This window comes from Daldinia decipiens, assembly GCF_022478715.1.
Source record: "Daldinia decipiens strain CBS 113046 unplaced genomic scaffold F4813scaffold_9, whole genome shotgun sequence".
NCBI classification, from domain to species: Eukaryota; Fungi; Ascomycota; class Sordariomycetes; order Xylariales; family Hypoxylaceae; genus Daldinia; species Daldinia decipiens.
Genome location: NW_026054552.1, coordinates 364,452 through 591,683, shown reverse-complemented (window position 1 = coordinate 591,683; position 227,232 = coordinate 364,452). Strand labels below are relative to the sequence as shown.

General features: G+C 46.5%; 89 protein-coding genes and 1 non-coding gene across 90 annotated transcripts; 41 read left to right on the top strand and 49 right to left on the bottom strand.

The window, feature by feature from the left end:
* The first annotated feature begins 2,537 nt into the window (after positions 1-2,537).
* On the top strand, positions 2,538-3,754 carry F4813DRAFT_336747 (uncharacterized protein). Its single transcript, XM_049241204.1, has 3 exons — positions 2,538-2,603; positions 2,687-2,987; positions 3,072-3,754. Exons 2-3 carry the CDS (start codon positions 2,892-2,894, stop codon positions 3,558-3,560), a joined length of 585 nt encoding a protein of 194 aa, XP_049101521.1. The 5' UTR covers positions 2,538-2,603; positions 2,687-2,891; the 3' UTR covers positions 3,561-3,754.
* Positions 3,755-3,801: 47 nt separating this feature from the next.
* On the bottom strand, positions 3,802-5,168 carry F4813DRAFT_353307 (ribosome biogenesis protein RLP24). Its single transcript, XM_049242628.1, has 3 exons — positions 5,028-5,168; positions 4,802-4,853; positions 3,802-4,690 (listed from the first exon to the last, which is right to left on the bottom strand). Exons 1-3 carry the CDS (start codon positions 5,030-5,032, stop codon positions 4,130-4,132), a joined length of 618 nt encoding a protein of 205 aa, XP_049101520.1. The 5' UTR covers positions 5,033-5,168; the 3' UTR covers positions 3,802-4,129.
* A 207-nt stretch (positions 5,169-5,375) lies between these two features.
* F4813DRAFT_379802 (mitochondrial chaperone) lies at positions 5,376-5,812 on the top strand (the record flags this gene model as incomplete). The annotated part of the gene is made up of 3 exons (XM_049245499.1): positions 5,376-5,426; positions 5,483-5,610; positions 5,674-5,812. The coding sequence occupies 3 exons, from the start codon at positions 5,376-5,378 to the stop codon at positions 5,810-5,812; spliced, it is 318 nt and encodes a 105-aa protein (XP_049101519.1).
* Positions 5,813-6,144: 332 nt separating this feature from the next.
* F4813DRAFT_387659 (uncharacterized protein) lies at positions 6,145-7,903 on the bottom strand (the record flags this gene model as incomplete). Its single annotated transcript, XM_049246582.1, has 6 exons — positions 6,145-6,244; positions 6,307-6,696; positions 6,744-7,029; positions 7,082-7,563; positions 7,684-7,733; positions 7,784-7,903. 6 exons carry the CDS (start codon positions 7,901-7,903, stop codon positions 6,145-6,147), a joined length of 1,428 nt encoding a protein of 475 aa, XP_049101518.1.
* A 653-nt stretch (positions 7,904-8,556) lies between these two features.
* Positions 8,557-9,669, bottom strand: F4813DRAFT_336503 (uncharacterized protein). Its single transcript, XM_049241202.1, has 2 exons — positions 9,285-9,669; positions 8,557-9,233 (listed from the first exon to the last, which is right to left on the bottom strand). The coding sequence occupies exons 1-2, from the start codon at positions 9,326-9,328 to the stop codon at positions 8,642-8,644; spliced, it is 636 nt and encodes a 211-aa protein (XP_049101517.1). The 5' UTR covers positions 9,329-9,669; the 3' UTR covers positions 8,557-8,641.
* Positions 9,670-10,675: 1,006 nt separating this feature from the next.
* On the bottom strand, positions 10,676-13,547 carry F4813DRAFT_336512 (ATP-dependent DNA helicase II subunit 2). Its single transcript, XM_049241203.1, has 6 exons — positions 12,763-13,547; positions 12,134-12,710; positions 11,691-12,085; positions 11,427-11,641; positions 10,894-11,372; positions 10,676-10,839 (listed from the first exon to the last, which is right to left on the bottom strand). Exons 1-6 carry the CDS (start codon positions 13,254-13,256, stop codon positions 10,825-10,827), a joined length of 2,175 nt encoding a protein of 724 aa, XP_049101516.1. The 5' UTR covers positions 13,257-13,547; the 3' UTR covers positions 10,676-10,824.
* Positions 13,548-13,921: 374 nt separating this feature from the next.
* Positions 13,922-14,654, top strand: F4813DRAFT_387656 (uncharacterized protein; the record flags this gene model as incomplete). The annotated part of the gene is made up of 4 exons (XM_049246581.1): positions 13,922-13,965; positions 14,022-14,055; positions 14,124-14,424; positions 14,488-14,654. 4 exons carry the CDS (start codon positions 13,922-13,924, stop codon positions 14,652-14,654), a joined length of 546 nt encoding a protein of 181 aa, XP_049101515.1.
* Positions 14,655-14,797: 143 nt separating this feature from the next.
* Positions 14,798-16,095, bottom strand: F4813DRAFT_353290 (uncharacterized protein). Its single transcript, XM_049242627.1, has one exon. The coding sequence runs from the start codon at positions 15,594-15,596 to the stop codon at positions 15,138-15,140; it is 459 nt and encodes a 152-aa protein (XP_049101514.1). The 5' UTR covers positions 15,597-16,095; the 3' UTR covers positions 14,798-15,137.
* Positions 16,096-16,851: 756 nt separating this feature from the next.
* Positions 16,852-18,767, bottom strand: F4813DRAFT_353288 (DUF1295-domain-containing protein). The gene is made up of 4 exons (XM_049242626.1): positions 18,248-18,767; positions 18,127-18,191; positions 17,850-18,073; positions 16,852-17,795 (listed from the first exon to the last, which is right to left on the bottom strand). Exons 1-4 carry the CDS (start codon positions 18,605-18,607, stop codon positions 17,383-17,385), a joined length of 1,062 nt encoding a protein of 353 aa, XP_049101513.1. The 5' UTR covers positions 18,608-18,767; the 3' UTR covers positions 16,852-17,382.
* Positions 18,768-19,324: 557 nt separating this feature from the next.
* F4813DRAFT_387653 (prokaryotic type I DNA topoisomerase) lies at positions 19,325-21,607 on the top strand (the record flags this gene model as incomplete). Its single annotated transcript, XM_049246580.1, has 6 exons — positions 19,325-19,405; positions 19,476-19,673; positions 19,730-19,908; positions 19,966-20,135; positions 20,187-21,496; positions 21,569-21,607. 6 exons carry the CDS (start codon positions 19,325-19,327, stop codon positions 21,605-21,607), a joined length of 1,977 nt encoding a protein of 658 aa, XP_049101512.1.
* A 2,273-nt stretch (positions 21,608-23,880) lies between these two features.
* On the bottom strand, positions 23,881-24,305 carry F4813DRAFT_336404 (uncharacterized protein). Its single transcript, XM_049241200.1, has one exon. The coding sequence runs from the start codon at positions 24,264-24,266 to the stop codon at positions 24,036-24,038; it is 231 nt and encodes a 76-aa protein (XP_049101511.1). The 5' UTR covers positions 24,267-24,305; the 3' UTR covers positions 23,881-24,035.
* Positions 24,306-24,840: 535 nt separating this feature from the next.
* F4813DRAFT_336380 (putative Sin3 binding protein-domain-containing protein) lies at positions 24,841-26,044 on the top strand. The gene has a single exon (XM_049241198.1). The coding sequence runs from the start codon at positions 24,893-24,895 to the stop codon at positions 26,000-26,002; it is 1,110 nt and encodes a 369-aa protein (XP_049101510.1). The 5' UTR covers positions 24,841-24,892; the 3' UTR covers positions 26,003-26,044.
* A 2,296-nt stretch (positions 26,045-28,340) lies between these two features.
* Positions 28,341-29,170, bottom strand: F4813DRAFT_336385 (uncharacterized protein). The gene has a single exon (XM_049241199.1). The coding sequence runs from the start codon at positions 29,021-29,023 to the stop codon at positions 28,535-28,537; it is 489 nt and encodes a 162-aa protein (XP_049101509.1). The 5' UTR covers positions 29,024-29,170; the 3' UTR covers positions 28,341-28,534.
* A 644-nt stretch (positions 29,171-29,814) lies between these two features.
* Positions 29,815-32,336, top strand: F4813DRAFT_353270 (uncharacterized protein). Its single transcript, XM_049242625.1, has 4 exons — positions 29,815-30,446; positions 30,517-30,720; positions 30,789-30,870; positions 30,941-32,336. The coding sequence occupies exons 1-4, from the start codon at positions 30,258-30,260 to the stop codon at positions 32,191-32,193; spliced, it is 1,728 nt and encodes a 575-aa protein (XP_049101508.1). The 5' UTR covers positions 29,815-30,257; the 3' UTR covers positions 32,194-32,336.
* A 1,349-nt stretch (positions 32,337-33,685) lies between these two features.
* F4813DRAFT_353251 (uncharacterized protein) lies at positions 33,686-36,403 on the bottom strand. The gene has a single exon (XM_049242624.1). It carries the CDS (start codon positions 35,781-35,783, stop codon positions 34,113-34,115), a length of 1,671 nt encoding a protein of 556 aa, XP_049101507.1. The 5' UTR covers positions 35,784-36,403; the 3' UTR covers positions 33,686-34,112.
* A 1,412-nt stretch (positions 36,404-37,815) lies between these two features.
* Positions 37,816-38,745, bottom strand: F4813DRAFT_353249 (uncharacterized protein). The gene is made up of 2 exons (XM_049242623.1): positions 38,402-38,745; positions 37,816-38,336 (listed from the first exon to the last, which is right to left on the bottom strand). The coding sequence occupies exons 1-2, from the start codon at positions 38,474-38,476 to the stop codon at positions 38,133-38,135; spliced, it is 279 nt and encodes a 92-aa protein (XP_049101506.1). The 5' UTR covers positions 38,477-38,745; the 3' UTR covers positions 37,816-38,132.
* Positions 38,746-39,262: 517 nt separating this feature from the next.
* Positions 39,263-40,100, top strand: F4813DRAFT_353247 (membrane-associated, eicosanoid/glutathione metabolism protein). Its single transcript, XM_049242622.1, has 2 exons — positions 39,263-39,458; positions 39,529-40,100. Exons 1-2 carry the CDS (start codon positions 39,410-39,412, stop codon positions 39,933-39,935), a joined length of 456 nt encoding a protein of 151 aa, XP_049101505.1. The 5' UTR covers positions 39,263-39,409; the 3' UTR covers positions 39,936-40,100.
* Positions 40,089-41,720, top strand: F4813DRAFT_353246 (BCNT-domain-containing protein). The gene has a single exon (XM_049242621.1). The coding sequence runs from the start codon at positions 40,337-40,339 to the stop codon at positions 41,336-41,338; it is 1,002 nt and encodes a 333-aa protein (XP_049101504.1). The 5' UTR covers positions 40,089-40,336; the 3' UTR covers positions 41,339-41,720.
* Positions 41,721-41,890: 170 nt separating this feature from the next.
* F4813DRAFT_336245 (TIP41-domain-containing protein) lies at positions 41,891-43,306 on the top strand. Its single transcript, XM_049241197.1, has 2 exons — positions 41,891-42,821; positions 42,960-43,306. The coding sequence occupies exons 1-2, from the start codon at positions 41,997-41,999 to the stop codon at positions 43,080-43,082; spliced, it is 948 nt and encodes a 315-aa protein (XP_049101503.1). The 5' UTR covers positions 41,891-41,996; the 3' UTR covers positions 43,083-43,306.
* A 302-nt stretch (positions 43,307-43,608) lies between these two features.
* Positions 43,609-45,405, bottom strand: F4813DRAFT_387645 (uncharacterized protein; the record flags this gene model as incomplete). The annotated part of the gene is made up of 1 exon (XM_049246579.1): positions 43,609-45,405. One exon carries the CDS (start codon positions 45,403-45,405, stop codon positions 43,609-43,611), a length of 1,797 nt encoding a protein of 598 aa, XP_049101502.1.
* A 411-nt stretch (positions 45,406-45,816) lies between these two features.
* On the bottom strand, positions 45,817-46,368 carry F4813DRAFT_353241 (uncharacterized protein). The gene is made up of 2 exons (XM_049242620.1): positions 46,129-46,368; positions 45,817-46,061 (listed from the first exon to the last, which is right to left on the bottom strand). Exons 1-2 carry the CDS (start codon positions 46,262-46,264, stop codon positions 45,946-45,948), a joined length of 252 nt encoding a protein of 83 aa, XP_049101501.1. The 5' UTR covers positions 46,265-46,368; the 3' UTR covers positions 45,817-45,945.
* Positions 46,369-46,749: 381 nt separating this feature from the next.
* Positions 46,750-47,692, bottom strand: F4813DRAFT_387644 (alpha/beta-hydrolase; the record flags this gene model as incomplete). The annotated part of the gene is made up of 3 exons (XM_049246578.1): positions 46,750-47,112; positions 47,187-47,392; positions 47,467-47,692. 3 exons carry the CDS (start codon positions 47,690-47,692, stop codon positions 46,750-46,752), a joined length of 795 nt encoding a protein of 264 aa, XP_049101500.1.
* Positions 47,693-48,146: 454 nt separating this feature from the next.
* F4813DRAFT_353235 (uncharacterized protein) lies at positions 48,147-49,100 on the bottom strand. Its single transcript, XM_049242619.1, has 2 exons — positions 48,524-49,100; positions 48,147-48,359 (listed from the first exon to the last, which is right to left on the bottom strand). Exon 1 carries the CDS (start codon positions 48,795-48,797, stop codon positions 48,540-48,542), a length of 258 nt encoding a protein of 85 aa, XP_049101499.1. The 5' UTR covers positions 48,798-49,100; the 3' UTR covers positions 48,147-48,359; positions 48,524-48,539.
* A 1,950-nt stretch (positions 49,101-51,050) lies between these two features.
* On the top strand, positions 51,051-54,032 carry F4813DRAFT_353233 (phosphatases II). Its single transcript, XM_049242618.1, has 3 exons — positions 51,051-52,218; positions 52,314-53,286; positions 53,343-54,032. The coding sequence occupies exons 1-3, from the start codon at positions 51,795-51,797 to the stop codon at positions 53,344-53,346; spliced, it is 1,401 nt and encodes a 466-aa protein (XP_049101498.1). The 5' UTR covers positions 51,051-51,794; the 3' UTR covers positions 53,347-54,032.
* F4813DRAFT_353231 (DUF427-domain-containing protein) lies at positions 54,033-55,056 on the top strand. The gene has a single exon (XM_049242617.1). The coding sequence runs from the start codon at positions 54,171-54,173 to the stop codon at positions 54,981-54,983; it is 813 nt and encodes a 270-aa protein (XP_049101497.1). The 5' UTR covers positions 54,033-54,170; the 3' UTR covers positions 54,984-55,056.
* A 4,742-nt stretch (positions 55,057-59,798) lies between these two features.
* Positions 59,799-60,336, top strand: F4813DRAFT_335968 (uncharacterized protein). Its single transcript, XM_049241196.1, has one exon. It carries the CDS (start codon positions 59,917-59,919, stop codon positions 60,193-60,195), a length of 279 nt encoding a protein of 92 aa, XP_049101496.1. The 5' UTR covers positions 59,799-59,916; the 3' UTR covers positions 60,196-60,336.
* Positions 60,337-62,178: 1,842 nt separating this feature from the next.
* F4813DRAFT_335936 (vesicle coat protein) lies at positions 62,179-64,020 on the top strand. Its single transcript, XM_049241195.1, has one exon. The coding sequence runs from the start codon at positions 62,262-62,264 to the stop codon at positions 63,897-63,899; it is 1,638 nt and encodes a 545-aa protein (XP_049101495.1). The 5' UTR covers positions 62,179-62,261; the 3' UTR covers positions 63,900-64,020.
* Positions 64,021-64,654: 634 nt separating this feature from the next.
* Positions 64,655-66,634, bottom strand: F4813DRAFT_353218 (26S protease regulatory subunit 6B). The gene is made up of 3 exons (XM_049242616.1): positions 66,164-66,634; positions 65,991-66,089; positions 64,655-65,905 (listed from the first exon to the last, which is right to left on the bottom strand). Exons 1-3 carry the CDS (start codon positions 66,358-66,360, stop codon positions 64,936-64,938), a joined length of 1,266 nt encoding a protein of 421 aa, XP_049101494.1. The 5' UTR covers positions 66,361-66,634; the 3' UTR covers positions 64,655-64,935.
* Positions 66,635-67,445: 811 nt separating this feature from the next.
* F4813DRAFT_335901 (uncharacterized protein) lies at positions 67,446-68,690 on the top strand. Its single transcript, XM_049241194.1, has 3 exons — positions 67,446-68,226; positions 68,315-68,382; positions 68,450-68,690. The coding sequence occupies exons 1-3, from the start codon at positions 68,022-68,024 to the stop codon at positions 68,603-68,605; spliced, it is 429 nt and encodes a 142-aa protein (XP_049101493.1). The 5' UTR covers positions 67,446-68,021; the 3' UTR covers positions 68,606-68,690.
* A 2,147-nt stretch (positions 68,691-70,837) lies between these two features.
* Positions 70,838-72,434, top strand: F4813DRAFT_353214 (putative methyltransferase-domain-containing protein). The gene has a single exon (XM_049242615.1). It carries the CDS (start codon positions 71,081-71,083, stop codon positions 72,365-72,367), a length of 1,287 nt encoding a protein of 428 aa, XP_049101492.1. The 5' UTR covers positions 70,838-71,080; the 3' UTR covers positions 72,368-72,434.
* A 1,430-nt stretch (positions 72,435-73,864) lies between these two features.
* F4813DRAFT_353211 (uncharacterized protein) lies at positions 73,865-75,670 on the top strand. Its single transcript, XM_049242614.1, has 2 exons — positions 73,865-74,335; positions 74,903-75,670. The coding sequence occupies exons 1-2, from the start codon at positions 74,141-74,143 to the stop codon at positions 75,392-75,394; spliced, it is 687 nt and encodes a 228-aa protein (XP_049101491.1). The 5' UTR covers positions 73,865-74,140; the 3' UTR covers positions 75,395-75,670.
* On the bottom strand, positions 75,671-77,772 carry F4813DRAFT_353208 (CRAL-TRIO domain-containing protein). The gene is made up of 4 exons (XM_049242613.1): positions 77,209-77,772; positions 77,053-77,102; positions 76,787-76,958; positions 75,671-76,712 (listed from the first exon to the last, which is right to left on the bottom strand). The coding sequence occupies exons 1-4, from the start codon at positions 77,374-77,376 to the stop codon at positions 76,050-76,052; spliced, it is 1,053 nt and encodes a 350-aa protein (XP_049101490.1). The 5' UTR covers positions 77,377-77,772; the 3' UTR covers positions 75,671-76,049.
* Positions 77,773-78,220: 448 nt separating this feature from the next.
* Positions 78,221-79,665, bottom strand: F4813DRAFT_353204 (Prefoldin, subunit 3). Its single transcript, XM_049242612.1, has 6 exons — positions 79,498-79,665; positions 79,304-79,429; positions 79,065-79,176; positions 78,903-79,001; positions 78,694-78,819; positions 78,221-78,621 (listed from the first exon to the last, which is right to left on the bottom strand). Exons 1-6 carry the CDS (start codon positions 79,527-79,529, stop codon positions 78,499-78,501), a joined length of 618 nt encoding a protein of 205 aa, XP_049101489.1. The 5' UTR covers positions 79,530-79,665; the 3' UTR covers positions 78,221-78,498.
* Positions 79,666-79,741: 76 nt separating this feature from the next.
* Positions 79,742-81,652, top strand: F4813DRAFT_353193 (uncharacterized protein). The gene is made up of 4 exons (XM_049242611.1): positions 79,742-80,583; positions 80,672-80,746; positions 80,803-81,278; positions 81,355-81,652. Exons 1-3 carry the CDS (start codon positions 80,305-80,307, stop codon positions 81,208-81,210), a joined length of 762 nt encoding a protein of 253 aa, XP_049101488.1. The 5' UTR covers positions 79,742-80,304; the 3' UTR covers positions 81,211-81,278; positions 81,355-81,652.
* Positions 81,653-81,982: 330 nt separating this feature from the next.
* F4813DRAFT_335676 (DSBA oxidoreductase) lies at positions 81,983-82,931 on the top strand. Its single transcript, XM_049241193.1, has 2 exons — positions 81,983-82,209; positions 82,266-82,931. Exons 1-2 carry the CDS (start codon positions 82,162-82,164, stop codon positions 82,872-82,874), a joined length of 657 nt encoding a protein of 218 aa, XP_049101487.1. The 5' UTR covers positions 81,983-82,161; the 3' UTR covers positions 82,875-82,931.
* Positions 82,932-82,988: 57 nt separating this feature from the next.
* Positions 82,989-83,830, bottom strand: F4813DRAFT_387632 (DASH complex, subunit Spc34; the record flags this gene model as incomplete). The annotated part of the gene is made up of 2 exons (XM_049246577.1): positions 82,989-83,685; positions 83,766-83,830. The coding sequence occupies 2 exons, from the start codon at positions 83,828-83,830 to the stop codon at positions 82,989-82,991; spliced, it is 762 nt and encodes a 253-aa protein (XP_049101486.1).
* A 2,207-nt stretch (positions 83,831-86,037) lies between these two features.
* On the top strand, positions 86,038-87,282 carry F4813DRAFT_335625 (uncharacterized protein). The gene has a single exon (XM_049241192.1). The coding sequence runs from the start codon at positions 86,193-86,195 to the stop codon at positions 87,120-87,122; it is 930 nt and encodes a 309-aa protein (XP_049101485.1). The 5' UTR covers positions 86,038-86,192; the 3' UTR covers positions 87,123-87,282.
* Positions 87,283-88,364: 1,082 nt separating this feature from the next.
* On the top strand, positions 88,365-90,990 carry F4813DRAFT_335570 (transcription initiation factor TFIID subunit A-domain-containing protein). Its single transcript, XM_049241191.1, has 2 exons — positions 88,365-90,543; positions 90,620-90,990. The coding sequence occupies exons 1-2, from the start codon at positions 88,672-88,674 to the stop codon at positions 90,875-90,877; spliced, it is 2,130 nt and encodes a 709-aa protein (XP_049101484.1). The 5' UTR covers positions 88,365-88,671; the 3' UTR covers positions 90,878-90,990.
* A 430-nt stretch (positions 90,991-91,420) lies between these two features.
* Positions 91,421-92,814, bottom strand: F4813DRAFT_387629 (epoxide hydrolase 1; the record flags this gene model as incomplete). Its single annotated transcript, XM_049246576.1, has 4 exons — positions 91,421-91,554; positions 91,622-92,102; positions 92,171-92,337; positions 92,475-92,814. The coding sequence occupies 4 exons, from the start codon at positions 92,812-92,814 to the stop codon at positions 91,421-91,423; spliced, it is 1,122 nt and encodes a 373-aa protein (XP_049101483.1).
* A 755-nt stretch (positions 92,815-93,569) lies between these two features.
* On the bottom strand, positions 93,570-93,643 carry F4813DRAFT_t51. Its single transcript has one exon. It is a non-coding gene; the product is annotated as a tRNA-Val (tRNA).
* A 283-nt stretch (positions 93,644-93,926) lies between these two features.
* Positions 93,927-96,391, bottom strand: F4813DRAFT_353183 (putative cellobiose dehydrogenase). Its single transcript, XM_049242610.1, has 2 exons — positions 95,548-96,391; positions 93,927-95,487 (listed from the first exon to the last, which is right to left on the bottom strand). The coding sequence occupies exons 1-2, from the start codon at positions 95,840-95,842 to the stop codon at positions 94,067-94,069; spliced, it is 1,716 nt and encodes a 571-aa protein (XP_049101482.1). The 5' UTR covers positions 95,843-96,391; the 3' UTR covers positions 93,927-94,066.
* Positions 96,392-96,763: 372 nt separating this feature from the next.
* Positions 96,764-99,012, bottom strand: F4813DRAFT_335466 (putative alcohol oxidase). Its single transcript, XM_049241190.1, has 5 exons — positions 98,881-99,012; positions 98,564-98,822; positions 98,413-98,497; positions 97,524-98,347; positions 96,764-97,429 (listed from the first exon to the last, which is right to left on the bottom strand). Exons 1-5 carry the CDS (start codon positions 98,939-98,941, stop codon positions 96,820-96,822), a joined length of 1,839 nt encoding a protein of 612 aa, XP_049101481.1. The 5' UTR covers positions 98,942-99,012; the 3' UTR covers positions 96,764-96,819.
* Positions 99,013-99,435: 423 nt separating this feature from the next.
* On the bottom strand, positions 99,436-100,900 carry F4813DRAFT_353172 (uncharacterized protein). The gene is made up of 2 exons (XM_049242609.1): positions 100,030-100,900; positions 99,436-99,970 (listed from the first exon to the last, which is right to left on the bottom strand). Exons 1-2 carry the CDS (start codon positions 100,397-100,399, stop codon positions 99,840-99,842), a joined length of 501 nt encoding a protein of 166 aa, XP_049101480.1. The 5' UTR covers positions 100,400-100,900; the 3' UTR covers positions 99,436-99,839.
* A 97-nt stretch (positions 100,901-100,997) lies between these two features.
* On the top strand, positions 100,998-101,916 carry F4813DRAFT_353171 (ankyrin repeat-containing domain protein). Its single transcript, XM_049242608.1, has one exon. It carries the CDS (start codon positions 101,111-101,113, stop codon positions 101,705-101,707), a length of 597 nt encoding a protein of 198 aa, XP_049101479.1. The 5' UTR covers positions 100,998-101,110; the 3' UTR covers positions 101,708-101,916.
* Positions 101,917-102,287: 371 nt separating this feature from the next.
* F4813DRAFT_353170 (uncharacterized protein) lies at positions 102,288-103,326 on the top strand. The gene is made up of 2 exons (XM_049242607.1): positions 102,288-102,802; positions 102,889-103,326. The coding sequence occupies exons 1-2, from the start codon at positions 102,688-102,690 to the stop codon at positions 103,113-103,115; spliced, it is 342 nt and encodes a 113-aa protein (XP_049101478.1). The 5' UTR covers positions 102,288-102,687; the 3' UTR covers positions 103,116-103,326.
* Positions 103,327-103,354: 28 nt separating this feature from the next.
* F4813DRAFT_353169 (MFS general substrate transporter) lies at positions 103,355-105,561 on the bottom strand. The gene is made up of 4 exons (XM_049242606.1): positions 105,099-105,561; positions 104,405-105,048; positions 104,064-104,340; positions 103,355-103,916 (listed from the first exon to the last, which is right to left on the bottom strand). The coding sequence occupies exons 1-4, from the start codon at positions 105,433-105,435 to the stop codon at positions 103,684-103,686; spliced, it is 1,491 nt and encodes a 496-aa protein (XP_049101477.1). The 5' UTR covers positions 105,436-105,561; the 3' UTR covers positions 103,355-103,683.
* Positions 105,562-107,574: 2,013 nt separating this feature from the next.
* F4813DRAFT_353166 (uncharacterized protein) lies at positions 107,575-109,898 on the top strand. The gene is made up of 5 exons (XM_049242605.1): positions 107,575-107,858; positions 107,926-108,519; positions 108,581-108,914; positions 108,998-109,521; positions 109,617-109,898. Exons 1-5 carry the CDS (start codon positions 107,620-107,622, stop codon positions 109,678-109,680), a joined length of 1,755 nt encoding a protein of 584 aa, XP_049101476.1. The 5' UTR covers positions 107,575-107,619; the 3' UTR covers positions 109,681-109,898.
* A 1,192-nt stretch (positions 109,899-111,090) lies between these two features.
* F4813DRAFT_335366 (CBS-domain-containing protein) lies at positions 111,091-114,077 on the top strand. The gene is made up of 3 exons (XM_049241188.1): positions 111,091-111,672; positions 111,733-112,609; positions 112,673-114,077. The coding sequence occupies exons 1-3, from the start codon at positions 111,484-111,486 to the stop codon at positions 113,629-113,631; spliced, it is 2,025 nt and encodes a 674-aa protein (XP_049101475.1). The 5' UTR covers positions 111,091-111,483; the 3' UTR covers positions 113,632-114,077.
* A 1-nt stretch (position 114,078) lies between these two features.
* Positions 114,079-115,617, top strand: F4813DRAFT_335372 (ribosomal protein S2). The gene is made up of 2 exons (XM_049241189.1): positions 114,079-115,097; positions 115,184-115,617. Exons 1-2 carry the CDS (start codon positions 114,187-114,189, stop codon positions 115,434-115,436), a joined length of 1,164 nt encoding a protein of 387 aa, XP_049101474.1. The 5' UTR covers positions 114,079-114,186; the 3' UTR covers positions 115,437-115,617.
* Positions 115,618-118,356: 2,739 nt separating this feature from the next.
* Positions 118,357-120,536, bottom strand: F4813DRAFT_353160 (chaperonin Cpn60/TCP-1 family). Its single transcript, XM_049242604.1, has 4 exons — positions 120,303-120,536; positions 120,070-120,236; positions 119,692-120,013; positions 118,357-119,635 (listed from the first exon to the last, which is right to left on the bottom strand). Exons 1-4 carry the CDS (start codon positions 120,346-120,348, stop codon positions 118,497-118,499), a joined length of 1,674 nt encoding a protein of 557 aa, XP_049101473.1. The 5' UTR covers positions 120,349-120,536; the 3' UTR covers positions 118,357-118,496.
* An 895-nt stretch (positions 120,537-121,431) lies between these two features.
* On the bottom strand, positions 121,432-122,995 carry F4813DRAFT_335343 (uncharacterized protein). Its single transcript, XM_049241187.1, has 2 exons — positions 122,508-122,995; positions 121,432-122,456 (listed from the first exon to the last, which is right to left on the bottom strand). Exons 1-2 carry the CDS (start codon positions 122,799-122,801, stop codon positions 121,545-121,547), a joined length of 1,206 nt encoding a protein of 401 aa, XP_049101472.1. The 5' UTR covers positions 122,802-122,995; the 3' UTR covers positions 121,432-121,544.
* A 2,537-nt stretch (positions 122,996-125,532) lies between these two features.
* Positions 125,533-127,607, bottom strand: F4813DRAFT_353156 (putative amino acid transporter). Its single transcript, XM_049242602.1, has 4 exons — positions 127,212-127,607; positions 126,918-127,140; positions 126,735-126,847; positions 125,533-126,682 (listed from the first exon to the last, which is right to left on the bottom strand). The coding sequence occupies exons 1-4, from the start codon at positions 127,460-127,462 to the stop codon at positions 125,671-125,673; spliced, it is 1,599 nt and encodes a 532-aa protein (XP_049101471.1). The 5' UTR covers positions 127,463-127,607; the 3' UTR covers positions 125,533-125,670.
* A 906-nt stretch (positions 127,608-128,513) lies between these two features.
* Positions 128,514-129,906, bottom strand: F4813DRAFT_387615 (alpha/beta hydrolase fold-domain-containing protein; the record flags this gene model as incomplete). Its single annotated transcript, XM_049246575.1, has 5 exons — positions 128,514-128,716; positions 128,818-129,079; positions 129,153-129,230; positions 129,293-129,350; positions 129,401-129,906. The coding sequence occupies 5 exons, from the start codon at positions 129,904-129,906 to the stop codon at positions 128,514-128,516; spliced, it is 1,107 nt and encodes a 368-aa protein (XP_049101470.1).
* Positions 129,907-130,719: 813 nt separating this feature from the next.
* On the top strand, positions 130,720-131,959 carry F4813DRAFT_401546 (uncharacterized protein; the record flags this gene model as incomplete). The annotated part of the gene is made up of 1 exon (XM_049248423.1): positions 130,720-131,959. The coding sequence occupies one exon, from the start codon at positions 130,720-130,722 to the stop codon at positions 131,923-131,925; it is 1,206 nt and encodes a 401-aa protein (XP_049101469.1). The 3' UTR covers positions 131,926-131,959.
* Positions 131,960-132,126: 167 nt separating this feature from the next.
* Positions 132,127-133,250, bottom strand: F4813DRAFT_353153 (DUF829-domain-containing protein). Its single transcript, XM_049242601.1, has one exon. The coding sequence runs from the start codon at positions 133,037-133,039 to the stop codon at positions 132,167-132,169; it is 873 nt and encodes a 290-aa protein (XP_049101468.1). The 5' UTR covers positions 133,040-133,250; the 3' UTR covers positions 132,127-132,166.
* Positions 133,251-133,685: 435 nt separating this feature from the next.
* On the bottom strand, positions 133,686-134,639 carry F4813DRAFT_335318 (uncharacterized protein). Its single transcript, XM_049241186.1, has 2 exons — positions 134,352-134,639; positions 133,686-134,289 (listed from the first exon to the last, which is right to left on the bottom strand). Exons 1-2 carry the CDS (start codon positions 134,625-134,627, stop codon positions 133,771-133,773), a joined length of 795 nt encoding a protein of 264 aa, XP_049101467.1. The 5' UTR covers positions 134,628-134,639; the 3' UTR covers positions 133,686-133,770.
* A 76-nt stretch (positions 134,640-134,715) lies between these two features.
* F4813DRAFT_401544 (SET domain-containing protein) lies at positions 134,716-136,352 on the bottom strand. Its single transcript, XM_049248422.1, has 2 exons — positions 135,579-136,352; positions 134,716-135,513 (listed from the first exon to the last, which is right to left on the bottom strand). The coding sequence occupies exons 1-2, from the start codon at positions 136,241-136,243 to the stop codon at positions 134,973-134,975; spliced, it is 1,206 nt and encodes a 401-aa protein (XP_049101466.1). The 5' UTR covers positions 136,244-136,352; the 3' UTR covers positions 134,716-134,972.
* Positions 136,353-136,679: 327 nt separating this feature from the next.
* On the bottom strand, positions 136,680-138,158 carry F4813DRAFT_353150 (uncharacterized protein). The gene is made up of 2 exons (XM_049242600.1): positions 137,632-138,158; positions 136,680-137,566 (listed from the first exon to the last, which is right to left on the bottom strand). Exons 1-2 carry the CDS (start codon positions 137,734-137,736, stop codon positions 137,180-137,182), a joined length of 492 nt encoding a protein of 163 aa, XP_049101465.1. The 5' UTR covers positions 137,737-138,158; the 3' UTR covers positions 136,680-137,179.
* Positions 138,159-145,294, bottom strand: F4813DRAFT_353149 (DUF1744-domain-containing protein). Its single transcript, XM_049242599.1, has 3 exons — positions 144,426-145,294; positions 144,221-144,363; positions 138,159-144,162 (listed from the first exon to the last, which is right to left on the bottom strand). Exons 1-3 carry the CDS (start codon positions 145,046-145,048, stop codon positions 138,176-138,178), a joined length of 6,753 nt encoding a protein of 2,250 aa, XP_049101464.1. The 5' UTR covers positions 145,049-145,294; the 3' UTR covers positions 138,159-138,175.
* A 160-nt stretch (positions 145,295-145,454) lies between these two features.
* Positions 145,455-146,370, top strand: F4813DRAFT_335274 (uncharacterized protein). The gene is made up of 3 exons (XM_049241184.1): positions 145,455-145,829; positions 145,888-146,210; positions 146,274-146,370. The coding sequence occupies exons 1-2, from the start codon at positions 145,526-145,528 to the stop codon at positions 146,130-146,132; spliced, it is 549 nt and encodes a 182-aa protein (XP_049101463.1). The 5' UTR covers positions 145,455-145,525; the 3' UTR covers positions 146,133-146,210; positions 146,274-146,370.
* Positions 145,882-148,200, bottom strand: F4813DRAFT_335299 (uncharacterized protein). Its single transcript, XM_049241185.1, has 2 exons — positions 146,221-148,200; positions 145,882-146,163 (listed from the first exon to the last, which is right to left on the bottom strand). Exon 1 carries the CDS (start codon positions 147,614-147,616, stop codon positions 146,546-146,548), a length of 1,071 nt encoding a protein of 356 aa, XP_049101462.1. The 5' UTR covers positions 147,617-148,200; the 3' UTR covers positions 145,882-146,163; positions 146,221-146,545.
* An 8-nt stretch (positions 148,201-148,208) lies between these two features.
* On the top strand, positions 148,209-150,130 carry F4813DRAFT_353145 (aldose 1-epimerase). Its single transcript, XM_049242598.1, has 3 exons — positions 148,209-148,618; positions 148,707-149,458; positions 149,518-150,130. The coding sequence occupies exons 2-3, from the start codon at positions 148,932-148,934 to the stop codon at positions 150,023-150,025; spliced, it is 1,035 nt and encodes a 344-aa protein (XP_049101461.1). The 5' UTR covers positions 148,209-148,618; positions 148,707-148,931; the 3' UTR covers positions 150,026-150,130.
* F4813DRAFT_353143 (ATP-dependent DNA ligase) lies at positions 150,131-153,159 on the bottom strand. Its single transcript, XM_049242597.1, has 3 exons — positions 152,983-153,159; positions 152,231-152,932; positions 150,131-152,175 (listed from the first exon to the last, which is right to left on the bottom strand). Exons 2-3 carry the CDS (start codon positions 152,876-152,878, stop codon positions 150,178-150,180), a joined length of 2,646 nt encoding a protein of 881 aa, XP_049101460.1. The 5' UTR covers positions 152,879-152,932; positions 152,983-153,159; the 3' UTR covers positions 150,131-150,177.
* A 152-nt stretch (positions 153,160-153,311) lies between these two features.
* F4813DRAFT_353142 (carbohydrate esterase family 1 protein) lies at positions 153,312-154,686 on the bottom strand. Its single transcript, XM_049242596.1, has 3 exons — positions 154,349-154,686; positions 154,173-154,292; positions 153,312-154,094 (listed from the first exon to the last, which is right to left on the bottom strand). Exons 1-3 carry the CDS (start codon positions 154,511-154,513, stop codon positions 153,492-153,494), a joined length of 888 nt encoding a protein of 295 aa, XP_049101459.1. The 5' UTR covers positions 154,514-154,686; the 3' UTR covers positions 153,312-153,491.
* A 295-nt stretch (positions 154,687-154,981) lies between these two features.
* F4813DRAFT_353141 (uncharacterized protein) lies at positions 154,982-156,537 on the bottom strand. Its single transcript, XM_049242595.1, has 4 exons — positions 156,375-156,537; positions 156,050-156,311; positions 155,668-155,873; positions 154,982-155,607 (listed from the first exon to the last, which is right to left on the bottom strand). Exons 1-4 carry the CDS (start codon positions 156,439-156,441, stop codon positions 155,294-155,296), a joined length of 849 nt encoding a protein of 282 aa, XP_049101458.1. The 5' UTR covers positions 156,442-156,537; the 3' UTR covers positions 154,982-155,293.
* A 1,883-nt stretch (positions 156,538-158,420) lies between these two features.
* Positions 158,421-159,685, top strand: F4813DRAFT_335107 (EF-hand). Its single transcript, XM_049241183.1, has 6 exons — positions 158,421-158,592; positions 158,653-158,709; positions 158,771-158,786; positions 158,862-158,990; positions 159,091-159,300; positions 159,354-159,685. Exons 1-6 carry the CDS (start codon positions 158,590-158,592, stop codon positions 159,419-159,421), a joined length of 483 nt encoding a protein of 160 aa, XP_049101457.1. The 5' UTR covers positions 158,421-158,589; the 3' UTR covers positions 159,422-159,685.
* F4813DRAFT_401536 (ankyrin repeat-containing domain protein) lies at positions 159,523-165,459 on the bottom strand (the record flags this gene model as incomplete). Its single annotated transcript, XM_049248421.1, has 8 exons — positions 159,523-159,941; positions 160,000-164,213; positions 164,281-164,395; positions 164,450-164,692; positions 164,743-164,808; positions 164,865-164,918; positions 164,978-165,197; positions 165,248-165,459. The coding sequence occupies 8 exons, from the start codon at positions 165,457-165,459 to the stop codon at positions 159,669-159,671; spliced, it is 5,397 nt and encodes a 1,798-aa protein (XP_049101456.1). The 3' UTR covers positions 159,523-159,668.
* A 317-nt stretch (positions 165,460-165,776) lies between these two features.
* On the bottom strand, positions 165,777-166,932 carry F4813DRAFT_353126 (uncharacterized protein). Its single transcript, XM_049242594.1, has one exon. The coding sequence runs from the start codon at positions 166,786-166,788 to the stop codon at positions 165,937-165,939; it is 852 nt and encodes a 283-aa protein (XP_049101455.1). The 5' UTR covers positions 166,789-166,932; the 3' UTR covers positions 165,777-165,936.
* Positions 166,933-168,699: 1,767 nt separating this feature from the next.
* On the top strand, positions 168,700-171,073 carry F4813DRAFT_335096 (subtilisin-like protein). The gene is made up of 4 exons (XM_049241182.1): positions 168,700-169,051; positions 169,131-169,644; positions 169,701-170,231; positions 170,292-171,073. Exons 2-4 carry the CDS (start codon positions 169,165-169,167, stop codon positions 170,955-170,957), a joined length of 1,677 nt encoding a protein of 558 aa, XP_049101454.1. The 5' UTR covers positions 168,700-169,051; positions 169,131-169,164; the 3' UTR covers positions 170,958-171,073.
* Positions 171,074-171,141: 68 nt separating this feature from the next.
* On the bottom strand, positions 171,142-172,580 carry F4813DRAFT_335083 (uncharacterized protein). Its single transcript, XM_049241181.1, has 2 exons — positions 171,513-172,580; positions 171,142-171,458 (listed from the first exon to the last, which is right to left on the bottom strand). Exons 1-2 carry the CDS (start codon positions 172,210-172,212, stop codon positions 171,349-171,351), a joined length of 810 nt encoding a protein of 269 aa, XP_049101453.1. The 5' UTR covers positions 172,213-172,580; the 3' UTR covers positions 171,142-171,348.
* A 1,524-nt stretch (positions 172,581-174,104) lies between these two features.
* Positions 174,105-176,130, top strand: F4813DRAFT_401535 (voltage-dependent anion channel-domain-containing protein; the record flags this gene model as incomplete). The annotated part of the gene is made up of 4 exons (XM_049248420.1): positions 174,105-174,187; positions 174,791-174,928; positions 174,992-175,599; positions 175,652-176,130. 4 exons carry the CDS (start codon positions 174,105-174,107, stop codon positions 176,128-176,130), a joined length of 1,308 nt encoding a protein of 435 aa, XP_049101452.1.
* A 293-nt stretch (positions 176,131-176,423) lies between these two features.
* Positions 176,424-178,897, top strand: F4813DRAFT_353121 (RCC1/BLIP-II). Its single transcript, XM_049242593.1, has one exon. The coding sequence runs from the start codon at positions 176,686-176,688 to the stop codon at positions 178,468-178,470; it is 1,785 nt and encodes a 594-aa protein (XP_049101451.1). The 5' UTR covers positions 176,424-176,685; the 3' UTR covers positions 178,471-178,897.
* Positions 178,898-178,904: 7 nt separating this feature from the next.
* F4813DRAFT_353119 (glycoside hydrolase family 2 protein) lies at positions 178,905-182,927 on the top strand. Its single transcript, XM_049242592.1, has 5 exons — positions 178,905-179,865; positions 180,018-180,040; positions 180,091-180,637; positions 180,693-180,744; positions 180,800-182,927. The coding sequence occupies exons 1-5, from the start codon at positions 179,254-179,256 to the stop codon at positions 182,710-182,712; spliced, it is 3,147 nt and encodes a 1,048-aa protein (XP_049101450.1). The 5' UTR covers positions 178,905-179,253; the 3' UTR covers positions 182,713-182,927.
* A 314-nt stretch (positions 182,928-183,241) lies between these two features.
* Positions 183,242-184,798, top strand: F4813DRAFT_335012 (uncharacterized protein). Its single transcript, XM_049241179.1, has 2 exons — positions 183,242-183,963; positions 184,037-184,798. Exons 1-2 carry the CDS (start codon positions 183,369-183,371, stop codon positions 184,327-184,329), a joined length of 888 nt encoding a protein of 295 aa, XP_049101449.1. The 5' UTR covers positions 183,242-183,368; the 3' UTR covers positions 184,330-184,798.
* Positions 184,799-184,989: 191 nt separating this feature from the next.
* On the top strand, positions 184,990-186,081 carry F4813DRAFT_353115 (uncharacterized protein). Its single transcript, XM_049242591.1, has one exon. It carries the CDS (start codon positions 185,267-185,269, stop codon positions 185,858-185,860), a length of 594 nt encoding a protein of 197 aa, XP_049101448.1. The 5' UTR covers positions 184,990-185,266; the 3' UTR covers positions 185,861-186,081.
* A 1,156-nt stretch (positions 186,082-187,237) lies between these two features.
* F4813DRAFT_353113 (uncharacterized protein) lies at positions 187,238-188,845 on the top strand. Its single transcript, XM_049242590.1, has one exon. The coding sequence runs from the start codon at positions 187,806-187,808 to the stop codon at positions 188,253-188,255; it is 450 nt and encodes a 149-aa protein (XP_049101447.1). The 5' UTR covers positions 187,238-187,805; the 3' UTR covers positions 188,256-188,845.
* A 2,384-nt stretch (positions 188,846-191,229) lies between these two features.
* F4813DRAFT_334724 (frequency clock protein) lies at positions 191,230-194,796 on the top strand. Its single transcript, XM_049241177.1, has 2 exons — positions 191,230-191,335; positions 191,636-194,796. The coding sequence occupies exon 2, from the start codon at positions 191,762-191,764 to the stop codon at positions 194,681-194,683; it is 2,922 nt and encodes a 973-aa protein (XP_049101446.1). The 5' UTR covers positions 191,230-191,335; positions 191,636-191,761; the 3' UTR covers positions 194,684-194,796.
* Positions 194,797-195,836: 1,040 nt separating this feature from the next.
* F4813DRAFT_387593 (uncharacterized protein) lies at positions 195,837-196,577 on the top strand (the record flags this gene model as incomplete). The annotated part of the gene is made up of 3 exons (XM_049246574.1): positions 195,837-195,995; positions 196,058-196,234; positions 196,353-196,577. The coding sequence occupies 3 exons, from the start codon at positions 195,837-195,839 to the stop codon at positions 196,575-196,577; spliced, it is 561 nt and encodes a 186-aa protein (XP_049101445.1).
* Positions 196,578-196,826: 249 nt separating this feature from the next.
* Positions 196,827-199,275, bottom strand: F4813DRAFT_334822 (pseudouridine synthase). Its single transcript, XM_049241178.1, has 3 exons — positions 198,945-199,275; positions 197,320-198,886; positions 196,827-197,253 (listed from the first exon to the last, which is right to left on the bottom strand). The coding sequence occupies exons 1-3, from the start codon at positions 199,198-199,200 to the stop codon at positions 197,076-197,078; spliced, it is 2,001 nt and encodes a 666-aa protein (XP_049101444.1). The 5' UTR covers positions 199,201-199,275; the 3' UTR covers positions 196,827-197,075.
* On the bottom strand, positions 199,270-201,357 carry F4813DRAFT_353100 (S-adenosyl-L-methionine-dependent methyltransferase). The gene is made up of 4 exons (XM_049242589.1): positions 200,949-201,357; positions 200,266-200,875; positions 199,841-200,153; positions 199,270-199,756 (listed from the first exon to the last, which is right to left on the bottom strand). The coding sequence occupies exons 1-4, from the start codon at positions 201,189-201,191 to the stop codon at positions 199,594-199,596; spliced, it is 1,329 nt and encodes a 442-aa protein (XP_049101443.1). The 5' UTR covers positions 201,192-201,357; the 3' UTR covers positions 199,270-199,593.
* Positions 201,358-201,832: 475 nt separating this feature from the next.
* On the bottom strand, positions 201,833-204,636 carry F4813DRAFT_353094 (MFS general substrate transporter). The gene is made up of 10 exons (XM_049242588.1): positions 204,276-204,636; positions 203,830-204,207; positions 203,539-203,765; positions 203,442-203,461; positions 203,315-203,375; positions 203,179-203,258; positions 202,917-203,118; positions 202,398-202,832; positions 202,190-202,343; positions 201,833-202,137 (listed from the first exon to the last, which is right to left on the bottom strand). Exons 2-10 carry the CDS (start codon positions 204,073-204,075, stop codon positions 202,102-202,104), a joined length of 1,461 nt encoding a protein of 486 aa, XP_049101442.1. The 5' UTR covers positions 204,076-204,207; positions 204,276-204,636; the 3' UTR covers positions 201,833-202,101.
* Positions 204,637-205,639: 1,003 nt separating this feature from the next.
* Positions 205,640-206,427, top strand: F4813DRAFT_401530 (uncharacterized protein; the record flags this gene model as incomplete). Its single annotated transcript, XM_049248419.1, has 2 exons — positions 205,640-205,762; positions 205,838-206,427. 2 exons carry the CDS (start codon positions 205,640-205,642, stop codon positions 206,108-206,110), a joined length of 396 nt encoding a protein of 131 aa, XP_049101441.1. The 3' UTR covers positions 206,111-206,427.
* On the bottom strand, positions 206,366-208,240 carry F4813DRAFT_353092 (putative MFS transporter). Its single transcript, XM_049242587.1, has one exon. It carries the CDS (start codon positions 208,050-208,052, stop codon positions 206,547-206,549), a length of 1,506 nt encoding a protein of 501 aa, XP_049101440.1. The 5' UTR covers positions 208,053-208,240; the 3' UTR covers positions 206,366-206,546.
* A 232-nt stretch (positions 208,241-208,472) lies between these two features.
* F4813DRAFT_353091 (uncharacterized protein) lies at positions 208,473-211,142 on the bottom strand. The gene has a single exon (XM_049242586.1). The coding sequence runs from the start codon at positions 210,854-210,856 to the stop codon at positions 209,057-209,059; it is 1,800 nt and encodes a 599-aa protein (XP_049101439.1). The 5' UTR covers positions 210,857-211,142; the 3' UTR covers positions 208,473-209,056.
* Positions 211,143-211,602: 460 nt separating this feature from the next.
* F4813DRAFT_387586 (autophagy-related protein 17) lies at positions 211,603-213,182 on the top strand (the record flags this gene model as incomplete). The annotated part of the gene is made up of 2 exons (XM_049246573.1): positions 211,603-212,115; positions 212,178-213,182. 2 exons carry the CDS (start codon positions 211,603-211,605, stop codon positions 213,180-213,182), a joined length of 1,518 nt encoding a protein of 505 aa, XP_049101438.1.
* A 488-nt stretch (positions 213,183-213,670) lies between these two features.
* F4813DRAFT_334618 (uncharacterized protein) lies at positions 213,671-215,825 on the bottom strand. Its single transcript, XM_049241176.1, has 2 exons — positions 215,537-215,825; positions 213,671-215,483 (listed from the first exon to the last, which is right to left on the bottom strand). Exon 2 carries the CDS (start codon positions 215,089-215,091, stop codon positions 214,159-214,161), a length of 933 nt encoding a protein of 310 aa, XP_049101437.1. The 5' UTR covers positions 215,092-215,483; positions 215,537-215,825; the 3' UTR covers positions 213,671-214,158.
* A 497-nt stretch (positions 215,826-216,322) lies between these two features.
* F4813DRAFT_334597 (uncharacterized protein) lies at positions 216,323-217,221 on the top strand. Its single transcript, XM_049241174.1, has 2 exons — positions 216,323-216,395; positions 216,488-217,221. Exon 2 carries the CDS (start codon positions 216,512-216,514, stop codon positions 217,109-217,111), a length of 600 nt encoding a protein of 199 aa, XP_049101436.1. The 5' UTR covers positions 216,323-216,395; positions 216,488-216,511; the 3' UTR covers positions 217,112-217,221.
* A 307-nt stretch (positions 217,222-217,528) lies between these two features.
* Positions 217,529-219,831, bottom strand: F4813DRAFT_334574 (uncharacterized protein). Its single transcript, XM_049241173.1, has 5 exons — positions 219,667-219,831; positions 219,561-219,612; positions 219,028-219,472; positions 218,660-218,919; positions 217,529-218,602 (listed from the first exon to the last, which is right to left on the bottom strand). Exons 3-5 carry the CDS (start codon positions 219,389-219,391, stop codon positions 217,571-217,573), a joined length of 1,656 nt encoding a protein of 551 aa, XP_049101435.1. The 5' UTR covers positions 219,392-219,472; positions 219,561-219,612; positions 219,667-219,831; the 3' UTR covers positions 217,529-217,570.
* F4813DRAFT_334605 (uncharacterized protein) lies at positions 219,788-222,396 on the bottom strand. The gene has a single exon (XM_049241175.1). The coding sequence runs from the start codon at positions 222,132-222,134 to the stop codon at positions 220,131-220,133; it is 2,004 nt and encodes a 667-aa protein (XP_049101434.1). The 5' UTR covers positions 222,135-222,396; the 3' UTR covers positions 219,788-220,130.
* Positions 222,397-222,934: 538 nt separating this feature from the next.
* On the bottom strand, positions 222,935-223,544 carry F4813DRAFT_387581 (uncharacterized protein; the record flags this gene model as incomplete). The annotated part of the gene is made up of 3 exons (XM_049246572.1): positions 222,935-223,159; positions 223,274-223,366; positions 223,416-223,544. The coding sequence occupies 3 exons, from the start codon at positions 223,542-223,544 to the stop codon at positions 222,935-222,937; spliced, it is 447 nt and encodes a 148-aa protein (XP_049101433.1).
* Positions 223,545-227,232: the final 3,688 nt, after the last annotated feature.

Sequence of the window (227,232 nt, the reverse complement as noted above, 5' to 3'; positions counted from 1 at the left end):
CATGGGGTTCTCGCGCCTGTAGGTAGTGGAATTTGGAGAAACAGAAGACGTTCACTATGCTCACGCCTCGGCCGTGTCTTCTTACGCCATTCTTCCCAAGTCCGTTTCATTGGATAGCGATGATGTACATACCACATATACATACTACCTACATACACAGATGCGCATTAGAGTACCTAATCTACGGTACCGATGGCCTATGCAAGAAGCAGCAGCAAGTACGTGTCTATCAAATCAACTCTATCAGATTTCCCCAAGCTCTTCTACGGGCTTCGAGCATGCTCTTTGAATGAGACACCACTCAGCAACATGACTGGACAATACTCTCCAGCACAGATAAAGCAAGGGAGAATTTACTTAAAGTCTGGCCAGAGAGATCTAGAGCACCTAATGTAGACTTGGATTTTTTTTCTTCGTCCAGCTCCTTCGACACACAAAAGTAGCCAAGGGGTTCAGTGGTCTAGACCACTGGAGATGCATACCAAACATCTACTTACACATCGGTATAATCTTCATCGAGACGAAAAAAAAAATATTCACAGGTTTCTAGATCACGGTTCGTCTTCTCCTTCCTAAGTGAACCGTTAGCGTCCGCCACCATGACAGTCCATTCATTTTCGACTCGAACCAACCGGCGCGGGGTCTACCATCTGAGCTCTCTTGCCACAGACTAGGCATTGAAAGGGTATCTTAGCAGAGTCACGGACTAAGGCATTGACATTATAGCCCTTTTCCCCTTGTTATATACTTCGATCCCCCTGATTCGTTGTCTTTATTTTTATTCGTAGTCCACGATAATCTCGCCATTAGCCAATAGGGGTGTGTTATACCCCATGGCCGGCGATAGGATATGGTGCTACGCAGTATAGCTTTTTTTAAAAAAAGAAATTAATAAATAAAAAATCTCGAAATTTATCGTTAGTTAGGCCATCCAATTGGGCTCCTATCTCCCATCCCGATTTAATATTAGGTATAGACGCGGTTGAATGGGTAAGCTCGCCCGCCATATTACACAAGGCCTTTTTCAATTTAAAGTATTAAACCCTAGGTAATTCACACACAATGGACGACAAGCTTAATACATAGGTACCTAGGTACCTCATATGTATCTCAAGTGACAATTAGTACCTAAGGTACTGCTAGTGCGTCCGGCAAAACGGAGGCCACCGACTCAATCGTTTTGCCTAGTGTTAATTCCGTATTCCGTTCGCCACTATAAGTTAACTTAGGGTTAACGACTCTTAAGTTTCGTGGTCTGCTATTGGTCTATCATGCGCTTGCCACATCGAATGTTTGCTTCAAGGGAGAAAAATAGGTTGAATAAATTTTTTGACATTATTCAAAGGTATCAGCTAAGCATGATCATGCGGAAGTGTGATATGTATATCTCATTGCAGACTTCGAATATCAAGTGACTCTGAGAATCCATACTATACCTTATTAAGATGACGCCAAAGCAGCAGCTGACAACAGCTCGCGAGTAAGGAGATACTTTCGATAAAGCAGGCGATAAAGGCGTTCCAACTTGTTTTGCTATTCCCATTTGTCTGCCTTGTCTGCCTTGTCTGCCTTGTCTGCCTTGTCTGCCTTGTCTGCCTTGTCTGCCTTGTCTGCTTAAGCATCAGCTTGCCAAACTTGCTGGTTTGAAACAGCCCCTAACAAAAAGAACCGGAAGCCAACAATGTTAACGAGGATAATACGAGCTAGGTAGGTATAACAAATTCAAAGCTAGCTAGCAGTTTCGAACTGTCGATCAAAGGATCAACGCCGCCTTACCCGCCATACCCGCCATACCCGCCATACCCGGCCGCGCATCACTTCACTAAGATTGACGTCGGCGCTCGGAACCACATAGAGAAATGACTGATTCCAAGTTTGCTCAGCCAAACATATTCGACCAGACGCAGGTACGAGCATACTATGAACGCCCCGGCGGAGCCCATAAGGCTTGGTGCCTGAATCTTGCCCGCCAGGTTCTTTGAGCGCATGCTGACTGATATATCATTTGTAATACTGATATGTAGAACTCTCAGTCCCTCACTTAAATCCACTTCCACACAAGACCAACTTGTTGCTAAGAATAGGCCTACCACTACAAATAACAGGTGAATAATAGCGATAAGAAAACTTCATCTAACTACACAGTAACTATACATTCTATACATTAATCTATCAAGCCTTTTTATTTTTTATTTTTTATTTTTTGAACCCGCGAACAAACTTGATAACTACCTGTTAACCTAGACCCTAACCTACATAGATACATGCAAGCGTCTAAGACGAACTTGGAAGAGGAAGGTCATGTTAGTTTGATGTAATGCCCCTCCATGACGTCGTTTTCTACCGGAAATTCTATTAGGTTAAGGTAGGTCGCACAAGGCAGTAGTCACACAATGTAGGCAGCCGCACCCAGCAAGTTGGAACATTGAATTACATATGTACCTACTTCGATATTCTCTATCACCATACATCAAGGTAGGTAGGTACCTAACGTATTCATTTTCACTCCTACAACAATAACATCGAACAGAGCAAAACAACTCGCTTCCAATACGAACCCAAGATTTGCCGTGTCACGATCGCGAGCAATACTCTTCAAGCGCGCAGGTTTTTTTTTTTGATTGCTATCACCCCGCATCTATTTAGGCGCGCGGTCGGTTTTAATTACTTGCTCACATATACATAGGTATACACACACATACACACACATACATACCTCAGCGTCTATTAGCCCTCTTCGTACATACGCCGAGCTGGCGTCCGATTTCGAATACTACCCGAAGTAACCGTGAGATTACTAGTAACTAGACGGAACAAAGTTCCCAAAGAAGCATATTCCTCAACCGCACACATACATACATACATATCTATCTGCACCTACGCACCACCTGATGGCGGATACTGTATATCGTCGTAGCGGGCGGGGCGGCGCCGGCAACTTCTACTCGCAAAAGGATATCGAAGAGGCAACTGGGAGGAAGTCTGAGGTATGCCCGTATCTCGAAATCCCACAGTGGGGTGAATAAGTGAGTGGGCGAGCGAGTGGCCTTGACTAAAAAAGCCGTCCGTAGGATCTCGAGGCGCAGAAATCGCTACCACTTGCCGATGATGAACCGCTGACCGATCCAGCCGATGGCCCAGCGCAACACGTTGCGGCCCCCATCGTGGGCTCTACTACATGCGGTGTAAGGACCGGCAGGGGCGGCGCTGGAAACTTCGTCGATGTCCCTTTATTATCATCATCATCATCTATAGCCACGACCGCTCCCACCACCACTGCATCTACCGCTCACGCTTCAAACCCCCAAGACCAGCCGCATCCACAATCTCCGCCGACATCACCGCGCCGCGGGGGCGCGCTCTCGGGCCGTGGGGGCGCAGGGAACTGGACGTCTGAGCATGGGGAATCCGAGCCGTACGACCAAGAACAGGAGCGCAAACGCCGCGAGGCTCTCGATGCGCACATCCTACAGGATATACGAGACTCGCTGCCGCAGCCGCCCAAGATCCACTATATGCATGGCCCGGGTCGGGGACGGAAGCCGGATCTGCCTGCCTAGCCGGGCTGGATAATAGTTGTCGTTAGTAATTGCGGTATGGGAGAGATAGCTCATTATATCTAAAGTCTCGGCGTTGGGACCAAGGATATCACTCTCGCGAATGAGATGGATAGCCCTTACGAAGACCCAACCACATTGAGAGTATACATATCATCTAGAACGTATACATCATATACATCATATACATCACTAATAATAATCATAATCATAATCATAATACACAAAATAGCAAACAATTAACAAGAAAACGAGACTCATATTCTATCACGAAATACAGCACAGGCGGTGAATAAGCCCGGCACCGATACATCATCTTCTCGTAGCGAACCGTGTAACTAGGTCAAACGTGTTTCGTTTCGTGGAAAGGAAAAGAAAGGAATCAGAGTCCTATAATCCACCAACGCCAGGGCATGCAGAAGAAACGAAATATCCCATACACATGAACGCCACTGTCCGTGATTTCTTTCTTTCTTTTTTTTTTCTTTTTTTTGGGAGCATCCGCCATCGTAGATACACCTCCTCCTTTCGTACGAGTGCAAACGTGATCGCGGATATTGCAACTAGCTCGCCTACTCGGAATCCACATCCATCCCAGCCTCGTCGTCTCCCACGACCTCGACGCCCCCGTCGACACGCACCCTCTGGCGTATCTTCTCCTTGCCAAAGACCCTCGCGCTCTTCTTCTCCGCGACGCCCGCGACGCCGCGCTCCAGGTCCGCGATGTCCTCGGGCCGCAGGCCCTGCTCCTGGGCGAGCCTCCTCTTGTCGCTGCCGCGCAGGCGCGGCAGCAGGTGGGCGTGGGTGTGGACGAGCTTGCGGTCGGCGGCGAGGTCCTGGGCGCGCTTGCCGGCGCGGCGGCGCTTGGCGAAGACGCGCTCGCGCTTGGCCCGGATCTCGGAGACGCGGTCCATGGCGCGCAGCGTCTTGCGCACCAGCTCGCGGTCGTAGCGCACCGGCACGTTGCGCCGCGCCGCGAACTGCAGCGTCGAGTCCACCGTCATCTCCTTGCCGGCCGCCCGCCGGAACGCCTTGGTCCACTTCAGCTTGCGCGGGTTGCGCTTCATGACGAAGTTCTTGTGGCATTTGCTGCGGCAGAAGCGGAATTGCTTGGCGTCGTTGCGGCAGAATGTCTATTCGGGGAGGGAAGAGGAGAGGAGGTTAGGATATGGTATGGTTCTGGCTTGGGAAGAGTATGTATGGGAGAAAGATCGGGAAAGGGGGGGGGGGGGGGGGGGACTTACGATTCCCTTGCTTGGGTAGGCAGGCCTACTGCAGAAATAGCACGTTTCGATCCTGTAGAACGTCTAGTTAGTAAACAACATCTTTGTATTTCGCATATGAGCCGAGATTGGGCTTCGAGCTAGCAATGGCAATTAAAGACTGTGGTAGCCCGATATGGGCCACGAAGTGCTTGAATAGCTATAGAGCCACAAAGGAATTCCCAAAATGAAATCTGTTAGTACTGACCTCATCTTGACGGCGGACGAATCTCGGGCTTAGGGAGTAGACTTCGTTGGCGATGTTGGATGGTATATGACTGGAATCGAGATAGAGAAGTATTTCGTGGCGCCCCTCCGAAAACTTCATATCGAAATTTTGGTGGGTCCTTTAGCCTTTATCAGGTTGATAGGCATGGATTAACTTTAACACCGTATTTTACATAGTACCTTCCCGTCATTCGGTGTATTCTTATCGATAAGTATCCGGCCGCAATTCCATCATGAGGTCCGTGCACATCGAAAAGAATCATTGCGACGTTCCACGGATCGGCATCATATTTCAATTTCCCACTTGTTCACACGATCAATTGTCAGCATGGCCTCAGCCCTCGTTATTGGAACAGGTGTCGCGGCTGCTGCCTTTCTCGTAAGAATATATTATAGCTTGTCCTTCCACGTGTAAACTAACACAGAGAAAACCAGGGCCGCGCAGGACTCGTCGCATGGCGGCGCTCTCGGGGAGGCGTCGGAGCGCTGGGCAAAGCATTTTACAAAGGCGGTTTCGAGCCGCGCATGACCAAGAAAGAAGCTACTTTAATACTGTCCCTCAAGTATGAGCTGCCGCCCTTGCTTCTACAACAATAACAGTCTTGTCTAACAGACTTGTGTGTTAGTGAACGAGCCATCACGAAGGAGAAAGTTCGAAAGGCCCACCGGACGCTGATGCTCCTCAACCACCCCGATCGAGGCGGAAGCCCTTATCTAGCTACGAAAGTCAACGAAGCAAAAGAATTCTTGGAAAAGAATAGTTAGTACCGAGCCGATTTAACGAACTATATGACTTGTGAGGTGGTGATGATTGTGCCTCTAGTACAAAGTGTATAATACTGCAGCATCCACACGGCGAGGGCGTTCACGGCATTGACTTGGAAGGGGTTTTATTGCATTGGGCTGCGCATCGGTTGTATTCTATTTAGTTTCAATGCCGATCTATCTCGGGACGAAGTCTCTTCTCAACTGCTTTCTTGCGGCAAATTTCAAAATGGACCAATAGCTGTTGTGAATTTTTCTATAGGCACCTAGGAACACATCGTTTCTTAAGAGTCTGGAGGACCGTTGATATCAGTCCATCATAGACTTCCGTATTATGTGCTTTTAGTTTTGTGAACTGGCTTCGGCATCCATTCAGCTGACTTTTGAGGCGGACCTCCGTCGTCCATTATACCATCGCTCCATTCATCCTCCCTATATAATGATTACGAAGTTAGCAACGGCGCGATATGTGAATTCGGAATGAATAAACTTACTCTAATTCATTAGAGTTCGCTTCCTTCTGTCCCCCGGAGTCACTCATCATCTGCTTGACCGCGATACTAATCATAGCGCGCAGCGTATACGTTGCATCGTTTCCCGCGTTGTGGAAATTACTGCATAGCATCCCTAAACTTTTGCAAAGAGCTATGAGACCACCACCGCTAGTAGTTTTTTTTAGATGTTGAAACATCGACCTCGTATCTATCTCGTCTATAAATTGTGGCGCCTGCCAGATATTATATCCGAGTTTCTTGAGGTAAGTTAAGTCTTGGCAGACGGCGTGTCCTACTATGATAACTGGTCTTTGATCAGGAGACTCAGTGTCTCCGATAATCTTGCTGATTACCCTGCCAATTTCATTTACACCAACATATTTAGAATCGCTACTACACGTAAGCTTAGCTCTCCGTTCGAGGTTAAGAGACCATACCCAAAGTTGAATTGTCCAGGACACCCTTGGACATATTTATAGTTTATCTTTTTCTTATGCTCTTCAATTATGAAGTGGTGTGATTTAATCAATGGGAACCATCTGTAGCCATCTCGACCAGGTGGAACATTTATAGTGTCTTGAGTGTCGAGGATTGCTAGGCCCACTTCTGTGATTACGTTTATCGATTTCTCCCATGCCTCGATGTCAACAGAGACAAAGCGTATAGAGCCTTCTGGTTTAAAGGGGACTGGCATATCCACGTTCCAATCCGTCGCCGTGATATCTAAATAGTTAGCTCCGCTGAACATGGTTGATTGTGTGGTAGAAGCACTGACCTAAGCTAGATGGATATCCGGAAAGGCCTCGAAGCCCGAGGTATCTCTGTGCTCGCTTGGTCATCCGTCCATAACCCTTCTGGCGTCTGATCCTTCTCCGAATCGATTTTGCCCTCTTTGATGCCTTCACTACTGCCTTATCCTTGACCTGCTTCAATGATCCATACACATTATCCATCTTCGCTCTGTAGTTTTGCAGGGCAGCGGTGCTAAGCTGAGCCAAATCATCTACAGGCAGTCTGTGAATACGGAGCACAAGCTCGTCCAAAACAGTAGAATTACTAGCGCGGCCCAGAAAACGAGGAAGAGGCGTGTCCCAATCTCCAAAGGTGACGGAGAAGTTCTTACCAATCTCGCCCTCTGGGATGTCGAGTTGTAATTTCAGATGGGAGTTAACATGCTTTAGAAGTTCCTCAAACTGGGCGCTAGGGACTAGCAGAAGAGGATTCCTGCCAGTTTTACTAGGATCCAACAGGCAGAACCTGTAGGAAAGTTAGCATATCCAAGTGCTCTTCTTGTATGTATGTATGCATGTATGTATGTATGTATGTATGTATGTATGTATGTATGTATATGGCGTGGTAATAAAGGGGCGTGCATACAAATCCCAGGTGCGATTTTCGAATAGTAGCTTGGTAAAGACCTTTATCACCTAGATCTAAATGAGTTACTTCTCTAATAACCTACAAGTAGCACTCTTACCTCTTCTCGATTATCCAGATCGGTCAAGCGATGGGGATAAGATCGGACGAGCTTCCAGGGACAAAACTTCTGACCCTTTAAAGATTGGTCCCCCATAGCCATATCTTCAAAGATGTCCATCTTGCTCACCTATGTATGGTTGGGGAATGCCTCGTTAGCTTGAAAAAGATGCAGATTATCTGGGTACTCTAAAAACATGGAAAGTAAACAAGGACATACATTATGTATGTAGCGTACTTGGTTTCTTGGGCGTGACTTCTTCATGGAGGACTTTAGTAAATGGCCATTGCTAGCTTTTACTGTAAAATCCGTCGCCAAATTTGACAGGTGCGATTGGTATCGATTCAGGAATGTTTGCCTCCATGTTCTACAGGGCACCTAGGTGTAATGCTAAGTCAGTTTGGGCACATTGTGTGGTTGTCTTATGAGTGGTTGTGTTTGGAGCGGAAGGATCGACTAAGTTGAGGTATTCTTTCCTTTAACTTAGGCACACCATTAAATAGCTAAGGTAGGAGGTACTTACCTGTTTCCTGATTTGGCTGGTTGTGCGTGTTAAGTAGAGGCGTGACCACATCTGCAAGTGCGCCTGTGTACATGTATTCAAATCGTAGTGCACCTTACTTATAACAATCGGCATTGTTGTTTGTTAGGTGGTCCTAGGTATGTAGTAAAAATTCAATTGGTAAGGGACGACCGTACACCCATTACGTAAGCGCACACTATATTCAGGAAGCAGCAAGAACGCTTGTTTGTAAATGTTTGTAAATCATCGCGTAGCATTTTAGATTTTTAGACGATCAACTATATAAGGCAACGAGAAACGTCTTGCTAAATATCTAGTCCCAAATATGTCACCTTCTACTTCAGGTACTTACTGAAATCCATATCCATTCGAGGTCTGCAAGGCCCAGTGATCATGCGCTGAGAGATATCTTCTAGCATACTTCGTGGAAGATCTTTTAAAAACACATCCACACGATCTGCATCGTTGCCACGAAGCTTTGCGCAGCACATGTCGACTAGGAAGGGACGCAATCTACTGCTAGGAGCCATCACCTCTATGTCAATCCATATATCAACTGATACCGCCAGATCGACACAGTCAATGTCTTCCGTAATGCATCGCATGATATCCCTCTGGAACTCTGTGGCTTCTATCTTTTCACCGAAGAGCAAAGACCTTATCAAGGTTTCATATTGCTCACCACGGCATAGTTTTCGTAGACCCTCGTTGAGATTGTAGGGGCCGAGACTTCTTCCATAGATCCATCGGACGAAGAAGCAAACAGTCTGGTCGGTGGCATATGGACAGAAATCCACGCAGAAATATTCCCGGCTGGCTTGGTTGTTTAGCTCCCGGAAACACATGGAATGGTGAGCAAGTAAGTGCGCGTGGACCGCGACTTTCTTTAAACCATCCAACATGATACCAATAACGTGCGTGCCTTCACTAAGAAAGGCGTTAGTGTGAGAGGCCAAAAATAGAATGAAGAACAAGTACCTGGGATTAGCGGTGCATAGCTCTTGCTCGCACGGAGGAGGCATGATGATAGTCGAGATCGGTGGGCCGCGGGGATAATAAAGGCTACCGAAGGGAATGAAGTCGTATAGGAAGGCGACGAAGACACCAAGGCTTGGTTCCAAGATTGACTAAGTACCTATTTAAGAAAGCGAACGAACTTCTAGGCTCGGTGCAATCCAGCTCCGAAGAAAGTGACTCGAATACGTCTTAGGTGTGATAGATTTTTAAATTAGGGTTGTGCTGAACTTGGGATGGCAGCTGTCCCTGACAACCGGCCGAGGTGATCACAGGTTAAGGTCTCTGAAAAGATCTGGTTACAGTTGCCTTATCTGGATTTTGGGAACTGGCATGACTGCTGCAGGAGATTGGAGAAGTAAAAGTCCCGAGGGTGCCGTACTATCACCACGAGGAAATATGCGTCGATTATTTAGATTAGAAGTGCTGATATATGATGGTCAAGTCCTTCGGAAGCATGTAGATGTTAGTTACGAAATATCTACTTGCCTGGAATATAATGTCGCATGAAGATACTCACCAGAGGTTAGAGACTTGAACGTTCACGATTGTACTTAGGTAAGAGCTGGTATTAGATCCTTCCTTCTAGGTGGCTACCTGTAGGGAATACTACTCTTGGTTGGGTGGTGCCGAGTAACTGAAGTGAAGTTGTAGGTAAGTTTCAAAGTGTTGCCTAATGAAACATAACCAATATCCTCGAAAATGATATGGAAGTGGCGTGCCTGATAGAGACGTGAGTGAATACCTAGTACCAGGTATAGACCTAGACTTGATCACGAATGAGCAGCGTAACCCTATTCATTACCAAGATAATGGTGTATGAAGTAAGAGAATAGTTAGACGAGTTGTCGTGATGGATAGAAGGGGGTGGAAGAAAGAGGGTAGAAAAAAGGTAAGATCCAGGCGGAGGGAGAGGTGATGATAGTGGCGGTAGGAGAAAGAAGGAAGGCACATCAGAGTAGTCCGGGTCGATGATTCTTATGTTGAATCGTTCTAGCCTCTTGCCACTCGGGGGGGCATGTCCCTTTTGCGTATTTCCGAGTTGAAAGTGCTCCTTCTCAGATACAAGCAAGAGCTTTACCATTGCCTCTCCAAGGCCGTTAAGGTGGACAAGGCATTTCGATCTCGCGTGCCTGCCGTAACTTCCAAGTAGTATTTCTATATATCTACAATCCTGTGCTGTGTTAGGAGGCACGTATCCAACCATGTAGCCCCTGATTGCTTACCACTTCTCTTATGCTGAACCCCGATATTACTCCCGAATTCTTAGGTACGACATGTTGGACGGGGTATTTTCCCCAAATTTCCTATGGCACATTTAGGATGTTGTTTTATAATTATCGGGGGGCTCTTTGCTAGCTACAAAGACTTAGCAGCTACTACATTCCCCCCTCATCTTCATATGACACTGCTGATATGTAAATGCCTATTTCCCACAAGCAATGACTCCGGGTTCTCTTACATGCCTGACTGATATTATAAAATTTAAATGCCATAACAAGCATCACTTCTTGAAGAACTAGTGAGATAATTAGTAAGGGTCCGAATAAATGTGTGCTGAAGTGTCACATACCTCTGCGGCTTCCTCAGGGGTTATATTAGACGGTTCAGACAGGCTCTGGTCGATCAGGCCCAACGAGGCTTTAGCCCCTTTCATTTGCCACCAGAGCTCTCTCCTATCACCGCCAAGTTCACCCGAGAGCAGGCGATTCTTCAAATCTTTCAAGAACGAGTTGTACAAGGCCGGCATCTCCCACTTGACCATCGTATCCCTGAACACGCCAAGGTTTTCTATGGCGCGATCGTACCCGCTATCTCCCAAGCTGTTTGTGATAAGCGAGCGAATGATAGTACCCATCTGCTTCGCAGCGCTCTCGATATCGGACTCCTCGTTGGCGTATTCAACCATCTGCTTGAACTCGGGAATGGCGTTATCAGAGTCAATCTTCTTACGCTTATTTTGAGGCTGATTAAGGAGTGCATCGATATCGAGACCTGAGATTGGCTCTGGTTTGGCCCCCTTTTCTCGCCTGCCTTTCGCTTTGGGTGGTACTTCACGAACGTTAGTAAAAATACACAAATAATTCACACTGGAATCAGCAATACCTTTCTTGACATTAGCTTCAGCTATGAGATCTTCAAGTTTTGATTTAGCCTTGGCCATTAAATCTTCAGGCGGATTTGAATATTTAAGTAGAATGGGAGCAACTGGGGGGAGCGGTTGGTCTGTATAGATGGCTCGATGTCGGACGACCTGATTAATACGATGAAGCGAAGGACAAAATACATCCTCGACGGGGGCGTATTCCATAGTGCGGTTGCTTGATGTTGTTAGCTTTTGCACCCTCCCTGTCGATTTATAATACTCACCCGTCATCATCTTTTACCCAGCTTGAGATATCCATAGCGTCCACGTAGTCATCCATGGCGTCTGATAGCTCTTGACTAGGCAGAAGCCGATGGTCTTCGTGTTTGATATTTCCAGTGACCGTAATCACCTTATCAAGTGGGGGGAACTGGTAGTTTCTGACATCTTCGGCAAACGGCAAGGGCACGTCGTATAAGCACTCAAAGTCAGGTTCGATGTGAGGAGCAAGGAGAATGAGAGTTGGCTCCTTTCCATCCTTTGTTACGATTCGTGCTACTGCATAAGACTCAAGTTCCTGAAGGGAGTGTATGAAGGACGAAAGTTTGAGCGCGGCTGAGTCATTGAATTTCTGGGGAATCGTCTGACATGTCTCACCCATATTGAAGAATGGCTCATACTGGAGGTGTTAGTGTACGAAGAGATTCGAGAAGTTGGGTTTGTTTACCTTCTCTTGATGTATAAATCCTAAGATGGTGAAGCATTTTGTGGTCTCAAGCTTGGTAATATTGTGCTCGGATTCGCTGATATGAACGGCCGTCCTCCCGTATTTATACCCCCTTGCCAATGATTCGAACTCAACATCCCGTTTACCTCCTGGCGCATCAGGGTCGTTGACCTTATATGTCCGAGCATTTTTCACCGCAGAAAATCCGCTTGTGAATTCCACGCCTTCCATTTGGTCACCATCGGCAGCTTGAGATGGACTAGGCTCGGTCTTGAGTACTACTCGACTGGCCGGCGGCACCGTCGCCTTGTGCGTCTTGAAGTACCGCTCCACGCTAATGCTCATAGCATCTGGGTGTTCCTGGGGATTTCCAAGGGTGAGTTCCCCATCGTACGTCTTATACGGCCTGAAAGGCTTTAATCTCGGCATCTCTAATTCAGCAACGGCCTCTGCCATGGTACCATATAATCCGCCGCATTTATTAACCAGAGATTTTAGAAGCCTCTCATTTATTCTCTTTTGACTTGACTTATCCTCTTCCTCGAAGCCAAACTCGACATCGTCAAAATCTATACCTCTAACCAAAAAGGATTAGTAGAATTCGCGAGCTCGCTGCGATTTCAACTTACAAGACGATAAGCTCAATACCGCAATCCTTGATCTTTGCTGCTATGTCGTCAAAATCATCAGGGTCAACAGGGCCCTCGCCATCTGTGATAAGGATGACTTTCCGTTTATATTTCAACTTCTTGGTGAACTTCTCGATCATCTCCACGGCTACTATTATAGCCGAGATAGAGTCGCCAGTATCGGTATCACTCGGTTTTATAAGACCTTGCAAATCACGAAGACTAGTCAAGTTTATGGGTCCGAGCTCCTGTAAGATGGAAATATTCTCATAACCTTCTCCTACTTGTTCTTGTAAAGGGTTGACGGTCTCGTCGGTTCTTACACCAACGACCCCGACCGTCCATGTCTTCCGCGATGCAGCAACAGTTGTGGTGATCTTGTCCCACACATAGCGCATACCCCAGTCAAGATCGGATTCAACCCTACCATTATGACAGTCGCCCATCGACGACCCGAGGTCGATGATATACACTGTAGCCTCCTTGTCCGCCATTGTCGCAGTGGTATTGTGGATTATTAGTTGAAAGATATGAGATGAGAAATGAGTATGAACACAAGTTAATTATTGGGCCATTGACCTTGGTATTAATTTTATGAGAAGACTCATACTAAGATTGAAGTTTACTCAAGATGGAATTAGAAATGACAATGACCTATGAGGCATGACATCTGCCTAGAAGTAATAAGTCTCTTGTATACGGGTACCTTGAGCTAAGGTGGGCTGCCAGGTGGTGGTTGCCTGACAGGCTGGGCACCTAATATTAGCACCTACTATAAATTAAATTTACATACATACTATATTATACATACGTCCATGTAAGGCGCGTTCCTTGTCCCCACAGATAGTCGCGCGAGCACCTGACCGTGTGCCTATGCGCCTAATGGCCCTAGACCAATCAATCAACCAATGGCCCAAGCTCCTCGGCCGCTGAACTCCGAATGGCACGATTGAGGCTACGAGGGGCCAGGACAACATACCACCACCTTCAGCACCTTCAAACGTCATTATTGTCCATTGGTTATATCTACCTTGATAAAATCGCTAAAAATCACACTTCACTTTTGCAGTTTACAGAGTATCCGACGTCTCTTGTTCAATTTGAATACATCTCACTATCTCTTGTACCATTGCTAAATAAAAATAAGTCAAGCACCAACATGTCGCACATCCTCCTTACCTTAGCTCCCTACCAGGTCTTATCGTGAGTTCATAGCTCTATGACAGTAAAATCGATAGGCTATGCTAACTCTCACACAGATACGGTACATTGCTTGGAACGCAAGTTTTCCATGTAAGCAGTTCGACGCTTCAATTCTGTCGATAAACGGAACTTATTAGCTAACGACGAAAAACCCCCAGACCTTTATAAACTCAATACTCTCTTTCAAAGTTCTCGAGCGACCCCAATTCGCAATCCTACAACGCGCCGTCTTCCCCGCATACTTCGGCATCCAATCTGCCGCCCCTGTACTTCTCGCCCTGACATATCCTGGGAGTAAGAACCCCCTAGGCGTTGCCTCGAGCCTCGCTGGCGTGTTCCACCCGTCAAACCGCTGGGGCGTACTTGCGCCGCTTGGCACCATACTCGTAACAGGGCTTGTTAACTTGGTATATCTACTTCCCGAGACGAACAAGATAACCGCTTTGAGGCGAGAGCAAGGTAAGCTAGAGAGGGACCAAGAACAATTGAACAGTTTTTGACTAACACGGCTCCGTGACTTAGAAAAGAAGGATGGCAAAGCAAGTTACGAGAAGGGTTCTCATTCAGAGGAGATGACTGCGCTGAACAAGAAGTTTGGACAGCTCCACGGCATCTCTTCGCTTGCTAACCTCATCACGGTAATTGCGACAGTCGCCTACGGCATTAACCTATCTTCCCGACTCGTATAAACGGGGACAACGAACGAATGCTATTTAACGAATTACGTGTATATGAAAAGGGGATGAGATATATATTTAGCGCTGCCAATAAATACGATACGGGGTACATAGGATATTAGGGAACCAGACTGTCAATTTATTATAATATAAATAGGTATCCAACTACCGAACAAGTTCCAGTCCTTCCGTAAATAATATAAAAAAAAGCACGAGCTCCAAATTGCTAGGAATCCTAGTACAATTTGCCCTCAATCTCCGCTGTCCTAACAGTACGCCGGTTTAAAACATTTCGAAACAATAAGCGTATCCAATACGCACCGATCCCTGGGTATAATGCATACAAAGGGAAGCTCGCCCAATTGCGATGTCGGTTTGCCATAGTATTTCCCCTCCCCTACCTTTCCCTCTCCTTTCTCCACTCTATCCACTCTAGACGATATCCCAACCCACGTATAAAATTCCAAAGCTTCTAGACTGGTACCCGACCCGTAATTAGACCTGGCCGGCCAGGGCGAGTATCTCCTTCTTGGCGGCAGCGAGCTTCTGCCGTCGCGTCTCCTCGTCGTCTACGGGCCTCTGCGCAGTCCTGGAGGCCGCGCGCTGGAGGGAGCTGTGTAGCGATCGCGGCAGCGGCTTCTTGGCCAGCTGCTGCGCGACGTCGAGCTCCTCGGTCGGGCGGCTGTATTCCCGCTCCAACGGCGGGATGGGATATTCGGCACCGATCATGCGATTCGCTTTGGTGACGGGCGTGGGACCGTCGTCTTCCGCCTCCGAGACAGATGATGCAGGTGACGGCGTTCGCTCGGGAAAGTAGCTGTTGGCGGCCTCGGACGGCTGCTTGGATACCCCCCATCCCTTCGCCGGGGACTGCGCTGAGGCTGGCGTGGAGTCTTCGAAGAACGAGACGCGGCTTCGCATCATGTGCATGAGTGCTTCCCAAGTACCGGACATGGTGACAATGTAAATAGATATATCTCAGGTAGGTTGATAATAGTTCTGTACAAAGTAGAAGGGGGTAGAGACAACAGTCGGACGTTTTGATAATTGAGACTATCTGCTATATAATATATAATAATGAGTGAGAGTATAAGTGGTAGTCGGATATGTTATAACTATATAGTCTTTCTAGAAAACGTCTTCCTCCCGCTGCGGTGGGTAGAGGGTTCTTATTTAAGCCTCGGAATACGGAGATAACTGAGGAAACAAGGGGAGGAGGGAGTAAGATTTCGAGGAGGGCACGAGACATATGTATACGTATACGTCTCCCTTGAATGAGTGAGTAACTACGTGTAAGCGGAAAAGAGAGAATAGTGTCTCTTCGTCTAATGGAACCCCCACTCTCTCCTAGACTCGGGAGATGGATCTACTACACTAGCATGTTATGCTGCATGCTGCATGCTGCATGCATCTTTGGGTCGAACAGCATTTCTCACCGCCGAGTTTTACCAGCTTTACCAAGCGATGCAAGCAAGCAAGGGTGTCGTCAGCGTTGAATTATTATGTTATATTATATCATATTAGTTTACTGACTAGCTGCAACCAGGGTCAGTCAGGGTCCTCGGCCCCACTTTCCTAAGCATGATACGATGCATATGTATGTACTATCGTGAAAGTAGTTCAGTAGTGGTCCGTGGAGGGTTGGTTGGGTGGAGGTATCAGGGTGGCTATCAGCGGTGGAACCCTCGGGGTTGGATCGCTTTGATCTCTCTTACCATTTCATACATATGTATGTACTATTACACAGCATACCAGATGCGAGTCGACGTTGGTCTGACGATCTCTTACCTCAGCAGGTATTGACGGGGAAGAATGATATGGATTTTCCCAAAGGCATTTGTCGCAAGTATGTATATAAAAACACGTGATCAGCTTATTCGGTAGATGATAGACGAGACGGTAGACGGTACGAAAGACTACCACGACAGCACGGGGTCCATCTTAAGCGAAGCAGCTATCCATGGATGTATGTATTAGTATTGTTTAATTTGGTCCTTGGCTGCTCAAAGCCGAGTTACCTATGTCTACGAATTACAAAGCCGCGAAGCCATTCCACTTGGCCACATTACTACTTTGAATGTAACCTTTTCGTGGGGGGATATTCGACTAAATAGGTCGATCTGGGGTAACCTAGACGGGATCGTCTTCTCACTTTCTAGAATGGAAGACTTAGGGGATGACATAGCAGGTGACATAGACGCATAGACGCATAGACGTAACTTTGCTTGTTGTCGGTTATACCTAATAGTAAAGTACCTAACCTAGGTAGGTAGGCATGCGAGGAAGCGCCTCCATACATGTGTATGTTGTCCGCCATCACCATCCGTATTGAGTCTTATCGGGCGTCCGACAATTGTGGACCTGAAGGATCGTGGCCTGCGTATCAAACCTGGTCTCTTCCGGCATCACACATGATAGGTGCATGCCGTCATCTGCAAAGTATTTGAAGAGGAAATTGTTGACCGTCTGCAGGTTATTTTGTTGAATAAAACAATTGGTACTCTGTGAAATGGACTATTTAAGATCAACTACCTAACCTACTCTAATGCATTAGGACCCCCGCATCTTACGAGGACAAATAGATTATCGTCATGAAGCCTCAGTCTTCGAAATGAGGTTGTATGTAGGCGTCATACTGCAGTAGACCGCAAACTTATGCAGTCGTGAGACTATTCTTGTATACACATGTGAGTGCATCCAGCCTACGCCATCTACCAGTGATTGCATATGAGAGCGTCTTTTACTTTTGCTTTGCCTTCAGTCGCTTTTCTAACTCGCTCGTCCGAATGACTTTCGGCGTCGGAGTTTTGTACGGAGTGAAGCTGGGTATATGAGCCCTGACTTGCCGTTGGTAAAACTTGTACTCTGCATACTTTCCAGAGCTGATTAATTCCGTAAGCCAGGTTGACCCCTGAAAGATCATGATTAGAAACAGAGGGCCCAGACCTGCCCAGCTGTAGAGGGTCTTGCTTGCGTAACAGCTCCATTGGTATAAAATGAACCAGATAGTCTTCTCGGCTGCGAAGTTAGGATGTCTGGAGTAAGCCCATAACCCCGAAGTAATGAAACCTCGATCAAGGTCCTCCTGGGTAAAACCGCAGCCCCGTGGCACCTTGGCCGTCTCTTGGTACTCCTTTTTGGCTAGCTGGTAGTCTTAAATGTCCCTTTGTTAGTGGAGGTATACAGAGCAGGAAGAGTACCACATACCCCATTGTTGCTGGTCGCTAAACCACTCAGAGAGTATGAGTCCGAGCTGGACTGCCGTGAAAGCTATATCCGCCGCTGTGACCTCTCGCTCAAAGTTTGACGATAATAGGATAATGTATGTCGGCGCTGCGAGGAAGAAAAGCAATATGCTCTGAATGAAGGAGATGAAAGTGACATTTAATAAGAAAAACAGCACTGGGTGTGCTTTGCTGCGAATTATCTCCCTATAGATTGAATTAGACAACTGGATGGAGGCTAATGTAGTATAATGACACACCATCTATAGTCCTCTGAACCGACATTATAACCGCCTTTCCGGAAGTAATTGTACGTCAACCGAGCCTTATAAACATTAGCTATGCAGTTAAGAATAGAGGTTTCCTTAAGTGTTCACACACGCTCCATGTTACGCTCCACAATAACACAAGGTCAAGCCTTTGGCTTGGAAGGTCATTCAGATGAGACCAAACAGCAAAATGTGCATTGTATATTGTTGGCAATAGACTCCACATGCGATCAACCTGGGAGTAATTACGATTGATCTCGGATACAATTAAGAAGACGGCACCGAGGAATATAGAAAAGCCAAGTCCCGATATGAACGGGTTGGTATTTTTGTATAATTCGACGAAGGATCCGTGACTCGACGTGGCATGGACTATCTTCCCAGGGAGTTCGTAGAGTTGTGGTAGGTATGGCTCAATTACTTGAGAGTAGTCGGCGCAATCTTCGAGCCTCTTTACCCAAGGCAAAGCCATTTTTCAATTCGAGACGTATTCGGAAGTTTTGGGAGGGTTAAGAGAGATGGCGAAGAAGTGTTATATTGCCTATTACCTATTGTCTATTGTAGTCTCGATTGTTGGACCACGTCATGACTTTGCTTAGGAAATGCTTAGGTTAGGAAAGTCGACATTCAGCTAAAGCTCCAAAAAAAAAAAAAAAAAAATAATGGCACGAGCCACTTTGGGCCACTTTGGGCCACTTTAACTGTTTATTGGAACAGAGGCAGGGGCAAACGGGACTACACTAGGCTAGGGCTACTGGGGTAACCTTAAAGCCTTACCTACCTACCTTAATGTACCTAAACACCAATCAGATAGTTTAAATTAGTTCAGGGTATTGGCTGAGAAGTGACCAGTTGCCTTGGAAAATAAAAAACTGCAAAAATAAAAAAGTCGGGAAGGCACACGATGAATGAATGTATTAGTACATACAGGTTACCTAACAATAAACTGATCCACACAGTTCTCGATACTCAACCTCACCCGAACAACTTTTTAGAACCCATTTTCAAAATGGATTAGACATGGATGTGATCTATTTAATCATTTGCCGTTCCCGACTTCAAGGAACGAACGTTACCCATGAGACGCTTGCTTAGCCTGAGCTCTTCGTGCCGTGTAGAAAGGGCACGTCGAGTATCGGTATTATTAACATTTTACTCTGCTACGTTTTCTACGCGACTCCAGTCAACCATGCGAGTCCTCTGCGTCGCTGAGAAACCCTCCATCGCGAAAGCTGTTGCAGGCCATCTCTCGGGTGGTCAGGTTCAAAGCGTTAGTTCCAGATGACATCTTGGCTGATATATTCCGTCTGCACAATCTTTGCCTGCTAACACATGTCCAGCAAAATACGCCCGAAAAGTACATCAAGAATTACGTTTTTGACTACGACTTCGGGCACCCCTGGGGTCGTTGCCATGTTACCATGACCTCTGTCCTTGGTCATATCACCTCGGCTGTATTTCCTGCCGAGTATAAAAAATGGGAAAACCCGCCTCCCGAGCGCTTATTTGACGCGCCTGTGAACATAATCATTTCCGAGGTACGCGTTAAAGCCGCTTGGGTCGTATGCCGAGCAGAGTTTAACATATCCCACAGGATAAAACCAAGGTGGCGGACAATATCGAGAAGCAGGCACGCTACGCCAATGCCCTATGCATCTGGACGGATTGCGATCGTGAAGGCGAGCACATAGGCTATGAAATATGCGAGGCCGCTAGAAAAGGCAACAGGACTCTGGATATTAAGAGGGCCAAGTTCAGTAACATCGAGAGAGCGTCTGTCTATCGATTCGTTAAACCCTAGCTGAACGTCTAGCTAAAGAGGAAATTTAGGCATATCTTGAACGCAGCCCAAAACCTTATAGATCTCGATCACAAACAAGTCAATGCCGTGTCTTCTCGAATCGAATTGGATCTTAGGATAGGATACGCCTTTACTCGGTTTCTAACCACAAATCTGAGGACTTTAGGAGGGCCCTTTAAAGACCTTGTATTAAGCTATGGTTTGTAATGCATTCTAAGATTTATCGGATAATCTAGTTCTAACGTTTTAGGGTCCTGCCAATTCCCAACATTGGGTTTTGTAGTAGACCGGTACTTCAGAGTGAGGAATTTCAAGCCAGAAGCATTCTGGAGCATCAAGGTCGTGCACAAGCGGGATGGTATGGATGTCAGTTTCGGTTGGTCACGCAATCGCCTCTTTGATAGAGCATCGACTATCGTGCTCTACGAAAGATGTCTTACGGCAAAAACGGCCAAGGTGACCAAGGTCCAGGAGAAGCCGACGAAGAAATTGAAACCTCTGCCGCTGACCACGGTAGAACTGCAGAAGATGGCCACTAGATTTTTGCATATGACGGGTCAGCAGGCGATGGAAGCTGCAGAAAGCCTTTACAACAAGGGGTTTATCAGCTATCCCAGAACGGAAACCGACCGTTTCGATTCTGGTATGAACTTGCGCGCATTAGTACAGAAGCAAACGCCATCTAATACATGGGGCGAATTCGCGCAGAATCTAGTCAACGGTGGATTTCAGCAACCACGGCAGGGGCGAAATGATGATAAAGCGCATCCCCCGATACACCCCATCACTTACGCGGCACCCACAGTCCTCGGCGATAGAGAAAAGAAGGTTTACGAATTTGTCGTTAGGCGATTCTTAGCATGCTGTTCGGAGGATGCTAAAGGTGCTGCTACAGACGTCGACATTTTATACGGCGAGGAATCTTTCCACGCTCATGGCGTTGTTGTCCTAGAACGAAATTATCTAGATGTCTACGTGTATGATAAGTGGACCGGGACTGGACAGCTGCCCAAATTTACAGTCGGGGAGGTTTTTGAGCCTACTGAAGCTCTCATGACGGATGGCAAGACTGCGCCCCCTAATTATCTTACCGAAGCCGATTTGATTGCTCTCATGGATGCCAACGGGATCGGGACAGACGCTACGATGGCGGAGCATATTCAGAAGATTCAAGATAGAGAGTATGTTTGTGCTATATCCCGGACCACACGAGCAGCAGACGGCGAGGGTGAAGACGAAGATGCCCCAGCTGCACGGGGAGGGCGAGGTAGTCGCGGCGGTCGCGGCGGTCGAGGTCGAGGTGGGGGATCTACGGCTAGTGGGAGGGGGGGTGTGAAAGAATTCATCCCGACTAAATTGGGTGTGGCTCTGATTGAAGGGTTCGATAGAATGGACTTCGATACCAGCCTTGGCAAACCATTTCTACGAAAGGAAATGGAGTTGAAGATGAAAGCCATCTGCGAAGGCCGTACAACAAAAGAGGCCGTTCTAAACGAGAGCATTCAGCAATACCGCCAAGTCTACTTACAATCACAGGAGAAATTGAACATCCTCAAAGCGGTAAGTCTATATCTTAGTTCTATATCTTAGTCTCGTATAGGTGTGAGCAAGAACTAATCAAAAGTCATACAGGCATGCCGGCAGTATGTCCTCCAACAAAATGGCGGCTGAAAGAGGTTGTTGGCTAGGTTATGCCAATAGGTATGATTAAGGTACCATTGGAACCCGCGAAGGAATCGTAAAGAACGTGAAAGCTCGCTCTAGTCCTACCCGCTCATAGTAACACATACGCATACAGCACAAGATTCTTGCGGACCGAATTCTTACTAGAAGATAGTGGTTGATGGAAGCAACATGCTGTACAACCGTGGCCTACTCCGAATATCGGCCCTGCAATTATTCAGAATATGACGCTCAGCCTGATGAAGCGCTTCCGGCAAAATGGGCTCTAGCGATGGGCTGAACTTCGTTGAGGCAAATGTGCGTGCAAAGTATTCATTCCCGAATTGGACGAAACGCAAATGCAGGACCTAACGACCCGATTCCTCGAGTTGCACCCATATGGTCCACCTAGGCTACGGGGTGTCGCGAAGCTAGATGCATGCCTTAGGTATAACTAATTAGAGCAAGACATACCTACATACATACCACATGTATGTATTTATGTAGATGTGACACCCGCGCATCTCCACCGACCTAAGCACCGACCTAAAAACATGCCGTCGGATCGCGTTATCCTAGAACGTGGGGGAATCATACTGGATGATGGGCTATTCTCGCGAAACTCTAGTGGGGTAATCGAGCTCTACAAAGTCGAGATGCAGATGGAAAACGGAAACCCCTCTTCGGATACGACCATTCACGATCATGTACGACTTGACTATACCCTCTCCATGTCCCAACCTAGCACATTCGTCGGCTACCGGGTGGCTGTACTTGGACCTACACTATCAAGATTAGGTTGCTAGCTAACCAAGTAGCTAGTAACCGACTCACGTCTGGACATCGTGACATACATAGTATGCGCGGCCGTTTCAGCAACGAGTCGTTATCAATGGCGAAGTTACTATGTTCTAGTATTTACAACATACAACTCCGGAGCCAAGTCATTAAAACGCCTCTAGCCCCGTTATTCCGGTGCGTCCTTTCGTCACCGGTTGGCACTACGGCTAGCTGAAGGTTGGTGAAATGGGAAATGGGGACAAGTTCGCGCATCACGATGGTTGTTTTGGACCAATGACAACACTGCACTTGTGCAACGTGAGGCATTCCTGGGTCTATGGCTGTCGAAATTCGGGAATCATGTGTTACCGAATTCGACCTACTTAATTACGCAGTCTCGAACTCAATTGATTTTCCAAGATGTGTGTGCCCTTGCTAACCAGCAAGTTAGCTAGCGAGGAACCAGATAAAGTAGTGCACTAATATGTAGGTACACACAGAAGGGCCAGCATAGTCGATGGATAGGCGAGGTTGAGGCTGCACATGCCAACATTTAGTGTATTGTCACTCAATTCAATTGACGGGGATGAGATCCGCAGCCTACCTTCCTATCCTACCAAAGCCAAGGGTTGCGCTAAATATGAGGAGGCCTGCCACTCTTTGACATGGCACTTGGGCACTTGACTCAAGGTAGTTGTTAAGGTAGTTGTCGTTAAGTACATCGATTAAATCTATCAAGCATGTACTTACCTAAAAGTGAAATATACAGAAAGCACTCTTTGTAGTCTATTCTTTAGCCATCTAGAAATATGCCGCAAATGGAACCTTCGGTGCATTCTGACTAATAAGTATTATATTATGACGTGGGTCACATATCTTCGCTTTCGGCCTGCCTTGACGGCTTGAGCCTGCTTACCTGTATGTACCATGTACACGCAACGCAATACATAAGCACTATATTATACCAGATTCCCGTGACAGGCAGGAATATGTAGGTACAGTAATAAGATGATATTCTTCTATATTCTCTCATATGGTGAATATCTGGGGCGTCCCTTGAAAAAGACTCGTGGGGCGTGCGTATGCCTGCTCTGGGGACAGTTTTGATACTAAAAAAACCGCCATTGAGCCGAGAGGATCAAAGCCGTCTATGTATGTAGTATATTTGACCCCCCCTCCACCCCGGCTATCTTGCATATCAAGGGATGGAATGCCGCTATCTCTATCCAAGAAGCCATTGGGTTCCACGTCTGGAGAAAGCCCTGTAGCCGAGCCGAGAACAGGAATCCTCGTTATCAACGTGCAGGAAATCTCCGGCAAGCAAGTGTATAGATGTATCGGGGTCATTTTTCGTCACACGCTTTGCGGTCCAATGGAAACGAATCCGGCTGTGCCCTGTTAGTCAACATTTGGATGATAAGACCACACATACAACGTCGACCACACTCAGGCCGTTACGTTAGATACCTTATTACTACGTAGCCCAGAGGAAATGTTATGTATACATCCTGTATTATGTACTGCCGTTGTTGCGGTTGTACCTACATAAGACTCCTTTGTATGGAATTTAGGACTTGAGAGGCTGGTGACGGCAAATGTACCTTACAAGTTTCCTGTTTTCAAAGGCTATCGGGATGAAAGTACTGTCAAAATTACATTAGCGGATTAAATACCTTAAATAAGTGTAAGTGTCAGGAAGTGTCAGGAAGGAATGACTTAACCTAGGTACATACCTACCTACATATGTAGGTAGGTAGGATCCCATGTTTAGGTCCATGTTTAGATCCACAGGTAATGGCTGAATATGTGTTTTTGTTGCTGTCAGGTACAAAGTACGTACCGTAGTAGCGTAAATTATGTACATCATAAATACAGACATAACTTTCATTAAATACACTACCCCTTTTTGCTAGGACCACATCATGGCTGCTACTCTTGAGCAATCAGCTGCGTGCATTGCGCCCTGTGCGCCATGCGACACCTGCTGACCCTGCTGGACAACACCCCCCTGACGGCATACACGCCAGTTAGAACCTTCTGCCGTTTCCCGTTCATTGTATGAGCAATTGAGGATTACATTAGTAGGTCGCAGCCGTTGCTCGCTCTTTACGTTGATCTTTTCTTTCGTTAAGGAAACATCAACAACACAACAAATTGACATCACCGCATTATTTTGCACCCCAAGAGTCATCTTTTGTCGCAGTCAAGAGAATCGCGTCAGCGCTGCCATTTCGCCTAAATTTGATTTTAATTCTTTTTTGTTTTCTCTCTCCACCAGACAGAAAACAAAAAACAATTCTATCCTATCGCCATACCGCAACTCTTTACTTCGGGCTTGTTTTTGTAAGTGACTCACCCCAGCCTACCCAGCCTATCATCATCATCCTCATCATCCTCATCATTATTATCATTATTATCATTAAGCATCTTCCTCCAAATATTCTATCTATAATATCATCTAATCCTGTGTCGCCTTGCATTATAGATACAACTCGAAGTATTTAATTCCCAAAAATGGCAACTATGGCAACTATGGCATCGGCTTCTGCTGCTCGCGATATCCCTAAGACCTCCCCTCTCAGCCGAGACAACTTAACTGCTGTAGCGGCTGATCGGAGCGTCCCTGTGACACGAACTCATTCCCTCCCGACTCCTCCCAACTCCATATCACCTACGCTGCCGCCTCATGGCCTAAAGGCACAGCTACACAAGGCCAAGCTCGATTGTATCGACTCGGACCTCGACCTTCACGAAGGCGTCGAACATAGCCCTGTCGGTTCACCATCCTTCGAATCCACAGGGACTATTACCCCGGCCCTGCTGGCCAAGTATCATCTTCCCGAGATTCTGTTGAACCACGGCCCTCTGGCCATTCGCTATATCATGGGCTACTTGACCACCTCGGTTCCCGGCTTCGCAGGAATCCCTCCGCCGAAGGCACGAAGGCTAGTTGTGGCAGCACTGGAAGGACGTGGACAAGGACACGGCGTCGAAGGTGGTGGAGTCGATGGTGACGTGGAATTTCAAAAGGTTGGATGGGGTCGGTGGGATGCTAGGCGACGGGGTCAAGCTGCTCGAGATGCGGTGTCTCGACAATCCGTTGGCCAAAGCGACTCCAGAATCCCTCCTACCAGTATACCAATCTCAAAAGGTGCTGGATGGAATGCTGACCGATCCCGCTTGAACGTACGAGCAGTCAGCAATGGGAACTCGGCAGCCTTTTCTCACGACGACCGGGATGTGACCATGACGGAGAACGAAGCCGATAAAATGTCCCTCGACTCTCTAGATGGCCCGGCTTCAGCTTCCTGCTCTTTGGCGCCCGACGATGAAGACATGATCATGAATGACGATCCAGAGGACGCCACAGACGACGAAGATTGGGCAGCTGTAGGAGCTGCTGCACTACGGGCCGCATCGTATTCGAATCCGGCCGAGGCCCGCCAAGGTGCAAACTATCCTTCCCATGTATATAACTCTCATGGTTTCCGATCCTTCTCTGGCAACACAGGCATGCTTCGGGAGCCACGTCTCGATAATATTGACTTGGATGCACTAGCAGCCTCGTCAGATGCGCAGGAGCGCGAAGCAATCCAGGCGCTTTTACAACTCGGTTCTGTATAATAATCCAGCATAGGCGGCGTTTCAGGGGACATCTCGGTTCGGGTGGACCTAGTTTGTTTTGTTGACCGAGCTGACCAGACTGGCTAGCATTGTGTCATTTCTTCATGGTGGATATTCATCTTGATCATCATTATTTTATTATCCGGCATATTTCCGACGTCCGGCGTCTCTGGTTTCTGAGGACAATCAGGGAACACCCCATCATTTCCACTCTTAAGGATGTCACGGTTTTGGAACATTGTCCTTGTCGGCGGCATATTGCATGGATAATCTCAACCCTGGGGGTCGCATCTCCGCGGTTGCGAGCGGTTCGGAGTTTTGCTTTCGTCTTCCTTTTTTTAGTTGCTACGCGATTCACGAATCTTGCGGCAAATTTGCCTGATATATGTTATCGGAGCTTGCCGGCATCGACCTGAAGGAATATGGCTGCCTTGAGCCAGTGGTTAGCCCTCGTGCGCTCGGTGTCAGATGCCTTTGATAGTATCTTCGTTTGAAACTTATACCCCATTGCGACGTAAATATTCGATTTTAATCCCCTTATTTTCCGCTGGCAGAAAATACCCCCTGCTTCAACAGCACCTGCGAAGGAGCAGAACACGACTCGTTCCATGGCGTTCCATGGTTGGCGAGCAGAAATCACAACTATACTTGCTTCATATACTTGCAAGAGCTGGAATCAACATATTTTAATTAACGGGTACTCCCGTACTCGAAAAAAGATGGCAGGGGAGGGATGAGGATAATGGTGTTGATATTGTTTACCTGGATAGAGGGGCGTAGCCAAACTGGCAGCAAATTGGTCGTGTGAGGAATAGAGCCGAGCTTAACATTTGCAAAGAGTGGTTCGTCGTGCAACATATTATATTATCGACAAATAAACAACGATAGTCTTATGTCAAAAGGATGCGGAGACGCACTCGGCAGCGCAAAGAGAAGGAAAAAGACAAGTGCCCCCTTTTTGGAGGATAGTTGGATTAGCAGCCTTCTAGCTCTACGTTTATCGCTACTCAAAAATGAATGAGAGCACCAATCGTCCAAACAATATTTGCATCTTGTGTCTGCTAGTCGTAAGAGCTGATGATGTCTTGATACGTACCTGTGTCCAGTTGTGAGGTTACCGTAACCGTAGTAGTTTTGATATTTATAGCGCTAATAACCAAAATAAAGTCTTGTGAAAAGATGTAGATTCCTCAAATATGTGTGGAAATATGGTAACAATAAGAGTTTCTCATTTGGGCAGGCTTTTGATAAATACGTTCGGACTCGATGACGTAAATAGCATTGATTTGTTGATCTCGATGTCCTTGACGGGTGGATATGTTCCACGCGGATATATTCCACGCGGAAACTAGCGACGACATGGGAATCGATTTTCGTTACATGGCACACTAGTAACATACATCATCATCTGAACGTGCAAGTTTGCTGGCAATTTTTTAATACTAATAGATATAAGGAGATGGGCTAGTTTAGATGTGAAGATAATCTGTAAAGGAGCCTCCAGTTTTGTTTACTTTTTTACTTGAGTCCGTTGTATTTTCCTTGGTTTAATAGGTACTCGGGTAAGTATCTCAGTATTAATATGACCTGCCATGGAACTCTCATATCTCCCGTATATGTATAGATACCTAAGCAAATAAAGATGGCTTGGTCAAGTCAAGTCAAGTGAGGTTTAGTAGACATTATGACACAATAAACACGATATATAAAACCTACCCATATCGTGTCATGATATGCCAAGACCCTTCAATCGAGAAATGCTTGGCGTATAGTTCTGGCCCAATTCGACTTCATTGCATATATCTTGGCAAGCTATGACTTTATATTAGTATTGACGTCTTGCGTATGTAGACTAGGCTGTGAAACTAGTCTGTCGTCCTCCTGCAAACTCCCCGGAGATCCACGGAAGATATAATGCGACCAGGTTCACGTTTAAACGGAGCTGGGATGCATCCTCGGACGAGAGAACTTAATCTCTTTGACGCTTACCGTTTGCGGGCTAAGCTGATATACGGCAATACGGTAGAGAGTAGCTGATAAGTTACTATGTAGTAAAGTGCTAGCAAACTGCTGATGGCAGGTGACAATTCAGCTAACACCATCCTCTGCAAGAGGCGTCCGGTCGCAGTATTAGAAAGACGCATGCCATATAAGAGATTTCACCGGTATGGCGTATAATACAGCTGAGTCAGATCTGATGGCCGAGTGAAACCAAATGAAGAAGCCATTAAGTTGCAATTAGTAAAAACTAATCAAGGTGCCAATGAAAAAGTGATGATAATGGATACTACTATATATCAAGTCTTCACCGAATTTCTTAGGTCTCTTAGGTGCGGTATTATACTGCACCAATACCAAAAGCGGTGAGAGACAAGCTCAGCTTCCCCTTCTTGTCTTCTCTGATTGCCCTTTGACGTTTGGGATCAGGCTGTGCCACAGAAGTCGTAAGCTTCTTGAACTTCCTGGGTTAAGGGGTCAGCCTAGTCTGTCCAATATTGAAGCAAGGGTCCAAAGCAAGTCGAACGTAAGCTCTCAAGGGGTAGACGAATAGACGAAATAGGTAGTCGACATGTTGTTTGTCCGTACTCCGTACTCTCGCTGCTGATACGAGTAAAAAGGCAGTTGACGAGTGCATGGCCAAGAACTTGGCGGGCGGAGAGGAAGACCAAGGCTTGGCCACCAGCGGAGCGTAGACCACCCCTTTAAAGTGAACACCATGTCCAGAATACCAAGAGATACCAAGACTTTCTGTCCGCCGTCATAGCCGTCGACAATGGCAATGTTGTCAAGAGGTGGTTTACAATGCCGGAAGAACGGAAGTGGAAAAGCGGCAAGAGGGTGTAAAGCACGTTGTATCACACGCGATGTAATCCTCCAGGCTATTATAGAGATGTAGAAACGAATGAACGGCTTTTTAAAGGTGAAGAGAGTAAGAGAATTAAGGGGGCAAGGGGCAAGGGGTAAGGGGCAAGGGGTAAGGGGCAAGGGGCAGGCAAAGAGAAGAGCAAGTATACTTTTCATATAAGTGCTATGTTAGGTATGTATAAGTGGTATTTTCTATGCCAAACTTGAGATCGAACGTCGGTTCACGGATACGAGATGCCGTTTAATATGTAAATTACTATAAAAGCCAAAAGTCAACGGAATTGGCAATCAAATACGACAGACATGCTTTCTAATAAGACGATTCAAGCAACTTATTAGATAAGGTCATCGTATGTAGTACTTTGGTACGTAATAAGGTAATGATCAGTGATGATAGATGATAGGTAGCTTCCATCTAACCCAAGTACATAACTACTTAAGAAATAGAATTACTTACGAAATAGAACATTATGCAAAGGGGGACCGAATACACCGAATACATTGCCAAAGTTACTAGGAAAATGGGAAGAAATGGGGAAAATGGGAAGAGAGTGGGCGCAGCCGAGTCTCGGCGCAGGAGGAACCGGCGGCCAAGGGATTTCCAAGCTTTTTCCCAAGCATCCATAAGCATTTTTGGTGCATTTCTGGGCAGATATGTCGAGACAATCATCAAATGCCAAGACGCGCCAAGAGCTTGGCGCGTCTTGGCGCGGAAGTCACTATTGAGGAGGGGTGACTCGAATTTGGTAGTCACTACCCACTATAGATCGAGTCACTTTCCGCACATGGTACCTGACTCGTTTGCCCCCATTTCCCTTAAACCAATCACTAACGGTCACCCGCTACACTTAAGACCCATTGCCAAGACTTTCCGCCTCGATATCGCCAAGGTCAAACATCCATAATAAGGAGCAAGCACGACGCTCGATTTACATAAACTCGGCCGTCCTCTCCCCCAGACAATACTGGCTTTTCTCCCCTTTGCTCCTTTGGGAATCCAATCTTAGCATTGTTGTTTGTTGCTTGGATTCGAAAAAAAAAAAGATTGAATGATCAGATCTCTTTCTATCCAGTGCTCTTTCTACGCTTTTATTATTTTCCCACTATTATCGAAATAAACCTTTCCCGATTTAGACATTACCGCATCCGTTAGTCGCATTACATGCCGGTGAGCTTGGACTGGATTGCCAAGACCAGCACCGTACATCCTTAGGTACAGCCAAAGCCCAGAAAGAAAAAAAAATAAAAATTTACCATAGTTGTTCCGACCCCTCCGAAGCTCTTCCGTTTCGTCACGTGCGTCTCTGTTATCACGTGAAAGACATATACCCCTTACCCCTTACCCCTTACCCCTTATTTGAATTGTATTTGAAAGATTGAGGTCAAAGCCATGTCGGCAGCATCCGAGAGCAACCCGATCCAATCGGGCGGTGAAAGCTCGGCCTCCAACGGCACCACGCCAGCACCGTCGACGGCTACAACCGCAACTTCGCAGTCTAGCGCCCCGGCCCAGGATGACTCCCTTCAATGCCGCTGGACTGGTTGTAGCGAGAAGTTTGGCTCGGCCGAAACTCTCTACGTAAGTTTTATTATTAATTGATTATACGGAATTATTTATTTTCTTGTAGACATAACTAACGATAATCTAGGAGCACATTTGCGAGAAGCATGTTGGCCGCAAATCCACAAACAATCTTAACTTGACTTGCCAGTGGAATCAGTGCAAGACTACCACCGTCAAGCGAGATCATATCACATCACATATCCGAGTGCACGTCCCCTTGAAGCCGCACAAATGTGACTTCTGTGGCAAGTCATTCAAGCGCCCCCAAGATTTAAAGAAGCATGTTAAGGTATGTGATATGTTTTCCTACTTAGTTACAAATATTACTTCTCCTTCAGTTGCTAACTCCGATTGTAGACGCATGCGGATGACTCTGTCCTTATCCGCTCGCCAGACCAGCATGGCTCAATGAACGGAGGTTATCGGGCTTCAGGAAAAGGTATGCATCCCCCCTTCAGTTCGAAACCCCCACTCCTTATTCCTCATTTGGAGGCTAATTTGCCTCATAGCTCCGTCTAGCTATTACGATCACAATGGTCAAATCCGTACTAACTCGGCCGCCTTTGGTCAGCCGTCTCATCCCGGCGGCCACCCAAGTAGTTACTATCAGCACCACCCTCAAACCTCCTTTGGAGGGCCCATGTACTATCAACCCATGGGCGGTCGGGGTGATCACATGGGCTACCAGGCCTCCGCCGCTGAATATGACAATCGCAAACGTACCTACGATGTGCTTAACGAGTTCTTCGGCGATGCCAAGCGTAGGCACCTTGACCCGAATTCGTACGCTCAGGTCGGACAGAGACTCTTGCCCTTGCACGGAGTCCTCCCTATTCACTCCGGCTCCCTCGGAGCAGAGTATCTCCCAAGTCCGGGTGTCATGGCTGTCGATGGACCCGCCGGCCATGGTCCGTACCAACAGCACTATTCGTTACCCCCTATGCCGAACGTCCGCACTAAGAGCGACCTCGTCCAAATCGACCAGCTTCTCGAGCAGATGCAGAGCACTGTATATGAAAGCTCTAACACTGCTGCTGCTGCTGGAGTCCACCAGCCTGGCTCGCACTACCTACCCTTGAACTTCCGTCACAGCCAGTCCCCACCGCACTCTGCAGCGCCGCACCAGTCCGCTATGGCCAATAATGCGTACTCGGCCGCTCACGTAGCTTCGCCCTTGACTGCCGTCTCTTCGACCCATTCCAACGGCACTCCTGCTGTGACGCCCCCGTCGAGTTCCATGTCCTATACTTCTGGACATTCGCCTAGTGCCTCTTCTTCCGGTCTATCTCCCTCAACGCGCCATAGCTCGGCCACGTCAGCGTTATACCCGACTCTTCCTGCTGTCACATCCGGCTACCCCGGCCAATCTGCAACATCAACTCTCGGCCCTACATTTGACCCTGATCCTCGCCGTCGCTACTCAGGTGGCATGCTGCAGCGTGCCAGCGCCGGACCCAGACTTCACCTCGACCGCGAACCCTCTACTACCCCTCGCGCGTCCGAGTCCGCTATCTCGGCCGTCAGCTCGCCTTCCGCAGAATCGGAGGCCAGCGCCGAGGCACGCGAGGACCAGGCATACGAGGCGTGGCTTGAAAACGTCCGTGTTATCGAGTACCTCCGCGAGTACGTCATCGATCGCATCAAGCGCAAGGACTACGACGCTGAGTCGCCCGCGTCGGCTGCGTCTAGTGGAAGCGAGATGGATGTCGATTCGCCTACGAGACCGCCGAGTCAGCCGGCGTATCCGGCGCTACCACTATAGCGATGGCAAGGTAGAAGATATGTCATGAGTGATGAGTGAACAGATATAGGGTGTATGGAGGATGTACATAGGGACCATGGCGTTTGATGAGATGTACGAAGTCTGTTGATGTCGATCGAGCATGCGGCACCTTTTTTTTTTTTTCCCTTCTCTCTTCTTTTCTCGTGCGTTTTCCCTTTTCAAAAAAGGGATATTATCGATTTATCAGTTGGGCTTGTTTTTCTTCAGCATGGCGGGATTATCTTTTCTGCCATAAAAAAGAGGTCAGCGGTGTATTTAGTTGAGTTAGCTTGAGGGTATGTGCGGCGATGAGGTGGGCATGATACGAAAACGAAGAGGGGAATGAATGAACGCATTCGCTACTCACTGGTAGTTGGGTTATGTTAGGTTACATTAGGTACTTAGGCAGGTTAGTTATGGACAAATCATAACTTGTGACGAGTAGTCAATTGGATAAATGAAAAGTGCGTGCTATGGATTTCTGAGTGCTAGTTTGGTTGATACGATGGCTTGTTGTCCCTATTCGTTGGATATAGGAAGGTAAATTCCCGTGTTAGTTGGCGATGTTATGTCCTGCTGCTTGGGTGTCGAATGAATAGTAGCATACCTAGTAGTAATAGGCTTGGCTGTAGAGTTCGCCATAACAACCCTTGATTCCAAGCACGGAGTTATAAATAGGGGTTAAAGGAGTAGACGGTTATGTACCTAGAGTTGTAGTTTTTGTATTTAACTAATTACTGCTATTGAGGCCTTAGTTCCGCTACCTAGGTACCTATATAATCCCACCGACAAGTTTGTTGCCGTTTGCAGATTAAAAGGGGGGGGGGGAAGGAGGCTCTCTATAATTCCGAGTCAGCTCTTCTGCCGCCTTTCTTTAGTAGCTGTCTAATTCTTAGCTGATAGATATGCGCTTGCTTTTGACCTATAATAGAACCCAGGTCTGATGCCTAGAAAATGCCTAGAAAATACCGTGGTATACTTATTTGCTATAATCCTCTCTTCTTTAGTTCCTCCTTTCTAGTAAACCCTTCTCTGTTCCTCTCCCCGTGTAGTATTACACGTCTGTTTTAATTAGTCGTTTGAAACACATACTACCTTGGCGTGACTTGAATTGTTCTTCGAGAAGACCTGTAGTTATGTCAAGTTAGTCGCCGTTAGATGCAACCATCAACTAATCTAACAGCCTTACTTATGATCACATCGGTTTCTTACAAACATAAGTCACCTAGTCGCTCTACACAATCAACAAACGAACAGGCACCCGCGTATTCCCATAGTATATCGGGAATCATCCCTATTCTATTCTCGTTGGTATCGTTCGTTTACTGATTCAAAAGGTGCGACTATGTTACGTTTAGTCTTCAGAAAACAATCCAGGCCTTTCTTCGTTTACGATGCTCGATAATTTGCCCTTCTATATGATGGTTGCCAGCTGGGGCGGTTTCATACTACTCAGATACAGCCGTGTGCGAAAGAGAGAGAATTAGAAGCTAAAAAAAAAAAAAAAAAAAAAAAAAAGGAAGCGACAGATTCGAAAAAGAGATGGCGTCCGCGGGGATCCTCATTTCACATCCGACTTCGAAATGCTGCGCTATAACGTCCTGTAAGCATAGAAAGCACGCATAGGCATGCCACGGGCACCGGTCCTATTTTAGAGCAGCGATGCAGGTTAACCTGTCCAATCTCCATCATCTCCGCCGTCTGTCCTCCTATCCGATTGTTGGCCGTGATGGAAACTTGGGGTGCGAGATAAGAGGTATAATTATTCAGGGAAGCAGAGCAATTAGAAGCGGATTGATGAGAATCTCCGAGTCGGCAGTCATGACACGTGTATAATCATGAAAGAACCAGACCTATTGCCGTAGTGTACGTGTTGCCCGAGAGATGGCTAGAGGGGATCCAAGAAGTGTCTCGAGCAGTTATCCAGGGGAGTTGTTCTGGGAGTTAGAAGCTTCGTCGCGACATCTAGCGCACATGCACCAGCCACCGAGACTACCACTCGCCCACTCCCTACGTTCTTTCACAGGTAGATCTACATCACAGTAGTGATTGAGAATCTCCTCTCCGGCTTCTATACCTCCTGGCGCATTCCCGACAACCCGCGTCTCCCGCGCCTTTAGTACCATCCGACCGCCCCATTCCCACGTAACATTTGGGTTGCAGTCATGGTTGGCAAGGCACCAGTAAGGGTGCACGGCGGCAACGTCGGGTCGCCCATCTCTTGGGTTCTTTCGAGCTGAAGCAGTGCCACGAAATTTACTGTATAAGGTATTAAATACCCATATATCATAATCAGCAATGGTGGCGTAGATGTCGATATCCATTTTCTCAAGAATGTGGAGAGGCGTCTCGATGTTATAAGTAAAGGAGAACGGAAGCGTCCAATCCGGCGGTGGGCCGGCCTTGGGCGATAAATCAATCTCATTGGTCTGGGAGGAGATGAAGTCCCCCCATATATATTTGATTTGGTTGACGTCAAGTGGGTGTATTCCTTGGTGAGCTGCCATGGCTAAAACACGCGCGAGCAGCAAAAGATGCAAAGTTGCATCGGCGTCTTTAGCATCTGGATCCCTGGCGATCGAATCCGTATCCTTGTCGCAAACAGCAGGGTGGTAGAGCTTCTGGGCCTGGTCAAAACAATACTGGGTACAAAACACAGTATCATAGCATTCTGGACAGTTGACAGCAGTCGAATCGCTACCTAAAGGTGGGAGCTCCCCACAGCAAGCATCACAGACAGACTCCTTTAGGCGATTATTGGCCGTGACCAAGGAATACTCCACGAGTACGTCTTCTCCGGGCGCGATGTATTCCTTGGCAAACACGCCGAGTTGGTTACAGGTTGGAATTATATCGTACCCATCTGTGCGGCTCGCACACCCGAGCAATATAGGTAGCTTTGCAACTTGGACAGTACATTTGGGTGCTATCTCGGTCAACCCGGCGTTGAGGACGGACAGGGATTCGTCTGAAAACCGGTCTGGTTCATAGCCATTCCAAGGATACACTTCCCTACGCACCATGCCCCAATCTGGAAGATCATTCGCGGTAGAGACCGGCTTGCGTATTCTACGCTCGCTGACAGTCTGTATGTAGCTCCGCGTATTTAGGAGCTCCTGGTTGTTGGGCGATCTGGCAAGACCGCGCTCACAGAAGTTGTAAGCACTCCTTAGACAACCGCATAGTAGAAGATTCAAGGACAGTATTTGATAACAGCGAATAGACGCTAGCCAAGCGAACGCAGGAATGTCCTTTTCGCCGTTATCTAACAGAGGCAAACGAGACTGGGTTCCCGATAGAGAGCCATGGTCTAATACCTCTAGAAAGGGACCTTGGGCGTAACCTGTCAATCCCTCGAAGGCCTGAGTATGGTATTCGAAACTCTCATCGCGAACTTCGTCGGTTAATAACAGAGCACGGTAAGCGTCGCCAGCCGCTAAGTCAGGATAAGCCAAGTCGGAATAGACCAATGCGCGCTGTATGTACAGGATTAGGTCGTATGGATTCTCCAGCAGGTCGTTAGTCAATGATTGGCGCTGTTGGAGAAGCGACTCGATGCGAGGATCGACCTCTTCCTCAGACTCGTCCATCACGCAAACACCCGTTGGGGCTCTTCTATACGGGAATCGATATGGGGTCCCGTAGGGCCGTAGGGGACGCTCGATAACGGTTGGGTGGGGGCTGAACCGCACTTCTGATCAAGGGCACGTCATTGCTTAGTTGTCTACAGATCTTCCTCGTACGCCTTGTATCGTCCTTGACGCCTTGTAGATAACCTAGCGAGTAGGAGGCTAGCTACAGATCAGCGTGGCGGGTACAAGGTGCTACGCCTGTTTGAACCTCGAATCAAGATTTTGGAAAGGGTGGTTTCTGTAAGATGTCTGATGATCGTCGGCGCGCGTTTTCGTTCCAGGCTTAGTTCCCGTCCCGCGTTTCTCGGTTGCGATCGATCGAACTAATCGAGGCGATCTCTAGTAGAGTAGTAATACCGATCGATATGATGTTTATTTAGAGATTGTACTGTTCTAAAAGATGAAGTTGGGGCGGGGGCTTAAAAACCGTTAGGGTTTAAGAAAAAAAAAAGAAACAGAAAAAAAAAAAGCTTATAACTCGTCTGAGGATGTTGGAATATTCTCGCAAGCGCAAGCGTAAAAAGTTGTATGTATAAGTCCGGCAGACCCCTCCAAAGTGTGTGCCCAAGCTATGTGGGTTACGATGTGGGTGCGAGTTAGAATGTGCAGGATGTGGCACGACCTTTGGGCCCTTGGGTGGAGCAATGTTGGAAAATCTGGATGGGACGATCAGCCCAGAAAGGACCCTTGGTGCTTCCAAAGAGTGCTTTAAGGGTTGCCTCTGAATTCAGGGTCCACAGGGGACTAGCTTCCAGTTTGTATTGTATGTACATACATACATACATACCTACCTACATAGCCAGGTCGCACGATGGATGGATATGCGATTGCTGATGTAGGATGTACCTAGTGTATGTTAGGTACGTAGGTACTAGCGGGGTTGGCCTGCGGGGTTACGGGCATGATGCAGTGGACCCAAGGCAACATATGTACATCCATGCACGTATGTTTTAGGTAGGTAGTTAAGTACTTATGTACCTAAGGTATGCAATTTGTGACTCGAAAAGTGATTCCAAGTCTAATGATATGCATATCGAATATCTTGACCGTAATTTCGATATGTACCTTGCTTTTTTTCTGATTTTGCTTGTTTGACAATTCGATCGTATTGCAAATATTAAATTTATATTAGATGCATCATTATAATATCTTAAATGGTACATACCTAAACAATTGAGAACCCCCCCAAAAAATACAGGAACAGCAAACCTTAATAATAGTTTTTTTTTCTCCGGTCATTCCGATGGCCCATCTGACCCTTATCGAAAATGCTTAAAGTCCTAACCTACATAGGTACGCTACATGATGTGATTTAAGCTACTGCGGAACCTTGCTGCAATGTAACTATAGTTTATGACATTGAGACTGGGCCCCACACTTGCTGTGCTCCTTTGTCCTCTTATCGTGAGGCTCTAATGTGCCTAAATAGCTGCGAAAAGTAAGCAGCTCACAGAAGCATAGGTAGGTACCTATTCAATTAGTTCAATGCTTGGGTAGAAACTATGTAACCTAGTAAATAGGTACTTATGGCTGGACTTCATAGGGAGTACAGATAAGAAACCATCACCAAGCAATAGATGGACAAGAAAAAGGAGGGGAAAGTTAAGTAAGGGGGGGTATATTGAACGTCTACCTACATGTTGATCCTTTATGTCACACTAAAGACTAGACTTTTTGGTTTTTATTTGGGTTGAAGTGAATCCCTAATGCGACATACAGTGGTATTAGCTACTAGTCATTTTCTTGCGGCTTTTTGTTTTCTAGTTTCTAGGAGTATTTCTTAAGTTATTAACTACCTACTAATTGTGAATATATCAGAGCCTGGAATTGAAGTTTCGGATTACTTACATTTAAACGGTCCTCCTAATTGAGTCGATAGGCTACAAGCTATTGTTTTTCAAAAGATTTATTGCGTCAGTTACAATACTACCTAACGTATAATATACATACATACCTACCTACTTATCATGTGAACCACAGGTTTCAATATCGTGTTTCCAGCCGCCCTTATTGGGAATTTAGAAGGGAATTTACCATCGGGTACCTTAAAAAGCTTGTCTAGGTACATTTTAATACGAACGTATATACAATACAACGCGGATGATGAATCCTAGTCTTCCGAGGATGCGATGTTACCCTTTTAGCTGCCACCGCGATACCCGATGGTAAAACATAAAACCTTAACAGAACTGACAATACAATCTTATACCTCACCAATTGCGCATACTTATTTTCTTCTATTCAAGTAGCATGAGCATCCAGAACACACTTGATATTAATATACATGATGTTACAATGTTTCTCTATCTATGCGGATTTCTTGCTAGCTGCCCCCTCTTTGACCATACCTTCGCAGCCTGTGGCTTGACCCAACTTCTGTTCGACCTTGCCGAACCCTTGAGATGAATCGCGGTTCGCGCCAGCCGTCTTCATGGTATCTACGGCATGGGCCTTGTCTTGCTCTCCGGAGCTAGTCCAAGCCTGTGACCCTGTGACGCTGCCGATAGCTGACTGGTCGTTGTTAGCATACTTGGTGGGCATAAAAAGGTGATTTCATTATGGCCGGTTAGACTGACTTCTGTGACTCCCTTGATATATTCGGCGTGGCCGCCAATTAGAGAAGGTTGCTGACTGTTGTTTTGTGAAGACATTTTGTTTGATTTGGGATATGGTTGTGATTTGCCGGAATGTATGATGACTGGTGATTGGCACGAAGAAGGTATAATACTATTGGTTGATATGTAGAAAAGTAGATATGAGACTTGCTGGAAATGTTGAAAGACGCCGACTTTATAAGAGGTGCTTACTCGATTTCTACTTACGTCTACTCAAGTCAGTGACGTCAATGAATTTATGAGATTCATGACACAATCGGGTTACACACGAGAATATCTTACCTTAAAACTGTGGGGGCATTTAAGAATCTGGGGAAGATCTGAGGACGTTATTGAAGACGGCAAGGGTCTTGGCATCGAAAACCCATGCAGCCAATCGAACCTTTCTAGCTGATCCAAAATGGAAGGTCAGATTATAAAAGTATTCTTTTACTCATCTTATAAAACTCGGAGTGAAGGCTTTTGATGTATTAAGTGCCTAGGAACAATACATGAGCAATAATCAATTTTATAAGGATAGGTTTAGTTCTAGTGAGGTAAGCAGTTATACATAATCCCTTGCATCGATAGTGGTGTCCGTGCGATAACCCGCCGTCACTTTTATAAGATGTAGCCTATTATTAGGTACCTAGGTACCTAGATACCTAGTTAGTATATGTATTCAAAATGTAAAATAGTATTCCAGCTGTTTAGCTGTGAACAGTAAACATTGTAAATAGCTACCTGTACTGGATATGAGTCATGCTGCAAGGATTATCTCGTACGGGCGCTTTAAAGGATGCTAATGAGCGGATCCGCGCAGTTGGTGATGTTAACGCTAAAAGACAAGTCTATGTATGTATATAACAGCTTCATCTGCTTGAGAGCCTAGTGACTTTTATACTAACTATGTTAAATCATTTTTCTTTCCTTTCACTTATATCTCTAAGCAACAATTTATAGATACGTTGTGAATCGATACCGATCAACATGTCGTCTATAATCGGAATTACAACCCCGGCACTTGCACCCCTCTTGCGTAAGTTATCTCTATCTATACTTAAGCCGGGCCTATCAAGAAATGCTAACAGCTATTCTCTCAACGATAGCCGTTACTGGCACTTTTGCTATGCCATTCTCGGCATACTTTGCTTTTCTAAGCTGCCGGGTTGTATACCACCGTCTCAAGGATCAGTTTTATGTCGGCGACAACTCGTCCAAGAACGGCGACCCGAATAACAAGTTGTACCTGGCTAGCCGCTGCCATCAAAACTTTATCGAAAATGTACCAATGGCTCTCATCATTGCAGCCTTTGCTGAACTGAACGGCGCAAATCAGAGAACTCTCAGCAACGCCCTCACCGCCCTCTTGACTTTCCGAGTCCTACACGTGGAGCTGGGTCTTATTAATGGATTAGGCTTGGGTCGACCAATTGGCTACTGGGGCACTATGGCTACGACTTTGTGGTTGGGTGGGTATGCTGCGTATCTTGTGAAGGGGTACTGGGGGTTCTGAGGGGTTGAGAAGCATTACTGGCATATGTATATTCGGTGCTTGGTTTTGTTGTACACGTCTGATGGGCAGAACTGTGTTGATATTCATAAGCACTTTTAGTTTAGACTTGAAGTTTAAAGAGGAACTAACTAGGTTAAGTAGTTAATTTTAAGTGTGAAGTAATACCACTCAAGCTTGCTTGTACATACAATACAATACCTGCACTTCAGTGGAGACATTATGGATCCATATATCTTGGCAAGTCAGCAAATTCGATAAGATAAAGGACCTAAGCTCCAAAAATTCCCCCAGCTCTTTAGGAATCGCGAATCATCCGCCAAACATCTTCCAGCCTGTAACCTAGATTGCAGTTTCTCTAGACGTCACCTAGATTAGAAAACATACGCCCATCCTATTAAAATATGACTGAGGAACCATTCATAGACGAGGAATATGCATCTGATGAAGATTCCGATTTTGCGCCCGACGCAGCGCCATTAGATATCGACGCCGAGGCTTCAGAATCTGAAGATGAAGTACAACTAGTCGCGGTACCGAGTAAGAAGCGCGGCGCCGATTCAGATGCCGACGATGGATTTGAAAACTCGGGTGACGAGGCGATAATACAAAGGGGCAAGAAGAGACGAAAGAAGGAAAGGCGGAAGGATGACAACGTCGAGGATGATGAAGGTGGTGAAGGTGGGCTAATCAAGACCCGGAGTATGCGAGCAGCGGAGAAGGTCGAAAAGAAGTCGCGCGCAGCCACCGGCCCAGTAACGATTGATGTGGACGACTTATGGGCTAAAATGACCGCCGCTCCCTTAGTACCATCTAAAGCAGATATAGAAACGGAAAAGGAACCCCCGAAGCCAACTCAGGAACAAGGATCGGATGAGCAATCCAAAGGTGCAAAGGACAGACCACAAGCAGAGAAGCCAGGTAGACAAGAGCCGGTATCAATGATAAAGATAAAGCGTACCTACAATTTTGCTGGTAAGGTGCACGTCGAAGAGAAGCTGGTGCCCCGAGATTCGGCGGAAGCGAAGTTATACCTAGCATCTCAAGATCCCACGTTAGTCGAAGACGCCGAAGCCAAGAACAGTCAGTCTAGACGGAAACCCCGAAAAGCCTTCCGATCTATATTCGAGCCCGTCATCGAAGGATTGACACAGCGCGCAGACTTGAATCTCGGCATGGGCGCAAGATTACAATTGCGCGAGCAGGCAAAGGCCAAGAAGCTTAACGTAGTCGAGAAAAGCCGCATGGATTGGGCAGGATTTGTCGATAAGGAGGGTATCAAAGACGAACTAGAATTTGCTGGGAAGTCGAAGGAGTCTTACGTCAACCGACAAGACTTCTTGGCTCGTGTTGCGGCTAATCGAGACGAAGAAGCAAGGAGGGCGAGAGTTGCCGGCCGTGCTTGAGAGATTTGGGAATGGGTTCATCTCTTCATATTACTTCGAGCGTGTAGCTCTATTTCTTCGGCTGAGGATACCGGGTAACAGGGAGCTGGGTAAGGTGCATAAGAGTCGTGTCGCTTTAACTAAGGGAGTTATTGTGTTATGATAGAAGGCCGATGGTAGAAAAGACTATTGGGTAAGGTAGCGGTAGTGCTCTACCAACTAGAGTCAATGTTTAATATGGCATAACTACCTAACTATAGTATGTTTCTTGACATTTGTTATACTGTCAGAGTCGGAATATATCGTTGGAAGCCTTAGGATGGGATGGGATAGGATAGGATAGGATAGGTATGTGTTGAGTCTAAGTTAGAGACTTGATAGCTGCAGGTGAGCCTTGACGGATTAAGCTTAGGTACCTCTCAGGTAGGTAGTTATATACATGTATGTAGTACTGTGTACCTTACATACCTACCTACCTATGTAGTATGTACCGTCAGGTCCCACCTCCAATTTCTGGGAAAGCAACCCCGCTGTGACGAAGCTCTGCCCCTCTATGATAAGCTCTACTTTATTCTTAGAGCTTGACAAACTTCAACATTGACTATTATTTTGGAACATCTAAACCAATACTTTTACCTCTACCACCCCCCCAAAAATATAAACCCAACAAATTCCAACTATGGCAGCGCACATAACCTCGCCTAATGAGCCATTTCCACGGCCGGACGACATCGCGCAAGCGACAACATCACACCGGCAAGGCTCATTCATAATCTCAACGCGAAAACTGCCCATTTCTAAAGCCGGCCCTATCGAAGCTTTAGAGCAAGAGCTAGGCATCCCCGTACCCGAGATGATCTTCGGCGACAACCTCGTCTCCGTGCGCCACGTGCCCTCCGGCTGGGCTGTCGAGTTCAACGCTCGCGATGCTTTAGATGCCGTGGACAAGACCGATCGGAATATGCTCCAGGTTGCTTACGCCAAGAGCTGGTCTGCCAGTCGCGAGCAGACCAGCGCCGGCATCAAAGATGTAGTTAGGCCGTACGATTGGAGCTACAGCACCACGTACCGGGGCAGCGTCGTCCCCCCGTCGTCCCGAGCTCCCCCGCCGCCGCTAGGTCCAGCAGCTGCCGAGGACGACAGCAACACGGGGGAATCCAAGGAATCAAGCGAGCAGACAGCAGAAACAGCCCGAGACAGCAAATTCGACTTCAAGCCTTCAAAAAACCCCATCCCAATCGAACTTCTAAAACGCCGCGACCCCATCCTCTTCTTCGACGAGGTCATGCTGTACGAGAGCGAACTCGACGACAACGGAATCAGCGTCCTCAGCGTTAAGCTGCGCGTGCACGAGCGGCGCATGCTGCTGCTAGCTCGCCTCTTCATGCGTCTAGATAACGTCGTCGTGCGCGTCCGCGACACGCGCGTGTACGTTGATTTCGCGGCCGAGGAGGTCACGCGCGAGTACACGGCGAAGGAGCTGGGGTTCGAAGATGTTAAGCGGGTAAGTTTTACGACAAAATTTTTTATATTTCTTTTCCAACTGTTGCTCGAAATCTCGAGATGGAAAAGGAGAGAGGGCTATATGGAAGAAATTAGGAATGTTGGACAAAAAAAAAAAAGCTGACTTGATTTTGTGTAGAAACTGCTCATGACGGGCCTGGTGCCCGACGCTGTGACGATAGCGTTACGTGACGCTAATAAGATCGTCGACTTGCTTCCTACGGTGGAGCAGACTTTGGAAAGCGTCTCGCTGAGACCGTAGACATTAGATACGGATGGGATCATCTTGAATCTCGAGAGCTTATTTCTAAGGATTGGATTTGGCCGATTGGGGGCTATAAGAGGAATGAACAGACAGACGGGTTTATGAATTCTACGAAATGCATGGTTTGGCGTTTGCGGAGTTGGGCACGAGTAGAGCTTTGGCTTCCGAGAGGTATACGTCCACAAGTAAACGGGTTGATACACGATCATACGCTCCGAAGGAAAGACATGGTATAAAAATTATGGCGCATAGCAAATGCAGATGGATGGCTGGTATTGATTGAGGTATCGAGCCATCATATCACTTAAATAGTATACGATCTTCATGCCATTCGATCTCCCTAACCCTTCTAAAGCGATAAAGCATAGCTGACTATAAAACGTTAACCAGGTAGCAACTTGATGAAGACCCATACTATGCATCATGCATCATAACCGGGCAACTTTCAACCCCCAACCCCCTCCAGTTTCCCAAAGCCCTTTTCCTATACTCCCCTTGAATGATAATAAGATACTTTCCGGATTTAGCGAGCGTCCCGTGGTGAACTACTCTGCGTCATCTCCTCGTAGTCAAGCTGCCATTTATCCACCTCCTGGAACTTGCGCGCTGCGTTCTTCAGTTCCTCGCCTACTCGCGAGACCATGACCTGGCTGCTTTCCTCCTCGTCCTGCTCCTCGTCGGCCTCGCCTTCTTCTGCTTCATCCCCCTCGGACTCCCCTTGGTTCTCTTTGTCTGATGTTCGGCCATACGTGATCGTAGTACGTCTGTTGGTGCTAGGAGTCTGCTTTGCGGTCTTACCGCGCGAAATAGGACGCGCCCGTTCCGCATTCTGGTTCCTGGACTGTCCTGCTCGGGAGCCCGGCCGCATTGGGTGTCGTCGGGCTCGGACGTCAAGGTAAGAGAGCTCGTCGTCGTCATCGCCCAGGCCGGAGATGTCAACCTCTGCTTCTGAATCCTCATCGTCCACTCTAGCGTTTCTACGGCGCCGACGCGGTAGCAAGCCCGCTAAATCTGCAGTCGTGACTTTAGGCTCCGGCTTAGAGGTGCCCTTGCGCTTGGTCTTTGCGGCCTGTCGCGGCGGCGGTGGAGAAGACTCGCGGTAATTTGGAGAGTAAGTGAGGGAGGGCGGCGAAGAGATATCGGAAACATTATCATTTGCAACTGGGGTCCTTCGGAGAACCGAGGCCGGCCGTCTCAGACGAGCTCGCGTGAGCGACTGGAGAGGCGGCCAGACCTCTGAATCTCCCTCGGAGGAACCGCTGCTTAATGGAGGCGCCATAAGCTCCTCGTCCATAATAGGTGTTACGGGCCTACTGCTTTGTTGTCGAAGCGGGGGAGTAGATGGGGGAGATGATAGCTCTGAATCTGATCCCTGTAGTACGGGATCTTCGACCGGTTTATTGTCTTCAAATGGGGATGATCTTGTGCGGCGTTCATGGCCTTCTGAGGATTTTCGCTTACGCGAATTTGCGCGTGGTAAATCCTGCGGCAACGCTGGGCCAGCCTCAACCTCTCGGGAACGTCTCTTAGAAGGCTTAAGCGGGGTTGATTCGGCTTCAGGGGCAAACCCTTCTTCATCAACTGCCTCTTCGTCTTCACCCTGGTCAGATTCCGGCTCGGGCTCGGGCTCAGGCTCTAATCTTTGAGGACGCGGCTTTTGGGCAGTACCGAGGATACTAGGCTCTCGTACTCTCCTCTTGAACATGCCGATATTAAACGTCGAGCTATAACCAGGCGTATTGGGACCCGTCCGGCTGCTAGGACGAATGTAACCATCCTCCCTGCTTAGAAAACTTCCCGCGCGGGGCCGTCGTTTGAAAACACTAGCAGACATACTAGACGTGTCGGCTGATCGCTGCGCACTTGCTGGACCTGCGGCATCAAATGTTGTATTCAAGTCGTCAAAGTCTGAATCGTCCAAGTCCAGCCCTGACATGTCCGCCATTCTCTTCTGCAGTGGGGTCCCGGCCACTTTGCGCCCTAATTCGACCGAAGGTTCTGAGGTTTCTCCGGGCTCATCTGCCCTATTGCTCGACGTCGAAGTCATATTTTCTAGCCTGTCCATGGCGGAGTCGCGTTGCTGTCGCGCGACTTCTAATGCCTTCAATTGGTGTGAAGATGTAGATCGCGTGCGCGTAATAGTAGTCGCATCGCGCATCGACTCACGTCTCTGTTTTGCCTTTTCCTTTTCCCGGTCACTCACATCGTATATATCAGAGCTGGTTTCGACAGGTTGTTTCGGTACCATAACGGGTTCGGGGCTTGTGGCTTTTGCGACTGTTCGAGTCGACGCGACGCGTGTTCTCTTAGGTCGCGGCATGGTTGGTGATAATCGAAAATTATTGGGTGTGATATGCTATTTACCGAGAAATCAGATATTTCAAACTCAACAATCCGTCAGTTCATAGCTGAAAGAGTTGTAAGAATTGTAAGAATTATAATTTAGATTGGATATATTGTTATGGAAGGTTGGGGGAGGATGTGTGAGTGGGGAGAGTTGGGCACCGGGAGCTTGACGCGTTGAAAGCGTGTTTAGAGACAAGTACAAGACCCACAAACCTAAATGAAAACCTAACAGCTACTTCGTACCTCAATATCCAATTTATTTTCAATAGACGTAATATCACGTGATTCTGTTCAACCACACCACCATTACAGTATGTACTTAGGTAATTATTTAGGTAGTTACCTAAGCACATTGTTCGAAATAGGGAGGCGATCAAGTGATAAAGGCAACTTACACCTCACACCTAGTTTATGTAGTTACTTAAATATGAAACTTCCACTACAAAGGGATCGAATAAAAAATAATAAAATAATTAGAGTTTTATGAACCATCAAAGAGCACGAGAATATCCTCTCAGAAATGATCATGGAAGAACCCTAAGGCAAGCTTGTAGCTCCTTTCATACTCGGCTCTCACTTTGTCATCCTTGAGATTGGCGCGGGCACTCATGAGCCCGTCACATCTTCCTAGTAAGGAAGTATCAGTACCATCATTCTAAATTTATCGTCTATTGCTTCAAGTACTTACAGGTTTTAGTCCCGTTGAGTTCAATATACGTGCCCTCGAGCTCATAGCCCTCGTCAACAATGGGGGGGATTCTATAAGATGTGGCTGGCGAGTGGTTATACTGAGTTAAATATAGGGTGAACTGCTGGGAAAGGGGAAAAGTCATACCTGCAACATGCTTCACTATATTTTGACATCTCGGGTTTTTCAGATTTTATGTAACTACCTGTCGTTTTGAAGTAGAATACCTGACTTTATCTAGTATTATCCTCTCGGTTTTTAAACATCGTCAGAAGTAATAGTGGAGCCTTGCATTAACCAACCTAACTGTTAGCTAGTATTCTAAGCCTCAAACTACGAGATATATTCTTGGTATCCCAAAGCTGTACACATGTAACTAAGCGGATATGTGTAGGCGGGGGCATCGTTGGTGCCTCTACTTTGCTTTCCATGCCTAGACGTTTCAAGTCCTATATCTCTCCTCTGTTGTTGTAAGTACCTTCCAAATTCCACATTGTCGAAATCGAAAGGTGATTCCATTTTAATAGTTATCAGCTATCTACGTTACATAATAAAAAATAAATCACAAACAATTGCCCTGTAGGTAGGTAATTATCGATCCCGCCCATATTTATCGCAACTTATCGCAACCTACTTGTTTTCACCCTTTGCTGCCGCATTCACAATCCAGTTTATCACTTCCTGCGGCTTGGTGAAATTAGGACAGTGACCTGCCTGCAGAGACGTGACATCGACCTTGTTCCCACTCTCTCTCTCAATCAACTCGATCCAGTCTCTCTGATACTTGGGGGGGAGAAGGGCGTCCTCCTCACACAACAAGTACGACACTGGGAGATCCTTGTAGCCGGGGTGTGTCAACTCAGTAGCAAAACTAGCAGATGAGTGGGTTTGGAAATTTCCAACGGTTGCTTCTCTTTCCTTCGCGTCAGGGAGGTCTGAGACTATTAGTGTAGCGGCGGCAGGTAGATCGACGTAATCCATCCAACCTTGTTCCTGTTATGATGGCATTAGATGGTGGCGAACGAATAAGCAGCAGGAAAGATTAAAGAGACGGAAACGTAACTAACATCAGTTTTAAATTCGATCCGATTTTCGCTAGGGATTTCTGCGAGAAGACTTTGCGAGGAGCGTCCTACAGGCGGTACCAATGATGATATGTAGGCAAGCCTGACAATTCCGCCCCTTTTACCTTGACTCTGCCTCTCTTTCTTCGTGAGTCCCTTGGTGCTCTCAGCAGCTGGCACACCTCCGTAGGAATGGGCGATTAGAACGACTGCAGCATGTAGCGTTAATATTTTGCCTTGGCTATCTATATGAATCGGGATTTAGGAGCTCTATGATGCTTACCGTCCTTCCCTTCGTCCGCAAGTTTGGATACCTGCTTGGCGACAAAGGCAGCATCATCGTACATGGTCGGCAGCTTTTCTGGTCTTGGCCCAGCCCTCCAGCCAATACTTGGATAATGTAAAGCTTTAATATCATAGCCTTTTGCCGCAATGGCATCGACGATATCATTGTATACCTCGGGTGGCGCGAACGAACCGCCGACGATCAATATTGTGGGCTTAGACATATTGAAGTGTAAGTGTGAGTTAAGTTCAACGTTTGATTTATATCTTGCCTTGTCACAAAGAATTCTTAGGGTAGTGTAATTAAACATATACCTGTGTGATCCGGACTCATGGCTTTATACTATATTTTCAGTTGCGTACATCATAAACTCACCCCTGGATTCTCGGGTAGTTTTTACTAATAACTATGATATCTCAGCTCCAGTTGCCAGCTCCCCGAAGAGTACCTGGGTATGTAATAACACGTAATTTGACAATGAAATTTAGTGATTACAAATTAAGCTTTGGCCCAATTCGTCTGTAAAATCGGAAAGACACATGCGCCGCCATCTTGCCCGGATCCGTTCCCGCAGTAACATCACGTCGATACTTCCCGACCCATTTGTGTACCTACGTACCTGCTTATAAATTGCCTATGTATGTACCCATTGCTTGGAAAAAGCTAAGCTCAAATGTCGGAAACACCGAAAATATCTCCAGTTGGCGTCAGCCCAAAGGTATCCACAAATCGCAACTATTACTTATGGCTCAAACAGAAGCAATTTGATGTATAAATACTGAACTATCATGAGATCCGATGTATCTGTCGATCGAGAGAGTACCGATATCGCTAAGAGACCAAGAAATGAAGAGCAGAAATCAATATTATAGATAATCTAATATACCTATGTAAGTAAAGGTGTCATCGTAACGATCTTTCTTGTGAAATGATCTCGAAGGAAGCAAATGCAAAGCTACTAAACTAGGTATTATATCTAATGCACTACAACTTACAGCTGTATGCTACCCTGTAATTCATTAGGATAGCTAGTTAGGCTCTTATCTAAATGTCGCTCCCAGAAATTCGATTTAGGCTGACTTTGGAGCAGAGTCATGAGAGGGAGTATTCGGAATCTCTGACTCAATTGGCTCGGCCCATCTCACAGTTTTAGGATTCTCGCTGCGTGGCTGATTCTCAGAGCTGCTGACAGAATTAAAGTCTGTGTTTGTATAGTTGGTATTATTCGTGCTGTTTGTGTCTTTTGGCGTGGGTGTGGTGCTTCGTGTCGCTAGGTAATTTATCGCAACGTCTAAGTCGCTATCGGGACTATTGTCTTGGGAGGACATATTGAAATCGTTGTTCTGCGAGTTGTATCGGGACAAATTTCTTTCATGGTGAATAAGGGGGAATTTTTTTCTGGGGTTTGAAGGAAAGCCAAACTGGGGGTTCTCTATGTGTTTAAGTAGTCTTGTAAATAAACTTACCTACGCATAGATTTCACGTTGCCTAGTTAGCTGAGTGTATGTGATGGAATAATGTAGCTTATGTAGATAGCCTAGGTTACCTTATGCCTATTTCATGGCTTTCTGAATCAGTATATATGCAGATGTAACGGTCGTCTGACTCAGAGGGAATGAATGAAGACAGCCTTGACACATATCATAGGAATCTAGTTATACGGGTTTACTTATTAACGAGTTTCACTTCAGAAGAAATTGCCCAAATCAGGTGTAACTACGCTGTTTGAAACTCTTATCTTTTTGAAGTAATGGTATCACCCTGCTTGTATTACGTATAATAGTGAAGCAACAGCCGTTCGTCACCGTCACATTATAATGACCACGTTAAGCTGAAAAAGAGGTCGTAAATAGGATAATACAAGGATTAGGAGACAATTGTTTAGGCAAGACTAATATATGTATTTCTCTCAACTATATAACAAGTTAATTATTCAAAATAAGTCTTATAAGACTAGACCTATTGAGAAGTCTAGTACATTATAGTCTCCTAAAAAGTCAATTAATCCACATAACCATAAAGAAATTAGAGTAGAATCAAAGTTGAATTATATAGATGCTTTATATATTTCCGGTATCATTTTAATTATTAAAGATATAAGTTACACGCTTGAGTATTTCCAAATATACCTCATTCATTCGGAATTAATAGCACTAGCTGCGATAATGTGGGCATTTCCCTCTTTTTGCCAATTATACCATTTTCTCCCTTTCCTCTTAGAGGCCCATTTCAGAATTCCTTAATTATACTATGGCCTCGCCAGTTTCATATATTGCTAAGTTAGTACCAGAGATTCTATTAGAAATCTTTAAATGGCTTGCTAAGCATAACAGTGCGACGCTTGTTCCCTTTATCCTATGTTGCAGAAAATGGCGGCCTCTAGCCCATGGATTACAATGTTAAAGCCCATAGCTATATCAATGGTAGTAGACTTTCCTTTTCCATATACTGGCTCAAGTGAAATCTCTTCTATTATAAACAAGCCTAGAGAAGACACAAGATTGGGTGTCATCACCAGATATTTTAGAGACGTTAGCTGAGGGTAACACCTGGATAGAGACCACTACTGGGACCCGCCCACCAATGATCATGCTACAAGAGAACCAGGACACGCATGAGGCACTAGCCAGAATACTGTTTTAATAGCGCAATCGCATCACTTGTATGTTATGGATAAACGAGGATGAGACAGGTGAAAAATTACTTCCGGAGGGGCCGGGAGAATTGATGCAGCAGTGGGATTTAAACGAAATAACACCAAGTGGTCGGACGAGGGACGTACACACATATTCACCCATGTTTCAAGCATAACCTAATTCAGAAAAATATGCTCTAGTTGGGTGAGCTTATATACTATGTAGTAACAACTACTGAAACGATCGACTCTCGTTTCTACACTACCAATAGCTCACTTCGCAACAACCCCTTTTATTCACCTATGCTCCTGGTACTCGGACTGAAATAAATGGATAGGGATATTAAATATACCTATGTATCATAAGGAGATTAAACTCTACATTATAAGCTACCACTCAAGGTACCCAATAATGATTGCCAGTAAATAGTCCCAAGAATATGATGTTTGTAGTTTGTAGGGCTAAGCTCAGGCCATCTTTATGTAAGCGCTCTGTTGTTTGCTTGTTTAAGTACAAAGTCACGTACTAATCTGTAACTCTCCCAAAACGTCATCCTTTCAATCCTACAAGTTGGAATGATTCATAGCCAAACCAAATACCTACGTAAGGTATGCTAAATATAATTGCCAGACTGATCCGTTACCATTTTCACATTTTCACATTCTCGCTGAAACATGATAGGCCTCAGGTGTGGGTACGCTGAACAACTGATAACTTCCTTCTAAGGTTTCTGTAGTTAGAGACTACCTAGCCTAAAGTTGTCGTGTTCGTGGGGCAACCCTAGCCCATTCGTTGTCCGTTAATGCTTAAATCGTCGCACCGTTGCACCATTGTACTATGTACCTATGTACAATACCATTGTAAACTGCTGCACCGGTACGTACCCGTGCCCTATAATACATCCCCGCTATAAAATAAAAAAAGAATCCACCTCAGCTGGTTAGGCACATGTGAACTGTAAACTGTGAACTGTGAACCGACCGTGACTTCCAGATCATTCACTGTTTCTTATTGTTATGCGGTACCGATTGTACGATTGTACTACCTGACCATCTGGCATCCGAGACCTGCCAATGGCGACCCACATTCTTATTTAATTCCCCTGCTACGCTGCCTCCCCCCCATCCTTGCCGTCTTCCCAATCCAGGTTGACGGTATTCTCTAACTACCAGGTAATTATTGGAAGCAACACCGAAAATAACCTCAGTTCTCTTCTCTTTACTTCTTCATTTCCTTTTTTCCTTTTAACTTATTATCCACAAAACCAACGCTTCATTCCAAGTTACCCATGACCGAGGTAGTCTTGCCTTGATCCTTACTGGTAACTTAATATAACCTCTTCTTCTTCTTCTTCTTGTTCTTTTTTCCCCACTACGTACTTCTACTTCGTAGGCCTAGCCTCGCACCACATCGCATCTCATTGCCTCGCCTTGCCTCATTGGAATTTCACATCAACTACCACGTGCCAATTACTTCAAGCTCGTGGACAAGCTCCGCCTCTTCCTCCTCTTTAATTGACTATTCGCCCCCTCTAAAGTTCTGTCAGGGAAAGGCTACATTGCATTGGTCCCCTCACTCTCACAACCAGCCGTTGCGAAGTCTACGTGGCCCTCACTACTCCACCATCGTCTTTCCGTCGTCATTCTCGCTACCGTTTTATACCATTTTTCTACGGGTCGTCCAACCATAATGGACTCGATATCCTCGCGTTTCCGGCGCACTAAGAGGGCTTCTCCTACGACTCCCCCCGCTGGAATTCTATCTGGATCACCTCCCGACAAATCATCGTCGGAAAGCAAGCTTGGCCCTGTGGGCTGCCGTGAACCACCGCCGACCTTGACCATTCCAACTAACCATGCTTCTCGCAATGATCTACCTTCAAAATCGCCTTTTCGTCGAGGCTTCCATTTTCGACATTCGCATAAGCGCGCCCGATCTCCCACTCCGGCTTCGTTACCTATGCCTGCTTCACCCGCCGTAGCTAGTCAGGATAGCGCAGTCGAACTTGGAAGATCAACACCAACTAGCGCTGTTGAAGACAAAAGTGAGAAGGAAATGATCAAGGAAACCCCCAAGCCCAGGATTCCAGCTTTCCTAAATCAGTCCCAACAAGGTATGTCTATACCACGCTGAAAGCGCAACCTTCTGTTTGTATCTGTTTATAGTATTGAAGTATTGAGATGCTAATAATCCCTACTCTAATCACAGATATCGAGGCTAAGTTCCACGATCTTAACTGGACAGAGCGTTTTCGTCTCCAGGAATCCTTGCATAACCCATCCCCAAATTTCAGATTTGCACGCGTTACGACGCCCGAGACTAAGATCCTCGACCGGTACGCGAATATCCAACCATGGGCCAACAACCGCGTCAAGCTACAGGTGCCAGACGGTCAGCTCGATTATATCAATGCGTCGCCTATTACTCTCCGTTCCCTCCTAGATCCTCAGACCAAGCCACCGCATCGTTACATCGCTATGCAAGGACCTAAATCCGGGACTATGGATCACGTTTGGCGAATGGTAGTGGAGCAGCTACAAAGCCCAGCTGTAATTGTGATGCTGACCGAGACACACGAGGGTGGGATGGAGAAGTGCTACCCATATTTTCCTCGTTTCGTCGAGGAAGAGCCATGGATAATAGGCGAGGACGACGAATTCGGAGACGGTTTCCACGCCGAGATCAAGTGTGTCGATATCGAAGAGCACGCGAACGGTGCAATTGAGGTTCGAAAGCTCAGCATTCACGTTGAGGACCGAGAGGACGATATGATTGTATGGCACCTTCTTTACCGCAAGTGGCCCGACTTCGGTGTCCCAGCTCTTGAGGACATTGACAGCTTCTTCGAGCTCATGCGTCTTTCACGAGAGAAGAATGCGAGCGAAGACAATCCACGAATAATTCACTGCTCGGCAGGTGTAGGAAGAAGCGGAACATTCATGGCCCTTGAGCATCTCATGCGAGAGATAGATTCGGGCGATGTGGATCGTCTTGAGATGAATGCCACCAGGGGTGGGGAGGATATTGTCTATAAGACGGTCGACGCGCTCAGGGAGCAGCGCAAGCAGATGGTCCAGGCTGAGTCCCAGTACCTATTCATTTATCAGGTGCTGCGCAAGCTCTGGCTAGACAAGCATGGGCTTACCGAGCAGGATATCCGGGAGGAGCCCGCAGCTAAGAGGTTGGAGGTTGATTTCGACCCTTTTCTTGATGATTGAAGAAGTTAACATGGTGAAGATGAACCGCGGCGGTATTCGTATCGTATCATTCACCGTTTTGTACGGCATCGCGATGGCGTTAAGAGGGGATACATTTGGGTTTCGGCACTTCTCTTCACCCATCAGATTTTTATATTACACTATGGTCTAGCATAACGGGCACAGGATCATAGGAAGGCATACCGGGTGTATTGGAAGTATCATGCATGGAGAGGCGTCCCTAACATCAACGGCACACGAGAGGATATTAGGGAATTGGGCCGTCTTTTAGTAGCAAGTAAAGGTATGCATAGGAGGGAAAGCTTCTACAAGGCCTCTGGATTCGGGAGACATTGTCATTTGAGAGATACCCTTTATATTAAACTAGCTGATATCAGATAGTCGCCGCATTGGTTTGTACAATTTGCGGGTTTAGGACGGATTCAGTGTGGCCATCGTTGGTTTTTAGAGGCACAGATTGTGGCGTACAACCGCAAGAGGGGGTTACACGGCGCAAGTCTCTCACGTCCTCAGATAATGATACATCATGAAGGCCACAACCTATCATGCAGGTTCATGATGTCAGGGCATCGAAAGCCATATATCTAGTTGAACTTGTACCTGGGGTAGCTACCCCGCCTTGACTGATACCAATCAATCATCAACAGTCAAATAACCAAGACGTACGTTAGGTTAGTACGGTGGTTAAAAAAGTAATAATAATCAAGAAATAAACCATAAACCCTAAATTGTATTGTCCAAACTTTGCTGAGGTGACATGAGAGCTCTTGTTTAAATTTGTGATATTGGACCTTCTGTTAACTATATTATATTATCATTAAGGAAAATAAGAAAACCGGGTTCCAACATGGCAACCTCACACGCGAAATCAGATCTCCTCAAGCTTGGGAAGACGTTACTGGAAAACGGCCCCGTTAAGACCCTTGCCACATCCCGCCGGATACGGATCCTGTTTAACAACGTGTACGTGGCCGACACGACGTCAGCGCTCTATGTCTGGGAGCATGAATACTACCCGTACTATTACCTACCAGTAGAGTCGTTTACACACGGCCTGCATACCTGTTTGCCCAGCAACGATGATCCTCAGTACTGGACAGCAGCACTTCGTGTTGGGGCCCGGACAACGGACCGGATCCTCGTCTTCGGGGACGCGCTAAGTCCATCCTGTAAGCCGCTGGAAAGAACGGTGCGGGTCGAGTTCGCGGCCGCGGATGTCTGGTTCGAGGAGGACGTCCCGATCTACGTGCATCCGAAAGACCCGTTCCGACGGGTCGACGTGCTGCATTCTTCACGGGCCTTGGAGATCCGCGTCGACGGACACGTGGTCGCGCAGACGAGCTCTTCGTATCATCTGCACGAGACGGGGCTGCCGTGCCGGTTCTACGTGCCGGCGACGGCGGTGGCGCGGGATAGGCTGAGGGAGAGCGGGACTACGACTGCTTGTCCGTATAAGGGCGTGGCGAGCTATTATCACGTAACCCTTAAAGGTGACGAAGGGGGGGAACGGGTGTACGGGGACCTGGTCTGGTATTATAAGACCCCGACGCTTGAGTGTGCGGGTATTGCGGGGTGCTTGTGCTTCTACCACGAGAAGGACGGGGTTGAGGTTAGGCTTGATGGAAACGTGTTACAGCGGCCAAAGACTCGTTGGTCGTGAAAGTGTTTCTGGATATTTTGGATTTATAGTTAATATAGCGTAATTTTAATCTATCAAGAATATCAAAATATAGGGCGTAAAAAGACGAAGAGTGTTGCAAAACGAATAGATTACCCAACTTGCGCTTGGATATCCTGAATGGAAACCCCTTATGAGGATAGCATCCTTTAATTATGTAGACGGTGATGTAACTTACACTAAGTTTACTTATTCTCGGTGTATCGATAGTTGCTTTGAGACTAAGAAGTAGTTAGTAGGCAATAATAGTATAAGCTTAGCTAGTATATTCTCTATTCTCTAGATAAAAGTGCATTCAAGTAGATAATTAGGGCGGAGAGAGTTTAATGATATTATAAGAGGATATTATAAGAGTTTGGTATAACTTTAGAGATTGAAGCAAGTTTAATAAAATTGAGCTTAATGTGTAGTTACTATACAAACAACCAGCCTATAAACAATTCATTTTCTAATGGCTATATAACACGTTTACGTGAAGCGTTATCTCTGAATTAGCAAACAACGATTAAGGTTTAACAAAGTGTTTTACTATAAAATCCATTTCCATGGATATCAAAGTCTCTTAATAGCCGTAGAGACTATGTGACGGAAGCTATTAGTGATATCTAGTATAGCATATGGAGTGTGAGCAAGATTTCGTTCTAATTAGATCCCGCCTTTATCCGCCTTTAGAGACACCTATGCAGTAGAAGAGAAAGAGTCAAGGCCAATTCATCAAAAGCCTTGGACAAAACCGAGACCGGCCTTGTTTACGTCTTAACCGGTGAACTTTCAAACTACTCCATTCCCCAAACTCCTGCTCGGAGCACTTCGCCCGCCATACTATATTGGTGTTGGTTTTTTTTATATGCGAACTGGACAACAAAGAAGATGACGAGGCCTTGGCATGTAATCAAATAGATGCTCAACTAGGAGGTTATGGAAACGGAACGTACGGTAGGAAGATCGCAACTAATTACTTGATATAGATCCATGGATCGATTTAAGCATAGAGAAAAAAAAGGAAATGTGATTCCCTAGTGATCATACCTGGTTGGAGACGATCGTATCTAAGCAAAGTTTGGAACTGTAACATTGCTGAGACTAGGTAAATACCTGGTATCGAGACCTAGGAAAGAACTATAAATTGAACATCAGTTATTTATGCTTAGGCGTCATCTGAGAGTTGCATAAAAAGCTAAACATGTTCTAGTCAGGAACAATGTTCCTAATTCGTCATGCCATGTCCTAATAAGGACGGGAGTATATTATTTGTCGTAATTTGATACGTAATTATGCCTTTATCAGTTCGTGTAATGAGGTCGATATTCTCCTCTATTGGGCCGACGTGAGCGACACAGTACATGGGTGCTTCCGAATCCGTTATTCCATAGGGCAGGGTTTTGTTTAGGCTAAAAGGTAAGAAACAGCAAGGAATCCAGTAGGTGTTCGAGGCCTCCATTCGAAGCAACGTTAACGATGCGACGATCCGAATAGGGGCGACGTCATTGGATGAGGTCGCGGAGCCGGGTCTAATAAGAATGGTTCATCGGATCTTCATATGAGTCTGAGAATCGTGGGCCGAATATCAAAGCGGGCGGAGATCGCGGGACAAAGAGCCGAGTCGGCTGAGGTTGATCGTTCAGGGGGACTGAACAAACGGCCCGGAGAAAGGAATCCCAAAAACCTGGAATAGAAGGTGTCTCTTTTAATGAAACTCGAAAATCACCCCATCTTTAGCAAGTGATGGGCGATGGGCAATGAGTGATGAGTGATGACAGGAGCTTACCTATGCTTAGACGTGGAGTGCTGACACGGGAGACGTGCATAGACGAATGCATCGTGCCGCAGTGCAATTTAGACTCGTGGTATAACTCTTTGTATACGGACGTAAAGTCAGATGTCATCGGATTCCCTCTGCGCCTAGCCGGGGACGAACGAGAGGTCATACGGAGCGGAACGGCTCGCGATGCAAGTCAGTCGTGTACTACGTAAGCATTCAATAGGAACTCGGCGGGAGTACACAGTGGAAAATAAGCAATCCTCAAATGAGAAACAAGCATATGGTTCTCTGAAACCCTACCTTCCGGACGTGATGGTTACATTCTGTCCCGTCTCCGCACGTGTGCGCCGCTTGACGTACCCCGGACCACGCAATGGCGGGACGACTGGGTCGTGATCAGACGAACTCGAGGCAAAGGTGATTAACCGAGTCGAAGACATTGCAAACCTACCTAATCTCAAGTATGAGGTTGTATTACTGTCTAACGGACCCTTAGAGTTGTAGCGACGAACCGGCTATTTTGTATGTATTAGATGCAATGCGCCTAGTAGCACCCAAATTTAAGGCTCTCTGGGTTCAGCGGTTCGGTCAGGGCTGTATGCAAGAAAGACAGCGTTACGAGATTGGTAACCCCGGATCCTTGAGGGGCCATACGCCGATCTGGGAACGCACGGCCACGCCCACCCGGCCAAGTGACATTGACAATCAAAGAGTAGCGTCGGGCTTCTTATCACTCACGCCATCGAGACCGGTGAACGGGTCGTTGTGGAGATACGGGAAACGGAAAACGCCTCAAACATTATACACTAACCTGGCTTGCTGGCTGAATCCTATGATACTCAAAGGAGCAGTGGGAACGCCAGACCAATAGAAAGAAGTTGATTAGTTAATAAATAATTAAGTTATTAACCTAGGATAAGTTTGTTCGTTTGCTTGAAAGATAACAGTAGGTATTCTAAGCGGAGTAGAAATACTCCCTGGGACCTAGGACCTTGCTTAGCGTTACTATTTTCTTTTTTTTATTAGGTGGGGAGTATGAAATCACATGGATGTGGCTGGGAGATGAGAGCAACAAAAAGGAAGAGAGAGATCGAAAAACGGAGGAATTGATTGATTATGAGTAGGCTGCATGGCATTCCCGAACGTTCCGAGAGCTAGAATCAGCCGAGCTATTGGTTGCGATGGAATACATACCTATATAGGTAGCTAAAGGTGGAAATGAGGATTTCTAGGTGTGGTGTACCTGTTCGCGTATGACAGAGCGTATGGTAGTAGTAGTAATAACGGTAGTTGAGATCTCTCTAAGCTGCATAGATAATTAATTGGCCATATGCTGCCGAATATAGAAAGCTGGAAGCATGTGAAGAGACTGACATGCATGGACCTATGTATGTAGGTGTATGTAGGTGTCCACCTAGGCTGCTGGGCAGGAGACTCGCTTATTAAATTAGCTGGAGTCTAGACGGAAGTGATGTAATGATAGTAGAAGCCAAGGAGCATGATGATAGCTCGTTTCTGTAATATCCCGCTGGAATGCATATAATATAACTATCTAAACTCGTACGTGTGCTTACATAGTACGAGTTGCGCGTGTAATCGTGGGACGACAGCTGAGCCATCAGTTCTGTGTAAAGTAGTTCGGAAACTCTTACCAAGTTTGCCTATGCTTCACACTTGGGGTGCTGACATCTATGGGTGTCTTACCTTGAGATAGAGGATCTTTTCCGATTCGCCAAACATGTTTGATGGTTTTCCTGAGATAAGAATATGTAAGAATATGTATCTAACTACGATCCCTATATGATCGCGTTCTTGGGGTAAACTCCGAGTAGTAGTACCTAGGGGAATATCTGTAATATTCTCCAACCGTGATCCGGAGTTGTTTGTTTAATTTTCCTCTTTCAGGGGTTTGACAGTTGACTTTGACTCCGAATTCCCTGTCGTGGACAGGGCGTTGCTCCGACACAACGCTCCCCGGATTCTACCATACCTAACCTAGGTAGTTAGGATTTGGGCTAGTTAGGTGTGTATAATTCTGGTATAGTTAGTAGAGTATTCGTTTTCGTTCTGTTGGTGCTCTTCCTGGATTTCAGATGTACTGGGTATGTAGGAGATGATATCCGACTACTGGGATGAATTAGCCAATTATATCCAATGGTTATAATCTTGGTGGATACTAGTGATGCGACACCCGATGATATTCCCTGTGTCTGTAATTTTGTCTAGGTAGGTAGGTAGTGTAGAATATCTACATGTGAGCCTTTTTTCGTCTAGGCCTCGTCTTGGAAATACCCGGCTCTTGTTAGCATATGAATCATATTGATAGGTAAGTATGTTGTATGTTATATAATAATTCTCTTCCGTCCGATCGTTCTGCATGGTAGGTGTTGGAACTGATCACTCAGCTCGAGTTTACCTTCTTCACATGCTCTTTACATATGGTCATTTCGAGTCAGGCTTTCGAGTTTCAACTTGTCGGTAAAATCCTTTGCCCCCCCATTTTATTAAAGTATCTTTGTCGTGCCAAGAGCTCAGAGTTCGACCGAGATCTGTCCCGGCTCGTCCAAACGCGATCGGCAAACTTGAACCGCACATGTAATACCTGAGTGGTCGTAAATACGATCCAGACAGCAAGCTAGTTCTCCAACAAATACATAGCTAATGGCTAATGGCCAATAGCTAGTTCGACGGCTGGGTTGAATTGCATCGCTGAGAGTCCATCGGGGGAGAATAACAACCCGATCCGTGGTACGATAAAAGCAAGGCGAAGGAATAATTGTCCCCTTCTGAAATTTAATTGTCGCACCCCCGGCCTAGGCCGACACGCGACAAGTGGGTCGAAGAACTGGTTAATAATAGGTGAGCACCATCTCGTCGGTGTAGGTACCATAGGTACATGGCAGCCCCGCATATGCATACTATGACCACTAGTTCCTAGCTGGGACTAGTACTGCATGCTATTCTAGTGGTTCTTCTAGAAGACCACCCCTACCGGCTAGACCATCCCCGTTTAACGTGAACTAGGGCACAGAACGAATCTTCCCTCCGCAACCAAAGGACCCAAGACCCGGCAGTACCACGTCGTAGTGGACATCCTAGCTGGCTAGCTTGGCTTAGGTTCGGTTTCTGGAGCGGCGGTAATGGTAGTAGTACATGATTAAAAAGGCAGACGACCCCATTGGCGACACATCCGAGCGAGGACTGACCTCACGAACTGCTATTGTTACTATTATTGCAGTCTGTAGTTGTTTGTTTGGCTGTTTGTTTGTCGTTGCCAGGTTTTTAAGAAACTATATCAAAATACCCAAGTACCTCACTTTTTTTTTTTTTTGGTGTACTCTTGACCTTCCAACTGGACCTACCTTTTTTTTTTATAGAGAAGATCAGAAAAAAAAAGGGAAAGTGAGGGGCAGTAGGGTCCTTCTAAGTTAAGGCTCAATACCTTATTCTTGTCGTCTTACCTCACTTAGGAAATTACATACCAATAAGCGGTTTCCTCAACTCAAATTTACAAGCAAAGAAAGGGAAAATACATACGTCTTCAAACCTACCTTTGCCCTATAGCATCAAAGTACGTACCACGTTCCTACCTTTCCTACAATCTCCTGCCTTCACTTACTTGACTCGATTTTCTTTAATGTTAGAATAATCCAAATTCTTCTCCCCCCCCCTTCCCCCCACTCTAGGAATTTTCTTTACTGACAACAACCTTTTTGTGTGCCTCCAGTTCAGCTCGTCACAATCTGCTACTATTGGAGCTTTTATCGAATATCGTGTCCGCACATGACCTCCTCCCCAACGTACTTCTTCATCTGGATCGCACAAGTTGGAGGTCAGCTTCGCAGCTGTTAGCGCTATTTCTTTTCCCGCCAATCCGTGGAAAGCTTCCTTTGTGACGGTCCTGTCTAATTAACCAACCAGAACGAAACACAAGGATCGATATTGCAGGACTAAGAGCAGGACTAAAAGCCGATTGGTGATATTTCTGCTGTGTTCTGTAATCCTGTGCCGCATTTACTCGGATTGTCGCTTGTGATTGACTGTACATATACACGCATACACGATAGCGAGCACAAGGGCTCATTTCGCAGTTCGGACTTCGCATCGATTTTCAGCAACTGGATAAACACCGACGCAGCCGCGGATGCAGACGCGGGCAAAGGACATCCGGACCCAGTGTTGTTGATCAGAGCAACTTGTCAAGCTGTCCTGTATCCACTTCCTATCGTCTCATCCATGATATAATACTTTTGACTATTATACCAAAAGTCCCCTGCTTGGCTGGCTTGGATAGGCGAGAAGTACCAGGGCAGGACGCAGGACGCGGGACGCGCGTGGGAGGGAGATTGGGATATTTGGGGGTCACTTTTGTTGGTACAGGTTGCCTGCCACTGGCTGCCACTGGCTGCTTGGTCGCTTTTACTGGTCCCTTTTACTGGCCGCTTTCACTGGTCCCTGTTGGAAATCGAATCAATCGAATCGAACAACCCCGCTGTGTGACGCTCCACAGGCCTCTGCGACCTCTTGTTGTGTTGGAGAAACGTCATGACGTCTATAGTAAGTACATCCGTCATTCTCCCTACATTCTCTACATACTTTATACCCTGTACTTTTTATTTTTATTTTTATATTTTAATAGTTTTCCCAGCTCTACCTTATACCTTGCCTTATACCTTATATCTTATGTCTCATCAGCCCAACTATGCAACTCTGAGCTTTCATAATCGTGTCACGCGTCATACCTTATTTCTCACTCTTTAATATTTCCTGTCCATCAATTTCAACTTTTGTGCACCCAGAGGGCCAGAGGGCCAGATATAGCCCATCCACACTACCTTGGCTTCTCGGGACCGCTCTGATTTATTTCTTTGGATATGTGTGTTCCACACCTTTTGCTTTTACATGCCACACATCTTCCTGTCTTTTAATGTTCTGGTCGAATTTCTTCACCGCCTCCTTGCCCGTCCAGACCACCCCAGAAGCCTCGTGTCCCCCCACACTATCGTCTCGTCAGCCCCCTTAGCCCCGGGCCTTACTTGCTTTGAATGCTTATGTTAGACGGTCCCCCTATTCCCACCACGACGGCACGGAGCGAAGCGATGTTGCGCTACGCCCCAGGTCAGCCAAGTGTCGAGCTTGATTGGTATGGGTGCCATGATTGTCGCAGATGCCCAAGTCCCAAGTCCCAAGTGTTGCCAGCTTGGAATTTGGACTTGGCATATTTAGCCCCTTGCGCGACAGTGACGTTTTGGCTCTCCAAGTGTAGTCCCTCAAAACTCCTAACTCCTTCCTATTTATCTCCTAATACTTACTCATCTCCTACCCTCCCCTAACCCCAGACCGACTCCTGTCAAATTTGACCCCCACTTCCTGTTCAGCTTTATTACTGTTAGCTTGAACTCTGTGACTACTTGAATTGCCTTTGTGATCTTTTCTCGAGATGCTGTTTTAGCACGTGTATTTCACCAAGTCTATCCTCTGCAATATTGTGCCCGACCATGACTGTTTCTCCGAAGCCAGCAATATTGCCTCTGCTAACTCACATCCAGCTATGCCTGGCGCATTACTGCGACCTACATGGACCAACACCTCTCATGGTCACTGAAGGCCTGCCTGTACCATGCAGACAATGCTGTGACGATACTACTGAGCCAACGCGACCGCAAACCAGTGCTGCAAGTCATGGCCAACAGACGACCGTTACTGATACTTTGCGAAAGATGACGCTTGGATCCCCACGTAGCTCATCTACCCCTGTGACTGATCAAGAAGCCCAGGCACATCGCGCATCGATACTTCGAACGTCAAAACTAGGTCCTGGTACTACTGTTCAGGCCGTCATGCCAGCACCTCTCACCACAGCCTCGACCGTTCAGACACCACCGCAAAGTCCCCGACATGCGCCAGAAAACTTCCCTGAGACGAATGGCAAAGGGGGTTCACGCCGCGACTCAAGTTTTCGTCGAACCTATGATGATTACGTTACGAAACGAGCGAACCCTTGTGACAACTGTGCCTTGACTCTTCCTAAGCGGCAAAACTCAAAAACTGGAAAGGGGGAGAAAGCAAGTACTACAACAGATTCCAAATCTGATCAACGTGGTCCTGTATTGCGGACGCGCGCTCCATACGCACGTGTCTATGGAGGCAGCAGCAGCGAGTTTAGCCCGCCAAACTCAAATCCGCATTCCTCGTATACTTCTGATACAGAGGAGGATGTTTTACCTAAAGACAGTGGCAAGCATTCAAACTTGCAGCGTCGGCCTACTACCTCAACTTCGCATTCAAGCGTATCGTCTAAATCTAGTGTGACACAACATACACACTACCTAGATTACACATCGACTCATGAGCCAGTAGTCCCTACTACTTACTCCATAGTTCGAGCCTCTTGTCTGCGAACGCTCTCCTTTGAAACTCTCCCTCGGCGGCCCGATACTACACAGCAAGGTTCATCACTCTCGTCGCCACTGCCGCCTCAATTTACATCGCCGCCGATGAATCATGCCCCAGGCTACATCACGGCACCGAATCCCCAATCTGCTGCTAATGGCGGCCCGATCTTCTTTGGTGATCCTTTAGCGGGCTATACAACGGCATACATATTTCGCATTCCCGATATGCATGCTCGCGGCCGCAAGAGAGTCTATGCGTTTCTGGCGCTTAGTACGCACCGTGAACGACTCGCCATGAAGACCTTTAGCTTTATATCAGCCGCATTCCGAGATTTGGCCAACTGGATTCAAGAATTGGCCGAGGCCGAAGCCGAGAGAGAGCGCGATCGAGAGGAAGCCAGTAGTCCAATTGCAGCAATCAATGCGGCGTATAGCCGAGGTGGATTTGGTGGCGATGGCCCGCGTGATAGCGGCATAGGGCTAAACCTTGGAGGCGGGTTCAGTGTAGCGAACCTAGACCGCGATCGCGAAAGAGACAGGACCAACGACTCGAGCAGCTTCCTGACTGGTGGTGGCCGCAGCGGTTTAATGCAACGCATGGGCGGGTCTATGGGGCCCGGTGGATTTGCACCCAAAGCCCGCGGGCTCGCAGAGCTCGTAGGCCTCCCCGACTTCTTCATTGAGCTGCATTCGCGTTTCGTGCAGCTCTTGCTAGAGCTGGGCGTTGTGCTTTCCTCTTGAACCTCGTCAACCTCGAATGATATGACATGAGCAACTGATTCATAGCGATATTCGATTTGCTATTCTGCGAGCGGCTAAAGCAACACAGTTTAACGCGTCCGAGTGCGGAGATGAAGACGTAATGACGGAGGATATACCTGAGTTGTTGAGTTAACCGTGAATACCCCAGCAAGCTTCCTTGTGTTGCAAACCACCCCCTCCAAGAAATTGGTTACGGTGACTCTCAACGAACTCCTTGACTTCTATGATACCCACGCTTCAAGTTGAAGTAATTGATCTTGCGCTGGTTGGCGCTCGTCTTTTTTTTTTGTTGTTGCCTTTCTTAAGGATGATACCCTTTCTGTATTACTACTTGTCGACTTCATTATTGTTTTGCGTTTCCGATATGGTTCTACGCTTGAGGGTACACCGTTCTTGGCCGTTCTTGTTGTGCGGTATGGCATGGCGTGACATGTAAAACGGCGTATAAAAGAAAAGGTCGGATAATGCATGCGGAGGGAAACCCAAATCCCCTAGAGGACAAGTAGACGGATGAGCTCAGGCGGCTCGGACAAATGATTGGACGATATTGAGGATATGAGGGGAGAAGGAGGATGTAACAGGCATCAATTGTAATACATACCATGATACGAAAAGATGATTCTTGAGCGTTACGGGCACTTCTGTGCGTTTTATCGAGCGGGTTAGGGGAGCATTTATAGATAAAGACGGACTACGGTTAGACAAACAAGAGTGTTACTATTGCAATGTTATGAACACGTCTTCGAGCTTCGTGAAACTCCCTACTGGAACTGGAAAACTGGTATAGCGAAGGGAAGCACGTAATTAGTTTGTTTAGTCGTATTGCTATGATAGTGTTACACCTGGCCAACCCCATCACGTCACGGCTTCTAGGGGCAGCCTCTATTTGCACGGAATTCGTATCGCAAGACCAGAGCGTATCCGGCGCAGATAAAGGTGCGGATTCTCGTATTTCTTACTCGGCTTCCACTCTCCCAAGAACTCAGGGCAAACCACGTCACTAAGCCTTTCCCGTCTATTTGTAGAAGTCGAACTTATTCTCATCACTTGTTCCTTTGACTTGACTGGAGTAGGCGTCTTCAAGGTCGGACTGGATGATATTGTAGCGGTTCTTGCGGACGGCACGGAGACCGGCCTCTTGCATGATAGCAGCAATGACGGCGCCGCTAAGGGGATCGTTGCGGACGATAAGACTGTCTAGATCGACTTCGGGAGCGAGGCTCATTTTGCTAGCAATAGTACCGAAGATAAGACGGCGCTCGCGGCGATCACGCAAGCTGGGGAATTCGATCTTCCGATCGAGACGACCGGGTCGCAAGAGCGCAGGATCCAGGGTATCGGCACGGTTCGTGGCCATAATGACCTTGACGTTGGAAGTTTGATCAAACCCGTCCATCTGGTTGAGCAGCTCTAGCAGGATACGTTGGACCTCACGGTCGGCTCCGGTCTGGGCGTCGAAACGTTTGGTGGCGATGGCGTCGATCTCGTCGATGAAGATTATGGCGGGTGAGTTCTCGCGGGCCATGCGGAAGACATCACGGACCATACGGGGACCCTCACCTAGGTACTTCTGGACGAACTCGGAGCCAACGACTCGGATAAAGTTGGCAGTTGTGGAGTTCGCGACAGCCTTGACAAGCATAGTCTTTCCCGTACCGGGGGGCCCGTAAAGTAGGACACCGCGCGGAGGGTCGATACCGATCTGCTTGTAGAGGTCGAAGTGGGTTAAGGGTAACTCGACGGCTTCGCGGATCTCTTGCTTCTGCATGTCGAGGCCACCGACGTCAGCGTACGTCACGTCCGGCTTCTCATCGGCACCAAGCATGGCGATAGAGGAGTCGGCCTCCGGGGGTAGGATATCGACAAGGGCATTAGAGTGCCGGTGAAGGGCGACGGAGGACGAGGGCTTGAGCTTCTCGCGGTCGAGGGTGGATAGGATCCGGACGACATAGTTGGATCCCGTGCTAGACTGGACTATTCCGGTACTAGTGGTAATGTTAGACCTTTCCGCTGTAATTTATATTTGACGATCGAGTCAAGCTATTATGTTAGCTATTGTATTGGACTTACTTCTGGTCAATGGCCTCCATAAATTGACCAATAACTAGCGGCACACTCTGAATTCTCTTGATTTCCTCCTGTGCCCGGACGAGCTCGCGCTTTAAGCTCCTGCGTAGATTTCCCGTTAGAACCTGCGTCCTATTACAATAATAGATGGTTGGCGTCTCCCACTCTTGTCTTACCTTTGCTCATCCTTGATGTATTCCTCCTGTAACTGGATATATTCCAGGTGCCCTTGTAGCTTTTTTAATACTGCATATTCATCTCCTCCCTGCGCAGGTATTCCCTCAATGCTCTCGACGTTCGGGATGGTTGACGGGATAGGCTTGTTATATGGTGCCACGCTATTAGCTGGGTTTTCTACTAAAACGTCACCCATAATTGCGACGCCGACGGTGGGATTAGCGGAATGTGAAATTGAAAGTGAGTCGTAGATTCTGGCTAGTCCGAGGATTTGTCGTCGGGATGTGTCTGGTGTTGATGTGGAGAATTGATGGATGATGATGGTGATGGATAATTATCGAGTTTGGAGAGTTGAGGTTACGTTAGTGAGCACAAGCTATGTACAGCTTCTAAGATCCAGGTGCCGACGCCAGCCTTGCAGCCTTGAGAGAGAGGAAGTTACTAAGTATATGTGGGACATTGCCAAGAATGTAAATGCAGCTAATCCAGCCTGGGAAAGTATAGGATTAATAGCTTTTCCGCCTTCCCTTAGCCCCACTATCCGGCACTGAGTTTCGGCTGATTGGCTCTTCACTCCCTAGCACCTGCAAATCCAAGGCGAACATTCAATGTTCCCCATATTAGAGGTCAGTTTTTGACCACTCATCTTGCAGCACAGCCTGCAAAGCCTGCAAAGCCTACTGAAGATCAGCTTCCGGCATCGCCCGACTAAAACTAGCGCTTAACCTAGATCTAGGTAATCCATCGACGCTGATATTCGTATGTAACCTAGGTATGTATAGGTATATTATATATCTACAGCTTACATGGTAACAAAAACAAAGAGCACTGTAAGAAGCAGGTTCTTACTTTGTGATAATGTGATAATTCAACGAAAGGGGTTTACTCATTGTGATTTTATCTCAAATGTACCTAATAGTTATAACGTTATGACAACCTGAATGGTTTAACATTCTTAGATGTTGGGCCAAAGGAGCTATGAAGGAACCAGTTGAGCTCATCCCTCATCCCTCATTCCTCTTGCATCTTGCATATATCTTAGCCTCCATGTAGTGTATGTAGGTACGTACATGTACGTAGTTTGGGGGTAGCGGCAAGTCACTTTACAGCACAGTGTGAACTTTCTTACTACCCAGCCCTCTGTTGGGCCAATCCGGTCTGATCACGAACCTAGAGGACCCACAAGGGTCCCTCGTTCCCGATGTGTCATCATACCTGACCGGCGGTTTCGCACTGGGCTATCGTTGTCTCTTCCTTCCCACAATCTCGGGCTATCAAGTACTTTACAGTGAGGTACATTATCATAGCCTGCTTTAGGTAGCCTGCTTGCCCACTTGTCTGCGTTTAGGTACAATACCTACCTAGATTACATACATCTGCAATTACAGTGCAGTACATAGGCACAGCACATACCACATACATGCCACAGCACTACAGCAGCAGCACATTGTACCGAATCACCGTTCCCGCATCAAATGCAAGCGCTGTCCGACTTATACTGTACATACGGAGTAGGCTCCCTCTAGCCTCTCACCTTCTCTAAACCACCTGACTTAGATCTTCTTTTCGTCCCTTTTCCCACCTCGTGAATATTACCAAGGATCTCTCAACATCACTTCTTTTTACCTCGTCGTTGCTTGCTTTACAGAGTGAACGTGGCCACTAATTTCCTTCCCCTTCTCTCTTAACTCTCTGACATAGTCACTTGTTATTCTCCGCTGGCGTTTCGACTTGCCTTGCTATTTATCATCATTTCGGCTACACGGCCCTCCCTCCGTGTTAAGACACACTACTGCTGATCGGGTTTCCTGAAAGTCTTCGATAGAGAGGAGAGAAGTCTTGTGTTGTGATCCTACGATGATGGCGTCTAATACAATTGCTATCCCAGCTGTCCGGTCCTCGGCTGCTGCCTACGACCAGTCTCCCAAGGCTACAACTAGCTCATCTTCGTCATATTCAAGTTCTCCGCAAACCCCTAGTCCTAGTCCTAGTGAAGCGTCCTCGGTGCAGTCGGCACGCAAATTGAAATCAATCCACCACCATCGCCGACCTAGTTTATTGAGTATGTTTGCCTCCCTGTGTATTGACCATAGATCTGAGCACCTTGGTGGTGTTCTCCCTCCGAGATCCGCATTGCTCACGCCATACAGGCTCCGCCTTCTGCAAGGACGAATGCACCGTTATCAACATCGGAGATCCTGATGGGGCACCTCGATTGGTAAGAAAATGCTATCGCTGCTGAAAGTGCCGCTGAGGGGCCGTCTTACTAATACCCCTCGTTATAGATCTCATACCTCGCCTCTAGTCAAGGGTTCGCCTGGAACCCCGAACTATTCGTTCCGTCCTACGTCGAATGCAATTACATACCCCTGGAAAATCGGAGGGAACCCGTACACGAGATCCGACTCAGTGACGAAGAGATCAAGGGGATGCTACCATAACCGATAAACCCCGTCTAGAGGCCCCCCCACTTGGGATTTGTCTATAGCGTCACTGCAATCGATCTCACAGAGCGTCGTTTCTTCCTAGATACACATAACCCTCGCAAGAATACCTTTGCCATTTTCACGAATACTTCGGCGTCTGGATTCGGGCTATATCATTGCCTGGATGGATTGTGGATATCGGTCTCGGCATTTCCTATTGCGCGGCGCGGCTTGGAAGGATCAACTTCACACACATTACAACAACTTGGACGGATGGGAATATTGTTACATGGGATGTCCACGTCCAGAGGGCTTAGGAGTTCTCATGGGTACTGTATGATTACATGAAGATTACATGAATGCCCTTAACATAGGGCCGGCGTTAGTATTCCCTGGTTGCTCTTGATTGAACTCGGCCGACTCTTTTCTCTACCTCTTTCTACGTCTCCAAACAAGCAAAGAGTTATTGTTTGTAGATAAGGGCGTTGCTTTCTCAACTTCATAGGTAATAGAAAGACTGCATACATTACTTATGGTTGTTACACTTAGCAAGTGACTAACCTACCTAAATTACAATGATGTATGCATTTTGGTTATCTACATCTCCCGTAGTCTATTTCGCATTTGGGGTCGAGGTTCTGAAAATCGATACTTGAATTGAAGAGGTTGGTTGCATGTACCTTGGGTACCTAAATAATAGCACACAGGTGCTCGGATAAGAGATGCAGGTGCCGAAGTGTAAAACAATGATGGGTCCTCGTTAGTGAAACATTTCTCAAGCAACATTTCTCAAGAAACACCACGTGGATTACCGAGGTAGGAATTATATTGCGAGTATCAATTGTGAAATCGAATAACGCATTCAATTTTTAGAATACCTGAAACGACTATTGTGCCTAGGTTACGTATTTGATTGCTACGATATTTGGATATATTCTTCATGTCAGATCCGCGTCTAGATACTTAAGGTACCTAGGTATGTTTTTATATCCCACTAGCACCCAGGCACTTACCTACCTGTAGATAGGATAACCATACTTATAGCCTTGAAGCAACCCAGGTATTTAAACTGGGGATCTATCTAAATCTATACCCTTATTTATGTACGTAGGGGTGTACCTTAGGTACATTTATCTCATGTAGAGACATGAGGTAATATGTAATTTCCTTCTTGCAATACTACCTCCTTAACAAGCCGTATATACTCGCACGGTGTAGACATCCCACTTGTCGTCAATTAACCCACCGTTTTACCCCACGAATTGCGTTATCGGACCAACCCTCTTACCCTAATGGGAAAATTGAAGTGGATTAGCGCGACTGATACGGCTAGGCGTTTAGAGCGCTTACAGTGCCGTTTTTTAACTTCTTCAGGAATTATATAACTATCACTGTAAAAGCTAAAATCTAAAATCTTTACAACATAACATCATCTCTTTAATTATTTCATTATAACTACCTTAGCCATACCTACTTCTTGACTTGTGAAGTTTCTTTCCAGTGACTACCCAACTTCTTATACTACTCGAAATGGTCACGTTCAACGTTGAACTCTTTGATCACCTCCAGGGAATAGTTGTGATTGACCGGGTAGTATGTAAATGCGGGCGGAGATATTCACATGCATTCGTGACGATCTCGAAGTAGTGTACTCGAAGTAGGGTACCCAATATCCCAATATTCCAATATCATGGAAGATGTTTGTTTCATAGCCACGTGTACATGTAGATGAGGATATATGGGTAGGTAGATTTCAGTAGATATGTCACATCGAGTAATGAACCTTTAAGAAATTGGTCCACTACTGATCAACCTTTCTCATCTCAACAAATCATCGTCCCGAAAGTATTAATAAATCCCTAAATCGGCACATGTCATTGTATCAAGCACTAACTGGAGCTAAGGGCGGGTTCCTATTCGCAAATATGGGGTAGATTCAGCTTTGCGATCAATGGTGTAAAGTCTATTTGAAGGTAAGAGCCCAATCTATTAAGCAGTCAGTTTTAGCTACATGCACCTACATGTAGATAAGCACTACATCTAAGTACTTACGTATATACCTAGACCTTGCTAGCCCCTCTATCAATTGTACATAATTCAGCTACCGCATGCATGCACATCTAGTGCTGAACGTCGGGCGGTATTTTAACCTTGTATAGAATTATTACGTGAGATTAGGTACTCGTAAGAGGCAATGCTAATAGGCAATGCTAACCTCCGATAAACTGATACTTATATCCCCGACCCGCTTTTCGACCTGTAGAAGACAATTCCAATATAACGAGACGCACAATTGTGTTTTGCGTTCCCAATCGTTCAACAAGCTACAAACTACCTATCGTAATATTCGTCTACATACATGTAGCAATAATGGTTGAAGCGGATCACGATTGATAAGATCCCATGTCAATGCACACCAATGCTAGGCTCAACTAGCTAGCGGTGAATCTTTTGACGGCAAATTGCAATGTTGGGCACGGAAAAAGATGCATGTTGCCAAGGCAAAAATACCCAAATACTACCGAATTAACAAATCATTGGACTGAACTTGCTGTACCCAAGGCTCGGTATCGCAACAAGATGCACTACATACGCTTGTTGCGTGGCCCAAAATTAGACGCATCAAACCTCAAGAGACCACTTATCTCAATCCTTCTTACCATCACCACGGATCTGGGTGACTCATTTCTCTACCCGGATGAGCCCGTCGACTTGGCTATTTCGGTGGAGAACCCGACAGGCCAGTCGGTCATACTAGAGGCAGATCGCCCGCCTAGATGGACTGCTGGCATGCGATGTCTTGACGTCAAAGTCTCCATCAAGCCGCATCTTAAGAAGGACGATGTCACGTGTACCATTAGGATTCATCCAACGACACAAACTCCGCCGTTGGGAGTGTTGAAGGGTAGCGATATGCTTCCGTGGAGAGTTGCTAGAGGCTCGCCTGCGAGCGAGGGTCTCATCATGCCAGTTTCCGTAGAGATGGCGAAGGGCATCTGCTCGCCCGTTGCCGTGCGAACACTCCGGCTTGACTCTAGGTCTAGATCTCAGCCCCGGGACCAAATGGATATTGACCTCGAAGAGGACATTGGTGAGAGTATTGCACGCCACATATGGGACGCAGGTGTTGTGACAGCCTCCTTTTTCGGAGACGCATGTAGTACCAAGGAAGGTATCTACGACACGCTGCCTATGCGAGAAGACGGTTTTAACATCTTAGAACTCGGGAGTGGTGTTGGCATTCTCGGGATCACCCTAGCGCAAGTCATAGAAAGGGCCGTAGTCCATGGTCATACGTCTACTAAAGCTACTGTATTACTGACAGACCTCCCAGAGGCGGAAGAGCGCGCAAGGTCAAACATATCGAGAGCCAAAGCGGCGTTCTCTCATATAAATCCTAGCGGTTCTACAGTGGCTCTTCAGTACGAGGACCTAGACTGGGACGAGGGCAAGCACGGGCAGTTCGGGACTTTTGCTTCTGCTCGCCCGTGGGATCTAGTTGTACTTAGCGATTGCACATACAATGTTGACTCATTGCCCGCGCTCGTCGGAACGCTGAGCGCGCTACACACTGCGAATTTAAAACATGACGGGGTAGAAAGAGGTGCAAAGACTTTTGCTATCTTGGCAACAAAGCCTCGTCATTCTTCGGAGCAGGCTCTATTTGGGCTGCTGACTTCCGATGATTGGCAATATAACGTTCTTAAATCCATTACACTGCCAAAGTTAGGCGAAGAGGATGAGGCAGTTTATATATACTTATTAAAAAAGGGGTAAAGGGATGTAATAGTTTTCTTAACTACTAACTAGGTAGGTAGTTATGCGAATTTACAAACTATAAAAATTATCATAATGTATTGTGACTTATTTGTTTATGTGTGAGATATAATATAAATGAGAAATTTGGTCACTTATTGTATTAAACTGGTAAGTATTATTAAGTGCTTAAGTGGCTCGATATACGCGCCTTTAATCTATCATGAATTATTTAATCACTTATATCTTTGCAAAACAGCCATTATTATAAAACAATTAAACAAACCTTGTTTTTGTTTTTGCTGTAGCATAACGGCCTCTTCTCCTCCTTTCTTATAGCAATTAAACCTCCGTTTTGCTAATATTTAAATAAACTATCATCAATGTATAGTACTCTCGCGCAAAACAATATTCACACCCAATTTAAAAAGCGATATCGTAGTCGAACATCCGACAATATGAACCTATCGGTCAACAAAAAACGGCGTTCTTGTTCGGACATACCAGCGGAGCAAATTGCTTCACGACTGGCCAAAACCGCTGCCTCCTCATCTCCAGTATCTTCCAGCCAAGAATCTTCAATGAACGGTCAATTTTGAACTCTATATCCGACTGGCTTCTAAATGTCGAACAAAACCCGCAAGTTCCAAGCCTATTACCCCCCAAGTCCAAGACAATCACATATATCCTTAAACCCAGATATCATGTCGTCTAGTCAATATTCATCTACTACCCGCAGAGTCCTTAACCTCGAGTATGCAAAGTGGTATTTAAGGCCGAACTGTATACGGATGGAGCTAAAAACAAAACTCCAACATGGGTTAAGGAGTTTCTGCAGAAACTCTTACAGCCTACCACAAATATACTCCCGCCAGAAGAAAGAAAAAAGAGGATTGAGTGGTATAATGTAGCAAGCATTAGACACCATATTTTGGAAGATTTACAAAAAGCGATGATGTATTATTTAGGAATGGATTTTATGGATGTCCAACCCTTCAACCTGGAGACTCTAGTTGCGGTTAGTCAACGTTGCCGATGGTCAAAGGAACATGTAGTTCGCCAAAATATGCGAGGCTCACATTGCAGACCTATTACTCCAAAACCTGACTTAACAGAAGATGTTGTAAAAATTTATATTATGTGGTCGGATCCTGGAATACGCAGTGAAACCGGAACACTGGATGAACCTGCCGAATTTACCTCATATAAGATGGACTGCGAGAGCTATAAGGTAGCTGGGTTGTACGAGGCTATTTGGTTGTATTATATGAGGCTGGCCAATGAGATCGCGCATATCTTGGAATATGTATCTTGGGGGACTGGAGGGGTTGTCATAATACTTATGCGATACTTGCCAACCCCGCTACTGTCACGTTTTTTGCCCGCGTACTACCCGTGTATGTGCATATGTAGGGGCCCTTCCAAAGCGCCAAGCGCCAAGTGCCAAAAGTAAACATCCGCAATACTACATATTTACATCACAAGTCTATCCTATCAAATTAGCCAATCACCATTTACCAAAAGGCAAAATTGGGAATCGCTAGCATCCCATCGCTGCACTGCACAAACGGACATCAATATCTGCATTGCGGCTGATTATCTCTAATTCCGCTCGCGTTTCCAGCAGAACACCGACGGAGAAAAGAAACATAAGACTGACTGACTACCTCCTACTTATATATCTTTTTTTCATCATCATATCATCATCAATCCTCCACCCAGCTCAGTCTAAAGCCCTTCTGCGTTCCCCCTGCTACCACTGCAACACTTTCCCCGTTCCTTACCCAAATCACCATGGAGGGCTCGGCCTCGGCGGCGCACCGAAAGATCGAGCTCCAGGCCCCCGACGACCTGGCATATCTTCTGGCCAATGTACGGCGCGCGGCCGCGGCACGTCTGGACGAGGCCTTTCCGCCGGTGGACGGGGCAAGCGGCGCCGCTGCCGATGGTGACGAATTGCGGACGAGGATCGAGGAGCTTGTTAATGAGGTATGTTACATTTTATTCTTTAATTTCTATTCCATGTTTTTTTTTCGTTCCTTGTGTTTTTAAGCATGCAGCTATCAGTGCCTGCGTTTCTTCTTTCTCATCTCTATTTTACTACCACTACCGTATTTCCTTTCTCGCCTGCGTATGCAGATAGAGTATAATACGGATTTAATTAAAGAGGTCTGGGTGAAATGTGAGAGGTCAATGGAAAGCTCCTATATAAATAGAATTAATGCGTTGGACTTTCACATACGACCATAGGATCTGGAAAACTCGGGATCCCGTCCGCTCTCCCATCGATAAACCAGATACCGCCAGATTAGTAGTTGGGTCGGTGACGACCAGCGAATCCCTGGTGTTGTATGTTTTTGATATTTTTTTCATTCTTTTTTTTCATAGTCTTCTATTGCTGCATTGAATTCTCTCCCTTTTTTATATTACATATCCCATTTAATATTTTATTTTCTATTTCTATTTGAGTTTGTCTTATAATCCGAGTCTACTCCATACGAAACACAACACTCATAATATAGGTAGCTATGACGCCAAATACTAACCTACCAACAGTACATCACCAAAACCTTCACCCTCGCAGGCCCCAACCTTTCCATCAATGGCATGCCCGTTGACGCAGCACAATACCTCTCCGGCAGTTCTTCCGACCCGCAGCAGCCCGAAGAAGTCTACGAGCCGTTTGACGCGCGCAAGCGCGCCCGTCTCGAGGAGCTAACGCGCGAGGAAGAGGACCTGCTGCGGGACATTGCCGCCTTGAAGAAATCCGTACCGCACGCCGCAGCCGCCTCCTGGGCCGAGGCGGCGCGCCGCTCCGTCGCTGACGACGAGCAGGCCCTTGCCGCGGCTAATGAGCGTGCCGGCGCTGATGGCAGTGAGCCGTTGCTGGGAGACCTGAGTAAGGGGCTTCCTCAACAGGATGATGTTGAGAGCGGCTACGAAGACGCGATTAGGGGGTTGGGCAGGTTGAAGCGCGAGATGCCGTCGGTGGTGGCGCGGATGGAGAGGGCGCGGGGAGCAGGAGAGTACGTTGTAACAGAGCGGTGAATGTGTCCCCTTTTTTTGCCCCTTTCTATTGATCTGTAGGGAAAGAGGCGGTGGAGTTCCGACTACGCTCTAGGAGGTGATGGCCATCATATCTGGTCTACGTGTATGCAAAGTATGCGAGGGGGGAATAGAAGACGGGAGGACCGTGCCGAGATATGCGGTAGCAAGTTCGGATTGCCCTCCTTGACTTGGAGACCAATTACATCTTCACATGGAATCCATCGGCCTCTAATATCATGAAGCCATGCTTGAGCAACCCTACTACAAATAAAACCACTTAATTCAACAAATCGGCACTTCTGACGGAGATTAATTCGAGTGCACATAACTACAATTTATAATTCACAGGAATAGACGAAAGACCAGAACTTTAGAGCAGTGCAAATGCAAATGCATCATATCAGTGTATGAAATGCCTCTAACGGTTCTGAAGGAGATAGCCACGTAGGCCCTATCAAGGGTTGTTGTATGCCCGCAAGTTGAAATTTGCGATTATAAGATTTTGCCCGGCATAAAAAGTCGTCCGGATCGAGAAATTGCAGCGGCTACTTCCTCATGTGCCTTGATGATCCTATCTAACCACATCTACTGACTCCCCGCTTCATCCGAACTTATGTTCTCCCTTTTTGTATACAAATGCAACTTTATGTTTCCTTTAAGCGGCGGCCGGGGCAGGTGCTGTAGCTTCGGTTCCCTCTACGGCGGTAGCACCACCGGCAGCGCCGGCACCGGCACCGCTGCCCATCTCTGTCGGCCTGTTCTCTATCGCCCCATCTTGTTGTTCCCACCAGGCAGGCTTTGCGAACTCAGGGTCGTTCCAGGGGCCCGCGTTGCTGAAATGGCATCCGCCCTCGCATTGACAGGTACCGCCGAATTCCTTAGGGAGGTTTTCGGCGGGGATCTGGTTTAGGAGTTCCTTCTGGTAGTTACCACCGAGAACGTTGATCTTCTCAACAGTGACGGGGTCGAGCAGAGGGCGAATCATACGCCACACGCCGGTAAACAGCCAGTTGGTGTTGATGAGGTACATGCGGCCAAGACGTTCCGGGTAATAGTTTTGACTCATACCGGACGCCTCCTGGATGTAGCCGAAAACCTGGCGCGCATTACCAAAGCCGACACCGTTGAAATCCATGATAGTGCAAGATGTCTCAAGTAGTTGACCAGCTTTGCGCGAACAAGCGGGTAATCGCGGGTCCGCCATTTTCTCGTATTCAACAGCTAAGTTGACCAGCATGTGTTCATACTCGATACCTTCGTTCTTCATAGCGGTGAGATCAATCTTTCCAAGTTGTTCAATGTACACCGGTCGGCCGTCCTACCGAACGTATATTAGTACGGAAGCTCACGAAAGCTCATCTCTACGAGAGAACACAGAATGATCTCTCTTACCTTATCTGTCTTGTGGTAGTACTGAGGGTAATACTTTGACACCTTCTGCTTGAAGGACCCGTCTTTGTCCCACTGGCCTATCTCCTCGTCGAGACTGATAGTCCGACCGTCGATCTTAAGGGGCTGTCCGGTGTACAGGAGAGTCTTCCGCCAATTTTCGGTGTCGACGAACCTTGTCACCGGGGTCAGTCCATCATTCTCAGCTTCTCAACTATATTTCTCTACTTTGAGGCATCTTTCGCAGCCTTGGCTCGGGGGTCGCTCACATTTTCTTGGCCAAGTTGACGTCGAACTTTCGAGCTCGCAGGAAACGCAACTATATTCCGAACGGAGTGTTAGCTAATTCAACATGTGCATGCCCATCCATTTGATATTGTAGCTCTTTGGCTACCCCCTAATATAGTACTTAGTAGGACACGTACCAACGTCAGGGTATCCAGCCGCTTGGTATAACCTTCGGCCTCGAGCAGCATGCGTAGCTGGTGAACCTGAGCTTGCTGGGCCTCGGTCAAGTGGCCTGGATGACCTGGTTTCGCTACGGGAGCGGTTGTAGGGAAGTCATAGTGGTCGTACTTAGCATTCAACTCCATGATGAATGTGGCGAATGCGTCGATTTCCTAAGAAATCGAGCTGTTTGAAGTGAGAAGTTCCTGATTGGGTAATACAGCAGATTGTTTATCCAGATAATGCAAGTTTAAAAAGGGTTAGAAGCCTGAAGTTTGAAGTTGGGAGTTGGAAGGAGGAAGGAAAGTGTGTTGACAGAATTAGACCGACAAGTGTCGTTAAGAATGTTTTAGGGGATCGAGGGTTTGTCGATAGGGGAGTTTATGTAAGTGGATAAGCTGGCTTGTTAGCCTATGTATCCGTAAGTAGTAATAATAATAATAATGAAAAGTCGGGGGGCTGCTTCGCTGTTAGACCGTAACTCGATAGTACGTATGGATATGGTAAACTGGTAGGTTAGTTAGGTAATTTTCTAGGTCAGGTATGGATTACCATACAAAATTATAATCATTGGGAAAAAAAGAGTGGCGGCGCTAGATTGCGGGCATGTCCAAGTGGGACATCGTCATTGGTGCGCAGCGGTGAGATCTGGGGACCCAAACTTAACCAAACTTACCCAAACTTTAATCACGCTTCCTAGTGGCCTGCCGCCTGCCGGCTTTAGATACATACATAGGCAGATTTAGGGGTCAGGTACCTGTTCTTCCCCCCCTTTTATCTCTTATGTCACTTCTACGGTACATAACCCACTAATCCTAGCTCATTATCCACTAGTCATGGTATGTGTATACGCGTACCTTAAGTACTTTTAATAGCCTTTTTCATACATGTAATTATGTACGCTTTGCATGAACCAAAAGAACTGCTAAAGACTATGACAGGTAGTTACGTAACCTAAAGTCGGATAAGATTAACAGGTATGTAGTTAGGGAATATGGTAAGATTATGGATTTAATAGGAATACTGCAAATAGTGAATTGCTATCCTCATTTCTACATAGGTGAGAATTGTTATATTGCGTCATCAACACGCGGACCCGGGTAGACAATATGATTCAATCCACATATATTCCCATCAATCTTTCGCTTGGGATGTAGTAAACAGGCAGGAGGTCTCATCAGTAAAAATGGTGCCTATGTAGTATGTCCCGTTCAGTCGGCTGAGCTAACAGTTAACAGCTTACAGCTTACAACTGACCTTGTAGCCCTTCATCCGTTTGGCTGCTCGTCACCATCCTCAGTCCCTTTCCCTTTCCGTTCCTCATCTGCCTTTTCTTTTCGCTTCTGAACAACATCCCAGTTGTACACTCGCGCTACTGCAACTTCCATAGTCTAGTTCAAAGTTAGCTATCTGTCCATCCGAGGGTTTCCGAGACGGTGAACAAGACCAAGCAGGTCACATACTGTAATCTGTTCCCTTAAGAAATCCAGGTCTTCCTCGCAATTGGCGTAGCTCTGCTTTGCGGCCGCTAGTTTTGACGTTAAAAGGGTCTCGGCCTCGTCGACGGGATACGCCAGCATTACATTTGCCTATACGACGATCCCGTTAGTGAACTGGATACTCAAACGCTTGTTCGATATAACAGGCATTACGCTTTAACACCTCAACGTACACCAAGCCATAAGTACACCTCTTCTGTAGGGGGTATGGATGCTTTCGCGTATAAAGTGTCGTTAAGCTCGAACGTTGTCTCGATCGGATCCGATTCCTCCTACAATGACAACATCATGTCAGTCGAAAGTTCCTAGACGAGTTGACGTTAAGGCCAGCCTACCGTCCTCGTCTTCAGGAACTTGACTGTTTCCAGAGTCTTTTGTATATCGGGCATCTTGTCTTTTAGTCCAGCCACTCTCCTCTGCAAATTCAGTTCCATAAATTGATATTTACTATATCCAAGCGTTGGTGTCAGCAGATGTCCTGTGCAGAAAGCGAAACAGTCTCGAGAGATTAATACGACGAATGGCTGTGGTATGAGGATTGTGCCTCGTCTAGGTAGGCAATGCATATACATACGAGATCATCTCCTGGAAGCTGCGTAGCGTAGACTGGACATCGTCTCTTGAGGTGACGTAGTCCTCGACTTTATCAACGAACGGCGCCTGGGGGATTCCTCTCGGGTTCGTGGTCGCTCCATCCTTTCTACATCACAGATTCAACCTTGTCAGTAACAGCAAATCCAGCTGATGGGGTGTATCTTTATATCGTACTGGGCGGCCGGTTCTTTTCCTTTGGCTGACATATTGTGTCTATGGTACAGCGCCCTTCAGCGCATTGTGAGTAGAAGTAGACTAGAAGGTCGAATCGCCGGGCAGTCCCGACAGTCTATTGTTGTGCCTTGGTGGGCACCTATTGGCAGCTCGCAGCAAAAAAAAAATAGGAGCATGGACCATCGAAGGCGGGGGAGGATAGAAAGCTCACCGAGGTGAAGGAGGGGTAAGATTCGGCGTGCAATTAAACAATTATGTATATAAAGGTTATTGTGATTAACCTGTTAAAGGTAACACGGTTCGTCGCGATAATTCATTATCAACAGGAAAACAACTTCCATCCATCTCATACATCCAGCTACATCCAATCGAAACTCACTAAAACTTATATACGTACTTTTACACTTCCCTACTACAAATTGTTAGCGCTGTAGTTTATAACAATTAAGAACGACTCAATCACTAAATATTTATAAAGAAATTACATAGGTAGGTAGATTTACGCTATTTACATACCTAATCACCCAACTTCATCAATAATACTAAACAACTAAACGACATTGAAAACGGATGGTGACCAAGTCGGATAATAAGCAGCAATTTCAAAATAGAATATTTACTGTGCAAACGAAGCGTTTGCTGCACCAACCCGAATATATTAAAAAGGAAGCGAGACATACATTTATATTATGAGAGAACTCGCAAATCATTCCCAACCCCCTTCTTGAAGTTTTCCAAGCCTCTCTCAAATCTCTCTTTTACCAAAAAACAAAGCAAATAATAGAAAAACTTACTGGAACGGTCACTATGGGCCAAGGACCATCTCACGATATAGTCCAACTCGAGACTAGAGTTGAAGATCCACAGAACGGAGAATCCCCAAAGGGTCTTGCTCTCATAGCACACGGCCGTCTCGGTGGAACCTTTGACCAACCACCAGTGCGCCTTCTCGCCGAATATCTAAGGGATAAGAGACAGTTAAGAGTTGTCACATGGAACGCCCGCGGAATAGGCCAGAGCGGGGGAGGGAATGAGTGGACAGACTTTGGCGTCTGGATAGGAGATGCTGGGATCAATGACTATCATGTAAGTAATACTTCCCTGAGTCCACCCCTCCATTAGTCCGCGGCATAATATATGAGATGTAACTGATAAAACCCTCTGGAACTTATAGCGGATGCTTCGGGAGTCCATGGCTCAATATGTAAAAGACTTCCCTGATACACAGGGGGCTCAGTTATTCTTATGTGTATAGGCTACCAGTCCACCTCCTATATTAGGTTCATAAAGCTCACATAAGTTCAGGGCTACTCGGCGGGCGCGATTTTCGCCGGATGCAGCCGTCCCCCGCTGTCATTTCCCCAATTCGCTCCCGCTCACTACATCCTCATATCATATCCAATAGAACTCAACCCCCTCATCGCCTTTCACAAGTCAGGTTCCTACTTCCGCTCCGTCGAGGCACTAGTACAGGGCCACGGATGGGAAAACCTGCCCGGCGAGTTCCAAGGTCTCGAACCAGAGGTGACCGGAGTGCTTACCGTCACAGGCCAATTTGAAGGCATCTTCTATGGCATGTGGACTCAGATTCTAGGGAGTAAGAATGCTCGAAATGTCCTAACGCAGGTTAGTGTCGAGGGAGCCAAGCATTCGTGGGATGATAAAGCGCCGCGTATCGTTGAAGAAGTCGACAAGTGGTTGTCTAGTATTTAAAGGCGTCGATGAGGTATAAGTTGTCGATCCCAGTTTTTCAGATCATATAATGTCTCTAGGAAACCGAAGTGAGTTGGCTCAATGGATTTTAAATCCGTGTATAACTAATTATAAATGTTATAAATATTGATAATATCTTAAAAGGGTCGAACGAGTTAGAGAGTAACTATGAATGGCTTTAATATGTCTTGAAGGTTGAGGTGGGTGTAATTGAGATCACAGTACACACTCCACTTATATCAACAAATCAAGACTTTCAAAAGGACTCAAAATGTACAGTTTTAAGAATTATGCAGAAGACTCAGTCAATCAGATTTAGATGAACAGCGTACATGTAGCTATCTTACATCCGAGGGCATTGGCCGAGTGTTATTGCCTAGGTACCCTTTACTATAGTGATACACATTTTCATTCAATCCGATCAACCAACTTCTCTTCCTTGCCCACTATGTATTCAACACTTACCTATATTTCTTGTTCGCAGTTCTATATTAGTCTATATGTGAATAGATTTTCAGCACTTATGTACATATGCAAACCAAATCTCAACCCGAAGGATTGGTACCTACCTTAGGTACCTTACCTTACCCTTACAGGGAGGCAGGAGGCAATGTAACACATTCGCATTCTAGAATAGACCATGACGACATGTTTAGCCGGCGCATCACGGTGGGCGGAGCAAAGACAACACCGGTCCGGTCTTGGTGATAGCCCGATTTGTCAGCTACCTAATTGAGACCACCGGCCATCTTGATCCATATACAGCTTGGCCTCGGGTTCGGTCTCCCCACCTTGTTTAACTTCATAATAACTATCATTAAATGTAAGTATCAGTTTTGCGCCTTTCTACGGTCCAATTATCAAGCTATATTGTATTACGTTATAACCTATCGCCAGAGTTATCGCATTCGAATTATATCCCCGGAGTACATAAGGCTACTGTAGTACACCATGGCCAATATCAGCATCAGGATAGTATCGGATACCGTCTGCCCATGGGTAAGTCGCTTCTACAGCAGCTCAACAGTCGAATACTAAACCGATTTGATATTCAGTGTTACATTGGTAAAAAGCGCCTGGACCGAGCTATCGACCTATACCGCAAGACGTATCCCGACGGCAAGAATGATACTTTCACAGTCTCCTGGTCCCCGTTCTATCTGGATCCGACTTCGCCTAAGAAGGGTATTCCGCTTGTTGAGCGCATGGCCCAGCGCTTCGGGCCAGACAAATTAGAAGCCATGCAAAGGCGCCTGGGACTGATAGGACGCGAGGAGGGCATCAACTTTAGTTTTAAGAGCAAGATTGGTAACACACGGGACTCGCATCGTCTGATCCAGTTCGGCAAGACGAAAGGTAATGACGCTGAGAACCGCGTCGTGCTGGAGCTATTCAAGTCATATTTTGAGGGTGAGGGGGACATAACGTCGCATGATACGCTGATCGATGCGGCTGAGAAGGCCGGTTTGGACAAGGCAGAGGTGAAAGACTGGCTTGAAACGGGCAAGGGCGGCAAAGAAGTCGACGAGGAGGTTCAGGAGGCATATGCGAAGGATATACATGGCGTACCACATTTTATAATTCAAGGTAAGTACGAGGTTGGCGGAGCAGAAGATCCCCAGACTTTCTTGGAAGCGTTCGCAAAAGCGAAGGAGGGTCTTTGAAAACGGCGTGGGGCCTGTTTGTCGAGCTTGTCGAGCTTGTCGTAGGGATTGGTAGATGGCGTTTAACTGCATCAGTTAGATGGTTAGGGGTGTCATAGTTGTTAGGTTTATGTATTACAGGTTCAGTAATCCGCCGAGGTCTTCCTCTATCGTCTTCAACCTTCCCTGTAGTTCTCTCTTTTTTCGCTCCAATTCCCGGATTTGCTCCTCTTCTCTTTTCAGGTCCTCCTCCGTTAAGATCTCTTCTTTCTCCACCGTGGCGGCCTCCCTGTCGTCTTCCTCTTCCTCTTCGTCCATCCAATGATCCTTATTCATTCTGCCTAGAGTCTCAGCCTGTTCAGCTACTTTCGCTTCATAGTATGCCAGCGTGCTACGGCTATGCGCGTACTTTGATCGTTGCGCTGCAATCCGTTCCAGAGCACCTGGTAAAGGGTAAACGCCGCATAACTTCTCCGCTCCCTTGAGTAGAATCTCGACATCGACTTCATCCCTTCCACTACGTCTCTCGCTCCGGCGAATCTGCTCGTGTAGGTCGCCGCCTAACACGGCTGCTACGGCCGTGTGGCGTCGCGGGGTGCCTACATTTCGACCCGTGTTGCTACCGGATGTCGTGACCTCGCCGGATGCTACATTGAAAACAGTCTGCCGACGCCCGGACTGTTTCGGAGGATCCGGGTTCTGGGATGTGGATGGTGGCGGCGGGGGCGGGACAGAGAAGAGCGCTCGTTCGTGCGCTTCGGTGTCGCGAATTAGGGATGTGATGTCATGGTTGGCTAGGAGGGCATTGGTGAATATCTTGGGTGGTGGGAAGCTTATTTGAAGTGCTAATTAGCTTTAGCTGTACGGTTAGGAACATGAATAGGGGTATCAATAAAAAGGACATATGCGTACGGAAGACTGTCGATTCCTTGACATGAGATCGCAATTTGCTCGAAATGCACCGAAAGAAGCGACATGATGAGACGCGTTTATACAGTAAGAAGTCAGACGGTTATTATGAATGGCTGTGAGTTATTGAAGGGAGGGATCGGATAAATGACTCTTTGAATAGTATTTATAGATTTCCCAAACGATGAAATAAAAATAGAGACGATAAACCAAAGTAAATATGTCGGACTGAGACTACGAGTTGAACTTAAACACGCGACTTCAATGTACCTTCTTAAACTTGTGTTGACCCCTCCTGCTGCTGGTCTGTAGGTACCATACCAACGCCACAGCCCCCCACCATGTGGCTTTGTGCTACCCACGTAGGTAGTGGACCTACCTATTCTGCTATTGCATCGCTGTTAAATTCTACATAGTAACTCCAACACCATTTTTCTATCTACAGGCTTCATCAAATCTAAGATGGATTTCATGTTCCGGGATGATCCTAGACTAAGATAATATAAACCTCTTGTCAACAATATAATTCTCAATTGCTTTGGTCTCGGATGAATTGGGGATTTAAAGCAATGCTGGTGCATATCCGCCCTAGTTTCCCATCCCGCCGGGCTTAATCCCTCGTTCTGCCTCAGTAGGGCAGGTCTAATAGGCTGCAACAAGAAACAAGTGTTTACTGCTTTTCAACAAGCAAAATGACGATGGTTGATGACTTGTTAATGACTTGCGGGATGAACTCGTTCCATCCTCTCACCAAATCATCCAAGTCACCGCAGCGTCGGATCGCCACCTGACAACAACACCACTGCATTGTGAAAGGGGGAAGATAATAAAAAAGTTACGACACATTGGCATTATATTACTTGCAGGCCCTGCAGGCTTGGGGTATCCCTGACCTCATCAACAGCCAAGCAGTGAATTTTTCCCATCTCCACCACGTCCACTACGGCTGCGTCTCTTTTCTTCTTTCCTGTCCGCGGGAGGCAAGACTTAACATCATTGGGCATAATCGAGTGGCATGAGTGCTGCTACCTGACCCCTGGTCTATTTTTGATCTTCTCTCGTACAACCTCTACCGTAGCCCCAGGGCCTTCGGTCGAAGCCCTGATACGTCTAGATGGGACAAGCCTATTCGCATACGTACATACGTATTCCGTACAGTACAGTGCTTTGTTAAAGCAGCTATTAACCAGTGTTAATCAGTTTGTGAGTGAATGCTTTTTCGGTCAGCGTCCGGGTTCTAACAGGACCGGCTGAACAGTTCAGTAATAACTTGACCTACCCTACTTCCTAGGTCATATTCAGACTGAGATGACATGACATCCTGCCACAACGTCGGTTTGATGCTATCTTGAGATTCTTCACTTTTCTTTTACTACTATATGCCTCATGCCTCATGCCTCATGCCGCACGCTGAATACATGTAGCATTTTTTCTGGACACGCTATGCCTCCCAACGAAAAGTAACCAGGGACTCCTGGGAGCATTGGTGCCCAAGCCGCAATCTCTGCGAGATCCTCCGCCATAGGCTAGTAGACGAGTAGCTAGACCCGTTTTCTTCTACTCTGCCCTGCCCGGGAGTCCGCAATCTTAGCCTGGCTCAGGTATACCTTTATGTTCACAACCTTACCTTTATTACATGGATAACAGACTTGTATATGTATTTGCCAGGCACTATAAGACTGTTAGTAGGCCCGCCCCCAATACAAATGCCCCCCTCTCGGTCTCTGCACACATGAGATTTCTTTCTCATACGCAGCAGAGCCTAGACAGCAGAAATATAAGCCGTCAGACCTTGTCTCCCCATCTGGAATAAGTTCCCAACCTTTAAAAAGTTTCCGCAGAATCTTTTCCCTTGGGTTTCTCAGCCCACCGACCCAGGCGACTTGACTCCTGGAGATCCACAAGAGGGTTTATGCGCTACACATATATTTCAAGCATTTCAAGCAATTTTGTCGAGGGGATAAATTCCTTTTTCTCTCTCGTTCTCTCGGTGGCGCTCTTGTCTTCTATCGACACCGTCCTTCGTCACTGATGAGGACCATTTGAGACTTAGGAGAGTCAACGCCGCCAGTCTTGACACGTCGACTCTCAATCTTAAAGTTGCAGCATAAAGTTGCATTCTACCTCCGCGAGACGGTTCCAATCCTATCGCCTTTGTGGAGGAATTGTAGTAGCGGTGTCCGGCCCCCCTACCTTCTAGAATTCCCAGGAGATTAACATGACCAGTTACCGGAGCCCAATAACTTCTCCGCGTTGGAGGTTTTTGCTCTGGGTGCTGACGCCTTAAAAGTCTCTCGTTCGCCTTTATCTCCCCCGCGAATTCTACCCCACATTGTCTGATTAAAAGGTCAATTGCATCGATAAGATCACGCAAGACAAGGGAAGACGCAAATTCTCGGGCGGGAAGCGCTCCCACACCAAGCCGATATCATGCGGCCACACACCCCCTCTCTGGACACTGCTCACGTAGTAGCCGCAGCCGCAGGGCCTACTTCACCGCCAGAGACACCCACCACTGGATCTCCCAAGGTCCACCGAAAAAAAGCAGCATTAAACGGCCGCCCGCAGCGGCATTCAAAGGCTCACAGCCACCAAGACCACCCAGCTAACATCCGGCCGCTGGGTGGGACTAAGTTCAGCTATACTCGAGCGCCGAGGCCCGAGGAGATATCACCTCGTTCCTCACATTCAACCGATGAAGAATCTGATTCATCTGCAAGCCCCCCGCAGTCGCCACTATCGGACGTACCAAAGCTGCGCCACCAACACATGGAACAGGCAACTTTAATCCAGATCGAACAAGCAACATTTTCTATTGAAGAGTTAAGCGACGACTGTTCGCTCAACGGCGAGTATGATCATCTGGATGTTCTTCGGCCGTATGCTTTTGAGTATGCAAATTCGGATCGGAGTCGGTCAAGATCCCGGCATCGGCCTCCACCGGACATGGATCCGGCTGTAATGGAGGGCATCGAGAACTTGAACACTTTTGAAGACTCGGATGGAGATATCGACCGCGATGACGAAGAATTCATCCGGCAACTCCAAAAAACACGCGAGGAACGCCGTCTCAGAAGGATGAAGTCAGGAAGTCTCAGCAAGCGAACAGTAAGCGAGCGAGGCAGTGATTCTGATAGAGAGGACGTCCTTCCTTACTATGAAGGGAACGAGACGGGCCCAACCCGTCGGATGCGGCGAAAAGTTGGTGACAGAATCAGTATCCAATTCACGGGCCCGCTTCCCGAACGAATTGAGGAACTCAAAGAGCCGAACAGCGATGACGAAATCATTCTAGATGACGCCGAGGTCTTCGCAAGGGAGCTACCATATTGGACTCTAATGGACGTTGATTCCGAATAAGACCAACCTCATACGTTACAAAAATATACAGTGTCACATTTGCTTTGAGGAGCAGAAATTAGACCCAACCCGATTTACTCGCAACATTGAAACTTACGATTATATGATACTTTACGAATATGGACGCATTAATATTGACATTCTGCCAATTGTCATGGAACCTGACCGTCGCAAGAGGCTTAGTGAACTAAAAACAGAAAAGTCTACAGCGATTGGTTTTCGACCGGACCAGACAATTATGGATCGCGGGAGCTGTGATCGCAGCAATATGTATTGAAATTACTTGCATAGAACATTGGCTACATGGCCTGGGAGACCATTACGGAGGGCTCAGCTTTTCACGTTGTTTATTTCTCATCTCGCTTTTAGATACCTTAGACTTGGACTCAGCGGATGGATTGGGAGCGGCTAGGCGATGACGACGACGACGACGACGACGACGACAATGATGTAGACGATATGATGATGACGATGTCGACGATACTTGCATAGAAGCGGCCGCTCAGAAGGAGAACTAGGCTGCGCTCTTCTAAGTTATTTATAGCATATAGACTTTGGATACATGGATGATTGGTGGCTCGAGTAGACCTATCAGCTTTAGCTTAGGATATCTGTGGTGTACACTACGGCTACTTGGTTACTAGTTAGATAGCTTGTAGAACACTCGATACCTTAAAAAGATTTGGATTATCTTTATTAGATATATGTTAGTTCATCATTTATGGCTTAGTTGCCCAAGGTATTTATAGGATCTTTACGAAAGCTTTTTCCAAGCCAATTATTTAAGAGCTTAGACGTTCCTCTAACTAAGGTAAAAAAACAAGAAAGTAAACGATTTAGTTGCTACTTAATACCGACTTAATTTCAACTTTAACTCAGTTGGTTGTTTATAAGGGTTGCAACTAACTATAGTTACATAGGTAGTTATAATTATATCTTATAAGTTAAGAGTATTTGAGTAAACTGATAACAATCATAGACTAATTACCTAGGTACCTAGTTACTATTCCCAAAGTATAACAAACCTAGGAATTATTGTAGATTGATAGCCAAGCTGGCGAAAGGCCTCATAAATTTATATTACTTAACTGACGACCTTGATGGTTCATGTACAGTGTGCATATAAAGTAACTTAGGTACCTATGTACCCAAGACACTCCATGCACGTGACTGTTAACAGCTGTGCCACATTATGTACCTTGGAAGTTTTGACACTAGCTTAAGCCACACCTTATCGTTAGGTAATAGCACATCTGTGGTCAGCCTCGAGGCTTTCAACGCGTCCATGCAACTTTCATCAAGCTTCTATTTAATCAAGCAGAACCCCTCCGTCATCTTTTAATTTTCTCTGTAACTAGTTTGTGCGGAAGCTCAGCAGATCCAAGTACGAATTCCGTTTCCTCATCCAATCCAATTCAATACAGTTTCATTCAATAATTCAATACATCGGATTGTTCCTAGCCACTTCCTAGCAGTCTCCATCAATTGTCGAGGCACACGACTTCCCTTTTGAACCTTACTATTTGCACCGTCAACTATCACATAAAGGATGAATCCAGCTCAGGGGCAGCCCGCCCAAGGGCAGAACATGTTGCGACTTCTCCGACCGGAGCAGATGCGTACGGTTAACTACCTCACCGATGACGAGAAACGGAAGTACGAACAAGGGCTTCAAGGACTATACGCAAAGATGGAACAGTACGGATCAGAAACTCGAGAGCATCAAGAGGCCAAAGCTAAGGTCGCCGAGTTCTCCCGAATGGTTTACAACAAAGTCAAAACTATACAAGCAAGAAATCAAGCAAGTTCTCAGGACCAACCAGGCCAGCCAGGTCGCCCCAATTCACAGCAACAAAATATACAGAGTGAGCAAGCTCAGAGCAGCTTAGCCGCACCCCAACGGCCTGTAAGTAGACCAGCGGGGGTAGGTCCGAGTAGTAATATCGCAACTCCTGGTGCTGCCGCGCCCAATGCCACTCCAGTCGGGCAGCAGGCCCCTTCAGTCGTGCCTAAGGCTCTGATGGATCATGTAAACAAGCTTCCATGGCAAGCTTTGCGGATACCGGCCCAGATATCGCCGGAGCAAGGCCAGAAATGGTTGGGTGAAATGAAGCAGCGGTATCTTCGGAATCTTATGCAGATGGAAGCTATCAAGTCGAAAATGACCAGGATGGACACCATGGTAAAAGAACGACAAGAGAAGGGCGCAATGACTGTGGAGGAGCTCAGGAAGTATCAGGAAAGCAAATCCCAAGATCAGAAGACATACGTAGAGGCACAACGATTCCTCGAGAATGTTCGCGGACAGATGAAAGCGTCTCAAAATGTTGGAGCGTCGGGGTCGAGTGCCCAACAAGGCCGACCACAACCTATGCAGAATCAAGCCGCCCACCCTATGCAAGCAGCAACCGCGTCTGTGAATGCAGCGATGGATGCAGCAAAGAGCCAGCAATTAGCAGCCTCCCGGGCAACGATCCCCGCCGGACAACCGCAACAGCAGCAGCCACAGCAACAGCAACAGCAACCACAACCGCAGCAGCAGCAGCAGCAGCAGCCTCAGGTTCAACATCAGGTTCAACCTCAGGCTCAATCACAGCCGCAACCACATCAAACTCAGCAACAACACCAGCAGCAACACCAGCAGCAGCACCAACAGCACCAGCAACAGCACCCTGGGACTCCTGCTACTCCCGCTACACCTTCCGTAGGTCCACAACTTCAGCATCAGCAACAACTTCAGCACCAGCTTCAGCAGCAACCCCAATCGCATCCTGCGCCTTCTAATCAACCCCAGATTAAGAGCGAACCTTCCAACAACATGCCGCATCCGCCACCGGTCAACACTGCTCTTGCTGCCGCTGCGGCGCACATACCTTCCGCGGGAACACCAACTCAAGCATCAGCGCGTGTCCAGACTCCCCAATCTGCAGGGCAAGTGACAGGATCCCAAGTCCGTCCACTAACTCACGCTGCCGCCGTTAACCGTGCCAATTCGTCAACTAACATCACCGGTCAAGCGAATAATTCATCCGGTGGCATTGCGTCAACACCTGGGTCCGGTGGCTTAGTTGGTAACGCGAATCATCCCACTCACTCTCACGCGCACCCACAATCCACCACTCCTGCGATGAACCCCAAGATGCCTATCAGCAAGAATCTGCCCCCCAAGGCGACAGAGATTCCGCAGGCCGTCAGCGTTGGCGGAGGAAATACTGCCGGTCGTCCATCGTATGGTGGCGGTAGTGCAACCGGGGGTGGAACTATGAGCCAGCCCGTCATTTCTAAGATGCCTCCTGCCCAGTTCGATGCCGAAGGTGAACATGTGCTTTCCAAGAAGAAGCTCGACGAGCTGGTTCGCCAGGTTTGCGGTGGCGGCTCCCCTGGTGCTGACGGCAACTATCTAACCCCTGATGTCGAAGAGGTAAGTTTATCATAATTAATAGTAGCGCATACCTCTCCGTTCCTATCGGCCTGCTATACTAACAAATACCTTCCAGTCTGTTCTCAGCGTCGCCGATAATTTTGTCGACAACGTCCTGCACACAGCTTGCCGCCTTGCTAAGGAACGAGGTAGCAAGGTGCTCGAAATACGAGACATTCAACTCGTCCTCGAGCGCGTTTACAACATCCGCATTCCGGGATACACGTCGGACGAATTGCGAACCGTGCGTAAGGTGCAGCCTTCAGCTAACTGGATATCTAAAGTGCACGCTGTTCAGGCCGCCAAGGTCATGCCTGGTAAGGACGACAAATAGGATATGTCTCCTACCGCCGGCAGATCTGGAGGACGACGCGTACCATCACGTGCCATGCCTGCGCAGACGAGCCCAGGAGCTTCCGCTTCTACTAATGCGGGTTCGGGTGAAACTGCCGCCGCCGGCCAGAAGCGCAAGAGACCGGTTGATGATGCTGGGCAGTGAGGGAGGGTTTACCTGTCTACGATACTACGATGAACTGGTTAATTTATCCCTGGTGGGAAAATGGAGTTATCGGTTCGGATGATGTTTCTGTGGTATGGACTGGCTGGTTTAGGAAGGGAAAGATGGATTATACAATCATCTTGGCTCGGCGTTTCGATGGGGCTTAGTCCCTCCGCGATGATCTCTTCTTTGCTCTTTACACTTAGGCTTCGACCCTAGATGTCACTACTAGTTTATATCAGACAGTAATTTTATAGAGAAGGATCGCGGCCAGATGCAACTTGATACTGGCCAACATGCATCGCGATTCGCATTGCTAATACCTGCATAGTTTGACATTTGATTTTGGTGAATGTGAAATGATGATATTCGCTAGTCTCAGAATAGCAGCTTCGCTCTAATCCCGCTCTTCCCAAACATGGTTCGGAGATCAGCGACTAGCTCATCGGGCTTCTCGAACGAAGCAAAGTGTCCCCCTTGCTCATGTCTCTTCTCAAATACTACCGGTCCTACTACAGCAGCCAAAAGTTAATAAACAGCTTCGAAGAAACAGACAAGAAAACCTAAGAGCCGACTTACACGTCCTCCCCCACGAACTCGGCAGCACCGCTATGTCCTTGGGGAAATATGATAATCCTAACGGGACTTTCCCATTCCAAGCCTGGACAGGCGCAGTCTGTTTTCCTGCCGAAACCACATCCTTCTGATGCATCGCTTCGTAGTATAACCGTTGGCTTGGAACCATCGGGTGCGTGCGAGACCGGCCTTCTCGGCGGCGGTGTAGAGGCCGAAGGCGTGTTGGAGGCAGAGGAGGGGCGAGGAGAGCGGGCTGGGCGGAGAGGCGAGGATGAAGTTTAGATGCGATGCTTGTACATGCGTGGGGTATCTTGCGCTCATGGCGCGGGTGATCATGTATCCCCAGTCGCCGCCCTGCGTTACGTATTTGTCGTATCCGAGGCGGAGCATGAGGTTGTGCTGTGGTGGGTGGGGTTAGATGCTGGTTATACTTGGGTGGTTGAATGTCTTGGGGTTGTAGTCTGTAGATATTTCGTAGAACTAACTGGGTTGTCGAGGAGAGCTGGAAGGGAAAGGGGAAAGGGGAAAGGTGAGCTTTATGCTACTACGTACGCACACCTCGGCGTGCTGCGGTATCCCGAACCCGGGCTTCGAGGTGGCCTGCGAGAAGCCAAAGTTCGGCAACGACGGCGCTACAACATGGAAAGCCGGCTCGTCTTCTCCGGCCCCGGCCGTCAAGAGCGGCAATATCTTGGTGACTTCGATGAAGCTGCCGGGCCCTATTCACCAGTCGTAGATCAGCCCAATTCTCTAATGAACGTCTACTATTCTCACTATCCGTACTCGACAATAGCTGAGCTGAGCTGAGCTGAGCTGAGCTGTAGAGGGATAAAGTAGCGGGGTAAAAGAGACTCACACCCATGGCAAAATAGCAACGGGATCGCATCTTTCCTCTCACTCTGTGCGTGCACAAAATGGACCTTCAAGTCATCCTCGTGGCCATCAACCGCGATCCTAGTCGTAAACTGCGGCAATATATCGTTGAGCTTTGCCTCGGCCTCCCTCCAGTCGAACGTGTCCCTCCACGCCGTCGCTAGCCTCTTCACGTCGTCTAGCCGCGCGCCGTAGTCGCCGTCGTTCGAAAAGCTTGTCTCCCGCGGGAACGTTGCCAACGCTAACTTGGCCTTCAGCGCCTCGATGGCCTGGCCCGATACTGCGATTCGGAACGGCTCTACTGCGTCGTCGGGAGAGCTCATGGCTGTCTTGCTGCTGACTCGCGTGCGATCCCTACGGATAACTAAGTGCAGTATAAAACAGAATTAAGTAGGTTAGTATAGCATTTGCTTCCCGTAGGACGACTGTCTCTTAATTATAGGTATGTTAAGCCTGCGCTCTGCATCCCGCGGTATCCGTCTTGGTGGACGAATTCCATGGGGTCTTTATATGCACGTATATACGTTGCTATACTTGGGTTTACCTCTATAGGGTATGATCTACTGGGACGCAGGGGGGCATACTATCCTGATGTAAGAATGCAGGAATGTGGTGAAACCCCTCCAAATATGTGTATAAAATCCCATTGTAACTATAGAATTCAGTCTCTATCAATTGTTGTAGCTACTGGATATATCTGTTTGCAAAGTCGATAACCAGTCCACTAAGAGGACACTTATTTTTACTGTTTTCGTGTCATGCTAATTAACTGCGTATACTTAACAAGTATAGATTAGGTAGGTAACTACCTACCTATATATTAAAAGGACTGGATAAAATTGTACCATCGTCGCCATGCAAGGGAGCGGAGGTGGAAGAGGAATTAGCATGATAACTGGACGAAGAAGCCTTGCGTGAGTAAAAGAGGTGCAGCCCATACCGCGGTTGCTGCTGTATATCATTAAAGACGATGCGAACAAATAGCAATAACTCACCTATTGATATATCCCATTATTGACAGGAAAAAAAGGGGGGAAAAATAAAAATATGAATTCATCTTTATTGATGAATGGTTGAATGATCGAACCCAGGCTCGAACTGGGGACCTTCAGTGTGTTAGACTGACGTGATAACCAACTACACCATCCGACCTGTGGAAGAATCCAAGTTACAATGTACTGGATCCTGTTGTGGCAGATGCAAGCTAATTTTTACCTATATCCTAATAGTTGCCGCTGTGAGTGGGTGGCTTCAAATGCGACCTAGTCTAGCCCTACAGCTACGGCCCACTACACGAGGATTGCGTCGATAGCCACCAATAAGAATGTACCCTAGATACAATTAGGTAGAACGGCTTCTGACGGGAGTAACCGGAGAATATAGGAGGGGGAGTAGACGGGGGAGGTGGAGGTTAGGATTATAGATGAGAAGACACCGATGATGATGCATGCAATCAATATATCATTATAAAACGTAATCATACGCCCTGTCTACTATTATGTACTATTATGGTATAAGATGAACGCCGCCCGATGCATGAAGCCATATATCTAAACAAGAGCTGCCCACACCAGCCTAATACCAGGTTTCCAATATCCTTTCCGCACCCTTCTCTCCCGCAACCATCACGCCGAATTGCGGGTTGACAGTCAGCGGAGAGAGGATGGACGCGTCGACGACGTAGATGTTGTCGGTGCCAATGACCTTCGTGTCCGCATCTACACACTTCCCAATCCTGCACGAGCTAGACCAATGCTGGACAGAGCCGACTGCGTAGTCAGACCACGTGGTAATATACGTGCGGATCTCCTCTTGGGTCGAGTTCTGAGGAATGTTAAGCGGCGTGAGGCCATCGGTAGCCGGCGAGTCTGGGGTCGAGGATGGCAGAGCTTGGAAGATGGTGTGGATGAACTTTGCAATGTTCTCGCTGTCACGAGGGTCGCTGTAGTATACATCGGAGCTGGGACCTGGTATGAACTTCCCATCGTCCGACAAGATAACACGTCCCGCCGAATATAGACCCGAGGTACCATAGATGTTGAGCGTGATGGTCTTATTGCTCACAAATTCCCCGTGACCGGATGAGTCGATTGTACCTTGGACTCCGGTCTTGGTGCCGTCGGGATTGGGCACGTATGCCCAGAAAGCAGAGGTCTGAGACGCAGAAGCGTAGGGACCGCTGCGTGACGACAGGTAAAGATCTCTATCCGCAGGGATGGGGTTGTTGTAGTCGTGAACGTACGACTCGATTTCTGGTCCGGCGAGTTCGATGAAGGTGTTGGGGTTATCGAAAAGACCCTCGCCGACTGATGGGTTAGGGACCCAACTCGTGGAGTTGAGAGGTAGGAACCCAGATGCGGTCATGTTCATGAGTGTTTCGAGAGGACCAATTCCAGAATGCATCAGGAGACCTGGGGAAGCAATAGCGCCTCCGCTCAGAATCACTCGACCGCGGGACGAAAGATTGATTTCTAATAGTGATCCATCAACTTCGGCAGTAACCCCAGAAGCTATGCCGTTGATATGGTTGATGTGTTTAACGTGAACACCCGTCTGGAGGTGGAAGTTGCTTCTCTTCAGGGCATTTTGCAAGTATGTCCTGGTTGGACCACCTCGTTGACCATCAATGTAGTTGTAGGATGGCCGCCCGAAGACCATGTCCTTATTATCTGGGGTTTCGTTGAACACCACCTCGGACAGCCCAGCTCCATCAACGAGCCATTTCTTTGCTGCCTCATATCCAGTTTGCATGTAGAACTTGCCGTCTGTCGAGTAGCTTGTTATCGAAGCTTGCGTGTCCAGTAGTCTTTGTGTCGCATCCTCGACGTCGGCGCTCTTCCACCCCTCTGGATGATAATCATCCCAGTCAGAAGCTGGAGGTTGGAAGTACAGACCGGCATTAATAGCACTGTTCCCACCAATGGTGCATGCCTGGAAAGAATTTACGATACCTGGAGGACACAAGATATCTGTGTTTCCATTGAAGATACTCTTGTCTAAGGTACCCAGCTTATTAGCTTAACGATTAGACATTATGAATGTAAGTATATACTCACATAATCCAGGCACATCAACGCGGCTTAGCGATGTCCCGTCGAGCCATGCCGGCCTTTCTGTGCTTCCCGTAACTCCGTACGAAGCACCACCAAGCTCTACCAGAAGAGTCTTCTTCCCAGCTTCACTCAGCCTATCAGCCACGATGATCCCAGCTGTTCCAGCACCGACGACGATGGCATCCCATTCCTGAGAAGCCCAACTAGTTGAGTTTTGCCGTCTTGCAAATGAAGGTGCGCCAAAGACGGGTTCGCTAAGGAAGCCGGCAATTATTGCCAAGGTCGAGAAAGACTTCATCCTGGCGTACGTCGGGTTCGGGTCACCACACAAGCTAAGGGTGGAGGGGGACAAAGAAAATTGTCGGATATTAATGCCATGATATATCTATAAAATATGTCATAACAAAGAGACTTACCGTGCTGCATTGATAGCCTATTCTATCTGATCCCCTGTCATTCTATTACCGGGTCTTGGAAGGGAGATCCTTGTCCATCACGAACCCACGTATCCGTTATTTTACAGGCATACTGTGTGTATGGCCTCAACAGCTCGTGTTCTGGCAGTGCTAATAAGCACCGTATTCAGCATTTCCGATCCCACTACGTCGAAAAGAGTCAAGCGCAACAAGCACCGCCAATAACATTCACTCCGTAGTGCCAAAGCCTGTGAATAATTTTAGAACTAACAAGCATTTCAGGTATGTAGGTAGCCGCAATTCTTCTCTTCGGATTGATCGGTTCGAATCCAGACGCCTTGCCGCTTGTCGACATCGATAAATTTGACCATGATCAGCAAAGCAATTTACCTTACCTAACCTATCAGCTCCTAAAGTCCCTGGACTCTTTTATATATGTACATATATAGGTACCTACCTATATTCTGTACTTCGCATAAATAGTCTACTTTTCTCATGCACTTTGCAATGCTTTTTTACTATTATATTACGCAGCACAAGTGCAGGAGGTATTCAGCCATCCTGTCTAACACAATACTAAACGAAAGGGACCCGATTCAAGTGGGCGTAATCGTTAGCTTATTGTACTATAAAAGATATCTCCGCCATGAAGCGAAAAGATGCCCAATCCCGAGTAGAGCCGAGCTGAAATCGCAGCGGTGTATCCTTTTGTACCTTTCTTTCTATTTGCCCTTCTTGTGCCGATAGACCAACAACCAATTTACAAATTTGCCAATTTCAAGATCCCATCCCTTGTCCTGCCAGGTCCCTCCAAGATATCGAGAACAGCATTGTCATACACTTGCATTAGTTAATAGCATTAGTTAAGAACTAATCCGAGTTCCTTGGCAATAATATCTGCTGCTCTCTCCCCGATTACCATTGCGGTATTAGCGGTATTTGCGCCGACATTCTCTGGTGCGATACTCATATCTACCACTTTAAGCCCTTGTACACCGTATACATTTAGGTTCTTATCCACGACGCCCATCTCATCCTGCGGCGCCATCTTGGCCGTACCTAGCGAGTGCCAAGAAGTTTCAACGCGCTCTCGGATGTACTGCTCGATCGCCGCATCATCCTCTACCGAGTACTCCAGGTCGACAACCGGGCCTCCCTTAGCAGGTTGATCCCACTTCTCAATGAGAGCCGCCTTAGAGCCCTCAGGGAACCGGGGGTGGCAGGGCGGATGTTCACCACGATACATAGAAGTCCGCCGCATGATTTCGCGACCCTTCTTATACGACCAAATCAACTTCTTAAGGTCTATGTCGTTTTCGTCGTTGAAGAAACCTGTGTCGAAATCGAGCGCATCGCTAACTTCGGGGCCTGTGATGTGCATATGACCTCGCGAATAGGAGTAGGCTGTGAAAGGCAAAATGGTCACGAATTGACCAGTGGGCAATACTGAAGAGTTGTCCCCGTATAATCTAAACACCGTGTTAGCACTCTATGATTTCCTGCCCAGTAATCGAGAGATGTAGATGATTATCAAGTTGGGTTCCGGGGATATCAGGTACTTGCCCGCTGACGACAACCATCACTATGAGTGGTCTATTAGGGCGGTTTTTGAAGTCTCTTTCCCACGAAGCCTGGAACTCGGGCCCTAAAGCTGCGGCTTCAGCATCCGTCGGCCTAATCTTGGAGGCGAGATCTACATAATTCCACCCGAGATGCGGGTGCTCCTGGGCGATTGCGTCTTTGAAAGACAGCCGTCCGCTCAGCAGAGCGTCGGCTGTTTCGTCCTGGGATAGAGATGTCTTAAATACGGAAGGCACTTTTAGATGGTCCTGGTAACCAGACCCGACCCCGGGGAGCTCCTGGACAACGGGAACACCGGCTCGGTCTAGTATATCCCTAGAACCGATTCCGGAACGTTCTAGTACGGGGGGCGTACCGCAGGCGCCACATGACACAATCACGAGCTTTCGGGCACGGATCGTCTGTTTGGTATGTGGTACCGAGCCGTTTACCTGGCCTTGGAATCGTGTGTTGGGTGTAAACTCTACCCCATACGCTCGTCTATTCTCGTCAAACAGAACACGCACCACGTTGTTCTCTACTAGAACGTGCAGGTTGGGATGTTTACCATCGCGTAGTCGAGGATGTATATACCCGCGAGCTACGTCCGAACGTTTTCCTTCGGGGGTGGCATATTTGAGCCAGCGTTGAAAGCCGTTGTTAGTATCTAGTGATTGGAGATCTTTTATCTCCGGGTACCCGACCTGTTCTGCGGCGCGCAGCCAGTCGTCCTCTATAGACTTGCCGCGGAAAGGCCCATCGGATACTTGGATTGGACCGTTATAGCCATGATGTTCTGGGTTTCCTGGCCCGTGGTAAGTCTCTATCTTAAGTAGTAGAAGAGTTGTTAGTAGGACTATCAGACATGTGAAATGTAGGTGACTTTAGGTACCTTCTTTAGGTATGGCCACAGTTCGTCTGTCGCCCAACCGGGGGTATTCCACGAATCGTAGTCATCGCGTTGAGCTCGCGTGTACCTAATTTGGAGAAGGTCTCGGTAAGTCATGCGTGGTTTTCTACGTTGCATTTACGTATTAACGTACATCAAGAAATTCATGGAGGAACCTCCGCCTAGAGTACCCCCTGAAGGGACGATATATTCCCGATTGGCAATGTGTTTTGACTTGGCAGACTTGTAGAAAATTGCTGTTTCTGAATCTGGTTGGAAATTCAAGGGATAAAGTGCCGGTGTTACTACTTTAGGGTTATCATAATTTTCCTGGCCACCCTCGATGACTAGAATCGAGAGCTCTGGATCAGCTTCGGCCAACCGTCCAGCTACGATACACCCAGCTGTCCCACCTTCATACGGTAATCTGTTAGCAGGATTAGTTAACAGTAAATCATTATTATTCCTTACCTCCAGCAATGATTATATCCACCTCCTTAATATCTGCTGGTAACTTCTGGTATAAACCCATATTGATTTTGTGAGGTAGTACAGCTTAATATATCATATATCGCTCATGACAGAAATATGACAGAACAATATAAAGTCTCATCTTGGGGATATCCGAGATATAGTACTCCAGCTACGGAATGTCAGATTACCCCAAGGCAACATTCCCCGCTTTGCTGCTGCGTTACTTGACTGCGAGGTCATGCGCGTTGCAGGTTGGGATACGGATTGGAGTAGTGCTAAACTTGAATAGGTGCCCGCGGGCTCTTGATTCGAACTATCCTGGTTCTCCGGATGTAAGCCAATAGAGAGGCTGTACATTTAATACGATGACCGCGAGGATACAAAGATGGTCTAGGCAGTGCTGCGGAGAGGGTGTTACGCATATAGGATGATCGACATCGCTATGCGTGTCTGCCCAGCTTACGCTGCCCTAAGCCAAATAGACTACTGCCGAGCAACAGTTACTCGGGACAAAGCCAGGCTCAGTCTATACTCCGCTCTTAGAACCGCAGACTACCAGCTGTTTAACTTCTCGTCTCATCTGAGTACACCTGCATTCATAAATAGAGCAACGTGGAAAAAAGAGGAATTGGTCATCTAACTCTCAACTATAAATATATAGGCTCCTATGAAGTCCATTGTCACCCCCTGAGGTAGCAAACGTCAAATCAATATAACGTCACGTAAATTTGTTCGTCTCGCAGGAAGTTTACAAGTATCATAAGGGTTTGACCGAGAGATGATTTAAATTGGATTCAACAACAGACCGTTACTGTAACAAATATAAACGACCCAACGCGTGAAGGTAAAACAACGTCGATATACTAACCCTAAATACCTAACCCTAAAATAGCCCTACACGACCCGCTACTAACAGATACAAATATCCTAACATATATGTCTTTTCGTGCTTATTTTTACACCGGGACATCGCCGAACGGAACCGCTCGCTTCCAGCTTGTGCCTGGAGTCCACTCTTTCGTCTCGTCTGGGTTCTCCGGGTTAACCGCATAGACCTTGACGTTGAGGTTCGGGTATTCGTAGACCACTATCAAGGAAATTAGCTGCAGTTAAGATTAACGTAGCGTAGGTTATTATCAATCATACTGAAAACCGATTCCGGCCTTGGGGTTGTGCCCTTCTTCAACAATATATATGCTGAACCCGTGGTCTCTCTTGCAAGAGCTTCGGACATTCGAGGAGCAAGGTCGTCTTGGGCAGAACCCGGGCCGCATTCGCCGAGCCAGTCATAGTATTGGTCATTAGGGTAGACGTTACCCCAGAACTTTCCGTTGATCTTGTTGGCATAGTTCATGGCGTCCCTGTTAGTGCTAGATGGGCTGGTGTAGAAAACGGTCTTGTCGAGAGTGATGCCCTGGTTTCTGATCCAGGTACGTATCTGGTCGACCGTGGGGCATGCAGCTTCGGCTTGGATGGCGAGCGAGAGCCCAGTAACAAATACGGCGAGGAACTTCATGGTGAATGATGAATATTAATGCTAGTGTGAAATATCGGCGTGACTGGATAATATGTGACTTTAAGAATGTTTACAAGGCGATGAGTTCCTAATGGTTTATTACAATCGTCGGATAGCTTGAGACTTCTCTTTCCTATATACACTTCGAAGGTCATGCCAATTGTATGGCCATGCTTTAAACTTGATAGACTATAAGCTGAGCCGCTCATTAACGCAAGAGCTATTCTAGTCGACATTGGCTATTTTGAATCCTCCAATCCACTCACTAGTCAATCATGTCCGTCTGAAGAAAGATTTTGCGATCTCATGAATATCATATCTCATCATATCTCTGTGAATAGTATATTGATCATCCGATCGGCGGCTATGGCATGTCTGGAGGAGCCTCACTAAGCTCCTTTGTTTGGTTATGCGCTTTCAGCTTGTCAGCTATCAGCCATCAGCCAAGCTTGGGATGATGGTTGGATGTATCAGTGTTGAGCCCCCGAAACTACGTCATTGTTAAATATGGGATATGGAGGCTGTGCAGATCGCCGAATCCTTAAGCAGGCATTTTAACTAGTAACTCCCTAAGAAGTAATAATTTTAAATGTAATCATGATATTTATTATTGTATTTTAAAAACAATACATACAAATAATACATACAGCGGAAAAGTCTCAACTCTCACCATCGCTATTATTTCCTTTCCTTTAGAAAAAATACCCCACCATGTCTCTCAACGAAGAAACCATCCGCGCAGCTGTCTACTCTGGGTCTATCGACCTCTTCGCTGCCCTTCTCTCTAAAGACCCTTCAATTATAAATTATCAATTTGACAGACGTGGTACACCGCTCGCATTAGCATGTCAGAGCCAACAACCGGTCAACTTCCTTGAGTTTCTACTTAAGCAAGGCGCTGACCCGAATCAAGATCCCGACGTTGCACCATTTCCGTTGGCTTCTGTGGCAGCTTTCTACAGCGACACCAGCGCTGCGGCACTTTTACTGGAGCATGGCGCAAATATAGAAAACACAGGAGCGCTTGCAGCAGCTGCAGGAAGAGGGAACGAAAGTATGGTGCGATATCTACTTGAGCATGGTGCGCAGCAGGATAAGGACGTTATAGAAGGGGGAATTCCTGAGTTGGCGTTGCATATTGCAGCGCGCAAAGGACACGTTGGAATAGTAAAGATGCTGCTGGAGCATGGCGCAGACATAGGGAAAAGAGACGCTGAGGGTAGAACGGCCCTCGAAGTCGTGAGAAATGCTGAAGAGAAAGATGGAAGTGATTTGAGCGAAGTCCGGAGCCTCCTAACTAAGGAGTAATTGGAAAGAGTTCTAGTTAAATCATTGTTTTAAAGTTAGATTAATTGAATAATTGAATCATGGTTTATTCTCGTAGCTAGCAAACGGGGATATTCGATTAATTGGAAGAAGTTACTGTAGGAAGTATCTGTTAAGAACCGTAATATTTTGAGAGACTGCTACTGTATAGCTCTATAGCTTCTTAAGACTGTTATTTACTATGTCCTCAGAGAAGGACACAGTGGGTTACCTTCCAAAATCTATGTAATTTGATTGGTCTAAAAAATCTCTAAAATTGTACATTCTAGTTCTATTAGCTGTTCTAATTGGACATGCCCTTGTCAAAAGTAATTCACTGCTTCCTTCTTGCCAAACCTGTTTGTCTTGTGTTCCGTATTCAACATGTGCATTTTTGGTATTTAGCATCCAACTTGACTCTGGGGCCGAGAAACACCAAAATAGGCATTGTAGTTTTGTAGTATTGATGACTGTTGTGATCCTACTGGGGGCCATTGAGTCTAGACTAAAAAAAAGAATTATGTAAGAGCTGAAGCTAGGGTGGCTGGGTAGCTCCACGCTGATATGCGCTACTCTGAAGATCCTTCTATTAATATTTAAACAAAACATCACATCTAGTAACTGATCGCGAGAAGTGTAACAATGACGTCGAAAGGAAGTGCCCAGAGGACCCAATGTGAAAGATGAGGCTATATTTTCTTACAAGCTGAGTAGAATAAGGATCAGGAACTATTGTAATGACATAATGCTAAGATTGAATTTATGATAGAGTTACGTACGATATAGTAAAAGACTACTCATCAACAGCATGAAGCTTTTGTATAAATTGAGATGCTTTTCCACCTTCAACACTTACTATCTGCATCAATCTACACACACCAACAACAAGAACAAGAACAACCTTATATCTACAATACCTTCGAAGTCCATCATACTTGATATCTCTTAACAACTCAAAAACCCATTCACTTCAAAATTTCAAAATGGTCCAACTCGCCCAAGTCGCAATTATCTTCACCACAGCTCTTGCTGGCTTTACCACTGCCAAAAGCTGCACCACCGGAGGCATCTACTGCGGTACCTATCTTCTTGAAAGAGGTGAGACATACTTGACAAGTTTTAGGCAGACAAGTTCCTAGAGCAACCAAAGAGGGCAAATGCAATACTAATGATGAGTGTTACAGGCGACTACATTAATAAAATCATCACCAACCTACGGGCCAACAACATGCCAACAGACGACAACACCATTAAGCAATCTCTATGGAGCTGCCTTGAGCACGGCGATATTCAATTCAAGGAGATGTGCACCAGGGGTTGCATCGGCGGCGATAAGAATGACGACTACTGCACCGGATCCCCCGACGCTGGAGGCGCGAAGAGGGGTGAGCCCATTTTCTGGGAGGCTTAAGTCTTATAAGATTTTGGAGATAGCGTTTCATCACTGTCACGAGGTGGACCAAGAAGCAAGGAAACAACTTGACAGTGCCCTTTTTTCTAGATGCCTCATCTAGAATCCCGACAATCACTTCCTATATTTCATTCTTCCGCACCTGTAAACTACCTATGTACAAGATAGAATAACTATGTTATAGCAATATATCACAGGATTTCCCGACTGATAATATTCCTTGAAATGTGCATTGATTGTATAGTCTTAATTGATAAATCTTGTTATGAACTTATACCTAACGATACTCATGACTTATATTGTTCGTTTAACTAGAGCTACATTTGTGAGTTATCCGGAGATAACTGCCAATTCAACAAGTAGGAAATCCCTCGAACATTCCTGTTAAATTATATATCCAATAGAACCTACCTATTCATACTATGGTGCGCTTAGTTCATCCGAGAGACTAATTCTAATAGTCCGTAATGTCCATGCCAGCAAATATTCTAATTACATATCCCCAATTAATCCATCGTTTCTGTATCATAGCTCATATTATATAGGATTGTTCCTATTTCCTGATCTCTCAAAATCTCACCTTAGGGTTCCATCCAGCTTTTTGCACTCTTACAAGAAGAAACAAGAAGAAACCGATAGTAGTCATAGTTGCTGCCCATACCTGTGCACCTACGAACTTACCGCCGTTGGCTGCTTGAATAGCTCCTCCAATTGGCGGTCCTGTCAAGGAAGCAAATGAAGAAATGCTGAAAGCCATCCCGAGTCGCGTTCCAACCATGTCGAGTCTCTTGGTGATACTGGCTAAGAAACCAATAAAGTTAGTACCAAGCAATTGCGGATGATTCAACACGTCCCAAGTCCAGTTTCAACTCCAAATAGAGGTATTTGGAAACTCCGACGCGTGAAGTAGGTTGAAAAGAGAAAGAAATAGGGCTCAAAGTCACTTACTGACAGCGGTAGCTATTAGGCACTGGAAACTACCAGCACATATACCATAGAAGCAGGCGAAGACATACAAGCCAGGTACGTTGTCCACTGCAAGCCAACAGAACGCCACGATCGCCCATGCGAGTGTAACAGGAACCATTACGTTAATTGGTCCAACTCGATCGGCAATTATTGGTGGTACGACTCGGAAGATGATTCCTGCTCCGTTAATAAGGATGACCATGATCGAAGCGGTCGAATACGGGAGGCCAAGAGCCTCTCTGCCAAACGAGGCAATCTAGATCAATCTGTCAGCAGAGAAGGTTTGCTTTGGGGCATCCAATACTTCACGGAAAACTCACGTAATAGAAAGAGAAATAGTTAGCCATCATCAGTGCGAAAATGCCAGCTACGACACCATTGTACGCAGAATCGCGAAAGGCCGCAAAATCGATTATGGGCCCGGATCGCCTAGGAGGTAGACGTGGACGCATGAACACGAGCACGATGGAAAGACAACCGAGGTTGATAAAAGCCAGTACTCTTGTTGTCCAAGCGAACCCTAGCGTTGGAATCAACTGCCTAACAACAACCGGATAAACAATACCACCAGCTGAGTTTCCCGTTGTCGCCAGTCCGACTGCAAGGGCACGTCTCTTCTTAAAATACGTCGCGACAAGGGCAAGGGACGGCGTGAAGAAGATCCCTGCCCCTATGCCCGTCAGGACGCCTTGAGTCAGCATCAGAGACCAGTACTGGGTCGAGATGCTCATTAAGAAGATGCCAAGCACTTGGATCACTGCGCCGACTAAGAAGGTCGGAATGAATAGGCCGGCGTCTAGTAGACGTCCGGAGAAAACGCTGATCACCAGGCAAAACCATATTTGCACGGACCCAATCCAAGATATGGTTGATGGAGACTGCGGTAGCGTTGATGTGTAGTAAGTCTGGAAGCTACCAAAGGAGTTGACCCATCCCCAAGTTGTGAAGATAACAAGCCATCCCACTGTGACCAGTTAGCGAAATCTTCTTTGCTATATTCTGAAATGTGCATACTTGCGACTTGCACCCATGCCGTTGTGCCACCATCCGGAGGAGGAGGGGGTTCTGGCCATGACCTCGTAGTAAGGTGCGAGGCCGCGTGTGTGAGTACATTGCTAGCGGTTCTTCTCAGATCCAAGGAAATCCTCGTGCGCTTATCTCTCGTTTCAGTCCTTTGCACAGCCTCGATGTCGTCTTCAGTTCCATGCTGCTGGGCGAGATGAACACTATCGTGAGAAGATGCATCTGAAGTAATCTCTTCTTGAGCTGTGGCCAATACTGGATGTTGCTTTTCATCAAGTTGGTCGCCGTGTTCTTGGCCATGTTCTTGGCCATGTTCTTGGCTAGCCATTGTTGTGGTTTAGAATGAAATGTGCTAAAGTAGAACAAATTAAATAAAAACTTTGAACGGCTAATAATTGGTAACTAGGCCAGATAAAAGAAAATAAATAGCACATGTTGCTGCAATAATCGGCTTAATGCTCCGCGGTCGGCCCCATTGGATAAGTTATTATTAAAACGAGCTTAATAATAGACTTAAAGAGCCTATAGGGGCTCCAACGGCTTCGATACCAACCCACCAACATGCACCGAATGCCGCACCGAAATCTCTCCTTTGTGGAGCTGACATAGGAATCCGGGGCGAGGGAACCGACCGGAGCGGCTCCATATGATCGTCGCAGGGGATCCCATATAATCATCACCTTTCATTGGCCAGAGACGAGCAATCGGATTGTTTCCATTGTACACCTGTCCCGACTCTGGCTCCCCCCCCCCTTTTTGCTGGATTCAATATATGGATTTTTTATACGAGCAACCCCTGATTCTATAATGTTACGCTTACGTACGAGCACGACATATTTCCAGCCCTTTCTGCGCTTGCTATGTAGGTCTGTATCTGATAAGTTCCCAGACCGGCAATATTTGGCCGCCTCCTTTGGACCCCTTATGCATGGACCGACCTCAAAACTTATCTTAAAAGACTAGAGGGAGGGTATACCGCGCGCGCCTATGTACTTGGAGCTGGGCACATAGTCCCAATGGTCTTGTTTAGGTACCTGTTAAGCGGATTTAAACCAGACAATCCCTTTTCTCCCGAATTTGAACTTAGGGACGCTATAGTCATCATGGCGAATTTGAATCCATACGGGCGTGTATCAAGCGCCGCTCTCGAACTTGATATTAAAGCTTTCTAGTTTCCTCCTAGCAAAGGTGATGAGAGGATAGTTGAAGCGCCAGATTCTGAGTGGCGATGGCTCCAGGCGAGTTTTCATTGCATGCTGTTATCTATTAACTTGAACCAATAGTATCTTTCTAACCAGCTGGTTGGAGACTGTTACGTTTCAAAGACAACCGGACGTCCTAGAATCTCCAAGCTAAATCTGAGTAACATTCTTCTCGCACGTACGGAACTTTTTCGGAGAGGGTTATAAGGATTCAATACGACGGGGGGGCTTGAGTCTCACTTGAGTATTGTTGACCCTGCTTCAAACACGTCAGGCAGAATATGTCCAAGGTAAGGGAGTATGTTGGCTGGAAGAAATGCTGAAGGGTAAGGGCAAGAAGTAGGTTACCTGTGTCTAATAACATGCAGGTTGAACCACAACGCCTAAATCCTTCGGGTTCGGCAATAGTTCCTAAAGTAGGGAAGGATTTCGCGTCTAGCGCCTCTTTATGCTGCGATGAATGCGCTATTACTACTCGACTTAAAATAGAAAGTAAAGTTACCGCCTAGCAATCACTTGTAACTGAGAAGTAGACTTCATACTCGCTCCCAATGTTGCCAATTGGTATCTTAAGACTTACATAGTAATGTGTAGAGTTTGGGGTTACTAATATTTCTTTTTATAGCTTGCGGCCGAAGCCAACATTTTATAAACTGGCCGTGTCTCAGAGGAAAATCAAGTTCGTGTGCACTTTTGCAACCTATAAAAAAGCAATCGAATCATTGCTATCACTATGTATACGGGGTAGAGTCGCAAGGGCTAGGAAATCACACGCTGCACTTGCTTGTGATGCATGCGCAGGGGCAAATTCCAGACGGGCTTGGTAGACAATTACCTTCCTCTTGTTGGTATGCGTAAGGTGTAAATTCAGCGTCGTCTCGGCTCGAAAGTCGGGTTCGTTGGTTCGAGCTTCGGGTCGGAAACGGGAGCTGAGTTTGAATACCCCTGGCAAATGGTTTTGTAAGGTTTCATCGACCTATTTTCGGTAATCCATGTGGCATTCCCCACGAGGCTATAGGAATCGTTTCCCTGCTCGCGACCCCAAAATATGTCCTAATTTCTTATCTGTAACTAAAACTCAAAACTCCGCCTCGTCAACACATATGCAGGGTGCCGTAGAAGCCATAGTTGTTTAGCTTCCTCTTCCGGATCAACCCACGAGGCTCCCCGAGACTCAGCTCACCGCACCGGGGGCTGAGGAACTTAGGATAAATATGAATGGGGGTATTTTCGTGAGAGTGTACGTGATCGTATTTCCTTCGTCATAACAATCATACCTCTATATCTCCTAGGAATTCCGAATCACTAACATGTTCGTGAAGCCGCTCCTTATGCTTAGCTGGGCTACGGCCTTTAGCTCTGTATCAGCGTCCATTTCACCATCAGATATTCTAGTCGATGTGCGGGATGCACCAGGCTCTTCATCCGCAGATACCCTTCGTGCTCTTCGACGGTCCCTTGCGGAAATAAAACTTCAAGGGAGAGATACGGTACTAAAGAACAGTACAGCTTTGAGTAAAAGTTGGAATGGTGCAACCCTACTTAGCATGTGAGCAGAACCGTAGCCTTCAAGCTACTTGATTATATATCACTTCGTTACCTAACCTTCCGTCCAGTGCTGCCCAGACAAACACTGAAAATAATGCTACAATAAGCGGTGGGGTAGACATAACATGTACAACATGTTATATCAAGGGAAACGCCACAGCAGAGTTTAGCATCGATGGAGACTTCAACGTGACACAAGCGCTTAAGAACTTCACAAGTGAAGTTGGAGAGGGAATCTTAAATACTACTGACCAAGTCATTGACTATATCGAAGACTACTTTCCAACTGTTTTCCACAACCTCGAAGACGGTATAGACCTAGACGACTTTGACTTCCCTCCGATAAATATCTCTTTCAATGTCGACGTCCCAGATATCCCCGAGTGTCACCTCCAGTTCAAGTTTGATGACTTAGAGTTATATATGCTCATCGACACAGTGTTATCAGCTGGTGCAACCTACAACTTGAATCTTTACTCGTCAAAAACACCCATCGGAATCTCGGCGAGCAGCGACTTATTCATAGGTGTTGTTTTCTCCGTCGACCTGATCCTGAGTGTAGATACCGAGATCGACATCAGCAGCGGAATTCACATGAAGCTAGAAGATGGCGTTGGCCTTGACATGGCTTTATTTGGACAAAATGTCTCAAGCATTACTTTGTAAGCAAATCGCCCCTTTCAACTTTACACCAGTTCGCTGGTGCTAATTCCAAAATTTCAGTAACGGAGCCAACTTTGAGTTCCTCCCGGTAACAGTTGAAAGTGCAGGAGGTCTTCTCAAGGCTATCCTTCGTATTGGAGTGAATGCAGGATTTGAACTCTCGACTCCTTCTGTGGTGATTCCCAGCTCCTCGTTTACGACGAAGGCGAGCGCTGGTGTAGGTGTTAGCGTGTGGGCTAATATCGCCGAATTTGCGACAAACATTACCGCAGCTCCCGAGGGTGACGATGAAGACTGTTCGTTAAAGGTTGAGCAGTCGTACCAGTTCGGTCTTGGCGCTGCTGCTGGTGCTACGCTTGCTATAGGAGTAGAGACATGGGGACCAGCTCCTAGCGTAAGTTGCTATATATCTTAACTCATCAGACCAACCTTAGTAGCTTGGAACATGGAACATGCTAACTTGAAACCATATTGTAGACAAATATCCCCATCTACACGACGACAATAGCCGATATCTGTGCCGTCCAGGGTCGCACTCAAACTACCACCGCTTCTACTCCTGCGATCAGCGCTAGAGCTGATGAAGAACTAGAAACGACTACGCTGAGTAAAAAGGTTACCTATACCGGCGTGGGCTGCCTGACTACAGGCTTGGTCAACTGTCCGCCGGATTTGCAGACTACTACGAAAGTGACGAGTACTTTGACACACATCACAGCGGTGCCTTCAGATTCAGAAGCTACGTTCCCCGAGACTACCGGGGCTAGCGCTGCTACTCTTGTTCCCTTCGGCACCAACGCGAAGAGCGTTGAAGCCACGACCGGATCCCCTGTGTCTTATGTGGCGCCTCCGCCAACTTCTCCGCCAACTTCCTCAGGAGATCCTACTGTTTCCAGCGAGCACCCGCTCGGCGAAGTTAACGGTGTTGATAAGAGAATCATCATCGGAGTTTGCGTCGGGGTTGGCGCGTCTCTGATCGCGGCAATCATTGCCGGTATCTTGTAAGTTTCTATCTTGGTTGCACCCGCTTCATCATCCTATTCGAATATAGGAGACCGTGACCTTCGTCGGAGTATATGCTAACAATCATCGACAGCTTCTGCCAGAAACGAAGGAGATATACACCGGTAGCACAACCCTATAAGGGAGCTGTCCATTAGTAGAAGGGAGAACCAGACTATGGAATTAACAAGTGGAATAGTGAGTGTTGTGTATTTATGATATCCTTTCGAGTTTTGTATACATAGTAGGGGCGTTTAGGGGTTACGACATGACGAGGCATTTGATGGTTATTTGAAGTTAGTATGTCAGTGTTTATGCATTTATCAAGATATCCTGTTTGAAAGTTATTATTAAATATCAAATATTATTCTTATGATTACAGGCTTTTTATGCAAACATATTTAACTGAGCTAAGTAGGGTAAATCTGAGCTTCGGTTCTTAAGTCGACTGAATTTGCTCTCTTTAGTATCTAAGTAATACGGAGCTGGGTACACTGTACTTAGATTCTTATAAAGATCATCTAATGAAACCCTTACTGTTGGGACCCTGAATCTTGACTCAGCCCCTTAATAATTTACCAGGGTCTTTGGGTTGCACTGATATCTTACAGGTCTATTAAGCTTTTGTTAAGGCTGAATGCTTCTTGTTGATTTTCTGGTACATATCTCATAGGGGCTTCAAGAGCTTCGGAGTTTAATTTAGACCTTTTATATAGGCACAATAACTTATTGTTATTCATCATTTGAAGGCGGGCATCGACGAAGCCTACATCAGTTTTGAGTTTTCTGTCACAAGTTAGCCTTAATCGTTATTCGCGTGCGTTCTACCTTCTGATATTCGTACAGCCTCGGTAAACTACTAACAACTAACAATATCTGATCGGCGTTCAATGAGTTATTGCTTCATTAGATCGGTTGCGGATTTTCGATACTGGGCGAGTTTTGGATATGTATGAAAACGTCTCTTAGAAGCAACGTACGGTGGAGTGAACCTCACGACCAACACGGTATTCAAAGACAATCATCTTCCCGGGTCAACCAGCTCAACTCTAATATCATCTCGTTGATGGCAAAGATGTGAACTTGCACACAATGACGTATTATAGGGGCTTGAAGATAGGGGTTTAAAGCTTGGACGGTGGTACGAGCTTTTACTTACTTTTACTTACCCCTATGCTACTCCTATTTGCAACCCCTATTTTTAGGTGGTTCTGGGTGGCTCTGGATGTATAGTGCCTGGCTTGCTGGCTGTTGTTGCGTTTTGTATCAGTAATAGTCCAAATCTCGGTGGCGGGGTGAGTAAAGGTAGGATACACCTAGGTACCTACCCAGGTAGGTACCTATGCAGCTATATTAGAACTAGAAAGGTTATATTGGAACAGTTGAAAGCGAATCGGTGGTGGAAGTGAGGGGTTCAAGGCTACCTACCATGTACCTATTAAGCGATTAACAACCCCACTTCAACCCCCTCAAATTGTGGCAGATTTGTAGGTGTGGCTGGTAGGCTAAATTTTCTAGGTACTATGAGGTAGGTACCTACATACCTAAGGTTAGGTACCTATTCTTCCCCTGGAAGCCTCACTCGGAACTCGCCTGACCGGGGCAGGTGTCTTCTAGGTCGCCGAGACAACTTGAAATGACCCGCAATTCTTTCCCGAGGGAGCGCTATATTCTGACCGATACTTTATCTCTTCTATGTATTCTGTCTTCCCTAGTTATCAGCAGGTAATCAAACATCATTCGATCGCTGTCGCTGTTACGTCGTTGCTTGCGCCATTGCTTTTGACAAGCTCGGTTTCTCGGCTGACATTCGGCTGACATCGTTGCTCGCAGTCGAATTTTTCGAGTATTGTTAAATCCTTTTTTGCTATTGGGTGCACACCTTCAGAAACATCGCCAGTCGTCAAACATCCTGCAAGTCGATCTTCAACCCCCGCCAAAATCTTCAAGCGCTGTCCACGATGTCGGGAACTATGAGAGGTACACCTAGTCGCGGTGGGAACCGAACCCCTGCCCCGTCGTTTGGGCCTGGCAGTCCCGCCAATTCCAACATCCCAAGACCCGTTAACGAAAGTCATCCTCACCCCGCTCCGAGCGAAGTCGCCTCTGGTGTCAGCGCAAGCAGGCAGAAGCAAAGCAAGCGCGATGAGGTATGAGTATTGCGCTTGCGCTTCCGTTACAACAGTATGGAAACTAACCTCTTGTACTAGGCCATCAGGCGAAAGCTGGAGAACGATCTCTCCAAGAAGAAGCATCACATTACGGGCCGGGCTCGGCACTCGCGCAAAGCCCCTCCTGGAACCGTCCTCGCCCTGAAGCCGAGCCCCGCTCTCCAGATCAAGCCCGGTACTACCGTCTCCGAGGCCGCGCAGCTAATGGCAGCCAAGAGGGAGGACTGCGTGTTGGTGACGGACGAGGATGACCGAATCGCCGGTATCTTTACGGCCAAGGACCTGGCTTTCCGAGTCGTCGGTGCCGGCCTAAAGGCTAGCAGTATCACCATTGCGGAGATTATGACGAAGAATCCTTTATGCGCGCGCACTGATACCAGCGCCACCGAGGCCTTGGATCTCATGGTTCGCAAGGGTTTTAGACATCTGCCTGTTATGGATGAGAACCAGGACATCTCTGGTATTCTTGACATTACGAAATGCTTTTATGATGCTATGGAAAAGCTGGAACGGGCTTATGCATCTTCAACAAAGCTCTATGCAGCTTTAGAAGGTGTCCAGTCAGAACTAGGAACCAGTCAGCCTCAGCAAATCATCCAGTATGTCGAAGCTCTTCGTTCCAAGATGTCCGGCCCGACGTTAGAGAGCGTTCTAAATGGGATGCCACCCACCACCGTCAGCGTCAGAACGACTGTGAAGGAAGCGGCGATGATGATGAAGGAAAACCACACGACTGCCGTGTTAGTTCAAGACCAAGGTCAGATTACGGGTATCTTCACGAGCAAGGATGTGGTCCTACGAGTCATCGCCCCCGGTTTAGATCCGTCGACATGCAGCGTTGTCCGCGTCATGACACCCCATCCCGACTTTGCGCCCATGGATATGACTATCCAGGCTGCTTTGCGAAAGATGCATGGTTAGTTTCCGACCAACTAAAAATTATGAGATATAAGTGGATATGAGCTAACACAGTATGCAGATGGCCATTACCTTAACCTCCCGGTTATGAATGACCAGGGCGAGATAGTGGGCATGGTGGACGTGCTCAAGTTAACTTATGCGACGCTTGAGCAGATCAATACTATGGGAACATCGGGCGACAATGAAGGCCCCGCCTGGAATAAATTCTGGCTCTCGCTCGATAACGAGACCGAGTCTATGGTTTCCGGCGATGGTAGCCATCACCATGGTACTATGGCGTCGCGATCGATTCTGTCCCCTGATGCCAACCGTGAGCGTTCGTATGACCCCGTTGCGCCTGGTGACAGTGCTTCGCATGTAGGTATGGAGTCGTCACCGATTCACTCTGCGGTAGCCCATCAAACCCCTGCCGATATCCCCTTTGCATTTAAGTTCAAGGCCCCAAGCGGTCGCGTACATCGAATACAAGTCATCGCGAATGAAGGTATCGCGCAATTCGTTGAGCACGTGGCCGCAAAGCTTGGCAGCGAGGTGGAGGCCATTGGGGGTATTCCAGAAGTGGAAGATGGTAACCTGAGTACTGGTGGCTTTGCCCTGAGCTACTTAGACGACGAAGGCGACACAGTTAGCATTACGACCGACCAAGATCTCCTCGAGGCAATCCTGCTAGCTCGCCACCATCACCACGAGAAAGTTGATCTGTTTGTGTATGATCCCGAGAAGCCACCAGTTACGGTTACTGCTCCTCAACCTGATCCTATCGCTACACCGGCTCCTAGTTCAGCCCCTTCGGAACTGCGCCGTAGACGGACGGTGGTAGAAGAAGACGATGAGGATGAGGATAGTGAGGAAGAAGACTATGCGACTGTTAGACGTCGTAAAAGGGCCCACACACACTCGGAGCCCGACCAGGTTATTGCCGGTGTGCCTAACGAGCTGTTACTGCCCGGCGCCATTGTCACTCTAGCTATTGTCATCATTGGCGTTTTCACCATCTCGAAAGCTACTAGCCGGTAAGAAGTTGTGTTTCTGAAGTTGGAGCATTGTCATTGGGAGGTTTTTTTTTTGGCGATTGCAGAATCGTTCGAGTTCGAGACGGAAATTTAGATTTCTGAATCCTCATGATGCATAGATTAGTAACTCATGCTTCTCTTGTTTGCTCTAAGTTGTTGTTTTTAATATTTGGGATATTGTGATTGTAATTATTTTTTACTGTAATTACTTTCGTTTATTTGCGCCTTGTTAATAATAGTAATATCTCTATTCTAATCCTTAAGCCAACGACGGAGGTTAAGATGTGCGAGCTCGAAAATTGTACTTTGTACCTAGGTTAGGAGGTACGGGCAGTTAGAAAGTGAGGTACGAAGATACTTCTAATTAACGATTTTCAATTGAGTGCAGTCCGATAATGATAAAGATAGCGATAGCGATAACGATACGGCACGGGAATACGTAGTGCCTGATAAGATCCTTGTTTAAGCTCCACCAAGGCATTGAACTTGGATCAATCCACCAGAAAAAAGGCATGATAGAGGTATGAAACCATAGTAGACGACAGCAATTGTCGCAGCCATGATTGTAAGAGATATGGGTGTTCGCCATGTCCGGAAGGCATTGGCCGCCCCTCTACGTCAGGCCTGTCTTCGCGCCCTTTCTACGCAACCGACCTCGACAGGAGTGCCCGATCTCACGGAACCGACCCTCCAGTCTCCCAATGCCAATGTCGATGTCAATGCCAGTCCGCAACATCCCTCCATATTCAATTCAAAGATCCGCGCCCCCTCGCGCCGGAAGAAGGCCGCAGCACCCGACACCACCGTTGCGGACTACAAGATGGCGCAGGAGCTGAAGGCCATGATCGGCAGGGTGGGCACCAAGGTCCAGCGCACGTATAGACCAGCAGACGTCTTCCTGTACCCGCCCGGACCAAAAGACGTCACGCTGGAGCTCCTCATGGCGTCGCAGGCGCACATGGGCCACCACGCGTCGCTGTGGAACCCGGCCAACGCGCGGTACATCTACGGCATCCGGCAGGGCATCCACATCATCTCGCTGGAGGAGACGGCGGCGCATCTGCGGCGGGCCGCGCGCGTGGTGGACGAAGTCGCGTACCGCGGGGGACTGATCCTGTTCGTGGGCACGCGGCCCGGGCAGACCCAGATCGTGACGCAGGCCGCCCGGCTGGCACGCGCGTGCCACCTCTTCACGAAATGGACGCCCGGGTCCATCACCAACTCCGAGGTCATTCTCAACGGCATGCCCATCCAGATGCTGGACGAGCACGACGAGCCCGTCGAGGGGTTCAACCGCCATCTCATCGACCGGCGGCCGCTGATTCCCGACCTGGTCGTGTGTCTGAACCCCATAGAGAACTATGTCCTGCTGCACGAGTGCGCGCTGGTTAATGTGCCCACGATTGGGGTTATTGATACGAATGCAGAGCCCACGTGGGTTACGTATGTTATTCCGGCGAATGACGACAGGTAAGACCAGTCCCCGCAAGCAGTATTTAAATATTGTTGCCGTCTTTTTTTTCATAACAAGTGAAACTAATACGTCTACTACGTAGTCTGAGATGCTTAGCCGTCATCGGCAGCGTGCTGGGACGGGCCGGCGAGGCGGGCCACGAGCGGCGTATCCGCGATGCGAAGAAAGGCATAGTGGCGTGGAATACTCCGTTAGACGTCGCCAAATTCATGGAGCAGGAGAGGGAGAGAGCTGAGAACGAGGCTGCTATGGCTGCCGAGGCGGCGCGGGGACGTGCTTATCTTTCCGAGGAGGACGACATTGGCTTCGGTGCCGGGTTCAAGCAGAGTCATTAAACTAGGGCGAGGTCGGATCCGGAACTGGATTGAACTACTGGACCTAAAGGACTCGGGGCTGATGTATGTGTAAACTGCTGTATTAGGTAAATACACATGTATAAATAAAAAGGAGGAGCAAGAAATCCCCTAAATGAACTCATGCTTCGTCTTGAATGTTTGGTATCATTAAGTTTAACTTATGTCTATATTTTACCGATTGCCAAGTCCTTGCTCGTGAGCAACGCCGGCTAGCTAGCCAACTTGAATATCGTATAGAGATGAAATAAGGTTCGCTCGTATGTATGCGGAATATGTTCAAATATGATGTAGTGAAATAATAACAAGGGGGTTGAAGCCGCGCGTGGGGGCTACGTTGTTCTCATTCCGGCCCGTTAAAAACGACATTATAGATACTGCTCCGTTTGACAGTATTACTGGTCCCTATGTCCCCTATTATGGGCTCTTCTCCTACTGCACTGGTAGTCGGCTTATCATGGGGATCAATCCCCTCTTCTCGCCTGGCGCCGGGATCATTTATTATACCGGCGTCAATATCCATCTCAGAATCGTCGCTTTGTTCGATCAACATATCTAGGTCCCTGTCCACAGCGTCTTGATCCTCGGGATGATCGTCCCCACCGTGCAATGGATGCGTTGTATGGTGATGTACCTCGCCATCAACGCTGTCGGTACCGTGAAGCAATGCCTGGAAGGAGTCTGGATGGTGATGGGAATGATGGTGTGTCTGCATATGAAAGGTTTCATGAAGGGCGGCGGAATGTGTATCTTGGGGGTTGTAAGGCTCATGCTCTGGCAGTGATGTATCTGGGGCATGCGGACTAGAGTGTACAACCGTGTCACCAGGGTGGAATGAGTTGAACGCGTGAGGATGATGATGGTGGTGTGCAGATTGTGATATAATCTGCGGGTCTATGGGGTGATACATATTCGTAGCTTCGTGTAGTGAAGCGAGAGTAGCAGCAGAATCGTGATGGAGCTGAGTCTGTAGAAGATGATGATGGGGTTGTAACGCAGCATCTGATAATGTCTGCATGGGTGGATTTAACAAGGACGTGATATCACTTGGGCGAGCATATGGATGTTGAGGACCAACTAAAGTTGGAAGTTCGCTGTGAGTGGGTGCTGGTAGCTCGAGGACCCTGTCAGTCGTATCAAAGCTTCCGGGTCCAGGAGCTAATACAGGAGACAATATTGACGATATGGGACTAACACCGATAGTGGCATTGTCGGAGTTTACATTGAGACGCCTAGTAGGGTTCTGAATGGAAGGTGTTTTGCTTGCTTCCTTGCATTGTTCACACGTCCTAATTACATCAGAAACAGTTTCCTTGATGCGACTCCAGTGATACTTCTCAGCAATAGTCGCCGTAGTCTTGTTAATGCCGGCGTGACCGCCCACCTCGTGGAGGCGGCGCGAAATATCCATCTGGCGGATGGGGTCGCTAATGACTTCCTTATCCTTAAGCATCAATACGTCGTTGTCGAGTAGCTTATAGTGCGTCGCGGCGCTCCGGAGCCTGCTTTTTTCGGCACGGTCAGATCCATTCGGGTAGCGCCCGTATTTGAGATAGAACTTGATTTTGTCGAAACGCTCTTCACTCACGAGAAGGGGTTCGCCGTTGCCTTCACCGGCACCGGGCCCAAGGTCCCGCCCGTAGATGATGGCGTCAATCAGCCGATCCGGGTATGACTTCAGGTTTCCACATCCCTTAACACGTCCGATGCGTTTAAAACCGAGCGCATCCCAAATCTTGCACGAGGCCACGTTCGTCTCATACACGAGGTTGAATACCGAGTAAGTATAACCGAGCTTTGGCGCCCAATCCAAGTAACTTTCGCCCATAAGACGGCCCACGCCGCGGTTTCGGGAAGCGTCCGTCACGAGAAAACCGCCGTTGCACACATGACTGCTCCGGCCCGGGTAATTAGGCTTTATATAGAAGCTGCCGAGGCATTCTCTTGACCAGTCCTTACCCTCGACCACATCGGCGGCACTCTCGATCTGACCGAGAAGCATAATTCCAGCAAAATTCTGGAACCAGTAAGCAGAGAACTTCTCAAGGGGCATAGGGTCTATCATGGGATAAGTATCCCCGCCCTCAATCTCCTTTGCGAATTGGTCCGAGAGGTAGGTTAGCAACGATGGGGGTACCTGATTGCGAGAGGCAAAAGGCACGACGGTGGCAATGGTTTGACGATCTCGTAGTGTTACCTGGCGAGGGAGGACGTTTGGTGGTAGCTCCGGCTTGTTGGGGTCCGGATAAGGGGCTTGCCCGGTAACACGGTAGATGGTTGGACTTGACGGATCATCCATAATTGCCGGCATCTTGTCTCCGAATCCGTGGTCCCGCAATGTGCCGAAAGAATTGCGTCACTTAACCTAGACATGTTACCTATCAACAATACGTACTTATTAAACACATCGTAAGACCTATCCTATTTCTTTCATCATCTCCCCTTTCCCCTCCTTTCCACAACCACCAATACATTGCCGTGTACATCCTCAAACAGACAGGTGAATCATTGCTTCTCGAATCATCGTGACTCGAATCAAGCGTATAATGGCCATCTTACCGAAATTCAAAATGACTGGTTAGTTTCTGGAACGCCGCTCAATGCTGTGTTACCGTTGCCACACAGTACCCCTCGATGTCGGTTAAGGGGGGTTTAAGGGGATTGGTCTAGGATTGTAAGGTGTGTGGTTGGCGATGATGAACTGTGCGTCGGGAAGGGAAATTCGTAGACGGTGAATATTTTAGAACGCAGTGCTAAATGAAAGCGCTACGCTACGGTAGAAGCTCGGGGACTTATATTTGGCTTAGACGAATACTTTTCATATGTAACTAAGCAATTATCAACGTTGTAAATCTGGTTATGAAGATATATAATTAGCCCGAATCCGTGAACACCAAGAACATTCTTTATTAGATGGTCTTTTATTTATTCGTGCCGTGAATATTCCTACATCATCTATGGAATAAAGCAGCTGCACGTAGCTTTGCAGGTATCATAGGTACATTATCGCGCCCCTAATGCATCGTTGACCTTAATATATGTTTACCGTCGCGGCATACCCCTTCCTCGTCCTCTTATCGCCCTCTGTGCTGCTCCTGGCGGCAACGGCTGGCCCGGCGCCTGCGGTTGGGCACTTTCTTCGTTCCGGATAGTTTCATCTACACCTAAGATCAAGCAACTGGCCTCAGTAGCCGACTGTATGGCATTGATCTTGACAAGGGCCGGTTCCCAGACGAACCGTTCCATCATGTCAGCAACACCCTCGTTCACGAAATCGACGCCAGCCCAGACACCACCTCTGCGGTGTTCCACGCGTAGTCTATTTAAGATATCGGTTGCGTCAAAGCCAGCGTTATCGCATAGTTGGCGGGGAATAACCTCAAGAGCTTTAGCGAAAGACTTGATGATGCCCTGTTGCTTATGCGGAACATCTTTGTCTGCGAAACGATGCAAGTATGCAGATACCTCCATCTCGCAGGCACCGCCACCACCAACGATCATATGGTTCTTGATGGCGCGCTTCACGATCATGATAGCATCGTGCAAAGACCGCTCGACCTCGGCGATAAATTGTTCAGCACCACCGCGAAGGACCAGAGTGCATGTTTTGGCCTCTGGGCAGTCTTCGAAGAAGTTGAATCGCTCACCGCCGATCTGACGTTCATCGAAGGAACCACACGTGCCTAAGTGGTGGGGTTGGATATCGGAGCAGGTTGACTGTATGGTAGCGCCGGTGGCTTGAACTACTCGTTCCATATCTTCAGAAGCGACACGGCCAGCACAGAATATGTCCCGATCAGCAAAGTACTGTGTTGCCAGATCTCCGATAGGTAGTTTAGAGAGCACCACTTTGGCGCCTGTTTGGTAAACTGCTTCTAGTTTCTTGTAGATGATCTGCCACTCGGCGTCGACGATTGCTTGGTACTCTGAAACTTGCTCGACTCGTACTTCGGCGTTGTCCTTCTCAGCCTTCAACTCTAGTTCGACGTTCAGACAGACGATCTTGGGTTTATTGAAAGACTTGGGCTGCTGCTCAAAACCAGCATACGAGAATGTCTTTTTGAAAGCTACCCCATTGACGAACAGGGAGTCAGTAAGGGAGCCGCCGGGGATCTTCTTGATACCAATAAGCTTCTCGTTTAAGTCGTCCTGGTCTAGCGATAGGACAGCATCCACAACCACTACAATGCTGTTAGCTTTGGTATGCGTAGGGGGGTTGGATTGGAGCAACACATACTCTTCGTAAAAAAGGGAGTATCTTTCTTGATCAGCTTGCTCGTCATAGCCGTGGCCGCTAGTTTCGCTAGGGTATCCTTTTTGTTGGACTCGTCTGTCCTCACCGCAATCTCTTTGATCTTGTTGACCGCCATCGTCGAAGCTTTCCGTAAACCCTTGATGATTATTTGGGAACTAACACCTTGCTCAACGTGTTCCTTGATTTCCTTGAGTATCTCGCCAGCAAGAACGACTACGGATGTCGTCCCGTCACCGACTTCAGCATCTTGTGATCTTGCGATATCGACGAGGATTCGGGCAGCAGGGTGTACAATATCGAGGAGCTACAAGGGTTTAGTGACATGATTTGAAAAGGGAAAGAAAGATCAATGAATCGTACCTTCATCACTGTTGCGCCATCGTTGGTGATAGTCTGTCTTCCATTTTCGTCCACCATTAATAAATCACCACCGTAGGGTCCCAGAGTCGACTTGATGGTTGCTTGAACGGCTTGGCAGGCATTAATATTTGATATTATCTGACCTTTTCCCTGAGAAGTATCGGTCCCTGCGTCCAAAGTTAGTTTATGGACGGTCTTCATTCATAGATCGAGGGGTAGCTCCTGGTCCTTACCTTCTTTCAGGACGATGATAGTGGGGGTTTGACCTCCGAAAGACATTTTGGCGGAGTGTATATGGCGAGTGGAGGAAGTGGTTTAAGTACAGGTAGAATTTGGTCGAGGGAGTTGGGAAAGTTGGGAAAGTTGGGAAAGTTTATTCGCCTCGAAAATCGCCAATACTTGCTTGACCCTCGATAACTTTCCGTTAGGTGGGAGAGCTTTACATAGGAGCTTCAAAAAATTGTTGCAGCCTCGCGGGGTGGGTCACATACAGCACGGGCCATGATAACCCCGGTATGTGGATATCGTCAACCCCTCATTAGTAATCAAAACCCACACTGCCTTGACTTTCCCAATAAAGCATACAACCTAAATTTTGATTGGTTGACCATCAATTATTTACATAGGTACCTAGGTACTTAGTCATCCAGTAGTGAAGAAAACTGAACCATGTCGGTACTACACTCATCATGGTCCCAAAATACATAGACAAGTCGACACGTTTGACAACCTCTGAATTCGTCCTTATTGAATCTATGTTTATTCTTGCTAAATCACGGATCTGGGGGGTAGGATCCCCTATACGGGACCGAGACGACCTCCACTATCGAGATATTAGTTATCATGTGCTCTCGCCGTTAGAGGAACCAGCCATATCCCATATCAATCGTTTCTTTAAATGAGAGGAATTCTCAACGTGAAGTTACGACGGGGTTCCGAAGATGCCAACGGACTCTGCAGTACTCCTCAAAGAAGCTGGTTTAGCTACCAAAAGTATTGGGTCATCCTCTATATCGGTTTGAACTCAGAATGGGAATCCAAAGGCTGGGATAGAGCTCATATGGACATACCCTAAGGTTCCGGCTATCTTCCAGGCGTGGTACGGGGGGTAACAAACCGGAAACGCGACCCCAAATATCCTGTTCATTTTGACGAACCCCTGCGTGAAGATGCCGCTCATCTGGCGTGTACGACTACTATGTTCTTCTTGGAAATAGTAGGTAATCGGGATACACTACTTATACACTACTTCGTGAACAGTTTGAAGTAAGGAGGACACAATGGTCTACTATATTATAATGGGATGACCAAGTGGTAAAAGTGGTAGATTATGAGGCACTACGAACAGATAAATAGCAAACGTAGATGCATCCAGTAAATTATTAATTCTATATCTTGCACCGAGGTTTTAAAATATAAATACAAAAAGAACCTAGAATATGAATACGAAGCAAATAAACAACCCCCTAAAATGCTTACTGAAGAATCGCTAGCCCCTGAGAATTTTTGCCGGCCAATTCCCTGACACTGAATCTCTGAAGAAACTTTGCTCTTCCTTGGCCACCAGAAACATCTAAGACGACAACAGCAGCGCCGGTAGTCTGGTTTCCGGGTGATAGAACATAGAGAAAGTTACCAGCTGCCGCGAGGTCGATGAAGCCCGCGTCACCCGTGTGGGATAGGTCAATCTGAGAGATGATGCTGGCATCCTTGGCGCTCATCTCAACGATGCGAGGCAGGGCAACATCTGTAACGAAGACACTCTTGGTAGCGGGGGCATAGGCAGACCAGCATGTCGCCTTCTGGTCGCTGAGGGCTTGCTTGCCAACAGTAGTTACGCCTCCGGTTGCCTGGTCAAAGCTGAATACCGCCGCTCCAAAAGAGGCGTCAGTAGAGAAGAAAGTGTTGGTTCCGGGGATGGCCTGAGACCCAAACAAGACTGCAGTGCCCTCAGGCGTGGTGCGAGTGTCGTGCGGACAATCCGAATTAATCTCGGAAACGGGCAGCGTAGAAATAAATCCCGTCTTGTTCGTCGCAGGGTCGCCCTTGACGATGGTAATGAGCGTTGACTCGTCATCGGAGAACAAGACTTGGGAGACGGTGTTTGTTGGGCCGACGGGCGGGTTTGATTGTCCGAGGTCGAAGGATAGCACGGACTTGAACGAGTATAGACCTCCATCATGGAATGGAGCGCAGGAGACACCGGCTTGTGTAGCGGTAGTCGCAGCACACAGGATGTTGTTCTTAGCGGATACTGCGACGGTGTTCGGGAAAGGCTTTTGGATATGAGTTGCACCCGAGCTGATGAATGATAGTTGGGTCGGGTCGCTGTCGGAGATTTTCATTGGGGTCACAGATCCACTGAATGCGTTGACGGCGAAGACGACCTGTTATTAATTAGCGTTCATCTCGAAAAATAGTGTATAAGTTAAGCCTACATTTCCAGATATGGTGATGGAAGACTGGCTCACGAGTGCGTCCGGAGCGGCAGGCTGTTTCATAGCATTTAGGGTATTAGACCCAACTCCATTCACCGAGCTCTTCTTCCCGGCCTTCAGAGTGCCATCTGGTTGGATAGGTAAAGCTATGATAGAGTTGTCGGCGTCGTTAGATAGGAAGTACACAGCCTTTCCAGTGGTTGAGGCAGCCGGTTTGCAAGAGGAGGGTCGGTTGATAGCATGGCCAGCAATGCCTTCAGCCAGCATCAAAGTCGTGAGGAAGTTTGCCTTCATAGTGAAGAAATGGAAAGTTAAGAGAGTGGATGGGCAATGAAATGTTTTGGTTGGATCTTGAGGGTATATTACTGTAGGAAAGGAAAAGTAATATTAGTAGAGCTGCTTGGTGTTGGTAGAATCTGATGATATTCATATTCGATATGGATTGGATATCTTGGTTATATACACATCTCAACCGAACCACGTCGTCGTTTATTCCAATGATACGATACTCTGGGGATCAAAGATTGGAATCCGAATTTCCCGTTTAGGACATCTCACTATTATAAGATTTGAGGCTGCAAACTACAAATTGACCAGGTATTGCATAGCACCTATGATCTGTCACAAAGGTTGGGCGGAGACTAATCTCGAACTACAGGTTGCTTGTTTTCTAAACAGGTGCATCCAATCGCATACGGATATGGTTTCATTCTAATGAGGTAGATACCCCTGCGAAGGATTCATCAGCAAAATGAGGGGCTGAGCAGATCTGAGACTACCTAACCTTAGGTACTCTTTGGAATCTTTGTAGTTTCCTAGTCTGGCCCGTGGATCTGTCAGTTCGTGGAGTAAAAACGGGCCAAAGAGATGAGATTAGTTACCTCTTTTGCTATTTGGACATCAGCATATCCCCACATTGACCAGGTATGTCTTCACGTCCATGAAGAGTACCTATGTAATATAAATCATAGTTAATAGGTACAGCTTTAGTCTGAACCTGATTATAATTATTCAATAATAACGGGTATGGCCGCGTCTTGCATAGCGACTTCACGGATACAAGGGGTAAAAAGCCTAGGTCGGATGTCTTTGCGGGGTGGGCTATTAATAGTCTGGATCTACCATATATGTATTATTCAGTCGCAATGAAGCTTACCTCATGCTGCAAATCAACTCTATAATATATAATGGCCTATCATAACTAGGTAGCTTATTAATATATTTGCGCTTTTATAGATGATTCTAATATTGTAACCTGCAGTTCTCATAGGCAGAGGTTCACTATTAATCTTCACCCAAGATTGTCACAGTTAAGATGCAAGTGATGAGGACATATTTAAGATTTCTACAGATGAAGGTGGAGTCATGAGATTCTTAATTGATCAACATCATTCCCAACATCAGTACTCGCAGAAGAGCTGAACATCTAGTTAAGAATTAATCAATATCCCCAAGACCGCGACGTCCTAGTAAATGCAGTGCTTTCTATCTCGGCCTGTAAATCAACATTTCCTCCAGTTGCGTCACACTACTCACATTCTCCATCCTTTCTGCTTCATTTCCTCTTCAAGTTCCTTCTCTTTTCCCATTCTTTCGGCCTTACACCCGTTGCAGATCTCATATCTCACGTAGGTGTTTTTCTTGACAATTTTGCACTTGCTGCTTACATCTTTACAGAAATCAAAGTCTGCCATAGTAGTACCCGTAATCTTCCCGCAATCAGGGCATTTGATCTCGCACTGATGTTGGGTACACATGGTGGCAGCTGTAAGGAGTTGATCTTGTTCGTTGAGTAGATCTTTCGGAAGACGTCGCGCAATTGCTAAAGGGGTTTCAATTTTCCTTGACGGGCTCTAGGTAGTAGTGAAGGGGGTCTATTTCGCTTTGGAATATGGTGCATATCTTCCGTGAGATAGGGGTTTATATATGGATATGAAAATAGTGAATGGTATTGGCGTGTAAGCTGATTTCCACGTACAAGACGTGTTGGAGGCGAGGTGTTCCGTTGACTACCTACCTAATGGCAGTACGATCACCAGACATGAGTCCCAACAGAGGTTCTTACACTTTGTTTAAGACACGTCAAGCAATGCATCACAAACATTAGCAACTTCCTCGTCTCTTTGTGTTTTCCTTGACTCGCTAGTGAATGGCTGCTGTACTACTCCCTTGGCTATTCTTGCTTACATTAACCAAATATAAAAATTGCTAAAGTTTCTATATATAACAATTATTCATTGTCGCGAAATTCCTTGCATATACTTCTCGAAAGTGGTAGATTTCTATCGCACAATGATGAGCAGAGTGATTCAGATGCGAACTTGGGATGCGTCACTACCTGTGTAAGGTTACCTTTTCCTATTGTACACCAGTGACGAAGGAGCGCGTGTACCCTTAGATTTTAGGTTTTGAATTGATAGAACTTGGAGTCTTAGCCTTGCAGTTGGCTCGCTTTCGCGACGCATAATTAGGGGTGCTGTGGATTTGAATATTTCAATTATGACTTCAAATGTAGCATTAGGTATCTAGTAATTACCTGATTTTGAGTATGAGATATTTACTATAATAATATTGAAAACAATTCACTGTTTGCATATATATCATGTATGTGTCACTAAGGATTGGATATCCAGCATTGCAACAGGAATTTTCGGTCCGGCCAGAGTTCTAATAATATTTAAAGCGAAGTTGATACATCTTGCCGAAGATACCATGGTTAATTATATGCATGTTTCCTTCCTTGAATCTCCATCCCGTATAAATATCTACGTTAAAGCTCTTCGATAACAGTCTTGGTGTATCTTGATGTGTCTTTAATGGTAATAGGTCACTACCTAAACTAAATTGCATGACTATATTGTCTAGACTATTCTTAAAGCGAAGACGTGAAGATATATCATCCTAGTTTCTAAGGAAGGGGATCCATGAAATAGAACACTTACCTATTTCATATAATCAGGGTAGTTTAAGAACCTCATAATTATAATACGGATCTTTTAGATCAAGATAATGACTATAAAATTGCAGCGTATTCTATGCTAAGCACTAATTTCAAATTGGGGCATTAACTTGCCTTTCATTTTCAGGGGTAAGCATTATTTCTACTAATATAACAATTGTATAATAATTGATGGGTAAATGATCCATATTTAGAAGAAAAGCTCTAGAAATTTTTTAGAAGCTGACGCCACCACGGTTGGGAACCCCCTATTTCAGCCTCGGTGATCTCCTTGTCTTCGTCTAAATCACGACGTCTCCCCGACTGTAAATCGATCTCCTCATTCTTCCATAATTTTGTTTTGTAAGCGAGTTTATATCCAATATATATCACAAAAAACAATGGCAACAGAATGTAGGCATCAACAAAGCCGCCGGCGTCCCAGGGAGAAAAGTAAGACCAACCTTGTACTAACGCCAGAAACATATTCGCTCCTAAGCCAAAATAAGCATTCCAGGGATACCAAAGAGAAATGTACGGTAGATCCTTGACTTGATAACCCTGTGCCTCCCAAGCTTGGCGAAATCGAATGTGAGTGAGAGAAATAGACCCCCAGACCAGGAAAGTTGAAACACCACTCAAATTGACAATGTACCCATAGGCTTTAGCAGCACCGGTTGAAACGTTCATCATAGATATGGCGCCGAATGCATTTGCCATAGTGATGGCGGGAATTGGTACTCCCCTCTTGTCCGTCCACCCGAGGAAAGATGGGGCCATTCCTTGCTGTGCCATATATAGCAGGGTCCGCGATGCAATGTAGATAGAACTGTTGATAGCAGAAATGCAAGTGATAAGAACAAAGGCATTTATGAGATGCACGCCACCTTGCCAGCCTGCATTTTGAATCGCAACGGTCATTGGACTCAACAAAGCGCGGCTGGTACCATTAACAAGCTGATCAGCATTTGCTGGGCAGGTGAGACCGAAAAAGAAGGCTGCGCCCATATAGATGAATATGATGCGCCAGAAGACTTGGCGAATTGCATGCGGGACAGCAACCCCAGGGTTCTTGGTCTCAGTGGCAGCCACAGCCACCGACTCAACACCAGCATAGAATGTTGAACAAAAAACGAAGACCTTAGCTACACCACGGAAGCCATCAGCAAAAGGTCCTGGGTCATGCCAATACCTGAAGCCTATAGCATCTGCCCCACTGATTCCGCCTGACACGTATCTACGGTTGTTAGCATATTGGCTGATGTTATTTCGTGCGGATCCAAACTTACACAATGGAAAATAGGTAGAATGCTACCAATCCTAAAAGTTTAATAAGAGCTAGCCAAAACTCAGCCTCGCCAAATGTAGAAACACCCAGGAGTTGGAATAGTAAGAAGGCGGTCTGGGAAAAAGTCAGCAAGGTGATTAAAGAAGTTGATTGGAAAGTCCAATAAGAGTAACCTAATACATACCCATAAGATCAGAAAATATCCCCATATGGGTACCTTGTCACTCCAGAATACGAGGATGCTACTCGTAGCATTATACTCGTTGGCAAGGACAGTGAACCAGATGATGAAGTAGTTCCATCCAACAGCAACACCAAATGCAGGATCCACAAACCGAGCCGCAAGCTGAGTAAATGCTCCTCCCGATGGATAAAGAGTGGTCAGCTCGCCTAAGCTTTGCATAATACTGTTTTTGAAGGTCAGCACCAGATAGATAGGTAGGTATGCATACTGTTACGGAGGGGCATGCGATGGTACCTGAAAGCAATTATGCCGATGACGCCGAAGCCAATCAACAACGAGGCCGGCCCACCGCCAGACAATGCGCTTCCGCTGCCGACTAAAAGTCCGGGTCCAATGATTCCGGCCAAAGCCATCATTGACAAATGTCGCGTCTTTAGGCCGCGTTTAACCCCGGACTCGGGATCAATTGAGCGGAAGTCATCCTGATCAGGTTCGTCATACGGTTGCAAGATGGACCGATCAGGGTCCTTGGGGCTACTACTCATGGTAGGAAAGGGTCACGACGCTTTGCCGCATCAAAACAACAAAGTTACAAGATTTAATAGTGAGTGAGTGCTTGCTTCACAAAATATTTCCTATTTCTTAGAGGAGAACCATACGAGCAGCGGACACGATGTTAGCGGACTCTTATGATATTTTGCGCTCAAGAAAAAAAAAAGAAAAACTTTGTTGGTTTACGGAAGTCCCTATCAGCTTGGCACTTGGCAATGCTTGGCATCAACTGTCCGTCATGATGCATGATGATAAATGTACTTCCAAATAAGCTATACTTTGATCTCCTTCTTATAATGCAAATATACATAAAGACCATTTTATTAAATATTATACAGTAATAAATTCAAGACTTTAAATTTATTTTGTCCTTGAAAAGACTATTCTCCCAATACTTTTGATTGTGTGATAACTCGTATAGTAAAAGGTATATTTTCATATACTTCATAATCTCAGAGCTGACATCCGCTCGGTATGGTTATAACTTTTGAAGGCGATTTCCGTAGAAAACTCGGTAATAATTGCGTTCAAGACGGCATTTGCCATTGGCGCGCAAAATTGCGTGATTGAGAGTTTGCGTCGTAAACCTTAGGTACCTACCTAGGTTAGGTACCTATGTAGAAACTCCGCGCCAAGGAGTCGATTCCCACATAGCGATAAGTCTATTGGAAAGGACCGAATAACCTCCTATATTCCGGGTGACTATCATTACAAAGACGGGGGTTCGATTCCTGGTGGAACTATTTTCTTTGGTATATCTTATCAATCAATAGTGAAACCCATAACCAAATAAAATAAGGTACGCGAGAAACTCCGTGCCAAGCTGATGGCTTATCCAAACTCAGTGATAAAGAATTGTCAGATTGACCACATTACCAAAAGGTATCTTGTAATGTCATAAATGCCATTACTTAATATGTGCGACAGGGATTTATAAGAATCTTATTATACTTAAACAAACGTTTGGTTTACCACGCGCGCCAAGCTTTTATCAAACGTATTCCCCTATTTCCATAGTTACTTCATTTCCCATGACCGGAACTACTATGCAGTAGCATGCTTCGTTAAGAACCCGTTAAACCTCTTGTAGAATATCGGTGTGCTAGGATGGGTCAGGATAACAGCAGGGAAACAGTGCGGTACACCTTGATAACCGTATATCTCAACGTCAACACCCGCAGCCTTAAGAGCTTCGGCATATGCGAAAGCATCGTCCCGGAGAATATCGTACCCTGCGCATTGTATCACTAAAAACAGAGTGAACGGAATACCAGTTAGTTATAATTAAAAGATTTGAAAATGGGACAGGGTGTTGTTTAGAGAAGGGGATAGGTGAGAATTCTCTTACACGCTGGCGGAAGATTCGTAAGTGATTCTGCAAGCAGAGGCGACTGCCTGTAGTCAGGTTTAGGGTTAGGATTATAGGCCCTAAGGAAAGCCTCCATCCTTAGGGTGCTAAGAACAGGATTTTCCGAGTTTTGAATGTAGCTGCCGTATTCATATTTATCCCGGGGGAAGAATTTAGGATGGCAGACCGTGGGAAAGTGAAGGACTTGAGCAATAATGCCGGAAATGCCATTTTTCCTAGCCATTATGGCCATGACCGAAGCCTAGGTAGTAATAGTATTAGCAGGTAAAACTACCCAATATATAGCCAAAAGAGGCACCACTGTGGAAGCTCACGAGGTTACCTCCCGCGCTACTCCCGGCAACAATGATCTTCTCTGGATTAACTCCGAGAATTTCTGCGTTCTCTTTACACTACAGCACAGAGTTAATAATGTATGACCTTTAATTGTAGCTCGCTAAGTCGGCGAACATACCCATAATAATCCATCGTAGCAATCTTCGACCGGCCGCGGAAAGGGAAACTCGGGCGCTCTTTTTGGGGTTAGCTAGGTCGAAGGAAACAGATGACATAAAATACATACAGTCGGTAATCTACACTAACTACAACAATGTTGGGATTTGTAGCCGCATAAACGTTTTCGGCACCGTCTACCTCATGTCGTCCGATCACAAAGCCTAAAATGCAGAAGGTCAACAGAGTATAGCTAAGGAAAGGGAGTTGTGTCCGATGTTCCATACCACCGCCGTGCATGCGATACACTAGAGTTGCGTCTGGCGCAACATTGTGAGACTTGTAAACTTTCAATTCGTTTAAGTGACCGTCGCGGGCAGGAAATTGGAGCAGCTCCGTCGTAATATCGCGATACCGATCGGGTCCGCCAGGGGGCAGAGCGGCGTCCGGGTCGCCTGCTGCCTGTCTAAAGGCCGCGAAATCGGGTGACGCCCAAAGTGGCGAATATGCAGCGTCGATGGCGGACTCAACTGCTATATACTCGGGTGTTTTTTCCGATAGATGGCCATACTTAGGTAAAGGCTTGAAGTCGGCGTCGAGGTCAAAGTATTCGGACTTATCCCTAAGGTACTCCATGATGATTTACTTGCGGATGCTCTACTGTATACTACAAAGATTCACCACGAGTATCAATAGGTTTGAGCTTTTGTAGGTCTTGACGAAGATTCTTATAGTTTTAACATTTTCAACTATTGGTCTAACTATACGACAGCTTTAACCCTGACAAGTCATTGAACGACACGGTTTCGCGTGACACACGTCCCTGCATTAAAAAACATTAACTTATGATCAGAATGAATCACTTTGAACAATCTCGTTCTATAAATTAAATCCCATAGCCTACCTATGTAGTAGCCTCAGGTGCATGGTTAGGCCAGGTACCTACAGGGTAGCATTGGGGTTAGCTGAATAAACAACGTGCTCAGCCCCATTGGGCTGAGAAGTGATTTCAAGTCCCATCATTATGAATCATAGTGCCAATGGCCATTTTAGTCGGAAATGCAGCCCTTGTAATTTGGTGCCCCTTAGCGCCCGCTGCATGCAGTACATCACTTAGCATACAAATTTAGGTGTAAACGTACGTAACTCTTATAGCCACAATTTTTATAATTGATTAATGATTGATAGATGTGTATAAGGTAGGTTTAGTTGGTAATAGTATTAGTTGCGCATCTGACTTCAGGTATAGCCGTAGATACTAAGATGAACCATACTACTCAACCTATTGGCTAAAAGGGGCTCATATATGACTTCGAGAAGGCACCCATGAATCATATTTAATACTACCCACCACCTACAAATATAAATATCGCTGCTCAACTTTAAGAATGTAATATAACGACATCATCATAACCTTACACAAAGCTCAAAACGACCTCTTTGGCTAAGATGGCTGAATTCGAACCACCAAAATCAGCAAGTAGTCTCCGCGTAGTGCCTGACACTCAACTCGACCTACGGCCCGAATCCGAAATCATAAACGAACTCCGTTCTTTTCGACCCATCACTTCAGAGAAGAATGTATGGGCTTTCTGGGATAAGGGTATCGATTATATGTACCCAAGCTATAGATGTACCGTGGTGAACTGGGTGAGAAAGCTCGGCAGGTCCTGGAAAGTTCGCCTTGTAGATCTTGTCGAGGACTCACCGAATAACATCTACAACTATGTTTCTGAAGACTGGTTTCCTGACTGTTTCGTAAACCGGACGATGGACGGCAGACATGCGGCACAACATTCTGCTGATCTCGTGAGGCTGCCGCTTTTATTCGAGCATGGAGGTGTCTGGATGGATGTCGGAAATATGTTACACACTCATCTCAGCCCCCTATTCTGGGACCACCTCACAGCTCCGGATACACCTTACGAGATGGCAGTCTGGATTATCACCGGGCAGATTAGAAAAGAATGGGGCAGCTTTGGAAACTACATGATGGCCGCACGAAAAGGCTGCATTTTTATAAAAAATTGGCACAACGGTTACAAACAGCTGTGGGAGGGACGCACCAATGCAGATGGTTTCCATCAAATACCCCTAATGCGGGACATCGGGCTTGCTGAGGGGATGGCCGATTGGAATTTCGAGGATAAGGTCAAAGAGATGAGCGACTACGTGGCGCAGATGCTTATTGGCGACCGAACGAGAAACCTGCTCGATCTGAACACGGACTGGAACGGACGCGAGTATTACAAGAACAAGGTATTTATGGTGGAGGGGATTTTGAACGGCGTGCTAGGTGCGATCAAGACAGAATACGACGGAGCTAGACAAGTAGAGCTCTTTACTACTCGGCTTGACGAACCAGATGAAGCAAAGAGGCAGGCGGCCGAAGCATTCATAGTAGAGATGTTGGAGAAAAGCCACATGTATAAAGTATACCATAATTCGGCAGGCGGGCTGCCCGCGCTGGGAGACCTTGTGAAGAAGAAGGAATTCGCGGATGCAGACCATAGGCCCGGCACCTTCGGCGAGATGTACAGGTATGGCACAGTCCACTGGGAGTCAACCCGCGGGGTAGAACGGTTGGTCCCGCAGATCGATGAAAAGGAGGACTTAATCCGGGCCACGCCTACAACTCCGGCTTCACGCGAATAAAAATAAGGGTTAGGATCACTAATTAATATAGAGCAGGCCTTGAGAATACCTTCTTGATAGGTAGAACGCAGTTCTTCACCTAAATATGCCGTTTCAGTTCACGTCAACATACCTTATTATACGCGGTATTACATTGTTAAACCTCGTAGTTATACACGAAGTAGAATTTGGAGGCCACATCGTGATATCTTCATTCTATGCCAAGACTTGTAGTTCAGAATCTATTAGGTATAATCAAGGTTTACTCTAACGCCATGGTTGTCTTCCAATGGGCTTCTATTGTAGACCAATATCGAGAAGGATGCACCCTCATGTGGCCGACGTGTGGCGAGTCATCGAACATCTCCAACATCGTCTTGTAACCCTTATTCTTTGCTACCTCTGCGTGCGCTTCGACGTCTTCCCACCAAATAATGTCGTCCTTCTTGGAGTACAGGTACGCTCTAGGAGCTTTAGGCGTTGCTATCGAGTGATCCAAGAACACCCTGGAGCTATAGACCCCGGAAGGCTCTCTTCCAATGGCCTTCTCAATGAGGTACATTGTATATAAGAATGTCCACCACATCCGCTGCGTTACTGCAAACGGCCATGGGAACCATTTGGCCGTTCCTACTGCCATTGCCTTCGACCACCGTCCTACTTCTTTGGCGAAGTCAAGACTGCCGGGGGTAGAATCGTTTATACATAGATGATGCGGAAGAGCCTTGTCTTTTCCGTGGCGCTCTTGGTAGGCGTTCAATGTTGCGGCAGCATAAATACCGCCGGTATTAGACATGATGTGCAAAATTATTCTCGCCGAGTCATCATCAGGAGTAGGAAACACGGTGTCGACAACAGGCATCATATCCTTCGTCCTTTGGTCAAGCGACTGATATGTAGCTGCAAAAGTTGATGATATCACCATCAAGATGCGAGCTCCTGGGAATAGCTTATTGTAGCCATCGACATATTTAGCGACATTCTTTGGGTGACCGTCACCCCATCCGTATATAATAATCGTTGTAGGGTGATCACTTGGTACTTTCTCGGTGCTTTCGGATGAATCTTCATTGCGGATGAATATCCAATCGGAGATAGGTGTAAACCCCGGTAGCCCCTTTTGCTTCCCTGCCATGCCTACAAAAGAGAAAGTCGATGAGTACGAACAAACTAAGATTGACGGATAGATATAATCACAAGCTGCAACCGAAATAAATAATAGATAAGTATAATTAGATATAATATTGGAAGAATTACAAAACTTGAAGTCAAGTCGTCAATACATAACAAGTCCGATTTGGTTAGTGTGATTCAACAGTGTGGATAGGGGTAGAGTGTTGTCAAGCTTGTCAGGCTTGTCAAAAAGTGTTGGGCGCGAAGGAAGAAGATAGATACCCTGCTAGCCGAGGTAAGTGGAGTTAACAAATGCCCAACACGGTTAACCAAGAGAAGCTAAATGCAATACATTTACACATTCAAATACTATCGTAGGTCTGCTGGCGTGGTGTTCAAGGAATTATATAGTAAAGTTATTATGTTATGTTATTCGGTTGGGGCATGCTAGCAAAGCACGACAGGTTGCAGTATTAAACGACAGGCCTCTATGTAGGAACAGTTTCAACAAATCGCGGGATGGGATGTCGACTGACTTATGGTCTTATCGATGGGAACCCTCGAGCGAATTCTGGTGTTGGCAAACCAATCAATCATTACGAGGTAACTAAGAAATTTTCCTCTTCATCGATCAATACAGCACACGTAGCGATTTCATTTAATTCAAATGAAAATCTAAAATACATGATGTAGAAGCGGTAGTTTCATATTACAAGCCTCTCACCTGGGAATCATAAGCTCTCCCATGCATTTCTATCTTCTGATAACAAGTGCAAGTCGAATCTCCAGAGTCTGGATATCTAAGTCAAGAAGTCGCTCTAACAATTCTTCATTACGAAGAGCATCCCTCACGTTCTCATAAGCAGCCTCATTTTCGACGTTATTCCCGCCTGTTCCTCGAAATTCAAAGTCACCACTATCGCTATTCCAGATGAATACTCCCTCTTTTAAAGTGGTCAATTCCCACTGTCCAAGTCCCCTTTGCTGATCAGGCTCCTCGCCGATAATTAGCAGGAACTCCGTAGCTTTTCTGTACCACCACATCGCTTCTGGTAGCATATCGATGATGACGGGATGCAGACAAGCGCGCAGAGACACGGCAAGATGCTCAGGTTCTGATTTAATGACGAAAGGTTCACCCTCCATATCATTCGCGTTTCCTTGGTGGAGTGAATGCCACCTTTCGGGCATTATATATAATGCATCGCGCCGAGGGTTGAAGGAGCGCGAGAAAATATGATGGCCATTCTCGTCCAGTTTGATCTTGATGCCCTGCGAACGTTAGGCAGGGCTAATTATGCTAGTTTAGAGGATTAGGGATTCACAGTACTTACATGTTCGCGGAACCAACTCAGCGTAACAATACGAGCCTCTTGGCTGACGTAGAAAAGAGGCACGTCAAATTGAACATCGTCGTCCAATAGTTCGTGGTCGAAGCACATCTCTACATCGCCTGTCTCTAGCATATGACTCTCGAGTTCTAGCCGCCAACATCCTTGTTTGAAGAAGAACAGACTCGGCCCAGTGTGTTTCGGTAAAGCCTCGCGCCAAATTAGCCAGCGAAGTTCCGGCGGAAATTCGGGGAAGAGAAAAAATGTTGTCTCTGCCATCGCAATTAGGTTGTTAAGTAGTATTAGAGAGATAGGAGCTTCAGTGTTATACTTGATATTAACACGCTGCCTATATATTGCCTTGTTTGGTCGAAGCTCTGTTGTAAGGTTGTTGTTTAAGATGATGTATAGGTAGGTAGGTAAGTTATAGATGCGTCAATAAATCGCTGCTTGTAATATGGAAGGGGGGTATAAGAAAGGCAAGTCCAATAAAGACTATCTTAGGTACCTATATAATACGCGTCAAGTAACTACGACATTCAACATCTCGGTAGTAATTACCTGGTTAACTTAGAGTGTCGACATACTGAGCAGGAAACCAGTTCAAAGTATCGCCTCGAAGGATCATCTTCCCTCCCCCTTTCCCAAACTTCCTCTTCTCCGCTTCCCCCAAGTCCAATGCTCTTTGGGATTCTCAGCCAAAATTCTCATGGCCTTAGCATCGGCCGCATTTGGTCCCAACTCTCTTTCGACGGCTTCTACCGCAGCCAGCGCGTACTTTTGCGCCTTCTTCTCTTCACCGAATAGTGCAAAGTTAAGCGCCGCCCGCGTGTATACCCGTCCGAGATAGACATCTAGTCTTTCCCTTTCGTATAATTCTGCTAGTTGCGCCCCAGTTTCTGCAGTTACGATAGTCTGGTTGAAATTCTCTAGGGCGGTTTCTAATTCTTCGATCCTATAAATTCTCGCATCTGAAGCAGCGACCTCTTCGTCGCTCATGCTGCAGTGAGAACAAGCGCATTCAAACCCCCAACTTCGTAGGCGAGAACGACGCTCTTCTCGTGGGAGCATTAGTTCGATATAGCTGATACTTAGCTCCTGACCAGGCTCTATATCACGCGCGGCAACTGTGATATGAGTCATGTTAGAGATACGATAGTGGATACTAAGTGACGATATTGTTGTTAGCCATTTTTATATTTACAATTTAATTTCTGGAAATAAGCTTACTTTGGCCGGCAGTCATGATTGAATCGAGATACCTCCGGATAACACCCTAGGTGGCCACCAGAGTCGTTTGCCCCGTCGATGTACATTTGAAAGCAGTTTGTCTCTATTTTATCGTAAACGTCCTTGCCCATCTGGCCCATGAAAAGCTCTCGGCCTCTAACCGGAAGCTTTCCCACGGCGAGGTCGTATAGCACACCCCTGATCCCAGACTCCATTCCAACGTGAGGGGCGGTCTGCACCATCATCGTCGGGGAACGTATGAGAATAGTTTCACCTTTACGTATTTTTCTATCGGCAACAATACCAACGCCCTTTCCGGGAACTTCTGCCGCGTGGAACGGTAATGTTGCCGCCCCATTATTGGTCGTGACTGGGAAGTTGCTTGCAATTTTTGCATTTATTTCGCTCGTGATAAGTACGATGCCATCACCAATGTGGTCGTTTGAGAAGATACATGTTTCGTTTACACAATGCTCTGGGCCTTCCCAATCTAAGTTGGCCCCCGAGAGTTTGCTCAAAATTCGTTTCTGTCCTAATTCAAACCCAGCGCAGGTTCCGTCTCCTATTTCACCCAATGGGCTCCGAGGACATATTTCAGCCAGGTAACTTGCTCTAGCAAGTATCCCAAAGAGTGCCAGGTAGCCATAGGGTTCAATAGCGCGCATGGTCTTGTATGTGAGGGCCTGAAAGAAATCGCGCAAAATTAGAATAATAGGTTAACGTTATGCTCATCATTCTGCCCTGGTGAAAAATCTCGGATATATGAAGAACAACCATGTTCATTTAAGAACTATGAAAACAGGTCGTGATCTTCGAAGATGTTTCCTTCTCTTTGGCTATATACAGCTTTATCCGACCCGCAGTAAAAGATTCGGGGATCCCGCTACAACTCTCAAGCAAGAAACCAATCCCCGGGTTATGCCTCTAACTACCTCATGTACTTGTTACTTTGTTGAAACTAATTACCCGCTGTAGAAACATTGATTATTGATTTGGTGAGTATTGTGATCTACCTCAAACATAACTTGAGTCGTTTACTCAAAGTCAAAGTTTTACCCCTTGACTACCCTCGCAGGTTAGAATATATATATATCTTCACTACCTCATTATTGTAACCTTCTAGAGAATAACTGTTGGACTAAATCAGAAGTTACTGCCACTGTCATACTATGGCCATGTCAGTGAATCAATCTGTCACCCTTGAATTGACTTTCATATCGTCGGACAGTTCACATGAGCTACAGAGTAGAGAGGTAAACACAAAAGGTAAGCTACCAAGAGCCATAACAAATACAGCATCGAAAGCATTGAAAGTATTCGGGTCCATAGCCCTTCCCGAATCAAACCCAGCAATAAAGACTAATATCTCAGGGCTTCACTGCTCCAGCCTTAGCAAGAATGTAACCGGAGAACCCTTAGAGGGAATCCATCATGCATTGGTAAGAGTACCTAATTACGCCACCTTCATGGGCATGCCTTGTTATAAACACTTGCCAACTGCCAGACATATAATGAGATAGACCGTAGTTCCAAGACGTCCAATCCGACATACCGCTCCCTGCCTAGGTACCTACCTAGGTAGGTAGGTAGCAATGATGCCATTAAGAATCCTTATCCTGTCTTCCTAAACTAAGCTTCTTCACCCAACTCCAAGCCGAATTCTTCGGCTTCTTCTTCACTTCCCTAACGTTACCGATTCCGAAGCGCTTGCACTGGCCCTTCGTCGCGAGGAAGCACTCGTCCCCCTCCCAGCAGCACATCCCCGGGTACCACACCGCGGCGCTGTTCGTCAGGATCTTCAGCGTCTTGGACCCTTGCGTGCGCACCGCGACGTTGGTCCCCGTGAGCACTCGTTCGTCGTCGTCGAGCTGCATCTGCCCGTACAGGAGGACGATGATGCATTCGTCGGGCAACGGCGCTGATGCCTCACACCGTCCCCCGTCGTGCGATTCCGTCGCCGAGTACGCCGGGATACTTTCCCATCCGAGCTACAGCCACGTTAGCCTTGGCCTTTTCCTGTGGTGGCGAAACAACGCCCCGAGTTAATACATACGTGAGCGGTGATGAACTTGGCCTTCTCGCCCAACTCATCACGGCTGTTCAAGCCTTCGCGAAAAGCTTTCCTATCCGGAACGTCTGCTTTTCCTACGATCGTCATATTTTCTCCTGTTCAAATTCGAGGCTACCGGACGGCAATGTTTTAAAATGAAGGATTAAGATGCACGAGCCGTGCTGGACTTTCTAGGGGCTTAGGCATCAGGCTGTAAAGAATACCCCGCCTGCGATGGCAATGATACTTCGCTGCATACTACGTAGTGTAACGAAACAGGCCGGAATTCGGAGCAGGTAATGGTTGGATAAACTTGGAACTTTTCATAGGACTTTAACAACTGCGACACATGTCATATTCTAATCGGTGTAGAGCTGCGGTTGTTCGCGGAGGACTGCAGCGTACAAGGGAATAAAAAGAGCCGAAGTATCACGAGGGAGAAGCAATCGTGAAGGAATAGTACAATTATCACGTAAAGGTATATGAGCCTAGGACAATCAACATCGTTACAAACACGTGAAACGCTTAATAGTCCTAGAGTTATATTCTAAAGCCCCCCCAGGACTTCCGCGACAAGACTCTCTAGCATCCGGAGGCCGAACCACCTCGCCACGCCTTGATATACACCTAGCCGCCTGACCACCTCGCCCCTCTTAACACTCTCCGCCCACGGACCGCTACATGTACAATGCTCCATGAGGTCATTCAACCGCACGCTGCCGCACCGCTCACACTTCAGGTCTTGCGTGCTCCACTCCACCACCATACTCTGCACATCCGCCAGTAACCTCTCCTCGATCTTCAGTCTGTCCAGCTCAGCATCGCAGAATGGACACTGCCAGGTCTTGGCTGCCGCTGCCCTCCGTATTTCCGCCTCGTTGTTACCGGCAGAGGCATTTAGATCCGGTAGTAGGTGTTCGTCGCGGCACAAGTCCCAGTCACGGGCGAGGGTGCACTCGTGACAGCTCCATTGTGCTACTTTGAGGCTCTCGCTCGGATTTGCGAACGCACCCTCTTTACTAAACTCGCGCACCTCGAATAGTGCGAGCAATTCCTTCCTTAGCAACCGCGCTTCCATGGTAATGTTCTTGTCTAGTGACAGGACCTGCATAATGTTTTTTACGAGCTCAAGTACTGCATTGCGATTTTGCATGTTCTTCATGTGGCTACCTGGTAGAACCGGGAATGACCAGTCCGACGCTAGTTCTGGGTGAAGGAGCTCACGAGCTTGGGTCGAGACGAGTGACCTAATCTCCTTCTTGAGTTGTTTTTCGAAATTCTTGCCAAGAATGGCTTGCGAGATATCACCATCATCAGCTTGAGAGCCGTTGCGCAACGGTAGCTGCGTGAGACGTGGTGTCGCATCGGGGTCTCCGTTCACCATCAAGGGCCGTTTGAGTCCGTGCATAAGTTGTATAAACTCGACAATCCAATGCTGGAACGTGTCCTGCAGTCGAAGAGGTAGGAAGGTCTTTATCTGCCAGTTCATGATAGTCTGTAAACTCTGCTGCTCGGCTTCAATAACTTCCTGGCAAGCTTTCCCGCCGTAGTTGAACTCATCATACCACACTAGGTAGTCCCAATACTCCTTAATTTCGAGATCAATAAAGTGAAATAGCGGCTTGCTCTTAATACTCTTCAAGATGTATTGGCTGTATGCATATGCGTTACCTACTTCTGACTTTGTTGTCTGTAGAAGTAGTCGATTGGAATTCGCAAACACAACTTGAGAACCGACCCGACGGAAGTCCGCCATAAGCTGCTGCATGGCTTTGCGGCTCATCATCTGCACATAATACTGTAATGCTCGGTCGTACATGAAAGAGTCAGGAGACTCGACCCATCGTACTAGATGCTGGACGAGAATATCGGCCATAGGGCTACCCTTGCATGCTTCCGCCCACCAAGACTTGACCATCTCACGTAGTACAAGTACTCCGGCATTGGCAAACGCTGATTCAGAATGCAAAACCTCGTTGCCATCTGATGGTGCAGAGTCAGCAGCGGGATTGAAGGAAATTGAATCTGCACCTTCGAGTTCGTTGATTAGAGCTGATGTGAGTATAGTGTTAATAGCCAGATTCCGAACTTCGATATCGATACAAACAGATGCATACGTCCCGGGGGTGTTGATCGAGGGCATTGTGACCGTATCAAGTGGACCTGTCACATCATCTTGCTCATAGCCGGCATGATCTGGCCTGGGGCCCGGAGACCACCACAGCACTACGTTATTTAACTGCAACCGCCGAGCGTACGCAACGTCGATAAGGAACCTCGGATCGTCGCGCTCCAAGTTACATAAGGGTATATCGCCATACCTTGCTAGGGCTGTGAGGTGAAGAATCCATGACCCAAGATTGAGGTAGTGAGAAACAAGACGCTTAGCGACAACAGATTGCCAACCAAGAGGGGGAAGAGAGCTGTCTGCCTGGTCGTATCGAAGGGGAAGAATAGGAAACTCTGCAAGGGTGGGAATATCATGAACTAGTAAGTTTTGCTGAGATGACTGAATAACAAGCATGAGAGGCTTCAACTCATCCTTCTTCATCTTCTTGATCAGATCACTGATCTCAAGGTGTGCCTTTCGTCGCGTTGTCACCTGAGTTACTTTGAACGTTACTTTCTCTTGGTAGGCAAAGCATTCTTGCCAATTTGTACCCTCCCCTTCTTGTCGCCTCTTTGCAAACATCTCACTATAGATCTTCGTGACGTTAGGTAAGTCTTGCCCGGCATCCCTGTTTTTCTGAAGAATAACTATATGGGCTTCGTCTCTAGTTGAAGAGAATACACCAAAGATCTGCCTCTCGCCCGCGGTGATATGTGATATGTAGAGGTATGCAAGCGGATTAGAGTCCAGGTAAGCCTTGGGCTTTGTCGGCTTTACTAAGCTCCTAAGATCGAAACCTTGATCTAAGCCATTTCCAAGTACACCGGGCTGCCTCTCGTCAATGGTACACGAGTTGCCAAGTTGGAGCACTGCTCGAATGTTTAACGGGACCTGCTTCTCATATACACCTTCCACACTCGGGTGGTTGAACAGCAATGAAAACTTTTGGGACTCGGAAAAGTAAATATCTTCAGGGACGGTGATTTTGAACAAGTGTGTTGACGAGTGTCCATTTGGCAAGGTATGATAGACTTGTTCTACTTCACAACCCTGAACTTCGATGTCGGGGAGATCCTTGCCCTTGAGGTTTAGGAACACCTGTCGTGAGACCTTGATCTTGAGCGAGTGAACCTTTGCGTCGATCAAGACAAAGGCAGCTACCACGCCTGGGTTGTCAGTTGTTCGGAGCTGAAGTAATTGCCACGTATTCCTGAACGTAACTTCTGCTCTCTGGCGGAATTTGTGTTGGATGTTGCCGCTCGCATTACCACGACGATCACCAAAGAGGTGGCGTCGACGGATCCGAGCCTGCTTTTGGATCTTCCACTTTTTCTTTTGGTATTCCAAAAATGCTGGGTAATCATCAGAGGGATTTGGCATCTCCTTCGGGAGAGCCGCAAAAGGATCCGTATTCTCCTTTTCTGGTTCAGGGGATTTTCGCTTTGTTGCTGTTGGTGGGGGCTGGGATGCGTTGATAACTGCAGTTGTACTCTTCGGCTTTAGTAACTTGGTCCCGAAATCTTCGAGATCGTCTACCCTCGAACCTGTAAGATTCGTTATATCTTCTAGAGGTCCCTTGGCACTTGCGAAAAGATCGGTCAACTTTTTCTGCTTCATCTTGTCGTCTTTGATGTTGATCCGCCGCTGAAGCCAGTCTGGGTGTGCCACTCGCGGGACTGGGTTACGAACTTTCTGCAACGCGGCGGGAATGGTGATTAACTTTTGAATAACGGAACCCAACCGTTCTAAATAATAATTCCAGTCTAAAAGCGCCCTAGGGTCGGTATCGGCGGGTTCTTCCTTGAGCCACTTTGTCAAGTATGTTCGCTTGATCTCCTGTGCAGCAGAGAAGATGGCGACTGGAACAGCTCGTTCAGTAACTGGAGCATTCCGAGGTCTAGCACAAATAATATACTTGCAATTAAGACCCTTGTCTTTAACCATCTGCTCGCCTAAGAACTCTGCCAGTCGTTTGGCCGTCGTGATGGATGTGGATTTCTGGCTTCCGTATTCCTCGAGCGTCTTAGACATGCTTCTGTTTTCGCAAATGAGATCGATGAGTTCCTCATCAGCTAGTGTCGAGCCCTTATTGTCAAGAACGTCCAGCCATCTGTTTGCAACTTTTGCTACTGCAGCGTAACACTCAGTGAGAGTAGTTCCCTCTAAGAAGAACTTGAAGATTTGCTGCTGGAAGATCTTAATAAGCTTTAGTTCACCTCTTCGCTTCACCTCGAATCCCTTGAGCTCAGCCAGACTACCGTCGTCATTAAAAACAGCATATCTTTTCTTCAAGTTCTTGTCTTCTTCTTTCGATGTCGGCAAAACCATCGCCTTGTAAGGACCATCAACTTCGAAGAAGATTGAATTATCGCTATGCGTTTCATATTTAAACGTTTTTGGATCTACCAGAGTCTGATATTGGTGGTTCGTGAATTTGGCGTGGACAAGATGGTTTAACATGACGCAAGGATATGAGATAGCACATTTCTTGCCATTCTTAAGTTTAAAGACGAAGTTTTCCGGAAAGGTCGCAGGCAACATACACCAAATACCATCGGTATCGAGCTCGAGCGGTCGGCCAAGGCGTTCGACAAGAGATCGTGCCAACTGAATGATGGTTGCGCCAGTTAAACACGTCACACCGGCCATTTCCATAGAGTACCATCTCGAACCCTTTCGCATGACATAACCGTAGAACGAGTTTAAAATGACCTTGTGCGCAAGTTGTAGAGAGTCGTAAAGGACAATCATTTTCTTCGCGGATTCAACCTCTGTGCTTGGTGCTCCAGAAGACTTTAGAGACTCGGTCTTGCCTTTCCAGACTTTCGCTTGTCCTTTATAATCATATCGACGATCTCTGAAATCCCTGACGGTGTCAATATAGAAGGGATTTTCTCGTTGGCAAATAATTGCCTCCCGGACGATAGTAGTCGAATCACGGATCTTGTGATAGACCTTTTGACTATACATCTGCAACCGTTTCCTGATGAGACCGGCCTGCTCATCTTCTGGTAGCTCTTGAAAAGTTCGCATAGGTCCGCCAGGTCGTTTACCTGGGAATTTCTCATTTTCAAGCGCATGCCGAATCATGTTGTACTCGTCTCGCTTCGCGGGAAGGTATTCGCCTCTCCAAGCCCAGGGCATTCTCCTATCGCAAGTTTTACCTGGGCGATTGAAATCGCAGGCAGCGCAGTCCGACTCCTGAATCATTGAGTCTGGCTGCAATCGATTTGTTGTCATGATGTTAGGATACATAGAAGCAACATCCAAGTGGTAAATCAGAGGTCGCTCATTTCGATTAGGTGTCTCTTTGAGTTGTAACAACCGCGATGCAATCTGCTCTTTAACCTCATCATAGTTCGTAACGTCATCTAGAGACTTCTTTTCTTCGATTTCGATCACGAATTTAAGAGCCGCATCTAAATCTCGGAGCAGCTCGTCTACCGCACCGGGATCAACAGCAAAATTCACCGGAATATCTGCTCGAAATACACCCGCCTCGATACTTTCGACGTGGCCGCCGACATAAGTTTCAGCGTCAAGTAAATGCCCATCCCAGAAAGACTCTTTAGGTGACATGTGCTTATTGGGTAGGATGATTTCGTGCTTGTATGCTTGCACCATCAACAACATCTCACACAAGGTACCCGTTCCTTTGCGTAATACGTCATCGCCTCCTAGAGGTAGAATTGTACACAACGAGAAGATGAATGGGTGGATATACTTCATGTATAGGTAGTACGTAGCGACGGCATCTGAAACTGAATATTCTGCTAGCGTCTGAGGCCTTTCGCTTGCGTATGGTGTCATAAGTTCCGGATCGAGTTCGTCTGGATCGTACCCAAGCTTGGCAACGGTAACAGCCTTCAAACCTCGACTACCCTGGGGTAAGTAAGAATCTCGGTTGACCCACGCTAGACAGTCCATATGGACGCCATACGTGCACTTGTAGATGTCTTCACTATCTTTCTTCCATCCAATCTCTCGGTACATATCGATACCGTTAATGCTTGCTCTCGTTTCTACAAACGGCCAATCGAAAAAGTCCCCGTTGTACGTGGCAATGACGGTCGGTCTCGCCTCTTTGACGTGTGAAAAGAACCTCTCGATAACAGCTTTCTCGTTAGGCTCGTTAAAAATCATGAATGTTCCAGGGTATTCGGGTTTGGGGGTGTATTCGAAATCTGAAATGTCCTCCGACACGATCTCCCGATTCGTGATGAGGAAACCTTGCCCGTCGATCATATACGACATCATCATAATCTGATCTATGGCGGCGTCGGGGAATTTGAGAGGGGCTTTTGATGTCTCGATATCAAAGGCCATTACTACAGGGTCGGCTTGAACGATGTGTTCCTCATTAAGCGTTATAGAGGTAATGCCATGCTTTACTTCCACCCAATACCACTTTCCTACTCGAATATCTAATATTCTCATTAGCATAATATAGTGGCGTGGCGGAAGCTAGTGATATACACTCACCCATATCTATCATTACTCTTACGTGGTACGGTACGTCGTACTCTCTAATATCAACCACGTAGTCGCTAGCATCCGCAAAAGAAGCATTATGTCGTCCATCGTCATCTCGTGAATCATCAAATAGGTCGAATCCCGCTTGTTCGCTATATCTCATGTTAGTATCTTGACATTTGAGTAAAATCCTTTTGGAAATAGGGAGACTAACGATGCAACCTCCGCATAAACATCCACCGTGCCCATAGATTTCTTATTCTTCTCCGCTATAGGCATTATATCCCGCCTCGCATTCATTAAATCTTGTACGTTCCTAAATCGTAACTCGAGGAACGTCCTTCTATATCCAAGAAGGTGGTTCGGCATAGACAGGTCCTCCTTCTCGACTCGTCTAATGCTATGTACGACACCGCCACCTGGCACTCGTTTAAGCCATTCCTCGACTTCACCCTCTCTCCCTTTTCGGCACGCAATGACGAAGTATGGTTCGTATTCGACTGTTGCCTTGAACGTCTGTCCGTCTTCCTCGATAAAATAGCAGTCTAATGCCGCTCTCCCGCCAGGGGCGCGATCGTCGCCAAGTGCTACGGTCGTCGGTTGGACATTGACAAGCCATCCCTCTTTTCTTCTACCTGACTCGTATCTGGCAAACCCCATAGACTCATCAATTTGCTGCGCAAGGAGTGTCCGTTCGGCTTTCTCGTCGGCTGATGTAGCCTCGTTGCGTGTAGTCGATGCAGCAAATGTTCGAGTCCGGTTACCACCATGGTAGGCATTCTTGCCTCCCCGCCGAGCATAGCCCTTTTGAGGGCGGCGTAGAGATGTGTTGGGCATATTAGAGTCGGTAGGAGAATTGTCGATTATAGCGACGGTATCGTTATAATGCAGGGTATTTTGGGCGTCATTTGCGACGGCAGGGTTCAAATAAGATAACCAATCCAATTAAGATCCCGAGAATTATCTTGTTGAAGTAGTTGATGTTATAGTCTTCAAATTTGCTATTCGGTATGGTGGTTGTATCGGTTGTATCCAAAAGAATCCATAATCGATATGGAATGGGCTACAAAACCCCTGTCCCATTAAACGCGAGACGCGTCTTTGCATTATGTACGTTCGCGTTTTATGTACTACCATTGTCGCGTTCCTTAAAGTGCCCCTATATATGCATAGTAGTACTCAATTCGATTCACTCGTTTAGTTGAATACTCCCAGTGGGGCCTCTGCATAGCGGCGTCATAGCTCCAAATCGCGATTTTTATAGTCAAAATGTTGAACCGTAGAAACTTAAGCTTGGTATTTTGAGCGCCAGTGATGACGCAAGACGACAACGAGCCTCCTAGGGTGCGAGGCCCTCCTCCTGGGGTATCAGGTCCTCCTGATCATGTCAAGAAACCGCAGATCTACGAAATATTCCCCAGTTCAAACCCCGAAAGCCCTGCGAGCAAATCCACGGAGGGACAAAAGCGCACTCCTGAACCCAATATCAAGGATGGGATCCAGTCTATAAAATCCGACGACTTCCTCAATGTACACAAAATCCCGTGTGCCCGCCAGGGCCTTATGACGGGTATCGCATCGGGTGCGGCGGTGGGAATGGGTCGATATTTTGTAGGAGGTACCTAAGCGTACTACTTGAGAGTTCAAAATGCGCTTAGACTAATTATGTCCTCCAGGGACGGTACCAAAAGCAACAAACTGGGCTTTTGGTGTATTTTTCTTGGGCTCCATAATTCAATGGGAATACTGTCGTGCGCAACGAGCGAACGAGCGCATGGCCATGGCGCGCATAGTTGAAGTAATGGACAAGAAGCAAGCCGAGAAAAAGGCACAAGCTGAAGAAGTTGCAAGGTTAAGATTGGAAGCAGAAAAAGCAAGGCAAGATGCTGCTACAAAGAAAAGCTGGTGTAAATTTTGGTGATCTCAGTCGACCTGCAGATATTACAGCGAAAGTAAGGAATAGTTACTATACTATGGAAATTCGGGGTATGTCGCTGAGGTCTGTTCATATGCTATCCTTCGAAACCCATAAATCACATATCAACATTGACGCTTTCGACAGTCTTCCATGGCTCTGTTGGTGTGACTTATAGCGATACCGAATTCGAAGCCATGTAGTTTTAGGTTATTTTGCAAAAGGATAAAGAAAGTCGAATAGGTTTCAAATAGATAAAGGCAGCCTTGCCATCATGTCGGCCATCTAAGGCTATATATCTGCGCCAGAGCTATTCAACGCCCTATTAATCAAACCATTGCCGGTTATATCCACTTAACGCCCCAAGTCCAGAATTATTGCATTGAAATTCAAGTGGCAGAGGACGTATGCTGCTGACATCAAGTCGTGACCACAGTAGTCGGCTCTGCATCCGAGAAACGCACTCGTGCCATGGAATGTTTTCTCTCCAATTCCGCGACATTGCCAATCCGTTGTCGACGACGTTGACTTCTCTTCGCTCTAGCTTCGCTCTCCTCGCGTTTTCTATAATCGGCCAGCTGCTGTCTTCGTTTCTGCGCCCGCGCGTATGCCAAAGCAGGAGTTGGTCTGAAGCCGATACCGTTGATACCAGTACCGTCATCGTCTTTATCCTCGGGGTCATAGATAGTAATTTCATCCTCATGCCACGTAAGCGCGGCACGAATGGGATCAACGATGATAGGATCCTCCTCGGCCAAGGCTTCTGCCGTCTTACGCTTTGCTAAGGGCGGGGTGCCCGATCGTTTTCGAATACGCGACTTAGATTCCGACAATCGGTTGATGGACGGATACGACTTCTGCAAGCGGCCTGAACCTTCGGTCTTTTCTGTCCTCAAAATAGCAGGATCCACGGCTGTCTGTAAAGTGAATCGAGGGGACTCAGTAGGCTGGGTAAAGTCGGAATTCGTTACGTCTACTTCTCCCCCCAACACGACCTCAGGAGAATTTTGTAGTTCGGCGATGTCGGGCAACTTGACACGCTTACGCGATGCAGTATCGCCATCGTCAAGCTGCATGTCTTCGACAGACGTGCTACTTCTGATACCTCCATCAAAATCGAAGACGGTGAGCTCTGGCGAAAACCTTGGGCTATCAATTGTAAATTGGGGACTAGCCTCGTCTGATCCCGTTCCCGTCCTCGTTTCCATAAAACCAGTGCCATCGACCCTGTCGGTATCAATTACCCCGCCCCCACTTCCAAGAGCCAGTTCTTGGAACTTCTGAGCAACCTTACTTCGAGGACTACTGTTACCATCTTCAGGGGCATCGTTTCGAGTATTCTCCACTGGTTTCAGGGTCGGAGCTTGGAAAGAGAAGGTGGTCTTATGCAGACTATAAGTATAAGGAGAAGAGTTGAAAACGCGCTGCTCGTTGAGCACATCGTCGCGTTTGCGTTTGGGGGTAGCTTTCAGCGGTGACGATTCAGCCATGGCTCGTCTAATCCTTTAATTTGCCAGATTCAAAGTAGCAGGGCGTCTATGAAGCTCTAAGGGAGAGCTTACAAGACTTAGAGCTGGCCGTCCATTGGTGTACTATATTCGTATATAATCGGAAAATTTTAGTTAAGCATCTTGGGTTTGGATTGTCTGTCTATTCCTTTGAATCGGGATCGGAAATGATAATGAATAGCAGATAAGAGGTTTTGAATATTAGGTTAGGTAGACAAGTGTGAATCAGGAGGGTTAGCAAGACCGGTGAGTTGGTTGAGAAGCTACCTAACCTTAGGTAGGTTAGGTAGGTGTCCAATGTACGGTAAGCATTGGACGGCACCTGCAGTCGGATATAGGACAGGCAAGTACTTCCACGTGGGTATTACATGTAGGAAATAGCCACGCAGGTGCAGGTGTATCAGATTCTATGTAATGCGGGTGTCTTAGCTTGCCCTTTCCTGCCTAATGAGAAGGACGATGCCGTAAGGCTAAGGCGATGATTGGCCCAAAATATTATTCGTCCGGACGGCAGGTACTTCCGAGCAGACTTCAAGATTCCCTGGCATTTACATATTAATGTTAAGACATTATTGCGAATTCAAGCACAGTTCAATATACTTTACTCTACCGAATTATCGTATTATGCATAGTATCTCTAGTTAATTCTCCCAGGATTCCATTCCAAACACGATGGATACCTACATAGGTAGGTAAGATACCTGTTACCTTGTAAATAAACTTATGTACATACTCTGCAAGCGTGGGATGTTCTAACTTCTTGTTAAGTACATACATATGCACATCTGTAATACCCACGTATCGCGAATCCGGTTGTATGGCTCCAGAAGATCAATGTCGCCACGCCCTAACAGCGTAGGAATCGATAGCGTAGAAAAGTAAAGAAATCGCGACTTGCCTCGGTGGAATGATGAGGTAAACGGAATCGTATAATCCGCTTGTACGACCGTGTACGACCGAGTTACCCCGCCATACGTACATAAGGTAGGTACTACCTAAAGGTACCTAAAGTACTTACTACCCCACCATCTCATGATAGCTCTGGGTTATCGTATGTACTAAGGTTCAGCAGATGGCTTGGAAACTCTCCCCACACTTGTCACTTGTCTCGTGAACATCGTATATAGCCTGAATACCAATGCTTTCGCTACTGAGGCCGAGTGTTCCAATTTATTTCCCATATTTAGCTGCCATCCCGCCCTGAGTCTAAGAGTCTATTTCGAGCCTCCAGCTAACCCCCCACATCCCGCGAATTCATATTAGCACCACCAACAAGACAACTGTAGCAAACATCACCATGGCCGACGAGATCTCCTTCCTACCACTCGGCGCTATTATCCAATCCTTTAATGTTGGTGGCCTTAATATTGTCCAAGGCTTCCCGACCCAGGAGCTTTATGCCGAGCACAACAGCCCGCACTTTGGTGCCACAATTGGCCGTGTCGCAAACCGCATCTCGGGTGCCAAGGTCGACGCATTGAATGGAGGAAAGTCCTATAGCTTCGTTGCCAACAATGGACCGAACACCCTGCACGGCGGAAATGTGGGCTGGGGTAAGCGAGTATGGAAGGGTCCGACCCCGGTAGGCGTCCGCAAGAACATTCCCGGAATCGAGGGTGAGCTTAAGGGTGGAGAGACCGTCGAGTTCTCGCTTGTAAGCGAAGATGGGGATGAGGGGTTCCCCGGTGAGGTTCTCGTCAAGGTGTTCTACACGGCCGGCAAGGTTACCGAGAATGGAAAAGAGGTCATAGTTCTTAGCCAGGAATACGAGGCTGAGCTGGTAGGAGGTGCGGAGGAAACTATCATAAACATGACAAACCATTCGTATGGTCACCTGGATTCCTACGGATAAGAGCAAGAATGCATCATGCTGATATGAATAGGTACTTTAACCTCTCGGGTAAGCCAACCATCGAGGGAACTGTAGTCCAACTTTCTACCAATTCATATCTCCCTCTCGATGAGTGGGGTATCCCAACCACCGGACCAACAGCGTACTCTAAAGTCGCAACAACGACTCCTTTCACTCTTGGAGTCCAGGAGCCGGATTTCGACGACTGTTTCATCGTCGATCCTACCGCTTCTCCCGGTTCTGTGCCGATAGACACACGAGGTCTTCCTCTCACTAAACTCGTTTCCGCTCACCATCCAGAAAGCAAAATCCACCTTGAGGTTCTTAGCACGGAGCCCGCATTCCAGTTCTATACCGGCAAGTGGATTGATGTTCCGGCTGTGGGCGGAGCTCCCGCGCGCGGGCCGCGCAGCGGTTTTTGCGTGGAACCAAGCCGGTTTGTAAATGCTATTAACGTGGATGATTGGCGGAGCCAGCAGCTGCTAAAGAAGGGTGAGAAATTCGGAGCCCGGATCGTGTATAAGGCATGGAAAGAGTAATCAGCACTCTGGTGGTGATGGATGAAGAAGACGTTATTGGAAGACGTGAAGCTGCTTATGTGCGCTATGCTCACCACTCAAATCTAATTGAATATTTACAATTCTTTTTCGTCGCCTTCCTCAACTTCCTCCTTAGCTGGCGCCTTAGCCTCCTATTTTCTATACAATGCGGCCAGAAACTCGCTACTACTAGCTTCTTCCAACCCTTTATCCTTGCGCTTCTTAAGAAAACGCGGGAATCGTAGACTAAGCCCTCGATCCTGGCTCACTAGTCCAATAGCCGCAGTATATGTCGGCGATAATGTAATGTCGGCAAATGCCATCTCCCACACCTCCTGAGGTTCGAACCAGACATCTGGCTCGGGACCCGAGTACTCTACGAAACTGGGCTTTGTCTGGCGGATATTTTTATATTCCCTCCCGTCATTCTCAGCCGCCGCGTCACTACCCTTATCTTCTTCCTCTTCACCTCCCTTAACCCCATTAAAATTCAATTGTTCTTCACCAGAACCGTCGTCATAAAATTTCTTATTCGCCTTGTAGAAGGCATCCGTAAATCCGGATATGCATTTGCACACGACGTCTAGGGTCCCTGTTGCGTCGTTGCGAACGGCCATAAGTATAGGCGACCACCATTTCGCCTTGCGGCCTTGTCCATGCCACCCAGCTACCGGTACAAGATCTAGCGTGTCAAACGAGCTGCTATAGTCCTTCTTCACTTTAAGCCACGAGTCAAGGCGCCTATCGGGCTCGTAAGTGGCAAGCAATGGTTTCCGACGTGGCGGCTTCTTCTCTTGGTCACCGTTGCCAACCTTTCCTTTGCCTTTTTTCCCTTTCGACTTCGTCGGTAAAGTGAGGGTCTCGCTTTCTTCTAAGTCTTCCGCCACCCCGTTAGGATCCTCTGAGGCGTCACTAGAGGTGAGCAGGTTGGGCAGGTTATCAAGAATCTTAACCATAATACCCTCACATTTATTCTCTATGGCTTGCTTGAAGAAGTCCAGCACCCCTTCGGAATCCTGCGACGTAGCGTCGAGGCTCTTCACCCAGGTAAAATGGTACGGTATTTCCGTAAATAGAGATTGTAGCAGCGTACGTCGCTCGCGAAACGGCCGGTCTAAAAGCGGCTGGCCGTTCAGGTACATCAAATCGAACGCGAATAAGCAGACGTCAATTGTGATGCTCCCAATTGTAACGTCCTTCCGAGCTCGATTCGTGAGTGTTTGGAAATTCTTTAATTCCCCTGTTTGGCGATCCATCGCAACCACTTCACCCTCCATAATAAAGCTGCTGACACCCTCCCCGCGGAGCTTGGGCACTAATTCTACGAGGTCTGGGTATTTGTCGGTCATGACCTCTAGATGCCGGGAAAATATTGATACCTTGCCCTTATCGTCGCAGTGGACCTGCGCTCGTTGACCATCATATTTGAACTCGCATGCGAAATCTCTCCCTTGCAACTTCGTAAGCATCTCAGATAGATCCCTTGTAATACTCCCCAACATTGGCCTTAAAGGTATATGTAGTGTCAGATCGCATCTCATTAGCAACTCATCACACACTCCTATTTGGAGCATAGCAGGGATGAGATCGTTATAGTTGGGACGCCTTGCGAAACATGCTTTAACGATCTCCTCGGCTCTGCTCCACACGTCTGCGAGTTCCTCCTTTTTTAACGCCTTAAGCTCATCGACAGACTTTAATGGAAACTCCGCACCATAAGGCCTAGAAAGGAGAAACGCGCGCGATAAAGCGATCAACATTGTAGTTTTCACGGCGCCAATCCGCAGATGTTGGCATAGCGTACGGACAACATATCGACTCTCCTCGCCACCCCGAGCATCTTGGAGCAATCGATCCACGATACGCTGTTTCACCTCGCCACTGCCCTGCCCCTGGCTACTGGCTACTTTTACTAGAGACTGATAGACAGCTTTGATCGTAAGAGGCTTTGGCTTCCGTAGTGTAAAGCTCTGCTTCTTCTTCGCTTCGAAGGCAACGTCTCCCGCATCGCCGTACTTGTCGTAAATTGCCTTCATAGATCGATTGTCCAAGCCGCAGACATTCTTCAAGGCCTTCGAAATCGCTGAGCCTCCTAATCCGAGTTCCAGAGAGATATAAGGTGGTGATATTGAGTTTGTGGAAAGCCAGACCTACATACTGCAATTAGTAAGACATATAAACATAGAGAATAAACATGTAACGAACAGCTGGCAGTAAGCTCTCAGAATCTCCTTCGATAAGGACGCGGAGGCAATTGACGAGGGTATCTACTATCTTAATTCGACTAGATGTACTGTTGATGAGTACGAAACAGCGTGTTAGGAGTGCGTATGACGCATTACCACCATCGCTAGCCCAATGCTCCTGAAGCTGTGGTATATACTTCGAAGGGTCGAATGTAAGAGGACTCTCATCAAATGGTATGTTCTCTGAAACTATGTCTACAGAAGCTGTAACAGATTGTAGCGACAGAGTGCCTTTGCCCTTATTTTGGGCTTTCTTTACTCCTACTGGAGGATCTGAGGATGCTGGCGGAACATCAACAGGTTCAGTGATGTTGTCCGATTTAGGCGGATTGGGGACCGCTGCCACGGTTGAAGATCCGGAGGCGTGCCCCACAGCTTCGGCCTCCTTATCCCATTCAGCCTGGAGCTTCCGTGCGAGCTCCTCGTCCGTCGTCACCTGATCCCGCCCAGGATCTTCATCGTTCGGTGTTTTATCCTTTGGCGTTTGATCATTAGGGCTTTTGTTTTCCTGCTGCTTAGAGAAAAAATACTCCAAACCTCTAGAAGGTAAACCAGATGATTTCGAGTTGCCACTATTCAGCTTCCGCTTTTTGGCTGGACTAGGCATCTCAATCCCGAGCCCGTATCGAAATACTGCATGGATATAATATGCATGCAAATGCTACTTAACCATCAGCAGGTATGTAGTTATATCTAATACGGTTAACGCGCCTTTCTCGTATCGTATTCCGTGGTACGCTTTAGTCAAGGATAAGAAAATATTGATGATGTCGTTGAAAGGTGCCGGTAGTATCGCTGTGTTGCATTTGTAATAAAGCATTCAATTATACGAGAAATGTATCCCTCGAGGTACCTGCCTCGAGGTACCTAGGTACATAGACCACGGCACGGGTTACGTAAGACGTCAGTAACGTCGGTAAGGAATTAAGGAATTAAGGTTGTCGCGCGCATCGTAGCATTAGACTTTTAAAATCATTTTCTACTTTTGGTAATTCTCTTTTATCCGTGTGCAAATAGGCGACTACGCTCAAATCAACAAATCTAGAAAGCCACGCTTTTATTTTTAAAGGAAATAACCTGCCATACCGCAAAACTTATCCTAATACAGCCAGTCGGAAATACAAATCGGCTCCTACCATCCGTAGACCAAGAGAGGGGGCCTTTTCATAACCGGGCTCCAACAGAAAATGAAAACTATTCCAGTTTGCCGTGATTCTAGATCAGACCCCCAGATTGAACCACATTATATCGGCCTCTCGGTTCACAGGAACCACATGGCCAACGTTATGAGCAGAAATCCCAACCAAGTAACCACCATCTCCGTATATCATCTGAGTATAGCCTCCCTGTGGTGTATCCGTAACATTCTTAGTGAACTCAACACCCTGGATGGCCGACCACTCCTTCAGCTGTTCTCCAAAGTTTCTATAACTGACAAACTCATCCGCGGTACCATGGAAAGTTTGCAGACGGGGGTATCCTCCGTTCCATCTTGGGTTCATAGCTCGGACCATCTTTGCCCATTCCTCGCCCGTCTTAATATTCTGGCCTGTAGCGCATCTTGAATCGGCAGTCTGTGGGCTCGATCCGGGTGAGCCTGCCAGACAGCCTGCTGGGACACCAGAATAGCAAGATCCGGCCATGAACAAGTCCGGATAAGTGGCCAGGAGCACATTCGTCATCATACAGCCAGAAGACGAGCCTTGAACATAGATTCTCATCGGGTCTGCGTTATACTGTTTGATGAAGTACCTCATCATGTTTGCCAGACCAGTGCTGTCACCTCCTCCATCGACTGTGAGAGACTTATTAGAGGCAACGTCCTGTGATACCATTAAGTTAGCAAGCATCTCTTTCAACTTAACTTGAACAGAATACTATAATTCCACCATCAAACTCACCCAGCAGTTGTTGTCCATTCTAGTGGTTGGGTACACTGCAATAAACCCTTTTGCCTCAGCATAAGCGTCGAAGTTTGCTACTTGATGATAAAGAGCCCCCGTTCCGCCACAGAAGTGTAGCTGTATATCTTGTTAGGTTTTTTTTTTCTTAGCTTGCAGAAATGGTCAGGTCTTACGGCAAGAAGGACGGCAGGCGAAGGCTCCAAAGTTTTGGGAATATATGCATTCATGTCCAGATGTGTCGGGTTCTCGCCCCAGTCAGAAATTGTCACCCACTTCGCATATGAAGTCGAACATGAGAGTAGCCAGGCTACTGTGCCTGTGAGAGTGAATCCGCGCATAGTGACTTGACTTTAGAAAGTGCTTAGATGGATCTGGTTTTGGAAAGAATATTGTAGGATGTTCTACAAGTCAAAAGAATCCTGGGATTCTGGGATCTTGCTGATCCTTATATAGGTATTTATAGACTTGGGATATCTTGCCTAACCCTAAGAGTTAAGATACTTTGATGGCTGTCAAAACTCAACCTTATCCGAAATTTAGAGTCGGCTAATTGGGCGTCCCATGCAGGGGAAGCCAAGAGTTTAATGTAACCCGATGTACGATGCCATAGAGGATTCGAAGCGTGTAAATTCATACCAATCTCCGTTCCCCGCGCACGGTTCCATCACAGTTTATTTAAATGCCGGCCTAAGAAGCCGCGTCTCTCTACACAGACGCAATATAGTATTATGAGAATTCTAGGTAGTTAGAGTTACGCCTCTCTAGCCTCCGCAATTGTGACCAAGACATGCCTCAACGGCACCTAGGTTGTAGATGAAAGTTTAGGCTCTTTCTATCGTGACTATTCTTAATTATTTATTTACCGTATGGTTTGTATATTCCTTTCATCTTGAACAGCGCACAGGCTCATAACTCTATCTAGGGATACTACCTTAGGTACTTGAGGTATCCCGAAACGAAGAAGTTGGTTATGTATTTTACTAACCTCATTTTGGTAAGATGCGATGTATAGAACCAAATCTATACTATATTCCTGTATATATCCCTTGATATAAACGTGATCAAATCCTCGTTTATGCAACTCACTGCCCTCGTTTAGATGATTCTTGTCTCGTACGTCATCCGTTTGCAGGTAGCTCCTGTGGTTCACTGGGACGACCTGCTTCGTTACACGTCGTCTTCGAGCCGGTTGTATCAAGCTCTTGTGGGTAGCCAGGGACTTCCAACTCTGTCTTCACTGCCGAATTCCCATGCAACTCTATTTTGGATTGCGCTTTAACCTTTCTTTGCCTACGACGCCATAATAAAAACGCACTCAGCATGAGAATAAACACTCCAGAGCAAGCGCCTACAACAGGCCCAGCGATCCAGGCACGACTAGCTGGTGTGGCTGGTTCAGAGCCAAACGTGGGTGGCGGTGAAATACCAATCGCTACAAAGAATCAGCGGAAAAGCTACACCAGGTGAGATTAATTTGAAAGCAATTCCCTACCACTAGTAGTCTGGTTCCCGATACTTGTCGGCAACTCCAAATTAGGTATAATCTGGCGATATGTTGTCGTGAAGGTAAAAGTCGTTAGTCTCCCGTTGACTGTCCTTGGAATCTCGACGGCCGTAGTAGCCGGAATTTGAGAATATAGGGTAATGGCTGTTTGAAATGACCAGGTCGTTGTGACTCCCCCAATGGTCGCTGTGCCTATATCAAAGTCAACGGCAAATAACTGGTTATCGTTGTGTATTTACCTCAAGATACTGGGCTAGAAGGGAACCTGATACATACTAAAAATGAGTTTAGCATAAATTCCCCCCAGATACTGAGTTTGGGGACTTATATTGGATACTTTCAAAGGGTAGTAGTTCGGAAAACATACCCTGGTAACGTCGTTGTCACAATTTCATATGGAATCGACCTGGAGCTTGTCCAATCTGATCCTTCTGTAGGCGTAGTAGAACTTGGAGTTTGCGTATCACAAAAATATAGCCATTCACCCTCTTCTCCAGAAAACGCTGTAGTCCAGTTTCTTCCCGAGGCTTCTATGCAATCTTCACATGCCGTACGGCATTGCATAAAAACGGAGTTGGACGAACATAGCGATGGACTTTTGCCAGCGCTTTGTGCTTCAATGAGTGCATTGTCTGGATGTAGTTATTTTCTTATGGGCGTCGTTTTCAGAAATTAGGAAGTAGATAGGTGCTTACTGCATGTAGAATAGCATTGCGATGGGATTGGTTCTTCCCTTACAATCAATCGGTTTAACATCCGCATGACTTCTGGTGATCTGAGTATGAATGGTAAAAGCTAGGAAAAATATAGAACCAGAGGCAAAGGCAGGCTTTAAATCAGACCTTTCTCCAACATAGCGCCAAGGCCGCTATTTGACCCCCAAAAATTCTTATTTGACTCCAGTTGATTCCTGGAGCTGATCGCACCCTTTCAAACCTGCAATGTAGGCAAGGGTGGGTTGATATTGGTGTGCCACCAGCTGACGGAAGACAAGTGGTTACATCAACCATAATATAAGTTATGGATTATTATCTACTTCCTTGCCGTTCTATTGGATGCCTTGGAACGATTCAAGCACTATTATCGACAAGTAATATAATTGGTCAGAGGGGCTACATATATGTATCATGCAATGTTACCAACGAGGAAACGTACTTATTTTATTCAGAGGTGACGACTTTACTACGTGAGAAATTCCTAGGGACATGATAAGCGTTATTTCTAGATTTATACCGTATCGACTCTTATAGCACATAGTCCAGAGTGAAGGCTCCTGGGTGTATTTTAGAAGGGCACTTACACTCGTGCTTTTCCCTGCGACAATAACTACCTAGGTAGGTAGGTACCTAACCTAACCTAAGGTTATCACAGATCTGGCTATTATACTAAAGTGGGGTCTTAGTATTACCTCAGGTAATTAGTTGTAAGGTACTTATATAAGGTGATATCTCTACTATATATACTATATATCTGACTTAGAACCTCGATCAATAAGCCTCAGAGGTATGGTAACTCAACTCATGGTATTACGTAACCAGCTAAGCTCTATATAACGCGATCTCTAAACTATAGATAGCAGAGCTCGTTCTTAGTTCTTAAATCAATAATGTTATACATTTAGATCCACAGCACCATTGAGTGACAGGCCGTACTTTTCAGTATATGATATAGATGCTATCTACCTCTTTATACAATCAATACGTCACAGAAAGATAAGGTGCAATAATTGGTGTCCTTATAAAAGAATGTGCTGTTAGAATTGAAACAGTGGATACATGAGACTCGATCTTATATACTTAAACTACGCAAGAAATGCCTTAGAGTAAGTAGCTCTTGCCTGTGTTTCTAATACCACTTGAAATCTATTATGTATGTCTGTCTCCAGCTAATTACATTGGCCTCGCTAAGCAACATTCATACTTGGACTTCCCTGGGTTGCTTCTAGAACTTCTTGGAAAGGGAACTCATCTCTCATCTATCATTCGCCCGATTGATAGTCGTCTACCTATATCTACTTGGGTCGGGGCTGTGTCGGTATGTTCCGGATTAGTTCATTCTCATCTCTTATCTTAGCTCATCTTACCTACTAGCTACTTTAAATAAGGCTCTTATAATTAGGATGCGAGATACTTGAGTGTTACCGAGATGGGAATGACTTGCTGAAAGTATATCCCCTGGGATAGTTAGTCAATTTTTGAAGTTGGCAGGAAGTGGACTAAGAAGCAAAGAAATAACTTCGCTGTTCCACGAATAACTTTATTCTAGCTGCGTGAGCCTACGGCTATATTACATACCAACAGTGGTTTTTGTTCTATATGTCTCATCCAGAAAGCATCGCTTAGGTACACTTTGCATTAATAAAAAAGTGTTGGTCTGACACCGGTAGAACCTCTAGATCGTCTAATTGTGACCGTCTTTTATTACTCTACCTAAAGCTTATCGTGGATACCATGCCGTTCTAACCATCTTCATGGAACTCAAACAACTCTATCGGTACCTCGGCATATTGCCCCTAGCCTTACGACAACTGTGGATTTAATCACTATCGTGGCGCGAGGAAGTTAACAAGGTACATAGGTAGATACCCCTCATCAGAAATGCTACTTAGAAATGTGGCTGGATCTGCTATACCCGGATAGCTGGAATATATCACGGACCGTGCCACCCTTGTGCTGATCACGCAGTTGGCGAATATTTCTTGGCTCTGGAACAGGAATTTGTTTCATCCAAATCATTATTATCCGTGCGTTACCGATTTCTATAAATTTTATGTATGCCCACCGTGAGCCTCATTACCATTGTCATATTATTTCCCTTTAACGATCACCGAATCATCACGACTATATCGAGTATATCTTGAACTTTAACTTACTCAAGTTATATATTAAAGATCCAATTCAGAAATCCAACATGGTAAACCTTTTACGATCATTAAAGAAGCGTTTGGCGAAACCCCGCTAACCCGACGAGTAGGCTCGACAACTGTCACCGGAGGAAATTCAAGTCTTCAAAGAGCTCTTTGACTCATATGTGAGTATAGGGCCTTATGAGATGTGAGAAATACTTTAGTTTTAATCTAATCTCATTCTAGGACACGGATAAGGGCGGTTAGTACTTGAAGCTCATCAGAATGATGAATTCTGGCTATCATGTATGGACTACTGTCTTCTAACTATTGCCAGGTAACATAAGTGTGGAGGAATTTGCGAAAGTAATGTCTCAGAGTCCCGGAAAGCAGCCAACACCAGACGAAGTACAGCAAATCATCAGAGAGGTTGATCTCGACGGTGATGGAACTATCAACTTCAATGGTAAGTTTCATTATTCGCTAATTTATTATAATACCGCCTACGAAACATGAATACGAAGGGAAGACGAATAAGTCATATTCGGAAAGCTAATGCGCAATAGAGTTCATCACGATGATGACAGGCCAGACGTACCCCCCAGTAGACGAAAAGATCGACTACGCTAAAGCATGGAAGCAATTTGAGCCCTCCCTCAAGGGCTCAATTACACAAAGCCAATTCCGGCAACTCGTAGCGGGATTAGGAGAGCCTATCGGCGACGTTGAGATTGATCAAATAATTAATAACGTAGATGGAGAAGGCAAAATCACTTGTGAGTTTAGCCTTCATTCAACTGTAGACATGCCTCGGCTAACTGATATCCAGTCCAAGAGTTTGAAACTTTCATGAAGAATAGGAGTATAGTGGATGAGATCGTGAAGGGCTATCAGTGATCAGCTTGATGTAATGCCGCAGATGGCTAAAAGTGATGATTTGATGCATGGTATTGATGGTCCGAAGGTTATCTTTCGGCGGCATTATTATCAATGCTCTTGTAGAAGGGAGAAAATCCACGCACCCGGCAAGCCTCCTGTATCCGATGCTACTTTATCATAGCCTTTATGAAAATATAGATCATTGGAAACACAAGGCCGAACCCACCGACACTGCTAACGGAAAACTTTACTTAACTAGACTAGTTTAATCCTCTTCACCCGAACCACTTGCCTCCTCTTCTTTGGTATCTTCTGAACTTTCTTCGCTGTTATCAATGCTTGATTCAGTGACTGACGATGTCTCTGATTGGTCGTCCTCGTCCGCGTTGGACTCCGATATTGCGTCGTATTCTGGCCCCCTCTCCTCAAATTCATGGTCGTGCTTATACTCATGGACAATATCCAAATGGACATAGCATTTCTGACAGAGTATATAGCTGAAGCAAGTCTTGCACGCGTAACACAAACCCTTAACTTTCTAGAGGCTATTTAGCTGACCCATCTATTATGTCATATTTAATCACGGGGATACTTACCAGAAAACAACTATCGCACCAAGCAGCATCGTGTACATGGGCCGCTCTTGGGAGTCCTGGTTGGTTTTCTTCGTTCGGGGTTGGAATATCTTCCGATGATTGCCCCTGATCTTCTTTTTCAAGCCCATTTTTTAAGAGGTCAATAACTCCAGGATCGGCTCCAAAATAGGAGGCCATTTCAAGCGGAGTCCAGAGTTCATTGCCAACCGGGCACTGAATAGATCGATCAGCGTGTTGCTCTAATAGTGCCCTAGTTACCCCAATGGTGTCCTCGGCATCGTTGGCATTATCCTCAAATAGCCAATTGCCTCCCCCCTTGGCGACCCAACAGAGAGGCGTCCACCCGTCTATGTCCCTTTGGTCCACATCTACTTGAGGATTAAGTTCTATGATATGTTTGATAACCTCTAAGCCACCGACCTGGGCAGCCCAATGCAAGACACCACGATGAAGCTTGTCTTTTGCTTCGATATCAGCTTTTGCTTCGACAAGGATCCGGAAATTAGCAATACTATGAAGCGCAGCGAAATGAATTGGTCTCCGGCCTAAGGCATCCTCGCTATTAACGGAAACTCCTTTTTCTAATAGTAACTGGACAATACTTGATTTCATTCCCAGGGCGGCGGCTGCTACTGGGCTCCCAACGTAATAGCTCTTAGCATTTACATTCGCGCCTCGGTCGATGAGATACTTGATCAATCTTTCTGGGTCTTCCTTTTTACTATCGTCCCACGGGAGGCATGCTCTCATTAGGGGCGTGCCATAGCCTGATACTGCCATTGTTTCTATATCGGCTCCGAAATCAAGTAGTTGCTTTGCGATTTCGAAATATGAGTAACCGCAGGCTTCATGAATAGGGGAATCTGCGGCGGTAGGATCTAACCCTCTCATATTAGGGTCAGCGCCTTGCCCAAGGAGGTACGATACGATTGTCTCCTTGCTGGCTTTCGCCAAGGCTGTTCGACCCATGTTGTCCTGTGAATTTATGTTCGAGCCTCCTCGAACAAATAGTTGTATGGGTTTCAATTCATTTTCGAAAGCCGCCAAGCCTAGTGCAGTCTCACCTGCGTTGTCGACTTGGTCTATGTCTATTCGCGTACGGAACTCCATCAAGGCTTGAAGGCAGCCGCCTTCGATCCCATCGATCCCATCAATCGCGAGGTGAAGTGGGTTGAGACCAATAGACTCCTTGTGATTCAAGTTTGCTCCGTAAGAAGCTAATAGAGTTATTGTCTCTGGATGGTTGTAGAATGCAGCAAAAGATATCGCTGTATATCCAACCCAGTTAGTTGCTGTTCGATCAACTTCGATTTCAGTGTCGGCCTTATGTTCCAGGAGAACTTTGACAGAAGCTGTCCACCCTTTAGATGCAAGGAACATCAGTTGTGTAAGGCCACTATCATTTTTGAGATTAAGATCATTGGTTTTCTCTACCAGAAGCTGAGTAATAGGCGTACTTGAAGAGGCAACATGGAGAGGAATTAGGCCTTGGGTTGTTTGGACGTTCACATCTGCGCCTCTCTCGAGTAATAATTTCACCAGACCTTCGTCTTGATTCCGTACTGCCTCGTATATTGGTGTTCTTCCATCAACATCCGCGAGATTAACGTCGGGCTCATACTCTAGGAGACACCTAGCAAGGTCTTCAAACTGATTTCTGATTGCGATAAGTAATGGGGTAGCTTTCTGCTCATCTGTAGCGTTGATATTCACGTTATATTTAACCAGAAGCCTTGTGAGGCCGATCCGCTGTTCGGTTGTAAAAGGTAAAGTTCGATTTACCACGCCATGTAAAAGCGGTGACTTAAGAAGCGGGTTATTAGGGTCGGCGCCGTGTTCCAGTAGTAATTGGCATATCTGCACACTCCCATTGGCGACAGCATGATGCATAGATGTACCCTTTCCTATTCCACTTGGAGTATCCGGATCAACACCATGATTAAGCAATGCCTCAACACACCTCTCATTTCTATGCTTTGCGGCTATTTCAATCGGCTTCATACCACCAGGGTCCGGTTTATTTGGATCCGTTCCGAGTTCGAGGAGTTTTTGTACCGCTGTTGGACGTCCCCATCCGCAAGAAAAGCACAAAGGAGATGGCCTAGGAGTGCCACCGTCGTAAATGCTATGTTCTAGAATTTCCCTATTTTCTTTGGCAAGAAATTCTATTATTTCGACATGGCCTCCTAAAATGGCCGACGTCAGTGAATTCCCATCGAAAGAGCCAGAGTTAATGTCAGCTCCGTGCGTGACTAAAACTCTGACTGTTTTGAGGTGCCCAGATGATGATGCAACCCGTAGAAGGTCCATCGAAGAGTCGCCTGTAAGCGGGCTATTGCAGTCGATTGGACACCCCTTTGATAGCAAGGTTTCCGCAAGCTGATCAAAGTTTAACCTCGCTGCTCTATACAATAACGACGGTCCCCATTCGCTAATAGTATCATAAGAATCGAGTTCGAGGTAATTAATAAGATCGATTACCAGCTGCTCTTGACCACTTGGACCTGCTGCTTCAATAAAACGCAAGATGGCATCTTGGTCCCATGTTTTCGACCTGACGAGCTTTTGAACCTCTTTCACGTGGCCGTTGAGAGCTGCTTCAAGTATCCCCGCTTCCAAGTCTTCGTCACTTTCTGGCCGAACCTCCAGGCACCCAAGACTGGCAAGTGGTGGAAAGGGGGTTTTCCAGCAATTATCACTCACAGTGACAGGGCGTGTGAAAATCCAGAAAGCCTCTGGCCAACGTCTTAATCCAACTTCTTGGAAGAGTTGATCTAACTTTCCGATCTTTTCCAAACGATCTTGGATTCGCATATAGTGATGAAACCAGTATTCAACCGCATAGGAAAACAAATCACGAGAATCATCTAATATTATAATAGATGGGTCATTTTCCGCATGTCTGTCGATAAACTCGACATATCGTTCTTGAATACTAGGTCGTGAGAGGTAAGCTAGACAAGTAGTAGCAATTTGATGATGAGCATCGGCGGCAATCTCATGCCAGATATAGGTTGGTCCTTCTTCTGCTTTGGGTGTCATGAATATGTCTCTTATACGAAGGTTAGACACATGAATTTCATTGTTATCAATCCTGATAATACCAGCCAGCCAAGCAAGCCAGCTATAGTAATCTGGGAAGATCACTTCTATGTCTGTCTTTTCGAGTAGACTAGCAGATCCCCCATCCTGTTCACGACTGATAAATACTACCGTGGCGAGTTCCCAGATAGACAATGGCTTGGTTGAGTAGAGAATCCAGGATAGTATTAGTAGCAGCAGTGGCTTATCGGAAATGTTTCGGAGTATACGATCTATAATCAATTCGGGAGGAGTATTGGCCGTTATGTCATCTGTTGGTCTGAGAAAGTCATCCGGTGCAGCGTTCCTATTCAACGCTGTTCTTCGCACCAATTGCTCTTGGATTATCGAACGTGCTAGGAAATCAATATCATCGAACCACGAAGGAATTTCCCACGAAATATGATCGAAGTCGTATGATTGGGGCAGATCCTCGCTTATTTGCTGCCTCTTTTCTGTGTCCTGCAAAGAATCGAGTTGAATATCATCAGATGTAGGCGCTAAGCTAAGATCGAGGCTTCGCCATTCTGATAACTCATCACTTAGATTATCGGCTCGACTGGTTACAAATACTTTCCATGTCTTTTCATTAATAACCACAGCACGGGAGACATATTGAATAAACGCTTTCCGAGAGTTCGCATCGCACTCATCAAAGTCGTTGATGACAATACGAATGCCATCGAATCTCAATAGAGCCTGTTCGAGCCAATATATAAGGTCGTTTTCGGTCCAGGCTCGTTCAGTGTCCAGAAACTTTAAAGTCATTACTGAAGATCTCGGACTTGGGTGATGGCAGACAATCTGGGCCAGAAATGTAAAGAGCATCTGGGACAACCGGTTTCGCCTTATGTCTTGACGATCAAAGGTGAAGTAAAGTGTAACATGTGTCATAGCCGTTGGTGCTATTATCGCATCCAGCTGATAAAATACCTGCTCCGCAGTTTCTTGAATGTTTTCAATGCCATGCGCGTAGAGTAGCTGGCCACTGCGGTTATCAAACCATTCTCTATAAGTAGAATAGCCACGAAGCTGAGCCTTTAGGTTGCAGTCTGTGCGAAACGGTTCAACAGCCGTTGCGAGAGACACCAGGGTGTGTTCATGATCAAAGAGCCGTGGGACAAATTTTGTTACTGCGCCAAGTATTAGTGCCTATCTGCATTATAGGATGCCTATGAAAAGTCTGGCAGTCTGTCGTACCCCGTTCAAAGTTGCGAAATAGGTTGCCCAGTATTAAGCCAAAGTTACTTTGTGTATTTTCGTGTATACGCGTTTCGAATGGTGTCCCTAAAGTTAGGGTAAATGTATTAAAATACTGTTAGATATTAGAGAACAAACCCGCAATTTTATCCAGGTATATACTTCTGACCTCATGAACCCCGCTAGAAATCTGCATAGTAGTATAAATACTGATGAGTCGCGTACGAAGAAGCACTTTGGATGATATGAAAGAGCCGTTGATTTCGACGATAGCAGCGGCGAGCCCGGGTAGCGCAGCTGTTGACGGACGGAGAGGAATTTCAAGCTCAGGCGGTGATGTGAAAAGAAGCCGACTTAGACTATCCTGCATTCCCGTCAGGCTCTTACATCGGTGTGGGCAGTGGCTCAGAACCTTGATGGGTTAGATATATGACTAGAGATGAAGTATCCAGGGTTAATCACCAGCATTCGAGTATGATCTAAGATTTCTATCCAGGAGCCTAAGGCCTGAGAAGCTTGGGATAGTGCCTATGGGCGTCGTCGTTAGGGATGGAATCGCGGGCCAATATATAGAACCGACTCACATCTTTGACGATGATCCCTCCGATATCAAAGGCTACGAACATTACAACACGTTTCTAATAAAGTTAGTCGATGAGCTTCAAGGTTCGGATATTGTTTTACGCCGTATACTTACGACCTCATCGTTCCGCTGCCCTGCGATACTATCTAGAAGTTCTAGAGATAGTCTTCGAATAACACGACGACATTGGAGGCTGCGAACAACCTCATTTGGATCGTATTCGAAACGAAATAACCTAACATTAAGATTTGCGGAACGCGTATAATCTAAGAGCCATTTTGGCAAGGTGTCAAGCTGCTGGTAGAGATCGAATAGCCGAGGAATGAATATAATGCTATACGTCAAATCAATGGCATATTCTTCATAGCGCCGATGTGTACACACTCAATATATGTTATTCCCTCTTTTGGGCTTGTAGTTTGCGAATCCGGCTGATCAGGGTTTGGCCCGGGCGTTGACCACTGGAGTGATAGCCCCTCATGTCGAGGCACAGATACTTTTCCCTGCACACTCTCACTACCACGGACTGTGCTGACATTAGAATGTAAGTCGGGTCCTGGAGAAGTTGAATTCATAACTGGTTTCTCGGCAGCCATAACTGAGGAAGAGGAAGATGCTGTCACCGTGCATAGATTTGAGACGACATATCCATATTGTTAGCTGTGATTCAACGCAGCCTTCCCCAGTGGTGGTCTAAAATTCAGAGATATGTTATGGAGGGTAGACACTAAAGCGTGGGGCATGTGGCTTCGCCGAATGTGTACAAGTCAGAGTTGGGGGCAGAAAATCTGCCAGGCTCCTAAGGACCAACGATCGTACCTCAGCTTTGTTGCTCGACGTACTCGCACGGTATGATCTGTTCTGAAACACAATCACACATGCAAGATTATATTTTCTGTGAATAATATAGAAAGGCTTCGAGAAGATTTTATAAACAAGAAGCTATAATAGTTACGATGTTATAATTCGGCTAATAAGTCGATGAGTTTTTATTTCCAATGTTAATTCCTCATTTTACATGCAAGATCCCTCCTAAGTCACCTAACCTAGGTAGATATTTCATACACCACCTCCTAGCCCTTCTTGACCACGTCGTCCAGCAAATGGTGAAATACAACATCAGATAACTTTCTTAGATCAACCGATGCAAGATTCTCTACAGGATATCCATCTTTGTTTAGGTTGTTCGTCGGCTTCTTCTCAGGATCGAAGAGGATAGGATCATCGCTGCTTCTTGAGCCAAATAAATTCTCCAGTTCAGTTTTCCAATCCGCCTCTACATGGATTTCCGCGGTACATTGGAATTCGTTATTATCTTCTCTCTTTAGAAGTATAGCGGTTCGAAGGAATGACGGGATTCCCGTTTTCGTTGATCTGTTCTCATGTAAGATCCAGCTAACTCCGATCTCATTGCCAAAATCGTCGCATGCTGTAGACCCATTCAAGGTTGTTGCATCACTGGTGTCGCGAGAAATCACTTTCTCCCATTTCAGAGCGCCACCTAACTCCCCTCCGAACTGAATACCTGCATTAATTTCATTGCTACGAGTTGTCGACTCTTGTTGAATCGTCGGTAGCATAAGAAAGTGACCAAATGGGGAAAGGCTGTGAATTCTTGGAGCAACTTCTTCTTGCACCGAGCTACCAAAATTCAAGGAAATTGTCGCAGCTGTTATACGGCGCCCAGGCTTCACGGCGTTGAAACTAAAATCATAAACAAGTAATGTAGCAAACTCGTTAGAGTCGGGGTCCAGGAATCCGTGAACGACTTCTCGAGACTTGCAGCGGATAGCGACAGCTCCGCGCCGTTCAGTGACAGTTTCTCGCTGATATCGTCGCGATGGATTGGGATCGTTGCGAAAATGATAACCACTACCTTCGTCTCCGACCTCGTCTAGATATATGTCAAACGAAGCGTCGTCCATTCTAATCCTTTTGTAACTACCCAGGTACCCAATTATTAATGAGATATGCTAACGGATAATTTAGGTTGGATTGAAGATGGTGTCTGTGCCAATGTTTTGAAAAGCGTTTTTAGCGAATCCTTCGTACCGGAGGGTAGCCAAAGACGTGTCAGCTGAAACGTATTTTCAATAAAATTCCCCAAGCCACGTTTACCTAGTTTTATATATACCAGGTACCTATCTAGGTAGGCTATACTTATATCGAGGTATATCATGTCAAGTAACGTATTCCCCTTTTACCTTATAGGTCTTCATCTAGGCTAGTAACCATTTTACGCCTTAAGTTGCCTATAAAAGCCTCTTAACATTTGAACTAAATTTCTCTCCGAAGCTTCATTCACATTCCACCATAGCTTATCTCTTATGCCTTGCTGGCTGCTGATAGCTGATCCGCCTGAAATCCATATAAACACCTGTGAAATATCTTCAACCCCTGTTCAAATCTATACTCTTTTCAATCGTAGCGCCATTTTTACAGTATGAGGGGTAGAAAGCTGAAATGTTTGATGAAATATGTATAGACAGTGCGAGCTTTGCACCAATGATATCTTTCTCATATCTTCCTAAATTAAGGGAGTTGCGCTGAGTTACCTAAGGCATTAGGAGTAGCTGAGAATTTCGTCAACCTGCCAATTAGATGGACCGATTAGGCGCCACCCAGCTATCGCTTCTAGGGTGAGTGATACATGACCATTTCCGAATAACTAACCGAACCCTAAGTCGTGGGGTGAGATTGAGTTAACAGGGCTGAGTTGTTGAGCCTCTCTCAATTCAACCCCTCAGCCTCTATTCGTTCATATAACTCATATACACTACTTCATCAACGATACCGTCTATAAATGCTACGTGCTATAAAGTGTAACTACTATGAATTTCATCCACGAACATCCAGAGGACGATGAAAATGGCTATTCGACAGATAGCGACTCGGGTAGGGAAAGCTCCGGAGATGAGGAAGAGCATCTTGTTACTTCCTATGCCGTATCAGCAGAAAGGCTACTTAAGAGTATCTTAAAAGATATATCTGAAGGGGTTGAAGGCTTAAGTAAAAAAGAGGACTACCAGAATCTCATACGAGATGGGATATCGGCAGGGCGTCTCACCGAGCTCGCCGCGGACTATACTAACCGCACTGTACTGCATGATTTAGCCAGTCGAAAAGATGATATTCCCGACCTCTCAAGATTACAGGGTTTACTCGAGTTCCTCGTACAACATCCTAGCAATTTATTAGCTGAGAAGAATCAGAGTGGCGGCCATACACCACTACATATAGCGATAATAGAAGGAAAGGAGGATTTTGTAAAGTTAATTTGCGGTGCACACCCCAATATTGATTCCATTCTCTCGATACCAGACCACCTTGGGAAAAACTGTCTTCACGTGGGTGTCGAGCAGGAAGTAGAATTCCTCGATTACCTCGTTGGAATAGCTGGGGCACAGACGTTGAGTGCCAAAGACAGCAAGGGGAATACACCACTCCATCTAGCTGTGGAGTACGGGCACTGCAAGCCTAATCAGCTTCGAGTGGTGAAAGCTATCGTGGCGAAATGCGATGACATTATGAGGTTTTCCGAAGAATCCTACGAGTCTAATGATTCATGCGCGCTGACGTATAATAACAATCACTTGTCTCCATACCTCTATCATATCACAACCCGCGAAGCAGCCGAGGTGGAAAGGAGAAGAAGAAGAGAAGCCAAAAAGGCAAAGGCAGACAAAACCATAATTGAACGAAAGAAAACGCCGGTTTCTTCCAGGAAAGATGGACGGGCGAAGAATAGGGTCGCTCCGCCAGTTGCTCGTTCAGTTCCTTCAGATCCCAGTCAGGAGGCGCCAAGAGATCCTCGAAATAAGCCCACTATATCGGCCAATCTTGACTTCAATGAGGATTTTGGAAGGGACTCCTACGACATGAAGGACAACGCTATGCAGGCGACGGATCCCTTATCCTCAACTATACAAGGCCATCAGCTTAATGTCAGCAATTCAGTACAAGGACACAACAGTAAACCATCTAACCACGACTTATTTACGAGGTCAGAATTGAAGAAACGTAACTCAGGCCTAAAGCCGTCAAGTAAAGAGACTAGAGATGTCCGTCAATTGAAGCCGACCAAAGAATCTGCGGAAGAAATTAGGCATTTCCTTAAGTACCACTACCTTCGGAACCGCAGTCATGATTCTGCTATAGAGATCATATACGATCGAAAAAGCTCGCTAGGTAAGAAACCATGGCGCCTTTTAAGAGGTTAATATTTATTTTCCGATTCAGAAAGCTAATCTAGTTCAATAACAGATAGGCAAATTTATTTTGACCTCTCAGGATACACTACTATGACGCGACGTCGATTAATGACGGCACTTAAGCATGTTAGGTTCGATGATATTCTACAGCATGTAGAAGTGCCACATATAACTATTGAAGGTAATGACTCCTTGCCAAACACCCCTAAACTTCGTGAGTATTCGGCAAAAACGGAGTTAGGCGGCAACGGACGTGCGGATCTAGTGTTTATATTTAGATGGCTACGAAGCAAGGGTGTACAAACAATAATCCAGGTCATTGTCGACGACTTAGGGTCTACAGCCCACGGAGATGAATCAATTGAAAAAGCACTCAGTGGCTTTGGGGTTGAGATTTGGAATTGGAAGAAGAGGGACTTATGCTCCGAGGTAATCATCAACGCAGCGCCAAATGTGCAAGTCGTATATCTATACTGGAGTGGAAATAACGCCATTCTACGGGGTTGGTGTGACGAAGGTGGTTTGAAGAAATTGAAAGGGTTGCGGAAAATCCATATTCATGGCCAGCAGGTAAGTTGAGATATGGTACCAGATGCAGTTTAGCATGATAATTAACAGGCTCTAAGGGCTTTGACTCTTACTCTCGCACTGAGTCTAATCTCGAGTACTTCAAAAGTCGGATGATCACGACGAACCCAAATATCGAAATAACATGGGACGGACTGCAAGCTGTAAGAGAGCCACAGGCAGCCAGAGCCGCTCTCCCACAACTGCCTCGCCAGCCTGCCCAAGATCACTGGATTAAGTGTATGACTGAATTCAGAAGGTTTCTCTTTCAGGCAGAAGCCAATTTCAATAAGAGCCAGAATGTGGTAGTCGAAGACAAGATTGACGAACCAGTAAAGGTGGCGCTAATTGACGATGGTATTAACATTAATGAATTGGAATGTTATCCGGTAGGTGGGAGGAGTTTCTGCCCGAGAACAGAGGACAAGGCTTTCAATTATCCGTATTATGTTTCGAGCAGTGGCCACGGCACAGCTATGGCGAGCCTTATATATAGGATATGTCCACGAGCACAGCTCTATGTCCTGAAACTAGCGGACCATGTAGGTCGTGACGGGAGTCGTCAGATCACAGCTAAGAGTGCTGCACGGGTATGTCTGCACCCGCGAGCATATTCATATCGTAGTGGCAAATATTGCTGACTTTCCTAGGCAATCAGCGAAGCCGTAAGGATGCAAGTCCATATCATCTCAATGTCTTGGACTATCGACCCCCCTAAAGACGAGAAAACACGAATTGAACTAGAAAGTGCGATTGGCGAGGCAGTGAAGAAGAAAATTCTCCTTTTCTGCTCAGCAAGCGATGGCGGAGCAAAAGAAGACCACAGCTACCCTTGGATAGCAGCTCGTGACAGGATTTTCAGAATCGGAGGGGCACACGCATCAGGCCGAACAGATGATGAAGTCGGCAGTACAAGTCAAATAAATTTTACATTCCCCGGGAATGATGTTGCCCTGGAAGGCGTCGGTTTAAACCAAGAAGTGAAGTATCGAACCGGTTCTTCGGTTGCTACAGCACTTGCTGCTGGTCTCGCCGCTCTAATACTTTACTGCGTTCAAATCCGAATACTGCGTGGGAGTAAGGAGGATGCCGAAGTATATAAATCCTACTTTAGACAATTAACGGATCACGACCAAATGGTGAAGGTATTCAGGAGAAGCATCGGGGTTACAGAGGAAAGTAATTATAAGTATATCGCAGTATGGGATACGTTCGAAAAGCCTATCAAGCTGAGCAAGGAAAAGGATCCAGAAAGATGGATTGACCTAATTGCTAGGGTTGGTGAAGAGCTTTGTATGAAAATTTCAACTTCATAAATCCTACTCGAAGTAGATAGCTTAGACTAGATCGCCAAATGCCACCTAGGTACCTACCTACCTAAACTAATATATGCTTCGTTAGATACTACGTTAGGCATATACATCAAAATCAGTATCCATTGGTCACCGATATAAAGGGATAGAGATGTAAAAATATTAGGCGAGGAAAGAACAATAAATCACTATAATAATAGTTAGGGAATAATAAGCTAACCTAGTAGAATTTAAAGGGAAAGCTCTGATCCAGCCACTCATCCAGCCGATTCCCTTTTAGTAAACGACTGTACCGAAGCTTCATAAAGTGACATCCACTTCCCCTGCAACCCTGCTCCTCACTCAGAACACCCATAACACCAGCACCAAGACCTTTCTAGGTGATACCTCTGACTTACTTCTTCTGGATGCTTTGGAGGTATGTGAAGATGCCGTCAATTCTCAAGTTCTGGTTCTCCTTGTAGCCCGGCACGTATCGGTCACCCCACGGCTGCAACTGGGTGTCTAGGTAGGCATAGTTAGCACTGATATCAAATTCACCCGTTGGATAAGTCTTACCCCAAGTGACATCCGGCTTCCTAGCACAGATAGCAGTGAAGGTTTCGTTGGTCGCCTGAATCAAATCGAAGTTGGGGTATTCTGCAACGATGCTCTGCCACGTCTGGTTGCTGACACCTCGCTCCGGGCCGTTGTAGTCTATAGCAATGCCCTGACTAGTCACAAATACCTCGGGCTCCTTGTAGTATCCGATCGTGCGGGTCGTGTGCAATGCAATGGCGTCGAATACCAGCTGGATACGGCGGTGGTCCCAGTTCTCATCTCCGTACTTCTTGAGGAACTCTGTCGAAGCGATGGCTCCGTCAATCTCAAATCTCTTGTCCGAAGAGGTGACTGGAGAGTCTGGGGTTTGGTCCCAGCCAAGATCATGTAGAATGGCAGCCACGGCTTGTACTTCAATGTCGACGGTGTTCAGAAGCGTCTCGTTATTGGCAATGATTTGAGATCCAAAGAGCCAGGCGCGAAGCTGGTGCTTGTAGGTAGCGTCATCGCTGTGGTTACGAGCGAACTCCCTTGCAAGACGGACGATAGGCGTGTCAATAACGGTAAGTCCCGCTATCGTGGTGTTCGGGTAAGGAACGTTTCCTAGAACGGGTATACCACGTGGCCTGAATGTTGGTGCGTATGGGTAAAAGGGGGCTGTGGCGCCAAGGCCAGCCAAGCTGGTGAGAAGCAGGAGGACGTTCTGAGTGAATTGCATATTGGCGGTTGATGCGAAGACGAGTTTGTTACCGGATCGACTTGTTACTAGTTGTTACTGACCTGATGATCTATCTAATTCAAGAAACGACGACCTTGATGACCTATATATATACACTTTTCGAATTATTGACTCCGGCATGACGGACATTATTCATAACTCCATGTCAACCTGTCAACGGCTTCTAGAACTCCTCACGTAGTCATGCGAGTAGCCATGTTGTTGGCCGACCAGGAACGAATCTATCACACCAACTTTTGAGAATCTCGAAAGCGAATTGTATTGGACAGAAATCCGATGACATAGTAAGAAGAGACATGAATGCTGTAAGGGCGTCTAAAGTTAGTAAGTGAAGAAGAGCTGAGAGAGGGCAGCAAGGCTCACCATCTGATTGGTGCGGGATATGTTCTATCTCCAATCGCGCCTATAGGTAACATTTATATTACTAGTGTGACCCCGCCGGAGATATTTGACAGCTTGCCAGATGTAACTTACCTTATGCCCGACCATTTCGCGGACGAGGGTACGGTTCCGGAGGTTGGCAAAGGCTTACCATCAACAGCGACGCTGTGCTGTATAGAACTTACTAAGGACCAATAGACGATCCCTGCTCAGAAGCGCATATACAGTAATGCTCCCCAACACACTGGGTTGATGCTGATTGTAGCACCTAGTATTGCAGAGAGCCAAAGTAGCAGTTTGCAACTCAATACGGATTAGTGGTATATTGATCTCGATCAAGCTTCCTAATATATACCATATCCCTTGGCTGCATCGAAGTCCCTGCATGACATCTCTAGGCATAAGGCTCACCGCGTAAATGATTGGCAAGACGATATCCACCTGGCATGGTCCAAAAAGCTTAACGTCCTAGATGCACGATGCGAATTTCGGCCACCGTAAATAGCAGCTACAAAGTCTACGATATCTTGCGTGCTCCTTGCGTGCTCCTACCTACCAGATCTATACTCGAATCGATTGGCGTGGCAAACCTTTTTTCTTTTGCCTATACAGTAAAAACTCTCTTATAGCTTTTATTTTTGGGGTAAAGCAGCAATCTCCAAATTGACCCCTCGAAAATACCGCCATCGCAAAAGTCCATGGTGGATTCCACCAAAGCCAGTCTGTAGTATCTTTTAGTGAAGCTTCTCTCACTTGGATTCCAACCCCTTTCTAGTTATCTTCTAAGGCTTCATTATAGTGCCATTATAAGGTATATATATAGATTTCTAGCTTGCTATATAGACATAGAGTCTAACAGATAGGATAATGTAAAATGCTATCTCGAGGGAAGATTCCTAACCTTCCTAACCAGTATGTACTTGTTTTATTGTATCTGGTTGGTCCGATATCGTGCCCCAACGGAATTACCTGTAGTGTCTACCGTAGTCCCAAGAGCGTCACCGCGAGAGCCAAGACTTCGAATTCGTAAGGAGGCTTGGGGATTCAGCGCGAGTTACGTATAGTAACATGTTGAGCCACATTCTAGCAAATAGAAGTAGACCTTAACCACCTACCTTATGCCACTACCCCCTAGAGAAAAGGATATTCAATATTCTTAGACCCATCAAAATGAGCCTGATCGACAACAAGCTACTCTAGGTCAACATGAAAGAACTCAAATTCCCTTCACATACTACTTCACATACTACTTCCTGGCGTTTTGAGCCTCGATATGTTGAGCTTTTCATCTAATACCCTGGTCGAAAGAAGTGATTCCTGTTCCAATTAAGAAAGTCGCCAATCTGTTCGTTTATGCCAAACGAATAGTGCTTAGTCTATAATATAAATATCTCCAGCATGACCAGTCTCGTAATATTTACATCAGCGTGCGTATCCATCACGTACTCTGTGGCAGTGCGCTAACAGCCTAGTTCTCCATATTAGTAGATATGCCTATACTCAACCTCATCGGCTCTGGACCTCTAAGAATAATTGGTTCTAAATCAGCCTCTCACCTTGAATTTGTCACGTCGTACGTGTCTTGGACGGCAGTGTATCTTGGCCATCGTGGATCCCTTACGCATTTAGGTCACTTTTTAGCCTTGGTATCGAGATGGATCCTACTGTTTTAAGGAAGGTATACACGCTAGAGGCGCGTCATTGCAATGTGATGTATCATCGCCTCCTTTGATCTTCAAGTTCTGGGTCTCGGTCTTGGATCTGGGGTTCTTGGCATCCAACAGTTTCAGTTCGGAGCTGCTTCATTTCCTTAGGTAGATGATTAGCCCCATAATCTAGAATTATTGCTACCTCACAAAGACGAATATTATTTTATGATAGTGTAAGATATATTGAAAGGACTACTCCTAGAATCTATATAATCACCAAGCCATCGCTATTTCATTCTTCTCTATTCTAAGCTTATCCTTGTGTTCGATTTAATTTTGGAGCCGTATTGCGTTGTATCACGGGCGTTACTCTGAACTATGGACAAAAATATCGCTCTAGCCTCAGATAAAAATACCCCTTTTCTTACAGTTAATTCGCCATTGTTTGCCAAATCACTTGAGAAGCCCACATCTGGACCAAGCGCCAAATATGAGATCGACGAGAAAGACATAAGTTTCAGCGCGAGCGGGACTCGGGCAAACTCCCCAGACGCTTCCATACATGATGGCAAGGAAAGTCATGATATCGAGAAGACCGAGGTTGGCCTTGGCGGCATCGATATATACGATCCGAATCGCCCGAGGATCAAGTTTTCTCAAAGGCTGTAAGAAACAATCGTTAGCCCGGATCAAAATTGACATAGTTTACTAATCATTGAGTAAATTAGAGCTCACTTCACTTGGGCCTGGTTTACTTTATCTATGAGCACCGGAGGCCTAGCACTCTTGATTTACGCTCAACCTCACCAATTCCCCGGACTTCGACAAATCGGATTCGTTGTATATATCACGAACATCGTGATATTTTTTGGTATAGTCGCCGCTATGATCATGAGATTTGTTCTACATAAAGGCACCTTCAAGACGTCTATTACCCATTCTCGAGAGGCATTCTTCGTGCCGACGGTTTTTCTCGCTATAGCAACTATTATCACAGGTACTCAACGCTACGCTATTCCCGAAGAAACCACATCTGCAGTATGGTTTATCTCCGTTCTGTTTTGGGGATACGTGGCAGGTTCGCTATTTGTCGCGATAGCACAATATTCCTACATATTCAGAACTCACCAGCTCGGTCTCCAGACTATGATGCCAACTTGGATCTTACCAATATTTCCCATCATGCTCTCAGGCACAATCGCATCAGTTATTGCGGAAACTCAACCCCAGATGAACGCAATTCCAATTATCGTGGTTGGGTTGACGTGTCAGGGCTTAGGATTGTCCGTGGCATTTATGATGTATGCTCATATGGTAGGACGTTTAATGTCACGAGGTAAGCTTGCTATATCGATTAATCCAAGAGACTATTAGCTAAAGCACTTTAGGCATGCCAAACCGCGAACACCGAGCGGGTTTGTTTATGAACGTTGGCCCACCGGCATTTACAGCCCTGGCAATTATCGGTATGGCGAACGGTCTGCCTGATAACCTGGATATCAACGTGGGCATGGTGCTTGATATGAAAATTATTAGGCCTATAGCAGTCGTGGGTGCCATATTTCTATGGGCGCTCTCCCTATGGTGGTTTGGTATTGCGGTAGTGTCGGTCATCATGTCGCCGCCTCAATATTTCCACCTTAATTGGTGGGCGATGGCCTTTCCAAATACAGGCTTCACATTGGCTACGATTTCTATCGGAAATGAGCTCCAGCATGAAGGCATCCGCTGGTTTGCGACAGGAATGTCTATCTGCCTACTCGTTACATATTGCGTTGTGCTTTACAATCTGGTCCGAGCTGTTATCATTCAGGATATCATGTATCCAGGTCGCGACGAGGATGTATTGGACACTACGGACAACTAAGGGGGTTGATTGGCACCTCCTATAATGCAAATACGGACCGTTAAGAATATGAATATTGGAGAAGTGGTTAGATTGGAAGTTGAATATTAGAAGAAGTTAGCTCACGGAGAAAAGGCGAAGATATGATATTAGACTTGGAGGGCATAGAATCATAATACTGGTTATAAGGGTATACACTCATGCATCAACTAGCGTTAGGTACATATAGCTGCAACCTTTCATAAATCTAACTTGCATTATGATCTAACTCGCATTATGCAAATATTAGCTGCCACATTAGCTGCCGACATGAAGTGGGGCGACCTCGTCCCCGGTTCGCGCATGATGTATTATTTTACGTGGGCTTTGATTGGATGACCTCATCATTTCTCTCTATTCCCTCCGCTTTGTGATTGAGTCTCGAGTCTCTCAACACCGTCAACGCCGCCAACTCGCCTCCTGCACATGCTTTAGCTAGCAGTCAATTGACGATGGTTTACCAGACCTAGCTGATATCGATCTGAATTATTACCAGAGACCTATTATACACATTCCGCACGTCGACTGCCGCTGACCATGGCTATCGTCCGACGAATCGCATTGCGCCAGAGATTCCTTTTATACCGCCACCCGAATTCCACAAACCATCTCACTCGTCAATGGACTAGATTAGTTAGCACCGAAAGAGGAGATAATGATGCAGGGCGCAAGCGTGGGAGTGCAGGAAAGTTTCTGGGTGGAATGTTGGTAGTCCTTGCGGCTGGAAGTGCAGTTGTTCTATATCCGTCTTTCACCAAAGAACCCCCAAAGCCACAACAAGCCGTCATTGAGTACGAGAAGTCCCGACCGCCTAGTGAGTCTAAAGAAGAAAACCGGGATATAATAAGTAGTCAACATCTCCAAGTCAAGAAGAGTTGGGAACACCCGGGCGTTTATGCATGGGGTTCCAACTCAGGTCGAGTAGCTGCACCCGATTCAGCTGACAGCGTTATAAAGACGCCACGAAGGATACCATATTTCGACGGGATGCTCCTACGAGATATGAAGCTAGATCGCGACTTTGGGGCGGCGATTACCGAGAAAGGCGACCTTGTGCAGTGGGGTGTGGCTTTCTCAAAAGCCAACCCAACTCCTGCGGAAACGCTGAGAGGCAAAGATCTTGTCAAGATCGAAATATCGCGTGACCGTATAATTGCCTTGGGAAAGAACGGAACTGTCTACTCAGTGCCTGTAGCGAGAGCCGATCAGACTTCTGGCGAGAAGTCACATCAGACGTCCTGGTTCTCCTTTTGGTCCAGCCCGGAAACTGTTAATTATCGACAGCTTAAGCCTAAGAATCTCAGTTGGGGTGAAAGCATTGTCGACATTGCCAGTGGTCTAGAGCATACTCTACTCTTAACATCTAAGGGGCGCGTCTTCTCTGCTGCTTCCAGCACGTCTGATTTTCCCTCTAAAGGACAGATGGGTATACCGGGCTTAACTTGGGCAACTCGACCAAAAGGGCCTTACGACGAGCCACATGAAATTCTTAGTTTAAAGGGGTTTAAAATTGGAAAAGTTGCCGCTGGTGACTACCATTCCTTAGCACTCAACGACGACGGACATGTCTTCGTCTTCGGTGACAATACTTCTGGTCAGTTAGGTTTCGAAGTGGAACCCCAGTTCCCTTTTATTGATGCTCCGATTCCTTTACCATTTACCAAAATTTACAGCGGTTCGGGACAACAACCGCGTGTGACGTCAATTGCAGCCGGCGGTGCAAATTCATTCTTTACGGTGGATGCGAAGCGAGTTGCCGGGCAAAGAGAGGACGCCAATTCTATCAAGGACATAGGCCGAGTTACCGCCGATACTTGGGCTTGTGGCTCTGGTATTTGGGGCAGCTTAGGTACGGGTAAATGGACACATGTTTCACTCGGCCCTTCCAAGATCAAATCGCTCTCTGGAATTTTTGAGTGGGATGAAAAGACGGATTCAGTTGTCCCAATCCGCCTAGCCCGATTAAGCGCTGGTAGTACTCACGTAGCAGCAGTGATGGACAATGTTACTTCAGTTGATGCATCTGATATCAGCTCGTATAATGATACAAACTGGGGTGCAGATGTAATGTTTTGGGGTGGCAACGAGCATTACCAGCTAGGGACAGGAAAGCGGAACAACGCCGCCTTGCCAACTTACATCGGACCCCTAGATGGTGGGGAGGGTGACGCAGAGAAAGGACGACAGGGCGAACAACACAGATTTCAGATCACACCTCGAACAACAGTTAAGATCGGCGAGGGCGGCTCGGGAAGAAAAGTCAGCATTGAGCAGCGGGTAGAGTGTGGACGTTTCGTGACAGCTGTATATTCCGGAGCATAAAAGTCGTTTATAGGGACTTCTATGGATTTACCCCTTGGTGTATATTAAATCATTGTCAAATGGGATAGGCGGTTGGCTGGAATCATGGACTTGGATTAGAGATGCTTGGCATGAGCACGAGGTCCTTTGATCATTCTGGATCTATATTGATACCCCCTTCTCAATCTATTCACACATGTAGTTATACATAACATTCATTTTACAATATCCCTGCTTGGGTTTCTCGCATTTGGCCCTTCTTTAAATGGTCTCTCAAATGTCAGCTCGGGTCGAACTCCAACCGAGCGCGCGATTAGTTCACAGGGCTCACACAGATATGTTATCGACCGAGTCGTTATATATGTAGATACGTTTCAATGCTTTTGCTAAACGAATGTCACGCTAGGTAATAGATTGTTTTTATGATTCGTGTCGTGTTGAAGGTTCCCCGCACCGAATCTGTCAACTCCGGGGCGGTATTGTACCTTGATCGGCCCCTATTTAATTTAGATATTGTCCATTATTCAATAATCTTGCATTGCAGTTTAATGGCTTCCTGTCAGTAAGTCACGAGATCGGCTCTTGTCCCGAAATCCCCGCCAGTTTCCCCTCACCACTCGTCGAGGAGATTAAAACATCAACTAGAAGCCACGCTGAGCGTCTTAGGTACCTAGTTATCGACGTTGTAGATGGTTATCCGATGAGTTGCTATATAAGGCCAACTGGACTATAATCCTTTGATATTCTCAATTGTTGTTATGGTAGTCCTCTTACCCAGGAATAAGACTGAGATACCACCTTTCGATGGCCATGCCTGGAAAGATTCACCCAGCATCGCAGCCAGATTGGAACAATCTCACCGTTATTCATAAGAATACCCTTCCTCCTCGGGCCAATTTCCACATATATAACACGATACAGGATGCATTAGATTATGACAGCACTAAATCCAACACTTACTCCCTCTCGGGGACTTGGAAATTCAAGCTCGCCGAAAACCCATTCGAGGGCCCCGGGGGATTCGAGGATCCGACCTTCAACACAGCAGAATGGGACAACATAACAGTGCCTAGCATGTGGCAGTTAAACGGCTACGGAAAAGGACCTCACTACACCAATGTTAATTTCCCTATCCCTGTAGACCCGCCTAATGTTCCACTCGACGAAAATGAGACTGGATTCTACGTCAGGAAATTCACAGTCCCTGAGAATCTCACTGGCTTACAGCTGAGACTAAGGTTCGAGGGAGTAGATTCTGCCTTCCACGTCTGGGTGAACGGAAAAGAAGTGGGATACCATCAGGGGTCGCGGAACCCAACCGAGTTCGATGTCACGGATGTAATTCATCAGGAAGGTGAAAATACTATCGCAGTTCGAGTTTATCAATATTGCGATGGTACTTACATTGAGGATCAGGTAAGATATATCATTACGAAGTCTCTTAGTCCAGTCAACCAAGGATAATGAAAATGTCCTCTCATTTAGTTCCGTCTCAAATCAAGTATTTCTTTTTTCTTTTCATGTATAAGAAATTGAGTCCTACATTTCTGACACGCCTTGCTTGATAGGATCAATGGAGGATGAGCGGAATGTAAGTTCAAAAAACTCCCTAGGCGCTGTGATAAACTAACTGGTAATAAGCTATCGCGATGTTCACCTTCTTGGCTTTCCATCAGAGTCGCGTGTTGAGAACCTGTTCATACAGACAAAGTTAGACAACCAGTACATCAATGCCGATCTAAAAGTCCGGGTAGATATCACCGGGTCTGGTAAGCTTCAAGTCGATCTTTGGGACCCATCTAAGAGCAAAGTCATTGCTACGGAGACAAGAATTGTATCTCAGGGACGCGCCGAGTTCTCTCTCCCAATACAAAATCCTTCGAAATGGACGGCAGAAACACCGATACTTTATTACCTTATTGTCTCTTTGAATGATACCAGCTTCGTTGCTCATCGCGTGGGGTTCCGACAGGTAGAAATGAAAGATGGCCTAATCAAAGTCAATGGCCGCCGAATTGTCCTCAAAGGCGCTAATCGACATGAACATCATCCTAGACTTGGGCGTGCTGTTCCATTTGAATTCATGAAGAAGGACCTTATCCTCATGAAAACTCATAATATCAATGCCATTCGGACCTGTCACCAACCAAGCGATGTTCGTCTATATGACTTAGCTGACGAACTGGGAGTAGGTTATCTACCTCATAATGTCTTCATGTCCCTACTATCTCTAACAAGAACAGTTCTGGGTTATGGACGAAGCTGATCTTGAATGTCACGGATTCGAGTCAATATGTACGTTAATACCCACTTTCTAAATTATAGACGATATTAATATAGATCCATATAGGCGATGCCGCACTATCTCCTACTAATAGATCACTTCCGTTCCGCGAGCGACAGCTTCTCACCCGGACAGACGCAGCTAAATGGACAACGGATAATCCCGCTTGGGAACATGCCTATGTAGATCGCGCGAAACAGTTAGTTTATCGCGACCAACTTCACCCCTCTGTTATCATTTGGTCTCTAGGAAACGAAGCCTTCTTTGGCCGAAACTTTAAGTCTATGTATAATTGGATCAAATCATATGATGACAGCCGACCCATCCATTATGAGGCCGATATCTACGCCGAGACTATGGACATGTATTCAACAATGTACCCGCCGATAGAAACCATCATTGAGTTTGCCAAGGATGAATCTAAGAGCAAGCCCCTTGTCCTATGCGAGTTCATTCACGCAATGGGTAATGGACCAGGTAACATTAAGGAGTACATCGACGCTTTTTACGAACATCCAAAGCTTCAGGGCGGCTTTGTATGGGAATGGGCGAACCATGGTCTCCTTACCAGAGATAAGGAATCCAGTGATGAATTCTATGCTTACGGTGGGGATTTCGGTGACGAGCCTAATGATAGCAACTTCATCATGGACGGGGTGTTACACTCTGACCACACACCAACCCCTGGATTAATTGAATATAAAAAGGCGATAGAACCTATAAAAGTTGTTGGCTACGCGTCGCAGACAGCCACGGTCGTAAATCGATACGACTTCATTACTCTTGATCATCTCGGATGTATTTACGTGATCTTGGATGAGGGCAGACCAACCTCTTACACCGGGAGTATCGAACTTCCATCTGGTATAGAACCTGGTCAAACTGCTGAACTGGCACTCCCATCTCTACCCACTGATTTAATTGGAGAAGGGATATTGCAACTATTCTTTTATCAGCGCGCTGCAACTCCATCCCTCCCAGCCGGATTCGAAATCGCCTTCGAAGAGATCCCACTCAATAGCCCCTCACTTCCTCTCGCTCCTCAGCTTCAGTCTACAGACAAAGTGACTATTACAGAAACATCGACTCTTTGGATAATTTCTAGCCCGGCTGCATCATGGAATTTCTCGCCGGTTCATGGAAAACTACGATCCTTCGCAAAGAATCACACCGAGCTCCTAGCCGTGAGCCCGGAGTTTACCGCTTACCGGGCACCTACGGATAATGATGCGCCACAAGATGGGCGCGACTGGAAGAATAGGCTTTTACACCTCGCTAAGTGCCAGGCGCGCAGCTGCACGTGGGATATTGAAGCCAATGGGCACGCCGTCGTGGTTCGAGTACAGCAGCGATTCGCTCCACCTGTCCTTTCGTGGTCCATTGATTTAGACATCGCGTACACGTTTTACGCATCGGGTGCGCTCGTCATACGTGTGAAGGGCAAACCGAAAGGGTTGAATTTGCCTCGTACGTTACCGCGCATAGGACTCACCATAGAGCTACCGAGAGAATGGGCCAGAGGAAATAAAGATGCGGCAGCGGTAACTTGGTACGGACGCGGCCCAGGCGAGAGTTACAGGGACAAGAAGCTGTCACAGCGTGTAGGCGTGTATCAAGTCGCCGCAGTATCCGAGCTCTGGACCGACTACGAGTACCCGCAAGAAGGCAGCAATAGGACGGACACGCGGTGGGTAAAGTTTACGCATGCTGGCGGCGAATCTATCACGGCTTCCTTCTCGGATCAGGGTGATGCTGGAAGTAAGCGGAAGCTGTTTGATTTCAACGCGTCGCATTACCGAGTCGCAGACGTAGAGGCGGCGAAGCATCCCTATGAATTACAGAGGAAGAAGACGGATAACGTAGTCCTTAGACTAGATGCAGCACACCATGGATTAGGAAGCGGCTCCTGTGGACCTAGTACCAGGGATGAATACTCGTTATTGACAGAGGACTTTGAGTTTGAAGTGGTATTGGCATAGGGACTTTTTAAGGCCCCCATATTCAATCAATAGGTATCGTCTCTTTAAACTTCTTAAAATATCATCACAGGTATCTTCACCTTAAAGACGATTTATTAATTTCGACGTATATGCCTGAGTGTATGAGTACCTCCTAAAACTGGCCAGATACGTCGGGTTCACTCAACACTCATGATAGGATATGCAGTTCTCTGTCTGATACAGATCCTTCCGTCATAAGCCGAGTACTATTAACCTACGTCGTTTGATTGGCGAGTGTGGACATGCATGCCCAGGTACCTAAGTATGAAGCACAAAAGCGCCCCCATATTGCAGCACATAGGGCTCTTCCACACAACTGTGCGTTACCGTTGTAGTGCAATTATATTCCACAGGAACCCCTCTCATCTATCCTTGAAGTAGCAAGATATATGACAAGCCGTCAAATATTTTAATACATTACCATCTCATCCCAACATACGGCTTTATTATTTCCAAGGTTCATTCCTAAAACTGGAGGCAAAGCAGGATCCCGAGACGAATGTGGCACCGCCAAACACGAGTAAAGGACATCACGGTGCCATGAATGTCTCCATGCGAGATTCTATGACCCTTTATTAGTGAGATCTACATTGTCTACGGAGCGGCCATTGTCCTTAAATCAGGATCTCTTGAAAATGAGCTCGTCAAGCAGCCAACACAAGTTTCGATGTCTGGACTTGCGCGATGCATCCGGCGCAACTGGGTTTGATGCAGAGGTTTGTCGGAAACAAAATGGAGTTCTTGTGGAATCAGAGGAACATGGTTCTCCGTCAGACGATTCAGCATTATCATCCAAAAGGGACGATTCATTTTCTTCGCTATATGATCTCAGCGTTCCGTCGTCACTTGGCGCAGATACTCAAGACAGCGTATCAAGCATGTATCGAGATGCTACTCCGATTGATACGCCAGAGCTGCCTCAAGAGCCTTCATTCCCCGGTGACCCTAGGTTCCAACTCTATCAAAATTCCGCCCAGCACTATAGGATTTCATCTTATGATGCAGATATGGATCTGTCACTCACCATGTCAATCCCCAAAAGGGTCAATTATTCATATCCAAATACACCGGAAACAATTAACGGGCTCGTTCCATTTACATCATTAAGTGAGACAGATACTAAGCTCAGTGAGTCTGGGAATCGGGATCCATCTCTCCCCGATTTGAGCTCGACGAGTGTCAAGGAGCAGGTGGCGTATGTTTCCACGTCGCCCAGGAACTTGAGCCCAAGTATGTATAGTGTCTTTTCCTTAGCGATAGATTCCAAATAGATACCAGCTGATTCAATTTCAACGCCTAACAGTATGGGATCCTGATGTGGCCGATAAGGCAATTGAGGGGTCATACTCCAAACAGCAAAATACTACTAAACAAAGAAGTCCTTCAATAGAACTTTCCAAAACTATCGGAAATCATATCGACCCTTCAATGCCGAGTCCCTTGCCAAGTACATTCAACAACTCATATCCATCAAGTCTAGGCAACTCAAGTAACGTAACCGAATATGACTCAACGAACTCAAGCGACTTTGAAGAAGAAATCAATGGGATGGACCACGGCATTCTCCAATCCCTTACACCATTGAACAAGACTTAGACGTCTTGGCCTTGGATCAAGCCATATTAGACCTGATATCAAGGACTTTTAAATGATGACGCTGATGAAGGAAAGGAATGACTTGTATTAAAAGTGGATGATACTATGTAAAATGGGTGTATGCGACCATAAATGGTACTTATACTAAGAATATGATCACATGATCAGGGTCAAGGTCACCTGATACACCAGCACCAGTTCACCATCCATACTAAAAGAGTTGTTATCTATCTTCTATAGGCAACTCAATCTATCGGGAGGTCGGCCAAGCGAAGCCGCTTCCGGAAATACGACATCATGCCCTCAAAGTCGCATAGCAACCCAAAAGCAGTGCGACTCTCCTAGTAAGGACTCAGTCAGTTTATCACGGGGTAAAAGAAGGCGCAAAGACAGTGGCCAGCATCAATCAGGGGATGAGGGAGACGAAGACAGATACCCACACAAGAGGCTTCACTTAGACCGTCCTGTTGAAGTTCAACCTACATTTTGGGCGTGTCCGTTCTCTAAATGGAAGCCCTTATCATATTGCAAATGTCGTCAGTATATCCTAAAGGATATATCCAGAGTGAAGCAGCACCTTCGTCGATATCACGAGAGACCACACTACTGCCCTGTATGCTGGGAAGTATTCCGAGACGAAGACGGGTTTGAAAGTCATATTCAAGATCGTACTTGCTCCCCACGACCAAAACCAGACCTAGAAGGTATAACTACAACTCAACAAAAGCAACTCGAACGTCGCTCCGATAAGCAACTCTCAAAGCCGGAACAGTGGTACGCGATTTATACGATATTATTTCCAGGTCAACCGCATCCAGACAGTCCGTACTTAGAGAGCGACTTATCTTCCGAGCTATTGTTATTACAGAAGTTCATAGCAACGGATGGGCTAGAAATTGTGGAACGTAAAGCTCGGGAACATATACCGCTAGATTTAATGCCACACGAGGATGAGGTGCTAGCCTACTCACAGACCTTATTTCAGCAAGCAATACCAGAGATACTCCAAAGATACGACGCCACTAGACCTATTAACAGCGGTCCTGAGATACTCAAAAGATCTGGGTTATCTTCGTTAAATGGAAACGATTGCGACTCCGGATATGGTACATTATCCCAAGTAAGCCAAGATATAAGTACCCAGAATAAGAAACTGGACACACACAAAAAGCAGGATCACGCTATAACGAATGGGGTCGACCACATTGGTTTCGACTGGACATCAATTGATGGTGTTCAGATACAGGCCTCATTAACGAAAAGTCAAGTGACAGCAGATACAGCCCAATCTCAAGATTTACCTACTGTTCAAATAAGCCTCGAAGGAAGCTCTCAGAAATTTACACATTATGGATCTCTAGATTTACCATCCAATTTTACGTTATATCCCTGTGATGAACACCAGCTCTTTGGATTGAATGAGAGCGAAGCAACATTAGCTAACGGCACATACAATTGGGATGCTGCTGTCGGCGCCATATTCGATAACAATAGGACTTCAGGGTCGACGGATCATAGCTATGAATTCTAGAATTTAGGCTACGGTCAAGAGTTAGACACGGCTCTAATATGGATACGCCAGTGCTGCAGGCGGACTGGCGGATTGGCAGATAAAAGGGGGTCGAAAGATGCGGGACATCAACATCTATAGGGTTTATTATAGGCTGATTAAGTTGTGAGCACTTACAGTCATTATATAATCATAACAAGTAAAATATCTCTTCACTAACGGTCAACTACTTTACAATACATATTTTTCTTTATCGATTGGGTGATGATATATATTATATACAAAATTTACTTCGAAGGCTGCGAGTTGAGGGATAACTTAAATATTCCATAAATCGTTCACGCAAATCTCCTATCCCGTACTATTGAGTCCGGCAAAATGGAAACACCACTAGAAACCCTTACTAGTAAACATTTCCAACAGTTACGTCTCACCCCGGCAGACTACTTTAAACGTTTACTGCCACGACAGAATATTTAAAAAGGTCGCAGTTACGGATAGTACCGGCCAGCCTGTATTCCGAGTCGAGGGTACAAGTTTTGGTACATTGTGGAGCTAGGGGCGTAAGGTCTTAGACGGCTCCAATATTCACTTATCCGACTTCAGCCATAAAAGCGTCGACATTAAGAACGGCTGGATCATCGAAAATCCCAATGGTGATAAGCTCTGCTTGCTAGTGCACAAGTCTCAGATCACCCATAGCCACTCAACTATTGACGCCGCCGCCGTACGCACCCAAGCAGGCGAAGAAGTTCTAGTAATCATGCGGCGCCGACTATAACTATCAGCGTTGATGGCACCTCTATTACTAGCATCCACGAGGTTGAGGATAATGGCATGACTTCTCTAGGAACTCAAGACAGAAGTGTCTGGGAATGGAGAGCAGCTTCGGGGTTTGACCTAAGCTTAGTAAGTATCTATTGACTTATTGATCTCATTTCCAGTTATAAGAAGTTGTGGTTCTAGTAACTATTATAGATTATGATTTTGATGCTCTGTAGTGCTGAGATGGGACACATGTAAAGGCAATGATGAGCCGAGGGTGAGATATGGTTAGGCGTGTTGTTGGTATTAAAGTCAAGCTTGTATGTTATATAGAACTTGTTCTGGTGCTGAATATTAAACACTGCGAAAATAAAAATGCCTATGAACTTGTTAAAACCGAAAATTTTATGGATAAATTGAGTTATACAATTCGAGAATTGTCCCTGTTTATAATGGGAGTTTCGGTAAATATCAATCTACAAGCCTATGTGAGAATATAAAAATAAGTTAAAACGGGTTTCTAGGCTTAGCTACATTGCCCAAACGGATATATTGCTCCAGGTACCATACGATATAAATAGTTCCCGAGTTAGTCAGACTACTACGAGACGCTGGCTTTAACGATTCCACCCACCTTATGATTATAAATTGGTGTCAGCCATGCTAATATATTTAGGTACCTAGGTACCTAGGTAACTATATTGTGGGATTAATTCCATTTGCCGAATATTATATACTAATGTATATATCTACGGATTAACACTCATAACACAACATTCATAAGAGAACAACCTAATATATTTCTGATACTGTAATTTGATACAATACATCCAGGTAAGAGAATGTAAGAGCGGTGTAAGAAGAATGCCAATCCAGCACATGGCTAAGAATATTCATAAACTAACCAATTACATCGTCGTTCATCTACTAGATTATAAAGCAGCTGACGTATTCCGTCTTATTATAACAGGCATTAGCTTAGGACTACTAACATATGTAGCCATGGAATACTAGCGAAGAAGCTATCTTAGTGGAGAAAACTGTCTATATAAGCGGGAACTTCATCAATCCAGTCAAGTATAATACAGGAGATTGTACTTACAAAAAGTGTTACCACCTGAGAAAATATACCTCATTTAACAAGAGCTGAGGACCGAGAGGCGAACAATTTGCGACTCACATTTTGGTAAATCTCTACAAAATGTCATCACCTTCGAGAGAACAACTCTTAGAGACTGCCAAGCTCTTCATAGAGGCGTTCAACGAGTTCACACCCGAATCAGTCGTGCGATACCGCAGTCCTACGTGTAAGCATCGACTGCTTCCGGCATCCCTAAACTCGCCGCCACAAAGCAACGCCGAGTTCGCAGGCTTCATAGCAGCGCTAAATGCCATTATGCCAACGTTTCATCTCCGGATCGTTGATGGAGGAGAACCAGTGGTAGACGAAGTCACTCGTAAGGTCGTATTGCATTTGAAGTCGAGGTCCGAGACGGCCATTGGGCCATATGAAAACGAGTATGTTTGGATCTTAACATTGAGCAAGGATGGTAAACTCGTGGACGATATTTTGGAATTCGCGGATAGTTTATATACTAGCGACCAAATACCGAAGCTGAAGAAAGCGGCCGAGGACGCAGCTAAGAAGTGAGGATAGATCTTAGTTAGATTATCAAGGCGAATAGAGGGGACTTTGAGAAATGAGGAGTATGTTGAAATGAATGGCCAAGGGACTATGTCATATATATAAGAAGGACCTCCCTACTCACTCATACAGTTGATAGACTAAGTCAATATACAAGTACAGCTCATATACCGCATCTTTCAGCATAGTACTAGTACCATCGGCCTAGTGCCTCGCCTTTCCTCACCGAGAGCCCAACTGAAAGCTTCCGTTTTTTTCTACTGGGTCTATTAGGTATATTAGTAAATGAGGAGCTATCGAAGACTTACGTACGGCCCAGTGCCCAGATGCTCCGGAAACCATGCGGGCCGGAACAAGATCCACTGCAAGCTCTGTGACGGCCCGAGTAGTTTGCCACACCGACCATTTCTATTACTATTCTGCGCCGGTAGATCTGCATGAATATCCCGCAGCTAAAAGGGTACATTATAACTGCTGTGGATAACAATCAGGTATAACGACCGAAACCCAGTAGTTATATCATTATCCTATGTTGTGCTTAAATACTTTAGGTACTTATTGGACGCAAACGAATTCATCATTATCACCATCTTCAATTATAAGTCTATCCCATACAAAGCGTTTACCAACTTGCTTTATACGACTTTATTGAACAGGATTTTATTGGGAGACACGCGAAGCGCTGCGATGACACTGGCTTTAAAATTACCTAAGATCGATATTTTTCTATAGACGAGTTGTGGTTATGCTCTTATTATTCGATGACGTTGATATGAGTTTTCCTTTTCGGATCTCGTGGAGACCGGCCTTAACTTGCGGCATCCTTATTGGTGATATATATTCCCATTGATTGCTTGTCACCTATTATTATCATCCAATCCCTCGTCATTAGGTAGAGCACTTGCACTGGTATTAGAGCGATGTGCTCTTATGTCCTCAAATGCAAGGGAGACACGGTGGAGTACCTTATATGTACTAGGGTAGGACCAATCAAGCAGCTTAGATTAACATATGTAAGACCCATAAAAGGTCTTGTCGATAACCGTAAGAGGCCGGATGTTTATGATGGTTATGGATCAGCTACGTCGGGATTTATGGGGAGACGGCCCCGCGTGATAGTCGTATCGACAAGGAAGCTACTCGCTTTGGTGGCAAAGTTTGGGGGAGGTGACTCTAGACCACGCGATGGATATTCATGGGATTCTAAGGGGGATCGACACTAGCTGCACAAATATGTAGACCGGTCTAATATACAGGCAGCAGACAGATTCGTGTCGCGAGAACAGTACTCTAACGTCTGCCAATGTCAAACTAATCGAGAACAACCGGTTATGTATATCATCGACAGCGATCTTCGACTTCCGGGAGAGCTATTACGTATAAGCATACCTAACGTATTGGTTTAAATGAGCAATCCTCGTCTTGAGATAATGTTAGCATAACATCGCAACCGGAAGAGACCACCCAGGTAGGTAGGTAAGGCGATCTGGATCGTGGATAAGATGAATTTATCAAATCAAAATAATCATAACAGTTCGGCGATCTCGATTGCCCCCGCGTCCTTTTATTCTGAGTTGCGAACATGTAGTCGGCTGATAGCCGCGTGTTCGAATCCTGGCACTACCGTTAACATGTAAATTTCGTATATGTATCAATTGACGGCACGAAGTGTCAAGTATGAATTTACAAATCTCATGTGAAAATGGTAGCCCGCTTTGCTCTATCTATAAACGATAATGTTGATAGTTAGGTACATAGTTCAGTTGTCGCTGAAGGGCTGGAGTAAGGCTGCTAAATCAGAAGAAAGGAAGCAAATTGGTCCTAATGACGGAACATCCGATTCGGTACCTACCTGATAGTCACCTGACGGCTTGACTGGACGCATACCGCATATATGCATCCTACATGTAGATAAGCTTAGCACTCTGTATAGGTAATTTGGGACCAGAAAATGGCCACTATGGCTCGGTGTGGCTGCACAAAGTGAAAAGTCGGGACCATCCAATCCACTAAAGACAACTAACGACCAGGGTATACCCCCGGGTAAGCATCTAAGATCTTCTAAGAAATAGCAGATCGAGATTTTACAAATGCCCTTATCCTCTTTGGGTCGCCTATCGTATGACTTCTGACCTAATAAGGCCTAATGAGGTTACAATTCGTGGAAACAAGTAGCTTACCTCTTAGAAGTTAGAGCCATACACAGAGCCATAACTGCCATGAGTCCTTTTTGTCCGGCATTCTTCGATGTCGAGGTGAGTGTCAGATAGGTATAGGTCACCACATACCACCCGAACGCGCAGGCTCTGTTACCTTATTTTAGATGGCAGGGTCTTCTTCGATCTACGCCCTCCTTAACGGCCAGAACGGCAGAACGGCTACCGTCCGTATGCGATTGGTTCGTTAAAGTTCGGCTAGACTCTAAATGCTCTGAATAGACTTCTGCTCACACACCGCGGGTGCATGGCTGGCCCCACAGGACCCTTGATCGGCGGGAAAAGGTACGTCGCTCTGTACGATTCCAGCAGGTTACGCTCGATCGTGAGGAAGCTGCACCCCCAAGTGTATCGGTCGTAATGATTGCTAAATCGCTTTTGAATCTGCGAGGAAGGCCAGTCCGAGCACCGAAGGGGCCTCGCCAGGCCCTACGGTGGGTAGTTACTGTTTTCGTAACCCTCATAGATCTCGATGCGCATGCTATTTCTTCAATACATAGTCCCTACATATTGTTTGTTTGTTATACATAACAGCAGGGGAAGTAAAGGTCTCTTTTTTATTTTCTACTAATCCACATACTACCTAACCATTCCCTAAATGTATGCTCTTGCCATCCTAGGTACATACCTACCTACCTACCTACATCTTAACTGCTTAAGTAAAGTACCTACCTAACCTACCAAAATAAACGAGTTGAAGCCATTCGACTGATCCCGCTCAATAATTGTATGCATCCACCATCTATTATACTATTATTATACATATGCTCTTCCAGCTCGGCTGCGTTTTGCTCAATCTGCATCCGGTCCAATACAATCTAAGCCTTCTCAATACGAACTAAATCTTAAGCTAAGGGAGAAACTCTGCATGTAGGTATGACGTTGCATCGTCGACTTTTCACGAATCCCAACCCCCTTTGGGTTACCGCACCCTAAATGCATCGCAGCGATATCTTGCAGAAGCGTTTCCATCGAATTCTCGCACACTCTTCAGCTACTTATCATCGACCCATTCATTATAGCCAATATGCGCCTGCAGTCTCGCGTGAATGGCTGCGATGCGCTGTCCACCCTCCTCACCTAGATAATCATTCCCTCATTCTTCTAAGACGCACCCATGCAAAACCATCCTGCTTTTGCTTGCCGTACTAACATATCATGGGAAGCTAGAACATATTCCCTGTTGACGACTATGTCGCTACCAAATTCCTGCTACATTCTCAGATGACCTATTGAAAGTTCATTTATCTCTCGCCTCTCAATATACTAGTATACGAAGGTATTAGCGCGAGCAGTATGGCCGACTGTAAAGATGCGCCCATCGCACCGAGTGTTACATATAACAATCCGAGACGAAAATCGCCCGATGCCTCTATAACGCTGCAGTATCACCGACAAGCGAGAAATGCTTCCAAACGGGACCCCCAGATAGCTAACCCGCCCACCCATCCGACCTTTTCTAAACCGCGGAGGAATTCTTCTGGAGACAGCAATGAAACAGGTATAAGCGACCCGAAGAAATGGTTTGATACCTCAAACCAGAAAGCAATGCACACAACCGACATCGACGAAGCTCCATTCTATCAAAAAGAGACAGATTCTTCCAATGAGGAAGTTGCAAAGTATGGGTTACCGTTGCAGAGTCCAGCATACCGAATCCGCCCGGTTGGACTGGCACATAGCAACCAAAGCGCTGATGAATTCCGTTCCGTAATCGATGACCTAACAGTTGAAAACAAACGCTTGAAGGAGGAGCTGAGGAAATATAAACAGATGGGGCCCGACTCGTTGCGAAGGGACAAGCTGTTCGAGGTTAAGGTCCATGGCCTATCTAGTAGAAAGAAGCGGGAGCTAGAGGCTGCACTACGGGATTTTACAACAAGTCTCGAGGATTCGAGTGTCGGACCCTCCCCAAGCCGGAAGAAGGCGTCAGGCAAGTTAAAGAATGTCCATTCGTCGACATCCAAACATGCGTCGTCGTCGTCCGGGTCTAACTCAAGACCCGTTGACTCCGCGTATGCATCTATGTCGGCTGGACCAAGCTCTTCTGTCCCGTTCCTTCCCGGTCAGGCCAAGGCTGCGCGAGAACGATCTGAACAGAAGATCGAGAATTATCTACGAGATATCCCCGAAGGTTTATGGCCGCGACCTACCATCATGACCGAGAAGGATAAGAAAAAGCTTGTAGTTAAGCGACTCGAACATCTTTTCACGGGCAAAATGGCCGACCCAGCAGAGCATATCTTGTTACCTCAAGTCCCGGAACATATCGTCGAAGACGTGGAAATGGGAGGAACTATCAATAGAGCGGCAGCTCCAAGCGATACGATGCGAGAAGCGCAAATCCAACCGCGAGATTCAAGTCGGAAGGAGAGCAGCTCACGCGACAATGGATCTGCATCTAACGCGCATTCACACTCAAATGGTGACCAAACAGACACAAGGGATAATGGCAACGGCAACGCAACTAGCAATAGTCGCGCGAATGAGAGCGGTAACAATACATCCCCGCACATATCAACGTTACTACCGGAACAGCGCCCTACACGACCACGCGACTTGGACCCTGATCGCAGACAGGTACCATCAGAAAACATGGATTACATACGTCATCTGGGATTGGTAGCGCCCGAGTCGCAGAAGCAATTCTCTGCAAGGGATGTGTCGCCAGATGCGGAAGGATGGGTATATCTCAATCTGCTGTGCAATTTAGCGCAGCTGCACATTCTCAACGTGACCCCAGCTTTCATTCGTAATGCGGTATCGGAGAAGAGCACCATGTTCCAACTGTCGCCTGATGGAAGAAAAATCCGCTGGCGGGGTGGAATCGAGGGTACCAAATTTAGCAGTGACAGCGGTAGCTATTCGCAACATAACCAATCAAGCGATGACACGGACGGATCGAACGATCAGGAGCAAAGAAAAAAACAGAAAACGCAGGGATCTGGAAATGACGTCAACGCGCACAAACCCTCAAAATTCGGTTTGGGCGTACAGCAATCTAATTCATCCGAAAGTTTCCACTATAAACCGTTATTTGTACACCATCAGACATCTTCGTCAGACGAACAACCATCGGGGGGTGACGAGACCGGCTCGTCTTTTGGGCCGCCCGAGGAAAGCAACATGGGGGGTATGGATTCTCGTTGGGGTCAAAGTGGCGTATCAGGTATCTCGCAGCGTAAGCGCCGTCGCGACGGTGCAATTATTTACTATAGCGGGGCACCGTTCTGCACAGACCTCTCGGGTGATTTTGGAGAGGGAGAAATCTCCCCGGCTACTTATGATATGACATCATCAGGGGACCATGGCAACAAGGGACCCATGCAGCCCATGCAGCCCCACAGCCTTGGCAACACCCGCCCACAATTCAGCCGCTCCACGTCAGGATCGTCGCTTCCTTTCAGGCCGCTTAGTACCTTGCAGTCTCGCAGCACGTTGATGGAGGTTGACTATTCCGATCCACCAGAGTTAACCTCGGCTGAGACAGATGACGAAGACATTGAAGCTGATTTTTCTTGGTCTGATAGCAAACAACATGCTCCATTGTTGAATCTCGAGGCTAGTGGTTTAGGAGGGACTTACCCCGAAGATCATTTTGTAGTTATTGTGCCAACACGACGGCCGAAGCACGCCTACTACGATGAAAACAGCGCTTCCGAAGACGAAGATGAAACCCCATCAATTCGACCAAGCCTCGTTGGGCGCTCGGGTCAGGAGACAACAGAGTCTATCATTAACAAGTTAGCTAGCATGACGACTAATTCGCCAGCGCCACGCCAGATCTCGAGTGTCGGAGCACATGCCGTCCAAATCGAATACCTGCCTGGGAAGATTCGTAGACTAAATCCCGTACCTCTCCCACCACCCACCTTTTATTTTCCAGCCGACCAATCTGACCTCGACGAAGACGAGGATGAAACTATGGACGACTCTTCGGAGAGCCTTATAAGTAGGCAGGCTATCGTTGAAGATGGCCCAAGCTCGGATGTTGACTTGTCTGGAAATGATGAGGAAGACGAACACTCCGATGACGGTCAAGACTACGACGCTAGCGGGAGCATATCGCCCGAGAATATGGACGAGCGCCCTGACGTCAGCCAGCTTCTACGAGGACGTAGTATAAGGATTTCACAAAGATCCGTCACTACTGGGAGTTCAGCAGCGACTGCCGGCGGAGCTGTTAGCGGCTATAATAGTAGTATTGAGGACATATGAGAGGAGAGCCAAATTTGCTACGTGTAGCAATCTAATATTGTGCTGGAAGAGTACCACTTTGAACGAGAGGCATACTGTCAATGGATGTACTTCTATTTGCTATTTTCTTAGCATTTGGGTCGGCGTATAAATTTGGCGGACTACTTTTACAATGGGCGGCATCTGAAAACGATCCAAGGCGGCAACGGGGATCGATTTGGTATTTAAAACTAGTAATATTGCTAGCATGCGTGGCTACAATGACACAGTGATACACCAATTAACAAGTCCAATTAACAAGTCAAAGAACGGTATCTTGGGTATTTCCTGGCCTCGAATTATACCTAAATGCCGATACGGCAAAATTGCCTATGCATTTTCTATATGTATTAGGTACTTTTATACTTTACTAGGAGGTAGGTATTTTAGAGAGTGTGTCACGTGATGCTTACAACTACTTCAACTTTAATTTGTGGAGAAACATAATCCGTACACTCACCTGGTCTAGGTCGACCTTGGATGTGATATTTCAAGGTACAAGCTCAACTTCAGAACAAACATTACTAAGGTAGATACATATTCTTTTTTAATCTACAGATATCGACAAAGGTCCATGTAATTTTTATTTCTATCTATTTCAAATCAAAAACCCCTATATGTCTTTTGATTTCACACAAAAGCATCCACAACAGAAAGCTCTCATCAATTCGAGTCCTCTAAGTTGTCGCCGACTTGCGCCCTTTACAACTGCCACTTCAAAGTTTCGGTGAAGTTCGTCGACAAGATGAATCGAAAGGATCATTCTAGTATTCTAGGTATGTTATCTGATCTATTTCCTCGGTATCTTTATTCTGGATCCACAAATGGACTGGTCGGTTGCAATCCCTGTAACAACGAAGCGTCAAGTAATCTCTAGTAAGGACTCGTGGGATTGATTTAATAAGATGCGCCTTGCGCCTTGTGCTCATTATTGCCCAACAACCTCTTGGTCACAGCGGACACCACCGTTACCTAGGAAGCAGTCATTGCCTGAGGAGGCATCCTTTCGCTACAAGATGGATATATTTGAACCAAGTTCGGCCTATTATATACTCTTATTCTATATACATCATAAGCAACATCTTGGTGTCTATAGACTACAAGTCGCCTTATCCTGCTCCATCAGTAATGCAGCATGGCTTCCACGAACACCTTCGCTGACCTAATCTCGCGCGTCGACAACCTGGATCTCAACCTAGACGAAGATGTAGACGCTATGGCCTCGGGTTTTGGAAAGTTGGATATCAACTCGTCCGAGAAGTCCCAAGATGACCCCAAAGAACCGGACGCATCAGTCGAGCCCACGGATCTGGAAAATAATCCCCCAGGCTTGAAAAGCCATGCCGAAAGCTACAGCGGAAGAAGGCTAACAGTAGCACATTACTAGACCGTCACAACCGCGCCATCGCGCAGATCCTGTCGCACTTCCGCAACATGGTCATGGCTGCCACCGCACCCATCTCGCAAGGCGGCAACGTCCTTGAGCTCGCTGCGCTCAACCGCATGACCATGGAGACCGAATCCGCTGCTTTGGTGTGTACCTCTGCCTTTGACCTCGCCTTCCCACCATATCCGCCTTTCCCTTTCCCCTTTCCTATTCCTACTTACCCCCACCTCCCCATACAAACCCGCCCCCACTAACACCCTCCAGATCTCCGAAGTCCAAGGCCTCCTAGCCATCAACCGGGAGATCAAAGCCCTATGGATCCGCGGGCCGCTCCGACAGCCCGGCGAGAGTGACACCCGCGAGGCTGATCTCGACAAGCAGGCCGCCGACGTCGCGCGCCTGTACGACCGCGCCATCGAGATGCGGGAAGCCGCTATCCGCCAGCAGAATGCTGCTAAGGCCGGAGGTGATCTCTCCGTGAGTTCCTAGGAGGACAAGGCGGGTTGTGAGAAGAAGGCCGGCGCCGAGACTACGGATAGCGCTGCGAAGGGGAAGAGTGATAAGAATGATATTGGGGATGGCGATGATGCTGGCGAGAGAACCCGCCTTGGCCCGTCGTCTACTGATAGCTAGAGTGATTTGCCATGGAGACGGGGAGTTAGCGAAATCTTACGCGACTATGCACACCCAATATATCCTTCAGCGGCTTATCGATCATAACAGGCCGCAATAGATCGGTGTAGCTAAGATGTTGAGCGCCTGAGGCTCGATACCACAAAGGTTAATTTACTTCACCTCAGTGGGCTACATAGATCCATCTGGGTGTAGTATGAAAACATTGACAGCTTATCCTCCAGGCAATAGCGGTATTCCACTTCCCGGCATTATTTATGAGTCTACTATCAAATTATCCGTGACTCCCAGCTAATGAACTAGCCCTCGAATAGCTTAAGTCGCATATGCGCGACATTATGCTTTACAATATGATCAACCTTCGCCCTCATCAGGATTCTCCTCCCCATCATCTCCCAACTCCTCCTCGAGCTCCTTGGGTATCGATTCCATCTGCCCCACCCTTTGCTCCGCCGCTTCTATGCCTCCTGCAGTGAGCCAAAGGAAGTAAGCCTCTTTGTAATTGTCGATTTGATGGAAGAACGTGTGGAACCTAACGGCTAGAATTAGTAAATCCGCACGTATCCTAACACTTAGCAAAACAAGAAGTTCGACTTACGAATTCTCCTTCTCCTCCAGCTCAAAGATGCGACGATAAATCTGCGAATCCTTAAACTCCTGGATCTCCTTTTCGTATTTGCCGAAGTCGAGCTCCGCCAAGTAGTACTGTTCCCGGGCACGCTTGTTATAATTCTCGAACACGGGCCGTTCTAGCAGCAGCCCCAGACTAGGAGCCTTGGGGATGCTAATGCGGGCGGTCCCGTAGCTTTCGTCGATGCGGGACAGGGGTGTGGCGCAGCGTGTGACGAGGACGGCCATGCCGACCATCTTGCGTATCTGGTGCATCATGAAAGATTGCCCGTGGACCTTGAGTGATAGCCATTGCGTGTCGTTAATCTGGACGGGTTCTGGGTTTGCGATGAAGGACTTGATGGTGCGCTTTGCCGAGGGGTCTGAGTGGCTCTTCTGGATGGTGTAATTGTGGAAATTTCTCGTGCCTAGATATCGATCGAGCGCTTCTTGAAGTTGGGATAACCGCTCGGGAGTAACGCGGTATCGTCTCTTTGCGGCTACGTATGCGGCTTTGATCTGCTTCAGGGCGAGATCTACAGGATGAATCTCCTTAGGTTTAGTAGTTTCTGACTCATCAATGTCTTCAGCCTCAGTCATCAAGATATCTGCCGATTCTGAGGCTAACTCTGCTGCTACGGTCGAGCTCTCTACTGGAGTATCCTGTACTAAATTGGATGCATCCGTGGGCTTGTCATCCAATTTGGTTCCAGTAATTTCACCCTTCGTCTCAAGCGAGTTGTCTGTAGGCTTCTTCGAAGACTTGGGCCCTGCTACCTCGCCTGAATTCTTGGCGCTGTATGTTTCTTCAGAAGTGTGCATGCGTCGTATGACAGTTTCCCGGATACTAGAGTCTAAACTATCCAAAATAGGTTGGATATCGTTCTTCTGCACTTCTTCCCAGTAGTCTTTGACTTCGCCTAGGCGTTTCGCATATTCTTCCTCGAGACCCTTCTCTTTGATGGACTCGAGAACCTTTTTGCCAAGGAAGCTCTCAGGATGAGGAGGTAATAAACAATAACTCGGCATTAAGTATTCATACCACCTAGAATCGCAAGATTGGTAGCAGCTGAAAGCATTGTTCGTACGTTGAATACCCCATACTCGAATCTGAGGCGGCAGGTTGTCGTTGATATTCTTTACAACGTCTGGGTCCTCAATGATCAACTTGAGAGAGATCATATTGCCAGCAGCATGGACACCTTTATCAGTTCTCGCACATCGTACAAAGCTAGACTTCCTAGGATCATCGGCATTAGCCTTTGATATGGCCTTGGCCGCAACTAGCGCAGCGAAAATATCTCCCTCGATCGTCTTTTCCTTGTGGTTGATTTGTAGACCGTGGTATCCCGTGCCAGCATATCCGATCATGACGGAGACTTTGCGCTTTGGTCTGCGTTCTTCGGCCGCGATCTCTTCTTCCGGGAACTGAATGTTCATATAGCTGGAGTCGCTATTCACGGCGGAATTTCCATTCTCGTCAACTCTCCTACGCTTTCTTTCTTGCCAACCTTTCTCGTTACGCTCGCGCTTATCCTTGGGTCCACGACTACGGGCTAGTTAGCAAGCATTGGCTTGGGTTCATAGAACCAATTAGTTAAAAGTAAGACTTACCTATCCCCACCGCGCCCATTGCCTCTACCCTTCGAGTCCTGACCTCGGCGGCGCCCGTTAGAGTTGAGCTTTCTGTTGGCGTGTCTGTTTCCATCATCGCGGCGGTTTGACTTTGTAGTGTCTGAATCGACCTGTAACTCTGGGTTCGCGGATAGACTAGATGTAAGTTTGGGCCCATTGCCTTCGGAACTTGCGGTTGGCGCGTTGCGCGTATCAGTCTCGGCCACCATCTTGAAATGCGATGGTGAATTCGCATTATCAGTACAAGTGAAATAAATTATTTGCGGGTTGAGAAAAGTTCCGGCGGCAGTTTGCGCAGTAAACTTTTGGGGGAAGCAGCTCCATTATCGATAAGGATGAATGAGGGGCGCTCGATAAGGTACTTAAGCTACTTAAGGCACCTATGTAGGTACATACCTCCTATCCGTAATTCATTTAACCGATTCAGCGTCTTGACTTGGAATCTTACCTTCAACTTCCACGGTTCAGGGGAGAGAATATCATATTAATCTTAGATTCTTTGGAGAGTTCCTTTCTGGTGCTATGTAGTTTAAAATTCCAATTTCCAACTTTCCATTGTTACAATATACTTCGTACTCCTTGAATACAATCCAGCAAACGTTCTCTAATTTCTAAACTCCCGTGGTCTTTAAACATCAAATACAATCTCAATGACTGAGTCATGAGCACCACGAGGCTTCGTGATATTCACGATACGAAGTCTCTCGTCGGACGCAGCCAGGAGAGTCTCCCAGTTTCTTTTGCTACGCTCTTTGCCGTTAAATCCGGATTTCATGAAGATGTCCGCGCTCCTAAGATCAGAGTTAGAAAGGCGTTAAGACTAAGAATGGATACTCAAAAGAGTAAAGGAGCATAAGCTATTAATTATGACTTACCTCTGCATTCGATCTTTCAACCGATTTTCGTCACTCAAGTTGGGAAGAACAACCTCAGAAAGCCAAATCTTGCTCCCTTTTTTAAGAGCTGGGACCAGGTTTTTCAAAATTTTGGCTGCGTACTGATCGCTCCAGTCATGGAAGATATGGCGAAATACATATACATCCGCATGATAAGTTACTTTCTCGGTGAGGAAGTTGTAGCTCTTGTATTCCAGTCTGTTGTTAAGGTCCTCGGGAACTTTGGCATCGGCGACAACTTCTGGGAGATCTAACACTACACCTTTCTTGACCTTAGGATACGTGCGGAGAACTACAAACTCAAGAGTTAGCAATATGCAGTACATGTTGTCCTAACCAAAGAAAAAGCAAAGAGACAACGAAAGTGCTCGAAAGATTGAAGCTGAGTCTGGAAATGATCATACTTAGCTGGATTACTTCACCACCAGCCCCACCGATATCGACAACAGTCTCCGGGCACTGGTATTTATTTGCCCACGGCAAGGTTTCGACGAAATACGACGACTTAAGAGCCGGAGCTTTGGTCGAAACACCCATGGCAGATCGAAAGCGGGCAACTCGTGTCTCGTCTTCGGCGATGTAATCGAAGAAATTCTTGCTTGGATCAACGATCTCCTCTTTGTCAATACCTATTTCTTTAATCGCTTTTTCCTCTCTAATTGCTAACACCGAAGCAGAGTGTCCTGGTTCCCCGCTATCTGGGAACCGCCGCATGCTTTCGGCGAGCTTTGTAACGCCGGACAACTGCTCGTCGATAATTAGACCTATGATATCTTTCATTTCAGGCACAGTAAACACCGACGATATGGCGTTGTGTCTAACAGACATATCAGGAGTAACTTCTTCGAACATGTGAAATGTGATAGCGGCCTGGACAATACGACGCGTATCCTCTTCCGGGAGGCCACAACTTTTTGCGAGCTCTTTGTATGATATCTCAGCATTAGGCGCAAGAGGAACATGAGAGGCGATGTCAAATTCATATAGAGTTTTGAAAACAGCTACTACAGCGGACTTGGATGTGTAAGTCAATAAGCACAACTACCATGGATTCTCAAATAAGGCTCGACAGGCGGTAGCTACATACCGTTGGTAATAGAAAAGATAAGAGATAGCCCATCGGGCCCATCAGGCGAATACGTAGTTCTTCGATGGTTTCAAGAAGCTCGTCGAGGGTTCCCTCAAGAGGAGGAGACAACTCGATTTGTGGCGGTGCTCCGAATGCAAGCGAGAACTCAGCCCCAGGAGATCCTTTCAACCCATCTTCCAATGTCCGCGTATTGCGTTCAACAATGAATGAAAGTTCAGAAACGGATCTCAGGGGTGCCATAGTGTCGTTAGGGGGAGCTCTGTTGAGTAGAGAAGTGAGAGAAAATAAGTCAAAATACTAGTAACTAACCTAGGTACTTGAGGTAGTTTGAAGTCTAAGGAATATGAAGACAACTTATCAATGTCTTTATATCTAAATTTAATTATTAATTCAAGCAGAAGACTTTAAATAGTTGTTCAAGTCATAATAAGGCTCCTCTTATGGTTGATGTTATTGTTATCCCCGAATCCGAATGAATATGCCGAAACTAACCGACCTGCCCCTATTTATTTCGGTATATTCCACGGACTCCGGTCGTTCAGCGCATAATATAGGATTGTAGTATTCTCGACTATTATTTCCTATATCATCTATGAGTCATGTTTATTCAATATTATTTTTATAGTCAGTAGCTTTAAGAGCGAGAACGAGAACGAGAGCATACGCGTACGCATACGTATCATCTTCCGTGACTCATTTTTAAAAGTCGTCAAAACAGAGGTGTACTATGGTATATGGATCTGGTGAGTCTGACAATACTGTAGCAAAATAATCAATATGTCATAGATCTAAGAGAGGTCTGGTTTGGCAATCTCTCTTACTGAATCCCGGAATGTCAAAGTTACAACGATTATTGCCGAATCTCTAGAATGTTGACACGACCGGAACATGGAAATATTATGACAAGGCTACCTTGTAATATACTTAGGTAACCATGGCTCTATTAAGGTACCATTTCTCTTGCTTTGCCTATAGAATAACCTAAGTTAGGATAGGTACCTAAAGCTCCAGGGGTTGAATATTTCCCGCATCGTAATGTAATTTGGACCAGTCTCTTCCTAGCCGATCCAAACTATTACACCTTGACATTACCTACTCAAGTGAGGCGACGCGGAAAATTACTTGACTATATTCCTAATTCTTCTCGCTTCTAATAGGTGTAACGGAAGTCGGGTTGAGATTCCCCCTATATCATATGTTAGTTTTGAATCCAGCTGTGGCGAAAACGAATGTCTTACATCGGTTGATTCAAGATACTTCTCTCCTCGGTCGGCTTTCTTGTTGTCTAAATAATAGGAGATGTCTAATAGGCCTACGATAACGATTGATAATAGACAGCATGCTATGCACGCATATAATCCAGGTCGGTATCCACCAGGAGCATCTTGGGATCTAATCACTCGTCAGTATCGACTGAAAATGCACTTCGTATCAAATAGACCTTACCTAAAGACAAGACTGGCAGCAATTCCTCCAATACTAGCAAAGCTGACCCAAGACGCACTTGCAAAGGCTCGCTTCCATTGTCCGCGGATGTTGTTGGCTTGGTACGCTAGCGATGCCGGGACATTTGCTGTTGCTCCGGCGGCAACGAGAAACGAGCCAAAGTATCGAACACCGTTGTTGGGATGCCATCCAAGGATAGGTAGGCCGATAAGTGCTACAACCATGTTGGCGACCACAATAGGGCCACGCGAATGGTAACGATCTCCAAGCCAGCCCATGATGTACATGTAAATACCCGCGAACGCATATGGGGGTGCGATAAGGGTAAGCGAAATACCGCGATCAAACCCCAAATTCGTGTTTAGAATAAGAGGTAAGAAATAGGCCAACGAATAGGTCATGGTGTTGGTACAAAAAGCGATTAGAGCGTACCCCCTAATAGGGTGTTAGTCGAAGGAAAACCCATTCAGCATACCTTTTCCATGCAAGGAATGTTCTTTTTCGGCCTAGGATGCTTACCAGACTCTCAAATCTAAACCGCCCTTCAAAAATAGACTGATCTTAAACTTGGGGGCTTCGACATCACCACGGTCGGCATTAACGCGCCGAACAATCCACGAACGTTCTCTATCGCTTAAGAACTGCCAAGATATACGATTGGAATCGGGGAAGTCGACCAGGAGCCAGTAGCCAAGAGAGGCTAAGAGGCAGGTGATGACACCTGGATGGATGTTAGTTAGCATTCAAGATACACTCCATAGGACCGACATCTCTGAGATACCTTCAATGATAAAGATCCATCGCCAACCACTAAGTCCTGCGGTGCCGTCGAGTTGCATCAAGCCGAATGCGAGAATTCCCCTAAGCCCCTTCAGTTAACGACTATCAATATATTTACATCTTGGGAGTGTCCTTACGAGCAGGCCGAAGCAACGCAGCCAAGAAGGTAGAAGACCGAGTATCTTCTGCCCATCTCATCTGAATATTTCGTCAGATGCTTGTCTTCATCACATTTGTAAGTAACCTATTAGAAAATAATCTTACATCGAGTGTACCATGTCGACCTGCAGATAAGTTGATGTTAGTTCCCTAGGATGTCAAGCCCCGGTGGAAGATGTGATAAATGAATGTTAGGACATACAGTAAGTATACGCAGCCGGGGAAGTAACCAGCCTCGAAGGCACCAAGGATTAGTCGAAGGGCCATGAGGACTTCGAATGACGGACTGAATCCGAATCCGATCATAACGGCACCCCATGCCAACGTAATGGTGGACAGGAAGATGCGTGGGCCAACCTTACGGATCAGGATGGTCGAGGGCGGCTGGAATAAAATGTACGTAACGAAGAAGACGAGGGTAACGATTGACTAGAAGCAAAGGCTGGTTAGCGAAACAAGATCAAGGGAAATGGTGAGGGCAGAAAATTCTTACATATCGTTCACCAACAAGTTTCAACTCCTCGTTCATTCCAGCAACGGCGGCCGCAGACAAATTGGTTCGGTCCATAAGACTGACGCAGTACAAGACGCCGACTAAGGTGACAAGTCGACGGTCGATTCTCCATATAATCCTCTTCCCCTCCTGTTCGTCAACATCGTCGACGACATTTGAAGATTGGGTCTTCTCCCCTTCAAACTGTCCGACTTCAATTTCCGCCTTCTCTTGATCGCGGTCCATAATTAAAGCTTGCGTATAACTTGCTCAACTAGGGAAACAGGCAGGTTGGTACCAAGGGTGTTGTTTTATAGTCCTGGCGGACTGGTCTGGGGTACGGATTAGCACGGGGACAGACCCCGTGGAGAGAAGAGACTGGGGAACGAGGGGTTAACCGGGGTAACTTGGCAGCGATCCCCTGCGCATAGGAATGGAGACTATACCGATGTTTCGCTTGTAGATAGCTCCAAACTAGGTAGTTGGACCAAGTAACTTGTTTAAGAAATACGTTGCTGGCCATTGGCTGTTGTAGTGTGTGGGGAAGAGAATGCCCGGTTGCTACTCAACTAGCGGAGTTAACTACCAAGACGGGGCGGTAGATATCTGTTAAATCTAGATTTTGGTTGTTCGGGAACTGAAGTCGAACGCGTGAGCATGACATTAGACTCGCTCGCGTCAATTCTTAAAAGATGATCGGCAGAATTCTTCAACGAGCGTTACACATCACTAATAGACGCGAGAGCGGTATCTTCAACGTAGCTCTTGGTGTTACACGGGAAACAACCCATCGTATCGACAGATGTAATTTACCTACTACCTACCTACCTAAGTACTCTTTGTTTATACCAGAAATAGAGAAATCCGCCAAGAAGCTATAATAGGTATATCACAATGCCAAGGTAAAACTTGGTGTACCTAGTAACCTAACCTAGAATACTAACTAACTTGTAGTAAACCTCGCCGATTCAGCTCAGGTAAGTACCTAACCTAGGTACGTAGGTAGCTAAGTTAACAACAATGAACTACCAGTCTACTTTGCCGGGAGCACTTGTATTGATAGTAGTAGGTGTCTAGGCAGTCTAGACCCGCCCAAAGTGCTACGATAATTGTTGAGAATGCGGGGAAGGGTGCCGTAGCTATACCTCGTTAGGTCATTAACCGATGCATGGGGTATTGCAGCTTGGGGAAGAATGCGGGGATGATCTCCAGATTGTTCCGCTGAAAGGGGACCAGGATCCAAAGAACTATTGCGGATCATATCTCCATATGACTAGAAATGGGTTCGTCAACAAGACTTATGATGAAATAATGTGAACAATGTAGTTACACCGCATGAGTTTTTAATATAATATTTTTTCAATACAGATATCTCCGATCTTATTTCGTGACGAGATATCACAGGTTTATGAAAGCAAGTTCACAAGAGGATAATTGGATCTAAATGATAGCATAGCAGAACAAGTCATGCTCTGAACGTCGCATAGCATCACAATGATTTCGTAGACACTTTATTCGAACTAGAGTCCTATATGCTGATGATAGTCCTGAAGCTTCAATATCTCATGCAAACACTCGCAAGCCTAAAAGAGTAACAAATTACGACAAAATATTGTGTAATGTAGGGTATAAAAACGCATCTCTTTATTGGCTATTTGCCCAGCCCTGCATAGCGGGCCAACGCAATCCTCCCGCCCCTTATAAATGGTACCAATTGCCACATCATCTACCTCCTTATCAAATAAACCAGCCCACAGGACGATACCTTCAAGTAACTTCCGAACAGAGTCATCTGCATACCAAAGTCAAAATGGGCCGCTGGTCACACCTCGACACAGACGAAGAGCGCCTCCCGCACGGCGTCAAGCGCATCGGGTACGACGCCGACGACCAGGAGTACACATTTTTCGATACCTCGGACGGCAGCATCTGGGTTGGGGGATACAACGGCTTCACGAAATGTATATCGAGGCTAGACTAAGTTGTGAGCTTTAGTAACGATAGTAAGGATGAATCGATATACATCCCGACTGAGGAAGTTGAAAAAAGCGGCCCGCGGCCGTCGAGCACTCCGAATTTAAAGGCTTTGCTTAACTCCTTCGTGGCTGTTGGTAGGCTCGCTCGAATCATTGTAGCGCGGAGAGGACCGGGTGCGGATCGCAGGCTAAGCCGTGAAGAACGGAGGCGAGAGCGCCGCGCCCGTGAGCAAACTAAGGAGGAACGGCTTCGGGATGGGGAAGGGTTCGGCGAGAGGGAATTCGAAGGGAAAGAGTTTATTTAGAAATAAGCTATTCAATGGATCTGCTACTTTAGGGACTCAGCATTCCTCTTATGCTGTTCGAGCTGGCTTGGAAAACTTAACGACATTTTATTCAGATAAATTCGGGGTAAAGGGGCGTGGGCATATGATTCAAATGAGACATGAACGCTTTGAATTGGTTATAACTGAAGCTATCACCTTACCTAATAATCACCTATAATCTGAAGGCATACATATTCACGAAGTAAGGGATAAGACAGATAATCTACCTATCATTCCTCTATATAACTCTATTTTTAGACCTAACTTAGATATTGACATTATTCGTTAAACGTTACGTCGTCGTTTATATAATCGTGCGTCGGTGGGACAAGAGCTCATCGCGATAACAGACATATATAGGTAGGTACCTATCCAATGACAGCGCTTCGCTCATGCGGCATCTGCAGCGTGGGAATTAGTACGTATACTTGAAGCCCTCCACGCCCTCAATGAGTATCTTTCCTTGCGAAGCGAGCTTATTCGCAAAGAAGAAGTAGGCCGAGAAAGCGCCCACTATGGCAATAATCAGGATGTGCGACCCAATGGAAACCCACACGGCAGTCATATAGTGCGGTGCCTCCTGAGACCGGACGATGAAACTTCCCGCGATACCACCCGCACCATTTAGAGCCGTCACAGCGGCGGCAGTGAATGCGCGTTTCCACTGACCGGCGATGTTATTGGCTTGGTAGGCACTGAGAGCCGCCCAATTGCTCACGTACGCGCCAGTTGCGAGGTAAGTCCCGACGTAGCGCACGGTGACCTGTTCAGAGAAGCCAAGCATGCAGAACCCGACGATCAGAGTGATGCAATTAAAGATGATAACGGGGCCGCGGAGGCGAAATCTGTCGCCGATGATAGATGACAGCAGAACAGGGATGGCTGCATAATAGTAAGGCGGCGCAGATAAAAGGATAGATTGGTTCTCGTCGAATCCCATGCCATTCTGCAAGATGATAGGCAAAAAGTAAGATAGCGCAGTCGATACTAGGTTCAGTAGGAAGAACATGCACGCGAAGCCGTAGACCTTTGGGTCGCGTGCGTGTACGAAGACCTTTCCCCACGAGAACGCATCCGGCTCGACATCTTTACGGTCCGCATTGATGCGCGCGACGGCGAGTTCTTGCTCCTCGGGCGTGAGGAACCAAAAAGATCGGTGCGCCTGCTCGGGGAAATCCACGATCCAGAAGTACGTCATGAACCCGATGATAATGGAGATCAGGCCCTGCACCAGAAACATATAACGCCAACCTGCGATGCCACCTTTGCCATCCAGCTGGTTAAGGCCGAAATTGACGATGCCGCCCGTAGCTAAGATGACGACTTCGCCAGTCTGCAAGAAGGCAAAGCGTGTCTGCTGCTCTCTCCTCGGATACCACGTCGAAATCAGATACGTCAGGCCCGGATAAATACCGCTCATACACATACCGAGGAGCACGCGTAGCGCAATCATCTGTCGCCAGGTCTGAATGAAGGCGGTGCACATGGTAATGAGGCCAAAGCAGAAAGTAATGAAGGAAAACCATAGACGGGGCCCGAATGTACGAACGGCGAGCGTCGAGGGTAGTTGGAAGGCAATGCTCGATATGGTGAAGATGAAGATGCTAACGCTGAACCGGTTACCCGTGAGGTCCAAGTCCGTCGGCATGGATGTCACTGATGCAGAGCTGATAACGCCCGAATCGAGTAAATTGAGCGAACAGAGTATGCCGGCGATAGTGCAAAGTCGCAAGTCGACCTTGAGCCTAAGCCGTCGTTCTAAAGCTCGGCGAGTTGCGACACTATCTATAACATCTTCCTCCTCCTCTTCCCCCCCGGTGAAGTTGCGCTCAGAAGCGACATCTCCGTCGTTAATAATTTTAGACGGAGAGAAATTGCTCTTCCGTTGATCCTCGGAAGGAGGAGTTAGAGACGAAGTCATTGCCTAGGCCGTGGATAAGGAACGCCGGTGCACAAGCGAGTAAGTCTCAAAACCGCCGGCCAACGGAGAGGCCCTTGACTCGATGTCTTTATCATATAGTTGTAGGTCAGGTACCATACAATAAGAGATTCTATGTAGAAAAGTATTTCCAATGTATATTAAGCAAAAGTGGAGATACCGGTAATATCTTACCAATCAAGGGACTATTCTTTATAATATTTAGCGTATTTAGCCACTCTACCGTTACGTTTCTGCTCTTACATATGATGAAATAAGAGCTTATCCGGTGCTGGTGAATCATTTCCGTATTAAACGGAGGCCGGGTCTAGAATCTAGACTCAACGAATCGAGCACATTCCACGGACCCATTTATATTGTAGCATTCAATAGCAATCAATTGAGGAACAAGATAACGAAGAGCAGCTGGAAAGATATTCAACATTCATATTCAACATTCAAGTATCCGATAGGGTTGCTGGATGATAGAAATTCTTAAACATTTCTGTGGTACGGATTTTGAACCTCATGTAGAAAGAGGCTGAAATATAACTAGTTCCAATTGATTCGCCCAGTTATTGTGATAGTCTTAGACAAGTTAGCCACAGCTGTTAATGAAGTTGCACCGCAGACTTAGATGAGACACTTAATATACACCAAGTAAGACATAGAATGCCAAATCTTTGTCGGAAAGATTGGATAGGTATATCATCTCATCCCGATTATTTGGATCTCGAGAGCCTTCTAATCTCCCAAGAGTACCTATCAGCGTATCAGCTCGATAAGTGTCGCCGAGTTCAAAATGAACCTCCCAAAATAACATTTCCCTGCGATAGCCTTTAGTATAGCATCGCAGGATATTAAAATATCCTAAGATTAAAGATTTCCCAGATTGGAAAAAAAAAATTCCAAAATTTCTTTTCCTACTTTGTCATAGGGTTGAATAACATCCTACACCTCGCTCATCAAACCTGTGACGTGCTCTCCGCATGATATCCCAATTTCCATCATCGTCGTATGTATAGGCCACCCCTACCAAAGGCCTGATCTTTAAGTTCGCTTCCAGTAGTGCGGACTCCGGCTAGATGCAGTGGAACGCTATCAACCCGCTTCTGCACTTGTGATATTATATCAATATATTTATCTTCGATAGTCCTGGTGCTCATTTCCGATTTGACTCTACGAAGAGTCATATCGCACTGCCAATTCTCGCGGCTCAGACTTGCTACTGCTGTGGCTATATCTCGTGTAGCAGCGGCTGTCCTTTCTGCAGGTGGCTGGGAGTTATCAGGCTTTGGTATGGGTCTTAAGTATGACATAACTACGACCTCGATATTAGCGTTCAAAAACCTAGCTTCGCCAAAGTCGTGGATAATGTGAACTGCGACTATGTTCTTAGGAACTACTCGAGGCGGTGCGTATGGTGAAGGCCCAATAGTGATAAGGGCTTCATGCCAACCGTATGAAATGTCTTCGCTCCCCTGAAATGGTTGAATAGCAGCCCAACCGATATAAACACCATTGGGACGTAGTAGTAAATCATTCGGTATGCCGGATAGGTTCGCTGTTGGTATCCCGGTTTCGGTTCGGCCTCTACCAGTTCCTTGAACTACCTTGCTAATGAACCGGATTGGATACGGCTTCTCTGGTCCACTGTCAGCACCGACAATCCGAGGAGGTGCCTCCAGCACCCCCTCTGTCTGCAAAGACCCGTAGGCGCTATCCCTTTCTGCGTCAAAGGCCTCTTCTGCAGCGGTAAGCCGTTCATTCGCCCTGGAGTTCTCGTATGCCACAATCGCAGCTTCTTGAGCTATTAACCCCGGGCCATATTTTTCAATCTGGGCCTCTATGACTTCCCTCGCAGGTCCGATGTACTTTTCCACGGTAATTTGGCCTATTACTGATGCTACTTTCAATCCGAGTTCGATAGGCATAGTTGTCAAGCTTGCACCACGCAATACGCTCACATCTGATGACGTACTAGCTACGCGAAAGACGGGTGAGGGACAAAGCGTCTTCTTTGATCCTTCACCGGTGCACATGACAATACGCAAATAGCCATCTTCTGCCGAAGCGGGAATTCGAATAACACACGTTTCGCGGGCTGTTTGTTTAGATAAATGCCTATGGGATGTTGCCTTCTTCACAAATTTCTTAATATCCCTTTGCCATGCTCGCTCATCCGTTTCGGGGACTTGAGAAGGAAGAGCTGCGAATGACGGGGTCACTTCAATCCAGCTTCCCTGTGCGCGTAGAAGAGCACTAGCAGCCATACCCATATTTCCAGAGAAACCCTTCCTCTGCAACCAGAACGAACGGTCAGCTGGCAAAGGCTGATCTGCAAAAATGGTAATGGCGATACTCGTAGACGGTCCTCGGTAAAGGATCACCCCGGCCGAATGGCGGAGAATACTATAATGCTTAGTTGATTCGAACGGGTGTGATATAAGCCCACCGGCAAAGTAGATGGTCTCATTGACAGCCGCCTTCCATATCGAATGACCGAGATTAGAAGTATCTGGTGTTGAGACGCCGGAATTAAGTGAGACTTCTGAAGGGCTAGAAACAAGGGGAATGGATAGTTCCCTTGGAGGGAGGGTTGGGGGGACGGCAGGGCTGATATCCAATTTCAATTCCTTGGTTTCAATTGGTATTACGGGTTGCTGGTGAGGATTTGGCAGTTTAGTTGGTTCTAGATAATCATCAAGAAGATCGTCAAGGATATCATCCGCATACGGGGGAGGTGGTTGCGGATTAGCCGATGGGACCGGCTTCCTTCTGATAGTTGTTGTAGACGACTTATCCATTTGTTCGTTGAGATTATATTATATTATTATTAGCGAGCTGGGAGATAATTCGACATTATGAGAAGGTTGCTAAAGAGGGAATACTAATAATATGATAGACGTTGTCTTTTCTGAAATGGATACCTAACTATACTGTATCCCGTCAAACAAAGAGGTAATTATTAAATAGGTAGTTAGTTTCACATAATAAATATATTACGTCTTGAATAGAAAAATAGCGTAACAAGTTGAAGAATGTACGGCAATGTCGGATGAGAGACAAATGGAATTGGAATTAGGGGGTTTTTATCGATGCTTTGCCATTGGAAGCTGCTTGGCGACCGCGACAGCTCGGCTTGGTGCCCAGGAGGTAAGTACCTAAGGCTAGGTTAGGTACATATGTACATAATGCATGCAACTGTATATAAAATCACTCCACTAGGTACATGTAATTCATGTGGGCTGGTGGGGCGATACATCGGCACTTTGGAGTTTGTCAAGCCGTGATTTGCCCACCCACATGATCCAGCATTGTGGTTCCCCCGTAGCATTACAGAGGTACCCGCCTATCGACTGCCTAAGCTCAACCTTAGCTTCTCCAACTTCTTTATAGCTTCATCTCTCTACAGCGTCATCATTCATTACCCATACCCTTTTATCGTACCCTTTCGTTTGCTACCTGAGGATGTAGAGGCATTGGCTTGGCCTCTGGCTTGGTACCTACTTTACATCTTGGTCCCGATACCATAATTCCGATATCATTCAACATGGCATCTATCACCAGTCCACATTCGTCGGCGTCCGTCTCTCGCCCTACATCCCAACATGGCGTCCCCAATCCCGTCGGTTCGATACCTGTCGAAATCCTCGTACAACATCTACTTGATGCCAAACGCTCGCTTAATTCTATGGGCCTGGTCGTGCGCGCTGATGGACTCGTTCACTTGGCAAAAGAAGCCCATGAAGAATCCGTAGTTCTCGCCGCGCAGTCGGGGTTCATCCGCCAAGGTATAAATGAACAGATCCGACTGCTACAGCATCTGCGACGAAGCATAAATCGAACATACGACAATGGAAAACGCGAGTTCAAGCAGGTCATCAAAACCTTAGATGCCGCTCACGGTCGACTCGAGGATACCATGAAAATACTACGGGATAGGATCGTAGATAGTACATTTAGACCGCCTGGTGAGGGCAAAAAGAATCTGTTGGATTTCATAGATGAGTCGCGAGTAGAAGGAATAAGTAATGCTCTAAAAGAAAACATCCAGTCCTTGCAGGTTCGTACCACGTTACTCATAAGCTCTTATTCTATATTCAGCCAGTCCTAACCCTTTGCTAGGCCATCCAGACGTCGTTCGACGGTGATTTACTCCGGTTCGACACCGACATGCGCTTACTTAGTAAGACCTTATCCGGCGCTCCATCTTCCCCATCCCCATCCGCTTCGTCTTCGGAGCGTTCGTTACCTCAGCTCTTCTCCTCGATGATTGATAACTCCCACGCCATGGCCGAGCTCCTTTCGTCATTGACGAAACACTTCGACCTATGCGTAACTGCTGTTAGGACTACGGAAGGCGGGGCAGCCTTAGCTAGGATCAAAGCTGCCGAAGCAATAGACTCCCAAAGTGGTGTGAACGTGTCGATATCTGGTGTAATCGCAGAGCAAGAGTCACATATGCCCGAGGACGATCCAATTTCCCCCGAGGATCGTGCTCAGATGCTTGAAGTAGTCATGCAAGATGCCTCAGAAGTTGACGACGTAGTTCGAGAACTTAATATACGTTTACAATCCATGGAATCCGATTTCGCAACCATTGACAGCCAAAGAAACCGAGTTAAGGCAGTCTACCGCTCAACCATCGACGCGTTTAGAGTCTTGGAGGATATTGGAGCACGACTCTCAAATTATATTTTGGCCGAGACGGAGTTTCGCGACAGGTGGAACGAGGAACAACTGGCGATACAGGACAAGTTGCACGAGATGGACGAGTTGCGAATTTTCTACGAGAGTTATTCTAATTCATATGATGGGCTAATCCTAGAGGTCGAAAGGCGCAGAGCGTTGCAGGAGAAAGTAGTAAGCATATGGAAGAAGGCGAAAGAAAGTGTTGACAAACTTTACGAAAACGACCGCAGGGAGCGGGAACTATTCCGGCACGAAGTTGCAGAATATCTACCACACGACCTCTGGCCTGGTATGGACGATGACATGGTCAGATGGGAAATTATGCCCGTCCGCGATGGCAGATCTATTAGGCAAGATGAGATCGCAAATCCACTGAATCTTGAGGGAAGCGTCGTCGAAGCTACAGAGACAAGATATGGTCCAACATCAGACCTATAATATCTAGGCGTAAGATAGGCAAATCAGGTATTTTTCGGGGGCGTTTAAATAGGTCATTGGCTAGGGTTTAGATTCGTATGGTAGGACATAAGTCCTGTAGGTTACTTGGATGGCGTTCGGCGTAATTTCATCTCCTTTTTGAAGATCGCCAGGTTATAGGGATGGTAGACTAAGTGCCTAGGTACCTAAAGTAGCCAAGGTCAATACTGAATTTTTAGTCTTGAATTTATAGCTAAGATGCATCTTTTGTCTTCCTATGCGCCTCTTCTATATATTTCGGGCTACCCATCTTCTTCAACTACTTGACTGTTGGGTAAGAATCTAAGCTGATTTGCACATATGCGTGCTGTCAGACCCACGGCTCAAAGTGCAAGTCGAATACTATAATCTATCGTCTTTCTTCCTAGAGTTACTATAATTAGATTGCATAAGTAGGTATCTATTGGGTTAGGATATAATTAGGTACATTTAGTAATAGACATTAGTAGATAGCAATGCGAGATTTGGCAGATGTCAACATGACGAAGATAGATTTTTAGATTGATAAGCTTGAATTATGACGTCGTAAAGGGGGCAGTTCGAAGGCTAGCCCGTATACTTCGTCAACAATAATCTTTTAAAGTACAGTTGAATAAATGAAATCATCAAATCATGCTAAAAGCTTCAACACCAACTATAGCCCAGGATATCGGTATGCTGCCAATGCGCCGAATAATGCCAGAGAAAACCAGTGTAGGAAACCATTGTAGAAAGCCATATGATGCAACGTCTTGCGGGGGATACAAAAGCGTACACGTATTGATACACCTCAACGCAAACAGTGAGCTCGAGTAGTCCAAAGACTACGAGCACACAACTGTCTCACCTCGAATACACTGGTGCCTGGGGTGCTGGGTATAAAGAGGACCAATCCGCGCAGCGACGCTGCGATCAGGTCGAGATCCGAGGGCATTCGGGAATCTCATATGCGGACCTGCTACGAGCCGTCACCCAGCACGACCCAGGCTTCTCCAGTGACGGAGACTGCGTCTACGATATCTTCCGCGCCAGTATCAACATCCGCATTACTCAGAATATCGACATCCTCCAATAACGCCCACTCGTGTGATTCTTCGTCCTCCCCCTCTGAATCGGAAACTAAATCGGAGAAATCAGCGGCCTCCGGGGCAGCCTTTTCAAATGAAGGTGCTGAGCTCTCCGGGAGCTCGTGGATAACTGAGAGTGTTGTATCCTGGTATGATCGCGTCGAAGCATGGTTGTCTTCATGACTGTCTTGAGTTACGGAGGCATCTTCCACAGGAGTAAGGATTTCGTGAACTTCGGGAACAAAAAAAGGACCGGCGTCTATGTCCGAACCCAAGAAAGCGTACGAAAGGTCTAGGTGCAAATAAGACTGCTCCTTGCGCTGTTTCCTTGCTCGCTTCGCTAGACGGATTGAGTAGACAGGCTCATCGTGGACGATAGCGTCCAAGCTGAAGTAGGAGCCGCGTGAGAGTTCATCGTCATATAGAAGCCCCAACTTATATAAGTCAGAATCATCTTCCACTACGTCGGAGTAGAATCCTTGCGTCTTGGGTTCTCGGAAGGCTTCCTGGCGTTCAAGCCGGGGCTTGCTACGACTGCAGTCGGAGGGTAATGCAAAGTTAGGGTCGGCTGCCAAACGGCGGCTGTCCTCGTCGTCGAACCCCCATGCTGGATATGAAGGCCGAGGTCTTCGCTGGCGGATGACACGGTTATCGTGAACTCTACTAGCCCTAATAGACCGATTGACTTGGTCGTACTTGAAGGCCCGTTTGAAAATTTGTGGTTCTTGTCGACTTCGCCATCTAATGAGTGCAGGACTCAGTCGAGGCACGCGGCGCCGAAAGGGTTGGTCGTCAGGGAGAAGTGATGATGCAACGGTCGTCATGAGGGGCGATTTATTAGGATATTTATAAGACTTTTTATTTTATCTGTTATTGTAATATTGTAAAATTTAGGAACACGTAAAGCAAAAGCAATGTCATGGGGTGAAGGACGTAATGGATGCCACGTGCAGGGCGCTGATAGCGTAGGTATCTCGGTGAGGATTAACAGAGATAGAGGGAGGCGGAAGCTAAGAGAATAGATGCATATTTATAAAGTCTACCTTTGGGCGTATGAATCATAAGGATGTCTAGTTTTAGCCTACTTATGAGAGAGTCATCGAAAGCCATGTCGTTTTTGATACCATACCCCCGGTTCCCCGGTTCCCCTGCCCCCCCAGCTTCGAGGCGTGTAAGACGATTGGCTAGATGGACGAGTTAAGGTGAGTCACCGGATCTCATTATCACTTTAGCTCAAATAGAGAGACGATAATGGATGGCACAGCCTACTAGTAGCAAGGCAGAACCGCCTCGTCTTGGTAGGTTACTGTAGAGTAAATGGCACTGGGGCCTAGAACCAGGCAGGGAAGGTGTCGAAACATGTCAGATGAGCAACATGTTAGGTGTATGGTGTCAGATATTTAGGCGACTTTTGGTTTCAACTCATGGACAGTAGTGCATAGGTACCTATACATAGCATCATACTGACTCTAACGTAACGAGGTTAGGGGCGATAATATGACGAGTTTCTAGGTTAGGTACCTTAGGTTACGGTTTAAAGTAGCTGAGTTTCGTAGGCAACAGGATAAGTCTTTGGTGCAACGAACCACTGATTACGAATCACTTTAGTCTGTCTTTTAAAAGAATATGTCTTTATAATTGCATACCGTGTTAGCGGTACCTAAGATAAACCCCAGAAAAATCAATCTAGGGCCAGCAGTCGCGTCATCTGAAGTAAGATCCACCCATTAATTACATTAGGTTCAGGAGTTACGACATCGTACATGACCCTTCTTTTTTTATGCTTCTTCTATAAAATCATTTTTCATCCGAATAAAAACAACCAAATCAGTCAACAGAAGATCAGACGACGTTTTGTCAACTCTCAAGGCACTGAATCCTCAAATCTGTACGAGCTTACCGTATTAAATAGTACTTACTTGCTACTCCGAAGATCGAGAGATATCAAATGCATGTAATTAATTTGTACATATGAGAGCGACGATCCCGACCGACTTGTCACATTTTAATAAGAAATCCATAAATTCCCTTACGACAACATCCACACACTACATTGCCGTCTCTGGATTGCTGCCCCTAGATCTACGTGAATTTTAACTAATGTCGAATTTAATGTCGAATTCATCCGGTTCGTCAATGAAAAGACATAATTCGTTTACGTCTTTCTCTAGCTCTCCATCTTCGTCTTTCATCTCATATATTCTTCGTCCTGATTGAAAGACTACAAACATCAAACGGATCAAAATGCCTTCTCCGATGACTAAAGCCACGCTGGCCGCGGCCGGTCTATCCAGCGCATCCAACATCCTGGCGCAATTCCTTGAAGCGTATCGAGACGGACACCCCTTTGTTTTCGATTTCGCCAATTTCCTCCGCTTCGTTGCCGTCACCTTCATTACTGCTCCCCCGAATTACATGTGGCAACAACTGCTAGAACGCAGCTTTCCTGCATATGAACGAACGACATCCATCGGTGATATTGAAAAGCAGGGCATAAACGGAGAAGATGTGCGAGCGCGAGGAAATGTAGAAGAACAAAAGCCTAAGCTAAACTTGCGAAACACGTTCGCCAAGTGGTTCATCGACTGTATCACCCTCGGAGCCATTTTTAACACGGTCGCATTCTTCATACTCATGGGTATTTTGAAGAGCCAGCCCGTAGCCGAAATCGCGCAGAACATCAGGACAGAGACGATCCCCGTCATCGTTGCCGGATATAAGATCTGGCCGTTCGCCTCCATCATTAGCTTCAGCTGCGTGCCGGTGGAACGACGGATCGTCTTCCTTAATTTTGTGGGACTCTTGTGGGGGATTTACATGAGTCTCGTCGCCTCCAGAGTTTAGAGGCGTTGATCACGATCGACACGTTGACATCAGCATGAGCTGCATGATGTCCACGCGAGACTGTAACGATGTATATTGATCAGTGCATATTCCGGCGGCACGGATAGGATCATCTCATGGAAGTTGGTGGAACCTTTTGTGTATATTTCATATTCAGGTATACCAAATCATGCAGTCTGGAACCCGGTTTTTGTTCCAGTCTCAAGTTTAAACGGACCTATGCATCTTCTTGAGATATCCTCGGGGTTTCTTATGCAGTTAATAAGCTACAATCTTCACCATATCTTGAATGCCTCGTCCATGGAATCTACAACTTGGAGACGTGATTTAGGTGCCCTGGGTTCAGGTTTGCCAGTGTATCTCGCCCATTTTTGAAGATAACCTACGGATTTAAATAAGAAGACATGATCCTATATCAAAAGTCACATATCTAATTTTATGTTGATAGAACCCATTACCTTACATCAGAGTACAATCTCCGTCTTCTCTCTCGTCGCAAAGCTTCAAGATATCTATGTTCTTTAAGAATTCCTGCAGTTTCGGCCAGGCCTCTACGACTTCCTTCTTAACTTCGACTTGGCTGAAGATCTCGTGAGCTTTGGCTTGTTCGCAGTAATTATTTACGAACTTGCCAAACGGCGAATCCCAGCCGTACATCTGAGGAATATGCTTGCGCAGCTCAAGCATCAAGCCCCAGAAGATAACGCGTGGTTCTAGGCCATACTCAGCAAGTTCTCTTTCCGCCTGTGGGTGCGTCGGGCCCGCGATCATGCTGGACATCAATGCTAAGGTCTCTGTGAGAATTAACCGTTCTGGGCAGAAGGGTTGGGGGGAAATATTCGGCATTATCTCGACGAGGAGCTTGAGCCCTAGCTTGAGCGCCTTGTAAAGACTGCTGGATTCCATGTATACGCTAAACAGTCGACGACAAAGCTCGGGCACAGGCTGCCGAGCCCAAGTCCACATTCCTGAGTCGATGCACAGATGAAGGGCCTCCTTAAGATCATTTTCCAAGGAGTAGCCGCTCTCAGAAACATCGAAAACCGATGCTTGCATAGCAGCGAGTCTAAGTTGCGCCCTGGATTCATCGGTTCCAGCTAAGAATTTCCCCAGGTCTGCCCTGTGACGCTTCACTAGACCATCTGCTACCTTACAGTACTCCTTGGACAATTTCTGCGGCGGTTTCGCGAACGTATCCTCGGGGGAAACAGGACACCTTATGCACTTGGCACATTGGCAAGTGAAGTAATAAGCCTTTTTAACATGCGCTTGCCGCACCCAAAATGGGTTCGTCGTCTCGGTATATGCCATGAATATCTCCTCATCTTTCTTAATAGGTTTCAACGCACGTAGTATCGTGCTTGGCTGGTTGCAAACGCGGACCACGTTCGGGTCGCAGGAATGGTTCGCACTGCAAATCAAGAGGTCAAACCCGCGGCCATAGTGTCCGGCGTCGAGCGGAGAGCCTATCTGGAAACTGTTATACATAACCTGCAAATAGATGTCAGCTTAGAATCACATCATCTCACACTAGTCTTAGGGACACACGTTAAAAATAAGGTCTCTAGCAACAGCTTCAGCATCGTGACCGTCAATGGAAGGTTTTCCCGCATATGTCCAAGCTGCGTTAGCAAACATATTGAAGTCATCGAACTTCTCTCTATCTAGCCGACGAATGTCTTCAAGATGGTTGCTATCACCAGCGACTGGCCAGAAATTCAAGATATCTAATATCTGTTCCCTCTCATCGCCGGTGCTACCTCTGAGGCGACCAAGGAGCTTGATCACAGCACGTACACCCATAGGCACTCAATAGCAATAGTCAGTATATGATTTTAGGTGCTTCTCGACCAACCGGGCGGTAAGGTTCTAGCTCTTAGGCCAGATATGAAGAGAGAAAAAACCCGGATACATACAAGCGGGACGGGTACTTGGAGCTAGGATATGACATTCGTATTTATGCTCGCGTCTCCAAGCCTTACTCTGGCATTTCTTGGAACAGTATCCTACTCGGCGGCAGCGGGTACATTTCTTGATCTCAATGAGCCCATTCGGAAGCCCCATGGATGCTGCCTGCATGCGCTCCATAGGATCAGTCGCGCCGCGCTGGAAGCACCAGCCGCAAGTATCTTCCATGCGATCCGTATCAAGCTCAGCGAGGAGCGGCTGGTCAAGAAACACAACTAGGTCACCCGGCCCAAAGTCTTGGCAGGCGAAGAGGCCGCGCCCGGCTCCGTTGATGGACGATTTTTTGACCTCTACTTTGCTATTTGGCGACATTGTTTCCGTACAGTTTCTTTTACCACAAGATAGAAGAAGTTAAGACCGAACAGAACAGAGAGGCCTAGGAGGCTTTTTCAACTATCCTCATTATGATGTCAGCTATACCACAATTCCACGTTTATCCTTGTTGTTCTTGATGGTGCACAGATCGCAGTTAAGCTCGCACCTCTCATCGTGCCAGCGAGACACGGTAGGGCATCTCTTAAAATCTAAGTTGCCTATGGCAGTTTGTTCAGAAAGTTCGCCATCAATCCTGATTGGATATGCCCTACCTGTAGGTTTACTCCACCGTGTCTCGTTGGCACTTGAGGACATAAAGTTTTTGATGCTTGGCTAACCAAACCGCCAATAATTTCCAGAATAATATGCCAAAAAAGGTGGTTCTATCACGGCCATCAAATCATTGATGTAATAAGTTTGAAAAAATTGGGGGACACTCATGAATACAGTTCGAAGCAGTGGCGTGGTAATGGTTCTAGTTAAACCCTCAAGGGCAATCGTTTATGTGCCTCAATAACATACCAAGAAATATTCGAAAAAATAAAAACAGGATTCTACAAAAAGATACAATGCATACGTTCGCCAGCCTCTACCTGGTCTAAATATCTGGACCATCCAAAATATAACAACAACATAATCGTTATCAAGTGTATCACTCTATGCAACTGATATCACATGTAATCATAAAACGCCTCTCATTAGTCCCAAGAAACCAAATATTTGACCCCGCTCCTTATCAGCCAAATTTCTCCACACGAAGTTGAATATCAGCCCCTAATCTAACAGCATCAGCACAAGCATTCCTTGCAGTCCTGTTCAGGCCATCGGGTCCGGAGACTACAAATCCAATCTTACCCTCCGAGGCGGCAGTTAAGTCGGCAACGTAGCCAGGGATATCCGGTCTGCCTGCTTGAATCGTCGGTTCGGGGATAGTGACATGGACTCCAAGCTTCTGTAATTCAGTAATTCTCTCCTCTGGTACCCAGGAACGTTGGGCTCGAGAGTGTATTACCCAGATTAAATGGACCTGCCTCTTCCCGCAATGGCTTGTTATTAAATCCCATGCCATGGGGAAGACGACTGCAATTCCGGATCCACCAGCGACGAGGACAGCATTCTCGCATGACCTCAGCATATTAAGGGGGTCCTGGGACCCATATGGGCCGTCCAGACGAACAGCGACCCTCGAGTTTAAACGTGCATGGTTTAGAAGGTCAGAAGTGAAGCCGGATTGTACTCTGATCAATAAACTCAACCAAGCATGGCTAGGCGAGTCTGTAGGGTCCGTCGCGGGTGCAGCGGACGCGATCGTAAATGGGTGAGCCTGGAGAGAATGGCTACGGCCGAGTACTGGGACTGAAATAAACACATGATCAGCAGGGCGCCAACCATACCGGATACTTTGTCCCAAGGAACTAAGACACCCTCGTGGTTTAGATCTAGGTATGTCCCAGTCCATGGAGAGAAGGAATGTCTGGTCATCCTCTAATACCGTAAGGTCTGCTGTAAATCTTGTAGACTTCATCCACAAACGCCAAACAAGTCTATCGAGGAGGAAAATTGCCAGCGATGCGAGCACATATGGCCGAGTCGTAAAGAAATGCATATATACAAATGCGAGGGCCGCGACTTGTAAGACTACATGCGAAGCTAGGAAGAGCTCATACCACCTTTGCCGAAAACTTCCGAGAGATGTAAAGTAGAGCAACTCATATGACACCCACGCCCCAATACCCCAAAGACATAAAGGGTGGGTAATAAAGGCGTAGAAGCTGCCACTCCTCAGCCAAGGAGGCTCAAGAACAAGCCGCCAAAGAAGCATTCCAAAGAAGTGGACTACTGCTTCGAAGCACATCAGCTCGCCAACGCGGCGATGGTAAATGTTGAGAGCTTCATAGGAGTGGCCTGTAAGGAGTCTAAGCGGTTGGTTCTTGGCAGCGAGGAGGTAGAGAAGAGGTAAATTGACGATGAATATTATACCAGCTCGATCGGCGAAAGCAAAAAAATACTTTGAATCTAAGGGGACCTGGTAGAATTGGTAGAAAGCATTAAGACCCAGAAAGGCCAAAACGAAAAGAGACGTCTCATTTGACGGCAAGGTTCGATTAATCAATGGGATTGGCCGAGGTTGATACATCAACAGGGAATGCAAACGCTTAACGACACGATTTCCCCATCCAACCGACGGAGGCTGGCGCCGTCTAGATCCAAGGAGAGGTTGCCTCTCGACGTCGGTGTCGACAGCTTTCAGTGTAATTTGGGATGATAACGAGCCCTCTAGAGTACTACTGGAAGACGATTCGGCCTCGTTCGCAGCCTCGTTCGCAGCCTCGTTCGCAGCCTCGTTCGCAGCCTCGTTCACAGCCTCGTTCGCAGCCTCGTTTGCAGCCTCGTTCGCAGCCTCGGAATCGTCGGCCGTGTTTCTGGTAGAGCCTTGCTCGAGTATGCACCATCTAGACTTCTCTCGTATTCTCTCGTTTATGTGAAGTAAAGTAAATAGCAAAAGCACTACTAATAAAATAATGTTGTAGGTATAGACGATAGTGCGACCGTCGAGGATGTAGGCAATTAGGTCTCGTAAATACTCGAGCCTTTCGGGATCGATCGGAATTTCTCTCACCGGAGGGGTATCGTTGAATGAAGCAGAAATGGCATCTAGACCGGGAGGAAGACGCGATGTCCTCAGGCTTTCCCTGAAGATGTCGAGAACCCAGTCCTTATCAACTTGGTTGACGGACATCGTTCCTCGATACTAAGTGGTGTTTAGTGTAAGATTTAATTAACAGGGGATTTCGACGCAGCAAGATCTTATCAGATTGATAAACATTCAGCTAGTGCTAAAACTGCGACATCGGGCACATGACAGCGTGAAGACTAGGTTAGTAGATTATCAGCGGATCTAATGCAATATGTACCTCCTAACTTGGCTGTTAGTTATCGTGCACGGACTAAGAGTGACTTAATTTTTAGACACATTCAGGGGCCATGAAATATTAATATTTTCCAAACTGCTGACTTTGTTGTCATATTCAATAGAATCCAGGTTACACCTCTTTTAGAGATTCAAATCACAGATCAAGAAATCATACCAGTCATTCCACGTCACCCTTTCTAGCAAGCATATTTTCAAATTGCACGCAATTCTAAATTATAACAAGACTTCATTACGTGAAAAGGGGTTCCAGCCAAAGCGATATCTTGCTCAGCCTATAGTCAAAGTCTCCGCGGATCTTATCAATAGCTAATATCTCGTAAGGATGATAAATCAGAAACCTAGAGTAAATGATATTCAATTAGAAGTTGTTTACATGCCTTCTAAATTCACTACACAATATTCTAATATATCCAATAAGTATGACAAACCGTCATATATTAAGTCTATCTAACAAGTCTATGATGCAAATTAGGTAACATAAATAAGAAGGTAAATCCCTAGAGAGTATTTCCGAGCCCGAGGTTATCCGGTGATAGTTTACAGGATGAGCAGCCGCGAGCTCCTAAGACACCCCGTCTCTTTTCGATATCGCAACATGAACCCTCTTACAAGACGGCCGTGACCGAGGTCACTGGCACCTCAAACGAGGTGGCGCTGGCGGGGAACTCGACGGAGCCGGAGGCATTGTATCGGGCATCGCCCTCATTCCAGATGTGGAAGATCGAGAGCTTAACGAGATCGTCCGCCGAGGGGACTTCCCACACCGACTCCACATACGAGCCAGCAGCCGGATCAGTTACGGCCTCGCAGTTAGGAGTGCCATTTTGCTCCTGTAATGTGAGTTAGTACTTGTAACTTACAGCTGTATGGCTTAACAACTCTAAGAAGTGCCTCGTGTAAAGGATCCCGGATAGATAGGAAGTAATTATTTGGATAAAACATACAGCAGAGAGAGGGTGGCAGACGGCACTGAATGCCGGAGCACCTTGTACGTATTCCGCGGGGGCTTTAATGTTGAAAACGGCTGTGCAGCCACCCTATAGGTTTATCAGCAGAGGTTAATAGGGATCTCTTCGGTTTACCTACTGGGTGGAAGCACTTCTGCTCGAAGCCATCGGCGGGCCAAGTAGCTAAGACCTCGCGGGCAGCAAGGTTAGGAACGGCCACCACGGAGGCAGCGAGGGTAGAGATAACTGCAAGAAATGAAGTGAACATGTTGGCGAGTTGAGGGTAGAGTTATGTGGTGATTGAAAGGTAGATATAGTTGTAGAAGGTATCGGGAACTTGTCTGTGATGTAGAACGATATCAGCTTGACAAGAGGGGCTGGTAACTTTTATATATAAAACTTTGGGTTCATTATCCGAAGCTACCCCTGTATAGATCTAGAAGCTATGTATCTCAATTCGTCTCCAAAACCATGCTATGGCGGTGAGGCTCAACCTCGCGCCAAGTCAATGAGAGTTTACTCCAACATTAAAACTTTTGCCTTGATGAACGTGAAAATTTCCGGATCGGGTGTTGTTAGGCTACTTTATTGACTCTTCGCCCAAATGTCCTCAGCTGTGTTCTGCTCTCGGGATATAGGTAGAAGCTTGAATCTGGATTCGAAGCTTGAGTGGAGACTTGCATAATAAAAGGCACAAGGGAATCAATAAATAAATAAAACGCTACATCTAAAAGAGTACTATAGTGCATCGCAACGTGGCTAGTTCCGGTTTAATCGATGCTATTGGCCTTGGAGATGGTAGCTCCGTGTATAGCATTGAAAAAGGTTCGCATTGTTCCTACACTGGGTAGGCTGGGTACGTCTGAAAGGTACGGAAGAACAGGTTCAGCATCTGTACCATAAGAATACCTAGGTATGCAACCAACCTTGTACTTTAGGAAAATCGTTTCCTTCCTTGCCTTTATTTCTCTGTTCTGTTGGTTTAGGAGAAGAGCTAAAAATATTCGATTTTGCTGACGCCGTTATTAAACAGAGGCAGACCGGGGTACCATATGCCGGGTATTCAGCCTCGGTGCCGATGAGGCTGTTCGCCCCAACAAGATCGACTAAGAAAGGCATTCATTCCCCGGAAAGGATGGGTTTAGATTTGGTTAGGAAGATACGATCTATCAAATCGCAAGGATCCTCCCGTATGTCTCCACTCCAAGTCAACTCCAAGCAAGATCAACTAACATTTCAAAAACCCTACTATTTTCTTGTTTCTCTTGTCATTGATAGATAATCAAAGCTATCTTATATAAATACATTCATGAAAAGGAATACTCTAGTCCGTATTCTTACTCTAGCTATAACTCCATAGCTACCTACCTAAACTAGAAAGGGGCGAAGGCAGGTTCTAAGTTAAATCGTAAGTTGTATCACAGCTGCTCATACAAAAGATGACAGGCGGGAGATAGGCTATTAATGTATGTAGTTATGAAGAGTGGGTTGGTTAAGTAGGGCTGGAAAACGCTAGGGCCAGGAAAAGGAAAAGGGGCTAAAGAATAGCAAAGGGCATCTAGAGCGACGATCTTCTATAATAAGGCATGCAAATCGATAACGTACCAATGAGAATGACCTTTTAACCCCGCGACACATTTACGTTTAACGAATGGTACATTAGTTTCGCCAACTGTGACATATCGAACGTGTGCCCTAGTAATGAGTTGGGGGATAAAATCCGCTGCTCCCCGCCGCCGATCCAACCAGCTTTGATGTTATGAAGTTGGTGCTAGAGCATGTTTTTGCGCTCGGCGACAGAGAAAACATCTGATTAAAAGTCAATATAACCACAACGGATTTAGCTGCGGACAATGTAACTGAAGCTCTCAGCTGCGGGTACTAAGATGGGTGAGCGCAACGTATTGTCAACAGCGCAAAACCCCTTTAACGTACATTTACCAACATAACTCATCGTCAACCGAGCAGTATCGCGAACCAATCCTCGACAAGATAAGAAAAACATATTTGTTTTTACGCATTAGGTAGTTTCGAAAGAATATAATGTTACACTACAAATCTAAGAAAACTAGTTGAATTAAGCTATGTGGTATTCCCCTTAACCATAATCAGGTACCCGTCCCTAGTGTATCTTGACTGGGGTAATTGTCTGGAAATAGACAATTCGCACTAATGTGCATAGCCTACCTACTCAAATCCCGAGAGATTTATAAGCCCGAGGCACCTGCAGGATGTTGGAGTAGTCAAATTCGATATGTGATCAGACCTCGTTGTCATCAAGAACTAGGTATCAGTTGTCGAGGAGGAAATGATGAGCAATTCCCGGAAATTAGCGGCTTCAGGATGGATCGGTTTATACTCGTGCGGTTCTGTAATATCTTTAATATACTGCACGAATGTTACAAGTGTGCCACTATAGGAAATCCATCCGCAGTGAGTTTACGGATGGAATACTAGCAAGAAGATTCTGGTAGTTGTTCTAACATGCGATCTCATTGTCGAATGTAACATATTTATCATATAAGCCCTTGGACTGATTTTGGTCTTTCCGGAAATATACAACTGAGAAGTGCACCAACATATGGTAGGATTCTTATAGCCTATAAACATCTTTCATCCTCTCCGCTGTATACCTACCTACGCTTATATCTGAACGAGTTGTGTATTCTTTGTTAATATTGTTTCAATCAAGACTTCTAGAGATCCAGGTTCGCCTCATTGTTCCGTAGACCGTGAGAACATGAGAGGTCATATGACGCATTCCGCCAATAATAGAGTTGGTTAAAAGTGTACATAAGTACCTAACGTTAGTAAATTAGGTAGCCATGCAAAGGAGATGCATGTTTTATAATTAAATAGCTTAACCCCTACCTAACACATATATTAAAAAGCCACGTTGAGGTGGGCTGCGTGAACAATGACGAACTAATAAACACGGACACCTCCAAGGCAATAAGCCCTAGATGATATGAACATAGGATAGTATTGACCCCCGAGCTCACTTAGATATTACTCGAACAGTCCTATAGCCGCTGCTTTGCTTTAAGTTATAAGCAGGAAGGTTGGGTTGTATACACACGAAATTAATCGATTGGAATTCAACATCGCAACAACAAAGGGGCTACTGAGAGCTTAGGTCCTCCTAAGATGCATCACGTGTGAAAGAAGCCTGCGCCTAGTTGTGAGATAGCACAATAGGCCTAGGGAGACGGATATCAAGCTGTCTAGGTGTCCTATTAGAGACTACATCGACTCAACCGAGAATATCGTTAGGGAGTATGGAGTAAGTCCGTCTACGATAGGCCACTCGGCTCCAAATTAGCATGTCGTATGGTTCATGATAGCCTAGACTTGGCTACAGTCCACTAAAGGTTAAATAGTATTAAATCCATTACCTAGAGCCGGCATGGTATTTACTCTTTCGTCTCACCACTCTACTTAAAACCACCGGGGAAAAAAAGGCATTCTTCGAACCACTAGACCTCTTTGCCTATCCAGAGGTTCTTGATTTTTACGAGATGGAAGGAAGTTAACGTAAAGTTGGTGATATACTGCTATTGGGATAGGGAGAGCGACTATATGTCGAAAAGCCATCTCTAATCCCTAAAGAGATCAAGATTGCTCTGATAATATCAGAATTTCCGTACATTTCAGTTTTGAGCTTTCGCTGTTTGTATCTATCCCCATACATTATGCATAGCGTATCAATTAAAAGATAGTTCTACCAGAGTGTCTTTGATACGAAGATAGCGACCCCTGAAGTTCATAAGTAACGTGTTTGATATATTATTATACATTATCATCCTGGTGGGCCTCGAGAGCGCATCCCGTCGTCGTTAGAAATTATTCTTCGCCTAATTAATGGCTCGGGGCAACACAACTTGCGTTCTTATCTTAGTGATCAACCAGCTGTAGAAGGAATTGCTTACTCGGGCTGACAGCCGTGACGTGCGAGG

Excerpts from the sequence above, each read along its gene's own strand:
- F4813DRAFT_336747 (XM_049241204.1), top strand. The coding sequence starts at position 2,892 with ATGGCGGATACTGTATATCGTCGTAGCGGGCGGGGCGGCGCCGGCAAC. Across the intron at positions 2,988-3,071 it reads CAACTGGGAGGAAGTCTGAG|GATCTCGAGGCGCAGAAATC; the intron begins GTATGCCCGTAT and ends AGCCGTCCGTAG.
- F4813DRAFT_353307 (XM_049242628.1), bottom strand. Across the intron at positions 4,691-4,801 it reads CCTACCCAAGCAAGGGAATC|ACATTCTGCCGCAACGACGC; the intron begins GTAAGTCCCCCC and ends CTCCCCGAATAG.
- F4813DRAFT_336503 (XM_049241202.1), bottom strand. The coding sequence starts at position 9,328 with ATGCCTCCTCCGTGCGAGCAAGAGCTATGCACCGCTAATCCCAG. Across the intron at positions 9,234-9,284 it reads CTATGCACCGCTAATCCCAG|TGAAGGCACGCACGTTATTG; the intron begins GTACTTGTTCTT and ends CGCCTTTCTTAG.
- F4813DRAFT_336512 (XM_049241203.1), bottom strand. The coding sequence starts at position 13,256 with ATGGCGGACAAGGAGGCTACAGTGTATATCATCGACCTCGGGTCGTCG. Across the intron at positions 12,086-12,133 it reads GATTTATACATCAAGAGAAG|TATGAGCCATTCTTCAATAT; the intron begins GTAAACAAACCC and ends TAACACCTCCAG. Across the intron at positions 11,373-11,426 it reads TGAAGCTAATGTCAAGAAAG|TACCACCCAAAGCGAAAGGC; the intron begins GTATTGCTGATT and ends ACGTTCGTGAAG.
- F4813DRAFT_353290 (XM_049242627.1), bottom strand. The coding sequence starts at position 15,596 with ATGTCCGGTACTTGGGAAGCACTCATGCACATGATGCGAAGCCGCGTC.
- F4813DRAFT_353288 (XM_049242626.1), bottom strand. The coding sequence starts at position 18,607 with ATGGCTTTGCCTTGGGTAAAGAGGCTCGAAGATTGCGCCGACTACTCT. Across the intron at positions 18,074-18,126 it reads GGTTCAGAGGACTATAGATG|GGAGATAATTCGCAGCAAAG; the intron begins GTGTGTCATTAT and ends TTCAATCTATAG. Across the intron at positions 17,796-17,849 it reads TAGCGACCAGCAACAATGGG|ACTACCAGCTAGCCAAAAAG; the intron begins GTATGTGGTACT and ends GGGACATTTAAG.
- F4813DRAFT_336404 (XM_049241200.1), bottom strand. The coding sequence starts at position 24,266 with ATGAAAGTTATGTCTGTATTTATGATGTACATAATTTACGCTACTACG.
- F4813DRAFT_336380 (XM_049241198.1), top strand. The coding sequence starts at position 24,893 with ATGGCAACTATGGCAACTATGGCATCGGCTTCTGCTGCTCGCGATATC.
- F4813DRAFT_336385 (XM_049241199.1), bottom strand. The coding sequence starts at position 29,023 with ATGAAAAGTATACTTGCTCTTCTCTTTGCCTGCCCCTTGCCCCTTACC.
- F4813DRAFT_353270 (XM_049242625.1), top strand. The coding sequence starts at position 30,258 with ATGTCGGCAGCATCCGAGAGCAACCCGATCCAATCGGGCGGTGAAAGC. Across the intron at positions 30,447-30,516 it reads GCTCGGCCGAAACTCTCTAC|GAGCACATTTGCGAGAAGCA; the intron begins GTAAGTTTTATT and ends ACGATAATCTAG. Across the intron at positions 30,721-30,788 it reads ATTTAAAGAAGCATGTTAAG|ACGCATGCGGATGACTCTGT; the intron begins GTATGTGATATG and ends CTCCGATTGTAG.
- F4813DRAFT_353251 (XM_049242624.1), bottom strand. The coding sequence starts at position 35,783 with ATGGACGAGTCTGAGGAAGAGGTCGATCCTCGCATCGAGTCGCTTCTC.
- F4813DRAFT_353249 (XM_049242623.1), bottom strand. The coding sequence starts at position 38,476 with ATGTCTTCACAAAACAACAGTCAGCAACCTTCTCTAATTGGCGGCCAC. Across the intron at positions 38,337-38,401 it reads ATATCAAGGGAGTCACAGAA|TCAGCTATCGGCAGCGTCAC; the intron begins GTCAGTCTAACC and ends AACAACGACCAG.
- F4813DRAFT_353247 (XM_049242622.1), top strand. The coding sequence starts at position 39,410 with ATGTCGTCTATAATCGGAATTACAACCCCGGCACTTGCACCCCTCTTG. Across the intron at positions 39,459-39,528 it reads GGCACTTGCACCCCTCTTGC|CCGTTACTGGCACTTTTGCT; the intron begins GTAAGTTATCTC and ends TCTCAACGATAG.
- F4813DRAFT_353246 (XM_049242621.1), top strand. The coding sequence starts at position 40,337 with ATGACTGAGGAACCATTCATAGACGAGGAATATGCATCTGATGAAGAT.
- F4813DRAFT_336245 (XM_049241197.1), top strand. The coding sequence starts at position 41,997 with ATGGCAGCGCACATAACCTCGCCTAATGAGCCATTTCCACGGCCGGAC. Across the intron at positions 42,822-42,959 it reads GGTTCGAAGATGTTAAGCGG|AAACTGCTCATGACGGGCCT; the intron begins GTAAGTTTTACG and ends GATTTTGTGTAG.
- F4813DRAFT_353241 (XM_049242620.1), bottom strand. The coding sequence starts at position 46,264 with ATGACTTTTCCCCTTTCCCAGCAGTTCACCCTATATTTAACTCAGTAT. Across the intron at positions 46,062-46,128 it reads GTATATTGAACTCAACGGGA|TAGGAAGATGTGACGGGCTC; the intron begins CTAAAACCTGTA and ends ATACTTCCTTAC.
- F4813DRAFT_353235 (XM_049242619.1), bottom strand. The coding sequence starts at position 48,797 with ATGTCCTCCCAAGACAATAGTCCCGATAGCGACTTAGACGTTGCGATA.
- F4813DRAFT_353233 (XM_049242618.1), top strand. The coding sequence starts at position 51,795 with ATGGACTCGATATCCTCGCGTTTCCGGCGCACTAAGAGGGCTTCTCCT. Across the intron at positions 52,219-52,313 it reads CCTAAATCAGTCCCAACAAG|ATATCGAGGCTAAGTTCCAC; the intron begins GTATGTCTATAC and ends CTCTAATCACAG.
- F4813DRAFT_353231 (XM_049242617.1), top strand. The coding sequence starts at position 54,171 with ATGGCAACCTCACACGCGAAATCAGATCTCCTCAAGCTTGGGAAGACG.
- F4813DRAFT_335968 (XM_049241196.1), top strand. The coding sequence starts at position 59,917 with ATGATTAAAAAGGCAGACGACCCCATTGGCGACACATCCGAGCGAGGA.
- F4813DRAFT_335936 (XM_049241195.1), top strand. The coding sequence starts at position 62,262 with ATGACTGTTTCTCCGAAGCCAGCAATATTGCCTCTGCTAACTCACATC.
- F4813DRAFT_353218 (XM_049242616.1), bottom strand. The coding sequence starts at position 66,360 with ATGGGTGACGTTTTAGTAGAAAACCCAGCTAATAGCGTGGCACCATAT. Across the intron at positions 66,090-66,163 it reads TACATCAAGGATGAGCAAAG|GAGCTTAAAGCGCGAGCTCG; the intron begins GTAAGACAAGAG and ends AAATCTACGCAG. Across the intron at positions 65,906-65,990 it reads ATGGAGGCCATTGACCAGAA|TACCGGAATAGTCCAGTCTA; the intron begins GTAAGTCCAATA and ends CATTACCACTAG.
- F4813DRAFT_335901 (XM_049241194.1), top strand. The coding sequence starts at position 68,022 with ATGATGGCGTCTAATACAATTGCTATCCCAGCTGTCCGGTCCTCGGCT. Across the intron at positions 68,227-68,314 it reads TCGCCGACCTAGTTTATTGA|GCTCCGCCTTCTGCAAGGAC; the intron begins GTATGTTTGCCT and ends CACGCCATACAG. Across the intron at positions 68,383-68,449 it reads CTGATGGGGCACCTCGATTG|ATCTCATACCTCGCCTCTAG; the intron begins GTAAGAAAATGC and ends CCCTCGTTATAG.
- F4813DRAFT_353214 (XM_049242615.1), top strand. The coding sequence starts at position 71,081 with ATGTTGCCAAGGCAAAAATACCCAAATACTACCGAATTAACAAATCAT.
- F4813DRAFT_353211 (XM_049242614.1), top strand. The coding sequence starts at position 74,141 with ATGGAGGGCTCGGCCTCGGCGGCGCACCGAAAGATCGAGCTCCAGGCC. Across the intron at positions 74,336-74,902 it reads TCGAGGAGCTTGTTAATGAG|TACATCACCAAAACCTTCAC; the intron begins GTATGTTACATT and ends ACCTACCAACAG.
- F4813DRAFT_353208 (XM_049242613.1), bottom strand. The coding sequence starts at position 77,376 with ATGGAGTTGAATGCTAAGTACGACCACTATGACTTCCCTACAACCGCT. Across the intron at positions 76,959-77,052 it reads GTCAACTTGGCCAAGAAAAT|GTTCGTCGACACCGAAAATT; the intron begins GTGAGCGACCCC and ends CCCGGTGACAAG. Across the intron at positions 76,713-76,786 it reads ACTACCACAAGACAGATAAG|GACGGCCGACCGGTGTACAT; the intron begins GTAAGAGAGATC and ends TACGTTCGGTAG.
- F4813DRAFT_353204 (XM_049242612.1), bottom strand. The coding sequence starts at position 79,529 with ATGTCAGCCAAAGGAAAAGAACCGGCCGCCCA. Across the intron at positions 79,177-79,303 it reads AGCTTCCAGGAGATGATCTC|TAAATATCAATTTATGGAAC; the intron begins GTATGTATATGC and ends GCTTGGATATAG. Across the intron at positions 78,820-78,902 it reads AGGTGTACTTATGGCTTGGT|GCAAATGTAATGCTGGCGTA; the intron begins GTACGTTGAGGT and ends ATCGTCGTATAG.
- F4813DRAFT_353193 (XM_049242611.1), top strand. The coding sequence starts at position 80,305 with ATGGGCCAAGGACCATCTCACGATATAGTCCAACTCGAGACTAGAGTT. Across the intron at positions 80,584-80,671 it reads CTGGGATCAATGACTATCAT|CGGATGCTTCGGGAGTCCAT; the intron begins GTAAGTAATACT and ends TGGAACTTATAG. Across the intron at positions 80,747-80,802 it reads GGGCTCAGTTATTCTTATGT|GGCTACTCGGCGGGCGCGAT; the intron begins GTATAGGCTACC and ends ACATAAGTTCAG.
- F4813DRAFT_335676 (XM_049241193.1), top strand. The coding sequence starts at position 82,162 with ATGGCCAATATCAGCATCAGGATAGTATCGGATACCGTCTGCCCATGG. Across the intron at positions 82,210-82,265 it reads CGGATACCGTCTGCCCATGG|TGTTACATTGGTAAAAAGCG; the intron begins GTAAGTCGCTTC and ends TTTGATATTCAG.
- F4813DRAFT_335625 (XM_049241192.1), top strand. The coding sequence starts at position 86,193 with ATGCGGCCACACACCCCCTCTCTGGACACTGCTCACGTAGTAGCCGCA.
- F4813DRAFT_335570 (XM_049241191.1), top strand. The coding sequence starts at position 88,672 with ATGAATCCAGCTCAGGGGCAGCCCGCCCAAGGGCAGAACATGTTGCGA. Across the intron at positions 90,544-90,619 it reads TAACCCCTGATGTCGAAGAG|TCTGTTCTCAGCGTCGCCGA; the intron begins GTAAGTTTATCA and ends AATACCTTCCAG.
- F4813DRAFT_353183 (XM_049242610.1), bottom strand. The coding sequence starts at position 95,842 with ATGAAGTCTTTCTCGACCTTGGCAATAATTGCCGGCTTCCTTAGCGAA. Across the intron at positions 95,488-95,547 it reads CGTTGATGTGCCTGGATTAT|ACAAGAGTATCTTCAATGGA; the intron begins GTGAGTATATAC and ends TGGGTACCTTAG.
- F4813DRAFT_335466 (XM_049241190.1), bottom strand. The coding sequence starts at position 98,941 with ATGGGTTTATACCAGAAGTTACCAGCAGATATTAAGGAGGTGGATATA. Across the intron at positions 98,823-98,880 it reads GGATATAATCATTGCTGGAG|GTGGGACAGCTGGGTGTATC; the intron begins GTAAGGAATAAT and ends TACCGTATGAAG. Across the intron at positions 98,348-98,412 it reads TGTGGCCATACCTAAAGAAG|ATAGAGACTTACCACGGGCC; the intron begins GTACCTAAAGTC and ends CTACTACTTAAG.
- F4813DRAFT_353172 (XM_049242609.1), bottom strand. The coding sequence starts at position 100,399 with ATGAAGTTCCTCGCCGTATTTGTTACTGGGCTCTCGCTCGCCATCCAA. Across the intron at positions 99,971-100,029 it reads AAGGCCGGAATCGGTTTTCA|TGGTCTACGAATACCCGAAC; the intron begins GTATGATTGATA and ends TTTCCTTGATAG.
- F4813DRAFT_353171 (XM_049242608.1), top strand. The coding sequence starts at position 101,111 with ATGTCTCTCAACGAAGAAACCATCCGCGCAGCTGTCTACTCTGGGTCT.
- F4813DRAFT_353170 (XM_049242607.1), top strand. The coding sequence starts at position 102,688 with ATGGTCCAACTCGCCCAAGTCGCAATTATCTTCACCACAGCTCTTGCT. Across the intron at positions 102,803-102,888 it reads TACCTATCTTCTTGAAAGAG|GCGACTACATTAATAAAATC; the intron begins GTGAGACATACT and ends TGAGTGTTACAG.
- F4813DRAFT_353169 (XM_049242606.1), bottom strand. The coding sequence starts at position 105,435 with ATGGCTAGCCAAGAACATGGCCAAGAACATGGCCAAGAACACGGCGAC. Across the intron at positions 105,049-105,098 it reads GGCATGGGTGCAAGTCGCAA|TGGGATGGCTTGTTATCTTC; the intron begins GTATGCACATTT and ends AACTGGTCACAG. Across the intron at positions 104,341-104,404 it reads ACTATTTCTCTTTCTATTAC|ATTGCCTCGTTTGGCAGAGA; the intron begins GTGAGTTTTCCG and ends AGATTGATCTAG.
- F4813DRAFT_353166 (XM_049242605.1), top strand. The coding sequence starts at position 107,620 with ATGTTCGTGAAGCCGCTCCTTATGCTTAGCTGGGCTACGGCCTTTAGC. Across the intron at positions 107,859-107,925 it reads GGTGCAACCCTACTTAGCAT|TGCTGCCCAGACAAACACTG; the intron begins GTGAGCAGAACC and ends CCTTCCGTCCAG. Across the intron at positions 108,520-108,580 it reads AATGTCTCAAGCATTACTTT|TAACGGAGCCAACTTTGAGT; the intron begins GTAAGCAAATCG and ends CCAAAATTTCAG.
- F4813DRAFT_335366 (XM_049241188.1), top strand. The coding sequence starts at position 111,484 with ATGTCGGGAACTATGAGAGGTACACCTAGTCGCGGTGGGAACCGAACC. Across the intron at positions 111,673-111,732 it reads AGCAAAGCAAGCGCGATGAG|GCCATCAGGCGAAAGCTGGA; the intron begins GTATGAGTATTG and ends CTCTTGTACTAG. Across the intron at positions 112,610-112,672 it reads TGCTTTGCGAAAGATGCATG|ATGGCCATTACCTTAACCTC; the intron begins GTTAGTTTCCGA and ends CACAGTATGCAG.
- F4813DRAFT_335372 (XM_049241189.1), top strand. The coding sequence starts at position 114,187 with ATGATTGTAAGAGATATGGGTGTTCGCCATGTCCGGAAGGCATTGGCC. Across the intron at positions 115,098-115,183 it reads ATTCCGGCGAATGACGACAG|TCTGAGATGCTTAGCCGTCA; the intron begins GTAAGACCAGTC and ends TCTACTACGTAG.
- F4813DRAFT_353160 (XM_049242604.1), bottom strand. The coding sequence starts at position 120,348 with ATGTCTTTCGGAGGTCAAACCCCCACTATCATCGTCCTGAAAGAAG. Across the intron at positions 120,237-120,302 it reads TATCATCGTCCTGAAAGAAG|GGACCGATACTTCTCAGGGA; the intron begins GTAAGGACCAGG and ends CTTTGGACGCAG. Across the intron at positions 120,014-120,069 it reads ATGGCGCAACAGTGATGAAG|CTCCTCGATATTGTACACCC; the intron begins GTACGATTCATT and ends AAACCCTTGTAG.
- F4813DRAFT_335343 (XM_049241187.1), bottom strand. The coding sequence starts at position 122,801 with ATGAAGGCAAACTTCCTCACGACTTTGATGCTGGCTGAAGGCATTGCT. Across the intron at positions 122,457-122,507 it reads CCATCACCATATCTGGAAAT|GTCGTCTTCGCCGTCAACGC; the intron begins GTAGGCTTAACT and ends AATTAATAACAG.
- F4813DRAFT_353156 (XM_049242602.1), bottom strand. The coding sequence starts at position 127,462 with ATGAGTAGTAGCCCCAAGGACCCTGATCGGTCCATCTTGCAACCGTAT. Across the intron at positions 127,141-127,211 it reads ATCGGCATAATTGCTTTCAG|TATTATGCAAAGCTTAGGCG; the intron begins GTACCATCGCAT and ends CTTCAAAAACAG. Across the intron at positions 126,848-126,917 it reads GATATTTTCTGATCTTATGG|ACCGCCTTCTTACTATTCCA; the intron begins GTATGTATTAGG and ends ACTTTTTCCCAG.
- F4813DRAFT_353153 (XM_049242601.1), bottom strand. The coding sequence starts at position 133,039 with ATGGCAGGGAAGCAAAAGGGGCTACCGGGGTTTACACCTATCTCCGAT.
- F4813DRAFT_335318 (XM_049241186.1), bottom strand. The coding sequence starts at position 134,627 with ATGGCAGAGACAACATTTTTTCTCTTCCCCGAATTTCCGCCGGAACTT. Across the intron at positions 134,290-134,351 it reads TGAGTTGGTTCCGCGAACAT|GGCATCAAGATCAAACTGGA; the intron begins GTAAGTACTGTG and ends TAACGTTCGCAG.
- F4813DRAFT_401544 (XM_049248422.1), bottom strand. The coding sequence starts at position 136,243 with ATGCGCGCTATTGAACCCTATGGCTACCTGGCACTCTTTGGGATACTT. Across the intron at positions 135,514-135,578 it reads AATCATGACTGCCGGCCAAA|TATCCACTATCGTATCTCTA; the intron begins GTAAGCTTATTT and ends ATCGTCACTTAG.
- F4813DRAFT_353150 (XM_049242600.1), bottom strand. The coding sequence starts at position 137,736 with ATGACGATCGTAGGAAAAGCAGACGTTCCGGATAGGAAAGCTTTTCGC. Across the intron at positions 137,567-137,631 it reads CCAAGTTCATCACCGCTCAC|CTCGGATGGGAAAGTATCCC; the intron begins GTATGTATTAAC and ends ACGTGGCTGTAG.
- F4813DRAFT_353149 (XM_049242599.1), bottom strand. The coding sequence starts at position 145,048 with ATGCCCAACACATCTCTACGCCGCCCTCAAAAGGGCTATGCTCGGCGG. Across the intron at positions 144,364-144,425 it reads GTTTATGCGGAGGTTGCATC|CGAACAAGCGGGATTCGACC; the intron begins GTTAGTCTCCCT and ends CATGAGATATAG. Across the intron at positions 144,163-144,220 it reads AAGAGTAATGATAGATATGG|ATATTCGAGTAGGAAAGTGG; the intron begins GTGAGTGTATAT and ends TGAGAATATTAG.
- F4813DRAFT_335274 (XM_049241184.1), top strand. The coding sequence starts at position 145,526 with ATGACGCAAGACGACAACGAGCCTCCTAGGGTGCGAGGCCCTCCTCCT. Across the intron at positions 145,830-145,887 it reads GGGTCGATATTTTGTAGGAG|GGACGGTACCAAAAGCAACA; the intron begins GTACCTAAGCGT and ends TATGTCCTCCAG.
- F4813DRAFT_335299 (XM_049241185.1), bottom strand. The coding sequence starts at position 147,616 with ATGGCTGAATCGTCACCGCTGAAAGCTACCCCCAAACGCAAACGCGAC.
- F4813DRAFT_353145 (XM_049242598.1), top strand. The coding sequence starts at position 148,932 with ATGGCCGACGAGATCTCCTTCCTACCACTCGGCGCTATTATCCAATCC. Across the intron at positions 149,459-149,517 it reads ATAAACATGACAAACCATTC|GTACTTTAACCTCTCGGGTA; the intron begins GTATGGTCACCT and ends TGATATGAATAG.
- F4813DRAFT_353143 (XM_049242597.1), bottom strand. The coding sequence starts at position 152,878 with ATGCCTAGTCCAGCCAAAAAGCGGAAGCTGAATAGTGGCAACTCGAAA. Across the intron at positions 152,176-152,230 it reads CTGAGAGCTTACTGCCAGCT|GTCTGGCTTTCCACAAACTC; the intron begins GTTCGTTACATG and ends TGCAGTATGTAG.
- F4813DRAFT_353142 (XM_049242596.1), bottom strand. The coding sequence starts at position 154,513 with ATGCGCGGATTCACTCTCACAGGCACAGTAGCCTGGCTACTCTCATGT. Across the intron at positions 154,293-154,348 it reads CGCCTGCCGTCCTTCTTGCC|CTACACTTCTGTGGCGGAAC; the intron begins GTAAGACCTGAC and ends CAAGATATACAG. Across the intron at positions 154,095-154,172 it reads GAATGGACAACAACTGCTGG|GACGTTGCCTCTAATAAGTC; the intron begins GTGAGTTTGATG and ends ATGGTATCACAG.
- F4813DRAFT_353141 (XM_049242595.1), bottom strand. The coding sequence starts at position 156,441 with ATGCGGATGTTAAACCGATTGATTGTAAGGGAAGAACCAATCCCATCG. Across the intron at positions 155,874-156,049 it reads ATTGTGACAACGACGTTACC|AGGCACAGCGACCATTGGGG; the intron begins AGGGTATGTTTT and ends TGACTTTGATAT. Across the intron at positions 155,608-155,667 it reads CGGGAACCAGACTACTAGTG|CGATTGGTATTTCACCGCCA; the intron begins GTAGGGAATTGC and ends GATTCTTTGTAG.
- F4813DRAFT_335107 (XM_049241183.1), top strand. Across the intron at positions 158,991-159,090 it reads TGGAACTATCAACTTCAATG|AGTTCATCACGATGATGACA; the intron begins GTAAGTTTCATT and ends AATGCGCAATAG. Across the intron at positions 159,301-159,353 it reads TGGAGAAGGCAAAATCACTT|TCCAAGAGTTTGAAACTTTC; the intron begins GTGAGTTTAGCC and ends ACTGATATCCAG.
- F4813DRAFT_353126 (XM_049242594.1), bottom strand. The coding sequence starts at position 166,788 with ATGGACGACGCTTCGTTTGACATATATCTAGACGAGGTCGGAGACGAA.
- F4813DRAFT_335096 (XM_049241182.1), top strand. The coding sequence starts at position 169,165 with ATGACGCGACGTCGATTAATGACGGCACTTAAGCATGTTAGGTTCGAT. Across the intron at positions 169,645-169,700 it reads TCCATATTCATGGCCAGCAG|GGCTTTGACTCTTACTCTCG; the intron begins GTAAGTTGAGAT and ends ACAGGCTCTAAG. Across the intron at positions 170,232-170,291 it reads CAGCTAAGAGTGCTGCACGG|GCAATCAGCGAAGCCGTAAG; the intron begins GTATGTCTGCAC and ends TGACTTTCCTAG.
- F4813DRAFT_335083 (XM_049241181.1), bottom strand. The coding sequence starts at position 172,212 with ATGCAATTCACTCAGAACGTCCTCCTGCTTCTCACCAGCTTGGCTGGC. Across the intron at positions 171,459-171,512 it reads GAAGCCGGATGTCACTTGGG|ACACCCAGTTGCAGCCGTGG; the intron begins GTAAGACTTATC and ends ATGCCTACCTAG.
- F4813DRAFT_353121 (XM_049242593.1), top strand. The coding sequence starts at position 176,686 with ATGGCTATCGTCCGACGAATCGCATTGCGCCAGAGATTCCTTTTATAC.
- F4813DRAFT_353119 (XM_049242592.1), top strand. The coding sequence starts at position 179,254 with ATGGCCATGCCTGGAAAGATTCACCCAGCATCGCAGCCAGATTGGAAC. Across the intron at positions 180,041-180,090 it reads CAATGGAGGATGAGCGGAAT|CTATCGCGATGTTCACCTTC; the intron begins GTAAGTTCAAAA and ends ACTGGTAATAAG. Across the intron at positions 180,638-180,692 it reads ACTTAGCTGACGAACTGGGA|TTCTGGGTTATGGACGAAGC; the intron begins GTAGGTTATCTA and ends TAACAAGAACAG.
- F4813DRAFT_335012 (XM_049241179.1), top strand. The coding sequence starts at position 183,369 with ATGAGCTCGTCAAGCAGCCAACACAAGTTTCGATGTCTGGACTTGCGC. Across the intron at positions 183,964-184,036 it reads GCCCAGGAACTTGAGCCCAA|TATGGGATCCTGATGTGGCC; the intron begins GTATGTATAGTG and ends AACGCCTAACAG.
- F4813DRAFT_353115 (XM_049242591.1), top strand. The coding sequence starts at position 185,267 with ATGCCACACGAGGATGAGGTGCTAGCCTACTCACAGACCTTATTTCAG.
- F4813DRAFT_353113 (XM_049242590.1), top strand. The coding sequence starts at position 187,806 with ATGTCATCACCTTCGAGAGAACAACTCTTAGAGACTGCCAAGCTCTTC.
- F4813DRAFT_334724 (XM_049241177.1), top strand. The coding sequence starts at position 191,762 with ATGGCCGACTGTAAAGATGCGCCCATCGCACCGAGTGTTACATATAAC.
- F4813DRAFT_334822 (XM_049241178.1), bottom strand. The coding sequence starts at position 199,200 with ATGCGAATTCACCATCGCATTTCAAGATGGTGGCCGAGACTGATACGC. Across the intron at positions 198,887-198,944 it reads AATGGGCGCGGTGGGGATAG|CCCGTAGTCGTGGACCCAAG; the intron begins GTAAGTCTTACT and ends CTTGCTAACTAG. Across the intron at positions 197,254-197,319 it reads CTGGAGGAGAAGGAGAATTC|GTTCCACACGTTCTTCCATC; the intron begins GTAAGTCGAACT and ends TCTAGCCGTTAG.
- F4813DRAFT_353100 (XM_049242589.1), bottom strand. The coding sequence starts at position 201,191 with ATGGCACCCCTGAGATCCGTTTCTGAACTTTCATTCATTGTTGAACGC. Across the intron at positions 200,876-200,948 it reads TATCTTTTCTATTACCAACG|TCCGCTGTAGTAGCTGTTTT; the intron begins GTATGTAGCTAC and ends TACACATCCAAG. Across the intron at positions 199,757-199,840 it reads TTGAAAGATCGAATGCAGAG|GAGCGCGGACATCTTCATGA; the intron begins GTAAGTCATAAT and ends CTCTGATCTTAG.
- F4813DRAFT_353094 (XM_049242588.1), bottom strand. The coding sequence starts at position 204,075 with ATGGACCGCGATCAAGAGAAGGCGGAAATTGAAGTCGGACAGTTTGAA. Across the intron at positions 203,259-203,314 it reads TGCGTTGCTTCGGCCTGCTC|GGGAATTCTCGCATTCGGCT; the intron begins GTAAGGACACTC and ends GAAGGGGCTTAG. Across the intron at positions 202,833-202,916 it reads GGTTTAGATTTGAGAGTCTG|GGGGTACGCTCTAATCGCTT; the intron begins GTAAGCATCCTA and ends ACACCCTATTAG.
- F4813DRAFT_353092 (XM_049242587.1), bottom strand. The coding sequence starts at position 208,052 with ATGACTTCGTCTCTAACTCCTCCTTCCGAGGATCAACGGAAGAGCAAT.
- F4813DRAFT_353091 (XM_049242586.1), bottom strand. The coding sequence starts at position 210,856 with ATGGATAAGTCGTCTACAACAACTATCAGAAGGAAGCCGGTCCCATCG.
- F4813DRAFT_334618 (XM_049241176.1), bottom strand. The coding sequence starts at position 215,091 with ATGACGACCGTTGCATCATCACTTCTCCCTGACGACCAACCCTTTCGG.
- F4813DRAFT_334597 (XM_049241174.1), top strand. The coding sequence starts at position 216,512 with ATGCCTTCTCCGATGACTAAAGCCACGCTGGCCGCGGCCGGTCTATCC.
- F4813DRAFT_334574 (XM_049241173.1), bottom strand. The coding sequence starts at position 219,391 with ATGTCGCCAAATAGCAAAGTAGAGGTCAAAAAATCGTCCATCAACGGA. Across the intron at positions 218,920-219,027 it reads TCCAAGTACCCGTCCCGCTT|TGCCTATGGGTGTACGTGCT; the intron begins GTATGTATCCGG and ends ATTGCTATTGAG. Across the intron at positions 218,603-218,659 it reads CTAGAGACCTTATTTTTAAC|GTTATGTATAACAGTTTCCA; the intron begins GTGTGTCCCTAA and ends ATCTATTTGCAG.
- F4813DRAFT_334605 (XM_049241175.1), bottom strand. The coding sequence starts at position 222,134 with ATGTCCGTCAACCAAGTTGATAAGGACTGGGTTCTCGACATCTTCAGG.